This window comes from Ixodes scapularis, unplaced genomic scaffold (assembly GCF_016920785.2).
Source record: "Ixodes scapularis isolate PalLabHiFi unplaced genomic scaffold, ASM1692078v2 PGA_scaffold0__279_contigs__length_252992795, whole genome shotgun sequence".
In the NCBI taxonomy this organism is placed as follows: Eukaryota; Metazoa; Arthropoda; class Arachnida; order Ixodida; family Ixodidae; genus Ixodes; species Ixodes scapularis.
In genome coordinates this window covers 27115351-27390982 of record NW_024609835.1, presented here as the reverse complement: position 1 = coordinate 27390982, position 275632 = coordinate 27115351, and the positions used below count along the sequence as shown (strand labels likewise).

Genomic DNA, 275632 nt, shown 5'->3' with positions numbered 1-275632 from the left:
GAGTATTAAAACCCAATCAAATACACAAAAAAAACATGAACCAAAATATTGTCTGAATGCACTGGAAGACCAGCACACGCCCGACTTCCAGTACAGGCATCAAACTTCCGGTGGCTTCATTTGACCAAGCTCGGAGACAAGGACGTTATTGCTCGGAGCAGCGCTGTATTAAGGGGGGGGGGGGGGGGGGGGGGAGGGGAGGAAGAGAAGCTGGGCTCGCTTGGCTCTCGGGGCGGGCCCTCATTCGGGTAGCCCTTTCTCCCTCGTAGGGTGCAAAAGACCCCCCCCCTACCCCCCCCCCCCCCCAAAAAAAAAAAGAGGCACTTTTTTTTTTGTGTGTTTTTGCCGTGTCAAAAAAACACTTTGTTCGTAAATCACTTTGGCCTGAGACAGCTGCCTCCCGTCGCCAGCGCGTCCGAAGCACTAGTGGCATCAATTCCCGTCGGCTTCTTCAAAGGCTTTTTCTTCTATACTCTGTTTCACCTTATAATGTACCGCAAGAAAGGCTACAAGCGCGAGCTCCTTGCTCAGGGCACATCTCGGCGGCACAAGCTCTCGTGCGTTAAGAGTAGCTCCAAACGCTATGAGGTCGCGCTTCTAGCCTTGTCTGCGGTACAACATAAGGTGAAACGGAGTATAGAGGGTCATTTTACTTTTTCCAGCACCGACCATAGTTCGTTTCATCTCGTGTTAAACCATAACGAAAGGCTAGGAGCCTCCACAGCCAATCACTCGCCAGTCCAGAGGTGTCGTCACGCACTAATACACGCCCGAAGAGTCAGGCGACGTCACTTCTGAACCTGCGCTTGATTGGCTGTGGAGGCACCCGGTCTTCCGCTGTATTTCGACGCAAGATAGAACAAAGTAGGCAACGTTACTGAAACACTCAGTTGGGAAACTGCCATAAAGACTTCTCTGAAAAAAGTGTCCCCGATCTGTCCTCGAGCACCGAGCTAATGGCGAACACAACGCCGCCACTTCACCCGCAGCGGCCACTCGAGGAGCTGCACGTGACGTTTATTTTGGCTTCAATCGGCCATTTTGGCGCCGAAACAGATGCAGCGGAAGAGGTTACAGGGGTGCCGACCCCGTCTCCCCAGCGGACGCGCCGCGTCTTACTACTGAAGTTAAAATGCCCCTAGGTCGGGACAACTACCTGAAAGCACCGCTGAGGCATGGGTGTATAGAAACAATATTAATTGTGCCGCAAAACCTTGCAAACTAAAGATTTTAAAAACATCACGCGCCCTTCATTATGTACTAAACTCCAATAAATTTCATACAAAAAGAGTCTTTTCCGTCTGTTTTTACGCAAAAACATGTTTTCTAAAAGCTCAAGGTGACCACAGTACAGACAAATGATGAAGAGTGGCGCTGTTGTCGTATTTAGCTCGGTCTCGGTGGACGCCAGCGGCCCAGGTTTCGACGGCGAGTTTCCCAACTGAGTGTTTTAGTAACGTCGGAAGTAGGCAACAACACCTTTCTTTCTTTTTTGCGGGTCGTTAGAAACCGATATTTCGAGGGGGGGGGGGGGGGGGGGGGGGCGGGGGCGGGGAATCAGGGGATCATACATTCATACTGAACGTCTGTACTTTCTGGGTGGCATTGGGGTGTTTTGAAGCCTCAATCTTTGGCTTAACAACAGAAAACGCCTTACGGTGGCCGGTCCCTAAATGGGCCCTGCAATGATATCTACTTTTTTGTGACTTCCACACCTCTTGGAGTTCGGGCAAGCCAGCGGGCTCGGAGATCTACGAAAACGATATACGGAAACTTCCTAATAGGGAGCTTTCGTAGATCGTTTTCGCCGTCCCGCAACGCCCTCCACAACCCGCTACGATACCTGGAACTCTACAGACAAGGCTATCGGCGCGCAGGCGCAGTAGCAACTTCTTCGTTGCGGAGGAAGAAACTCGGTTTACGAAAACTCTCTAAAGGCCCGTTCACACTCTTGCGACCGACTTCGACCGAGAGAGACCAGACAGGTTTTTAAGCCTTTTACGACTTCTTAAAATCGGATCCGCTGCAGCGGAGCTGGTCCTAAGAAGTCGCAAGAGGCTTAAAAACCGGTCTGGTCTCTCTCGGTCTTACTCGGTCGCAAGAGTGTGAACGGGCCTTAAGTAGAAAGTTTTAGTAGACCGTGTTTCCCTCTCCGATATCCCTCCGCTACGAAGAAACCGCCACTGCGCCTGCGTGCCGATGGCCTTGGCTGTAGAGTTCCGGGTAGCGGGGGAAACCCGGTCTACCAAAAACTCACCCCGCGCACTTCGCTTCACGGAGCCACCCCGAGATGGCGCCGTAAGTTTCAGGTCATCCGGCAGCGCACCGGACGGCCTGTGCAAGCTGCCTGCTCGGCGTGCCGCTTGCTTTCCGGTGCCTATAGACGATTGCAAGCTGGGCGACTGGCCGCCGCCATGTCTCTGCTCGAGCAGGCACGCCCGTGGGATTACGAGCTTGCCAAAGCTACGTTCACCCGCGCGTTGCACGCGCTTGCACGCATGGGGCACCACTTGTGGCGCCATGCTTGCAATTGTCTATACGTTTCGCGCACGATGTGGTAGTATGTAGGTGGGACCATTCAACTATCATCTCGCTCACCAAACAGTTTTCATAAACCGAAGAACGCGGCGGTCTTCGAGTGAAAAAAAAAAAAAAAATATTCCGCTCCGGTAGATAATTTCTAGCCACTCGTGCCCACGCGTGCCCACTCGCAGCGTAAAGCGGGTTCATTTCGGCCGGCACTCCACGAGTGGTTGCACTCCGCGAATTCCTCTCAGCGCCGACATTCCACGCATGCATGCACACCTTTGATGCACACGCTGCTCCGAGAAAATCGAGCGTGCGCCGAAGTGCAATCCCGTCATGCCTCGCTCCGGCGAGGAACGAGAGCAGACGACGAGGGTTCGTCTACTCCGATCTTTGGCTACGATGTGTCGTTCGTACAGCGGAACTGAAAGGGAAAAAAATGAAAGCCGTTTACGACTCCCTGTAACGCCGGATTAGAGCGCAGCTCTTGGGAAGGAGGATGGAAGCGTACTGAGGGATAGGTGACTCTTTGAGATCACGTGACTCAGGGGGTCGCGTGACCTCAGGGGGTCACGTGACTTCAGGGGAGTCACGTGACCTGGGAGTTACGGGACCTTTCACGTGACCTCGGAGGGGGGGGGGGGTGGTCACGTGACCTCGCGGTCACGCCGACGGCGACGCCGACGCCGCTCAAGCCGGAAACGGGCCCTTAAGAGCTGCGCTCTAAAAGTAGATTTTCTGGTAGAAATCGCGTTTCGCGGGCTATGGAATCAAACGCGACTTTGAATTGTGAGTGTCTGCTATTTCATGAAGGAAGCAATTGACAACCCGTGCTTTATTTGCAAGTTTTTAGTCGCTCCGTTGCCGTACAGACGCTAAAATATACCAGTGTCATGGACGATGCCAGTGTGTAAAGAAATGCTCAAAACTAACGCATCAGCGGCCCCCGAGATCATTATCACTATCCGTGTGCGGGTGAAAATTCGAACATTTGTCGACAAGGCTCCCCCAGTAGAAAGCTAAATATTGTGACTTTACCCAAGGCTTGGGCAACATCATCATGAGAAAGCTTCCTCGTTCTCGACGCCCTCACCAAGGCTAAAATCGGATCCACCTGTGACGACGATCGAAATCGAAATTCCCACGAAACGTTTTGCTGGATGTTCACCAGGCTAGTTTTAAAAGGGCACTGACACATCGAAATAATTTTTTTTTATGATACGAAACGATTGAAAACGATGCCGGGACATTACCCTCAAAATTTAAAACTTGGGAATTCAGTATTTACGAAGTAAAAAAACAATTTCCAACTAAGAATTCGAAGTTCCCGCGCGCTCCGTGCCAGGGCAGTGAAGTCAAATTTTGCGGTCTCCTGCGAGTCGACTTTCTTTCGCACCTCCGCTTCAAACCACCGTGACCCCAAGCGAGGAGGTGAGGAGCGGGAGAGAAGGGCGCCGGCGGACCGGGAAAAACCGGTTTCTTCGTCCGGTTCCCCGAGTCCCGATCATCCTCTGCTCGAGCGCCGCCAAGTTTTCCGAGGGAGGATACAAATCCAGGAGGCGACATCACACCGGACTCTGATTTTTGGTATTTCATAAAGAAGGGCCGTAGCGCGTTCGCAATTGCGTTAAAAAACGTTTTACGATTGCCGTTATTAAATGTTATAGAAATGTCGCCTACAAAGCTTCTAAATTTCATGATTTTTGACGTCACTAATCAATAGAAGCGAGGAGGTGAGGAGCGGGAGAGAAAAATGCCGAAAATAAAAACCGCGCACGCGCGTATAGATTTTTTTTTTTTTTTGCGTGTCTATGACTACAACTTCCATCGTTTCAGACAATAAAAAAATACGACCTTTGGGAAGTTAGTGCCCCTTACCCTTTTAGTGGTTCACGCATAATGTCATGCTCAAACGGATCAAGCTTTTTCTGCGCGGACAGCATCATCAGTTTTCACTAGTGTAAAGGTTATAAAAATTGAAAGATCGCAACTGCAGCTACTTTGTAGTCAGCTGGTTGCGGAAATTTACGCCGTCTGTAAATATTTCTACGACAGCCGAGTTGCTTGAACTCACCGCAAATAAAAGCTTGAAGTTGCAGCGACCAATGTTTATAGATAAGCATTGGTAGCGACTACACTCTCGCATTCCCATCCATCACTGTCGAGGAGAAAGGCGCTTATACTGTAGCGCTAGTTTCGGTTTAATGTCGGTACTCGTTCTACAACATAGATGTCGACAGCATCGCCCTGCACTTGGTGCATTTCGTATGTTCGTTTGAGGCCAGTTCTCCGTGCAACACTCCGCGAGTGCGATGCATTCTGGGAGAGAACTCGAACGGTGGCAGTCCGTGTGAAACAAACTCGCTATTACATTCCGTCGTTTCAGTTCCTTGAGTAGCGCAATACTAACGTCGGTAAGTGTTTGTAAAATCAATTAACTCTGATTGCACCGCAGGTAAACGCGAAAGAAAAAATGAAAGCCGTTTGCAACTCTCTGTAACGCCGAATAGACTTCTTCCAAAGCCGACGCGCCCCATCACGGCGAAATACCATGCAGCAATACCAGCACTAGGAACTAGTTGGCCACTCAGTTTCGGTTTGGAGTGAGCAGATTCATCTCATGCTGTCACGCCGCGACCGAACGCGCTGATTGCGTTTTTGATTATCTGATTTTTTACGAATGTACAATACACTCATTCTCGGGCGATACAAAACGAAGACCGGGGCACTTTCCTTGGTTCCCGAAACATTGTGCGTGCGTATGCAAACGTTGTAAGACGTGGCTTAGTCACCTCACCGCACGAGTGCATCTTTGGGGTTATTGTCAGTAATTCTGTCTAGTGTAGTGAACTACACCTGAAATTTTGTCACTTGAGCCCTACACGTATTTTGTTCGCCAAACGTCCGCTTCTTGTTTTCATTGGGCGATAAGCAAGCCGCATCTTCACAGGATTATCAAAGTTGAGCCCAGCGTTTGCGCATGAGCTTTTAAGGAAACGCAATATATTCGACCTCACTACTGCACATAAGTTACTATGATGTCTTCCTCGGGTCATCACATATCTCACACTCAAGTTTTATGCTGATAGAAGATTAAGTTTTCGCAAACACTGAGATCGGCTTGCTACGACCGAGGCCCTAACAAGCGTCCCCTACTCCTCAGTAAGCCTTTTTGGACGAGCTTTTCCTGACGCCCAAGGTCTGTGCCTGAACGGTGTGTCTGAAATTATCTCGGCATACTCAGTCAGGAAGAGAGCAAACACATAACAAATATTATAGCCATTGGCAAACGTCAAATGCGCTTTGCATAATTTCGTTCGTTCATGCCCGTCCGGCGCACTTCCGGCGAACGGTGCGACATTCTTCCCACAAGTGCTCGACTTTTGCTTTCTTAAAACGGTTTGTATGTGCGAATTGTGCCTATATGATTGCAGGATAACTTTATGCGCATACGCGATGTTGATATTAGTGGTATGCAAGCGGGTGGAAACTTCCCTTCGTGCAGTGCTGCGGGGCAGTACAAATAAGAGATGAGAAGTGTGTTAAAATGGAGCTTTTCAATGGCGCCTCCGAGTTTTACCTCGCGTATTCAGTCGTATTAAGAAAAACAGTAATCGCAAAAAGTTATATTTCGCCTGTGGATGCACGAAACAAACTTCCTGATCAACAGTACTAATGTAAAGGCTCGAGCTCGATGTACGTACCTATTGGTTGCTGCAGCTTGTTGATTCGTACACATGCAAGCAAGATCCCCGAGCTTCGCAGCGTCGAAATTCCCAGCACTGGCTCGTCCAAATACCTCGAAACGCTAACAGAAAGGCTCAAGTACAAAAATACAAGCATGCATGCGTTAAGACAAGCTATACGTCTCGGGCTTGTGCTAAAGCTTCGAGGTCTGGCCATTTAGGTTAGTTTAGAGACCACAAATGACGCCCTCGGGACCAGAAAGCATGAGATAACGGCCGTTCATAGTCCACGCTCTGTGTATGACCTCTTGTCGACGTGTCGATCGAAACCGAAACCATGCCACTCTCCTCCCGGGTCAACTAGTTCCCAGAGTGCAAGGCGCGCCGTGTTGCATGCAGGGCTTTATGGAAGTAGTCTATTAGAGCGCAGCTCTTGAGGAGGAGGATGGAAGGGTATACCCCTCCTCCCTCCTCTTCACCTCGTCATCCTGCCTGCCACTCCCCCTCCGCTCCTCCTCCTCCTTCTCCACCTCCTCCTTCACCCCCCCCCCCCCCCGGTGGCTCCTTTGAGGTCACGTGACCCCCATGAGGTCACGTGACCCCCGTTACGCCGACGGCGACGCCGCTGAAGCCGGAAACAAGCGCCTCAGAGCTGCGCTCTAAAAAAAAATTGCGCAAAAATAAACTGATTAACACAAACCTTGTTAACGGGTGATACGGAACTGAAATGTTTTCACCGTGCACATGATTTTTCTCAGAAAATATCTTAAGTTCGCAAACTCCCGTCGATTCGGCTCGACTATTTTTTTTTTTTCAACATGTGGGGCAGCTTATGTGATTATACTTTTACATTTTAAGGCATCCTTTGAGTCGTGCTAAATTGAACTGCTGACCGAATTAAACGCAGTTAAAAATTTTGCATGCAGAGGTTAATGAAATCAGTATTCTTTGAAAGGTTCACTTTATTAGGACACTTACATTTGCATGGAGCAGATTGCAGCAAGTGTTTATAGTAACCACACTCGTCAAGAAAAGCAAACTGGTTTTATTAATGGCACTTCTGATATAGGTAATAACGATACCATCACAAACTGTCTTTAAAAAAAGCTTTAAAAACGCTGTAAGATGACACACTCTATAGCTTTTTTTGGAGTTCTTTTCAACAATACGAGGCGCACAGTTGAGGCTCGTTCTTCTTTTCTCGAGACTGCTTCTTTGCATCTCGGTTGTTTTCCCTTGCAGTATACGGTCGCATTCTCATGAGCACGTAGTACCTGGCCATGGCGTCAGTCTTCTGCTCGTCGCTGGGAAATGACACCTCGCCACTTTCTATGACGTGGTCGATCGTCTTCCAAAAGACATCATGCTCATCACAGTGCTCCGAGAGGTACCGCTCAGCCACCCTCAATATCTTGAAAAGCTTAGAGTTCGGGTGGATGAGGCCACCTTGTGTCTTTGAGTTGGTCAAAGCCGCCTCAGGTGCCCGATTTCCTCTGACAGATAGGGAGTCCCTGCAGGGTACAGCATGTGGCACAGAACTGGTCGTTTTGGAACGTCAAGCAAGACTTCACCTCCGAGTTCGGCATAGTACTTTGTCCTCAACACCATATCCTCTGGGAAGTGCTTGGCGCACACAGTGTCTTTCAAGTTTCGACATTAGCCGCCGATCCTTGCGAGGAATCGCTCGTACCCATTGTGCCAAACACTCAGGGTCGGAAGGAGCGCTGAACAATGTCACCTTTTCTTTGCAACTCTTGCAACCGGAATTACAATTTTGGAGTAAAGCACTTGCGTCCCATGCTCGCCAATGTCAGTTTATGCCGGTGCTTCAGGTTGCGATGCACAAAAATGCAGTCCAAGCAAAAGAACGGAACTGAAAAAAAAAGAAAAAGAAACTGAGCATAGTTGTAAACCCGAGACTGAAGATACGGACAAGGCACTGTAACCTTTATTTCACAGGACAAACATATAAGTCACTCGCCACCCGTGGTCCCCCTCTTTTTCTCTTTTTTTTCCCAAAACCCCTACCCCCTTCCCTCTTCCGTTCCCCAGGCCCCGGTACATTCCAGTCAACGATAAGCTCAGACGGCGCCAACACAAAGCTGCCGACAGATCCCCTGTCAACACATATACACCGCGACATCCTGTGGTCATCCCGGTTCTCCCAAACCAGTCGACCGCAAAAACTTTTCGGCCTCCGGACGTGTCAGATGTCTTTATCCTGATATCTTTATCCTCATCATCGACCCGGCGAACACTGCGGTGAAGCTCAAGCTCCACTGGGTACCGTACGACGTTCCCGACGGCCAGGTGAAGAAGGAGTTGGAGCGCTACGGCAAGGTGTCTGAGATCACCAGGGACTTCTTCTTGGAGAAGGGGTTTGAGGCTGTTGAGTCTAACACCCGGAGTGTACGCATGACCCTCAAGGAAGGCTACACCGTGGACAGCCTCCCCCACGAGATGCGCCTGAAAGGGTGTAAGGTCCTTGTCGTGGTGCCCGGATGCGCTCCGCTCTGCCTTCGCTGTCGTCGTACGGGCCACATTCGCCGGGACTGCCGCGTCCCCTGCTGCTCCGACTGCCACCGCTACGGTCACGAGGCAGAAGAATGCGTCAAAACGTACGCCTCGATGGCCCGAGACCGTAGGTTGGAGGACAACTCCGACTATTTGATGGGTGGTATCGAGGCGGAAGAAGCCGTAGGAGGGTCGCCTCCTACCGACGTGCTGCCGATGGAGCAGAGTGGGGCACCCACACCCAAGGACGACGGCAACCAGGACGCAATGTCAAAAGCGCGCGACTCTGAAGGAACGGCATGAGGTCAAGACGCGCCTCACGACAGAGCCAAGGAGCGCTTGGCCGAGGAGCAAACGCTGTCCGCAGGCGGACAACCTGCAACGGTGAACAGCCATCCCGGTGGTAAGAGCGGCGACGCAGGAGCGGCAGACGAACAAGGCTCCAAAATGGACGCCAGACAAACGGTAAAGCGACCGAGGGAGCCAGCGTCAACACCTTACGGCACTTGGCAGAAGGTCAACCAAGCGTGGCTCACGCTCGAATCGCAAGGACCCAAGAAAGGTCGGGTCGCGGTGAAGCCGCGTATCCCGCCGGATGATCGCCGGAGGAAAGACTCTCTGCGAGTGGTCTCGGTCCCCACGGCATTGCGAATGTACGGCTCCTTTTTGCTTGCGTTCGCTTTCAAGTGCGCGTACGGTCCAAGCTATTTTTTTTCTGCTAGCCTACCTTTTTTTATTTTTTATTTTTTTTTTTGTCTAGCCTCCTACCTAATCGTTAATGAACCTGGAACGATCACTACGTGTGGGCACGTTAAACGTGAAAAGACGGTGAGAGTGCAGGCGAGCTGGTGGTAGCTAATCATGTCGTATTACACGTGAGACTGCGGTGGAAGAAATCGGAAGAACTTTCAGTAGAAGGAACAGACACAGAGAACGTCTCAACAGAGACGTTCTCTGTGTCTGTTCCTTCTACTGAAAGTTCTTCCGATTTCTTCCACCGCAGTCTCGGGTGTAATACGACACGTTAAACGTGCGAGGCTTATGTGCCAAACGTCGTCAATACCAGGTAATTCGCTTATTTATGGAGAAAGGCCTGGACGTGGTCGCGGTTCAAGAAACAAAAATGGAGAGCGAGGCCCAGACAGAGATGATGGTGCGACTTTTTGAAGCAAGGTACGACGTGTGCGTCAGCCACGCTAGGGGGACGTCGGGAGGTTGTCTTTTATTTCTAAAAAAAAGTGTAGTGGGCCGTTGAACAAGTGATTAGCTGCGATGCGGGCCTACTTGTGTTGTGTGATTTTGTTATCTCTGATTTCAAGTTTCGTGTTGTGTGCATATATGGGCCATATATGCACAAAACACGAAACTTGAAATTAGAGATAACAAAATCACACAACACAAGTAGGCCCGCCCGCACAAAAGGTGGAGAACCGTATAGTTTTTTTTTTCGTTTTTTTTTTCGAGCATATTGAAAGGTATGTTAACACAGATCGACTGGTGACAGATCGAACAGCGCGCGGTATAGAGATGAAAGTTCAGTTATGCCAAACGATATGCTGGATCGATATGAATTAGCGGACGTAGCTCACTGCGCGTCAATAGGCAGGCATATACAGTACACGCATTTCCAGGGCACGAGTCACGCGCGACTGGACCGGGCGTACGTTTCCCTCAAACTTATTGGCGCCAGTAAACAATATTCAGCCGACCCCGTGTCATTCAGTGATCATTCCCTCGTCTCCCTTTTAATTTGTTCTTCTAAAGAAGCGCCTAAGAGATTCGTTTGGGATTTACGGAAATTTAATACGAAGCTCAAGAATTCGTAAACGCTCAAGAAGAAGGGTTGATGTTAAATGGGAACTGTTTAAACAGGAAATTAAAATGATAGCCATAGAACGATCATGTTTATTGTAGCATGAGAAAAAAAAAGGAATTAAAAGACCTGCTGCAGACAGTGCCGCTCGCCCGGCTTTCTTCGCGGACGAGATTATCAGTATAAAAAAGCGCTTAGAAATTCTGGACACCGAACAATATTAGGGGGGCTATGGTGCGAGCGAGATGGAAGCGGTTGTCGCTCGGGGAGATACCCACAAAAAGGGCTATCGGGGAGGAACGAAGATACGCGAGTAAAAATGAGATAAGCGAGATTACGTATCGAGGGGTTCTGTCCGGTGATTTCATCGAACGCGCGTTTGTGGAATACTATAAAGAGCTTTTTAGTTACCGCGCCCCCCCAAAAAAAGGATTTCGAGGCGTTTATTTGCCGTTTATGCCCAGACTGGCAGACGACATAAAAGAAAAGCTGGAACTACCCATATCGTTGGCAGAAGTAGAACGAGCCATCGACCATTTAAAACCCGGAAAGTCACCCGGTCCTGATGGTCTGGGCGCTGAATTTTATGAAGCGTTCAAGGACAAGCTTGCCCGCTTTTTGCATCATGTGTTTTCCGAAGCGTATCGTGTAAAAATTTTGCCTCCTTCTTTTTTGTGCACTTATACGATTTTTATACCAAAAAGTGATGATCCAGTGAAACTCCGCAGTGTAGGAGCGTATCGCCCAATTACTTTGACGAAAGTGGATTATAAAATTTTGATAAAAATATTAGGAGAGTGGATGCAAAGTGCGATAAGCGTTTTGTCGGCCCGCACCAGACTTGTGGTATCAAAGGACGAAGTATCGTTACCATCGTTCATGTGGCGACGAGCATTCTGGTCGCCATGGTACAGGTCGACTTGGAAAAGGCCTTCGACCGTGTGTCACATGATATTCTTTTTTTTTCTATTTAGATCACGTCAATGTTGGTTCAGTTTTGTGTGAGGGAATACGTATGGCACAGCAAAATTGCGCCAGCCGTTTTGTCGTGAACAAACGTGTGAGTGAGCGTGTTTGTCTTTTTTCTTCTGTAAGACAAGGATGTCCACTTTCGCCTCTGCTTTTTTGTATTTTTCTTGAACCTTTTTGTTTAAGCATTCTTCGTAGTAGTTTCGTTAGAGGTTTTAATTTACAATCTACTGAAGTGCGGATTTTTGTCATATGCGGATGATGTGGTGATTTTTTGTGTCGACCAAGAAAGTGTGAAGAAAGCAGAGTTGACGGAATTGTTTTGCGAACTGTGTAGCGCCGTTAACTTTGAAAAATGCTTGGGCATTTGGCACGGCACTTGGCCTTCCAAGCCGAATGTGTTTGAGCGCGTTGTATGGTCCGACCTGCCATCTCGCTATCTTGGTGTACCTTTAGATCACTATCGCGACACTGATGAGTACTGGCGCAATGAAACTGAGGCTTTGCGCGCTAAGGCGAACAAGTGGGGAGGCAATGGGTTATCAATTTTTGCTTGTGCATCTGTATGTAACATGTTTCTTGCAGCAAAAGTTTGGTACGTGTTACAGGTGTTACATTGCTCACGTATCAACATTCATCGTGTGTTAGCGGTTTTTATTTAGAGCTCAGAATGGGAGAAGACGAGCCGAACCAGTCTTTTTCGACGAGTCAGCGTTGGTGGTCTAGTCCTTTCGGATCTGTTCGTCAGACAGCTGGTCAGCAGATTTATTTTTCTTCGGGACCAGAAGGACCCATTTTTACGCACGGTCATTGAAACAAGGCTACACAGTATTCTTCCTGAGTTTATTGTTTCGTCCAACGTAACTGGGAGTGGTTGCGTACGCGGGTATCCAAAAGAAGTGATTGGCGCTTATCAATTTTAGAGCGCAGCTCTTAGGGGCCCGTTTCCGGCTTGAGCGGCGTCGGCGTCGCCGTCGCCGTCGGCGTCGCCGTCGGCGTAACCGCGCGGTGCATCATGGGAAATGTCCCATAATGCACGGCGCGAGCCCCACACCGCGGTCACGTGACTTCGTGGGGGGCACGTGACCCCCCCGAGGTCACGTGACTCCCCTGAGGTCACGTGACCCCCTCCTCGAGGTCACGTGACCCCCCGAGGTCACGTGACCCCCGACGATGTCGCGTGACCCCCCGATGACGTCAGCGACACTGATGACGTCACCGGCATCCACATCGTCATCGTCATCATCACTGATGACGTCATCATCAGTGATGATGGCGATGACGATGCGGATGCCGGTGACGTCATCAGTGATGATGACGATGACGATGTGGATGCCGGTGACGTCATCAGTGATGATGACGATGACGATGTGGATGCCGGTGACGTCATCAGTGATGATGACGTCATCAGTGACGATGACGATGTGGATGCCGGTGACGTCATCAGTGATGATGATGATGACGATGTGGATGCCGGTGACGTCATCAGTGATGATGACGTCATCAGTGATGATGACGATGACGATGCGGATGCCTGTGACGTCATCAGTGATGATGACGATGACGATGTGGATGCCGGTGACGTCATCAGTGATGATGACGATGACGATGTGGATGCCGGTGACATCATCAGTGATGATGACGATGACGATGTGGATGCCGGTGACGTTACCGACATCCGCATCGTCATCATCACTGATGACGTCATCAGTGACGTCACTGATGTCGTCACCGGCATCCGCATCGTCATCGTCATCATCACTGATGACGTCGTCAGCGACGTCACTGATGACGTCACCGACATTCGCATCGTCATCGTCATCATCACTGGTGAAGTCATCAGTGACGTCACTAATGACGTCATCGGTACCCGCATCGTCATCGTCACTGATGACATCGTCAGTGACGTCAGTGATGACATCATCGGCATTGGGGTCACGTGACCCCCAAGGTCACGTGACCCTCCAAGGTCACGTGACCCCCCCCCGGTTAGTCTAACCCCCCCCCCCCAGCGTCCTTCCCTCCTCCTCCTCAAGAGCTGCGCTCTAATTCGGCGTTACAGGGAGTTGTAAGCGGCTTTCACTTTTTTTAACTACGCGTTTTTTTATTTTTTTTTACTATTTGTGTGCCGTTATGCGTAAATGGCTGACGAAAGATGTGATAGATATACTTTTTCCCACACCATTATACCGTACACTGTACAGTGAAGGCCGGGGGCAAGGCGTATTGAAACGAGTTAAGAAAATGGCTATCCCAGCACATACTAAAACCTTCTTTTTCAAGTTGCATAGCCAAACCTTACCCGTCAAAGCTTGGCTAGCTGAGAAGGGAGTACCCATCGCTTGGACCGACAACTGCATACTATGTATAAAACGGGAAACTATCGAATAAGTTTTTTTTATACTGCTGGGATGCAGTATTGTTTTGGGACGTTTTGCAAAGGACTCCCAAAAAAGTACCTCCCACTTACGCCCCTAGGAATTCGGTTTTTACCAGTAGAAGTGGACGAAGATGTGCCCTTGGACACGATCATGCTGTTGGCCCTTAGTAAAACATATAAAATAGCGCAAAAAAGACACGGACAAGAAGTATACAGGACAGGCGCTAACTTTCAACTAGTTTTGTTCAGGAAAAGTAAACATTCCTGATGAGAAGGCAAAAGCACCATGTGATAAGAAACACGTCACTATAGCCGTCCGGCCCGCCCGCTTTATACTGCCTATACAGCACATGCTTTAGTGGCGCCCTCTCGAGCCGTCGACACGTTGTGCTGCAGCCGTGAGCGCTAGCTGAGCTCACTACACCTCCTTTAGATCACGACCACTCAAGCGACCATGAACGTCATGAAGGAGGTTTTTCTTTTTTCTTTTTCATGTTTTTTGTAATTTTAATGTGCCTATAACTTTTAAAAATAAAGCGAAATTCGAGAAAAGAAAAGTTTTATTAAGTTACTACGTTCATTACGCTCAGGTTCGGTGCAAATTAAAAACCACTAAAAAAGTCCTTGCAGGGCCCCTTTCCTTTTAGTTCGCGTGCCTGTAAGCACTCTATATTTTCTTTTTGCTTGCCACTTCGCTTTTCGCGTAGCGGCACATTGACAATCGCCTATTCCACGTTTATTTTTTTTTCTTTCAAATTTCAATTAGACACGGACCTTACAACCGCTAAATTTACAACTGCCAAAATGTGTGCCCCACTTGGTGCACATGCCTGCATCATTTGTTTCACTTAAAAGCGTCTGTTTCGAGGAAGCATTGTACGCAGCCTACCCCAGACCACGGCTCTGCCTAGAGAAAGCACATATGACAATCATTCTCAAGAGCCACTTGCTGCGTGGAACGTCTATGGTGGGAGGAGCCACAAACATTGGGCACTGCCTCTTGATCGGCTCTGCTGGGTTGAAGGTGTGCACATACGCGCGGATAACGCAGTGACGTAGCGTGTTTTTTTATATTTGATCCGACTAGCTGATTTTCGTCCTTAGTGTCATTTACGTGCAAAGGGGAATACATAAGATTTTATTCTGCATGATATAATTGTATATATTGTATAGTCCGAAATTTCGTTGTAAATATTGTTAAAAGATATTGCGCTAACTTAGTACATTTTTAGGCATTCGAAGCGGGGACGTTTTCATGAAGTAGTTTTTTTTTTTCTTTACCCGGAACTTTTCGTGTTTGACCAACATTGTCATCACGTACCGTCATTGTCATCGTCATCATTATCATCATCATCGTCGTCGTCATCATTATCATTATCATAATCATCATCTCAAATTTCGGGACCCTGGCCAGTATTAGCCCAGAGCCCCGAAATCTCTTAATCCGGCCCTGGCTCGGAGAGCAGTCATGCACCATCCAGCCTCCTATAGACCATTTCTGCAAGTGCGCCGCCATCTTGAATTGACGTCACTTCCAGTATGGGCGAAAACATTGTTTTGCCTTTGCTACGCCAAGAGAAGGGATTTAGGATGTAAGCGTAACCGTCACACTTTCTCGTTTTGCCTCCTCTTTATTTTTTTACTATTTGCAAGTTGAAACGTTGGATTATTTTTTCGTCGCCCATACCGGATACGCCTATTAGGTGGCTGTGGAGGAGAGTACACAGAAAAGGTCTATAGTGGAGATCAGTGGTTGCGGACGATATGGGAAAGCCCGGGCGAGCGCGTGGCTCCGAAGACCTCCAGTGCCATCTAACGGAAGAAAGCCGTGTTACCATCGAGGCTATTGGGTGAACGAGCGGCATGTCAGCGGCTGCTCGATTTTTGTCTTTAATCCCACTTAATCGGCAAATCACTGAGTCAACACCGTTAGTTGCAACACTCGTTGAAATAAAATGAAAACCGCTTATCGTCATTGATCCCGCGAACTTATTATCAAACACCCCAACACTGATCGCTGAACCTGCCGAACCGGTGGATTCAACAGCGCTTGATTTCGCGTCTTGTCGCGGAACGCCTCTAAATAAGGATTTCATCTTCGATAGGAACTTTTCCAGAATCCAGATGGTACTGGAAAGGAAGACTTTCCACCCATCTGCTTACGCGATATAGTGCTACTTCCAAATAGAAATAAAGAAAAGCACGTCTTTTTGTTTCGGTTATCAGCGGACGGCTTGACCTTAAAAACTTAACTACAGCCCGTGGCTCTAATTCAGTTTGAAAGTTTAAAACCGAGAAGAAAGCGCGAACGAAGTTCGGGCACCGCATACACCCAATACCGACGAAGCCCTCCATCCGCGACTTTCACTGCTTCTAACGACCCAGCGAGGGAGAAAGCTCTGGTAGCCCTTTCCCCTTTTCTCTCTCGCTCTCAAAATGGCGTTACCCACGATAAAACAATCTATACCCCTGAGTCTTGTTACACAGGGGAGGAAGTGGCCGAGTGGGCTAACGCGTCTCAGCTCGGAGCGTGGAGCGAAAGCTTGCGCTGGGAACCTCCTGGGTTCGATCCCCGCCGCCCCCGCCCGTCTCGATCTGGATGAGTTTCGTACCGGCACGCGTTCGTGTGATCACTACTGCGTGATGCACGTTAAAAACCCCAGGTTAGCGGTTGTACCGCACTGGCCAAATTTCTCATCTACAGCTAAGAGACCGATTACCCGTTGAGGCGCATCTCCATCAAGGCTGTATAAACATAAAGAGCAAGCCAATTATTTTAGTCTTGTTACACAAGCGCTCTCAACATTTAACCAACATCGCCAGTTGACTCAATCCCGATCGATCGGAGTACGTGGCCGTGCACTGTCATGGAGCCGCTAATAGTTGAATTCAGCTGATCTTACTAAAGCAAAAAATTATAATGAAAATTTAAGTATGTTATTATCGTTCTTATTAGTATTATTACAATTACTACTACTGCTACTTCTTACTACTACTACTAGCACTATTCCTTATTACTGCTACTACTACTGCCTTTCCCTATTGAATCTGCGTGACACGCAGAATCAACGGGGATCGGTTGACGCCAAAGCAGAGGGAACGCTCCGTGGCATTCTTTCATGTGCTGCTGCAGCGAAAAGCACTCCTCTGACGTCCTCTGACGTCCTCTGTACACGCCGTAGACCAGCCGGTTCCTGTAGAACGGGAAAATGTTGCTTCGCCAGAGGACGATTTGCCGATCAACGAGCTGACGTCAACACGCCCGAAAGGTCGGACCACTGCGCGGAACGGAGCGTCCGAAACCTGCGAACTGAGCGTTGCCCCTCCGTCAAGGCGCCGAACTCCGTTGTTTGTGACCCAGCTGGCCCCAGACACCACCTGTGGAGACGTGATCTGTCATCTGTCTTCAGTCGGTCTCCAGAAACTGGCGTGCCGGAGACTGAAGACCCCCTTTGACACTAATTCTTCATTCTACGTGTCTGTGGCGGCCGAGGACTCGGGCAAACTCTCAGACCCTGCGCTGTGACCCAAATATCGTCATCTTCATGCATTTTAGGGGCACTCTCCGAGAAGATTTCTACGAATCCAGAGAAGCCTCCACACCCACAGTAAAGTATACCGATGGGTAACGTTGAATTGTTCTATCAAGTCGCGGGCTTAAGCTGAGCTAGTTCGGTCATTCTTACAGCGATATGAATGGTGGTTTTCTTTTTTTGGCGGGCTATCTTGGTTAAGCTGGCCCATCGTAAGATTAATTGTTCTATTAACCCGTCCGCGGTCTACGAAAGAAAACATAATGCTTTTTTATGTTGTTTTTCTAACATTACTTTATCCAATTACTCTATTGTTTGTTTCAAGAAAACTTAGTTATGTTGCCGCATTAGTTCTTCGGATTATATTCCTCCTCATACTGAAGTGCATCGCGCCGCTGCGATTTGACTGCAAGGAGTAGGGCTAGAGGCGATGTGCTGGTCACAGTTGGCTAGCGTTACAGATCTCGTGAGGACTTAGAAAGCTTCTCTGAGAGTGTATGGTTCGAGGCCGAGTGTGCAATGAAGGCGCGTTGTAATCGATTTGTTTTATTTCCCTCCTCGAATGACACCAGATGATTTTCACAGGTGTCTTGTTAGCTTTGAGTCATCTATAGGGAGTATTGACTGGACGCCATATTTGTGGGTGCTGTTTAGAGCGCATGCTCAGAACGAGCTCACATCAATAGGATACTAAGACCGGCACTCTTGCTGGTGCGGAATGCACGTTGCAAAAGAACCGTGGAAGCTCGCCATCAGCACGCGCTCAGCAGTCGCGCACACAGCTATGGCCACCAGTGAATACTTCCTATACACTCGATGAGTTAGGCGTGTGCAAGCTCTTGCTAATGGGCATTTTAATGCTCCAGGCATCAACTGGACCCACTTGAATATAATATTGATAACTTTTATGGTAAGCAAAAAAGCAACCCTATAAACTCTGCCACAAGCGCTTTTTAAGACGAAATGCGTTGCATCAATTCCACCTTTCTTGAAAAGGCGTGTAATGATTTTTAACGCAAAGAGGCGGCTCACACTCGGCGTCAACTATTTTGTGCAACATTTCAAGACAGCTTCCACAGTGCTGCTGCCCCGCCCTGCCGCGAGAGCACGAGGGACTTCGTCATACGGAGCCACTAAATAGGCGCTTAGAGTATCGGCACCTCACTCCCCGACTCTCCCCTAGCGCTGCCATCTTGGTGCTTAGTGCAGGGCGGGCGCAACTGGCGATCGTTACGTTTCGAAAATGCGACTTCCCGAGCTCGGTGTTTTGCTCTGTCGCGGACTGCTTTTACCTTTCCATAGAAAGGAAACCTATTATCCTCGATTCCCGATAAAGCTCTAGATAACTAGCAACAAAAATTTTAAGCACCAAGATGGCTCAGTTGTCGTTACTCTGAAGCGTAGCTTATTTAGTGGTACTATTGCGTCCCATTCACGTGAGCTCGCACAACTGATTTTGGCAGAGTTCTGCAGTTTAAGCATAGGCACGAGCGCGTAGCTTTGGAAAGTACCTCCTATGCAGGAGCTCTCGTAAAAACAAGAGTATTCTGCTGAGCTATACGCTGACCCGCTTTTGCCTTTGTCTTTACTGCAGACATTTATGAGACGAAGATAAGTTCACATTAACTTGTTTCTTGCTTTCTTTCGCCTTCTGTTTTGCTTTGTTTTATCGTGCGGTACGAAGAACTTGGCAAAGAGCGAAAGCTACGGCACCTTTCCTGCCAATCAGAGAGACAGAGTAGAACACCTGACAGCTCTTCGGAGGAGAGGGCACTCCGACAATACGATGTGACATGTCTCGCTTCAACGTGCTGATTGGCTCACTGGATTTGTAGCCTTTGCCGCTCACCAAGACTGTTCGGTGAGCAGTCCCGCACATATAGTTTCGGGTTGCACACATTCTCGTGTTTGAGCCTCCAGCAGGAAGCGTATGTGCGGGGATGTTCATTTTAGACTCGCTTCCAGGAGGGTGCTCTCCAGCAGAAGAAGCGGAGGGCTACACACAAATCTTCATTGGCGAGAAGTAACCATTAGGAACCCATATTTTCGCTTTGTTAATCTGCCACTCCAGGACAGCCGAGGAACTGCAGTGCAGTCCCAACGGCAACCAGGCCACCGAAAGCGCGTCTCTAAAATTGTCCGACATCGTCCTGGAGCACCGGCGAGACACAGGTATGAAATACCATAGTGAAAGAGCTTACCTCTTCATTTTCTTGAAAGTGACTTGCCAACAACGTTGTCCAACACGCACCCGTCTATAGTATATGGCTTGCACTGCCGTCGCCACCTCAGCGGTCATCGTGAATGATTTTGCTGCGCGCGAACCTTCTGCAGTGTAGGCCAAATCAACTCACTGACGTCAGGCCACTGCGGTGGCGCTGCAGTCGGTACTGCGTATGCGCAGGCGCTCCACACCTCCCGAATTCGGTTTCTGCGCACTCGCAGTGCCCACACCTGGTGAGGGCAAAGCGGGCTTGTTTGGAAACACTGCGTTGGTGTATACATCGTCGCACCACCGAATTTTTTTCTAGGCAAGATCAAGTAAATGACCATCGGTACAGTGCGATGACGTCACATGCAAGTCATGTATAGACCACATAAAAATTTTGCATTCTTTTCGTTACCATGTTTCTTCACTTGGCTGTCGAACGCACTCTGAGCATGCGCAGTAGTTCTCTTCTGCGGAGTATCAGAGAATGCAAATGCGTGCATAGTCATAAGCGCTAAGAAGATGTATGCGGAGGCCGTATACGTCTTTCTAGCGTATACATGGGTTGCACTGACGTCACATCGTATACTTTTGACCACCATGTAAGAGGAGGAGAGGGAAGCTGCTTTTGTAAGAATTTTGAGTGACAGGTTAATCTTCTATAATCTTCAGGGAGGAGAATATCGGCGCCTGTTCAAATCCGGGAGGCACAAAAGAGGGTCTTGATAAGAGTGGAGCTCCTTCCTGCCCTCTTCTCTGGTGGTCATCGCAGCGCTCTTTGAATGACGTCACGTGCAACCCATGTTATACATGGGTTGCACGCAGAAGCGACAGCACAGCTGGGGCACTAATCTACACGGCGGGACGAAAGGACATGGGACATCGCCGCTTTCTACGATTAGGGAGCTCCAAGCCGCTGATTGATCACAGTAGGTGGCCTGCTTTGTCCCGCCGTGTAGATTAGGGCCCCAGCTCTCGCGATTCTGGTGGTGGGTGCCATGATGCCCTGACTGAGCCCAAAGACGTGTCCGTAGAAGCGCCTGAAGGGCGATGCACGCAGCAACTGCAACGGCTTGCGACGTGCGGGTTGCTATGGGAACCGCTGCGTCGGCTCCAACAAAACCGGTTTTCACCCGTTTTTTTTTCTTTGAGCCGATGCAGCTGTTGCCATAGCAACCCTCGCATTCCGTCGGATTAAACGAAAGTGTGTGAATCGCCTTTTAGGGTAGTGTCCGGAGGCTTCACCGTGCGTTGAGCTGAACCCCTGAGGCCCTGAAGGTCCCACCTTAGTCCGCCCCAAGTCCCACTCCGTGACGGGCGTCCCGCGTCCCGTACCTATCTGGTGGCCTGGTTACCACTGCAGAATGCAGCCTAACGCTCCCGTTTCACGGACAATTTAGGAAGCACAGGACACTGAGGAGCCGATGGAACAGGATGACCGGCCTATAGCGTCTACAGTGTATTTGCACGCGTTCTTGTCTGTGACTGTAATTCCTAATCGGTGCATGACGCGCCGCACATGGAGAGATTAGAATCCATAGCCATGGTAGCTGCAAGTCTGAGTCTCCAGTCAGGCACCATCGCCTTCTTATGCTTTTATAATCGTCATTGTTTGAAAGCTTCTCCACATCTCTTTCACCCTCGCAGAGTAGCCGATCGGGACAATGCCCCAGGTCAGACTAGCCGTCCTCCTGTGCTGTGCTTCATCCCTTCCTTCATTAGGTTCTCCGGGAGCCACTCTAATTTTTACCCCCTCCCCATCTTTTGTTCAGGGACAATGAAAGTCGTGGAAGACCCAAGTAAGCTGGAGGATATTTCATCGAGGTACTCGCACATCTTCCGAAGGAAGACCTCCTGGGAGCTAGTCCTCCTTAGTGGTGCCGTGTGCGGGATCGAGTTCTGTTACGCTGCCGAAACCGCATTCATCGGCCCGATCCTCCTGGAGCTCGGCCTGCCCATCTCCGCTTTCGCCCTGACCATGTGCCTGAGTCCCTTACTGGGGTTCTTTGTCACTCCGCTCCTGGGCTCTCTCAGCGACACCTGCAAATGGCGCATCGGGCGCCGACGTCCTTTCATCATCCTGCTCTCCGTCGGAATGTTCGCCGGACTGCTGCTCGTTCCGAACGGGAAGAAATTCGGCATCGCCCTCGGCGACTCGTACATACCCCGCAACTTGAGCCTGACCGACGAAGGAGGTAGTGTCCAGCCGGCAAACTGGGGCATCGCCTTTACCGTTGTCGGGTTCGTGCTTCTGGACATGTGCTGTGACGCCTGCCAGTCTCCGTCCAGGAGCTACGTCCTCGACGTCACCATTGCGACAGATCACGCGAGGGCCCTGACCACGTTCACGGTGCTTTCCGGTCTTGGCGGCTGCATGGGCTACGTCTTGGGTGGTATCAACTGGGAACAAACCGCTTTGGGAGCGAGCATGGGAGGTCATGTCAGAACCGTGTTCGCCATTGTCGCTGTGATGTTCATTATCTGCGTCCTTGGCACCTTGACCAGTTTCAGGGAGATGCCGTTGCACATTGCGAAGCAAGCGGAAGCTGCGGGCTTTTTCGAGGGTCAAGGCGGCCACTATAAAGGATTCAAGGACGATGATTTTGATGGTGAGAGTGTTGAGCTGACGAAGTTGAGGCCGAGTGCCAAGCTCGAACAGTCGGAAGTCTCAGGCCCGACACTAAAAAGCTACCTCAGGTCTATCGTTTTTATGCCCAAATCGTTGCGGATCTTGTGCATAACCAACCTTTTTTCTTGGATGTCGCTCGTGAGCTTCTCTTTGTTCCTCACCGAGTTTGTCGGTGCCGTCGTGTACGAGGGTGACCCCGTGGCACCCAAAGAGTCAGCGGCTTTCAAACTGTACCAGGAAGGCGTGCGGCTCGGATGCTTCGGCCTCGCCATGTACTCCGTGTCCTGCGCCTCCTACTCACTCTTCATCGAGCGACTTGTGCGCCGGTTCGGTGAGTGTCTATCACCCTTTTCTGTTTTGAAGGTAACGAATTAGCACTGTCATGAATAATTTTTCTTTAGCTCTGTGGAAATAGCTGGCAGTGTGTAACGAGCCTTTATCGCGGAAGTTACTAAAGAGAGTACAGTATTTTTCGGACCACAATCACGTTAAGAAATCTAAGGCGCTTTATTTCCCGCAAATCGCTTAAAAACGTAAATCACCGCTGTATATAGACCGACACGCTGTTTACAAACAAGCCCGCCTTTGCCCACACAAGGTGTGGGCACTGCGCGTGCGCAGAAACCAAATTCGCGTGAAGTGAAGCGTCTGCCCATGCGCAGTGCCGTCGACAGCGCCACCGCAGCTGCGTGACGTCAGGGCCGCGTGTTTGTCTATATACGGAGGGAACTCTGCAAATGAAAAGACTAAGCGTAACACTTAAAAAGACAGCCTGTGGGCAATGTGCATGCCACTTCAACATGCTACATGCCAACACGGAAGACTAGGGAGTTTTAGAATAACGTACGCAATTTTAGCGCACGCTAGCGCTAAATTTAGCGCTTGTATTAGTGCACGCGACGCAGAAGAGTTTTAGAATAGCGTTTCTCCGCCGCGACGCAAAAGCCCAAGCATCTCGTGCTTGCGACGCCACCCAGATACAGTAAAAACTTTTATTTCACACACGAAATGATGTAACTTTAGAAAAAAACGAGTTTTTTGGTCCAGAGTAGCATTTTAATTTGTTTAAACATAAGAACGCGACGCGAGCGGTTGACCGGTCGTGTCCGCTTGCGTCGCCTCGGCAAGAGAGGTCTCGTGTACTGACCTTCGCCGTGAAACGTTCGCGCGTCGCAAGCATCAAGTTGCCGGTGATCGCTGCCAAACCGAGTACAATTTCGTCCCGTATTGAAAATTGCAGTCGCGAGGATGCCGCCGACGTCGCACTCACGACGCCGCCAAAGCAGCCGCCGACATAATCCTGGAAGCCGCCATTTGTTTTAACTGTGCTCATCTTGGCTTTAGCCAAACTTCTCATCACGAATCCTTCTTGGAGAAGCGCAAAGACCATGGCAAAGACTCTTTGCGTACGCATGCTATTTCCGAGAAATAGCGCGTGCTAAAATTGCGCACGCAAAGCGCAAAACCTGGTTTGCGTTCGGAGCATGCGCAGTGGCGACGACGCTATTCTTTGCGTACGCAAAGCTTTAGCGTGCGCTATTCTAAAACTCCCTACTGTCTTTAGAGCGCAGCTTTTAGGCGCCCGTTTCCGGGTTCAGCAGTGTCGGTGTCGGCGTTGGCGTCAACGTAAACGCGCGCGTTTCGTTGGGGAGTTTTCGTAAACCGCGATTCCACCCCCGCTAAGCCCTCAGTTTTGGAAAAGCCGCTACTGCGCCTGCGCGCCGATGGCCTTCAGTGTAGAGTTCCGAGTATCGTAGCGGGTTGCGGAGAACGTTGCGGGATGGCGAAAACCATCTACGAAAACACCCTATTATAATTATAATGCAATTAAATGCCAAGGGGCAAGTGAGCTGGACAAGAATGATGAAAATAATCCCTGGAGAAGGGAAACAAGAGGGACAAAGGACAAACACAAATCTCCAAACACAGCTAGGTGACTGGTGAGCGACACCAGTCACCTAGCTGTGTTTGGAGATTTGTGTTTGTCCTTTGTCTTTCTTGTTCCCCTTCTCCAGGGATTATTTTCATCACCCTATTATGGGACGTCTCCCAGCTAAAGTTAGCGGGAAAATTTTTCCGCTAATTTTAACGGGAAATTTTTCTGCTAAACTTAGCGGGGAAAATTTTCCGCTAAACTTACCCGCTAACCTTAACGGGAAAATTTCGCGCTAACTTCAGCGGGGTAAATTTTTACGCTAAACTTAGCGCGAAATTTTCCCGTTAAGGTTCGCGAGTAAACTGCTCCCTCTAAGTTTAGTGGGTAAATTTTCCGTTAAATTTAATGAAAAATTTTCCCGCTCAGTTTAGCGGGGATTTGACGTCCCGTGACCTCAACACCAATTCAGTTTCCCCGCTAAATTTAGCGGGGAAAATGACGTCAGGACTTCGTGTCACGTTACCCACGAACAAAGTCAGTGGCAGGAGGAGAGGAGGAGGAAAGAGGAGGAGGGGAAGATACGGAGGAAATCGAAGGAACAGGAAAGGACAGGATGACGTCTCAGTTGAGACGTCGTCCTGTCTTTTTCTGTTCCTTCGACTTACATATTCGTTTCTGCCCCTCTCAGGTTTATTCAACATAATTAAGGATGATTCACATGGGCATTGGCTTATAATGAGGAGCAGTCCCTTTCAGGGAACTCACGACTTACCATTTTTAAGAAGAATAAGATATGGACGATGTACACACCTAGTGCGGGTTCTGCACCAGGTGCGAATTACGAGAAAAAGCTTTTTGTTTCCTCAAAATTTGCTTCTGCGGACTATACAGCATTGGTGTGGGCGAAGGAAAATACGGTTGACGTATTTTCGATAGAAAATATTACGCATTTTCAGCGAAAATACGGTTTACGTACTAGGTGACCCAGTGGGCTAGCGCACACTGAAGTCACTGGATTAGCGCACACCAGCTCGGGGCACGTGGAGCGAAAGCTCGCGCTGCAGAATCCAGAAATGGTAAGTACAGTACCCTAACCCCCCCGGCCCGTTTCGATCTGGATGAGCCTCGTATCGGCGTGCGGTCGTGTATAACTACAGCGTGGTGCACGTTAAAGACGCCCGGCTAGCGGTCGGTCTGCACGAGCTAAATTTCTCATTTACAGCTGAGACACCACATGCTCAAGCTGTCTAGCTTCGAGATGTGTGAACATAAACACAACATGAAGATGATTATGACGATTATTATTATTATTTGTTGTTCCTTGTGTATTAGGGCTTCCATACGAAATTATTTTTATATAGTAGAGTATAAGGTGTCCACGATTGGTCCTACGCTCTTTTAAAACTATCTGGAAAAATCTACGCTTGTATATAGAAAGCTCAAACTTTCACGGAATGGGCCTATAGGTGTTGTATTTAACCTGGTGAAATTTCAAGGCGTGACTTCCTTCTTGTGAAAACTGAGACCAACAAACTTGCCAAAGTCAACGGCGGACGTGTTCTACGAGAGCCGTGCAGACGACAGAGTACGTCGTATTGCCGCGCCTATCGGAAGATGGCGCCGCAAGTTCCAACCATCGATAACTTGGTCGTCTGCGAACACGTCCGCCGTAAACTTTGCTAAGTTTGTTGGTCTTATTTTTCAGAGGACGAAAGCTACGTCTTGAAATTTCACCAGGTAAAATGCACCACCTAAATGTACATTCGGTTAAAGTTCGAGCTTTGTACGTGCAGACGCCGATTTTTTTTCGGAAAATTTCAAAGCGATAGCATCCATTATAATTGTGGACACCCTATATCAGGGGTGGCCAGAACCCGGCCTAAGAGCCGCAAACAAAACCATTAATCTTCCAAGAGCCGCCTGGAAGAGAAAAGGCAGCAAGGAGGGGGGGGGGGGGGGGGAGGAGGGGGGAAACTTTTGTCCAGAGCAGTAAATGAAACTTGAAGTACTTTAGATCTATCCGAGTCAAAAGCAGTCTAACTGTGCGTAAGGTAGCAGTAGTCCAAGATGGACTACCAAACCGCAACCTGTCTTTCAATATTAAACGCGTTCCATTTTTCTTTTTGGCGAAGTGCTCATGGTACCGGGAGGGAAGGGCGGTGGTGGAGGTATATTTATCTGGGAGCCACGAGCCGCCCGTTAGCACGCATGAGAGCCGCATGCGGCCACCCCTACCCTATGTATTTGTGGTTTTCTTTTCCCCAGTTTTGAGGAACGTAAACAAAAGTCGTTGGTGCGCTTCTCCCTCGCGGTCAACAATGTCATTGCTGCAGGCGCCAAGCGGGTGTACGTGTGTGGCCAGCTGGCGTACACCGTCGGGGTGGCGCTCATGGCCCTGAGTCGCACCAGGGCTGCCGTGCTGCTGCTGTCGCCCACCGCGGGCCTCATGTACGCCACCCAGTTCACCATGCCCTTCATCCTGGTGGCGCACTACCATTGCTCGCACATGGTAAGTGCATAACTTTGCACGAAATCCACCCGAATCGTATGTCCCTTTATGTGCGTCTATCGGGCCGCGATGACTTTCTGTCACGCGACGCTTCTTTCTCATATCCGCCCTCGAGAATGCGTAAAAGAACGCCGGCCGGCTCGAGCCCTTGCCGTTCGTGAGGAATTCTTCGCCATCTTGAATCGTGAGATATCTCGGATTTCGCCCTCTGATGGCGTGCTGTCTGTATCGGGCGCTACAAAGAGTTACACTATTGGGCGAATGTCGAGTTCACTTGCATGGCGGCGCTAAGTATGGCTTGCACTCTCTTTGCCTTTACATTTGGGTCGAGCCGGATCCGATGAAGCCAGTCAACAGCAGCAAAAGTGCATCGTCACGGCGCTCGTTGTCGCAGCAAAAAATAGAAAAAGCAAAAGAGAAAGCCGAAAAAAAAAAAGTGAAGGGGTCAGTGTAAGCGTTTCCCAGAGGGGGACGTGCGTGGCGTTTCCCAAGGGTCATGCTAAGGTATTCTCTAAAGATCCACCAGGGATGGGCAAAATACATGCAAATATGTATCGAAATACAGATACAAAATATTTCGTCAAAAATGTATTTAATTACGAATCTAATTACATTTCCAAAAAAGCATTTAAGTACAAGATACAAAAACAACCAAATGTATTTGGTCTCCTCCAAATATTTTTCCAAATACATTCCTCAAAATTTGCGTCAGCGACTTCAGGTCACATGCCGCGGGTTTCTGAGTACCTCATTTTAATTTTGCATCCCACACTCGGGAGTTAGTGTGTGATAGTAATGTAATATAAATATAATCACACAAAAAAAATGTAATCAGCTTGGACGTAGTAGGTAAAAAATTACAGAGCTTCAAGCAGCTTTTTTTTTGTCGATTACATTTTGGTATAGACCAAGAAAAAACCGAGACGACCAAGATGCGCACCACTAGCGAGATAATTTTTTATTGTTGCAACTCGCACCAGTTACGAAAATCTGGATGACCCGCGCTTTTAGAATGTTTCAGGCAAAAATGTAGGTGGAAATCAGGCTGGAAAGCATCACAAGTTGTCACAGGCACTTATTTAGCCAGTCTGCCCGTGAATGCCGATTTCGTCACTATTTTTGCCCTGGACTAGCCCCGTAATCACGAAGTCACTAAACGCTTGTGCTTGATTGAGAGACACTGCACTCGGTGCAGAACGTAGTTTTCTTTCTACTCTGGACAGTGACAATAAATTTGAGGAATGTATTTTCGCCCACAAAATTGTATTTAATTACAATTGTATTTGAAATATCCACATTTTAGTATTTAAATACACACGTCAAATACATTACCCAATTTGTAATTAAATACAAATGCAAAATACACAAAGTATTTGAAATACGTATTTCAAGTACTTGTATTTGAAATACTGCCCATCCGTGAGGTCCACCAATGTATCTTCCTTTTGTTTTTACAGTGTCAACTATAAAAAAAAAACGGTTTTACAGTGGCCACTGTTGTCGGCGCATGTGCAGGCGCTTCTCTTCACGCGAGTGTGGTTTTGCGCATGCGCAGTGCCCACATCAAACGCAAACTTGTTTGTAAACAACGTGTCGGTCTATAGCCGCTTGCTGTATCATTTGCAAACAGTACGCGTTCCAGTACTACTACACCAGAGGCATATTGTCACGGATACAACGAAAGCGCCGACGGGTGACTGAAATATATTTTTATGAAAGCGAACTTGTGCCTAAAAGTTAAAGCAGTAAGACCGTACATCCTGTGTCGGTGAAAGAAGGGCGACTGCCTTGAAGCAGCGCATTAAAGCTGCTTTTCTTACACGCGGCGCGTTCAGGAACCTACTGAACCAGAACACGCGATTGAGCAGAGAATAGGCTGGAACTTCCCAGAAAGCGGATTGATAAAAAGAAGTACCGGGCCAAGTCAACATCATCTAGAAAAGGAAGATCCATTTGTGTATCCTTAGGAAATCCGTTGGCATGTCCCTTGGGAAACTCCACACAGGTCCCTCTTTCGGAAACGCTAACGCTGACCCCTTCACTTTTCTGTTCTGACTCTCTCTTTTGCTTCCTCAATTTTTTGCTGCCTCTTTTTTGACCTAGTTACGGAATCAACCCACAAAGCCGGAAAACAAATTAAAGGAAGATCCATTGGTGGGTCATCAATGGATCTTTCTTTAATTTGTTTTTTTCCGGCTTTGTGGGTTTCTTTTTTAGATCTCTTTTGGAAGGATGTTCCGCGACGGAAGCAGCGCCAAGCCGAGCTAGGTGCTACTTCCGCTCCTCTGTTTTAATCGCCCGCCTTGCACGCTTAGCAACGAAATCCGCTACCTGACGCCGCTTTCGATGTTCACCGGTTTCGGCAACCCGTCTCTTTCGTTCACGATCCGTCTTCTTTTGCCGCCTATTTGGACCAGTGCCAGTACTCGGTTCACTCTCCGTTTTGTAGCACCAGACTTGCGCCTATCTCAAGTACTCTATTCAGGACGAATACTTTTTGAAGTATCTTGGTATCTTGCAAATACTTTTAATCGAGAGTATTTTATACTCGATTTTAATTACATTTCTCGGTATTTTGTACGCATTATCTCAAATATATTTTTGACATTTCGCCTTTTTCCGAGTTTTTCGGTATGAAGTGGCGTGGGCGTGAACCAGCAAACGTGAACATTGTCTCGAGCAACCGAGTCCTGTTGCTAGATCCGATGAGCTACAGTGACTTAGATCGAGCTCGTGAAAAGATCGCTTTTGTGCCGAGTGTGACTCATATTTCACCCCCAAGTTCGTAGAATGAAGGTTTTCCCCTCGGTATTCACAAAGGCGCCTTTTGTTTCCCAGGGTTTGTCCCAAAAAAAAAATCATCAAACAAAAGGGGTGGTTTCACCGAGGCAAGGGTTGCCAAACTGAGGCGCAACACAGAAAGGGAAGCAACCAACAACAGAAATGCAGACTCCAGTATCAAGAAATAGAAGAAAATAAGACGTAAACACAAAAAGAATAAACTTTTTTTTTTGCTTGTATATTTCACCCCCCTACGACAAAACGTCGAGGTCTTTTTTTTTTTTTTTTTTGTCAGTCCGGCATTTATTGTTCTCGCGAACACTCTGTAAGCGAACATTGCTAAGCGGAGAACAGGACTGGAAACGAACTATAAGCAGGATGACCTCTCAAAATGCCAACAAAGTGTCTCCCATCTTTGAGGGCCTTTCTGAACGCAACCTACTTGAAGAAGGCGCGACAAGCTGTTACCCATTCACTGATTTCTGTATCCCAAGTTGGTTTATAGCCAACTCTCCATGTATAGAATATGGATTGTAGTTAAACGATGCGTCTAAGGTGCGCCGCAGCGCGTGATATTCAACAATGTCATTATAACTGAAATTACCTTTTTCTTTTGTCCCAGAAATGTTTTGTAATATGTATCAGTAATATCCTGCTTCTTTTAGTTGAACTGCATAAAATAACCCTACGATGTCTTTCTTTAAGTTTTTTTTAGCAGTTTTTTGCTGTTGCGTGCTAGTAAACCACTCTGGTAAACCAGATATGCGCAACTGCATAATTGTGTTTCTCACTGACGTCGATACAAATTACGCGATGCGGAAGTATCTTCAAAAGCAATTGAATTACTTATCTAAGTATTTGTACTCTACTCAAGATACTTTATAGTGAAAGTAACTTGAGTAGTATCTTAAATACTTTACGAAGCAGGTATTTAGTAACTTACATACCGAGTATTTTGTCCAACACTGTGTAACACAAACCAAGTCATACGCGCTTATTCCCCGTCGCAGCTGGAACAGTCGGCGGACTGGTCTCATCGTGGCCTTGGCACGGACGTGGCCATCGTGAGCAGCATGATGTTCCCGGCACAGCTGCTCCTCTCCCTGTGCGCGGGGCCACTGGTGGGCCTGGCAGGAGGCTCGGCCACGGCCATCATGTGCGGTGCGGCCGTGCTTAGCGCCTGCGGGGCTCTTTCGGCCACCTGGGTCACCTACCATAACCTCTGATTGAACTGACTCCGTCCGTGGTGCGACCATTGCGCCGGGCTTCACCAGTGACAGGGACGCTGACCCGCTTCAAAATGCTTTTGAACCCTTCACTACTCGTGGTTGTGAACTGCTATTAGTACCACGTAAATGATCGCCGAATTCAACAACTTCGCTGGCACCAGAAACCTGATCCAAGCGTGAGGCTACGGCCCCCGAGGGTATTTCGTGAATTCCTAGCTGCAGACTTACGATAACTGCGGTATAGGGTAGAGTGCCTCTACATTGTTTGTTGTCTTACAGCTCAGGATTATGCTTGCTGAGTCATCTGCCAAGGCGGCCACCATATTGGCTCTAAACTTTTGTCCAACTCTTCGTCTCTGTGGTGACGTTATGAAAGGCTACGAATATGGCGATGTGGGTATCTTGTCATTTTCTCAAGTAGCGCTGCGTCCGCAGTTGCCTTTGATGCTCACAAATCGTAGTAAATAATAATGCAGTTGCTCGTGGCTTTACTGCAAACGAAAGTCGAGCACGTATTTCAAGCTGTACTCTCTCTGCACCAGCTGTAGGTGTCCTTTGGCTTTGGCGTGCGTTCACCGACTCTTGGTCTGGTTAGGTAGGGTGACCAGACGTCCCGTTTTGGCTGGGACAGTCCCATGTTTGAGGTCCGCTTCTGCCGTCCCGTCTTTTGGTACCAATAAAGAATCGCGTCCCGTTTTCGCAGGAGTGCATAGTTTCGAGATTGGCACCAAGCGAGTCGAAGCAAACCGAAACTACGCCTCCTCGTTACAAGTATATTTTACAAAAAATAACCAAAGGTACTTTAATATATGAGTTAAGCTATACGCACGAGCACGCGCACGTGCACCTCGACCGGAAATGGATAAACGCACGACGCGAAACTTGGTTGGTCTCGTATAAAACGAATGGTTTCAAAAAACTACAGTTTGCAATAAAAAAAAAATTAAAAAAGGTATCGTAGCCTAGTGGAAAGGTGCCTGCTTCACACGCACCGGACCCAGGTTCAATCCACAGAGTGTGCTTACTTTTTATTTTTTTCGCGAACATTTTGGCAACATTGTTGTTGACGAAATTTCGCTGAACTATAGTATGGGACTCCCTTTCAGTATGATAACGCTCCATAGCGATATTGGCAAAGCTGATTCAGAATGACTTTTTCGAGGCTTTGAATATTTGGAAGGACCGAAATGGCGATTGCCATGGCAACGAATACCGATCATCCCATAGCCATGCGAAGTTTTGGTAGTCTGTATGATAGCATCTGGTTGTGTCCTGCTAACAAGCACGGAAGGAAGGAAAGTGATGTTTTGGCAATTTCAATTAGAAAATGTGGCAGTCCCATTTTCTGGGTAACTAGCGCCTTTCAGCACCATGTGTTCGAGGGCTCCGATGGCCGCCACTGATAAATGAAAATTTCTGAAAATCGCTTATAACATTTTAATAAGATAGCGATTAATTATCTCTGAAATTTCGGCATCTTGTTTGGACCGTTAGCACTGTATTTGGGTGGAGAACGAGCGTTCAGCGATGCGTCGTTTATTTTTGCGCTAAAAAACAAACAAACAAAACAACCTTGTAATTTTTTCCTTCTGTGTGTGTGTGGGGGGGGGGGGGGGGGCGCATTGTCCACTTTTGACGTGTTTGTACGGCAATATTTTGCGAAGATCATAATGTACCGATGGTTTTGACTAGCATATAAATACTCTATGAACGTCGAGAAAGTAAATAAAGTGCAAAACATTGGCGAAAAAAAAAAAGACAAAAAACCAACACCATGCTTGTAAGTTCATTAATTACTCAGATAATAATCTGCGAAATTAGTATTTTAAGCTTCGCGTCCACAAAGACAGTGATTCTCATGTCGTGAGTGTTTCGTGGTGTCTTTAATTGTTGTTAGTGCACGCAGTGGGTGTCACATGTAAATTCTTGTGGGCGCATAAAAGGGCAGTCGGAGTTCAGACGTCTCACTGCGGAAAAATAAAACGACATGAAGTGACATTTATACTTTTCTGAGACGCTGACAGCCGACGCTGCGTGAAGCGTTAGGTGGAACAAAACTATCGTTTCTTTTCCACCACAGAGGCTAGTGTCATGAAGGTTCTGACAACAGCGCCCCCTCAGCGGCATGACGTCAGAGATTTTTTTTTTCCCTGCCTTTACCGCATGTGCTGCTGCTCCAAGTTACGGTAAAACGAGTTGCAGCCGTCCCTTGCCGCTTGAAGGGCGGCGGTCTACTGATTGTGGCCATTCTTGTCCATTTCCAGGCGCCGTAAGTAACAGCTGAAGCGGCCTAGCGTACCGCGTGGGAGCGCCTGTCGGGTAGGCTGCGCATTAGCCGCCGCTCATCCCCAGGACCGCGAAATTCGTACGGACCGATCCAAGGAGCCCGGACACCCGACACTCGCTGGTCGCCTCTTGTTTCTCGCGCCGTCGGTGCCTGGGAGCCCTCGTGGGACGACGTCTCCACGAATGCATTTGCGCTGACGGCTTTTGCCGTGCAGTGAAGTCATTGCATTGACGGTCGGGTCTATAAACTCCCTAACTGGGTAGCGATTCAATTACAGTAAATGGACTACGGTAATTTAATTCTTGTTTTGAATATAAATTACTCTTTCTCCATGTATAAATAAAAAAATAGATTTTTTTTAGAGAGGGGGGGGGGGGGGGGGGCACAGGGTGCGCCTAAATCTAAAACATCTACTTTTTTTTCGGCACTTATTGTTACTTTATTTTAGTTAAGAATTGTTTTAGTGGGAGTGTTCTTAGCGGCCGCCTAAAATGATTGCCTCCTGTACAATAAGGATGGGAACGGCAAGGCGTCTTTTTGGATAACCTCCCCAGCACACGCTCGTTGCTTTTCGCCGCGCTACGCTGCGTCTGCACGCTGAAGAGATGCCGAAGCCTTGCCCGCCTCCAGCACGTGCTGGAGCCGCAACACGAGTGACATAGCGAGAGAAGACGCTTGTAATGCGTAGTTGTAATGCTCAGTGAAATGAAATGAAAACCGCTTATCGCCATTGATTCCGCGAACTTATTATCAAACACCTTAACACTGATCGCTGAACCTGCCGACCCGGTGGATTCAGCCGCGCTTGGTTTTGCGTCTTGTCCCGGAACGCCTCTAATTCAACGAGACGAGCATTAACTCAGCATGTCAAGTGGGGAGTGGCGACAAAAATTTAACAGCCGCTGAAGCCTCGATAAAGGTTGAGCTTCTTCTGATAGACAGCGCAGCAGGCTTTCTTGTTAAGCCACGCGCTCGGCTGGGCTTTTCCGTGTCGTCGGCGACGATACCACACAAAATACCGAGCATGCGCACATGGTACAATAGGCGCTCGCCAGCTATTTGTGAGGCGTTTGAAAAACAAGCAGAGGACACGTACCAAGCACCCGTCCCTGCCTTGCGATGGACTGCAGAGGACGTTACGATCCGTTTCAGCCTATCCAGCGCTGTGAACGTAACACGTGACTATTCCCACCGCGCGTCGTTGCGCCAGTTGCGAGGCTCCAAAAGGTCAGGTGACGGTGTGACACGGCGTTGGATCGACTCCGACGTGTTACTTCAGCCGCTTCTCCGAGCACGTATACCTACAGGGCGGTGAAGCCCACCTTAAGATATGCTTCCTGCCTTTTTGTTTTCGGGCCGAACGAGCGCCCACCAATTTTGCAAAGCATTTAAGTGATAGTTTGTTTTCTGCAATGAACGAAACTGGCATTTAAAAACAAAACATAACGACTTCAGAAAGAAAAAAAACAAAAAAACGAAGTGTTACGCAACAGAGTACATCAAAAACTTTTTCCCCCGCAATTTAGGCCGTTGTTTTACGAACTGTTGACTTCAATCAGGCTGTTAATATCTTTTTTTCACGTAGCAGTAACTGCTAAAAACCCTTAAACGACGAAGTTTTTAAAGTTTTTCATGTTTTTTTGTTTTTTTTTTTTTGAAAATGGCAAGTTAGTTATTTAGAGCAATATTGCTTCGCATTCCTTTTGCTGTAGAGAATGAACCGTTCAAACCTTTGGCATGAAACAACTACTAGCGCATAGCTATGACAATAAGCTGTCTGACCATATATTGTTGTGTAGGTAACACTTTAGAAAATAATTATATCTTAAACTTGTTGAGACCCTATGGTTACCATAACCATAAGGTCTCAACATTCTCAAATACACCTTGATTTTTTCTTCGAACTTTTTACATTGATTGTCCAAAATGTTGGGAATCACGGAATAACAATAGTGTTTGTCCTTTCCTGTGTATTTTCACAACACCCAGATAAATAAGGCGCTTTTTGGCTTGACTGTCAATCCTCAGCTGTGTTGTTGCACTGCAACATTTGGTGGGCTCAAGGTCAACCAGAAAATGTCTAATAAAGTTTATGCGGAACTGGTGAGGTCAAAATTAGAATATGTCGCAAAAAATACCTTTGCACAATTGAATGAGTAACTCCAAAACCTCATTGAGGTCTAAATTGAAGCACTTCGGTTCACTTAGATCGCCTAGCTCTAATCACAATCCGTCGCGAGCCAGACGGACTTCATACTCCTAACTTTAGCGAGAGAGTATTATCTTTATCGTAATAATAGCTGAAGTATCACGTAACAATTAAAAAAAACATAAAAAGGAAAACACTAAGGAATCACCCATGCGGCAGTTTAGCGCGTGTCGTTGTCATCCGGGATTTGAGCTCAACGGATTGAGCGTCAAAAAGCGGTTGTTCGAATAACTTATTCGAACAACCGCTTTTCGACGCTCAATCCGTTGATGTGACATCTGAATTAAATATTAAATTAACTGTTAGAAAAAAAAAACAAGAAAAAAAACACGTTTCGCTTGGTTGCATATATGTAGGACCTGCGTGCATCCTTGAGCAATTTCGCCTTAAATTTGAATGGCGTGAAAAAACTTCCGGATAAGCCCTATGCCACGACTCCATTAAAATTACTCTAAGGTCTCGCTTTTCCTAAACACTTCGCACTCGGTTATTTTTACAAATATTAGAAGTGTATCCAAAGGAAATGAACTGCATTAATTGAATGAATCGACAGATGCTGACATTGTGTTTCTAACTAAGACTTGGTTACGCCCAGAAATAAAGTTCGAGAAGTGTTCCCAAAAACATGAATTTCGTATCGTTTAGATCTGATAGAGACGAAAAAAGGGGTGGTGGTGTTCTTATCGCCGCCAAAAACACAGTATCTTGTAATCGGGTAGCAGTGCCGTCATCGTTGGAAAAAAATGGTTTGGCTGATTGCATCATCACGACTGCATCATGCCTTACTGGGAAATTAGTCGCATGATTTTGTTGCAGAAGTTTATGACGCACTTTTTTTTCCTTTCCAAATTGTTTCCGAGAGCTAATCTTCCACTTGGTGATTTCAATTATTTATATATTGGCTTTCTTTGTTGTCACGATGTGCTACGTCACGTGCGTTCATTGACACATATGTTTAACGTTCAAACTAGTTCAAATGACAAATCAACCAACCCGGGATTCTAGGTTCTTCTTGCAACACTCTTGATCTATGCTTATTGGTTCATCCCAGCAACATCAACATCTCTTACCTTGCGAGGCTGAGTGATCAATTAGTAATACATATTTCGCTGGAAATTCCTACAACCCGAAACTCTGCATACAATACACACCTCATGGATTATGACAAAGCAAACTATCAGGCAATAAACGAGGGCTTAGAATCGTTTCACTGTTCGGTTATGTCCACTTTAGACCAGCATTCAATTAATGAAAACTGGGGCCCTTTACATTACAATTCTTACGTACGACAAGTAAGGATTCAGTCTGTTTCGTCATGCATATTTTCTCTTGGCACCCAACCCATTGTAGACGTCCCATCATACAAGTACCTTGGCGTGCTCCTTACCTCCGATTTATCCTGGGCCGCTCACATCGAATCCATTTCACTCGCCGCATCAAAAACTTTGGGATACATCCGACGCTGCCTACACTCTGCTCCACCAAATCTTCGTCTTTTAACCTACCAGACATTCGTGCGACGAAAACTTGAGTACGCCGCCGCCATCTGAAGCCCTCACCAAATCTACCTTACCACCCCACTTGAAGCCATCCAAAATCGTGCCGCTCGCTACATACTCTCTGTATACGATCATACTGCTAACGTTACGGCTCTAAAGTCTCAATTAAACCAAACTTCATTAGCTACCCGCCGCAAATTCTCGCGTCTCTGCCTATTTCACAAAATTCTCACCATCATCCGGACATTCATCTGGAACAACGAAAATTCTCCTCCCGTGTCTGTGAATTCTAGAGTTCCTCAAGGGTCGGTTTTAGGCCCACTACTATTTTTAATCTATATTAACGATCTTCCCATTAATGTGTCTTCATCCGTTTGTCTCTTTGCCGATGACTGTGTTATTTACCGTGAAATCTGTCACGATTCTGACCTGTCTACACTTCAGTCTGATATTAACTCTGTCTCTCGTTGGTGTGAATTATGGCTAATGAAACTAAACACTAGTAAATGTAAACAAATGAGAGTGTCCCGCAAGCCTAACAACAGTCCCTGTTACCACCTAGATGGCAACCTTTTGGAGCAAGTGGCAACGTACAAGTACCTTGGTGTCCACTTAACAAATAACCTTTCATGGAAACCCCACATTCAATATGTTACTACCCGTGCTAACTGCATGTTGGGCTACTTAAAACGCAACTTTTCATTGGCACCTATTTCACTAAAATTGATCCTCTACAAAACATTAATCAGGCCTAAATTAGAATATGCAGCCTCCATCTGGGATCCCGGTCACGATACTCTAATCACTGCATTGGAATCCATTCAGAATAGGTCAGCCCGTTTCATTCTTTCCAACTATTATCGTACTGCTAGTGTCACATCAATGAAAAATAGTTTATGTTTTTTCCACTTCTCTCCTTGCGACGTAAAATTTCACGCCTATGTCTATTTCATAAAATGTATTTTCATAACCCTCTCCTACGCAATCGGATGATTACTCCCCCCTTTTATATTTCATCCCGTCTTGACCATCAGCATAAAGTTGGAGTTCCAAGTTCGTTTACCACAACATTTCAATCTTCTTTTTTACCCCGCACAGCCGAGGAATGGAACCACCTCCCCGGTTTGATTGCTACTATAACTGATACTAACTTGTTTAGAAATTCCATCACTAGCTATTTTAGCAGTGACCCATGACCTATTATTATTATTATTCTTTGTTTGTTGTATATTTAATATTGTTGACTTGTTACTATATTACTATCTTTGTTTCATGTATGTGCTCTCCCCCTCTGTAATGTCTTCGGGCCCTGAGGGTACTTTCAATAAATAAATAAATAAATTAGATCGATGCTTTTACAAGCTCCTCCCCGATCCTCTCGTAGATTAACGAACTCTAACTATGTGCAGCGCATCTCTGGATTCACTAACGCATTTATTAACTCATTATTTCCACTAGCGATTTCAGAATGGAATGTACTACCTGAGTGCATTGCCTCAATAATACGCCCGGACGCTTTTCGTTCCTCCTTGGTTTTGCATTTTCAAGGGGAATAATGACTGCCTGTCTGCTTTCTATTTTTGGTTCCCTGGTGGATTATTATTGAGTGCGTGTTTGCTGATGAAATGGTTGTTGTTGCTTCATTGTTTCTTGTTGTTTCATTGTTTCTTTCGTTGACTGATATGTGATTGATCCCCCCTCCCCCCCCCCCCCCCCCCTTTATGTAATGTCCCCGAAAGAGGACCTTTAAGGGTAAATAAATGAAATGAAATGAGATAACATGAATCCATGGTTCACGAAAGCAATTAGTCGTGTGAAGAACAAGAACAAAAAAAAAATACTTGTTTAAGAAAGCAAATCTATCGGCATCCTTAGGGATAAATATTAAAGTATGCAAAGGTATCTAAAAATGTAAACGCACAAGCAAAATGAAAGTTTTTTTTTTTTTTTTTTTTTAACATGACTAAAAATATTTTTACAAGCAACCAAAAAAAGGTTTGGAAGATTATAGTCCCTACATGGTGGCGATCGCTTTGACGTTCGTTGATTACGATGGTGTGAAATTTGAAGAAGGAAGCGCGCAAAAGGCTTAACACAATTTTTTTTTAATTCAGTATTTACACAAGAATAGCTTGATACCATCCCTAACCTGAACACGTTGGACCATGTGTCAATGATCACGATCCATGTTTCATATCCTGGCATTGTGAAAGCAATCGACCATTTGCTATATTACCCAAGCATCAAGGAGAATGCAGGGATTGGTGTTCCACGCGTCGCACGCGCGCGCCTTTTCCGTATAAAACATTCGAAGTAAATAACCAAAATAAAGCGTTGACGAACGCGCGTGCAAGATACAGTTTGTTTTAGGTTTTTGCTTTTGAAAATTTACTACTGCTGAGGTCAGCACGTGCGGCGGGTGGAACACCAATCCCTGCATTCTTTTTGATGCTTGAGCTCTAGTGACATTTTTAAAGTTCCTTTTAGCGCTGGTGAGGATTTGATAAACTCAAATATTTTGAAAAATACAAAGCAAATTGTAGCACATTACTTGTACAAAATGTTTAAACAATCAACTGGAAAGTAGGAAAAATACTGCCCATTCACAAGACTGGGGACCGGAACCTAATGACAAATTGTCGCCCTATATCAATCACCAGTGTTCCTTGCAAGCTTCTCGAGTACATCACATATTGAAACGTAATGAACTCCTTGGAATCAAATAACTTGCTATGTTCGAACGAGTATGGGTTCCGCAAAACGTTTACCTGTGAAGCCCAGCTGTTACACTTTACACGACCTTTTTTCTAGCCTAGATAACAAACTCCAAACTAACGCCATATGAAAAATAAACTCGAAATAAGAACGGTTCCTCAATTTTACGTTAAAACAAATTGCTAAGCCCAAAGAGGGAATTCCTTTAACCCATCTTAACGTCACTTTGTGGTCACAATTGAACTTGCGATTTACCCAAATACTAATAAATTGAGAAAAAAATAAATTGGCAATTCCAACAGCTGGAATGTCTTCACTATGCTGGGTTTTCGACCGGGGGATCAAAACGACACCTCATAGCTGGACCGGTTAGAGTAACTGTACAATTACTCTGGGGCCAGTAGATTCAATAGCACAGAAAGTGGCCAAAACGGACCATCTTATGGCGGCGTTCAGTTCGGGGAACACATACTTCTCTACGGTGTATGCGAGCCAGTGGCGCACCGACGAGGGGGGAGGGGGCGAGGTTAACCCCCCCCAAAGAACGCTTTTTTTTTCCTTTCTTTTTAAATTTGAAAAAACCATTCTGCCCGACTGGTTGGAACCTTTCCGAAATTCAATCTGCTTACTTCACTCGCTATCATCGTCGGAGTGTTGGTACCTTCGTAGTACTTTGTTCTGTAGCCCCATGTAGCACTGAAAGCGGGAGTAGAAAAAAAGGGTCCCGGAACAACTAATCCCAAATGCAAGGTAGAAAAAAAAAAAAAGATCACACGATTGCAGTGAAAGAAAGTACAGAAGTGTGAATTCATTGAATGAAAATATGAGCTCCCTTAAGTAAGAACAAAGCAAAATAACTCAAGATTATTTTTTGTTTATGAACGAATCCACGCTGAGCCTTTTTGTGCGAAGTTAGGCGAGGCGACGAGATTAGAGTTCCTGTATGTAGTAGGGAGCCTATACAGGAACTCTAGACGAGATGTTTTGCTGGCGCCACCTCGCGGGCGCCCTCCTGTGACGCAGCTGGTAGGATGCGAGCAGACGACGCGCTAAGTCAAAGCACGGAGTGGCTATGTTAGTTCGCATCTATTCTGGTTAAAAACGGTTTATTTAATAAAGAAATACGTATAACGTTTTTGTAAGTGATCTCTGTAATGAATAACAGCACCTCGAAGTTGTTTTCTATATTAGAAAAACTTTAACATGTTCAACAACAAGACTGGAACTTCACATTACAGCGTGCGCGGGGTGCGTCAGGGCTATTCACAGCCTTTCTGTTTTTTTTTTTTCTTTTCTTTTTTGGATTTATGGAGGCTGCTGTAGAAAACGATTTTGCATTCACCAGAGTTAATGATGAGCTTTCTTAGCTGCGCACGCGCGCACAAATGTGCGGCAAGGCGCCGTATACTTGTTTTAGCTACACTGCTTGCCAATACCGACGCTTCTATCCAAGCGTGACTCAACAGTTGCTGCCGAGCAAGTACTCGCCAGCAAATGACGTTTTGCTCCTCCCGTGTCGAATACGTGGCAAAGAAGTTTCCCAGATTACGACTTCTGCTCGAAAGAAAAGCAGAAATTTGTATAAATTCTTAAATTGTCGGCACTGACACGGCAAATTGAGGGAGTTATTATTTTTGTTATATCCTATTTTTTTTTTCTAATAATTGTTTACAAATTTAAAATCGCTAGCTGAGAAGCGCATCACGCATTACTAATCATTTGGATCCGCAAAAATTAGACGTACAAACGATAATAATTCATAGCAGGCGAATTCCTCATTTTTTAAGACGCTGAGGTGTCACCGACTAGCTAGACTTGGGACTTTGATCGCGAGGGGTCTCGAACTTTTCACGTCGACCGGGTGAATAAGCGGGAATTTAATTGAAACGACTCCGGAAGCCAGCACTTCTTCCTGCCATTTATTTTGACGAAATGTTTGTTTACTGGTTTAGTAAATTCAAAAAAGCAATCAACTGGGAACTAATAAAAGGCTACCACTCATAGAGCACATTGGAACCAACAGGATACACGAACTCGCTTTCTCTGAAGTGTTTACTACACACGCGAGAGATTCTCGAATTTCGCTTTCTTATTTTCAATATAATGATACATTCCTTTCTTATTTTTATTTTGTCCGAATCATAATTAAAAAAAAATACACCCTATTCGCGTGCTATATGTTGTAGTGGGATAAAGCTCTGGATATTCTATTGTCATTATGTCCAGCTTTTTGTACTGGGGTAGGGAACAGCACACCATCATCCGAGCGCTTCGACCCCTCTGCTCCAAAAGTGTTTGTTAATACGACAATGCGTGCCACGTGCGGTTTCGAACTTTGGTAAAATGTCCTACTACAGATATCGCTTGACCAAATAAACACCTTGCACAACGCGCAAAGCAGGCTTTGCCGCGCGTTACCCAAACAGCGCGCATGAAGCGAGCGGACGAGCCGAGGGATCCAAGATTTGCGTGGCCTGTCCCAGTCTTTCCTACCCGTGACGTCACAAACGATGATGATGATAGCTAGATAAGCGCCCCCTGTAGTTCGCACACACCGCCAAACGCAAAAAAAGGTGTAATAGAAAGTAAGCAAAATTGACTTAGATATCCTCTTCAGTTTGTCAAAAGAAACACGGCAGTGACCCAAAAATCATGTTGTTTACACGCTATCGAAGTATAGAAAATGTAATTTTTGTTTCTATGCTTCTTTTTCAAAGTGAACCAATCATTCCATACTTTTACTAAACAAATGCACCACCTTATTATGCCTGTATTCCCATTTACATCGATATTTGTTTAGAAAGTCAATTTGGCGCTCAATTAAGAGTCTGGCCGCCTTCAGATTCTCTCTGTATATTTCATTTGCTTCATTTTTATCCCAAATGTTTATCTAATGCGGTGGTTCTCAACCATTGATGTTCTCAACCACCAAAAATCGGTGGCAATATTCCTTCAGGAGAGGCTAAATCTGCTAAAGATTGACGATCCCTACCTGGTTCGAAGCTCCTACGAGGTCTTCAGCTTTCTAGAAGAACATCGTCAGGAAGAGCTGAAGATATTTTCCATCAATATCAAGGACCTATATTATTCCTTACCCCAAGAACGTCTCCTAAAATGTGTGGAAGAAAGTATTGACGCCTTTGGCGTCATACCCTTTATGAACGCGGCGGGTCTGTCCCAAAGTCAGTTTCTGGACTTACTGAAGATCTATTTGAAGTCCACCTTCGCGGCTTGGGATGGAAATGCCTACCTACAAAAGACGGTAGTATGCATAGGATCCATCATTGCTCCAGTCCTTAGTGACATCTTCCTTGCACATCAAGACAGGAGTCTACAACAAATATTGGATACATCAAAAGCAGTGAAAGTATGTAGATATGTAGATGATTTTTTTATCTTCCTTGCTACAGATGATACAAACTTCACAGCCATGGTGGAAGAGGTCCTCTACAATTTCAAGAACTGTATGAATCCTCTGGAGCTCACCTACGAACTGCCGGTCGAAAGATAATTACGATTCCTGGATCTTCGACTGTATGTGCTACCATATCACATCTGTTGGTCCTATGAGCCCAGGGGAAAGAAACCTCTTCTACCATTCAACTTTGCACATTCCAAGCTTGTAAAAAGAGGTATAGTGAGGTCATGCCTTAAGAACTCTATTAGCAAGTCATGCTTACATTCAATGCAGGCAAGCTTCGACGCTCAAGTATCAAGGCTAAGGTCCGCTGGATATCCTCTACAAGTATTGACGTCGGTAACCGAGGTTCTCCTCAGAGAAATCAAGCTCGGTAGCGCCGCAAAAATACCCAGAGACAGGACAACCAGACCGGTAGTCGTGCCATATATGCATAATCTATCGCATGGTCTAAAGAAAATAGCGAGCAGAGTAAATGTGAATGTAGTGTTTTCAGCACCACACAAACTTCACAGCCTCTGCAAAAAAGTAAACACCTATTCAATCAGCACCGTCAGCTGCGCAAAGAAACACAGATCCAACTTTGTCCCATGTGTTGAAGGGGTAGTCTATTCGTTTCCCCTTTCCTGTGGAAAAGAGTACATTGGACAGACGGGGCGGTGTTTAAACGACCGCCTGCGAGAGCACGACAACAACATTGCCAATGCCAACTCCGGTCACCTAGGTATTCACTGTAGGGATTGTGGCTGTTTTGAGCGACTGGACAACTGTGCTGTGTTAGGCAGGAGTAAAAACCAGCTCACCCGAGAAATTATAGAAGCGGAGAACATTGCAAGACGAGAAGCTCAGTGCGTTAGCACTCCGTCCTTAGCTTTATCGGAGAAAGAACTACATTATTTAGACAGAAGGTGTTTAAGACAATAAGCCAGTATAACCACTGATTTTTGTTTACATCTTATATTATTTAACAACTAATTTCTGTAACTCTTGGACATTTTGCATCACTCAAACTATTTACGCCGAGAGTGTAGTCGACAGTAGGCCAGCATATCACCTGGTTTATACCTGTGCGTGATTAATTTTGTAATTATTTTTGTAATTTTTGTAACTCTTGGACTCTGGTGCATTAGTATTATTCTCATTTATTTTCCTTTTCTTTGTCTTCTATTCATCTGTTTTCCTTTTCTTTTTCTTTTGCCTTCCCCCATTTGCCTTGTCTTTCCCCTTTTCTTCCTTGGCAACCTATTCCTTGGGGTCGAAGAGGAGGAAGTTTGAAATACAATTCAGTTGATAGTTCAGCGCTGTGTGAGTGTATTTTTTGTGTGTATGGATTTTGAATAACTGTCTACTTGCGCTGGTTCGTGATGACATTGATGTTTCCCGGACCCTTTGTGGATCGGCGGAGATGGAGGACCGCGTTCGAGGTGAGGGGTAGGGAAAGGTATAGGTTAATTATGATGATGATTTAATGAGCGGATATAACTATGGACTGGTGTGAAGTATACTTCTTTCATTGACATACACACGAGAAAACTCACCCGACAATTGGAACGTTTCTTCTCAATCGGATAAAAGACAACTTTCATTGCCGGGCTTGACTGACGAGGCAGGGCTTCGCGGAACCCTAGATTGCCTTCTTGGACCCAAAAAGGTCTGCGGACCCCCATTTGAGAACCACTAATCTAATGAATAAACATTTGAGACCTGCTAGTCCGGAATGAAGTGAGTGAGGTTTTTCAAATGTTATTTTAATAAGTGTTGCGGGGACAAATAAGCGGGTGTAGTGAAAGTGCTAAGTATTTTTTCTTTTATTTAATAATAAAAAAAATGTTTAGTTAGAAGCCCTTACTCAATAAGAATTATCTTAAAGTTCTAGTTTTCGAATATCTTCAGATGAAAGTCACCTCTCATCTCCGTTATTTTTCGTTGGGCGTCATCTACAGCTTGCATGTCTTCCTTCTCCACTTTCCCCTCCTTAAACATGACAGGCAATAACAAAAGAAAAGAAAAACAATTATAGAGCCCTTCTATTTCACGTGAAGATGAAGGACCAACAAAGCGGTTACTTTTACGTCTAGGACGACCTCTCGGACGACTTCTAGGACGACCTCGAGGACAATGCCTAGAGATGATAACAAGGGATCAGAACCTCACTACCTAATAATGCCAAGGAAAACTGAGTCACGCTGGTTGCTTCCTCTTTTTATTTTTATTTCTTCATACTTGCCACAACCAATGGGGAGCTTTCTGCCAACACCCGCGGACGCATTTTTCCCCAAATCCTAGCGCATAACAGCTTCGCTGTAAAAAAACACTTTACAAAACAGGCAAGCAGAAATGCTGAGTTCGACAGCAACAGCCAAATAGAACTTATGAGGATTTAGTCGTTGAAATCCATAAAAGGAAAGCGAGAACTGCCACCAGGTGCGGGGATCGCCAAAGCAATTTGGTGGTCCGCTATGACGCTAGCTGTTTCGAAAAAACCATCAAGTATTTTTTTTTTATATAACAATCATTGCAGTAGGCATTACAATCATTGCAGTCGGCGTCGTTATAACCGCTCGTTGCATGATGGGACGTTTCCCCTAATGACGTCACGAGGGTCATTCGTGACGTAACCGCGCGTTGCATTATGGGTAAATTTCCCCACTAGATTTGACGGAAAAATTACCCGCTAGATTTAGCGGGGAAATTTCCCCGCTAAATTTAGAGGAAAAATTCCCCGCTAAATTTAGCAAGAAAAGTTCTTCGCCAAATTTAGCGGAAAAAATTCCCCGCAAAAGTTAGCAGAAAAAATTCCAAGCTAAGTTTAGCGGGGAATTTTTTCCGCTAGATTTAGCGGGAAATTTAGCGAACATTTCCTGCTAAATGGGAGGAGAGAAGGAGGAGGGGCATAATATCCTTTCCGTACCTTCCCTCCTCCTCCACAAGAGCTGCGCTCTGATTTGGCGTTACAGGGGATTGTAAACGTCTTTCTATTTTTGCTGCCATTGTTAGACAAATCTGCGGGTCTATAGTCGGTGATAGAATAAGAGTGAAATGGAGGCCTCCCACCTCTCACCCCATTGGTACAGAATGTTGGAGAGGAGGCGACCTCCCCTCCAGCGTTCGCTCTGCTGAAGTGGAAAGAGCTGGGAGGAACTTCCACTTCACTTTTAACCTATCACCGACTGTAAGCAGCTCGGTAAAGAAACATAACAAAAAGACACCGCATTGTCTTTTTCTTGCGACGAAACCCGTGTATTGAAAAGGAGGTAAAAATGAAAATAGCCAAGCAACGGTGAACAAATCATGTGCAAAGTTGAAAAGAAAGAGAAACGTCGCGAAGGGTTCAAATTTCTACCAAAAGACAGACCGGCAAGGTTCTAAATTGTCCACATCCGCTGTGTACAACCGAAAAAATATGTAAAAGAATACCACCTGTTTTTGCAGTGGTCTGCAAGAAATTGTTTAGGGAAAGTACCCCTACGGGAACCTCGCCACCCATATTATGGATACACCCACTCGTTCATAAAGATGGCGTACTCCTTCGACGGTGCGCATTGCGCAGGCACGTGCGTGGGGGCGTGTTGATGAAGAGAAGCGACAATACGCCGTCCGGTTGCCAGCGACAAAAATAAATTAAAAAGGGGGAAAAAAAGGAAGACGAAAGCAAGATCTGTTTTTCTCTCTCTTGGAATTATGAATGCTGCACCGATGGCACTGCTCTGGAAGAGCATTCGGTTCATACATTCCAAACCGTTCAGACGCACATACAAGACAGGCACATGCTTTCAGTATTTGGGTCTCCCCCACTGTGGTCCCTTCCCAGACTCCCATACGAACTTCTAAAAAACATTGCTCTGCTCTGCTAAAAAAAAAAATATATATATATATATATATATATATATATATATATATATATATATATATATATATATATATAAACGGTTGGCTTGGGCCGCCTTGCAGACTCCCTCAACTGAAAAAAATGGTGTCACTGTGAAATATGTGGACATTGCATGTTTGCATTGAGAACCAGCATGCACTTTAGAAGTCGTGAAATGCGGGGATTTTTAGGAAGCGTGTGGGTATAATTAGGGATCCAGCTCCATGCAGTCGGGCTGTCCCGTGACAAAGATGTCGCCTGTTAGTCCGACGTCGTTCTGAAAGCAAAAGACCACCCGGTTAACACGGTAGCAGCTCTTCCTTTGCGAAACGCAAGTTCGTAGACTGGCTCGCAGAAATATCTGGAGTGTCGCTTGCCTCAAACTTTGTCAATAAAATATGATCTGTTTAGGAAAGGCTGTGCTCAAGAAGGCAGGGCGAGGGAAAAAAGCTTGAGGAGGAGAAAGCTGACGGTATGCTGGAGAGAAAAGGGGGAAACCTCCTCCTCTTTCCAGTGTTTTGTCTGCTTCCTCCTCCCTGGCCTTCCTCTCCCTCGCCTATACTTTCTTGAGTTGCAACAGACTACAGGAAGGGGGAGTAACCCACTGAAGTTGCACAAAGTAAGTAGAACAAAAAGGGGGTCTTCTTGGTGCAACAAGCATAGCAGCCTTTAGGTTCGCTGAGATTTTGACGGACCCCTTTCAACAAGCCCAGATTTACTGCATGTAGATATCGTTGATTATCTTCTCTCCGTCTTTGTCTTTTTTCTTGCACTATCTTGTTACCTTCCTCTCCGTATCTCTCTCTCTCTCTCTTCCTTTATTTTCGCATATTCTCCCAATCGTTCTTTCAGGCCCATTGAAGCACTAAAACTTGTTGTGCACCAATGTCACTCACTTGCTGCACCTTTTATTCCGAGTGTGATAGCTGCTGCGTAAATCCGAGAGTCCAGGATGAGTTACACCACCCAAAGCTACCTGAAGCGACAGTCAAGTATGCTGCTCACCTGCTTCTCAAGCAAGGGTTGACATTTGGATTCAACGGACTTCACATCAACACCGGAATGTGCAGCTCAAAGTATTCGTGAACCAGTGCTTCAGCAGACGCTATCTTCTTCAGCAGAATCATCTGATCAACTGGCCAGTCCCGAACCTTTTTCAATCCCTCAAGCCACGCATCCGAATGACCGCGAGATCTACGCCAGCAAGCCGGTATGTGGGATTGTTGCCCTTCCGTTGCTTAAAGATGTGTGCTGAATACATCAGATTAGATTACAATTTTTAATTATTTAAGAGTAATGTTTTAAATGCTTGCTCCTCCTTCCCTCTGGGTATTTAGGTCAATGATTTTATTAATTTGTAAGTAATTACATTATTGGAAGTTTTTCTTTTTTATTTCTCAAGACTACCTAAATTATTTTTGCCTCCAGATAGCTCAGTTTTCTTCTCATACATGACGGCCACGGGAGGCGCGGCCACGCAGCAATACAGCGCCGGGAGGACACGTGGTTACATGGAACGGAGTATACGGTAAACAACTTGGTTTCCATAAAGACCTACATTTCGCCAATTTCACAATTTGAAAATAATAACGAAAAATTTGTCCTGCGAATATTTCACCCCATGGTAACGACTACACCATGGATCATAAAAAATTGTGCCGGCGAAATAATTCAGAAACTGGTCGATTTGCGAGTTGCATGTGCAGCACGGCCCTCTCAATGGAACACGTCGATTCTTTTCTTTTAAAAGAACGAAGATAGGAAACGTTAAAAGGGTCCCACTTATTATACTTAGCCTGCATAGACAGGTTAAGAAGGTAGCGGCAAATGCCCCTCAAAGAGAAATCATATATCCCTCTGCCACCTCCGCATCCAATAGCGTCTCATTGTTTCCGTGACGACACGGCCAACGCGCGAGGAGGGTCTTGCCTAGGGAGCCTTCATGTGCGCTTTGCTAGGGTGATGCCACCCTTTGTAATACCACTCGCCGACAAACCAGCAGCCATTTTGTTCCTCGGCGATAATCCGTGGGGCTTATAGCCCTCCCGGAAACAAGCACCTTATCTCAAAAGTTCGGAGCAGCGTTGTGGAACCCACGGGGGGAGGATTGGCATCTTCCCCCTCGGATGGGATTACCGATGGACACAAAGGCCACTTTCCGGCGCACGGGGAAACAATGAGAGAAACAAAATGGCGGTGGAAGAGGGTGTGGGAAAGGGAAACAGGCAGTTGGCATCACTCTATGCGAAGCGCACATGAAGGCACTCTAGTCTTGCCTTCCTGTACCCTATTTGCTTTATCTTTCAATTTTGACTTTACATTATGGAAGCCACGAGAAGGAGATTAGAGTTTTCCCCCTCCGATGGAAACAAATACGACTTTCGGGGATTAGCTTCCCTCTCCGATGGATACAAAGGCTGCTTTCAGGGGGTCGGTTCCCCCTCCAATGAATACAAAGGTTCTTAAAAAGTGGGGGTCGAAGACAAGTTGGCACCCCTCTGAGTCCATTATCTATCCATTGAAGCGGAACAGGGAGCGTTTCCAGTGAACTCTTCTTTCGACTGCGGAGGGATTTGAAACGGGCGTATCACGCTTGTGGGAGGAGCTTCTCCTACCTTAAAGGGGCCCTGCAATCATATTTAAGCGTCTACCTTTTTTACGGTTTCCACGTCTCTTGAAGTCCGGGCAAGCCAGCGGGCACGGAGAGAGTAACTAAATATCAGTGCGTCATATTTTAACCGGACGACGCAGAAACCTCCTCCACCGACGAGGGCGACCCGCGGTACCGAAAGCGCGCAAAATGTGACGTCTTTGGTCCTGGGCTTACTACTGGTCAGAGCCACTAAAAGCTTCTTTTTAGTCGAAATACAAAATATAAGTGTCGCGAACCCTTTGAATTACTTATGAAAGTAGTTTTTGTTCACTATTTTAGATGAGAAAAAAAACAAATGCAGTTTATAAAGTACGGAAACAAGAAATTACCCGTCGACATACCCGCCACCAAGCGGTGGAAAAGGCGGCGCATACTAGAAAGAAGTAGTGGGATCAGGCACCGACACGGAAAGGTCCCAGATGTACGCGGCAGCGCTGTGGTCGTATGGGCAGGAGGATCCGACCGGCTCCGAGCCTTCCGAGGGCCGTCGGCGAGATGCAATTTGTCTTGCGGTTTGGCCGTTTCGTGGTATGGCAGCACGAAGTGGCTCCCACTCTGAACTGATCTTTACCCCGTGTTTGCTGTCGTTTGTGGCCAATGAAGTGCCATGCCGAATTGGTGTTTAATCACGCAGCAAAGGCAGTGAGAGCCGCCCTGGCTGCCCGCTGCATACAGCCTGTCCAGAACATGCTTTAGTGGCGCCCTCTCGCGCCGTCGACACGGAATGCGGCAGCTGTGAGCGCTCGCGATGAGCTCACTACCCCTCCTCTAGTTCACGGCCGCTCAAGCAACCAAGGACGTCATGAGGGAGGTTATTTTTTGCTTGTTTTTGTAATTTTAATTTGCCTATAACTTTTAAAATAAAGCGAATTTCAAGAAAATAAAAGTTACACTAGGTTACTACGTTCAGTGCGCTCAGGTTTGGTGCAAATTAAAAATTAGTAAAAAAGTGCTTGCAGGGCCCCTTTAACGCAATTTCAGGGTGTCGAACCGGAACCGAACCGAAAGCCGGAACCGAACCGGTATTTTTTCCGGAACTGAACCCGAACCGTTATATTGTTATCGCGATGAACCCGAACCGGAACTGAACCGGAAAAAAATAACGGTTACCGGCTCATGTCAAAACGGTTCGGCCACGCGCTGTTAACAATGAATGTGCTATCAATGCCATTTTTTTTAAGTGCCGTCAACTGACACACACCTCGCTTACATATTTTAGAGCGCAGCTCTTAGGGGCCCGTTTCCGGCTTGAGCGGCGTCGGCGTAACCGCGCGGTGCATCATGGGAAATGTCCCATAATGCACCGCGCGAGCCCCCCACCGGGGTCACGTGACTTCGTGGGGGGCACGTGACCCCCGATGACGTCATCGACACTGATGACGTCACCGGCATCCACATCGTCATCATCACTGATGACGTCATCATCAGTGATGATGACGATGCGGATGCCGGTGACGTCATCAGTGATGATGACGATGTGGATGCCGGTGACGTCATCAGTGATGATGACGATGGCGATGTGGATGCCGGTGACGTCATCAGTGATGATGACGATGACGATGCCGGTGACGTCATCAGTGATGATGACGATGTGGATGCCGGTGACGTCATCAGTGATGATGACGATGTGGATGCCGGTGACGTTACCGACATCCGCATCATTATCGTCATCATCACTGATGACGTCATGTGACGTCACTGATGTCGTCACCGGCATCCGCATCGTCATCACTGATGACGTCGTCAGCGACGTCACTGATGACGTCACCGACATTCGCATCGTCATCACTGGTGAAGTCATCAGTGACGTCACTAATGACGTCATCGGTACCCGCATCGTCATTGTCACTGATGACATCATCGGCATTGGGGGTCACGTGACCCCCCTGGTCACGTGACCCCCCCCTGGTTAGTCTAACCCCCCCCCCAGCACCCTTCCCTCCTCCTCCTCAAGAGCTGCGCTCTAATTCGGCGTTACAGGGAGTTGTAAGCGGCTTTCACTTTTTTCTTCTCCACTTAGTCTTAGGAATATAAACGCTGCATCCATGAATCTTAACAAACGCTGCATCCATGAATCTTGGCAAAGGAACCAGTATTGCGTTGGTCGCGGCTTGCACAAAAAAAAATAAAAATAGAAAGCTGTGCAAAAAAAAAAAAAAAATCGCGTCACGGGATTTCATTTTTCTACAATCTCGTAAATCCTAAATGCTGCTGTGTGCTCATTTCATAACACGTTTTTAGAACGCGCGTGTTCTTGAAGCTTGCTTCCATCGGAATGAGAAAAGAAAAGGCTGTGGAGTTTGATAATAATGCATCCGGTTTCGTATAGGCACTTAGAAGCTAACATATTTGTGCGACAGCGAACTCTTCTATTTTAATATTTATCCTATTACGTCCTTCTGGCGTTGCGTTCGGTGAAGTGTTTTTCATATTCCGTATCTTGTTTAATGAAAACTTCTTTAAAGGAGCTGTGCAACAATTTCAGGGCTTTGCTTAAATAATTGTGGAAGTTGATGCCTGACACTTCTGCAGTGAACTACAGAAAACAGATTTTGCCTGGATACCCTAGTTTTTACTTAAAAAAATGAAAAAGATCCAGGTTTTCGCCGCCTCTCAACTCGTGCATCGTCTTCCGGGTCACGTGCACAGTGACGTCACTAGAGTAGGCGCGGAGTTCCGGAAAAGTTCTCTCTTTAGAGCCATCAGCGAGCAGCGAGAACTCATCCGCTGCCGACCGCGTGACCACCCGTCCTTGCCCGTCCGGCGCTGTCCCCCTCCCCCTCCGGCTTCTGGCGGCTGTTCGCGGTTTTGTGGACCTAGGATAGATGGCGCCACTAAAACTTCGTATAATAAAAGTTTTGTCGATGATACCAGGGTGTTGACGCATTTATATATATGTTGGAACGACAAGATTTGTAAAAAGAGTTACTTTTTATCGAGCAGGTATTCGCACAACTTGCTATCTTTCTTACAACGACCCAAGTGACGTCACGCCGCTTGTTTCTCATGGCCGCCGCTCGTGGCTGCAGGTCGGGAAATATTCCAAGTTTTGCCTCGCTATTACGCGGCGGAATCGCAACATTGCGATGAAAGGAGGTGTGTTTTCTGCCATTTGTGACACAGTGAACAATATCAAAAGCAGAAAATGCCAATTCTTTCAACGTTAAAATCGTTGCACAGCTCCTTTAAGGGTCTAATTTGAGTTACCGAAGGCTAGTTCAAATAAAGAAAGCTGTATTTTCTCCCCACTGTTCCTTCAATTGCTTACACGCCGAGGTGGCGGGATAGTTAGCGAGTTCTACTTGTAAGTGGGTTTGTAAGGAGGTCGCGGATTTTACAGCTACTGCGTCGGACCCAATTAGATGAAGTCCGAATGCGTAAACGTCGGTGAGGTAACCTTTGAGTGCACATAAAGAAACCATCCCTGGTAGAAATCCCTGAGCCTTACACTACGATGTATCCCGTTTCGTATGTGCTGATTTCAGATGTTTTATTTGTAATTTATTTTGATGTTGCAATTTGTCATTTATAATTTCCGAACCGGTTTGCGAACCGGTTCAGCGGCCCGAACCGGCTTGCGGATTGAATTAATCGAACCAGAACTGAACCGGAACAAAATAAATTTACCTGAACCTGAACCGTAACCGAACCCGTATTTTTTTCGGTTCGACACACTGCACAATTTCACGCTAGGCCTTTTGGAGCATCAGTAACATGTTTTTGTATTTTGGAAATATTTATACACTGTTGATGTTCCTTTTTAATCTTTTTAAATGCAATATCTTTTATATTTAAGTAAACAGCAGGGCGTGTGTGAAAGCTTTCATATACTATACATAAAAATGCTCAATTATTAATTAAATTGAAACCAACCAACATTATAATTGCCAAAAAATAATTGCCGTGGCAGAAAAAAAAATGCTACGACCTAGTCCGCATCTTAAAATAGAACTTCAAATAGTCTCTTAATGCATGGATTTATATGTCCAAATCATGTATCACAACGATGTATTATATGCTTCTAACCATTCTAAAAATATGTCATTCAAAAATTAAGAAAGGCTTGTTTGAGAAAATTAATTTTCAAATTTGTACTTGTAGAGTTTCCTCTCGAAATCAAGGCGTTTTTTGCTAAGATAAATTTGACTATAGCGATACTGTACTTGTTAAATATGTAGTTTCAGCTTTCATTTGATATATAATTTATGTATTATAACTGAATATAACAAAAGCTATGATAATCCAAAGAAGGTAAATTATAGTCACAGAGGCCAGGTTCAGAATCTTTTACAAAAATAAATAAAATACAAAAAAACATATTTTTGAAAGTTTGGTGCTCGTACAGTAGTCTCAAAAACCACGTAAAAAGTGTCTTTGTTATGTGGACGGTATCTCAGCCTCGTGCAGCTCCTAAATGCGAGAGCTGTGACAGTATCCCAAATCTAAAAATCCATCTTTGGTAAATTAGAATTAAGAAACTCGAGAACTGAAAATATCACAAAAAACGGTTTTCGATTTCATCCTAATGAAGAATTTGCCCACAATTTTTCTGCTAAATTTAGTGGAAAAAATTTCCCGCAAAAAGTTCCCGACTAAATTTAGCAGAACATGTAGTGGGAAAATTTTTCCCACTAAGTTTAGCAGAAAAAATTTCACGCCAAATTTAGCGGAAAAATTTCACCGCTAAAATTAGCAGAAAAAAATTCCCCGTTAAGATTAGTGAAAAAAACTCAAAGCTAAAATTAACGGGAAAAGTTCTCCGCAAATTTTGTCGGAAAAATTCCCCCTAAATTTAACGGAGAAATTTCTCCGCTAAATTTAGAAGAAAAAGTTTCCCCGCTATCTTTAGCCAAAAAAACTCCCCGCTAAATTTATCGAAAAAAATCCCCTCCTAAATCTTTGGTCCATTAGAAGAAACTCAAGAACTAAGAATATGACGCAAAAGCAGTTTTCGATTTCAACCTAGTAAAGAATTTGCACACTATTTTTTCCGCTAAATTTAGCAAAACAATTTCCCCGCTAAATTCAGCGGAAAAAATTCCCCACTACATTTAGCAGAAAATGTAGTGGAAAAAATTCTCCACGAAATTTAGCAAAAAAAAATGTCCCCGCTAAAATTAGGGGAAGAAATTTCACGCTAAATTTAGCAGAAAAAAATTTCCTCCTAAATCTTTGGTCCATTAGAAGAAACTCAAGAACTAAGAATATGACGCAAAAGCAGTTTTCGATTTCAACCTAGTAAAGAATTTGCACACTATTTTTTCCGCTAAATTTAGCAGAAAAATTTCCCCGCTAAATTCAGCGGAAAAAATTCCCCACTACATTTAGCAGAAAATGTAGTGGAAAAAATTCTCCACGAAATTTAGCAAAAAAAAAATGTCCCCGCTAAAATTAGGGGAAGAAATTTCACGCTAAATTTATCGAAAAAAATCCCCTCCTAAATCTTTGGTCCATTAGAAGAAACTCAAGAACTAAGAATATGACGCAAAAGCAGTTTTCGATTTCAACCTAGTAAAGAATTTGCACACTATTTTTTCCGCTAAATTTAGCAGAAAAATTTCCCTGCTAAATTCAGCGGAAAAAATTCCCCACTACATTTAGCAGAAAATGTAGTGGAAAAAATTCTCCACGAAATTTAGCAAAAAAAAAATGTCCCCGCTAAAATTAGGGGAAGAAATTTCACGCTAAATTTAGCAGAAAAAAACTCCACGCCAAATTTAGCGGGAAAAATTCCCCGCTAAAATTAGCGGAAGAATTTCCCCCAAAAATTTAGCGGAAAAAATTCCCCGCTAACTTTAGAGGAACATTTCTTGCTAAATTTAGCGGTAAAAATGGTCCCACTAAATATAGTGGGAAAAATTCCCCCCTAAATTTAGCTGAGAATTTTCCCGGCTAAATTTAGTGGAAAAATTTCCGGCTAAGTTTAGCCCAAAAATTTCCCTGCTAAATTTAGCAGAAAAAATTCCTTGATAAATTTAGCAAACTTTCCCCACCAAATTTAGCAAAAAATATTCCCCTAAACATTTACCAGAAGTGCCCTTTAGTTAAAAAAAAAATTCCTTGCTAAATTTAGCATTAAAAAAATTCCCTGCTATATTTAGCAGAAAAAAATTTCCTGCTATACTTAGAGGAAATAATTCCCCGAAAAATTGAGTGCAAAAAGTTCCCCACTAAATTTAGCAAAAAAAAAAAAAAAATTCCTTGCTAAATTTAGCATACGAAATTCCCCGCTAAATTTAGCAGAAAAAAAAATTCCCCCTAAATTTAGTGGGAAAAGTTCCCTGCTAAATTTATAGGAAATTTGCCTGATAAATTTAGTGGAAAAAGTTTCCCGCTAAATCTAGCCGAAAGTTTCCCGCTAAATCTAGCCGAAAGTTTCCCGCTAAATTTAGTGGGAAATTTTTTACGCTAAATTTAACAAAAAATTTAGCCAAAACTTCCCGCTAATAGGGAGGGGAGCAGGAGAGGAGGGTAAGAACGAGGAGCAGGGGCATACCCTCCTCTCTGTACCTTCCCCTCCTCCTCAAGAGCTGCGCTCTAATTCGGCAATACAGGGAATTGTGAATGTCTTTAAATTTTTCATCTTTTTTACTTTTTATGTCGATTGCCCATTCAGTTTCTAAAGGGCTATAACAGTTTGACATTTTGTTGTAATATTACTTGTTACAGATAGCTACATAGGGCTCTTATAGCTCCATCTGTGAATCGTATGCTCTGGTACGCTTACTTTTCTGCAGCCTTGAAAAATCTAAGGAAAAAAAAATCGACAAAGGCATGGCATAAAGCTGCTAATAGTAAATCATGTTCAAATTAGAAGTCCTATTCGTGACATCATGATCACAGAATGTACGAGGCCTTTGAAATTATCTAGATCTGCTCGTAGCTAGAATGAAGGACTGTGTCATTATTGATAAACTTAACTAGAACCCAGGACTACAAAGCATAAATCGCCACAGGGCAATGATGTCATGCCGCTGAGAGGGCGCTGCTGCCAGCGCATGCACTTCCCCTCAAGCGAATCTGGTGCACCTGGTGAGGGCAAACAAAGGCTTGTTCGTAAACGGTGCAGACTTATAAGGACACACACACACCATCTCTAAGACAATGTGCGTGTATCCTTTTTGTGCCTTTTCTTTCTTTTCTCGTTACGATTATGTTGTGTTTAAGATTTACCAGCTCGCCTATTACTTTCAGGCCTTTAATATAAGAGAAACTAATCAAAATCCAAGTGGTCAAGTTTAGTCCGTAAATAACTTATAAAGAACGTCTTTATTTTGAAGATCCAATTTTCTTATAAGGATGTCTTTACCATTGTCTCAAGTAGGCTGCTTATAGCAACTGCACAATATTTTTAGGACTGCAAGTTGACTTTACACATCATGTCTTAGGAACAGGGTAAAAAATTGTGTTGCTTGTATGTTTAGACAGCCATGAAGTTGATATGCCTCAACGAGTGACCTGTCTCTCAGTTCTAGATAAGAAATTTAGCCAGTGCAGTACGACCGCTAACCTGAGGTGTTTAACGTGCACCACACAGTAGTGATTACACAAACACGTGCCTGTACAAAGCACATCCAGATCATAACAGGCAGGGGGTGGGGTAAGAACCCAGGAAGTCCCGCAGCGCAAGCTTTCGCTCCACGTTCTGAGCTGAGACAGGTCGGCCTTTAGAAATGGGGGATCGGTGTACATACCGATAAACCCCAGCCGAAAAATAACGCTCGAGCCGGTTGTTTCAGTATCAAAAAAAAAAACTGAAAAAACCTCAAACTGCAGCAGCCCTTGAATAGGAAAACTCAAAGTTTCACGGGAGGAGGTATTTATCTGCAACTTTATCGCGTGCTGATGAGGAACACAACCGCCACTGAACTACCCACAAGGCCAATTCTTCCTTTGGGAATCACGCCCTTTATCTTGTTTCCCTCTCTCATCGGTATTGGGACGTTCCGCAAATATTCGGGCCATGTGCATGTTCCCTAGAGGTGGGAGGATCCCATGCCTGTGTGCTGTCCTCTTTTTTTCAACTCCCCGTTTTGCTTGTCCAACACTTAATAATGATATAGAAAAGCACAAAAAAATCTGTGAGAAAAAATAAACCCCTGAAATAAAAAAATAAAAATAAACCCAGAAAGCACGAAAACCTAGTTATAAATAGCCTTGCACATCACGAATGGTGCTGAAGGGAACAATACCTGGCTGCCAGAGTTATTTGCGTTAGAAGAGAGCCCAAGTTCAAAGGTCAAAGTTTTCTTCGTAAATTCTGAGAACGATGCTTTCAAACTACGCAAACTTGCACTCCGTTAAAAAAATGCCTAGGCTCTGGTCAAACTCCCATGAACGAAAAATCCGCGCCCTTCGAGTTTGGAGATTAAAAAAGGCTCTAACGGAAACATTGTCTGCTATATTTAGTGGAGAAACTTGTCCGTTAAATTTAGCAGAAAAAGGATGCAGGTTTCGTCCGTGACGCTGCATCTCTTTTCAGAATCGTCCCGAGCCAAAAAAAAACAGATTCTTCGGTGAAACGGTTATTTTTTCTCTTTTTCTGACGAGGGCAAAGAGATAGCCTGCATGATTTTACAAAAACATAAATTTCTTCCCTCCCATCCCCCCAAAACTTTATTCCCCCTGCTTCTATGCAGGCAATAATAGCCTGAAAACTTGGCACAAAAATATGCGAGTTGGTCTGCACTCGGCATATAGATGGCCTACGTCCAGGCAAAACTATTAAAATTCATCGAACACGGGGTGACACCCGTCCCAACCACAGGAAAAGTGAAAGGCACAGTACTAAAGCATTGTTTGTATTTCTTGTTCATACACTCATATATATTTTGCAGAACATACATACAGGTGACCAAATGCCTCCGATCTGAATCACAGTCATCGTGAAAGAAAAGCTGCCGAAGCAGACCACACAGCCAGAAGTAGTATCTCGCATCCGAACCCAATTTCTGGATTGATGAAGTCTGTACTAATTTCCAGATACCGAAAAGAATAAACTGCCGACACACCACCCACACCAACACTCCGAGAGGCCAATCGAGGCAACATTCTAGAGGATCGTATCCCCTAAAGAAAGCCACTTTTAATTCCACCGACCAGTTACAAAACCAGCCGAGATAGCCGTAGTAATGCCACCGAACATGCAAAGCGATATTCTGCCAAGCAAGCATGCCGGGCGTCTGGTCTCGAGGACATTGCGTCGTCGCGTCAGAATTGTCGGCGACTCTCGGCACGCTCCATGGCCTGGGCACTTTTAGTGGAAGCTTCGAAGGATGCTACAAGAACATTTCGTTCGCTTTTCACAGCACAGCATCCCGGATAGAGTGTCTAGCTGGATCCATACTTCCTATACACTTCCCGAGTCAAGAAACGAAAACTACGCAATTCTTTTTTTTCTCCAGAGAGTTCCAGAAACGGTGTAGTGCCGCTCAGTGACTAGCGGGACGTGCGTGCGGCACCGTTCCGGTCTGTGGGGGTCGGGGGCGGCATTCCGACGGCTTTTTGGCGGGCGCACGGGCAAGTTTGTCGTCGAGAGAAGCGGGGGGACGCTTCGAGAGCCGGAGGGGTGACGCCCCGCGTCCGAGACACGACACCCGTTTCAACGGGAGGCCAGCCCGACCACCACGCATACACCCCCGCGCGTCGAGGCCGGGGACGGCGGGGCGAGGGACGGCCCCAGGGGCCTCCGCAACGACGGGTGTGACCCGCTCACAGGTGGTCTTGCAGGAAGCTGAGTAGCGTGGTCTCGTAGTGCTCGCTCGTGTCCAGGTGGCGCAGGCTGTGTCGCTCGGCGGGGTACACCTGCGCCCATCGCCGGATCGGTCAGGGTGGCCCCGACAGTTTCCATCCGGTCGGGCCTAATCGCGATTAGTGGCCCGTAAAGGTCTGTTTGCGCGCTCGCGTTTGCTTATGACCGAGTTCCTGTGATCTCTTACGACGAGAGAACGCACCGACATGCTGGCGCCATCTGTGAGGCAACCCTAGAATTGCATCTTGTTAGAGCGAAGGTTTTGCGGTATTTATGAGATCGAATGTATGTACTATTTATGAGAAATCGTAATTTATAATATTGTCAAAAGATTTTCGGGCTAAAAAGAGAAAGAATAATGTGCAAAAAAAAGAGAGAAACATACGGAAATGCCAAGGGTTCCACAGCTACCCAATAGGTGAAAGCATTGCGCCATTTCGTCTTAAGAGATTCTAGTTGAGGCACTCGGTCATGAGTGTGCAAACCAGTCTCCACTACCATCCAACTAAGAGATATTGCATTTACTCAAATATTTTCGTGCAGGCTCGTTTATTTCCTCGTGATGGCTTTATATCTTAGGGATTTAGGCTACGGAAATTGTATGGAGCACGACGCAGTAAGCACAATTGAGCCATTGTTGGACACCTTCTGGATTCCTTTCGTGACTGAAAAGCTGCTTTTCTGGGTACCAAGATACTGGGATATGGCAGTGCGAAGCACAAACTAAGATGGTAAAATTTTGTGTTTATTGCTAGCCTGACGCACAATGTGAAAAAGCATCCATGTCACGTTTGCACTAGCTGGCATAATCACCTGAGCCATGTTTGCAAAGTGTCCCAAACCATGTTTTGCAACCATGTATACAAAGCCATGTTTACAAAGTTGTGTTTACGAGCCATGTTAACAAAGTCATGTTACAAAAGCCATAAGGCCACTTTTAACCATCCCGTTCCACTACAACCACCCCTGGACCTCACCTTGACTTCTGTAAAAACAAATCATGCCCCAGAAACAAGGTAGACATGAGCTCACCTGCAGCTGGTATGGCTTGCCTGCCTTCACCAGAGCACTGACTAGCTGGCTTGTGTGGGTGAAGTGCACATTCTCATCCATCAGGCCGTGGACTATGAGCAACCTGTTCTGCCTGCAAATGGAACATCGGTAAATCCCAGTCACCTGCAAGACACTACAGCAGCAGTTTATACAAAAAAAAAAAAGTACACTGCTTTCAGAGTTCCTCACACAAAAAAAATGATTCCTTTCCCCAAATACTGCGACAGAGGCAGTGGTAACACAAAATACGATGCTGCGTAAGACTACTTGTGATCAAGGAGCCGCAGTTTTTGCTGCAGCAGTGACTCCGAAAACGAGCCTTCATAGTATTGTAGTCTGCTTTGATGCTGCCAAGGGCACAGCAAGAGAAGTCCCCATTTCAAGAGCATTGCTGATTGCATGCTCTATTGAGGCAACATCTCAAACTCGGACACGGAAGCGCTCAGAGCTAGAACGCCGGCACTCACTCGGTGGGGAACTGGTTGACGTAGGAGAGCACGGATCCCCTGATGTACCCCGCGGCATTGTGGGCGGGGGTGTCCATGTAGCGTTCCGTGTAGCCCGTGTCGTAAAGGCTCCACGATGTGACAGGGGCCCCAGCCACAGCCACCCGGAAGATGTCTGGCCTTTGAGCCAGCCCCATTAGGGACAGGTAGCCTCCTGCGGGGAACCCGGCCGTCGGTTCGGCGGCCGCACGGAGGAGCAGTTGCAGCATGCCACACCCTGTTGCGCTAGTGAACGAGGTGCTAGGCGGCTAGGTTTTAAGCATGGTCCACACTAGAGTCACTGTATGGGTTCCCACAGTAACGCATTCCTTTTATTTTTGCGTTTCGCCGACAACATACTCACTCTAGCCGATCATGTTTTGGCTTGGTGAACATCATTGGACGATAGCGATCACGTGACACAAGCACTGCTAGACTCACCTCCATCAGTGCTTTAAGCGGCTCTAATCGCCACCATCTTGGGTCCAGCAAACAGCTGCACACATGCAAGCCTGTTGCTCATTGAATGTGCGTTTACGCACAGTCTTTTTTACGCGGTTACTGACGTCAAAAGCAAGGAGGTTGTGTACTTAGTGGCGCAACGCCTGCTCGTTGCACTTTAGGGTGCAGCAGCAGGTCGGAGGATGGAAAGAGACTCTTGCGGATCCCGTTTGGAAAGAACGCAACTGCAAGACAGAGGAAGAAGGCTTGGCTGGCAATAATAAAATGGAAAGATTTCGAGCCCACCACAAAAAGCAAACTTTGTGAGGCGAGAGCCGATTACAGCAGGTTCATTCCGTGTATCGCTCGTTGCCTCACAGTCGAACAAGCGTCAACTGTGTTTGGGTTCGCACGAGCGACGCTCTTGCGATTTCGTCAGCGACGAGCTAAGCTTAAGCCGGTGTTGGGTGAGATCTCTCGCTGTCGCATATCGCGTCGCTCAATTTTAGATGTGTAGCAAATTTTGCTAATCCATCGAAGGTCGCGTGCATGCGGTTGCGTCTTGGAGTGACGTACCGAGCGAAAGCGGGTCCTTGTGGCTCTGGGAAAATTTGCTTTCATGCAGTTTATATTCTCGCTACTTTCGTAGTTTCGTGAAATGGTTCTGAATAGCATTTAGATTGCAGTGTTTTCCGTTCAGATTGCCTCAACATGCTGCATCTTTTTATTACAATGACTTCTAGGATCACTTTGAAGAGTCTCAATTCGAAACGCACAGAGCCGATGGCAGAAAGCTCCTCAAACAGAGCGCAGTCCCTACGACTCTTGGCGCTGGACTTGTCATCGCAACCAAGCAAAAAAGGGTGAGAGAGCAAATTATGTAATGTAATGTTAATTATCTACGGAAGCTACTCACAGCACTTCAGAAGCTTTCGTGTAGCCCATCGACCAGTTTAAATAAACGTTTTTCAACACGCTCCAATGCATGTCACTTTGCCTTCATACCCCCGTCGACGCGTAGACCCAGGATGGTGGCGCCATGGTTTCAATTTCAGCGCCGCGCCACGGTTCGAAAAGGAACCTTCGGAGTTTTGTTATTCTGGGAACCCATACAGTGACTCTAGTCCACACACTACCGACTGCTTACAACCGTGGATCTTGAAACCTCTTAAGCTCTGTTACGACGAGAGAACAAACTTAAACCATCCATCGGGTAACCGTAAAACACTTGCAGTTTCCGTATATCAACGTGAAAGGTCCTTTGGCTAGGTGTTTGGCATTTTGTGAAGCCCAAAAGTTAAGCCTGGATAAAAGCGTGGCCGAAAGGCTCGACACTGATTGGCTGACGAGTGGGAGAGGAGGAGTGCAGTGCTCGATGCTGATTGTGACCAGGCCTGGAGTAAGGAGGAGAGGCAGGATAGGAGGCGAGGTGGGAATGGGAGAGTGGGTTAGAAGGTTCTGGGAGATCACCAGGTTTTACATTTCAAGTGTACACATGTCACGCATTGAATTATCTGATCAAGAGCACTGTGAATGTAGGCATCTGGCTGAAGACGCTAGTCGTGTGCTAAACGATGATATAAACGTTTGTGGTGCTTCACGTACGCAACACAATTGCTTCACGTAAGCAACACAATTGCCCAGCAATTTGCCATATATTTTTTCTTTTCTTTTTTTTTTCATATAATTTTTTTTTTTTTGCTTAAAAGTTGTTTGACAATATTATATAATGCCATTTTTTATATATACTATGTACATTTGATCTCGCAAATATCAAAAAACCATTGCTCTAGTGAAATGCAGCTCCAGGGTCACCTCATAGCTGGTGCCAGTGCATTCTCTCGTCGTAAGGGATTACAAGAAATACTCTGACCTTATCAGATGAATGTACGTGAATGGGCGTTTAGACTGAATAGATCCTTTTCAAAAGTTAGTCTGTCCACTCCGCCCAGACCCCAACCCGAAGCTCCAACGCTGGCATTAGAGAATCTAGGCAGCTTTATACGCACAATCTCCACACCAGAAAAAGCGAACTCCAGTATGCCATTGTTAGGCAGACGGTGCCTGCGGGTCGTGTCATGTGTTACCGCTAATAGATGGTGCCACTCAACCACAGGCGTCATCAGCCATGCATCAAGTCTCAAATCTCTGTACCGCTTTGTCACGTTTCACGACCAGCGAGATAACGCTGGCCTTGCTCCAACCTCCGATCTGTGCGCACGTCTCTTGCTCTGCTCCGTGGACCCGCCTGGTCCCGGGCTGGAGGCATTCCTGTCTCATGCGTGGCACCATGTATGCCCTTTCACTCCCATGGCCTTCATACACTCTGCCCTTCATAGCCTTTGAGGTTTTTAGAGCGCAGCTCTTAGGCGCCCGTTCCCGGCTTGAGCGGCGTCGCAGTCGCCGTCGGAGTAACCGCGCGGTGCATTATGGGTAAATTTCCCCGCTAAATCTAGCGGAAAAATTTCCCCGCTAAATCTAGCGGAAAAACTTCCCCGCTAGATCTAGCGGAAAATTTTCTCCGCTAAATCTAGCGGAAAAAATTTCCCCGCTAGATCTAGCGGAAAAATTTCCCCGCTAAATCTAGCGGAAAAACTTCCCCGCTAGATCTAGCGGAAAATTTTCCCCGCTAAATCTAGCGGAAAAAATTTCCCCGCTAGATCTAGCGGAAAAATTTCCCCCGCTAAATTTAGCGGAAAAAATTTCCCCGCTAAATCTAGCGGAAAAAATTTCACCGCTAAATTTAGCGGAAAAACTTCCCCGCTAGATCTAGCGGAAAATTTTCCCCGCTAAATCTAGCGGAAAAACTTCCCCGCTAAATCTAGCGGAAAAAATTCCCCGCTATATCTGGCGGAAAAATTTCCGAGCGCTAAATCTAGCGGAAAAACTTCCCCGCTAGATCTAGCGGAAAATTTTCCCCGCTAAATCTAGCGGAAAAAATTTCTCCGCTAAATCTAGCGGAAAAATTTCCCCGCTAAATCTAGCGGAAAATTTTCCCCGCTAAATCTAGCGGAAAAATTTCCCCGCTAAATTTAGCGGAAAAAATTTCGCTAAATTTAGCGGAAAAACTTCCCCGCTAAATCTGGCGGAAAAAATTCCCCGCTAGATCTGGCGGAAAAATTTCCCCGCCAAATCTAGCTAAAAACTTCCCCGCTAGATCTATCGGAAAAATTTCCCGCTAAATCTAGCGGAAAAAATTTCCCCGCTAAATTTAGCGGAAAAACTTCCCCGCTAAATCTGGCGGAAAAAATTCCCCGCTAAATCTGTCGGAAAAATTTCCCCGCCAAATCTAGCTAAAAACTTCCCCGCTAGATCTAGCGGAAAAATTTCCCGCTAAATCTAGCGGAAAAATTTCCCCGCTAAATCTAGCGGAAAAACTTCCTCGCTAAATCTAGCGGAAAAAATTTCCCCACTAAACCTAGTGGAAAAATTTCCCCGCTAAATCTAGCGGGGAAATATTGGTCACGTGACCCCTCCCCGAGGTCACGTGACCCCCTTTTGAGGTCACGTGACCCCTTTTTGAGGTCACGTGACTCCCCCTCCGCGTGGACCCCCTCCCCTGAGGTCACGTGACCCCAACAAGGTCACGTGCCCTCGGGGGGGGGGGGGGGGGGGTCATGTGTGACCCTTTCCCCTATGTCACGTGACCCCCGAGAAACCGTGGCCCTCAGTACCCTTCCCTCCTCCTCCTCAAGAGCTGCGCTCCAATTCGGCGTTACAGGGAGTGGTAAACGGCTTTAACTTTTTTCTTTCAGTGATTATACTTATCACTGCACAAACTTCTTCCAAAAATGTAGAGCAGAAAGCAGGGAACTGACTCTAACAAGTTGGTCCATATATGTCGCCTTCGATTTTTGAATTCGAGGTAACTTGACTTAGGCCATCATGTTTTCCTATCCACCTCTGTCGATGCGGAAATATATTGAATTTATTGAGAGTGTCGTAGAATGTTCCGACTTCTGATAAGGTCTACTGAAGTGTCAAGTGTCAAAATAAAAATGTCTCTCAAGAAGTACGCAAAATTAGATATAGATATAGAGGTGCAGCTCCGCCAACGACATTGGGCGTGACTGAGAAAGCAGAGGTCAAATTTCCAAACAATCGTTTCAAATGGATGTAAAAGTGCTGGAACCTCGATATTGTTTTCGTAAAGGTATACCTGACTTGACCCCCAACTTGACTCCCAACCGGAGAGGCGAGGAGCCGGAGGAAAGGGTGCCCTTCACTCACCGTACGACCAGCCATGGATGCCAATCCGTTCCAGGTCGATGTATCCCGTCGACTCGGCCAACCACTGGAGCACCTCCACCTGGTCGGCAATCTCCACGGTGCCCTGAAAGCATGGTGTGAGAATATAGGTGCGAACACACAGCACGGAAAATGCTGCGACGCGATCGAGCAGATAAAGTACCATTAGCACGCACTCCATTTCTCTGTTTCGACAGCATCTCTGCCGGTCAGAAAGCGCAACCGGGGAAAAGAGAAACAACAAAGAAAGACAAAAGTTATCTCGTTGCCATGGCACCTCTGCCCATGCACTTTCCGCTTGGCACACTTGCTCTGACCTCGACAGACGCCAGCTTAAAAAAAAGCACCAGATATCTCTCCGCTTCAATGCGTACCTAAAACTGTTCTTGCCGCCGTTGAGGCATAAAACCAGAATCAATGACAAAGCTCTGTCTAAGCTCGGTGCGTAGCACAGTGCCAAGTTCTACATGACGTGGCACATTCAGAAAAGGTCTTTAAAAACAAATCCCATAGAGAAGCACAGAAAACCTGACAGGCTACCACTAGTCGCTAATCAGAGAGTAATCTGGTGGTGCCGCTCGCAACCTAAACAAGTAAGAGGGCTTTATCTGGCAGCTGTGACGTACGCAGTGTCCACACCTATATAGGTACATTCCGTGCCTGAAAGGCAGGCCCAGGGACTCTATCACAAGCGAGGCCACACAACGGGTTGGCGGATGTCTGCACAAGTAGGATTTGGTATTATACTACTCAGCGTCACTAATTGCGTGCAGTGCAGGTGAAGGCAACGCCAGGCAAGGGGAGTTAGGGCAAGCACTAGCTCCTCCTCTCCTCTCAAACTTTCCTAATGCTTCCCCTTTCTGTCTGCACCCTCCATTGCCCTCCTCTCCCGTCCCGCCTTTCCTGTGCTCACATTTTCTCTCTTTGCTTTGCGCTGCCTTCGCCTGCATTGCACACAACTAGTGACACAAAGTATAGTTGCAAATGTTTTACTTTATGTTCTCATTTTTGCTTAAATTGCAAGTTCAACAATTAAATCTGAAAATATTTTTTCATGCGTATTGTAACCTTTCTCCTCTGAAGAGCAGCTTATTGGCAACATTTTGATGTATCATGATGAGACATATGCTGATTAGTTCTTACAATGTTTTGTCCATCCCTCAAAACATCACTTTTTCCCATGGAGCAAAAAAGAGTTACCAAGATTTAATTCCAAATGCAAAATGTGCACAGGGTGGGAGGGTTTCTAAAAGATAACACTCGCATAATAAAATGTGTGTATATATATATACAGTATAGACCACTTACAACGTAACCGCTTATGGTGCAGGACCGGGTATGATGCGGCTTTTTTAAACCACCGGTTCGCCTCCCATAGAACTCTATGTAATTACATACCACTTAAAATGCAGGCGCTCGAAGGGAAATACCGGTTATAGTGCGGTTTCTGGAACAGTTCGCCGACCGCGCCGACCGACCGGCGCAGCGAGCACGCTTCTTTGTGCGACACTAGATAACGGCGCTAGCCGCAAGCGGCATTCGCAGGGCAAGGTGGGTGGCTCGAAGCACGGCTCGAAGAAGCGGGGAGAAGCGAAGAGAGAGGCTTCAGTTGCCATAGCAACGGAGGGACACGCACACTTGTCGTTCACGTGTGTGCGTCTCTCCGCTGCGTTGGAAACAACCGCAACAATAGACCAATCGCAGGTCGAGGAGAAGTGTTCGCGCGTGTTGCATGCCGGTCGCGGGCCGGCTTCTTCCATCCGCAAACATGGCGTCGGTTGTGATCGTCGGCGTCACTGATCTCAATGACAATTGTTTGATCGCACTTCCCCGCTTCGAGTTCACTGTTCGATTCAGGCGACCGGTCGGCCATCTTACGAGTTCCGCTGAAGCGTTGTCAAGGCGGCGGTCACGTGACCTTTGCCTCTGTTTTCACGTGACCTACACATGGTAATCATGGTAACTGTCTAGGCTTGACAGTGCTAGAGCATATCTCGTAAGGTGGCCGACGGTGGCCTCATTTTCGGTGTGGGGAAGCGCGATCCAGCAATTGTCATAGAGATCAGTGGTCGGCGTGGACGGCGTGGTGGAAGCTCGTCGTTGCGCGTAAAAGCGCTATCCTTGACTGTGAATTTTCGTTGTGTGTCGCTATGATAACCCGGCATGTACTAGAAGGGAAGATCCACCTACTCGTGCGGCGATGTCGTGGCGGCACTCTCAAGACGGCAGAAACGCCCGTGTCGTCGTGTTTGTTTACTTCGACTACAGTGGTGATTTCTAAGCATTTGTGTTTTTGAACATCGCCCGGATTTCTTATTTGGAGCATTTCATGCCTGTGCTCAAGTTGAAGGTATTACTGGCACGTACCATATAAAGGATGCGAATTTTCATGCGTTTTCATCACCGGAGAAAAGTGATTAGGGTTAGCAATCCTGATTGCTTGCAACGTCAGTCCGCAACCCGCGACGCCGTTAAAAGGCTGCGCTAGGCAAAAGTCGCTCATTTCTTTCAAAATGTGTGACACACTTGAGAGAGAAGTGTACTAGTCTGGTGAAATAAAGGCTTTCCTCAAACTAAGCTTTATTTTTCAGCTAACATAAAATAAATTCTTTTACAAAGGTAAGTTGTCTCATGGCATGTATTTTGGCCTGAAAAATTGATGTTTTGATTATAGCGCGGTACCGCTTATAGTGCGGATTTTCGCGACTCCCGCGACATACGTTATATGCGGTCTACACTGTATATATATATATATACTGTAAACAACTTATTTTTCACGGGTTCAATATTTCACGATTTAGGTCAAAGCTGAAGTTTTGGGAATAATTTGTGAATTCTAATTTTTGCGATGCGGTGGGATCTCAATATAAATTCCGATGTGTTTACATTTTACCGGAATTGTTCGCGGGACCTATTTTTCGCGAATTGTAGCCGATTCATGAAGTTCGTGAAAACTAGGTCCTCACAAAAATTAGGTTGTTTACGGTATATATAGGGTAATTTATTAAGTAGAAAAGTCAGTTCATTTCAAACACTTTCCAGCTGAACCTTACACAGCCTGCAAAGTCCGACTCGGTCAGTTTCATGCGAAATAGTAGTCCTGAATGGCAACCTTTTTAAACTACCAAAGACATTATGCTATGCCCAAACCTCGCAAACCACATGTCAAACACCGCCTCCATAGCTTTTCTCTGCTGCCACGAGTCAGAGAAAAGCTATGGAATGACATATACTAGCCATTTCCTAGACAACTAGGTTGTATTGAAGGAATATCGAACCCCAAATATATTCCTTTTACGTGCCTCGGCAGAACATCTACCGTCACCATATTAGGGTTGCCTCCCAAGAAGATAATATTTTAATGCAATATTCACATCGCGAAACAGATTTTGAGTTAGAAGCGATTGTGCAACCAATTTTGATTTCGGCTTTTTTAGGTATATTTTCTTACATTTAAATACGCATTCAAATGTGCAGAAAAAAAAAAAAAAATTGTAAAAGGCTTTTGTGTTTCTTTAAGACCTTCGGAGCATGTGCTGTCACAGAACAGATTTAACGTAGCACCACAGCTTCAGTCACCAGAGTGGGTAACACAGGGTGGCCCCTGCTCACTCACCATCCTCCCTTTGATGTAGCTCTCAAACTCCACCCCACGATGCCTGGATCCTCTGCAGTCCACCACCACCACCACATAGTTTTCGGACGCTAGGAGGTGCTGTCGTAAATGCCTGTCCACGAGAACAAGACGTTTTTACATCCTGCCACGGAGGAAATACTACCACATTGGTGCAATCAATGCTCAGTCTTGCCCTCCCAGTATGAGCAGTAGTCTAAAAACAGGAGCTTCACACACACGTTCTATGCATCCCAAAATAAATTAGGCATGTGTGAATAGGGGATTTTCAGTTCGAAGCGAATGGAGGTTTTGGCCGAATGTTTTCAAATTGAATAGTTTCTCCAAGCCCTTCATTGCTGCCCCATGCTTCATTAAGCGAAAACCTAGCTGAACTCGTGAAGGTCGTTCCTGAGCTTCCAATTGTCCACTTATCAGCTCAGTTAATTTTAATATAACTATATAAACTGTCACATGTAACCGACAAATTTGTCGCAGCCATCCTAATCGAGGGGATTTCTAAATCTGCTTGCTATATGTCAGGAGAGCTCTTACTGGGACAAAGTTATACTACCGTAATATCCCGAGTCATCGCCCACCCCCCTACCGCCTGAAATCCATTAAAAAAGTGGGGTGGGCCATGTCTCGGTGGGTGAGCACAAACACTTGAAAAAAAGCGGAAAAAACCGCCTATTTTTCTCTGCGTATCTACCGTATTTATTCGAATATAGGTCGACCTTTTTTTTTTCGGAAATGTTGTCAAAAATTAAGGGTCGACCTATAATCGTGACCAAAAAATTTCGACCTAATTCGCGACCAAAATTTGAAACCCTACAGAGGATATGGAGCTATCAATCACCTAGCCGGCGTGGCGGTAGAGCCGCGCGGCTTCTTGTTTCAAAAAGCTTTTGATGCACAAAAACAACCGAACAGCAGCAGCCGACAGCCCGTGTCCGCTACGGCTCTCGCGCACATACCCTCGGCGTCGGGTTTCGCCATCATGCCTGTAGCGTTCCCCTCGCTGGGCAAGGGGGAAGGGGAGAGAGAGGAACGCGATGCGCCATGCACTTTGCCCTCCTATGCGCTCCATTCCTCTCCGTCGCAAACGCGCACGAAAAAAAAAAAAAAAAAGAAAGAAAAATTTGGAGGTACTTTAGTTTGTTTTTTTTTGGCGGGTAGCGTGTTGCTCACGGGGCTCGCAGCGTTGCTCATGTCTTTGTATTTGGTCTTTCGTTGCTCGCCCGTCTCCACCTTCTTTCGTTTCTTCTTGTCGTCATTTTACAACGGTGTCAGTGAGGTATTGTCAGTATTGTTGCCAATTTGTGAGGATATGTCTACCAAGCTGACGAAGCTTCGGACGATGATATGTCCGGAAGTTCTGACGATGAATAAGTTTTTGACATCGCCCTGTGATTTAGCTGAGAGTGCTGTAAATAAAGGTTTGTTTCTTTTGCCCTAACTTTCCCCTGTTCCTTAAAAAAAAAAAAGAAAAGAAAGGTCGACCTATATTTGAATTATTTTTTTTTATTCTCGGTGGGCTCAATAAATAGGGGTCGACCTATTCTCGTGGTCGACCTATTTTCGGGTAAATACGGTAGCGATGATGCAGAAGAGATACATCAAACTCAAAACTCGATTTAGTTTCATTGTTTTATAGAAAAAAATGCTCACGAAAGAATATTTTACTATAGCGAAGTCCGGTGCTTGCATACGCGCTAGAAACACCGCCGATCTGCATATAGGGGGAACGTTTGTTCCGTGAAAGATTGTCACCACTATGTTCTCCTAGTTAGTAAAAAAAAGAGAAAGAAAAGTCTACAAGAAAATAGAAAAATCGACCAGGCGCAACGAGCGAGCGAGCGAGCGGACCAAAGAAGCGACCAAGAGCAATGCTGGGAAAGCGGGAAAGCCGGCGGTCGCGTTGGCAAATACTTTGGCGTCGGGCCAAGTCGGGCGCCTTGTCAATTGCAAGCTCTTGCGCAACTTTCTTGTTTGGTGTCTGTGTACGTCTGTGTAGGGCGTTCCAGCAAAGCTTTATTTACGCGTTAGAATTGCCTAAAATATTGCACAACCGCGGTCGCGACGGGCGGGAAGAAGGAGCGGGTTCGCGGTGACCTTACTTCGGCGGAGACAGACTTTGACCTAACACTCCGCGGTTACATTAACAAACTCTTATTTTGTTATCTCCGTCGTTTTTCTTTTTGCACGGATACACGACCACTTTGGGGTCACTCACGGAGGAAATTCGTAAACAAAAAGAAGTGTCTTTCCCTCCTTCGTTTTACTTTGTCACGGACGTCCTTCAACTGTAAGGTCCGCGGCCGCGTCATTCGGGTAGGATGAGTGTTCGCGGATCGCCGACTCCGCGCTGGGGTATTTGAAGGGGTGGGCGATGACTCGGTGTTTTTTCGGAAATCGATATTGGCCCAAAAAATGGGGTGGGCGATGGCTCGGGGATGGGCGATGACTCGGGATATTACGGTAGTTCAATATCAAGCAATACCCTCTCCTCAGTATTTTAACAGACCTGCCATGAGAGTCATTAGAACAAGACATGCTCCCACCTCTATACAGCGAGCAATTGGTGGCATAGATTGCCCAGAACAGTTTTTTTTTTTCTCTTCTTTTAAACAATGTAAGTTTATTTCTTGATTTTTTCACAGTAGACTTGCACCACCTGCTTGCACCTCTGAAGTAAATTGCAGTGCAATATGTTGAGAAACCAATCTTTAGTTTACATGTTGTGCACGAAAAACCTGGGGCGCCCACACAACGAAGCAAGAACGGAACTTCCGCGGACTCTGGAAAAAACGTCCGCTCGAGACGGGAGCTCACCGCATGCCCTTGAACGAGTTGGTGACCAGCTGGACCTCAGGCCCGCCATAGATGGTCAGCACGGTGGGGTACTTGCGGCCGGCTTCCAGCTGAGGCGGCTTGAACAGCATGCCGTACACGGTGTGGCCAGACGACAGGACGTGGCTGAACAGCTCGGGCTCCTGCTGACCGGGCTCCACCCCTGGTCCGAGGAAGAGAGGTGGTTCTAGGGCCGCTGTCGACGTCTAACATTCTAAAATGACCAAAGCCTTCGGTGAAAGGGTATCTGCGTAGGTAACGGTAATTCCATCGCAGTTTCAAACTTCCCCTAATTATTGCAGGTGACAGTCCGAACGGATTCCACAAACAAAGAGGTCCAAAACCACGAATGACAGCAACTATAGTCTATGTTTAGAAGGTGAGCACATCGGTGGAGTGAATGCAATCTCGAAATACAGTCATTCTCTTTTTTTAAGGGTGAACATTGGTCTTGAAGCTTTCTTCCTTATATTTTTTGTCAAGCCGAATGAAACAGCACAGGCTTGTTCAGGCTTTTGTGCTGATTTCAAATAACTGTAATTTTTTGTAATTAGTTGATTAGTTCTCAGGTTAATTATAATTAAACAGACATTGCTTCCAGAAACAATAGTGAAAAGCTATTCCTCTAAAAAAATGCTTTAACATATCGTCACATACCAAAAAGTATGAAGAATGCAATGCTGGAAGCCATTTTTAGATTGAACCATTATTTGTGACTTTACAACACATTGAAATTCAGTGCTCAATGCATGGCTACCAAGCAGTAAAACAGTAGTTCAGTTAAAATTTTTCCTACACGGTATACTAAGAAATGTGCTTCCGACGTTGCATGCTTTGCATATTTAGCTACATGTTGCTAAAAAAGTTTTATTTCTCTCTGCCCTAGATGCTGAGATCTCCCCCTGAAAATTCGCAAGAAGTCCAATATTTGCGTTATTAGAAAGTGTTGTTTTAGCATCAGCTTCAGTGGAATTTTTGGCCCACACAGATATTATAATGTGATTTTAAGGCTCAAATATTCTTCTTCAAAACAAGAAACTTGGCAGATCAAAAGAAAAATAGCTGTAATGTCAAAATCACCATTTTCTAAAACACAACTTTTTTTTGTTTTTTTGGCTTCAAAGACCCATGTCTACCCTTAAAGGGCCCCTAAAAAGAAAAAAGAAAATAAGTTTTTTTAAACAATCTAATAGGGACACGCATGTCCAAAAAAAATTTTACGGGAAAAAAAAATTTAGGGCAATATTGACGACGAGAGATTTATTTTTGAATTTCTGCGGGGCGAAGTTTATGACGTCACGGGTCATTCTAGAATGACCATCTCAATCGTGAATGCGAAGCCGGTCCTCCACGTGTCCGAAATGCAGAGAGAAAACAAGTGGAAAGGAGGTGACTGCCGACCAAATGGCGTCTTGTGCCGTCAATATTGCTCTAAAAAATTGTTTTATGCGTACAATTAATTTTTTGACACGTGTTTTAACAAGACTGTTAAAAAAAACATTTTCTTTTTCTTTTCAGGGTTTTTTAAGGGGGGAAGAGGAACGGCGAGATGAATTACTCAACCATCTTGATCATCCCACTTGGCTTTGGACAAGTTGGCAACTCAACCAGCCTGTTTGTGTGTGGAAATAGACGTGGGAAAATATCAGTGTGCCTCTTGTGCTTGGTGTTTATCGCAAATAGAGCATCTTACAACAAGCAGAGTCGATGCTGCTTTCTCAACACCCCGCATAGCCCTGAACCACAACACCGAAGGGATGATCGCACTGGACGTAAGCTGGTCTCGACTGAAACAAAGTCCATTCTGACAAGCTTTTGCGAGAGAGAGCTCAGAGTTGAAAGGGACAATGAAGACAATTTTCTTTGATTTTTTTAAATGGTGTTTTTATGCTTCTTGGGAACATAGCATGTTGCCCAAATTTTTTTAGACATTTGTGAAGCGTATTTCTGTGCCTACGAAAGAAGCAAAGCAACTGGAACTGAACAATCTCCATTCTTGTTTCTGGTCCTCCGAAAACGGAGGTGACGTGTGGAGTGACGTCAAGTGTGAATAGTCGGTGTCGGTAGTATTTAGGAGATCGAGACTCTGGTTACCGCGGTGGGTTATAGCAGCGCGGTGGCGCGGTCGTTTCGTCGAATCTGTCAACATGGACGGCAGTGCCGCTCTCGCGAGCGAGTTCGAGCTTCCGTTCAGTGACCCAACACAAACGGAACGGGAGTATGTGTGCGGCGGCCTCCGCCATCACCCGAGGGAGACCGCCCAGCCGGTAATGAGCGGCCCGCATGCCGAAGTGCCATAGTTGCTCGTTGGCCGTTTCGCGTCCAGCGTGGCAAAGAAAAAAACAATTACGGTATGCTGCTTTATTTACGGTTTAGTAATCATTTCCGGTTTGATTTATACTTTTCATGGTTATTCAAGCGGAAATTAGAACAGTATTTTTAAAAATTGCGAACCAAAACGTGACTGAGGGCACATCTCTCGTTTCGACCAATCGCTGACGCGTCTCTTGTGATGTTGCGCTTCTTGGCACCGCATCGGTTAAGTGAGCTCCGCTTCTCCTGGCTTCTCCCGCAGCTCTCGGGGCGTCGCCCCAGTCAATCCCGGAATGATTATTACCGCGACTGTATAATTGATTTGTGCGGCACACAAGCGCCGGTTTCGGCTGAAATTTGGGCAACGTGGCCTGAGACGTACCTGGAACCCAGTTGAGTCGCCAAAAAGATGTCCGAAATTGCATTCATTGTCCCTTTAAGCAAGAATATATGTTTTCGAGTATCACTGCAACGATCCATGTCCCACCTTGCACAAAGAAGAAAGCAGTCTAAATCGAAGTGCGTCATAGGTTTAAGGAAACAAACTGACGACAAGATCATGAAGAAAGTGTTACCACAGAATTCTTGAAACAATGGCCAAGCGCGACACTATCACTCCGACTTCTAAAAGTCGACAATCAACCGATGCCACCTCATGCACACAAGAGGGGAGTAGATGCACTCTAGAAAACTGTTTTCCTGCCAAGTCTGATTGCATTGGCAAAAGCTGCAGCAGCAATATTTAACTGGTGCAACTTTCCCACTACCGATGTAGCAGTATGTTAAAGTATAAAAAAAAGAAACAGCCATTTGAACAAGTATAGAAGAAAGAGAGCGGGGGCGTAGCGTATTCTACCGAATTTCCTGGAGCCTACCGTAAAATTTTGAGATGCCCCACCCCTGAAAGATAGCCCACCCCTATTTTTGGCATGATTTGCCTTTTTGTTTTAAACACCGAAAGGTACCCGACTCCTAGTAATAGTAGTATTGGGGTCGATGATGACCTCGGCGTAAATGCGGCTAGTTAGCTATGGCGGAATATAAGCGAACGTTGCTAGCTGGGAAGTACAGACATCTTTTCTCCGTTGCCCCTCGCCACCATAACAAGCTTGAAAGGAACATGACCTAAAAATAGTAATGTTTTAAAATTTTCTTCATTGTACACCGAAAGTTAGGCCGCTCCATATTTTCACCTGATTTGCTCTTGACGTTAGGTGGGTTATCTCTCGGGATTTTACGGTAGTTTTTTGCGTCGGATACATAGTAATCTGGGAACAATGGCAGGGTGTCACTCACGCGGGGGTTCCAGAAGCACAGCCACCAGGTGCGGGGAAGGTGCAAGACCAGCCTCTTCGGAGTACCTGAGCTCGTAGAGTCCGCTTGAAGGTGGCTGGCTCAGGCTACTCTGCACTGTCACAAACATGGACAGGTCCTGGGGAAGAAACACGAGCCTGGCTGCTCAAAACCCCTCACGTCCCGGTAGCCAACGGCAACGCAGACACGGCGTCCAGAACGCCGCACGCCGAAGGGACTGGCATGCCCGTAAGGGAAAGAGGCAACGATGCAAAAGCGGCGGAGCAAAGTCTCTAGCCGACAGCTTCCGTGAGACATTAGAATGGAAGAAACGTGACTTCTGGAACATGGAGGGCCAGTCGTCATTTTGCAGACACCTATAGTCACCGACGCAGTGAGAACAGCAGGTCGCATCTTTCGAACACCAAGCCTCCAGAGCGAGCTTCATGCCTTCCGCCTTGCTTTGACTTCGTGTAGAAGGTAGCAAGCTCGTGCTGGGGGCAGGACAACTAAAGCACTTCCCTTCTGTTCCTACATTTTCAGTGATCATAGCTTCTTCAGCTAAGGCCTGGAGCCCTAAAGCAGCTAAATCTGTCAGCGAGACATCAGCTGCCACTCTTGTGCTTCCGGATGGTTTCTTCTCAAATTCTTCCCGCAACCTATGACCACCTCCGCATGTTTTGGAATGAGAAACAAAGGAAGACAAGGTACGTCTGACGGAGGGATAAGAGAGAAAGAACGAGCGAAGTACACATTTCATTCTCCCTCGTCTTTTTTGCGCAATTTCCCGACTGCTACACAATGTTTGGAACGGCATGCACCCAAAATGTTGCTTCGTTGGTTTTGTTTTGTCCCTATAACGCACGCACCTTCTCCACTGCCAGTATCTCTCCATCATCAGCAGCACGAAGAGTAGACAGAACCTATATCCCAAATAGCCACCTTTGCATGGAAATGCTGTGCAGCCAACTTTCTGGGTCGGCTGAACCCCCTTGATTCTCAAACTTCCAAGTGGAGAGTGAACCGCCATATGAACGCTCTTGGCCGCTTGTCGGTGAAATACCATATTTACTCAATTAATACCTACACACACTGTTCGTGAACAAAGTCTGTGCATCCACTTTCTCGCGGTGCACACGGATAGAAAATTATTGCCCAGCGACTTACAGGATAACATACTCATGCGAAAATGCAATTTGCACAGATCGCTATTTCACTGAGAACTATTTTCTAACTCTCGCTATTTGTCACATTTCTCACGCAGAGAGTGACGATTGGCTGTATGTGTGCTTAGCAAAACAGTAGTCACACTTCCATTATTTATGAATAGTGCATCTCTTATCAAGTAAATACAGTATCAGCTTTGATTCATTGATGCACCAGTTGCATAGCAGTTTGGAACTTGCCATATGAAGTATGGTACATATAGTAGCATGACTGTTTCATCATTTAGCTTCGAGGTTAACTACTTCTGCATGAATAATTTTTTCTAGAAAGTGATGCCTTTCTACCGCAGAAAAGAAAAACCTTTTGAAAAATGGTTAATTACTTTAATGTTGTGCGAATATTCAAATAGTAGTTTCGAATAATACGCCATTTCGAAATTCGCTTCGAGGTGAACTGCAACAATGATACTTTTCAAAGTGTTCATCACTTTCCAAGTGAACACACTGACATTGTTTAGGGTTAGCCTTGTTGAGGGCCCTTCTCAGCGAGCACTGTGGGGAAGCAATACAGGAGGACCTCGCGAGCTCCGTGGGTATTGCTTCCCCGCAGTGCACAGGTGCTCAATGAGAAGTGCACTCAACAGGGCTAACTCGCCTGGCCGCCGCCATGTCTCTGCTTGTGCAGACAAGCCCGCACAATTTCAGGCTTGCCAAAGCTATGTTCATGCGCAAGCTGCACATGCTTGCACAGATGGGGCACCAGTTAAGGTGCCAATTGTCTATATGTTAAGGGAGTACACTACCCAAAAAGGTCAACTTCTGAACCTTTGCTTAATATGAATGAAATATACAGTATATACTGGCAGTTGTGAGGCAAAATGCAGTGCAAAGTTTTATCTGTGTACATAAATTGTAAAAGAAATTATAGTAGTTTTTATCAGGAACAGACTGACATTGTTTAAAAAAACTATTGTTAAAAAATTAATCCAATACCCAACATTTTTCTTCACTAGATATGCAGCAAAATGCCTAAAAAGTGCAACAGTAAAAAGAAAAAATGCCAAAAAGTTTTTTTTTTATGCTAACATTGCGCTAAAAAATCTAATAACTTTTTTTGCCTTTAATGTTGGTGACAAAATCTTATCTTTTATAAAATACATCCCCAAAGTAGAAAACAATGACAGAGCCTTTCCTTTTGTCCCGTTACCAAATGCATACATGTTCAGAGTGCTCGAACCTGTGCCTTTTGTTTAGCATCGGCAGACCGAAAATAATTTATAAAAAAATAACCTAAGAGTGTAAACAAATGAAACTTTCTAGGAATACTCTCTAGCTGCTGGTGGATGTAAATATGGCATTTTTCAAAATCAACTGTTTTTGCAGAAATTTATTTTTCCTGGGTAGTGTCGCAGCAATGTCTTGATAGCCCACATTCATTACTAGTGCTTGTGTTTTTGTTGTCAAATTTGAGATAGAAGGAAGAGTATTTGCATACAGTAAGCATATTTATAAACCTCCTTGATTAGGATAGCTGCGACAAATCTCTTGTTTACATGCCAGTGGTAATATAGTTACTCTAAACGACTTATTTTTCGCGGGCTCAATATTTTGTGTTTTGGTCAAAGGTGAAGAAGTATTTAAATATTTCGCGGGTTCTAATTTTCGCGACGTGGTGAGATCTCCACATAGATTCCAATGTGTTTACATTTTACCGTAATTGCTCGCGGGACCTATCTTTTGCGAATTGTAGGCGATTCGTGAAATTTGCGAAAATTAGATCCTTGCGAAAATTAAGTAGTTTACATTATATTAAAATTGACTGAGCTTAAAAGTGGACAAGTGGAAGGTTGGTGACAACCTTCACGAGTTCAGATGAATTTTCGTTTAAGCATGCTGCACGGTAGTGAGAGACTGAGAAACTACTCGAAAATATTAAGCCAGAACCACTATTCACTTCGAATTCGCTCCAAACTCAAAATCCACTAGTATTTGCACATGACTAGTTACTTTAACATAATTCCTTCCTTTCTTAAAACTCAAAATCTTCTGCAAATGCCTGTTTAGATCAGCATGCAATATTTATAAATTGTAAGTCACTCGGCACGAAATTAGCTGTAGCAGTAGTATTCGGTTTTGAAAATAGTAGCAATAGCAAGTCGCTTGAGACCAGGCACTACCAAAGGTACTAAAACTTTAAAATAGCAATAGCCATGTATAAGGCTCAAATGTTATTTCTAAAATAGCATCGTGGCAGGTCAGCTTGCAACTACTGTACCTCGTTAAATCCAAGAAGTCTGTGGCCTCACATTTACTCATATGCCATTGCGACAAGCTGTCCAATTATACAAAAAGCAATTGCTACATCACATGCCTGTTGTTTAATGGAAACCATTAACGGATGCTAAGCCCCGCACAGAATTGTATGGAGTTGACAACAGTGCTGGTCAGAGGTCACATGAACGCTCCAGCACAAACACTGCAAAAACCGAGAAGCGGTGCTGAGCATCACTGAATGCCCCTGACCTTGTTCATGTAGATTGTGTGCGAATAACCAGTCGTTGTTAGTCGTGTGACTTGCAGTGGACGATCCATGCTGACAACATACCTGGAAAAACAAAAGGTACGATGTGAAACCACTGGTCCTAACAACCTCAAAAATCAATTAAAAATATGAAAACACAAAGAGCCGAACGGCGACTATGCTTTGTCTCGTAGATTTTTGAGCTTTTCATTCTAAGGAAACCCCTACTTCTCTCGACTGACCCTTCCAGGTCTTGAAATTGACACAATTAAGCGGCGCGGACGCCTACTGGCCCTTTAAACAATAACTCGGATACTGAGGAGTGATTGGCTCATAGTTATATACATCAGTGGGTGGCTCAGATCTTCTAAAATAGTGCTTGAAGAGGAAAAACACTCTGTGTAGGGGAGGAGACGGCCGAGGGAAGTTCGGAGAAAACCTGAGAGTACTCAGGGGAAACCAGTTTGGAGAATCCATACTCCGTGCTTATGCAGCAACATCAATTCCTTCAAATAGACATAACAGAATTACACTGAATGTTGGTCCAAAATGATCCCACAAATAACACCGCAATAAGGTTGGGGCCGTCATGCTCAAAACAAATGCATTGTCATTCTCTCATTGGCCAAGCTTCCATTAATTGGAACTCTCTGTAATTTCCAATGACCCTGAGGGTTACACTAAATGACTTTTGTAAAAAGCTTTATATTTGTGAGTTCAATATTTCTTGGATGCCTCATCATCTAAGTACTTCGTTAATCAAAACCGCAGCGCCTGCAAATGTGGCAGTCGAGCTCGTCTCAATAAATAACGTTTTGCATTACATTTCGTTTTGTTGCAAAGAAACTTTGTGGATTTTTTATTTTTTTTATTTTAGACATTCAGCTAGTCACATCTCAAAATAATTTAAAATATAGAGTAAATTAAAAATGTTGGCCGGCCAGCCCCTGCCTCAGATCACTCTGTAATATACACATGGAAGCAGGACACGAAGACAAATAACTCTTACATACAGTTTAGAACATCACTGTAATACAGACTGACAGAAAATATATAAATACATATTAAAGGAGCACTGACACTCCCATAAAAAGCCCAGTGTATTACGAGTTTGTTACAGCCCAAACATCAATCACTCGTGCAAGAGATCCACTGAAAACGATTTGCGGAGCATGAAATTCTCTGTTAAAAGTGAAAGCGGGAAAGAAAGTTGCTCACAGGTGGCGTTCGAGCGGTGTGTCTTTGAGCCCGATAAAGTAGACCAGGCGCCTCACTTCGTCGACCCAAACCTGGTGAATGAAAATGGGACTCCGTCAGACAAGTGGCGGGAAGATGAGGCTGCTCGTGTGGACACTCACATCTTTTTCAGAGACCTCCCAGTCGCCGCCTGTGAGCTGGACTTTCGAAATCACTCGGTCGGACCCTGGAACACGGGACGACGCATGTGACAATGCCTCACGGCTGTTTCCTCCTTAAGGCAACACAATCTTCAACGGGCCTGAAAATCTTCCCCTCCCTGCTTAGCATTTGGCAAAGGGAGACAAAAAGAGCACTTCTGATTTTGAGCCCAGAGTTCAATAAACACAAATATCACGTTCGAAGGAACTCAATGCAAATTCTTTGGGGTCGGCTTGCTGACCATGGCTGTCAGGAGAGAGGATGAGTCCTGCTTTCCCCCCTTTTCATTTGCGGATCATACTTTTCCAGCTTGCAGCGCCTCCGGCCAAACATCTGTGTCGCTGATTGCAAAAGCAGACGCGGGCCTCTTCTGTTGAGCCGTCATTCTACCCTTATCCTATCTCGAGTCACTAAAAAAGAAAAAAAAAGAAAAAGAAATTTGAAAAGCTTACATTCCAAAGAGAAATAAATAAAAATTCAGCCGCGACACTTAAGATTATGTGAGGAAATGCGAAAGCATTAGAGTCCCTTTGGTGAAATGTTCTCGATTGATGTTTCCGACATGCATTACAGTTTTTTCTACTGGTTCGGTGTGTGTGTTTGCGTATACGTTGGCCACAGACTGGAAACATTCGGACCATTTTGCTGCAGAACAATGAATTTTATTTCAAGCTATGCGATTATCTAAGATTCAGAAAACTCCAGAAAACAAAGCGCCAGAAATAGAAAGTGGTGGTTTTGCCGTACATTCACAGAATGTCCCACAATCTCAAAAAGATAGCCGGGCGTTTCGGCGTTCCCGTAGTGTTTACAGCACCGTCGAAGTTATCCAGATTATGTCCAAGGGTGAATAACAAGTCACGCAAGGTGGAAGCATGCACAAAAAAGCATGCCAACAAATATGTAAATTCAGTTGACAGTAGCGCGTTTAGTCTATTCCTTCTGTTGTCCTTGTTTTCTGGCGCTTTCCGAATCTAAGATGTACCAACTTGCCCAACTCCAGATTCTTCTGCGATTATCTATGTCTAATGGTAGGTCTGTCATCATTATGTCATCTTCTGTTGCGACAATGTCTTCGTCATCAGGTATGTATGTCTGGCGTGTAATCTTCGCGTCGTAATGGTTGCGGTGGTGTCGGCGGTGGTAGGGATGGGGTCGATCGAGAGGGCCATTGCCTCGTGGTCGGTGATGTATGTTGAGAAGTATTTCAACTCTTTCACAATATTTTTGTTGTGGCCACACCTTTGGTCAGCCAGATGGCTGCGACGTGCCGCGAGAAATGACGCATGCACTAGGCACATTTTTTAGTCAGCCAGGACAGTAGAGCACTCATTAAGTTGAGGAAGCGTGCTTGTCTCGCACCCCGGAGGCACGGGTTCAATTAACACCTGGATCGAAATGTACCAAGTTTTAATTTCCAAACCATCAATTACTTTGTTTACTGGAACAACCCTGAAAATTTGACGTCAATCCGAGCATTTTTGGTGTATTTTTACTCCTTGCACCGTTGGCCACTTTTGGTACCATCGCTCAATCATGCCGCCGCCGCCGCCGGATTTTCGCGTAATGGGACCATATAATGCTTTCGCATTAAAAGTGCATCTGGCATGCTAGAGCGAAGGACCAAAGATTAATTTTGTCCGCCCAAGGACCTTCCAAAGTGCAATCGTAACCTTAGCCTACGGCGCTTTCACCGCAGTAACGGCTCTTTTATACTCAGACGTTGAGCGTAGAAAACACTGCATAGCGCAGTGCATACGGATACTGATTGGTTGCATATATCGAGTCCCCTTTCGTCGGCCAATGAAATGTGCGTGTTTTGCGCTATGCTGCATTCGACGTTGGAGTATAACAGAGCCTCAAGTCCCCAACACAAATTGGGGGCACCTGAACTGGGATTTAAACTCGTGGTCGCAGAGTCACCGGAGAAGAGCTCACTCGACTCGCCCCGAAGGTGCAGGCAGAGCAGGTACAGGTGGCGGAAGCCGGACTCCTCGCTTGCCCAGAGCAGGCGGACCGTCTGGGGCTGCTCGCTCCTCAAGAAGTGCAGCACATCGTGTACCTGGGTGCGAACGAGGGCTCCCGTTTCAACGCCCTGCCTCCGACACGCGCCCGCTCAAGCCGCAGTCACACCGCTAATGCGTAACATGAAAAACAGTGAGCAGACACTGTCCGAGGCGCATTTCATCCTCAAAAAGATGGTCCTGTCACACCGGTCGTGAAAAATCCGTCTGCAGACGGGTTCGAAGCATGCAGATAATTCTGCCATCATGTGTGCAGCAAACACCGTGTTTTTTGTAGGATGCGTAAGCAGTGTGACTCCGGCTTTAGGGTGGATACGTGTCTGACACCACCCAAAAGAGGCTTTCCACGGAAAAAAAGGTTCCCACGCTCCCCAAAAATAAACTCCGAAGACCGTCGAATCCTATGAAGACGTGAAGAATGTTAAGAAAAGCAGAGCTGCCGACAGGGTTCAGCTGGAAATGCAGTCGGCTCGGCTGTGGCCATACGACTGTCCCGGCGTTACGACGACTTAAACAATGTAGTCGGGGCACGCTTAATAACAATGCCGGGTCTTTCGAGCGTCTTGTGTCGACGGGAGTGAAACCAATGCGCACCTTTTTGTTCGCGTGACTGGGGTATTAAGTTAGCTCGATGAGCGGTTCTCCTGCTCGGGGGGCACGGCAGAACTGCTCGCTATCGTGCTTCGCCAACAGTCATTTCTGAATGCAAATAACTCTTCACTGTCCCAACGTAGTGCTGCAGCTGGTACGGGATTGTACCTTACTTGAGAGTTTCAATATTGCGCATAAGAGCAAATGTGAACACTGCGTTTGTGTGCTCCCCATTGCGAATGCACGCCGTAGCCATGTGCCAATCCAAGACCGCAATTTTGAGCTCCGTGCACGCGCAGTGTGGAACATGCAGCGCCAACGCAAACACACAGTGCTCGCATTCGCTCGTATTCACAATACTAAAACTCACGACTGTTTCACCGGTTTCCCGACGCCAACGAAACGTGCTGCAGTAAGCAAATGTGCAAGCTGGTTGGCATTCCTTCGAACTGGAGAGGCTGAGATTGGCAAAACGATGGTGCGTAAGAATGAAAGAAAATAAATGTTCTGGAAAGTTAAAAAAAAAAAAAAAAAAAACAGAATCCCCCCCTTTTTTTTGTTGTATTTGGGGCATTTGGTTTGGAAGGGTTGGCGCAGCTAATTTGAAAGTTTTGCTGATGTTCAGAAGTAACGACTTTGATAGCACCGTATGCTTTACCAACAATTAATGTAAATATACATAGATTTCTCAGACTAGCTAGAATGTTTTCATCGATTTTAGACTATTTTTATTTTATACATTGTTAATTCAAAATTTTGCAATTGGCACCAGTGTTAATAGTTTGCTAACTTTGAATTGCCATAGTTGTTTGTGTGTTTAAAATTAGATCATAAGCAACAAATTATATTAGAGCTTAAAAACTATGTATCTTAATTGTATTATAATTAATAGAAATTGCGGTAATCTACTATACTCCGTTTAACGTTAACTTGGCGAGCTGTGGAGGCTAAAGGCACGTGATAACACTCCATGGTCGAAGCCACGGGGGCCTCATTACCGCCACAGCACAACGCCGTCTGCGACAAAAAGTAGTTCTAGGCTTCTCTTTCTTTTAACAGCAGTTGAACTCGCGCAATTTCATCTCTATCGACAAGATATGAAAAATAAGGAATGAATAATCACAAATTTACGAATTTTAATTATACTTAAACCAAAAAGAGTGATGCCACATCTGTATCTGCCCCCGATTTTTTTCTCTCCTTGTAGCACCGTGGCCATTGGCAATCGCAGCCATGTAATCAGCCATTTCCACTCAAAACACCGTACTGTGTCCTGGCATTAGCAGCCGTCACAGATTCGCGGCTAAATTGAGCGTATGGTTGTCTCATGAACTGTTCTCAAAGAGCTCGCTATTCTAGTGGACAGAAATGTTGCAAAGGTGGAGGTTCATCCGAAGTTGGTTGGTTTCGCAGCAGACGACCCTTGGCCGGCAGACGAAAGCCGGTTTTTCTGGGCCTTGCATTTGGTGCATAGACACACACGCCCCGCGAAGTAGCGTCACGGGCCTCGATCTGACGCTCTTATTGGGTCGCAGTGGATGTAGCCTCCACAGTTCGCCTAATTATCGTGAAACATAAAATAGGCCCCCAATAAATGCCACAATCTTAAAAATATACCATTTAGCTATAAAAGCCTTTACAGGAAAGACTCATTTTGTTTTATTTTCAGCATATGAAAAACTGACATTGTTATCTAGAGAGACATAAACACTGGATGCAATACAAAGGCCTATGTGTCATGCATTGCCTTGAAAACACACACATTTCTGCTGTCTCACTCGAATTACGTTTTTGATTGTTTTTTCCTTCGTAGTAGGAACAGCTTTCCTTAATTTATATATTTTGTGAACATATTCTAAACTCATCGCCCGTGGCATTATTTTGTAAAATTTAAATTTACTCTGTTATTCTTGTGCTGGGAAAAATGCTAAAGCTAGTAGTAATCACCTAAATGCCAAAAAACCCATTGAAGGGCCTGCAGGTCATTATTTCACATGACAACCAGCTGAGTGAGAAAAAGCAGAAAAAACACACATATAAGAGCAGATTTTTTGAACAAATACAATATACTGTGTTATCTCTGAATTGCATGAAAGACCCCGTCTTTAGAGGGACACCAAACTCTCCAAAATATTTTTAAGTGCCTGGATTGGACACGTACGTCACAAATTAAAGTTTCCGTGAACAATTTCTTTAGCTCAAGAATTACACTGCGAGACACATCTTGAGTTAGGAGAGAAATCAAAGTGAGCACCTATATCCGGAAATTTATCCAAAATAGAAGATACTAGTTTCAATTTCATGCCTGAATTTGAAACGTGCTTCCTGGCATAAATATTACGCTAAACACAGGTTTTGTTTTCAAGATAAAGAAGTGACCTGCGCTGGTAACACCCCGGTTTCCTTGTATAAGCGGGAATAATTTGTGTCGCTCAGTGAAGTCGGCACACTAGACAAGCTCAGCAACTGGCATACCAGCATGCACCTCCAACCCTGATTATAACTGCCATTTTGAAAAACGAGTGGCGCCACCTATAGACAGTTGGAGTTGCAAATAGATCAACCCTATATCCGTCTCACTAAAACCGTGCAGTCCAGCCAAAGCTACAGAGGGAGAGAGTGCATGCCAATCTGTTCACGAGGACAAGAGGAGGGAAAGGAGCAATGGGAGAGGAGGTATTCCCCCGTTCCTCCTCTCTCTCCTCTTGAACTGGTCGGGATACACTCTCTCCACTGTTGCTTTGGCCGTACTGCACAGTTTTAGAGAGACAAAGTTTAATATAAAACAAAAATATAAACAAAAAAGTTAGATATTTTAACGAACATGAAAGTTCTTTACTACTGCCAAAGCCCTTATGAAATAAATCGCTGCCCGTCTCATTTACAGGCCCGCAAAAGTGTTGTCGGTTGCTATGTGCATCCAAAAAACTTATCAACGAGGCTCCGCTGTACACAAATAGGTTCTATTGTAGATGATTCCCCTTTTCCCATTGTTCAAGGATGAGGAAAGAAGAGAGTGCAACTAACGTTAATCCAGACGTGCGAGGTCTCCTCCCAGAGGACTTGCGGGCCGATGTCCGCAGAGCCGGGGTTCTCTCCCTCGGGCTGGAAGCAGCCCACGGGAAGCAGCAGGAGCTGCAGGTGCTGCTGGCGGCGGTCCAGCATTTGTGCCCAGCCACTGCGTCGGGAAGGCAGAAGGGACACACACTTCTCAGGCGCTCCACAGTGCGTGTCGGAACAAGGGACGGGCGGTCAGAGGAGGACAAAAACTTTCTCGCACAGAATATTAACGTATTGCTAGAGCTTTCAATTTAACCCTTCGACGAAGTACCATTACCGTACGCACAAGGCGGCGATTACGTGTTTGAAAGTTCTCGCCAAACGCAATAATGCGCGCATACCCTGGAAGGTGTTGCCATCTGTTACGTTTTTAAAGAACCACAAATGTTGTGTTCCCATTGCGTTTCGCCCTGCTGGGGCTATTTATAGTAAAAAAATCATACTCTGTGCATCTGACACGCTTGAGATGATCGCTTCGCTCGTCGGCTGCTTTGGCGGTAGTGGCGAGCCCCGAGCACGTCGCCATTGTTCCGCAGCCAAATAGGTTGCAACACCGGTCGATAGGAACGTCGAAGGACAAATTGCGAAATGAGAAGCGCAAACGTAATAAGCCACACCCTGCGTTTAAACCGCCGGTGAGCACAGTGCAACGGGCAGCAGACCCCTTCAAGCGGTCTGTCCGCAGTCGCCCCACATCCCTCACCAAGAGCCGTCGGGAGTCCATCCGGCCCGCAGCAGGTACTCGGAAGCGGTGCACGCCGAAGACAGGGGCTCCACCAGTGAAAGCAGCTGGATGCCCCCAATCTGGGCAAAGGAGCATGCCACACGTTAGGGAGGGGGTTCTCAAACTGGGTTCCGCGAGCTGGTCTCATGAGTTCAGCGAGCAACCAAATTGCAGTGCCCCCCCCCCCCCCCCCCTTTCCCCTAGTTTAACTATTTACGGCCTGAGCCATTAATTGAGTTATGTTGCGGACAAAGCAACCTCACCCTTCGCACTAATATGTATATATATATTTTACACTGTGCCCCAGGTTAACCCCCCTGCCTTTTTATTCTGTCTGTAGTACTCCTTTTGGTCTTATTCTGTCAGTGCAATAAACTCTTGTTCATTACCTGAACGCTTTTATTGCCCAGTATGATCAGTTGGCAACAAGGGGGGGGGGGGGGGGGGTTCCTTGGGACTTTTTAAGGTTTGCTGCGGTTCCCTGGGACGAAAAAGTTTGGGAACCCCTGCATTAGGGCATTGGTCCAATCATGCGCCACAGAAGCTTACGGGCCCTCGAAACGATAATGCCAATATCAGGGAGTGGTTGGTTCATAGTTACGCATTGGTACACCGTTGAGATCTACTAAAGTAGTGCTTAAACAGAAAGAAAACCACTTCACAGAGGGGCAGAAATTGTCGGGGAAATTTAGGAACTCGGGGAACCTCCGAGGGTATTTGGGAAAACCCCTGGGTTTCTAGGAATCTAGTTTGAGAACTTGTGCATCGGGGAACTATAAACGAGAAACCATTTGGAGGATTTGAGAATGTCAGGTTAGGAGAGAAGCCTCCAGGGCAATCTCAGGGGCCCCTCAAATACCTAAAGTCTTTTAATAATCTCTAACCCTAGGTGAAGTGGTTACACAGTATTGAAAGGGACACAGACAAAACATTTGCGCATCCCTAGATTTTTTAAAGGAAAACTCGAAAGTTGAGCTGGAAACATGCTGTGCAGCTCACTTAAAGGTGGCTCCATTAGGAATAAACTATAATCTAATGTATACAGGAGAATCTCCTTGTTGAAAAGCCAGTTCGGTAAAAATCGGAATTCTGGATGCCGCAGACTTTTCTAGTGGTATGACATACTTCAAAATACCGAACAAAGTTAGGCAAACTTTGAGCTGCCTTTCAGCAATGCTAGATTAGAAACAAAACCCGTCAAACTTAGGTAAACTTAACTTTTTTCATAAAAAAAATTTCACTTTCGAACTGTTCTAGAGTGAGACAAAGTAAGGAAAAAAACAAATCTGAATGGCATACCTTATTTATTGCATGTTAAGGTATCTACAATCGTATGTCCCACCCGTCTCACTATGTATGGATCAAACAAGCGCAGTCGCGCGTCTCTAGCTTTATACAGTATAGACCACTTACAACGTAACCGCTTATAGTGCAGGACCGGGTTTATTTCGACCTTAGTTTATTTGATTCTTTGTTTATTTCGGTCGTTTTCACAGGTTCTGGCAGGCGCCGATACATTTCTATGGAGGAAGAAATTACATAATTTGGATGCGTGAGGACTTCTCACCGTTCAATCCGACCCACGCGGAAATGCACACACACACGCTGCAAAGCCACATCATGACACCACCGCGAGACAGGAGATTTGTTTTTTTACTTTTGTTAGGAGCTGGTAGCGCCGCTCTTCCTTTTTTTCCCCTTTTAAAAGACTTCCTCTTTTCCTTGTCTCTCCTCTTTTCATTTTTTCTTTTCCTCTGAGAGCTTTTGGGAGGCGGTAGACCAATGACAATGTATGTAACGGTGCTTTTTCTCTAAACTTGGGGTGCGATTTCTTGGGGTCGTTACGCAAAGGAGCGTTTTTGCTTCGTTTGTGCAGTTGCGCAACCACGACAAAGCCAACTCACGCCGTCCAACGTCGGCGGTGAGGAGTGTGTAGCTCGGCTGTGCAGCATTCTGCATGGAAGCGCCGAAAGCCTTTGCAAGCTCATTTGTGGAAATTGTACAGGAAGTGCAAAGGCCGCACTAGAGAGTGTCAGAGCAATCTGTGCGTTTTTGACTGAACCAGCCACGGGATGCAGCTTTGCCATATGCTCAAGCTAAAGTGTATTGCGGCATCGATTGCGTACGGTATCGCACGAGAAGTACACCTCGCTGTCCATCGGTACGAACTTGGCCATTCTTTGGGTTGTTGTCAAGAGAGATCTATTAAAAAAGGAGATCGCCGAAAACAGTGACGCCGACATGAAGCTGTCTTCTACCAAAGGCTGGTTTGCTCCTTGCCTTGGGTGGTGTCTTGGATCGAGACTTTGTAAACGTGGACAACGGCGTACAAGTCTGCGGACAGCTTACGGACGATGACATTGTAGTCAATGTGACCGGCCTTAGGATGGGCGCAAAAGATGGAAGCAAGAAGAGGACGGTGTCGAAAGCACCCCAACCGAACGGCCGAGTGCGGTTGAAAGTGCGCTCAAAAATGTCGGTGCCCTTTGGAGCATGCCGTTCAATGAATGTTTCAGGCGTAAACGGCGAAAAAGGCATCACTAACTGCTTCCAATTAAAGTGACTCCGGCTTGGGCAGTTTTTCCACTGTCTCTTTTAATCCGATCTTTGGATAATTTGAACCGATTTTGCATGCCCCGTCGGGGTCGAATTAACGAGAGCCGACTGCAGCACGAAGACTCGTGGCGATTTTGCCACCCACCTGTCCGGTGCCATCCAGGGAGAACTGCGCCAGCCGCAGGGTTGACCGAGCATTGAGCGTTCCGGCCCGGGGAAAACGGTACTCCTCCATGCTGCCGTCGTCCCCGAAGGAAGGCAGGTGCACCACTTCCACCTCGCTCTCATCCACTTGCTCGTAAAGTATCTGGTAGGTGCTGCCCCCTGGGAACAACAAACTGGTCAGTAGTCGCAATGTGTGTAGAAAGGCACAAAAAAACACGGAACGTTGCGCACGCTGTGGCAATCATTTTGTGCCGAGAAAAGTGCTTCAAGAGGTCGGTCAAAATGCGCCAACAAGCGAGCATCACACTGAGGCACCACAGTACGGGGTTCACGGGCTACGCAACTTACAAGATTAATTCCCGACAGTTGCCAGTTTCAATGCATGCGGGTCAAAGTCGCTCGAGAGCTACATTTAAAACATGTTGCGCACTCTCCACGAAGTGTATCGGCAACAACTGGAAAACCTTTCCTCGCAGCAACGTGGCCTCAGTGAAATATTTCTATTCGGCACAGTTTACTTCACGGTTCTGGGACAAGCAGCACGCAGACACGCTTTAACAAGATCAGGACATAGTGATACACATCTAAGGTTTCCGGTTAGCAGTGGCACAGCAGTGGCCATATTGCAAAGCTCTGCAGTATTGAAATAGGACCCAGGGTGACCAGACCATTTTTCCAAGTGCAACTATTTGCAAATGTGCATAAGCACCCTTGCAGAGATGCTTTGCGATGGCACTCATTCTGACAGGCCCCCTTTCAGAACCCATACTCGCCACCCTGCCTACAGTCAAACCTCAGCGTTGCACCAACAGACAATGAATAATGAAGTTGATGAAGAGGCAGACATACGCCGCCCAAGGTTTTCACTGATTCTGGCAATGTAGTTCAGAATGCTCCGGTTGAAGCCTGCTTGGCTGCCGCCAGATGGCAGGGTGCCTGTTGGAAAGGCTATTCACCACATTCGGTGGGAGTGGATACCACGAGGGCGCCACAGTACATATTTGGTGCCCCAGTAGACTTCCGGTAGTGTATTTATTTATTCTTCAGCTACGCACAGCGGTCGGATAAGAAGAGTATCCTTCGGAGAAGTTTGTGTAGTATGTTTGTAAGAACATTAGTGCATTGTACAAAGTAGTGCAAATAACAAAAGGAGTAGAGACAATTGGAAAAGAAGAGGAAAACCGGAAGCGCGCAGGGGTACACCGATAGGGGGTGGTAGTGAGCTTGTTTGCAAACAAACATCGGTGAATATTCCTCACGGAAGGTGGCTCAGCTTTGCACACCAGTCGCTGTCACAGGTTCAGGGGCACCGAGCACGAAGATGAGGATAGGGCACTCACCTCTGTTGCTCACAGGGCACCACCAGAAGCCCATGTAGCGATTGAACTCCTCCTGAGTGACGTAGGAAGGAATGCCCACGCTCACTGGACTCTCCGACACGCTCGCCCCATCTGCAGCCAAGGAAGCACTTGCACAGTCAGCCCAGAGGGAGCTCGGTTTGCTTAGGGCAGCCCTTAGTCAGAACACTGGCACACTAACTAACCGGTGGGCAATCTTTTGAGAAGATGTCGACCCTGCCTTAGTTTGGAAGGTCATTCTTCACCCTAACATTGAAGCCAGAGAATTCCCACACCGCTCGAAGCTTGGGTTCGAAAGGGTTTGGAAACATTAAACTCTTTGTATAGGTATTTAAAATCAACTGGCTGTACCATTATAAGCTCTTCAGGCATTTCTGAGTCCGAGACCTTCAAAAGTTGCAAAAGTTTTAGTACCTTTTGTTGTTAGCCCTCCTCAAATTGGGTAGTAAAAGGGCTTTTACCCGGATGTGTCACTCTCATAGCTGCTCCGCATCATTTAGTGGAAACCGTGCAAGCCAGATCGACTAAACCCATTTGAAGTAAATCGCACAAGACAGAAAGACCCAGTTACAAGAGTGCATTAGCTTTCTGCAAACATGGAATGGAAAAGCCGTCGTATCCATGCATGTAAGTTGAGCCTCTGCACGCCCCATTTTTGCTGTTTCTGCACGCACTGTCTGGTCTGGAAGACCTACAAGGCCTGCCCAAGGTTCCAGACTAGTCTTCGAAATGAGATAACTTGCAAACCTGTTCAGGAGCTGTTAACTGGGAGTTCCCGTTAACTGCTAGAACTAGAGCCACCGAATGTTCTCAGAATGCCAGAGCTCCCATGCTTTGCTTCAGAACCACATTGTGGTACTGCAGTCAACAGCTTTAAAATGGTGGCCCAGTGTAATAGAGACAAGGTGGCCAAAGCTACCAGAGCCTCTTTGCCGACGGGCAAACGAGCCATCGCCATCCTCTCGCTGACTAAATTAGGGACTATTTCATGTAAAGAGCCTTCCCGAAAACCAACCAGCCTATTACCTTTTGACCAGCTGTAGTTCACCATCTGGTCAGACTGCCCGTGCCAAACGTATACATCCTCTCTACTCTCGGCATCAAGATGACCCCCATCAGCCAACCAGAAAGCCTAACTGGCTCGATTCTCCACTCTGCATCTGCTTCCTCGAAGAACGTGCCGGCCAACCGGTATGCTTACACTGTGCCAGCTACCTCTCCAACATACACTACCTGTGGGACTGTCCCAATGCTCACACACCCCACAACCTCCTCCCTTCCTTCCTACTTCCCCACCAACAACCTCAAAGCTGGACAAAAAGGCCAACCCTCCCAGGAAGCTTGAGACCACGCAGTGGCCCCTCCTTGTTCGATAAATTAACCCTTCGAGTGCCGGGTTTGTTTTCCCCCATGCTGAACGCGAATTTTGGTCTCAGTAACGCTGTAGTACGCTCCGTGAAGAATGTTTATTTATAAAAGACACACTCTTTTATAAGCAAAAAGTTAACTGATGTTTGCATGCCTCTTAACTACGATATAGTTCTTCTATTATACTGTTTGAGAGATGCTGCAGTCAAACCCATTTATAACGAACTCCGTCGGACATACATTCTTAGTTCGATATATACCGTAATTCGCTATATCAAAACAGGGCCTACCACAAATTTTGAGGCCAGGGCTTCATACTGAAAAAATCATTTTCTTGACAGCACGGTAAGCAAACGTTAGTGCATTCTTCGGTGGACCGCAAAAGGAGACTGCTCCCAACAACGTGCCCTGCTCGTTTTTTTTTAAAGGGTTGAGAGCTTGTTTGGAGAAGGGTGGTAGACCATTACAACCGAGCTACGAACACGGGGGTTGCAAATAAAGGTTTCCAGCTCAAAGAGACATTACAAAACACTCGGTGGCTCGAGCTGGGACCTGCAAGCTAGGCGCCTCAGCCAGGGGCGTCCAACCCACCTTTGCGGCAGTAGGTGAGCCTGGCCTCGCAGCCCGAGGCAATGTGGTGCACCCAGAGGTCGCCACTGGCCACGAAGGCCACCAGGTCCCGGTTGCAGGGACACAGCTGCGAGTTGAGCCGGGCACACGACAGGCCCGAGCCGAGCTCTACCGGGAAGTAGGGCGGGGGCTGCACGCATGGAAAGAGAGAGGGGTTGTAGCCAGGCACCTCGGGACGCCACCGGAATCGCCCGGTGTCCGCAGTGCTTGATCACTTAAGCCTGTCCGAATCTCGGCCCAACGAGAGACCATTAGTACGTAGGGTGCTTGGCTGTATCGAGATTCCCCACTTTATTTATTTGCAGGAAAAGTATTGGCACGTCTGTGGCAGGTACTCTCTGATGTGGGGTAGAAAAAGGAGGAACGGAAATTGACTGAACTGGCTGGTTAACAGAACTTTGCTCGTTGTGCCTACACTCTAGCATGAAAAGGCCATTTCCAAAACGTGAAGTGTGCCCTATAGGTGTCATGATGCACAACAGGAAGGGGCTTTATAGCAAGGGTCCCACAACACGCAGCGGGAGTGAGATTGACCTTGATCCTCTTCCTGTCTTTTGTATGAGAGGATATGAAGATCCCAAAAGGCCCATTTCGTACGGCATCTGCATGGCCCTTTGAGGAATTTTGCAAATAGCCCAGAGTCTCTACTGCTTCTTTCCCAGGCTCATATTGCCACGTGCATGGCGAAGTTGGCAACTTTGATCAGAACTGTTTCTCGCTACCACCGGTAGGGGATTCTTTTTGGCTTCTGGTTGGTCAAGACAGCATGCCAAGCCCTCTTTCCGAGTCTGCCGCACGCCCTGGCTCTGCCCGTGCCTCCCATTGACCAAACTCTCTGTATACACAGCTCTGCCATTAGCCGCACATCGAGGAGCCATCTGTAGCAACTAAGGCGAGGAGAGGACTTTATCTGGCAGCTGCGACACACGCGGTGTTTACACCCACATACATCTTAGACCTTGGCCGCCCCTCACCTTGTCGGGTGCGTCGTCGCAGTAGAAGAGGGACCCGCCGGCGGGGAAGACGAAACGCCCGTCCTGCTGGTCGAAGGCAGTGATGCCCCAGACCATGAGGCGGCGCCGCTCCCACTGCAGCTGCTCCTCCCGTGACAGCCGGCCCGGCGGATGCACCACGTGGAATTTGGGCTCCAGCAGGGGCTTCCAGGCGAGCAGCGGGGCTTCCTCCGCTCCCGCAGTCGGGGAGGGCAGGTCAACGTAGTGCAGACTGCTCTCGCGTCCTCCGGCTAGCGGACTGAGGAAGTAGAGGCGCCCCCGGCCGAAAGAAAGGCTTGTGGGAAGGCGGGGTGCCAGGCCGTACAGGCGGCAGCGTGCCTGGCGCACCGCCTGACGCAGCTGGACCCAGCTGCGGCGGCCGCCCGCCTCCTCCATCCCCTGGTGGAGGGGAGAGCAGAGACGCCCATCAGGATCTCCGTTGCAGCCAAAACTGCACATGATGCGCTCTCTGCACATTACTGTGCCCTCTCTCCAAGGTCACGTAATAGTCCCATAGCCTCAAATTGGCTCCGATGGCTTGTAGCATCCGCCGTGGTCAGTCGTAAGGTGAAACGGGGTATAGTTGTGAACAAAAACTAGTGCAACCCGATGGCACGAAAAGGAATCACTACCCGTTTGAGGAGCCGTTCAGTAACTCAATGCTCACAGAGGTATATGTTTTACACACCAATCAGTTGTACTAAAGTGAGCAGCAAAGTGCAGTCATATGTTTTAGTTTGTTTTGAAGTTGACTATCAAATAGAGAAATATCTGAATGTAACATACTGCATCAACTAGGATGCTGTCTCAAGATAAAAGGGTAAAAAAATATTGAGGAGGGGGTTTACGTATCAAGCCGTCTAAGAGCATCTGGCATGCCCCAGCAACTAACCGGATTACCCGAGGATCTATTGATGTGTGCCCCCAAAACCTCAGTTACACAAACTCTCCGCAATAAGTCGCCGTCATATTATATTATCAATTGGTACAGATGTAACCCCAAAACTAGAAAGAAGTTTTCTGAATTTTTTAAATTACATTTTCTAGAAGCTACAAGGATCCATTGCCAAAATTTGTTTAACATGCTGTTGGCTTACTGCCTTGTTGGCATACTCCCGTTTTGCCTCGCTCATATTTGAGCGCATTTCACTTCTCCCGCTCGAGCCCTGTGGAATCATCTAGATCAGCAGCCCTAATACATAAATTGTAATGGACATTGCTGATAATATCAGGAATTTCGTTACAATAACATCTTTCCTATCGTAGCTGTGTCTTGGAAGTCATGGCCAACATCACGTCTCAGCTTTGATTCGCTTTTGCGGCATTGCCTGTAACATCTGCCGGTTGTCCGTAAAAGTTGTATTTGTGGATATATAGTTTCAACTAAACATTAGCTGACCACACCACAATATCAGAATCTCCCGTATCAATGCAGACATTTCTGCCAAAGAATGAAGACAAAAAATTACCCGAAAAAGGGACGATTCCCCACAGGGAGCATCAGTGATCGCCATTCGTGCCCAAAATGAATTGGGCAATCCACTTGGCTTAGTACACCGCTTTAGATCCGGTAGTGCCGGGATCGAGACGTCAGCCTGACAGATGTAACTGCACCGCTCGGTCTTTTACAGGGCGCGAAATGGAACGGCGTGCGGACGGAGAGTCAACATTCCTACCGAGAATTGCGAGGAAAAAACGAGAACCAAGGACAGGATGCCGACACGAAAAAGAACAGTGCTGCTTGCCTCGTACATTCGGACGTTTTCAGGCGCACTAAAACAAACGCAGCCGATCGGAGTAGCTCAGGGGTCCGCAGATCGGCCCTGTACGACTGTTGTTGCCCTGGCGCCGACAAGATCGAGTGCAGTTGCGGGACTAGAAGATACCGTCGCTATCGTGGTGCACGACAGAGCCCAAAAGCAATCTCCGAAGGCAGGCTGCCTGCGTACCTTGATCGAGAGCCCCCGGAACCGACGTCAATCGAGGGACACATGCAAAAGCCCCGGGATGATCGCCGATTTGAGACGGGGACGGCACGAGAGGAACGTGAGAACGAGTCCGACAAACACAACGTACCGTCTTTTGTGGGGCCGCCAAGTTATTAACTAGCTGTCCGCAGCAGAGCGCCGGGCATACTCCTAACTCCGGGATCACCTACAAAGGAGACAGCCCGCGTGAAAGGACAGAAGATGGCAAGCTTGGAGCGGTGCATGGGCGCTAGACTGGGGAAGGCGGTCGTCTGAAATCCAGCAACGCGAATCGGTCGGCGTTGGACGCGACGCGAGATCGTACGGTCGACCGTCTGTTGCAACAAGTTAAAGAATGTGGGCGTATAAAGCGAGCACAAGGACTACACCGGAGGTTTTTCGGAACACAACACAACAAACATTCACGAAGCCGCCATCTTGCTATTTTTTTTTTTTTAATTTTTTTAATTCGTCTGTGAAAGCTCTTGACGTATGTCTTGAAGCTTGTGCCTTGTCCTTTGATGCCACTATGTATGATGCCATGAGTGGTACTGCGACACCCAGGACGGCCAGCGATTAACTTCAATTAGATGAAAAAGAATGGTTTTATTTTTGCATGCTAAATTAATTTGGAAGCAAAAGCGGGGTACTTTAATCCGTAGAGCTACCCTTCCGAGGGGAACGTTGGGAGTGAAGCAATTCCGGTGATCTGGACTTCCGGTACTTGGGTGCCGCCACCACAGTCAGGGTTGCCACTGGTGGCTACTTTTCGCCAAATTGGCTACTTTTGGGGGCGCATGGCTACCGAAAATTACGCATGGCGATTTGGCGAATTTTTGGCTACTTTCTGCGGCCCGTTGCGGCTCTCAGGAGTATCGCGCAGACATGTTTCCGGGCCAAAGCGTGCCCGTTCTGCAAGCTGTGTTCATGTATCTTTAAAAGCTGGAAACGAGCATGCTGACTGAAAAAAAAATAAAGAAACACTGAGAGCATTTACCTGGACCCTGCACAAGCGGACCTTGTGCAGGGACCAACTTTACATTCGAGTACGATGCTTTCGTTTTTGTAGAAAATGGCCAGTCAACTGCAAACGCGCATTCCTAACGCAGCTTCTGCACTCCGCAGGCTTCAAGCAATCAGCCTGGAGGTTGTAATGGGTCCCAATGCTTGCCGGGAAATTTTTAGTTTGTCTTCTCACCTTTTCAGCATGTCTAGGAATGAGCTGGAAACGGAGATCCGACTACTGTGGCCTGTTTTTCCCACAAACGCGACGCACTGCGTTAAGCTTTTGGTACTGGTTTTCAGGGATGCTGCCGCTATATGCCCTTTCCCAAAGTAATCGCGGGCCGCCGTCAAGATTCTGACGCTTCCAGTCTCAAATGTCCCCCACGTCGCTGACCAAAACGGAACTTCGCAATAAGATGAAGCTTGACCTTCAGGAGTCCACCCCAAGAATAAAGTTTGGCCTCCGACTGCAGCAGAAAACATCATCTCGATGCGTGGTCCCAGATGAAGTGCTCCAGAAAATGACTGCAAACTCTTCTGGGGCCAGCACCATCTACTAGAACAGGGGTGGCCAGGCTGACCCGGCCTAAGAGCCGCAAACAAACCCACGAAACTTCCAAGAGACACGGGGGGGGGGGGGGGGGGCAAACTTTTGTTTAGAGCAATAAACGAAACTTGAACTACTTTAAATCTATCCAAGTCAAAAGCAGTCCAACTGTACGTAAGGTAGCAGTAGCACAAGACTATCAAACCGCAACCTGTCTTTCCATTTAAAACGCGTTCCATTTCTCTTTTTTTTTTGGGGGGGGGGGGGGGGGGGGGGAGGGGGGGAGGTTGGGTGGGGAGGGAACCGCGAGCCGCACTTTTGCACGCAAAGAGCCGCATGCGGCTCGCGAGTCGCAGCTTAGCCACCCCTGTACTAGAACTTCGCCTCAGTGTTTGATATTAAATTGAAGCGTTTGAAGCGCTTCACCCTCACCCTTGTGAACTTCTGAACATTTACGCAATTTACGTCCGAGTACGGCTGGCACGTGTGTGCAGTAAACTCAAGACTGCTAGTATAGTGTTGACTATTTTTTTCTTGTTTTTAATACCTTTATCACCTTTATATTGTACATATTTGGCGTGGCGACTTCTTGGCGAAATTTCGAATAGAATGGCTACTTTTGGCTACTTTCTGCACGTGATTTGGCTACATTGACTCCAAACCCAGTGGCAACCCTGACCACAGTGAATGTCTGGGCGTCTGGGCTGTGTTGGCGTGTCGCCAGGTTCGTTCTGTTTTGGTCAGTTTTGATAACGACCGGCAAACTTTCTCACCTTCGATCCAAAGACCTTGCTGGCGGTTAGTATGTTTTTTCGATGCCCTTTTTTTTTTTGTTTACAGCGTCTAATGGGCTCATGTCTCAGCTTGTCAATGTGATATGGACCCGCTTGTCACTTCTGTGTTGCTGCTCTCGCTACCGTCAATCGTGCTTTGTTGTCCGGTGACGATTTCGCCCTCGTGTCCACGTGCTTTCACATAGCAATGAAGCACTTAGGCCCGCCGACTTAATCAACTTAATGTTTGTGCCAATGCACAAGAAGAGCATAGAACATTCGTACTTCGCTTTGCTTTCTGTTTTCATAATTTTTTTTTAGTCCCGTTTTTTTCACGCGTTCAGGCACTTATCTCAGGACCAAGCTTGTTTTGAGGCTTGTCATTTTTAGTTGTGTTTCCGTCCTTGTCTTTTTTCCCCCCGTCTCGGGTTCATCAAAACAGCCGTCCTATTCAACTTTCTTTTTCTGCTGCTTGGAAGTTAGTCGCCCGTTTATTAGCGAGGGTGGCTTTCTTTTGGACACGTGACCGTGCGAATGCCGCGAAAGACGAAATGGAGGAATGGGAATTCGTGAAAAGCTCTAATAATGATAATGATAATATTTATTTGCACTCAGAAAGAGATGCCGGTGAGAGCAGAAAGACCGAGGGTTCATGCCAGTGGCCTGCAGCACCAAAAGGAAAAAAAAAAATATAAAGGAAAAGGAGGACTGGGAAATCCCTATAGTAAGTCGTGGCCGACACCGCGGAGGCCCCAAAACCAGCCAGCGGCGCAGGCGCCCCACTGCACCCTACAGTCAGTGGTCACGTAGGGCGCTCTGCAACACCAACCTGCTCGATGGTCCACAGCCTTTGCCACAACCCACCCCAGGGCAAACCGGGATGCTACATTACACTTTCGGTTCATTCAGCACGCAGGTGTCTGGCGATGGCACTGCAGAACGTCCTACATTCATCCTTATTTGTGGGGAGATTGTCCGTCAGTTCACAGGGCAGTGAGCGCCATAGGTCTACTGACCGCACCAGGAAAGAGCCTCTATGACGCTCTGTGCGAGATAGAAGGGGCTGTAGGGTCCCTGTACGGGTTTTCCGCACTTGCAAAAGAGGCAGCCAGCGATTTTTCGTCAAATTGGAGAACAGAGCCAGGAGTCGCATCGAGTAGACTTTGCGACGAGTGGACAATGGGGTCCAGTGAACCGCGCGCAGCAGTTGGGCTGTTCCGATATCCCGATAAGGGGGGTACCAGCGGGGACTGCTGGCGAAGGCTGGCGTATGCTGCTCGTCGCTGAACACTCTCCAGAGCAGCTACTAAGTGTACTTGCGCAGGATCCCAAATAGAACTGCAATACTCTAGGTGGGGGAGCACCAGTGCAGTGAAGAGGTGTTTCAGAGTTTGTGGGCCCATTCCCCTGGATACCCGCAAAGCAAAGCCGAGCATCCTTCGGGCTTTGGATAGAACACTGCTGATATGGTTAGTGTCGGATACCCGCAAAGCAAAGCCGATCCTTCGGGCTTTGGATAGAACACTGCTGATATGGTTAGTGAAGCGCAACTTGCTGTCAAGGGTTACACCAAGCAGCCTTATGGCAGCAACCCGACGCTAGGGGGTCCCGGGAAGGTTGGGAGCTTGGTGGGAAGGCTGCTGCTGATGGTGGTGAACAAGCATTGAGGTACACTTTGCCTCGTTCAGAGGCAAGCGGTTCATGCGAGACCACCGGACGACAGCGTTGAGGTCTTCTTGCAGGCGTGGGTAGTCAACGCTGGGACGAGCTACCGGCATAATCAGGGTCAAGTCGTCGGCGTAGAGCAGGGGTTTGGAGACCAGGTTGACGGTGATGTCATTTATACAGATGTTGAAAAAGGTTTGTCCCAAAACACTGCCCTGTGGTATGCCCGAGAGTACATCAGACCAGGTGGAGGAAGCTCTGTGATAGACAACCCGTTGGCGACGACCACTCAGAAAGTTTGACATCCAGTCAAAACAGCTTCCTTTAAATCCTAGGCGTCGGATTTTCTGAAGGAGTAGGCTATAGTCTACCTTGTCGAAAGCCTGTTTGAAATCTATCTGGACAACTTCGCAGGGGATTCTGCCATCCAAGCTATTGCTGAGTGTGTTGACAGCGGTGGCGAGAGCGAGTTCAGAACTGCGGTTCTTACGAAAGCCGAATTGGTGTGGTGATAGTAGTGCTTCGGACTCCAGATAGTCAAGGATTTTGGCATTGAGAATACGCTTCATTGTGCGGCAGATTATGGATGTGGAAGATATTGGTCGATAAGAGGACACAGTAGAGAGTGGTACACCGCTGCCCTTGTGAATTGGAGTGACGTGTGCCGTCTTCCATTGTCGTGGGACGGAGCTGCTAGAAAGAAGGCTTCCGAACATTCTAGTAAGGACAGGACAAATCGAGGTGGAGCAGGCACTAAGGAGCGCCGGGTGAAGTCCATCAGGCCCAGCGCACTGTGTGGGCTTGATCCGAAGTAATTCCCTCATGGTGTCGTCTTCCCTGATGGTAGGTGTGGTAAAGGAAGGAGATCCAGGAACTGTGTTGAACGTTGCATACTTTAAGCAGTCCTGTGGCAGTGTCCACGCAGAGGAAAAATGATCGTTGAAAAGCTCAGCAATGTCATATGGGCTTTGTAAAATGTTGCCGTCACAAGTGAATTCGGGCATGGCGGACGATTTTCTTTGGCTGTTAATGTAGGCCCAGAACAGTTTGGGGGGAGCGGGCAGCCTTTTCGGCAATTCTCTGCACATACTGTCGGTGTGAGAGGTGGACGAGTTTTTTCAATTCTTTTTGAGCTTGTCTATAGTCGGTTGCAAGCTAAGAAAAAATCGGAAATGCCTCTCAGAGGAAAATGTAATCCTACGCCGAGAAACGCCAGCCAATCGTTTTAATGACGTCACGATTCCGTGGACCAATCGCAATCCTTTTGAAAAAAAAAAAAAAAAAAGCTCAACATGGCTGCTGGCCTTAGCAACGCGACGCTAGTTTCTCGTGACAATTATTCTGCTTTTTTGCACCGTGTTTTACGTGCCCGAGGTTACGCCACGAAATCTTAACGGTTTGCGTTTGCAGCAGTTTTTGTGCGACAACGTGAGAATCCAGCGACGATATCGCCAACGAAAATTTCGAAGCGGGCGCAAGGCTTAGCACTGCTGAGAGCTGGAAGACGGTATGTTAGACAGTATCTTGGACAGAAAATGAATTGGGAAGACGGTGCATTGTACATGACTTTCTTTCTTTACTAAACAGCTATTTCGTTGACAAAAACGTATTCTAACTTATTTAAATGTCCTCAATGAATTAAATAAATATTGTAGTAGTTTAAGACACGTTTCCTGGAGGAAGGAAAAGCAACGTTGCTAGCGAACTACTTTCTCGACGGTGGAGGCACTTCAGATGGGCGCAATGCGCTTGTGGGTGGAGCTAAAAGATTGTTCTTAGCTTGCAACCGACTATAGCGAGGGCAAGGATCTCAGGGCGGCGCTGCACCTTGGCCTTCCGAAACAGTCGCTTCTTGCGATGGGAGAATCTGATAATTTCCTTAGTGATCCAGGGAGACCTACTGCAGCCAGAGACAGATCTCACAGGAACACAGTCACGCTGAATGGCGTCCATAAAGTCCAACCAAGTTTCATACCCAATGTCTCGCGAGGGCTCGTCAGGGACCATGGACCAGGGGTCAAGGTGACCAAGTCTGTTCAGATGTGTCGTGTCAGTCGCAGAGAAATTTTGGACTTCCCTGGCATAACGACCGAACTTAGGCACAGAGAACACAGTCTTGAGGAGAATGGCACTATGGTCTGAACCAGCAAGGCTGGGCTCCAAACAACATTCTGAAGTGAGTGCCATGTTGCTGACAAAAGCCAAGTCGAGGAAGGACTCCTTTGCCGCAGAGGTATATGAAGGCTCACTGCACACCTGGGTATACCCAGAAGTCTCCATGATTTCAAGCAGGAGGTCATTGGTTTGGTTCGAGGGGATGGGGGAGGTGAGGTCGGAGCATACATGGGTAAATTACTCTCAAAATGTAATTTAATTACAATTACAATTACTTAGCTCCAAAAATAGTTTAACTACAATTACAATTACTACTACGCAAAAGTAGTTCATTGCAATTACAAATTACTTTTTGAAAGTAATGCAATTACTTTACAATTACTTATTTCTGAGAGTTACCCCCCACATTGGGCCATATAACTGTAAACGAGTTATATGGCCGCTGTATAAATGTCACGCATTGTACTTTCCTTTCATGAAATTTGTTAAATGGATTATAGAACTTAATAGTTTGGAGTAAGGAACTCCTGCGTTCATATATTCTCAAAACATAAAAAATGGCGACAAAATTCACAGGTGCGAGGTTAATCTCCTTAGAACTTATGCAAATGGTATCCAAGTCAAACCAAGAAAAAATAAACTTAAAAATAATATAAGGAAACAAATATGCGACAGTACTGGTATCATAAAACCCACGTAAAAATGACTAATAAGAGAAACTTGTAAACGATGTCAAACATTTAAAGGATACGACAACTTACGAAAACTTTTCAGCCACGATGATTCGCTGCCTATCCCTGTCTGTGGACTTGCAACATGCCGGATGTGGGTAACCGTAGCACACGAACTGTGGTCGCTTCCACAAAACTAGTGTCACAATAGCAGCAACTCCATTGCCAGGGATTCTGGGTTAATTCAGTGCACGGTAACACCCAAAAAGCTCCTGAGATAAATAATAAATTTAGGATTGTCATGTAGCTAATCATTAGGATAGCAATGATTGTATCGATGTTATGCGTCTCATAAAGAAGACCGATTTGAATTTAGCATGGCAAGAACAACCTCCAAAAATTCATGATACACTGCAAACGACTTTATTTTCGCGAATTTCGCGAATCTCCTATAATTCGCGAAAAAAAAAATGTAAACACATTGGAATCTATATCGCGACCGCACCGCGTCGCGAAAATTAGAATCCGCGAATTATTCCAAAACTGCGGCCTCTTGGACGCCTCGATTTCACGATTTACTTGAGCGCGTTTCAGCTGGAAGATATAGACGAGCCATTATTATTATTTTTTTTATAACTGTAAGTATTATTCAAAGTAACAAGAAAGTTGCCTACCTGCAAGTGTTTCCGCAAATTGGAGGTCGCCTTTCGGTTTATTGAATTTGTTTTCAGAAACGGTCCGGAGAGTTTGCTCCTCACGATTATAGTTTTTTACATTGGTGCTAATCTGTTTAGAGAATTTTTTGCAACAAGGCCCCGGCAGCCTTTCCTTTTCCATTGTAGATAAGACTGTTGCAGCTTCTCAATGCAATGCAGCACTGCGCGCCTCGGGACGGTTCCACAGGCCAAGACGAGAGGACAACGCGTGGAGGGTCACGATAGAGGTGTAAAAACAATGTGCAAGCCAAGCCCTCTATAAAAAAAGAAGCCTTCAACGAACAACAAATGCAAAAACAAGCTCCCTACAGCTAAAGCCGCGGTTTGTAAGTTTTGGAATCTCGTCCAATCAGGCTAACAAACGGTTGAAAGGGTTAGGTAGAGCGAACACTAAATAATGAAGATTTATACAAAAAGGTAGACGAGGATTGGGAGAAGGAAGAGCAGTGTAGCAACAACAGTTGGAAGTAAGGCAGGGTGAGTCGTGTTAATGAGACCTGCTGCTTCTTTGCTTCTTCGCCTCGATGTTAGAGTAGCACGACTTACTGTTAGTGGTATCAACATACGAGATAGAGGAGAAGGACGTGAAAAGCTCATAAAGAAAAGAGAATAATTTCATGAACAAAAAAGTTCCAAACTTGACTGAAATATGTAAGCGAATATGCTAGCGGCGAAGACGCGTAAGGAGAACCTCGAATTTCCCCGCCTCGACCGGATGATGTGATCGGAGCCAACCAGCTCGACTTCGACCTCCGATGCCCCCTGTGGGAATGAGAAATAAGAAAGACCCCTAGAAGCGGGAGCAATAGGAAGCAAACGAGACGAAGAGTCAGATTCAACTACGACAGGAACGAAAACGGACGCGAATGTAGCCCTCATTTATCAAATTATCTTTCAAATTTTTCATTAAATCGTTTTACAGTCTACAAAATCCTTCATTCCGTTCTATCCCAGCCTTTTTTTCCCATCCCTCTTTTCCATTTTTTTTAGCAGGTTGGGAGACTCTCTGTCCCCTGTCGCTTTGGCTGTGCTGTCGTCTCCGTGGCCAGGGGGGAAAAGCGCCGCCGCCACAAAATCTTCCAAAAGTAATTGTAATTGTGCCTGAAATTTAGCAATTACTGACGTTAGAAAGTAATTAAATTACAATTACAATTTCTTTAGGCTAAAAGTAATTATTACAATTACAAATTACCAGGAAGAGTAATTAAATTACAGTAATTTAATTACTGTAATTGAATTACTACCCAAGTATGGGTCGGAGTAGTCAATGTGAGCATTGAAGTCACCAGAAATGCAAATGTTCGAGTACGCCTTGGGGTCGAGAGACTGAAGAGACTGATTAAGTAGCCCATAGCTTTCTGCTTGCTTGCTAGGTGGGCAATACACAGAGCCTGGCAGCATTTTTCCCTGCTTGTGTACAATCTCTACAAACACAGCCTCCAGGTCAGGGCGTTCCAGGTCGGTGTGTCTGCGGCTCACAAGTTGGCGTGGCACTACGATCATCACGCCTCCACCACGATGTGAGCGATCTTTCCGGTAGACGGCGAAGCGGTTGGGGTCGGCAAGTTGACTGTCGTAGATGGAGTCATCCAGCCACGTTTCACATAGTGCCACAACGGTGGCTGGCGAAGTTGCCAGGAGTGTATGTAGGTCTCGCAGCTTGTTCTTCACAGAGCGAACATTTGAGAACCATACCGCGAGAGGTGCTGACACGGCCGGCTTGCGAAGTGAGCACTTGGTCGAAGGCAGTAGGGATGTCACGGGAGGTGGTCGACGATGCCTCGAAGAGGCTGGCAAATGAAGGCAGCTGGCACATGCCGCAGTACCAGGGCTCAACACAGTTTGACAAGCGCCGATACGTGGACAATGCGAGGCGTTCGCACTTCCTATGCAGCCAAGCGTCACATCGGTCGCATTGTAATGCGGCCGCATTGTCGTAAACAGGCTTACAGCATCGGGGGCAGATGGGGCGTGGTCCAGGGTTCCGCGGTCCAGGGTTGAGCGAGACGTCTCCGGCAATGAGTAGCAGCCAGGCGACTTGCGGGCGGGCGGACGGCAGTGGCAGGCTTTTAGGCCTAATGGCAACCGAGCAGTGCACTAGGTTGGCGGCGGTACTGGTGGAGATCCCCCCGCTGGGGAGTCGACGGTCCAGATCCCACGGGTGCCCGGAACATTTATCCAGCGGAGCTTCAGCGATAAACAGGGCTCGCAGGCATAAAAATAGCAAAAAGGCAACAACAAAGCGGAGCCGTGCGGGAGCAGCCATGTTTTGTTTTAGGTAAACAGTTTTGCTCGCGCCTTTGAAAAGACGCTCTAAGCCAATGCAGGTTTCACCTGCGTGTGTTGCGCACCGTGACTGTGCTCTGTGCTCAGCCGCTTGCTTTGATACAACGTAGTGTCTGGAGTACCGTCTGACGGCACTTATGCAGAGCGTTCAAGTGCCGTCCGAAAGTCTCAAAACGAGTTTTTTTGAAGCGGAGTGCAGCATTGTGGCAAGATGTCTCTCATAAGCAAGTGATCCTAGGTTCGATTCCCGGCGCAGGCTTACTTTTTTGTTTTTGTTTTCTCAAACATTTTATTTTGCCGACGCATTTGGTGATATTTACATTAATTTTTTTACGATTAACACAGGAAAACAATGAATGGTGTCGCCGAAATATATCTGAACGAAATGGTATGGGACTTCGTTTCCGGAGGTGCATGTGGTATAGCGCGGCTTGGTTTGCCGGCTGGCAAACCAACCCATTAGGCCCCGTCGTACACGCCGCTTTGCGGCGTGTACGGTGGGGCCTAATGGGTCAATAGTTTTGTAATTAGCAGCTGCATACTGTCGCTGCGAAGCGGCGTGACCGCAGGCGGGGGGGGGGTGTATGTATGTTAACGAGCTCCCCAGTGCAACGCCCAGTGATACACGCGCCATCCGACTGGACGGCACTTATAGGCGCAATTGGAGTGCCGTCGGATGGCACCGTAGACACAGCCTTGATAAAAAATGACCGCATCTCCACGTGGTGTATGATGTTGATTGGGGCGAAGCTCTGGTGGTGCTTGTCGCTGAACCGCAGCATGCCGAGTCTTTCGTTTGTTTTCATCCATGTCTGAAAGAAAATGTGTGGTATAGAGCGTGGTTATATACGCATTTGAGCATTTGACCGCAGCGCCCTCTCGTCTATAAATGTTGAGCCAATGCATGCAAAGTTTACCGCGATTATATATGCACTTGATTGCAGTGCCCTCTCCTGTGTAGACGTTGAGCGGCTACATGCAACGTTTCATCCATGACATCCCCAGCTCTTGAGTTACTACGACATCTCAGAGCCCCCTACTCGTCCCGCAGTCGTGGCTGGGTGGTTAAGGCAATGGACTAGAAATCCATTGGGGTCTCCCCGCACAGGTTCAAATCCTGTCGACTGCGCAAACATTTTTTTTTTTTTCATCATTTTTTTTTTTTTGTTTTACACGAGCACGTGAACTCACGAGCACGAGCAAGATCGATGTGAGCACGGACGCCAAACGGACAAGGCTAGACCCTCGGGACCTTCACCCCTGAAACACTCCTCTGGTTCCTAGCAGAGCGGGCACTGGAATCCAGCGGCTACGTACAGATAGCAACCGATTGGCCCGTCACCTTTGTGAAGTTTGATTGTTTGTATTTTTGTGAGTATCTGTTTGGCTAGCAGGCAGGGAGGGCAAGGACGCTACTCTCCCCAGGATCCAGCGACTTTAGTCCTGTCATTTCAAGACAGGAAAGGCAAGGAAGAAAATCCAGTAATGAGGCAACGTTTTGAAAAAATCGTGGTGTCCTGTGCCAGAAAGAAGGATATTAAACTCGATCGTTGCTGCGTTTTTTTTTTGTCAAATTCTGCGTACAACATTTGATAGATATGAAAAAAAAAGTGAACACAAATATTTTACGGTCTGTCCTCATTTAGATGGCATCGACACTCATTTCACACCTCTCGAGTAAGAGCTGGCTGCCCCCCCCCTCGCAAGTACCCTCGTGTACCTTCGGAAATGTTTTTGATGTGATCGCAAACTGGTAAAGCTGCAGTATGCACCTGTTTGTCACGACAGCCTTCTAGTGCTTATTTAGTAGACATTTATTAGGTAATGCATGCGTAAGCTGATGAAGGGCTTCGGTGCAAAATCGAGGCAGTTTTGCACGATGCTGCCCTCGTGTGTGGGTTGATTTTATTTTATGTAGCTTGAATTAGTTGTTATTAAGATTGCAAATATAATAGCATAATGATAATAATACTTTATTTGCATAATGGCCCAGAACAACCAGTAGGTCCTTGTGCGGCGGTGGCACACAACAGGTCATAGGCAAATAGAAATCTGGCTTTCACCCATTCGCTTATTATGAACTCACTTCATTTTTTTTTTAACTGCTGCTGCGAAAGCACGTGGCTTCGTCTTGCGTCTCATTTGCTCATGCTTTTATACAAAGGAAGTGCCAAACGAAGCCGTCACTCGCACGCGAAGCTTTGACCGCTTCGGAGCACTGCGGAATCTACGTTAGCCTCAACGGTGTATTGCAATACAAAAGGACGCCAAGGTGGATGGTGTTTATTCTTCTTTTTCCAGTTAGGTGATGGTCATTTCATCTGTCGGTGCTCTCGACGATGAAACGAGTGACCTTTTTGCACGTGGCCTTTCAGCCCGGTGGCTTCCGTAAGATGTCGCACCGACCCGACCCGGCTGGATGCACGGAGGCGGGCGAAGGTGGGCCGGCAACCTGCACCCGTGGAAGCAAGGCCAGGACCTACCGGCTGGGCAGCAAGCCGTCCGCAGTCGCACCCGAGTAAGTCAGTTCGTGGCTGCCACGGTTTATGTAGTCTCGTCGACTACAAAGCAAACTGCGGTAGAACACGTCTGCATTCATACCCCTCTCCACTGCCGCGATGCTGCCAAGGTCGTGGCACTCCGCAGTTTTTCCGCCTGGTGGGACGATCTCGCCAGGCAGAAACCAAGGGGGCGGAATAAAGACGTGTCAAACGCACCGGTCGGAGATGCTTTCCGGACATTGCAGCCGTAACGTCTGAATTCTGAGCTACGGACAGTTGTTTGCTTGCGAAGTATGTCTGCTGATGAGATCTTCAAGTAAACACCTCTGTGAACTCAAAACAGCCTGCACTCATAAAAATTGACAAGCTCAATGAGCCAAGCTCGTTCAGTATTCCGCAGACGCCGGCATCCATGTTTGTTAATGTCTCAAACCAAAGCGGGAGAAGCAATGTTGAAAACAAGAATGACTCTTATCTTAAATAGTTGCTTCTGAAACAAAACAAAAAAAAGATTGATCAAAATACTATTATGACACAGAGATACAAATTTACTACCAACCTTTTACATGTCAATCATCTTTCCAGCCACTGAGAGATGTAAGCACCTTGTAATCACAAGGCAGGGCTTACCAAGCTCTTAAAAATCAAAAGTGCAAACACCAAGGAAAAGAACAGGGGACAGGACAGAGTGCTTACATGAACTGAGTGTTTAATGGGATACTGAACCAAAGAATTTAGTGTCCATAATAAGTGGCGCACATTCTTTCCACGAGCCCGCAGCCGCCGGTGTGCGTGAGCACACATAACGAAAATGACGTCAAAGGCCTTCATTCGCGCTTCAGAGGGCAGTAAAATGCATGGGCTTCGGGCCAAAGGAGAATGAAGACAGGCTTTTCATCTCTACAAGTGAAAGCTACATGCTTGTTAGACCAATTAATCGCTTACCTTTAGTGCCAGACACCACTGTGTAGATAAAAAAACTTGTCTTTATTCTCCTTTGGCCCGAAGCCCATACATTTCACTGTCCTCTTAACCGGGAATGGAGGTCTTTGACGTCATTTTTGTTGCGTGTGCTCGCGCACTCCGGCGGCTGCTGGCTCGTGGAAAGAATGTGCGCCACTTATTATGGACACTAAATTCCTTGGTTCAGTATCCCTTTAAAGGGTAACTTCAAAGAAAAAAGTGTTTTTTTAAACAGCCTTATTGGGACAAGCATGTCACAAAACAAATGTTCCGCAAAACTTTTTTTTTAGCAATGTTTACGTTACAGGACGTAATTTAGTCAGAGCCAAAACCTCTCCACATTTGAAACTCCCGCTCTTTCGACCCACACGGAGAAGTACGCCCCGCCCTTCACTCTTGGGTTGACTTGGCTGCAGAGTTGAACGACGCAGCGTCTTGACTTCCGGTAAGATCTGGCAACAACGCACGTTAAACATGGCGCCGGTATTGTTTTGGTTTGACAGGAGTCGAGAAGCTCTGCGGTTTGCGAGCACATGTAGCGAAGACGTGACTGGAGAAGTGCCCCTGTGATGTTCCTGGAAGACTGAAAGTATCATTCGTAATTATTGTGTGTGCTTTGAAAGCGAAGGGAGTCACAGGGTCCACCAGTGCGCAACCACAAGCCAACGTTCACGACAGCGCTGCGTTGACTTCGGCGGTCTTGTTCTGTTTGGTGCAACACGGCAATCAGACAAAGAACTGAAACGTTCATGGTGTGTGTGGTGCGGTGCTTGGAAGTAGACACCCACACTAACATGGAGCTCAAATTGATTGTCGTGTGGTTGAGGTTCAATGGGTTCAGTCCAGTCGTCGTCAGCTGATTCAGTCAAGCTTGTCTGGCAGGACGCAGCGAGTGTTTTTAAAAGTAAATCTTCCTTCATTCCGTCTCAAAATGTGGAAGATTCCCCGACGCATACCATGAGTAAAAAGCTGCGGGCGTTTTCAACAAAATTACGTCGTTTTAATTGAACAATGGACTCTGAATTGTTGTCCTAGATCTGCCGTTTTTATGCTTTGTGTTGTTGGACTACGTTCGCACAATGACGCACACCGCTCGAGTAGATGATTTGGTCCTGCAAACGACCGGTTATACTGAATTTCAGGGAAACATAAGTCACCACCGATATTTCCTAGGAATCTCGTGCGAGTTTGTTGCGCTCATCATGCGGTATGAATAAATTTGGGCAAGATTTCCTACCTGCCCACAGATGCATGAACTGAGACCATTTTTTACGTAGTGAACATAGTGCTTTTTTTTTTATTTTGGGAAGAGGCGTTGGTGCATTTATTGCGTTACAATCACTTGAGAGTTCAGAAATTGGGGAAGGCGAGCAAGCTTTCTCAACTTTGTCTCTTTGCTCTCTGGCTCGGCCCCTAGTTTCAAGTTGCAGTTTTAGTAGGCATGCCTACTAGCAGGTACAAACTCCTCTAAAGCAGGTAAAAGACTGGGAAGTCGGGACGGTGCGAACTCCTTGTTTCGCACTTTTCGCAAGGCGACTGGGGAAGTGCTTTTGCAAGGTATGCGGAATATGCAACAGATTTTGTTATGCCCGTTGTTTGCGTCTCCAGCAAAACGAATAAGATAATCTACAAAGCCGCAATCACCAGCCTAGATTTACGGTAACAGTGCACATTAGTTTAAACAACTTTATGTAAGATGGTTCGGAAGCCGAGAAAAAAAGTCTGTCGGCTAACAGCAGAATTCGGACGTCCGAAGGCTTCTGCGGACAGCTGTTGCGTAATAACCTGGCTGTGCCAGGTTTTTTTACGTAACAGCTGTGTCTCAATTGCGGACCTTCGGTGCACCTGGTGTGAATCTCGAAGGCTTCCAAAGTGAAATGACGAGAACATACCTGGACACGTTTGTCGCTACGCGAACGCCTGATTGCCTCCAGCCAAATAGCATTCCTTTCGAGGCGACATGGCTGCTGGAAAGCTCGCTCTCGCGATCACTCATCTGCAGCAGTTCACAGAGCAACGGCGCCGCTTTACAGGAGCTGACATTTTCAAAAAAATAAACATTTGCACGCGCAAGCAAATAAAAAGAAAAGCACGCTAAGAAAGCAAGGAGGAAAGCGAAAGTAACAAACCGTGCTATGAAAGCCAAAACCCCGCGTCGCTTCCTATCACTAACACCTGCGACAGCTGCTAAGCACACACTATTTCACTTCAGGAAGTCTCACTCAAGCACCTGGGTCAACACGAAACACTGATAACTTCGGCGAAACGACTAGTCGAGGTAGGCGAGACAGGCGGGAGCAGAGATTTCGGTGGCCATGAAGGAATGGCGAAGCTTTTGTTTGTTATGCTATGAATCCAAACGGAAGTGCCCTTCTTGTAAATCTTTTGTAAACAATAATAACTCATCACATGGGTTATTCTTTCGACGTAAAAATATGCCGCTCAACAGGAAATTACAACATATAAGAAAGGTTTAACAACCAAGATCTAAGCTATCAGTCAAACTCTTGGCCAATGAGAAGTATAGCAGCCAATGGTTGCTAAACGTCATGGAACACCAGCTTTGTGGCGCGCGATTTAAAACGGAAAAAATAGCCGCAAACTAAAATCAGTCTTGCACAATAAATATAGTAAAAAAAATGTTTTCCGTGGAAATTTTTTTTTTTTGACATGCTCGTCCAAATTAGGCTGTTTAAAAAAAAAATCTTTTTTCTTTGCAGTTACCCTTCAATGCATACCTTGAGGAAGACATAAAAGAAAAAAAAAACGCCATGTGAAGGTGGAAAGAGGAGAAAAATTAATGTAATAGATTATAGATGCATTAAAAAATTCAAATCAAATGTGACTTCACCTCTTTACACTAGCCAAAAAAATGAGCTCAATCAAAAAAAAATCTCACTCTTTCTTTTTTTTGCTAGTGTGAAGGGGTGAAGACACATTAAATTTTAATTTCTTTAATGCATCTATAATCTGTAACATTAATCTTCCTCCTCTTTCTATCTTCACATGCCTAATTCTTCTTTTATGTCTTTCTCGGGGAACGCATTAAACACTCAGTTGGAGTAAGTGCTCTGTCCTGTCCCCCTCTTCTTTTTCTTGGTGTCTGCGCTTTTGATTTTTAACAGTGTATAGCCAACTAGCCCAACAGTTAATTTTGACTTATCGAGCTGCGACCTCAACATCCTGCACCTAGATTATGTTTAGCGGCATAAATATTGCTAACGAAAAATTACATGCACTTCTTTCACGGCACACAAAATTAAAAGTCTCTACCTACTTTAATTATTACTGTTTTTAAACGTGCAAACGACCAGCCGGCCATAGCGCGCGACACCGAGTTTTGCCTTCCAAGTCGGCAATGATTTTTCGTGGGAAATTAAAAAAAAAAAAATACATGTTCTTGGAAAACAATTATTTTCCCGTTATAGTGTGTCTTTCAGATGCGCCGCGGTACTGGGAGTGCCACGTTCGCTTTGACCCGGTCGTTGCACCATGTCTCTTCCCTCGCTGCGCAGTGCGGGGGTGGTGCTGGTGGAGAACTACTCGTGGAGGCAGACGCGCAGGGGCAACCCGCTCCTGGTCGTGAGAGAGCGTGACTCCCAGGCGAGGGAGTACTCCTTCAGCGGCAGCTACACGCGTCCCAATGCGTCCGTGATCAAGTACTACGTGTGCTTGGCCTGCCGTAAAAAAAAGGAGAAGCGACACCTGCGCAGCACGGAGCTGCCCAGGATGAAGGTGCTCGGCAGCGGGGAGGTGTACGACATGCGCAATGCACTGCATCTCTGCAAGCCCCTGACCTCATCGCAGGTGAGGGGGAGTCTGCGCATTATTGACTCAGACATTCATGCTTTTCATTAAAGTAGTGGTCCCTTTGGTCTCAGCACAAAAAACTATAGTCTTTTTTTGTCGGACCAGCACAGCACATTGCGCGCTCCTTAAATAAAGTCGGAAATGCAAGTTTTTAAAATGTTGTGTAAGGCTTCCGACGCTCACCATTTCAATGCAATTTAGACAGAATAATTTGGCAGTCACTTTTCAGCATTTCTAGGTGAACACCGAGAAAACTGAGTCATACTTGTATGGTATTTGCACTGCAGTAAGCCTTGTCAAGTTGTAGGCATCTTTGCCAGTGTGCTTTGCATATCGCTAGACGTGGAGACGTGAATTTAGGTAAAGGGATGCCGAACTCTGTTGTTTTCCTAGGTGACTGGAAAGCACTATGAAAGGGACCAGCGTCTGTCGCTGCTCAACTGCTCTGCCCTGTGTCCCAAGGAAGTGTATGAGGTGGTCCAGAACAACTTCAAGAAGGAGCTCAGCTTGTGTCCGGTTGAGGAGAGGGAAGACATTCAGAGGCGGCTGCCGTCGTACAAGTGAGTTCCGAGCTGCGGGTCGGTTCCGTAAAAAGCCTGTTTCGGGGTTTTGCTCGGAAATGGAAGTAAAACTTTTGTTGCGGTCCTGTCTGTCTGCTTTTAGGAGCGTCAAGGCACTCTACTACCGCAAGATCCGTCCCGGAGGCGTCCGAGGCCTGCGATTCTCTGCGGCAATGCAATCCGAGCAAGGTGAGGGAGATTCACTTCTGCAACGCTTCGGCAGCTTCCTGAACACAAGCGCATCCACGAAAACAGTTTGAGGGACTTCTTGGCGCATGCTAGGACTACCTTGTGAGTCACTCAAGAAGTTTGAGACCAGGTGTGACGGTGCATCTACCTTCCATTCCATTTGGTGCATGCTGCTGAGTGACGAATGTGCAGTGAGCCTTCTTCCGAAACGGTTGGGATTGAGGTACATCGGTGGTCAGCGAAGCTAATTACGTGATAATTTTACTGTGTCCGCTTCGAATTGGAGGTGACATGGAAGGTTCTGTGAGCAAAATATGACCGACTAGGTTTGCCAATAGGCTTAAATTTGTTCATAGTAAAGACGTATATGGTCATGATATGAATATATCGAAGCAAAGTTGGAAGTAAAATTGTAGCATTCATACTTGCATCTAAGGTACCGGTAGTCTGCAGATATTGACGTAGTGAAGATTGTTTCTCGAAAAACTGGTTTCAGGCAGTTCTACTCTGGTGAGCCGAAACCTTATTGAAGCCCTCAAAGAGCCAGAACAATAATGAAAACTTGGTTTTTATATTTATTCTGTAGGAGCAACAGCGATGAAGAAGCAGACTGACTGGCACATACAGATCAACCATTAGTCACATGACAGGCATGACACGAGACGCTGAATCGAACAATTGTAAACATTAAACTGTGATTGAAGTGCTGCATCATTTGTGTCAAAATGCATCATGAATTATAGTCTGCTACATCTTATGCCAAAACGCCATCTTTGCTAAGAATTATGCCACACCTGTGCCGAGATAGGCTTAAACAGATAACAATATAAAAATTGTATTATTAGGTGACATTAATATTTAGAGAAGTAGGAGGAAAGGAGTATGGTGCAATATGCATTTCACAGCATCTCTAGTCACCGTATAGTTTGTTTCACGTTGGGTGAGAGCACGGTCGAAGGCTCGGACACTACAACCATGAACACACAAAACAAAAGTACAACAAGACGTTCACTGCACTTGATTGGTTAGGCCAGTGAACGAGTATGTACAGGAATATGATGAATTACATGATGTCGCGCTTTGGCGCTGTTTGTTTGATCTCATTGGCTCGTAGCGTTGGCTGTGCTTTCACTTAAAGGGGCCCTGCAATGACTTTTTTACTAATTTTTAATTTGCACTGAGCCTGAGCGCACTGAACGTAGTAGCTTAGTGAAACTTTTCTTTTCTTGAAATTGCCTTTATTTTAAAAGTTATAGGCAAACTAAAATTACAAAAACAAGCAAAAAACAACCTTCCTCATGACGTCCTTGTTTGCTTGAGAGTGGCCGTGAACTAGAGGAGAAGTAGTGAGCTCATTGAGCTCTCACGGTTGCCGCACTCCGAGTCGACAGCGCGAGAGGGCGCCATTGAAGCGTGTTCTGGATAGGCTGTATGCAGCGGGCAGCCAGAGCGGCTCTCATTGCATTTGCTGCGCGATTAAATACTAATTCGGCATGACACTTCATTGGCCACAAACGACAGCAAACACGGGGTAAAGATCAGTTCAGAACGGGAGCCACTTCGCGCTGCCATACTGCCAAAAGGCTAAATCGCCAGCCAAGCCCGTGCCGAGAGCCTTGGGAACGCTCGGAACCGGTCGGATCCTCAAGCCGGTATATGACTGCAGCGCCGCCGCGTACATCCGGGACCTTTCCGTGTCGGCGCCTGATCCCACTATTCCTTTCTAGTATGCGCCGCTTTTTCCACCGCTTGGTGGCGGGTATATCGGTGGGTCATTTCTTGTTTCCGTACTTTCTAAACTGCGTTCGTTTCTTTTTTGATCTAAAATACTGAACAAAAACTACTTTTATACATAATTGAAACGGTTCGCTTTACTTATATTTTGTATTTCGACTAAAAAGAAGCTTTGAGCGGCTCTGACCAGTAGTAAGCCCAGGACCAAAGACGTCACATTTTGCGCGCTTTCAGTACCACGGGTCGCCCTCGTCGGTGGAGGAGGTTTCCGCGTCGTACGGTTAAAATATGACGCACTGATAATTAGTTACTCTTTCCGTGCCTTCTGGCTGTCCCGAACCCCAAGAGACGTGGAAACCGCAAAAAAGGTGGACGCTTAAATATCATTGCAGGGCCCCTTTAAGAAGAAATAGAGAGATTGCTCGTCAACCGTGCTGGCCAGTTGATCGCCAACATCGTCTAAAATTCCAGGCAATGTCGGGAGCTTAAAGTCATGAAAAAGCATTGCAAAAAATTTATACAAGGTTGATCATGCTGACAAAGACTGGTTAGCAAAGAATATGTGATAGGCCTTCCAGGGAAGAAGAGAAGGGTGTCTGAACAATGTACTGAAGGTTCATTTCCATTTCTGATTTGCGCCGTGAGAGGGCGCTAATGTCTGAAATATAAACTCTACTTTTCGACCTAAACACCCAAAACATTGGCATGTTTTGGGTGTTTTAGTTAACACCAATCTGGTCCCGAAACGTCTGAATTCTGGTTATTAAATTTAGATTTAGAGTTCTTAATTGCAAACTAGGTGTTTTACTGTTCTTAGAAATTATGTTTCAGCCTACTATTACTTCTCAAACATTCAGAAAACAAAACATTCAGAAAACAAAATTGAGGGAAACCCAGACCAGTCTGTTCTTGGCCAGTTGTATCCTTGCTGAAAGAAAAATATCAAACCTTCCTTGAGTTGCTTAGCTCTTGCAGGTCATGTCCCAGTCAAATCGAGGCATGCGTAAATGCCTTGTGAGCAGTGTTAAAGGGGCACTAAAGTGCGTTTTGAGATCCTCTTTTTATGGTCATGACTCAAATCTACAAGCTCTAAGCACCCTAAGAAACCCGAAATTACATTCATGCATGGCCGATTCGCTGCATATTAAAAAAGTGATAGAAAGTCCTGACACTTACCGATGGAGCAGAATGACAGATGGTGCTACCTGAACTTGCTTAATATGGTCGAACGACGGACGGCGCTTGTCAGCCGCTCTCGAGTGATGGGTGTGGAAGAGCGGGACCGGTTGGCCGCTCGTCTACGCAGGAACACATCACTCGCGAGTGGCTGACAAGCGCCATTCGTCATTCTACCATATTTAGCAAGGTTTGGTAGCATTATCTGTCGTTGAGCGCCAACGGTAGCTGTGGGGACTTCTATCACATTTTTAATGTGCAAATTGGCAAATCGAATGTAATTTCTTTTTTTTTTTTTTTTTTGAGGTGCTTAGTGCTCGTAGATGGAGTTATGGCCACAAAACAAAAATCCCAAAACACACTTTAGTGCCCTTTTAAGTGTTGTTGATCTCGTACAGAGCGTGTAGTCCTCTGTTCATCATTTCAACGAGCGACAAATGCAAACTCTCCCCCAGCTTCCGCGGAGATGGAACCAAGCACGGCCAGTTCTCTGGCTGCTGAGAGCATTCTGCAGGCAGCCGTGCCAAGCGTGCCTCTCAGCTCGCCTTCCTCCGAGGAAGGCCTGCAAGCCACTTCGTGCGCTGCAAAACCGGCCATGGAGGAGGAGGAAGGCCTACAAGGCACTTCGTGTGCTGCGAAATCGGCCATGGAGGAGGAGGAAGGCCTGCAGGCCACTTTGTGTGTTGCGAAACCGGCTGTGAAGGAGGAATGCCTGGAGGCCACTTCGTGCGTCGAGCAGGCAGTTGAAGAAGCTGTGGACACTCCTCAAGCGTCTGCCACCAGTGGCAAAACAGGGGGGAAACCAAAGTCTATCCTGTAAGTAGGCTTTTACCTGCTTAAGTTCCATAGCTCTAAGGGTGTGTGATGGGTGGAACCCAGTCTGCCTAGATTGTAGAGAGTTTCTAACTGTTTGATCAAGGTCACTAGTCTAGGCCATGTTAGCAATACGAGCTGAGAATGTGATGAAAGCATTGATCGCCTGCAAGCATCTCTGCCTCTCCACCCTCTTTCCTCCTCGCATTGCCCTGCGACAATGCAACAGATGCACACTTGCAACCAATTTGTGCAGTAGGCATTTGCCATTAAACTGCAAATGCTCTTCATCATTTCGGTTTCTCCCTTTTTTCAATCTAGGCTCTCTAGTGGAAACCCTCCGTAGACAGGGTGTGCGCAGGTTTTCGCAGCAGGGGCAAAAAAAAGACCTCCATCATTTTGGAACAATGACAGCTAAAGCGCCTTAGGAAAATGTCCTGGCTTCATGCCCTAAGGGCGATGACTGTTCTGTAGAAACATCTTCTTGACTATGAAGAACATGCAATAAAAGTATAAAGCTAGCTGGTCCTTGTGGAAACACTCTTTGCCACTCGCAAGTTTTTTGACCCGTAAAATAGCCTGCGATATCATTCTGAACTTGATTTGTCAATTGGCCTTTCTCACTTGAGGTGGTTCTCTTCCCCCATCAAAGAAGTGGAGGGGGAGAGGAGTAGATGTTGTTGGTTGTGTACTTCGCATAACATGAAGCTCATCATTGCAGCTCACTTCTCTCCCAGCAAGCCTGAGAGCAGCCTTCGTGCCTCCTGATACGCGTGTATCCCATCCTTCATCAGTACCTCTCGCATACTCAAATTGCTAGGCCTTCGATACAACGCGAGTACAGTCGAGCCCGGTTATATCACACCTGGGTATTTCGAATTATTGTTTATATCGAACAGTCCAAACATCCCCTTTCACATGTAGTAGCATAGGAGCGTTGTTTTTCTGTATTGAACTCCCATGGCGGGGACACTCGATATGGTGAATTAAGTACGGCCCCACTGCCGCCCGTGGCTTCTCCCGCGGTCGGACTGCGCCGGTGGCAAGCACACAGCTCGCATTGCGGGGCGGGGCTGGAAGACTGCTAAGCCAGCATACCACACAAAAATACCCAGCAAAAAACAAATGTAAAAAAACAAATGTAAAAAAAAAAAAAAAAAAAAAAGTGGAGGATGGCCAAAGCAAGGGGAAGGGCACACGCGCGTAGGAGGGAAGGGGTTGCCCGCTGTTGGAACTGCAGCGTGCGCTCTTTCCCCCAACACCGCTGTCGCTGCGCGACTCCTTGGCCCCAAATGAAATAAGCACCCAAACAATAAAAAAAAAGTCTTCAACAGGTAGAGTGTGTCGACAAGAACAGTTTGAGCTATCGCACTTTGAACACCTTATCTTTGTTTTCCTTTTTCTTTCGCTGTTCTTGCTTTGCCCGTTTTTTCTTTTTTTGCCTTTCTTTTTTTGCTGCCTGAATTTAGTGGGTGTATTTTTTGTTGCTTGCTTAACTTTATTTTGTGGATCGAGAGTTTTTTTTTTATGCGGCTCGCTGTTTCCATTTTTTAATTTTTTAACTTATTTTAGTGTTTTGTTGCCGGCACTATGTGGAGGTCGTGGCCAAGCGTAAACGATTGCACACACCGTCGCATAAATGCGGTGGTGTTTGTGATCTTCACCAATTAAGCTCAACTGTATTAAGCAGCTTTTAGAGGCCCTATTTGGTAAGGTAAGGTAAGGCCTTCGGTATTAGCAGAGGCGCTGCGCAGAAATTTAAACTGGAGCTTAAATTAACATATTTTTGTATATCAAATTATTGATATATCGAACTATTTTACGATCCCCTTTGAATTTGATATATCCGGGTTCGACTGTATTTTCATATCGGTTAAAACTCTCCTCACTCCAAAAAAGGTCAACGACTCGTCCCCGCTACAGGCTTGCTCGAGAAAACATGCCACAGAGTTGGCTGTGTCAACAACACTGCATGTAGTCAATTCCTCATATCCCTAATTTAGGATGATTTTATGTGCAAACTCGTAATTTTAACATCGTAAATGACATTTCTTCTGTCAATTACGCGACAAGTTGTTTCGTTATTGCCGTAGCGTTGGTCACACCATATCCTTGGCCGCCGACGCACCACTTGAATCCATTCTGACCCTGCGATTTCCACCGTGCAGTGGGGTTCCGGTGCGGCGGTTCTTCTGGAAGCACACCCAGAACGGGAATCCCCTGCTGGTGGTGAAGGAAGGCGGGGCGTCTGCGAGGGAATACACCTTCAGCTCCAGGTACGGCCGGCCGGGGCTGCCCCCGGTGAGGTACTACGTCTGCCTGGGCTGCCGGAGGGAGAGGGAGGGCAAGGCCCTGCCCGGGAGGTCCCTACCCCGGATCAAGGTGCTGGAGGACGGCCGGGTGTTCGACATGGTGACTGCCCCGCACCTCTGCTCTCCCCTCACCATGGCACAGGTGAGGGCTCGCTTTATGCGGGGCTCACCTTGGCACCTCGCTCGATGAGGGGGCATCGGGGGTGGGTTAAAGACGGGAGCAGAGCATGGCAAATCTTGAGCTCCTCATCGGCGATCCTTAAAGAAAGAATGAGAAAGAGACAAAATTCCGAGAAACAAAGCAGGTTGTACGTTAGGCATGTTCGTTTTGCTGCTGCGAGCAGAAGTGGTTTGAGTGCTTGTCAACTTTGTTTTTATACAATATGCGATGCAGTGTTTTTCTGTGTGGTAAAGTAGAAAATAACTAGGCAGAGGTCTTACAGGTGATGCCTTCCTGCTTCTTTGTGTATATCAAGGCGTTGCCAGCGATATGGGCCTATCTGGACCATCCACTGGGAGCTCCGACGTCCGCGTCTATGCCCCGCCTTTCCAAAGTGGCCGAAATGCATGGGACTTTTAACTGCAGATTATTATATTCACTCTGGCGGTTGCGGTGCCTGAAAAGTGTCTGAGTGGTGCACTAACGGCATCCTAAAAGGCGGTCTCTCGATTTCTGCCTGACGTTGTCGTAAAGGTGTCACGTTGTTGCCGAACGCGATCCTGGTGGCGTCGCACTGGCGGTGGTGGATGTGGCAGATGCTCTTTCTGGTGCAGGCCTCTCTCCAGCTTTACGGTTTACTGAAGCTTCTGCAGCCAGGAGGTTGGATGCTGTGATGACGACAACACTCGCAGCCTCTCGTTTTTTAATGCGATACCCCCCCCCCCCCCTTCCCAGATTTTTTGGACTTTCTGGCCTCCTAATGTGCATAAGGTATGTGAGGTAGACCATTCCAGCTCACATTCTCACACTTCTTCACATTCGCACCCTCTTCTTAGGACCAGACAACCTTGACGTCGTCCTTGAGGTCGTCCTAGAGGTTGCCCTCTAGGATGTTGTCCTAGAGGTCATTCTTAAGGTCGCCCTAGAGGTCGTTTCAGACATCCTTGTGATCGCTTTGGAGAGGTTGTCCTAGACGAATGCTATCGCAATTCATAGACAGTCAACAATAATAATTTCTGCAGCCATATTCTTTCTAGAACTTTGTTTAACTGTTAGAATAGGGACATTCGACAGTATGACACTCCGGCTTTTGTGAAATTATTTGTTGCCACTTTGGGGCCACTTTTGATGCATAGGCAAAATATGGTGCTAAACACACTATTTAGAGAAGCATTCGAGGCACCGTACTGGAGGCACCCCATTCTTTTGATTGCGGTGTACACGGTACCCAATGTCGACAACAAATAATTCTAGGGAGAATAAAAAAAAAAAAAAAAAAGACACCAGAAAAGAAAATGCTGCTGGTGCACGTTCTATGCCGAGAGCTCGGACCTCGGCAGAGGATTAAAAAGCAATTTTTGACTGAAATTAAGTTTTTTTTTTCTCTCTCTTTCACTCTTTCTCTTTCTTTTAATTTTTTTTTTTCTTAAAGGCGGGCACTCAAAATTTTCTTCAGCGTGGCAGAAGATTCCCCCTCTTTTCTTTTTTTCCTCCTCCCCCTTCCTCCTCCATTTTCCTCTTCGCTTTTTACGGCCTTCTCGCACGAGTGCTAATGGGCTTACCGGCCCCCCGACAAAATCTCTGTCACCCTTCAAGGTTCTCTGCTTCGAACCCAAACATCGGGGATTAGTTCGGCAGGCTCGATATGAGCTCGGAAGGGTTCGGGCTAACTCGCTTTTCTCCTTTTTTTTTTTTTTTTTTTACTTCTTTTTGCAGCTTTAAAACATGCTCAGACACTTCCGCATGCAGCCACATACGCTAGAATACCGCATATTTATCTCGAGTGAACGGAACATGAACATCACAGCAGAAGGAAAAAAAAAGGTGGGTATTTTTATACCCAGAGAGCTGAAAATTGGTCGTTCTAACAACGGCACGCTGAAGAGTGATTGTATTAGTATTTTGTGTGTTTTTTTTTTGTTCAAAATAATAATCGCGAGTAAATAAATACAAGTCAAAAATATTGCAGTAAGAGGGCGAAGCATGTAAAATTAGTTGCATTTTGACAATATATAGTCATCTATCCAAATGAAAACAGTCTGACCATTCTTGGCGCATATATAGGTTCGTACTACAGGTGTTTTCTAGAGTGACGGCCGCCTCGTTGAAGCAAATAAGAAGAGTAAAAAACAAACTTCCATAAAAAGTGAAACGGTTTATGATATATTTCATGTATCTTCAGATTTTGAAAAAAAAATTCTTCGTGGCCAAGCGTGCATTTAGTTTCTGTCAACAAATGCAACTGAAAAGTCGACAGCAGACAAATACCTGGCGTATCAGCAAAGAGAGTGGGAAACACGGAGAATGAACCGCAAAATCACAATTTTCTTCGCGTAAAATAGTGCAACTAGCAATAGTAGCATATTATGCCATTTATTAAAAGATAGCAGGTATAACGAAGTTTTCATTCTGTTCTGTTCCCATTCGTTCGCAGATTGGGAAATGGAATGCCCAGATAGCCTCTGCAGCCCTTGCATAATTGTTCGGGGCTCTGTCAGGGTGGGCAAAGGCCAGCGACCATCTCCAAAAAACTCAGGAGTTCGTAAGGTGTACTACCGCAAGTTTTGGGGCTGCTTGGCTAATTTAGGCGCTTGGCGTTGCCCGGCCTACTTAGAAAAGAAGCTAAACAGCGGCCAGCTGAACGTCATCACCAAACGGGAAATCATGCCGAAATGTGTCCTTGAACATGTGCGAGATCTGTACCTGAACCCAGCCGGGATTCGCCACAATTGCTAATAAATCTATGAAACAAACTATAAAAAGAGGGAGGCTTAAACAATTTAGCAATTTTTGAATATATACATGCGGGCTAACTGCCCACAAGTACAGAAAGAAAGAAATGCAGTAGAAAGGAGAGCTGTATTGTGTTCTTTATGTCCCAACTTGTCTTTCGCGCCAATTAAAATAAAATCTGCAATATCTGTAGATTATGCCTGGTTATGTTGACTTTAAAAGAAAAGTAATCAAGCAAGTTCGGCATCGTGCCATAATTTGTGCAAATACAATTTTAGGTGGAATTCAACGTCAAAACAGTACTTCCGCGGGAAATTATGAATCCGTCGTTCCTCGTCTTTCAGAAGCTGTCAACCACCGATCTCGGCTAGAGGACTTTTGGGTCTACGAAAAGTCACGCTCAGTAGAACATTCGCCTTTTCCATCAAAAATACTGGAAATTATTTATTTTTCAAACAGGTCGGGTGGTGATGCGTGTTTGAGTGTAGGACCGTTGACTGGGCACTCGTTTGCGCCAAGAGTGCAGTGCTGCCTTTCATGCTGCCTGCGACGAGTGTTGAATCTTGAATATGGTACAAATAAAATCAAATAACACTCTTAGAATTATTTTAAACTTTCACTCTATTCAGGCATTTAGTTTTGATCGTACCTTTTATTCATTGTCGTCTTCGATGAGGGGACAACTTGCCGAGGAGGCCGCGCTGTCCGCGGACGCGGCTTGACAGATAAGGTCGCGAATGCTTTTCACGAATCTTTAAAGACCAAGCATAAAAATGAAAGACGTTTACAAATCTCTGTAACGAGAAATTAGAGCGCAGCCACTTTACACCAATGAAACCAACTTTATGTTGTTAGCAAACATCTTGCGAGAGTTGCAGTATTTTTAATTATGCCTAAAAAATTAAATGTATAGGACTAATTACCCAACTTTTTAAATGTGTTATGAATCGAAATGTCAATTGGAAAGTTGTAGAGCTCCTTGAGAAACACCCGAATTAGCTGTTTGCAACGTGATACGGCACGAGTGGCTTTCTTCTGACCAGTAATAAAGCTTCTAAAACATGACAAAATACCCAGTGATAAAGCGCCCGCCCCATCGTAAACTCAATTTGGAATGTCAAGGGATTTCTTTTTATAGGCGAAAAAAAAAAGCATGGCAAAACACGTGCCCTACGCTTTATTTATATCAGAAAATGACTGCGCTCTGTTTTATATACAACTTTTTTTGTTGTTTCTTTTTTCACCTACTAGATATTAGGGGGAAAAAACGTGAAAATTAACGCAATTGCGCTTTGTGGATGTGAGCTATACGGCCAGGCAAGGATTAGGTTTAAGAAAGAACGCAACTAAAAATTTACTGATTGCCTAAAATTCGATAATTAACCTTTTAATTAGGAAAGAAAACGGCATAGTGTATTTAGAAAGTTGTTGGCCATAATCGAAAGCCACTATACCAACGCGCGTACACTAATATACGGTGTCCTGATAAGGCGTCCTCCTCAAATGGGCGCGAAAATATAGTTCTGATTTGATGTCACCATCTCCGCCTGGCAGAGCTCAACGCCATGAAGCCAAAGGGATAATCATGCGCCATGCTGTGACAACGCCACTGTAGAAGGGGCGAGGAGCGCGGCGGCCGAAAAGATTGCGGTAACACGATTCGCGTCCAAATTTGTTTTTTTAGGACGCCGTGAACTACTTCACGTGCGTTACATCTCTCTAAAAATGAATGATTGGGTATTTTTGATGGCTACAGACAGACTTGTACCGTACGCATTACAAGTAATCAAATTATTTGTAATTGATTACTTTTTGGAGTAATTTTGTAATCAGTTGATTACTTTTATTAGGCAGTAATCACAAGAGTAATCTGATTACTTTTTGAAGTAATTAAATTACTTGTAACCGTTACAATTTGTCCACGGTACCCCCCCCCCCCCCCCCCCCCCCGGGCCCGGGCACACGCCTTTTTTTTTATGAAATGAAAAAAATAAAATTTGCTTTTTTTTTTTTCGAACGGAAAAAAAGAAAGATTTTTTCGGAGCTGTAGGAAACGAGGTCAATCTCTTTCTATGTACAGTTTCTGTGGAATGTCCGTTTTTTTTTTTGTTTTTTTTTTTCGAGCTGGGACGAGGAGTGGGAAGCCGCAGGGAAGCTACAATGCGTGGCAAAGGCCATTCAGGGCGAAGTTTGAGGAAGCAGATTGTAGCTTTGTGAGTCCTTCGTTCAAACTAGACCCCTTACGTAAACACACACACAAATAAAAAAAATTAAAAAAAAAATCCTGCTTAGGGTACCTACTCGCATCCTGTAGGAGAACCAGAACCGAAGAATGCCTAAAGCGGATGCAAAATATAACAAAGGCAGTTGAAATATTTCCCCATTTTCCCTACGTGGTCTTTGTGACAAGCAATGTTTCGAGTTGAGAAGTGGTCGGGGCGATCTCTTCCGCTAATGGATACTACACGTAATCCGTTTTTAATCCTTGAGCTGCTGCTCTTTTGTATAACATGCGAGCTCATCCACATGTGAATAATAAAATGAGCGACGCAAACTTTGAGCGACAACCTTGAACCCCCTCCGCTCCCCCCCCCCCCCCCCCACACACACACACACACACGCACGCACTGGCGAACGGCCAAATCATTAAACGTCTTCAAACGAATTCTATGCTTGTGTCCGCATTGTGAAGGTGCAACGACCACGAAGAGGGAGTCAGTTTTTCTTCAATACTTGTGCAAATGTGAAATATAGGTTGGAAGTAGTTCATTGTTATGAGCGCTAAAGATGTGTCTTCACACAATAAAGTAATCGGAAAAGTAACAATTACTTCTTTGAGTAATGTCCAATTACTTTTGCCGTCGAGTAATCAAGTAATCTAATCGAATACTTTTTAGCCAAGAGTAATAGTAATTGTAATCGATTACTTTTTTTTAGTAACGTGTACAAGACTGGCTACAGATAAGGCACAAACTGCAATTGCGTAACTTTGACATTTTTTTTAGAAAAATGTCTAGTTGTTAAAAAAATCACCCTCTATAAACACGATTGTAAGGCAGGTTTTTACAGCCGGCGACATCATTACGGCACGGAAGGAGACGTTGACCACGGATTATCCACAGCCACTGTTCTTTTCGTACGAGAATGAGCAAACATTTGATACCAAATAAAATAGATTTAGCATTGACCAAATTCGCCGTGTTTACTTGATTCAAATCGATTTTTGATTTGATTACACTTATTTTGTACCCGCCACACGTCTACTTTATTCCCTATTGAGTTACAAGTGATAACTTACATTGTTTTTCGTCGTGTAAGGTTATTAACAATTTATTATTAACAAATTATTAACGATCGGAGCTATACAATTACCCGAGGCGCACTTGAAGATATTCAAAATTGTTCTGAGTACACAAACAATTAACTTCTCAAGCTTCTTGCTGTTCGGGGTCTTTCCTACACGCAGTACCAATAATAAAGCCAAAACCTTATAGAGGAGACCATCTCTGTCGACTCAACGCGCAAACACGATGTCAAGCGTGTAGTGCGTACGTTGGAAAAGAGATACCGGCGAGCGAACGATAGCGTCGAATGTCCAGGCATCAAAATCTCCGTGCACCAAAATATCCGCGCAACGAAAAGTCCCACACCGAAAAGTCTTTGCAGCAAAAAGTCCGTACACTGAAATGTCTGTGCACCAAAACGTCCGCACCGAAATTCTCTACAGCAAAATGCTCTACACCGAAAAGTGCTAGATCCACCACGGATGGAATCTTCCGTCATCCCTGAGATACCGAAAAACGCCGCTCGTACTTCTCGTTGTCGCCATGAATTCGCCTAAACAACGAAAGATGCCAAACTATATATTTATATTAAAATTCATACTTCAATGACTACTTCTTTGAACAGAAGAAGTTATTTGTGCTCTCACAACAGCGAGAATCGTCCTCCAAGCCAATGCTGAAAAAAGTCAATCCAACTGGTTGGGAAGAGCAAGTGCCAAGCTCGCTCAAAGGTCAGAACAGCTCCTCGGTTGGTTCAGCTCCTTGTCGCAGGTGTGCCGGCTGGCTTCTGGATAATCTTTTCAAATCCTTCAAGCTTTCATTTTCCCCACCCCAAACTTGCCCCAAAAAAAATCAGGCAGTCGGCAAAAAAAAACGAAAACAAAAAAATCAAAAATGGCGAGGAGGAAACGAGAGGCGATTTCCTCCTTTCCCAGTGGCGAGAAGGAAAGTGAGGGTCAAGTTCCTTCTCTCTGCTTGCGGGCCGGCCTTTAAGGTGGGAGGCATTGTTTTATCCGCTTCTAGGGAAAGAAAAGCAGAACGACACAAAATGATTGGATGTCACCACCCTGATGCAGACGCATGCAAATCGCCATGTAGCTGAGATTACAGTTGTATGTCGATACCCACGGGGGTGTCAATTAACACTCCGCTGTCCGCTGGTGCATGCCAGGTGCTCTTCGTTAGTTTGAAATGGAAGTCCCCCAATTTACTTTATATAGAAAAAACATTAATGTGCTGGAAGCTGGGAGCAAGTTCTTTCAGTCGTCTCTACCTGAAGTAAACTGTTTTCTCGGTTAACGCGATATTTCAGCATGGCTGAGGCATGCACCAATGCACATCAACGAGCCCCCCCCCCCCCCCCCCCCCCCCAAAAAAAAAAAAAAATAACCGCATCTCCACGTGGTGAATGATGTTGATTGGGGCGATGCTCTGGTGGTGCTGATGACCTTCGTTTTCATCCATGTAAGAAAGAATGTGGTATGGAATGTGGGTATATATGCGTTTGAGAATTTGACCGGAGTGCCCTCTCGCCTATAAACGTTGAGCCAATGCATGCCAAGTTTAACGCGATTATATACGCATTTGACCGCAGCGCTCTCTCCTGTATAGACGTCGAGCGGCTACATGCAACATTTCATCCATGACATCCCCAGCTCTTGAGTTACTACCACATCTCAGAGCCCCCCTACTCGTCCCACAGTCATGGCCGAGTGGTTAAGGCGATGCACTAGAAATTCATTGGGGTCTCCCCACACAGATTCGAATCCTGTCAACTGCACAAACATTTTTTTGTCATAATTTTTTAAAAAATTTTTGTTTTACAGGAGCACGTGAGCTCACGAGTGCGAGCACCAGTAAGATCAATGTGAGCACAGACGCCGGACGGACAAGATAAGACCCTAAGGAGTTTCGCCCCTAATAGAGACCTCAGTGTTCTGACACTGTTCCGCCTTTTTAGAGTGAGCCATCTTGTGCAGAGACTAACCCTTTCTCGTTTTGCTTGAAAGTAGCTGAAAATTGCCTGCTGAAAAGATGTTTCTCATAGTTACAGGTTACCGGAAATTCCACCTGAGGTACCCGAAAAAGAAACATACTGTCGCCGACCAATTTTTCGGACGCCGATATTTCGGACACATTTGTTTATTCGTACGGTTTTACCGAACCGTCATTCACCCCATGGAGTTTATTAATGTTTTTACCGAACCGTCATTCACCCCATAGAGTTAATGTATAACATTGGCTGTATTTTTGGACGCCATAGAGCTTATTGCTCGATATTTCGGACATAATTAGCGTGATTTCCTTAGTTTACAGCCACAAAACAGCCGCCGTGAGTTTAGTCGCCGCAATTTGGGTTTTGATTTTGTCCTGTAGCCTCGATACCATGTCCTGCACAATAAACAAGCTGGGTTGAGGCTGTAGTCAGGTTTTCCGGTTCTGTTATAGCCAACACGGCCGCCGTCTGCCCACTCTTATGGTTCTTCCAGTTGTTCTCGTGGTGCACGTTTTTCAGGTGCAACAGCGAAAAGAGCGGCTGTCTGCCGTTCTTGTGGTCTCTGAGCGCAAGGGTTTTTTGCCGATAGACTTAGTATTCAAGTGAGCTTGGTGGACTAAACCTTGTCTCCCAGTCGGTTGGCAACTGTTCACTGCGTGACACAGTTAAGACAAACATGACATGGATGCTTTTTCATGCTTTATGAGACAAGAATATTGAAGAGCACGGAATTTCACCCCTTAGCCTGGAGCCCGAAATAAGCCCTCTTCGTCACTAATAGATTTGATGAGAGCAATTCAATTCTAAATAAAAAAAAAAAAAAAAAAAAAGCGATTGCTTGTTTGAATTTGCAGTGTTGTGCTTTGTATGTAAGTTTCTACCTTAGTTGGGTGGCTCTGCAGAAATAATTGTGGGAGGACCTTTGCTTTTCCGCTGCGTCCAGGTCGCCGGCAAGCATTTCGAGAGGGACCACCGGCTCTCACTTCCGAACTGCAGTGCCCGGCGAGCAAAGGATGCGTACGAAGCAATGAGGGCAAACCTCTCGGAGCAGCTGAGCAAGCACCCCGAAGAGGAGAGGCAGGACATTGAGCGGTTCCTGCCATCCTTCAAGTGAGTCGGATGCTGTTACGAATCTTCGCAATTGGCTGTCATACTCTGTCCCACCCTACGACAGACCACAGCCAGAGCTACGGGCCGCCGCATCAAATTGCAAGTTGGGTCCAAACCGTGTGGTTCGTCGCTCCGACGGGCATGTCTGTGCGCTGCTCTGAGGTGAATGTTGGAGCAGTATGCCGCATAATCCCTGACTGGCCCGTGATTAAAGGGGGCGGCCCCTGGTTTTGGCCGTGGTCCACGGTGTGGTGACATTAAGTTTAGCACGGTGTGCCTCTATAGTCGGTGATATATTGAAAACACACTCGTTGCATTTTGCCGGGGGCAGATGTCGTAGAGGTGAGTAAGATTTTTTTATTTTTTTTTATTTTGGTTTTGGCTTTGTCAGAGGCAGGAAAGCTTGCGCTGGATGCTGAGCATCTACTGCAGTGATGTGATTGCTGCGCCAACTGCGCCAAACTGCGCCAAGGGGCTAACCCTGCTACATCCTGCTACATTTTGCCAAAATATGGGTAATCTGCGCCAGGCCTGCACCAGAGGACCAATTTCGGTCGTCTGTCAAAACTGAAACTAAAATGAGAACCGCAATTGAGCGTGTGTGAGCTAGGTGACGCAAGCGGCCGCCCGACACAAAGTACACTCCATCAATCGTCCATCCGGACCCCCCCTCCCCTCCCTTGCATGGTTTTTCCCACCGTCTCGCGTTTCGCGCCCTCCTCGTCTCGGCCAAGCCGTATATGTGGTCTCCGTAATCTCGTCTTGCGTCTTTTTTAAAAGTTTTCAATGATAGATGCGGGCGTCTGCGGACGCTCGGACGCTAATGTGCCGGGTAGCAGCCATTTCGTCATGCTGTGAAACAAAACCATGTTTTTGCGCGGCGAGAGTTACTTTTTGAGCTGAAACACTCACGCGACCACAATCACCTTGGGGTCGCGCGACGTCGGGTGTTACCGTCCCCACGTCGCTGCAGGTACGGCGCTTTCTAAACTTGTTCATCGACATTCCTGTCCTTGTTTAAACCATACTCTACTACAAAAATCCCTCTTTAACTCAAAGACTGCTGTGTTGAAGTATTGATTACCTGGGTTTCTCACGGTAGGTTTTCTTTCGAGAGGGACCCCAGCATGTGAAAAATTTGCTGCAAAAGAAAGTTGGTGAAGAGAAGTGAGCTAATGCAAAGAAGGCAATGTCTGCACGCTGAACCCGCACATCGCGCTTGTTTGTCTCGATTTAAGTCGTTGCACGAAGCGCTCCAAGAAATGTTTGACCATGGCTTGCGATGTCATGCATCAATGCGCTCAGGTGTTTTGTTTAGCTTCTGCCTTGCCTGCCAGCCTGGCAAGCTCGCGCTGCTGGACTGTTTTTTTTTTTGTTTTTTTTTGTCGTATGCTGGAGAGTTACATTTTGCATACTATCTGGGGAACTATTTGGCGGCGGAGTGGAGTGGCATTGTTTCGATTGAAGAGCCGTTGTCTCCGCTCGCACGACGAAGCACCTGCCACTGCAAGCCTGCTGAAGTTGCCCTCACGTGCATGTGAGCATGACTGCACGACAGAGGCACCAGCCGGGACGCTTGCAATTCATTGTTTTACGTTTGCTTACTTTTGACGGGAATCTAACACGTCGGGAACCAGTAAAACAATGGCAAGCGTTATTTTCGGAGTTGCTCGGCAACGCCTACAGCACTGTAGGCTTGTGGGATGTCTCGGCATTAAAAACACAAACAGCGAGTTCTGTCACAACACAGCACAAAGTGCCCTTCGTTTGTTTAGCACTTAAAACAATTACAGTGTAGGCCGCATATAACGTATGTCGCGGGAGTCGCGAAAATCCGCACTATAAGCGGTACCGCGTTATAACCAAAACATCAATTTTTCAGGCCAAAATACATGCCATGAGACAACTTACCTTTGTAAAAGAATTTATTTTATGTTAGGTGAAAAATAAGGCTTAGTTTGAGGAAAGTCTTTATTTCACCAGACTAGTACAGTTCCGTCTCAAGTGTGTCACATATTTTGAAAAAAATGAGCGGCTTTTGCCTGGCGCAGCCTTTTAACGGCGTTGCGGGTTGCGAACGGACGTTGCGAGCGTTCAGGATTGCTAACCCTAATCACTTTTCTCCGGAGATGAAAACGTGTGAAAATTTGCATCCTTCATACGGTACGCGCCAGTAATACCTTGAACTTGAGCACATGCATGAAATGTGCCAAATAAGAAATCCGGGCGATGTTTGAGGACACAAATGCTTAGAAATCACCACTGTAGTCAAAGTAAACAAATACGACGACAGGGGCGTTTCTGCCGTCTTGGGAGCGCCGCCACGACATTGCCGCACTAGTAGGTGGATTTTCCCTTCTAGTACGTGCTGGGTTATCATAGCGACACACTACGAAAATTCACAGTCAAGCATAGCGCTTTTACGCGAAACGATGAGATGAACGCCGTCTACGAGGACGATCACAACCGACGCCATGTTTGCGGATAGAAGCAGCTGGCCCGTGACCGGTATGCAACGCGCGCGAACACTTGTCCTCGACCTGCGATTGGTTCGTCGTTGTGGTTGTCTGTTTCCAACGCAGCGGACGGACGCACGCACGTGAACGACACGTGCGTGCGTCCCTCCGTCGCTATGGCAACTGAAGCCTCTCTCTTCGCTTCTCCCCGCTTTTTCGAGCAACCTCCTTGCCCCGCAAGTGCCGCTTGCGGCTCGCGCCGTCAGCGCCGTTATCTAGAGTCTAGGGTTGTGCGAATATTCGAAATTTCGAATAGTAGTTCCGAATAATACACTATTCGATATTCGCTTCGAGAAGAACTGCACTATTCGCGTTTTTCGAAGTGTTAATTGCGGCGGGTTAGCCCCGTTGAGTGCGCTTCTCACCAAGCACCGGTGCGCTGCGGAGAAGCAATACCCGCGAAAGCGAGCTCCGCGGGTGTTGCTTCTCCGCAGCGCACCGGCGCTTGGTAAGAAGCGCACTCAATGGGGTAACCCGCCGCGACAAACACTGGAAAAAGTATGTAAAGCATACATTCAAAGCGGGATGGTGCACCTGTGCCGACTGTATTTGAAAATAAATGAAAAGTTTGTGAATGTGTGTATCTACATTGTGGTAAAACTTTCAAAATTAAACTGTTATGCAAGAGTATAACACCCAGACCTTCTGAGGTCAGAGTTGATATAGATAGATTAAACTTAGTCTATAAATAAACAGGTGGAACAACCTTCACAAGTTCTGCTGGGTTTTTGTTTAAGTATTTTGCAATGGTAGAGAAAGGCGTGAAAAAACTATTCGATATTCGAATCGAAAATATTCGGGCAAAACCACTATTCGCTTCGTATTCGCTTCGAACTCAAAATCCACTATTCGCACAAGACTACTAGAGTCGCACAGGGAAGCGTGCTCGCTGCTCGGGTCGTCGGCGCGGTCGGCGGGCTGTGCCAGAAACCGCACTATAACCGGTATTTCCTTTCGCACGCCGGCATTCTAAGCGGTATGTAATTACATGGAGTTCTATGGGAGGCGAACCGATGGTTTAAAAAAACCGCATTATACCCGGTCCTGCACTATAAGTGGTTACGTTGTAAGTGGTCTATACTGTATTTTTATTCTAAGATTGCCTGCTCCAAAAGCCACTTTTGCTTCTTCAAAACACTGTTCTGGCTGCTCAAAAAGCCACTTTTGTTGCCCCAAAACACTGTTTTGGCTGCGCCAGAAGGTGCTTTAAAATGACTTAGGCCAATCTTATCACTGATCAACTGTCGAGGCCGGTTATAATGAAATCAACAGGAATCGGTAATCACTTTGCTATATCCGCTATTTTGTTATAACAAAATAGCGGATATAGCAAAGTGATTACCAACTTCGGTTATAACGAAGTGCAAAAGGAAACGGGGAAATCGTGATCGCTTCGTTGTTGCCGCTATTTCGTTATAACCGACTTCATTATAACCGGTCTCAACACTACTAAATTCTTAACCTGTCACTGACTATAGGACCTGCTACGTGCAAGTCTTCCTACGGGGGCATTTAATAGGGCGTTTTGGTGCAATTGTGACTGCTGGACGCTTGCGATTTTAGCGTCGGCACCTTCTCACTGCTGTTTTTCCCTCTCTGGCCGCCAGAAGCGTGAGCTCGATGTACTACCGCAAGATGCGCCAGTCCGGCAAGCGGTGGGTGCCGTACGGAGAGCTACAGCCGCTTGCGCCACGCGCTGGATTGGAGCCGGCTACGGACACTCCCGGGGAGGCACCGGTCGTGTCAACGACGGATGTGCCATGTGAGGGGCCAGTGGCACTGTTTCAATGTTGTCAACATTAAGACCATTGTTATACTGTAGAGCAGGGGTCTCAAACTCACTTGAGTGTGAGGTCCAGATAGCCCACACCCCGAAGAGTCAAGGGCCAACGTAAGGTGGAAGGGAGGGGGGAAGTGGAGGAGGGGGGGGGGGGGGGGGGGGGAAATTAAAAGATTTTATAAAGAGGGAACCTCGTTTTCTTTGCTTTTTGTAGACTCGCAGTTTTGCCAATGACGTCTCTAACTTTGATTTGTTTATAGGACTAGTTTGGGCCCTTACCTGATGTGATAACGAAAGCTGGAATGGTGCCGCCCCTCCAACGAGCTGGCATTTTTAATAGAACAAGAGAGCAATCAATCACACTGTCATTCCCGTTGCACAATTCCCTCAGAAAGTAATGTCTAGAAAAAAAAATGTTCTTCATATGCCAATTTTTTTTTTGTGATGAATTTGATAGCAGCAATTGGCCTGATGTTTTCTGAAGGCGAGAATAGTAGAAGGATTGCCGTATATATGATTACCATCGCAAAAAGCTGGAAAGCAAAAATAGGCCGGACACAAGGCAAATGAGAACTGTAAGAGCAAAGCTATGTTCCGAGCGGAAATGAATCGACGACATGAGAAGATTATGGCGAGCGTCATTTGTAGCTCTCGAGACATGGGAATGGGGGCTCGGAGCCGGTTGCCTGCGGTCCGCTTCCCAGCAAGTGGCGGGCCGCATGCAGCCTTTGGGTTGCGTGTTTGAGACCCCTGCTGTTGAGCTTCATTGAAATGCATTCGGTTGATACGTTTTCTGGCTCTTACATTCACAAATGCAAATCTGATTGAATGCCTGTGGCAGTTGTTCTCAAAAGGGAGTCTATGGACCCTTTGGGGTCTTGAAGTCCTTGGGATCCCGGAAGCTCCCAACCGTCAATCAGGCCGAGCAATAAAACTTCTCTTTATATTAGTGCCGACTATCCCGCAAATCTAAAAAGAGCAGACCATATGCACCGAGTGAGCTGGGTTGATTACTCCTCATTTCAGAGCTTCAAAGGTGACTTTTTTGCATGCATTTTGTTTTCTTAGTTTATCCCTTTGTCATTGTAATCGTCCTTAGTGGTTGCCTTATTTTACATGCAGTCATCAGTGACATGTTCAACACGGATTGTCCCGAACCGAACGCTTTCAAGGACCTTGTCCTTGGCGCTGCCTATTCTTTGGCTCCCAAGTGTGTGCTGGAAGTTGCGGAGCAAGACCTCCAGTGTGGACCGGACAAGCTGGACGTCAGCATCAGCAATCCTTCGACTTCCGAGTCCACGTCACAAGATCCTCCCCAACGTGGATCAGACGAGCTCGAAGTTAGCAGCGAACTGGTGCAAGCTGCAGTGCAGGATTCTCTCCATTGCAAATCGGGCAAAAATCCTTCGACTTCCGAGTCCACGTCACAAGATCCTCCCCGACGTGGATCAGACGAGCTTGAAGTTAGCAGCCAACTGGTGCAAGCTGCAGTGCAGGATTCTCTCCATTGCGAATCGGACAAATCAGACCCCAGCAGTGCCTATCCTTTGGCTCCCACGTGCGTGTGGAAAGTTGAAGCGCAGGATCCTTTCCAGTACGGATTGCGGGAGGGTGCCACAGACGACGCAGAGCTCGTTGCAGATGACTCCTCGGAAGTCGACGCGAGTCGAGAAGCTCCAGCCGCTAGCCACTGTGACTTGCAGGAAAAGCAGAAGCCCCCCAAGTAAGCATCACGGACTGTGTAACATTCTGGCATTGGTTCATTGCCATGTGCCGTTGTGTTGTTTCAACCGAGAATAGAGCGTGCATTTGGGTTTGTGTGCCCGAGATTGAGAGAGAATTTCTCTAATTGAAAAATGGTACACATCGCGACACTGTTAGCGCGAACACGACATCGGCGCATTTTCGCATTTTACTTCTAAATAGTAATAGTGAGCATGAAATTTTATCGCTTACATTATAGAACTAAATGAGCTCTTTCCGTAGCAATAATAACTTGGATGACATCCCTTGGTTTCAAATAGAAAAACTGGGAAAACCGGCGATCGCTTGTCCGCGCTAACAGTGTCGCGCTCTGTACGATCATTGTTTTGTTGAAAGGCGATACAGCATTTTAAAATGACAGGTTGTGGAGCAGAAGGCATTTCATCCATGTTGGCACAATGTCAGCTTGGGGCTTGTCCAGTTTCCCATAGTTTCTATGTCGCACAGCATCCAAGGTCCATAACAAATAACTTGAGTGTCTGTCCTTTGGAAAAAAAAAAGCTGAGACTGGGACAAATAAAAAAATGGTGTTTTATTTGTCCCAGTTTTAGGTTTTCTTTCAATGATGTTTCCTGACCTCCATACTTTCCCTCCTCGAATGTCTGCTTCAGTTGTTCCGTGCCCGCATTCTGTCATTCCCATTGTTTATTGGAGTTTTTGTTTGTTAAACTGAAAAGCGCTCAGTGCAGTGCAATCCACTTCTAACGATAATGAAAAAACCCGAAAGTTCAATTGTTATAACTGATTATCATCTAGACCAGAAACTGAGTGTTTCTAGTCTTGAAACTCTAGGAACTGATCTTTATGAACAGTACATTGTTATATCGGGTATCGTTGAAGCTGATTGCAATGCACAACCATGCAGTACAATATTTTCTCAAGGCATAGCTGCATTGTATATGAATAAGACCTGTTTATCTACTGCCCTGCAGAGTTCACATGGAGCCAATCATTGTATTTGAGGATGTTGCCTCTTCACGAAAACACATAAACCGTCATGCTCAGTGTGAAGTGCAGATAGCATTTATGCACGGGAACGTCATTTCTGTTCTCTGATTCATTCCACTCCTGTTGATTGCAATATCTGGCTATCCGTATCCTCCGCAGAAAAGTGAATTTGTTGGCTTGGTTCATAAACAACGCGACTAATACTAGCGTTTATGTACTATTGCAAACCATACTTTATTCACCCCTGTGCTAACTGTGCAGTGGGAGTTGTGCGCACGCTAAACCAACTAGTTGCCCACCTTTCATCACCTTGTGGTGCTCTCTGCGTGTTGGTTTGGGCGGGAGCATGATCACGTGGTAGATGGGTGCACAACTGGTCCAGCAAGCTCGTAGCTTCCACCTTCAGGCCCGTTCACACACTTGCATTTGTTTAGGACCGAAGTCTTGTGACTTTTTATGAGAAAACATGCTGGCACCATCTTTGAGGTGACCTTGGAACTGCATTTTTCTAGAGCAAAGGTTTTTGTGGTATTTGAGAGGTAAAATGTATGTACTAGAGGAAACGTTTATTTAGGACACTGTCAAAAGTTTTTCGAGGCAAGAAGAAATGGATACGCAAACAAAAGGGGAAACATGCGGAAACTTATAGTGTTCCACGGCTACCCAATAGATGGCGCCAGTGTGATTCCTCGTCGTAAGGGATTTTAAGAGTCTTTAAGGCAGTCAGTCTTAGTCAGTCGCAGGTGCGTGAACGAGTTTTTACTGTCAGTAGAGGGTTGAACAGAGTGTAGTGTTGGATTAGCCCCCCCCTAAGCTCCTGTTCGTCGTTGTTCCCGTTGCAGTGGTGTGTCGGTGCGCGAGTTCTTCTGGAAGCAGACGCTCCGAGGGAACCCCTTGCTTATGGTGAAGGGGGAAGACAGCACGGTGCGAGAGTACATCTTCAATTCCAAGTACGGCAGGCCCGGAGCCCCCATGGTGAAGTACTACGTCTGCCTGGGATGCCGGAAGGAGAGGGAGGCAAAGGCACTTCCCGGTGGGCCCCTCGCCAGGATGAAGGTGCTGGAAGACGGGAGGGTCTTCGATATGAGCAACACCCCACACTTCTGCACTCCCCTCTCCATGGCTCAGGTGAGGAACTTGTCGGTCAAAGTGGCGATGCAGGCGAGTTTGTTCTTACAAATTGATGATGCTGTGTGCAATAAACAAGGGCAGAGATAATTAGTAGACAAGACGAGGGAGGAGCCAATAAGACTGCCAGAGAACTTTTGGAAGCATACGAGATAAGATAAAAGGCGGAGGTTAAATATACGAACCAGTCTCCGGTTTATTTATGCAAAAAAAAAAAAAAAAAGGAGTTTGCCTCTGAGCACGTGTTGACGCGATTGTTGTGTGGTTGGTTTCTTTGTTGGACATAGTTTCAATAAATGGTTAATTGAAATTCAGAGTTTGTCTTGTTTGCTGCCTATCCCCATCCTTGTATATTGTGCACTGTATCACCAATTTGTAACTAGACAATGTCATAGGTGTAAACGAGTGAATTAAAAGTGACTGAGTTGCCATAATTACAAATTGAACACTTACAGATACTTGCCAAGTTTCACAGAAATTTCTTGAACTGTAACTCTTTGACGTGCGTGTGTGCACGCACCGCCTGCACTACGTCGTTTTCTCTGGGATGACCGAGTGCGAGTGTGAATTGCGGGAGGTGGAACAGAAATCAACGTCTCCTCCTTCTTTAATGAAGCAAAGAACGGCGAGAGCAGAGCAAGTAAAACATGATGCTACGTGACAGTTACGTGCAGTGCGGGCTGGAAATATAAATGCGGTCATTACCGATATTTTTCTGACTGTTTTGGATAACATATGAGTGGGGCAGTCTATTACAACCACGACATGCGCCAACACTTTGGAATGCGACACATCTTGAGCGAATATCGAGTTAAATATTGCTATTTGAATATTTGTAAAACACTGACATTTTGAATTTGTTTCGTGCAAATGCAAGAAAGTTCTGGCACACTTGTTTAATGGGTGCACCACTGCTCTTTGCCTCAAGTATGTAGACAAATTGCAAGGAATTATGACTTTTTTTGAAGTCCCTGACTATGTGGTGCTCTTCTTCGTTTACTCAGGTTGCCGGGAAGCACTTTGAGAGGGACCATCGACTGTCTCTGCCAAACAGCAGAGCTCGACGAGCGAAGGACGCCTATGAGGAGATGAGGGTGAAGCTCGCAGACTTTTTAAATGAGCACCCTGCGGAGGAAAGGGAGGACATAGAGCGGTCTCTGCCTTCCTTCAAGTGAGTCAGCTCCATTTGATTGTGCGCACGCTAAAGCCCGCACTAGCCATTGGCTTTTTTGTTTATCCTGCAAGAGTTTTAAGCCCTCTTTGTATGGCTTCCTGCAATGCGGTTGAGAAGTAGGGCCCTTTCCTGTTGCATTTGAGCGTGGTTGAGGGGAAGAGCCAAAAAACGAGAAAAGCTCTCGAGATCTGCAACTGAAATTCCTCACTGCAGTCAAATCTTGATGTAACATATTTCGCGAGACTACCATAATTGTTAGTTATTCTGAACTATCGCTCTAGCGTAAAGCCCATTGTCACTGTAACAAATAAATTGGATGAAAGAAATAACCTGCTCCTGCAATGAGATGCCACTTGGTCAATTCCGATCAAAAAGCACTACGCACGATGAAGCACCGCACATTTGTTAGATAAAATCTGTAATTTATTTTTCTGGTAGGTGCAGCACAAACGCTGTAGAAGAGGTGATTCCATGTCGTCCATGTTCTTGTGAAGCGTGTTACCGATAGCACTTGCAACATGGGGGTGGAGATGGATTCTTTTTGTCGATCTGCAAGTGCTGCCTCTGCGCCTTCGTTGTTCTGGGTGTCCTCACGACTGCAGTCGTTTTATTCATGGAAGTTGTTTAGAAGGCTGTCGGTCATCTGCTCTTGCGACGTCCAGGCTGCATTGTCACGTTGCACGTAATCCTTAAGGGGGAACACTGGTCTTGGAGCTTTTTTTCTTATTTTATGACCAAGCCCAATGAAACTGCATAAGCTTGGTCTGCTTTTTGTGCTGATTTCATATATCTGGTTATTTTCTCTGTCAGTAGAATTGTGCTCAAGATAATTAAAACTTGCCTGCCTTTGTTGGAGGAACGATAGCGAAAAAACTGCTCAACAAAATGTCCCTTTTAACACATGGCCAGGTACTACAAAGCATAGAGAATACAATGTTGGGAACACTTTTAAGATAAACCCATTATTAGTCATTTTATTACACATTGAAGTTTAGTGCTCAATGCATGGCTAACAAGTAATAAAACAAAAAATCAAATTGAAAATTTTCTAGACTTGCGTTAAAAAATGTGCTCTCAACATTGTATGCTTCACACATTTAGCAATACATTTCAGGAAAGGTTATATATCTGTCTGCCCTAGATGCTGAGATATCCCTCCTGCAAATTTTCTACATGTCCACAAGCTGTGTTTTGTGAAAACAATGTTTTAGAGTCAGCTTTAATGCACGTTCAGCCCGCATAGACATAAATTGATTAATAGCTCAAATATTCGTCCACAAAATTAGGAGCCTGGTAGATTTAGGAGAACAACAGCCATCGCCTTTTTAAAAAGAATGCAGTTATAGGAAGTTTTTGGCTCCAAAAAACCATGTCCCCCCTTAAACTCCACCGAGGGGTCCACGGCAAGTTTCTCAATATTTTTGCTCCACAGTTTGCTTGCATTGCTTTCGTCAGGGTACTCGCCACCTTCTGGTTGAACTGGCATTTTCAGAAGCCCCGTTTTCAGAAAGGGAACTCGTTGCGAGCAAATCAAACAAAAGCTCGTGGCACCAGGAAGTTGGCGAGAAGCCTCATTCGACAATGTACCGTAATGAGTATGACATGATAACTAGGACTAGCGGTTAGTGCACATTTCCTACTGGCCAATGTTTGCTGATGGTGATGGCTGTCAGTCTTGGGGCCGCATAGTTGCAGAAGCCGCCAAGTAGCAGGAGCACACAGAACCTTTCATTTATTCGTTACGAAATAAATTTTAAATATTGAGGTGTTTACTACTTACAAGAGCGATCAAATCAAGTACATTGTTCCAAAATGCCCGGTGTTTTCAAATTCATGCTACTAAAACATTTTTACGTAGAAACCATAAAAAAATTGGAAGGGTATTTGGGAAATTTTTGTGAACCTGAAAAATTGTTTAGTCTGACATTTGCAATAACGAGATTTGAGTGTGGTTTGCACCGATCGCAGTCTGCTACACAGTGGCGTACTTCAGACGCGGCCGCGTTGCGTAGCAAAGTGGAACTAGCACGTTGTAGCCACCTATAGTCCTTGACCGGTTAAGAGTTCAGGGGAAACTCCTCCCACCTTTTTCCACTTTAGCGGATTGGTTGCAGGAGAGGAGGAGGGTTGCCTCCTCTTCAGTGTCTGGTCTGTTACAGTGGAAAGAGGGGGGAGGAGTTTTTCCCGAACTCTGAACCGGTCATCGACTGGTGTGAGATGCCAAAAGTAGTTGGGGATTGATCAATTGCTCGACTGTTGTAACTTGAACTTCGATGTGTCTTCCTCCTTACAGGAGCGTGAAGTCGATGTACTACCGCAGGATGCGCGAGTCCGGTAGACGGTGGGCACCATATTCCGAGCCGACAAAACAGGTGTCTGGTGCCGAAACAGAGCCTGCCTCGGAAGAATCTTGCAGGGAGACATCGGACTTTTCGACAACATGCAAACCTCGTAAGTTAAATAGGGCTCCCAACTTTACCGCGAAATACCGCGGAAGCGCCCACTTGGTTCAAGCGCCCACTATTAACATTTCCCAACCCTGGGAATTCTGCAAATTATACATTAAACGCCCGATTTGGTGGGACAAGCCCATGTTTAGGTTAACCCAGTTTTCAGTGGAAGTGGGGTGGGAGCTTCTCCGGTATTTTACGTAAGACTGTTCTTCTGGATCCCAAATTTCATCCACAATTTTTGTCTGTGTTAAGGTGATGCCCAGTACCTCACCAGTGGAAAAGCTTTTGAGCAACTAGGGACGGCTCTGAGAAAGGGTGGTTCTGATGTGGAGAAATCGGCAAAGGACTTCTAATTTGCTCTGTAACTTGCAACGAGTTCACAAATAATTAAATGCAATAACGTTTGTGATGTGATAGATTTAGAAACATTTGCCATGCATGACCAGTGGTTATAAGCAAGCCATAGACTTTTCAGCAATCATTTAAAAGGAAAATTGCAAATTTTTTTTCGGTGTTTACTTATTTTTTTCAGAAATGGGTTTATTTTGACGATTTGTTTTGTATTGTCGTTCGGGGATACGCAGTGCAAAAAAAACTAGCGAAGAGTTAAGAGCTCGAATTTAGTTTACAAATTGTGTAAGCCTTTATAACTTCATGCTTATTGTAATGCGACAGTAGTTGCAAACCACACACAACGAGTTCGAACATGCACCATGGTCGGAGTAGTTTTTCACATAATCATCTGGAGCTTTTCATTTTCTTTTTTTCCGCTACCTTCTCTATGTGATGACGCAAATGAAATTGTTCTCGAGCGAAATGTTTGTTTCACGGGGAAGGCAAGGTGCTTTTGCTTCTTGCAAGATTTAACCGATAACGACCGCCAGTGCATACCGTATTTATTCGAATATAAGGTGGTCACGATTATGAGGCAAGGGGGCAGTTGAAGGACCCAAGAAAAAGAAAAAAAATCGTCATATTGCTATACTGAGCTTCGAATATAAGGCGGGGTATGACTTTGAGACTACGGATTTTGGAAAAAAACCTCGCCTTATATTCGAATAAATACGGTAGTTGGTCCTCTTTACGAGCGAACGTTTCTAGAAATCGGTGTGTCTTGGTCTTGAAGGTCAACCTACAATATCATTTGCCGTGGGGTAGAAAAATCCTCCTTGCCACCCTTCCCGATTCCTCCTCCCCCACTGGCATCTTGGCTGCGGGTGAACTCCTGTCGCTGCATCTTGGGGCTGGATAAGCCGGAATCTTATCCCAGCTTACCCAGCTTAAAGATGCAGGAACAGAAGGTATCCCCCCTCCCCCCTGCCGCCAAGATATCACTGGGAGTGAGGGAAATGGGAAGGGTGGCGAGAAAAATTTTCCTACCTTGCTGAAAAACATTTTGTAGGTCGGGCTTTAACCGATTTTGTATTTTTTGTACCGACTGATGTTTATCGCTGCTTTTCAGTTAAAATTGGAGAATCTACAGCCTAGTTAGAAGTAATAACAATCACTCACCAGCACAGTTAGGAGATAGTTTCATCTTGTTTCTGAGCACTCTGTTTTAGCAATTGCTGCCATTTTAGCGAAGACAAATTCTCTTTCCTATTTTGTGCAGTCCGCTTTGGTGTCGTCTTAGCAGCAGCAAGGTGTACCACCATACCGTGAAGGCTCTTGCTTGCTTGCTTTATGTACCCCCAAAGCGGTGCGGGAGCGAAAACAGCGGCGGAGCGGGGTTAAGGGAGACAGTCGAGGGGTGTGGCTGCAAAATGAGAGTACTAGGCCGTGAGAGCAGGCGTTCTAAACTTTCTGCATTTGGAGCATCTTTGGAAAATGGCAAGGGACACAGCTCATTTTATTTTTCCTGATGAGTGTTCCGTCTGTTGTTACAGTGCCTGGATCGCACCTCCAGTGATGTGATTGCTGCGCCAATCGCGCCAAACTGCGCCAAGGGGCTAACCCTGCTACATCCTGCTACATTTTGCCAAAGTATGGGTAATCTGCGCCAAGCCTGCGCCAAAAGACCAATTTTGGTCGTCTTTCAAAAGCGAAACTGAACTGAGTACCGTAACTGCACAACAGAGGCTGCACGACAGAGGCACAAGCCGGGACGCTTGTAACCCATTTTTTTTTAACGTTTGCTTACTTTTGACGAAAATCTGGTACGTCGGGAACCAGTAAAACGGTGGCAAGCGGTTTTTCGGAATTGCTCGGCAACGCCCACAGCACTGTTCACTTGTGGGACGTCTCAATGTCTCTTTGGAGACATTGGAAGTGGGAATTCAGTACTAGCCAAAGGCAAAGCGAGGCTTGCAGCAGCCTTGTAGAAAGTTTCGAAAAGCAAAAAGAAAAGCACCCGCTAGTCTTAATGCAACTTTGTCTTGTGTACATTTTCGCATTGCACTGCAGTAGTTGCGTGTTTCCTCAGTCGGAGACAGCTTCCATTTACTATATTATATAAGTGCGGTAGTCAACCTAATGCTGTGATATTTACTAATAAGCTGGTCATTTTCAAATAAATTTTAATATGTGCAGTTTGGTTCTTATTTATCTATAACGGTACATATATATATATCTATAACTTAACTGAAGCATTGCAAAATGTGTCATGTCATTGGCATTTCAGTTACATGTTGAAGGACTCCCAGCACTTAAAGCGAATACCTTTATTTTTCTAAGAATATCTGCTCCAAAAGCCACTTTTGCTGCTCCGACACACTGTTTTGACTGCTTCAAAAGCAACTTTTGCTGCTCCAAAACACTGTTTTGCCTGCTCCAAAAGCCACTTTTGCTGCTCCAAAACACCGTTTTGGCTGATCCAAAAGGTGCTCCAAATTGACTTGGACAAATCACATCACTGCACCTCCGACCAGTGTGTTTACGCGTCCCACAATGTGGACCCTCGATTTCTGCCCAATGACGACGTAGAGGTTTCACATTGTCGCCTGACGCGATCCTGGCGGCGTCGCAGTGGCGGCGACGAATGCGGCAGACGCCTGCTCAATTGCGAGTCGGGAGTCCAGGAGTCGGGACTCCGCGACACTCGCATTCGCTCGTACGTGTTGACGACACTTCTAGCACCAACTGCCAGGATTGCGACGTCCGACGACACGACACACCGGCTTCCGCGACATCATTTGCCGGTACTTCGGGATTGCTTTCGGCGCGTGGGCAGCTTGGGAGGGCAAATGAATTAGTCAAAGACATGCCCCAGGCACCGTACTGCGTTCACGGCACAGGTGCAATGACTAGACTAAAGCTTTGCGTTCGGATTAGGAGTTTCACAGTAGACACTGCGCCGTGCAGGCGCCGAGCGAGCCGCGATCGGGGAAAGGCATGGAGTGGGCACGCCCGATGGACAGGATCCAAGCGGCGCCTACCCTTTGTCGCCTGCGCCTACCCTTCGTCGCGACGACCTGACGTCTGTCGTGGAAGACGCAGCCGAGTGGGAGCCGAGGCGGGAGGAGGGCACGGCCGATCCCGGTGACGGAGAGGAGCGGCAGCAGAAGCCCCCCAAGTAAGCGTGCTGGGAACCGGGTTTTCGTACGGCGAGGGCCGTTGGGGGAACCTCCCTGGGGAATTGCGTGGCTGTCTTTCGCGAAACCTCCCGCGACGTCGTCGATTGCGCGATTGCTCTCGGGTGCACCCGCCGCCGCTGCCGAATTTAATTTAAGGTGAAAATTTCCGTTGTCTAGCCGGATTCGAATCGGCGACCTATAAATGACACCCATCGTTTCGTCTACGTTTTACCGCCCTACCGGCCGAGCTATCGACGGAACAAATTTCGGCGAAGTAGGAGCAGCATACATTCTATTTCTTTCTACCTTCCGTAATGCTAACACGTCTCAAGAGCCTCGAGCATGTGCGTCTGGCCAGAGCGCGGCGAAAGGCAACAAGTGCGTGCCGGAGGCTGGGCGTTTGAAAGGGATGTCTTGCTGTTTTTGCCTTGACAGTGACCGTGGGAGGCGTTGGCCGCGGTCGACACCTCGTCGTGCCGACGCACGCGCACGGCCATACGGGCGAAAGAACGTGCGTGCTGTATGGCTAGACCTCAGAAAGTTGGTGGCGATTCCGAATTATGCAACTTTCTGTTCAGTTGCGGCATGTCGAGGGCGCTCATCATAAAAGGAGCCGGCAGAGACGATTGGGAGTTACTTCGTAACTCCCAATTGTCTGTGGAGGCTTCCTTCATAGAGAGGGTTGACCCATTATGCACCAACTTAACTCCTTGACGTCGCACTGCTGCCATGGCACTGCCGTCGGTACTGCGCATGCGCAAATGCTTCCTCTCACTCAATCTGGTTTGGGCAAACATGGGATAGTTTGTAAACAGCATGATAGTGTATACAGTCTAAGCTTGTTATAACGCACCTTGATTTTGACCAAGATTTTGGTCTGTTGTAAAAGGAGTATGTTGTATGCAGATATGAAGTTGAGCCAATGGTATGTGGAGGAAAATCAATTGAGCTTCACAAATCGGTATGTTATATCCAAATGTCTGTAGTAATGAGCTTAGACTGTACTACATTTTCAATTCTCACTCCAAGCATCCAAGACTTTCTCGAGACTACGAGGTTCTAGAGTTTCCGGGGCCCAGGATCTTGAGCGTCTGCCGGCTAGAACAAAGCACCATCTCTCTACGCAGCGGCGTGCCGGTTTGGGACTTCTCCTGGCGGCAGACACTGCGAGGCAACCCCCTGCTGGTGGTGAAGGGGGAGAACGGCTTGGCAAGGGAATTCTGCTTCAGTTCCAAGTACGGCAGGCCTGAAGCCCCCCCGGTGAAGTACTATGTGTGCCGGGGGTGCCGGAAGGAGAGGGAGACGAACGCACTGCCGAGCGTGGCCCTGCCTAGAATGAAGGTGCTGGGAGACGGGAAGGTGTTCGACATGAGGAACGCCCCGCACCTCTGTTCTCCTCTCACCATGGCCCAGGTGAGGAACTGTCAATGTCATAGATGTAAAAGAGTAAATTAAGAAGTTTTTATGAGTTGCCCCTGCTCAAATTGATTAACTAGATACCGTATTTGCACAAATATAAGGAGAGTATTTTTTTTTTTTTTTTTTCAGAATTACGTGCTTTAAAACATGCCTTGCGTTATATTAGGAATCGAGTTTAGCCACAAGGCGCTCGAGTCTGGAGAAAGTCATCCCTCCGGCTCAATGCATGAGATCGGGCAGGGAAAGAAGATGGGGTGTGGGAGGGAACTTATTATCCATTGGGCCACGTGAAGGGGGGAATGGAAAACATAAAGCATTTTTATCGCTTCTCTTTTTGTACACCGCACGTCAGAAAGCATGCCGCAGAAATGCAGCACGCCATGCAGGAATGAGGCAACTGGCCAATTCAAGCCAAGTCAAGCCAGGCCAAGTCAACACAAGCCAAGCCGAGATTATCGACCTCATGCAACACGAGGCGTTCGTTTATGCGGAGGGACCAGAACAAGAATGAGAGTGATCGTGTATCGGGTCCGGCTAGCAGTCTTTTTTCTGCCTGCTCATTTTTTAGTTTCTGTTCCATAGTGGCCTGGTGTTTGAGTGTTGGTGCTTCTGCTTTGTGCCTCGCTTTGCTTGTGGGCTTCCAAGGAGCTCACACCAAAGAAAAAGGAACTGCCAGAGCCGAGGAAAAAGGAACTACAGTCGTTGACTGATTTTTCAGACTTGGAGGGGACTCCGAAATTGTCCATTAACATAAACTGAATCATCAGTTTATGTTTTGACTGCACTCATCCTCACTGCTCAGGTCCTTCCGTTTACAATCGACTTGGGCGACTACGCAGAAGGAACAGGGCACCGCTTGTCTGGGACCTTTTTTTCTTAAGAAGGGACATAAACCTAAATTTTAAATTTTTTTTAAAAAAATTTATTTTTTAATTTTGAGGTTTTCAGTTTTAGAAACTAATTATACACCCTTACACCAAATTTGATAACCATACGCCAAATAGTTACGTTGATATAAAATGTTTTCAACACATTGTGAGGCAGTAACAAAGTAAAGGAGTTCAATGTTTGAATGCATTTTTCTCAGTTCCACTTTTTGCTGCAAATTTCGTACGAAGGAATCTTTTGTTCGAAGGTAAAAGTATTCTGATACCACAATCAAGATGTTTCTGAACTGAAATTTTCTGGGGAATCGGGCTATCTACTTTATTTTGTTTTAAGTTGAAGTCCTCAGTGATAAAAAACTAAGTTTTCAGAAATTGACATAGGACAGATATGCATCTTATAGTTTGAGGTAAAAACTCTTCCTGAAATATTTACATTTAAGTTGTTAAAACTAGATAGCCCGAGGTCCCATATCCCCCACTTTATATTTAAGCAGTCAGAATAATGCTTAATACCTTCATTTGCATATCATAGATTTCTTAATGAAGAGTGACACATCATCTTATGCAGGTATGTAAATTTGTCCTAGAGAGCTGAAAGTTTGCACAGTACACCTACATCTGAAGCTAAATCTCCCCAGCAAATTTCATTCCGATCACTTGAGTAGTCCAAAAGTTTGACCTCTAGCCAGTGTCCCCCCTTAAGCGTGAGCTCCTCGGCAGCCCACAAGCAAAGCAAGGCAGGAAGCAGCACAAACACCAGACCGCTCTGGAGCAGAAACTAAAAAATGCAAGCAAAAAAGCGCAGAAAAAATATACAGGGACACAGACGAAGGGAAACAGGACAAGGACAGGACAATGCACGAAGGGAAACAGGACAGGACAGGACAATGCACAGGCAGAAAAAAGACTGCTGAACTCGAAACACGATCCCACTCATTCTCGTTCTGGTCCCTCCCCATAAACACCTCGTGTTGCTTGATTGCGTAGGCATGGTTGGTGGTCTTGGCTTGGCTTGTGTTGACTTGACTTGGCTTGGCTTGGTTTGAATTGGCCAGTGCCCGCATTCCCGCACGGCGCGCTGCGTTTTTTGCTGTGTGCGCACGTTGTGCTAACACGAAAGCATGAAACACAAAAGCGATAGAAATGCTTTTTGTTTTCTATTCGCCCCTTCACGTGGCCCAATAGCTTATAAATTCTCACCCACACCCCAACTTCTTTTCCCGCCCAATCTCCGGCATTGAGCCAGAGGGATGGCTTTCTCCTTTGGCTTTCTCTAGACTGGTGCGGCTCGGGGCTGAACTCGGTTCCGAATGCGACGCAAAGTGCTTTTTTGAGCATGTGATTCCAAAAAAAAAACTTGCATTATTTTCGTGCAAATACGGTAGGCTCGAAGGTTCGAAAAACATTGCATTTTTGAACGTGCAAAGTTTGAAATTTCGAAAAGCGTCGAACTTTTTAGTTTAACAAGTTCTAAAATTCAACTTCCTTTGAATTTTTCTATGTAGAATGTACGAACCTTTCGAACCGCTTGATTCAATCATCAAAACTTTGGTTCGAAAAAAGTTTGTGGCATCCCTAGTGACTATCAAATAGCATGCTGTTTGAAAAAACTACTTCAGTATTTCCGAGCTTGTTTCGTGCACAAACATAAGAACGGTTCCAGTGCGCTTGTTTGAGGAATGAACTGGAACCATCAACAGTGCGCCATATTGTTTATGTTGTACCGTTGGGGGGGGGGGGGCACAAATGTATGGGCAAATTGCACTTGTCCTTCGGTTAATTCGATTCTAGACAGGTTCTAGGTTTTTCAAAGTTGTTTCAATCCTCATTCACATGGTGCTTCCCTTTGCTTACTCAGGTTGTCGGAAAGCACTTTGAGAGGGACCATCGACTGTCTTTGCCAAACTGCGGAGCTCGACGAGCGAGAGAGGCCTACGAGGCGATGAGGGCCAACCTCACGGACTTCCTAAACGAACACCCTGCGGAGGAAAGAGAGGACATAGAGCGGTCTCTGCCGTCCTTCGAGTGAGTCGTCTCCGTTTGATTGTGCGCACGTTAAAAGATTGGCACTTTTTGTTTTGGCTTGCTAGAGTTGCAACTTTTTTTTGGGTGGCTTCCAGCAGTGCAGTCGAGAAGTGGGGTCCTCTGCCATGATGCCTCGAGTGCAGTTACGGAGGAGCGTTTGCACTTGCGGCAAAGGAACCAAAAAAGGCTTTAATATCTACCGTAGGAATTCTTAATTAGTTTGCATCCATTCACAGCTTGCTATGCGGTTGTATTCCTCGGAGGCGGTTGTGTGTTTTAGTGAAGCAGAAAAAAGCTTGAGTTACACCTAAGCACTTCTTATGAGTTGTGAATGCAAAGCATGCAAGCCGCTCCTCCGCTTTCTTTTTCGTCTGCTTTGTACTTTTCGTCACCGGTCAGCGCGCGTGCTCTCCTGGGCATGCTGACCTTGGACGCTTCGTGTTAACGGCGCGCTGATCAACCTGCAGCGCCATGGGGTGAGCGGTCATGGAAACTGGTGAACGCAGCTGCCAATGGGAGCCCCGTCGATGCATTCCAGCCAATAAAACCGAAGGCGAAATCCATCAGCTTTACTTCGCTCCTTTGGTAGCCACCTGCACAACTCGCGCTTCTGTTCTCTAAAAAAAAAAATGGTCAGTTTTTTGGAAGGGGTTGGGCAACGGGAGGGGCAGTTTTACCAAAAAAGCCCGGAAGCATCTGTGCAACTAAGCCAAGCTTCAAAGGTTGCCTCTCACGCTTGAGTTTGCTTCTGACGGAGTTCTTGCAATCCATTACGACGAAAGAACATACTGGCATGTTGGTGCCGTCTATGAGGTGACCCTAGAACTGCATTTTAAGAGGGCAAAGGTTTTCGCAGTATTTGTTAAATTAAATGTCAAAAAAATTTTCGAGAAAAGGAAAAAAAAAAGAAAAAAGATGTGTAAAAAAAAAGGCAATATACAGAAATGCCGTGTTCCACGGCTGCCCACTAAATGGTGCTAGTGGGTTCTCTGGTCGTAAAAGAGGTTTTAAGGCACTCGGTTGTAAGCTGTCGCTAGTGTGTGAACCAGCCTTGATTGTGAGGTGCCGAAATTTATTGGGAATTGATAGAGTGCTCGACCGGCGTAACTCACACTGCGAAATGTCTTTCTTGTTACAGGAGAGTGAGGTCGATGTACCACCGCAGGATGCGTAGGACCGGCAGACGGTGGGCGCCATATTCCGAGCCGACGAAACCTGTGTCTGGCGCCGAAACGGAGCCTGCCTCACAAGAATCCAGCAGGGAGCAGTCAGACTCGTCAAGAACGTGCGAACCATGTAAGAAGCCAACTAGGGCTCTTAACATTTAGACTGTTTGAGACTGTTGTGATGAGCCGGAACTTTTTTTGGCAGTTTTAGAGGGTGACAAGGTGATGTACACTACCCCATCAGTAAGGCACTTGTGGAACAACTAGTGAAGGCTGTGAAAAGTGGTAGTTTTTGATGTGGAGGACAGATCTGCAAAAGACCTCTACAGTTAAACCTGGATGTAACTAACCTGTATACAACGAAATCCTCTATTTAATGTTGTTTCAATTCCCCGACGCGATCCTCATAGAAGCGCTTGTATTTGTGAACTTCATGTAATGAATAACGAAGCGCTCGCACTAGATAACCTTGATTTAACAAACTCGCTCCGCCGCAATCTTCATTTTTTTTTTTTACTTGGATAATTTGGATTTGTTCGATATTTCGGACCTAAAGGTGGAATCGTGACTTACCCCATAAAAATAGTGTATATTCACGGTCAATGTTTTGGACAACTTGAAGTCCGAAAGTTAGATTATTCTGACAAAATAGTTGCGAGCGATCAGCGGAAAAAACCATCGAGAAGTGGCCATTTTGAATTCTTTGTTGGATGCACATGGATTGGCTTGGTTTGGCAGCGCTACTGGCACTACTTGAGTACTGCTGAGTCCTACCGCGAGGTAACGCTATGCTAGCCCTTTTTTTTTTTTCCATTTAGCTGCACGTCATCATCATCATCTTTCTTATCATTTTGCTTTTTCCGTTTCTTCGTGTCGCCAGTCGCCATTTTGTGCTCGTGGTTTTGCGCCTCTTATCTCGTTCGCACAACGCTGGCTTGGACGTCATAGCCCCATCTGTTCTTTTGCCGCCGCGAAACCTGCCACGAAACCTGAACCACGGCACTATTACAGCTTTTTTAAGCCCACTTGGAAGTAATAAAGGCAAGTTTTTCAATCTGTTGATTTTTCCGACTGCTTTATTATTCGGATGTTTTTTCGGTCCCTGCTAAGTCTGAATAATCGGTCGGCGACTGATTATTCGGACTTAGCAGAGGGGAGGGGGGAACACGCGTCGCGGCCAGTGGCATTCATGAATTTCAAGGAATGCGCGCTTGGACAATTACGGTTTCACAATCGCAAAAGGTGGAACTACCGACCACGCTGCAACCACATGGACGCCACCATTTTGAAAGCCGGAAAAATGCGAAGAAAAAATTCAGCTCCATAACAAGACCAAGCTGGCGGCCGTCAGCCGAAAGGAACAGGAGCGTGGATTGCAGTAAGGTGGGCTTGATATTGCATTTTGACCACCATTCGGAAGCTATAGTGGCCTCGTAATTAATTGTTCTAACATTTTCTCAATGAATTAGGGGCTGACAATTGAAAGGGAGGTAGTAAGTTTTTTCACAATTCTTCGTTTTTCAAGGTTCGCGTTACTTCTTAAAACTTTGCGTGCTCAGGTGAGAAATTCACGGTGAGCTTTGTGCCATGCAGGCGTCGAGGAAGCCGTGGCTGGGGAAAGGAAGGAAGCGAGCACGACCGATGGGCCAGATCTCAGCAGCGCCTACCCTTTGTCGCCCGGTTATTGGCCACCAGCGGCGGCGCTGAACTCTCCTCAGCACGAAGCACCTGAGAAGCCTCGTGACGACTTTACATCTGCTGCGGGAGACGCTGCCGAAGCTGAGTCCAGGCAGGGGGAGGGCGTAACTGACCGCTGCGACCGAGAAGAGCAGCGACTGAAGCCCCCCAAGTGAGCACATTGGGAACTGGGTAGTTTCACTTTTCAAGGGGGGGGGGGGGGGGGTTGAGTAGATGTCCCAAATACGTCACCTGCCAGCGGCTGGCAGCCCACGCTCCGCTAAAAGACAAAAATTTTTTGCTGGTTGGAGTAATGTTTTAGTTATAAGAGCCCTCTCGACTGTCGTTGAGCCCGAATTTAGCGACCATATTTCTGATTCCCTTTGGCTTCGTCATCATTAGGATTCCGTGTTTTCGGATAAATCTGATAAACTCCGAAAAATATCCGTTGGCTAGATGTTTGACAATTCTTGTCTATCTTAATAACTCCGAATTTGAAGTTCACGCTGGCCAAATAAAAAGCCAAAAAAGACAGTATTTTACAAATAACGTTTGTCAGAGTCTGGGGCTAGTGGTCCCGAGAAAAGGCTAATTCAGATTTTTTTTTTTTAGCTTTTTATTTTAGACAATTTACTAAAAATAGGTCCCTGTTTACCTCTTCAATGTTCGTTCGTTATGATATGGGCCAATGTACTTCTGCACCACGGTCTACGACAAAAAGCCACTGTTCCGGATTCCAGTTTGGACGATATACTCTTTGTGCTTGAGAGGGAGGAGGGGTTGTGTTTGCGTAACAGTGAAAGGTGTCGACCCGTAGATATCATGAGATGGTGAGGGCAGCTGAAGGTTTTATACGTCTTGGAATTTGGTTATTTCAAAGTACCGACGTTTATTGAATACTTGTCTTCAAGATTTGTCGTGGGACAGTTAGTGCTGCCAATCGCAAGGGCGCCTATGTCAAATGCAGCTGCTGAAATATCTCTCGATGCAGGTGATTTTTCTTACGAATTTTTTATACATATTTTGTGTATGTATTTGTCTGGACATTATTTATTCTTATATAGAAAAATAAGAAAAGAGGAAAATTGCACTCTGAATTTTCAAAAATAGAAAATTGGACAAAAATAAACTCCGATAAATCCCGATCTTCCAGCGAAAAATAGACTCCAAAGAGCACCCTCCGAATTTCACACAAAGTTACTCAGCTAACACAAAATCCGAGTTATAACAGAGTTCAGTCGCTTTAATGTAGAAAGGGTCTTGCTGTGCCGATTAGGTTGTGCATCATTCTCCTATAGACCGACATGCGGAGCAGCTCTGTTTACCAACACGGCCGGAAGGCCGCGCATGCGTGGCAGCTATGTGGGCAAAAGCGCCCCGGCTCTCTGTTTTTGCCATTGTGTTGTGTGGCGTGCGCTTGTTGTTGACGTTGTAGGGACGCCTCTAGCTTCATTTGTGATTTGTATTTCCTGACAACGTATGTCGTATGCTATGCCCGACTATTTGAGCTCGCTACCCGAGCCTGAACGGCGGCGGTATCCGAACAAACTGTGCGTGGACGGCGTCAACGACGAGGATCCCTGCGCCGTAAACAAGGCCTGCTGGACTTTCGACGCGAAGTTGCTGCCACCGAAGTCGACTGTGCACGTCGTCGTTTATTTAGTTTTTTTGCCAAGCCAGTTCACGGCCGACACGGTGCAGGCGTTCAAGTCTCTCGAGGCCTACGATTAATTCGAGTCAGTTTCCGCACTGTCGGTGGGATCGAGTGTATTTATTAATTAAATAAATACACAGAGCGTCTTGAAGTCAAGGTATGATATTTTTCCTACCCTCATGATCACAAGGAATGACAAGCATTAATGCTTTGTCCATTCTGCAGTCTTGGCGGTAACAGGTTACAAGTAACAGCTTTACCAGGAACGTGCTGCTTTCTCCAGTAACGTAATAACCTACTCATTACTTTTTCGACACAGTAACGGGAAACATACTTACGTTACTATTTCAAGTAACATAGTAATGTTACTCGTTACTACTTCCTAAGTCTTAAAGAAATTATGCTTCAATATTTTCAGTGTTTTTTGGTGTTAAGCCATGTTTTTCTTTGCTTTTTTTCTCGTAAGTATTTAGGTGAAACCAAAAAAAAAAAAAAAGATACAGTGTAGACCGCATATAACGTATGTCGCGGGAGTCGCGAAAATCCGCACTATAAGCGGTACCGCGCTATAACCAAAACATAAATTTTTCAGGCCAAAATACATGCCATGAGACAACTTACCTTTGTAAAAGAATTTATTTTAGGTTAGATGAAAAAGAAAGCTTAGTTTGAGGAAAGTCTTTATTTCACCAGACTAGTACAGTTCTGTCTCAAGTGTGTCGCACATTTTCAAAGAAATGAGCGGCTTTTGCCTGGCGCAGCCTTTTATTGGCGTCGCGGGTTGCGGACGGACGTTGTGAGCGTTCAGTATTGGTAACCCTAATCACTTTTCTCCGGAGATGAAAACACGTAAAAATTTGCATCCTTCATACGGTACGCGCCAGTAATACCTTGAACTTGAGCACACGCATGAAATGCGCCAATTAGAAATTCGGGCATTGTTCGAGGACACAAATGCTTAGAAATCACCACTGTAGTCGAAGTAAACAAACACGACGACACGGGCGTTTCTGCCGTCTTGAAAGCGCCGCCACGACATCGCCGCACGAGTAGGTGGATCTTCCCTTCTAGTATGTGCTGGGTTATCATAGAGACACACAACGAAAATTCACAGTCAAGGATAGCGCTTTTACGCGGAACGACGAGGTGAACGCCGTCTACGACGACGGTCACAACAGACGCCATGTTTGCGGATAGAAGCAGCCGGCCCGCGACCGGCATGCAACGCGCGCGAACACTTCTCCCCGACCTTCCATTGGTCTGTCGTTGCGGTTTGTTTCCAACGCAGCGGAGGGACGCACGCACGTGAACGACACGTGCGTGCGTCCCTTCGTTGCTATGGCAACTGAAGCCTCTCTCTTCGCTTCTCCCCGCTCCTTCGAGCAACCTCCTTGCCCCGCGAATGCCGCTTGCGCCGTCAGCGCCGTTATCTAGTGTCGCACAGGGAAGCGTGCTCGCTGCTCCGGTCGTCGGCGCGATCGGCGGGCTGTGCCAGAAACCGCACTATAACCGGTATTTCCCTTCGCGCGCCTGCATTTTAAGCGGTATGTGATTACATGGAGTTCTATGGGAGGCGAACCGGTGGTTTAAAAAAACCGCGTTATACCCGGTCCTGCGCTATAAGCGGTTACGTTGTAAGTGGTCTATACTGTAAAGTAATTATGTTCAGTTTCCGCATGAACATAATGTCTCTTGATATATGAGCTTATGCATACCTGTACGTCAAAACCGTAAAACGTGTTAAATCATAATTTAAAAAGTAATGCAGAAGTATCAGTAACGGTAACGCATTTCTTTTATTTGGAGGTAACGTAGCTCAGTAACGCATACCTTTTATTCGCAAGTAACGAGTAACGTATTTCATTACTTTTTTTCTGTAACGCCTACAACACTGCCGTTCTGTCGCCGATCCCCTTCTGCTGGCACGGGCGTAGCGAGCCTCCGACGAGTGCTTGGCCGGTGCTTTGTGCGCAAACACCGTGGGAACCAAATCCGGGTGGTCTCGATCAGACAACCGTTTCCCTGCACATATGCAAGCCTTGGGAAGGAGATTGAAATGGAATGGAAGCCGCACTTGCCTTTAAGAAAGTGCTTGCCGCACAAACAATCGTTCGCGCGAGGCGACCATCTTTTCGATCCACAGATATTGTCTACCTTTATGCCTTTCAGAGTCTGCCGGGAACTTGTGGAAACTCACTCTGCTACTTTTCTTGTACCTTTCGGTGCAATTAATGGCAACACGGCTTTGCGGCATGCTGAAATGCTATGATGCCCATGCGAAACGTGCCCACTTTTGCCCACACCACCCAGCTCCGGCGCGATCGCAGCGCCACCGCAGCTCCGTGATGTCAAGCCCGCGTGTCGGTCTATAAGGTGCAGCCAAAGAAGGTTTTGACCAGGAAAACAAATACCATATTTATGCAAAGCTAGGTCGGCATTTTACAGCGTCAGCTGTACTGGGGTTGTTGTACTGGACGAGTGTCGTGTTTGCGAAAACAAACGGAGCATACGCATGTTTATTGCAGATGACTTTGGCACCGGGAGAGAGCAAGTACAGCAAAGATATCCTTGCCCTTTCGCTGATAATAGTCGTGGTTGAGGCGCAATTCCGCTGAGGGTCACGTGATCACCCCCTTGTCACCTGCTCTTTCTCATCTGTGATTACCCATCACCTCGGCACTCTAAGCCGTGAGAGAAAACGTCGTTGATGTGTAGGCAGCGACTGTTTTACCCTGGGTGTTAAGATTGAACACATTCGACGTCAGGATCATGCTGTGCGTGAACGTGAAACGGCACACAGAAGAGAATATTACCAAGCGAAGAATGGACACACCGGGGCAATCGACCAATTTGTGCAGCTCGTCCAGGAGAACGTGTTTGATGCTAGCTATTCTGTGTGCGATCGGTTGTGATTTACGCAAGACCTGTCGTCTTTGTTGGCGGCTTGCCATAAGGTTCTTCAGTCGTCGTATCAGGGCAGTGACCCGAGTGCCTTCAAGGTGTGAACTACGGGCCTACGGATTGTTTGTGCTTGGGCACGTATCACACACGTAGCACACACGCAGCGATTACTCTGCGACGTAAAGAATAAGTAAAAGAAGTAATGAAATGTCACATTACCTCGCGACAGAGCATCACTGAAATTTTCACTCAATTTTGATGCAGTATCATCGAAATGTCACACCAGCTGATGTTGGCCAATGGCATCGCATTGTGATATCGTCCGCGCAATTTTTTATATTAAAACGCCCACGGGAAGGCACTTTTCCCAAAGCCCACAGAAGAAAGAATAGCCACGATTTATAAAAAGAGTTCAGCGAGCAAACAGGCACCTGTTGGTAGTCATCAATAGGATTTGTGTTGGGCTTCCAGGCATTTGGATGTCTTGCACAACATTTGAGTATAGTTCGCGGTCTGGATCCAAACATCATCTCTGTCTCATCACTTGCCATACTTCTTTCATAACTTGCCATGATCTACGCAGACTCCTTTCATAAACGGGTCTACCTATTTTTGAAAATAAATCACATTCCCAATTCTCGCTCAGAAGTATCTAAGGGTTTCCAAGAGTACAAGGTTCTAGAGCCCCCTGCGACTACAGATCGTGAGTGCCCATTGACTAGAACGGAGCACCATCTCTCTACGCAGTGGCGTGCCGGTTCGGGACTTTTTCTGGAGGCAGACACTACGAGGGAACCCCCTATTGGTGGTGAAGGGGGAGGACGGCTCGGCGAGGGAATATTGCTTCAGCTCCAAGTATGGCAGGGACGGCACTCCCCTGGTGAAGTACTACGTGTGCCGGGGCTGCCGTAAGGAGATGGAGATAAACACGCTACCAAGCCAGCCCCTGCCCAGGATGAAGGTGTTGGAAGACGGAAAGGTGTTCGACATGAGGAACGCTCCACACCTCTGCTCTTCCCTCACCATGGCCCAGGTGAGGGCTGCGTTGGCACTGTGGCAATTGTGCATGCTGGTGTCTAGAATTTTCGGCTCTTCCCTTTTCTCTTTTTGGTGAGAGGTTGTTATTGTGAAGGCATTATTTGGCCTTTCCGATCAATTGTTGGTTCCCTAGGGAAGGGGGGGGGGGGTAAAAAGATTGCCCCTTTTACTGTGCTGCCGCAATAGAGACTGTGGTAACGCGGAATGCATCGCGTGTCGCTTTGCGGCGATGTTGCATGGACGAACTAGCATTTTGTGCTTTGTCAGCGCAAACGTCGTCGTGCATGGCGCCTCCGAAGAAGGAAGTTCCGTCGAAGCTAGCGCTCCAATGGAAGTAGAGCGTGCGGCTTACATCTCTTGCCCCACCCCACGTTCCACCCATTTGCGTCTCCTTATTTCTACCGAGGTACACGCTTGTTCCCTCCCTACACGCCTCCGACACCCTCCCATCATACATGCGAGCACTCTCTCAACTCCCCCTAGATGATCAAGCCACAGCACTAGATTCTCTGTGTCGCTCGCTGGAGGCCAGCACGACACTCTTCCGTTACAGCGGGTGTTGTCGAACTTTTTTATCGTGGGAAACGCTCATTTCTCTTCGCCGATAACCGAGGGACCCCTCCCGTTCTTGGCATTAGCACGATAAAGCGGCGCATAATCCTGCGGACGTTGTAAAGAACGACGCACATAGTAGGAATTGTCTAGCACATGGTTCCACTGAAATAGTGCTCGACGTGGAAGAGCACCTTGAGGCTCGTTCGCGCACTCAGGACAGCTTACAACCGCGCATCTTGCGATCACTCACGACAGGGGGAAACTCCGGCGCCATCTGTCGGGTTGGCGCGGAACGCTTGCGGTTTCCGTATTTTTTTCCTATTTCTTTCTCGTATCAATCTCGCCATCAAGCTATGAGCATGGGCTCGCCTGTCTCACGACTCGAGTGTTTGGAACTAGATGTCCTGCTGGCCGGACATGCTTAGATTCTGCTTCTCGTAAATAAATATCTTGACCGGCTGAACCAGACAAGGGATAGTACCATATTTGTGTGAATATAATGCGACCACGAATATAACCAGAAAGCGAGCTTTGATGCCGTCACGAAAAAAAAAAATATTATTACTACAGTTGAGCTTTGATTTAACAAAGTCACCGGGACCCACTAATTATTTCGTTAAGTTGGGAACTTCGTAAAGTCGAGGAAGGGAGACCTCGCGCATAAGCTGCGCGGGGAATCCCAATTTGTTCGTTAAATCAGGAAATTTGTAAAATTGGGTTTCGTTAAATCGAGGTTCAACTGTATTATAACGCGTAAAGATATCGTGCTCAGAGGCATAGCAGAAGTGAAAAGGGAATGGGAAGCAAAGAAATGGTCAATTTATGTTTTGACTGCACTCATTCTCACTGCTTAGGTCCTTCTGACTGTCGCGTTTGCAATTCACTTGGCAACTTCGCAAATATGCGGCAGCACACGGCGGCTTGTCTAAGAGTGCCTTTTTCTTAAGCGTGAGCTGGGTGGCTGGCCAAGCCCCGCAAGCAAAGCAACTCTCTGGCACAAAGCAGAATCACCAACAAAAACACCAAACCACTCTGGAGCAGAAACTAAAACATGCACAGGCAGAAAGAAGACTGCTGGACCTGATACACGATTACTCTCATTCTTGTTCTGGTCCCTATGCACAAACAAACACTTGTGTTGCACGTGTAAACACGGTGGATGGTCTTGGTTCGGCTTGTATTGACATGACTTGGCCTAGCCTGACTTCACTTGAATTGACCAGTGTATTCCCGTCTGGTGCACGGCATTTCTGTGGCATGTTTTTCGGTTTGTGTTGTGCAAACACAAAAGCGATAAATATGTTTTTTTATTAGGGGTGTGCGAATTTTGAAATTTTCGAATACGAATTGAATACGAATAAGACGAAAAACGGGCTTCGAATATCGAATAGAATATTGAATATGTGTCTAGTAATAAAAAAAATTTCAACACAAGACGTAAGAGCAGGTTTTACTGCCTTTTTAAAATAAATCGACGCAACTGCATTTTACTGGGCTAAAGATACTTCTAGTTATGCACTCATTACAAATCACTGTGTAGGAAAATTAACTGCTCAACGTGCTCAGAGAGTAAGCGCTCCCTACGCGCCATCACAACATTTCCGCCAGTAGAAAGACCTTTTCACTCAGGAAACCTGCAAAAGTTTACTAAAGTTCGAAGAAGTTTGACTTATCGACAGTTTTGCCGGGCTGCCACGCGAATATTTCGAATGTTGGGAAACAAATATTTTAGAAAGTACTTTATTTTATATTTCATCAACTGTTTACCAATGTTTACACCATATAAAAGCGAAAATATGCGTTTTTAACGCTTTCATTAGTTATTAATGTGAACCAGTGATGCCAATAAACCCAAAAAATATTGCACTTTTCCTCCGCCAGGTGGAGTCAACTTGTTTTTTTTAATTATCGCGCGTGCGCACAAAAGTCTAACTTTAGTCGAACCTGTGTCGAACATCACGTTGAAGGTTGAAAAAAGTCAAACTGGGGTCGAACTCGAACCTGGGCAAGTTCGCGACATTCCTAGTTTTGACTGCGTGGGAGTGGCAGGAGTTGTTGTCAATGGCAATTGAATGTTCTGCTCGCACCTAGCTTTTTTTTTTTTTTTACTTGTCAAACATTTTTGTTAGATAACATTCTCAAGACTTATCTTATATTTATATTTCACTCTCAAGGTTTATTTTGTTGTATCAATTTATAGAACGTGCAATTACATCACATATTTGTTATAAAAGTGCCACATAACAAAGGGCTTGGTGTAGCAGAAACCGAAACTGATCCTGTCTTGCTGCCATCGGACGTATAGAGACGGAGCAGACTGATGATGCACGCATCAGAGGCCTTTCTCAGTGGAAAAATGACCTCATGTCCACACGGGGTGAATGATGTTGATTGGGGCGAAGCTCTGGTTGTGCTGATGACACTGATTTTATTGTTCATAGGTAGTGCCGATGGTGCTAATTTTTTTTTAGAACGCAGCTCTTAGGTGCTCGTTCCCGGCTTGAGCGGCGTCACTGTCGGCGTCGCCGTCGGCGTAACCGCAAGTAACCCTCGTAACCCTCATGTGGGTTACGAGGGTGAATCTCACGAGGGTTACCCTCACGAATGTTACGAGGGTTAGTTACCCTCACGAGGGTTATGAGAGTTACCCTCACGAGGGTCACGAGAGTTGCCCTCAAAAGGGTTACTAGGGTTACCCTCACGAGGGTCACGGTGGTTACCCAGGTCACGTGACCTGGGGATAACCCCCCCCCCCCCCCCCCCCCCCCCCCGAGGTCACGTGACCCCCCCATTGACGTCACCGGCATCCTGATCGTCATCGGCATCATCACTGATGACGTCATCAGTGACGTCACTGATGACGTCACCGGCATCCGCATCGTCATTGTCATCATCACTGATGGCGTCACCGGCATCCGCACCGCATCATCATCATCATCATCACTGATGACGTCATCAGTGACATCACTGATGACGTCATTGGTATCCACATCGTGATCGTCATCAGTGACGTCACTGATGACGTCATCGTCACGTGACACCCCCCCCCGACGTCACGTTACACCCCAAAGTCACGTGACTCCTACAAGGTCACATGACCCCCCTGCCCCCCGAGATCACTTGACCCACCCCCCCAGTACCCTTCCCTCCTCAAGAGCTGCGCTCTAATTCGGCGTCACAGGGAGTTGTAAACGGCTTTTATTTTTATTGCTCATGGGTAGTGCTGAGTTTTGGGTTGCGTTTCGACTTCATTATTACTGCTTTATGGTCGGTGAAATGCAGAGCCAGTGGTTCTTCTAGCGGATCAGCTTGGATCCGCTAGAAGATGTGGGAACGCATCGCCACCGCTTAAGTCAACGGTCCATGTCAGAAAGGGAATGTGTGGTATGGAACGTGGTTATATACGCATTTGAGCATTTGACCGCAGCGCCCTCTCGTCTATAAACGTTGAGCCGATGCATGCGAAGTTTAACGCGATTATATACGCATTTGACCGCAGCGCCCTCTCCTGTATAGACATTGAGCGGCTACATGCAACGTTTCATCCATGACATCCCCAGCTCTTGAGTTACTACCGCATCTCAGAGCCCCCTATTCGTCCCGCAGTAGTGGCCGAGTGGTTAAAGAGATAAACTAGAAATCCATTGGGGTCTCCCCGCACAGGTTCGAATCCTGTCGACTGCGCAAACATTTTTTATCTTTATGTGAGCACGGACGCCAGCCGGACGGACGGACAAGGCTAGACCCTAAGGTGCTTTGCCCCTAATACAGTATAGACCACTTACAACGTAACTGCTTATAGTGCAGGACCGGGTATGACGCGGCTTTTTTAAACCACCGGTGCGCCTCCCATAGAACTTCATGTATTTATATACCGCTTAAAATGCAGGCGCGCGAAGGGGAATACCGGTTATAGTGCGGTTTCTCGAACAGCCCGCCGACCGCGCCGACACTAGATAACGGCGCTAGCCGCGAGCGGCACTCGCAAGGCAAGGAGGTTGCTCGAAAAAGCGGGAGAAGCGAAGAGGGAGGCTTCAGTTGCCATAGCGACGGAGGGACGCATGCACGTGTCGTTCACGTGCGTGCGTGCGTCCTTCCGCTGTGTTGGAAACAACCGCAACGACAAACCAATTGCAGGTCGAAAAGTGTTCGCGCGCGTTGCATGCCGGTCGCAGGCCAGCTTCTATCCGTGAACATGGCGTCGGTTGTGATCGTCGTCGGAGACGGCATGGTGGAAGTTCATCGTTCCGCGTAAAAGCGCTATCTTTGACTGTGAATTTTCGTTGTGTGTCGCTATGATAACCAAGCACATACTAGAAAGGAAGATCCACCTACTCGTGCGGCGATGTTGTGGCGGCATTCTAAAGACGGCAGAAACGCCCGTGTCGTCGTGTTTGTTTACTTCGACTACAGTGGTGCTTTCTAAACATTTGTGTTTTCGACCATCGCCCAGATTTCTTATTTGGAGCATTTCGTGCCTGTGCTCAAGTTGAAGGTATTACTGGTGCGTACCGTATAAAGGATGCGAATTTTCACGCGTCTCATCGCCGGAGAAAAGTGATTAGGGTTAGCATTCCCGAACGCTCGCGACGTCCGTCCGCAGCCCGCGACGCCGTTAAAAGGCTGCGCCAGGCAAAAGTCGCTCATTTCTTTCAGAATGTGTGACACACTTGAGAGAGAAGTGTAATAGTCTGGTGAAATAAAGACTTTCCTCAAACTAAGCTTTATTTTTCATCTAACATAGAAATAAATTCTTTTACAAAGGTAAGTTGTCTGATGGCATGTATTTTGGCCTGAAAAATTGAGGTTTTGGTTATAGCGCGGTACCGCTTATAGTGCGGATTTTTGTGACTCCCGCGGCATACGTTATATGCGGTCTACACTGTAAACATATTCATGGGGAATGCGCGGCAGGCAGGTTATTCGTTACTTGCTCGAATATTCTGCGTTGACCGAATATTCAGGAACTTCCCAATATGCAGTTTTCAAATCGAATATGTTTCAAATAAGGAAAATATTCAATTCGTATTAAAAATTTTGAATATTCGCACACGCCTACTTTTTACGTTTTTCCCTCCCACACCCCCCCTTTCTTCTCCCACCCGATCTTTTGCGTTCGGCCAGAGGGATGGCTTTCTCCCGACTTATGCACCTCGTGGCTGAACTCAATTCTGAATATAACACGAGGTGCGTTTTAAAGCACGTAATTTCGGAAAGAAACTCGTTTTATTTGTGCAAATGCGGTACATAAGTATTGCAAAACCTTGGCCCTAGTGAAATACAGCTGTGGGGCCACCTCGTAGATTGTGCCACTGCATTTTTTTCTTTTTAAGAGATAGCGAGGACTCTGTTGTGAGCCAATGCATGTGCATGAACCAGCCTTTACTCTGAGGGCGGGGACAACCTAGAAAATTGGGGGGCTCGAAGTACCCCTAGTACACTTAGGCGGACCTGCGGGTTCCTAGGAATCTGGCTTGAGAACCCACGTGTTATGGGAGCGTATCACAGGAAGTAGCTAAGAGCGAGCCGCGTTAAAAGAATGGCCTGTCACTCTCTTGCAGGTCGTGGGAAAACACCTTGAGCGGGAGCATCGACTGTTGCTCTCCAACTCTGGGGCCCGGCAGCCGAAGGAGGCGTACGAGGCCCTGAAGGCGAAGCTCGCCATGGAGATGAGCGCGCTACCCGAAGCAGAGAGGCAAGAGGTCGAGAGGTTTCTGCCTTCCTTCGAGTGAGTGGAGGGGGACGGGTCATTCGTTGATGAAGCGCGGTCTCGATGGCGCGCTTGGCAGGCGGTGCAGGCATTGTGCCTCCGATTAATGTGTTTACCGCGCCCCAAACAGTGGTCCCTCTACGTCTGCCCAATGACGTTGCAAAAGTGTCGCCGGCCGCGACCCTGGCGGTGTCGTGGCAGCGGTGGTGGATGCGGCAGGTGCCTGCTCTGTCACGTCCACCATTGCGGCTCTTTTAACGCAGAATGTGTTTTGTCGGCAATTTTCACAGTTCCGTAACATTTCGCTGTAACGAAAAACCGACACTGGAAAGTGTTACGCCCGTAGGGAACCGTATAAAAAGACTTTAGTCCCCCGAGAGGATCTGTACTCGCCGCCTGGGGGTTGTGATTGAAGTGCTTTGCCGACCAAGCTATCCGGGCCGGTGGTCGGATCGTGTAAGAGCAAAGTCTTAGAAGCATCACGGCGCACGCTTTGCGGCCTTTCCTGTTACGCGAGGCCATCATCTATTGGTGTGTGTCAGAAATGAGAGTGAACCTTTGGTAGGCGGTGTTGTTCGGACGCCCCTTTTCTTCCCCGAAAGGCCTGTTGCACATTCCGTGCTTATCAGTCTTTGCCTTTGTCATTATGATCGAGCTTGTATAATTATTTTTTTACAATTACGGTCGCCGACTAATTATTCGGACTTCGCAGGGACCGAAGAAACGTCCGAATGATAGAGCAGTCCGAAAAATCAGCAGATTGAAAAACTTGCCTTTATTACTTCCAAGTGGGCTTAAAAAAGCGGTAAATAGTGCCTTGTTTCAAGTTACGCCTCCGTTTGCGTTCGGTAACTTCCTGTTAGCTTGAGAATCACTGCCCTCTTTTCTAGCATTATGGTCGAGTACTTTCTGCGCTTCCTAACGATACATCGCGGCGGCAGAACAACAGATGGGGCCATGACGTCCAAGCCAGCTCTTCCGAACGAGATAAGAAGCGCAAATCCACGAGCGCAAAATGGCGACTGACGACGCGAAGGAACGGGAAAACAAAGCAAAATGATAATAATGATGATGATGATGACGTCCAGTTAATTGGAAAAAAGGGCTAGCATAGCGTCACCTAGCGGTAGGACTCAGGAGTACTCAAGTAGCGCTGCCAAACCAAGCCAATCCATTTGCAGCCAACATAAAATCCAAAGTGGCCGCTTCTCGATGGTGTTTTCCGCTGATCGCTTGCTACGGTTTTGTCTGAGTTATCAAACTTTCAGACTTCAAGCTGTTCGAAACATTGGTTGTGAATATGCACTATTTCTATGGCGTAAGTCACAGTTCCGCCTTTAAGTCCGAAATATCGAACAAGTCTGAATTATCGGAGTCCGAAAAAACGGTCGGCGACTGTACTGTCAAAAGTTTTTATAACGAAGTCTGCGGGACCAGCCGGTAACTTTGTTGTAGTAGTTGAGGGTGAAAAATCAATCATGCAAGACCAAATCTGCCCTATTGCATATTGACATACCTGTGCGACGTTCAAGGTGTTTTAGGAAAAAATATAGCGCCAAATATATCATGAGTGTGATGCAATTTAAAGACACCAGGCCAGCAGTTGTACCGCCAATATCGCCACTGGGAAAGTTTGTCATCTACAGACAAGACCCCAGGCGCTCCTTACTGCAGACTAATTTCCCGTCGTCCAAACTTCCACACAACAAACTTAACTTATCAAATAATGAATCGCTAAACCGTAAACATCGACCCCCGAACGTGCAACAAAGAAGAGTTCGCTAACTGCATAAGTTTGGCCTTTCCTAAAGTGGGCGGCGGCTTGCGGAAGCTACGTGTCATTCTGAGGACTTTCCGGCTGCACCGCTCTTGAAGGGCTGCTGGTGCTGTGTCGTTAAGTGCTTCAATAGTCATGTGTCGTATCTCGTGGGGCCAAAGTTTCACAGTTTTTCACCTCGCCGATGTTTTGTGGGACAGCGACAATGATGGACCCGTACCGTACGACGCGAGAAATTTGGTCTCCCGATCATGTCTGCCACTGTGTCGGCACGACTGATATATTCTACACTGCCGCTTTGCGCTCTGCGTTTGTTTTCGTACCAGTAACGCCTACATGTGTTAACGCCGATTGAACGAACTGGAATGCCATCCCACACTCGCGGGTATGCAGTACCAATTTCGTTAGAGGAATGCCTTCCGAAGACATTTCGTCCCGATCGTACGTAATGATGATATTTCCGGACCAGTATTGCACACAGTCTGTACTTCATGAAGAAAAATTCGGACGGTAAAAAAGTTACAAATATGAATCTAAAGAAAAATACAATGAAACTTAGAATTACTGGACAATTGACATTTGAGTATGGAAGTTTATGTGGTGTGCTTTCTTTTTTGATCAGCCCCGCAGGGGGCACCTGTGAAAGCAGGTGTTTGGAGAGTGGCGTCTCCACGGACCCCGAGCCATGCGGGTTCGCCTGCCCACGTCTGGCTGTGCGTGGCTTTCCCGTGTCCGGGGAAAAGGGCATCCTGGTGGTTGAGCCGAGCCCGGGGTAGGTTTGGACCCTTCGGGGCCCCCCGGGTGAGGCAATACACCACTTCGGCCCCCGCTTCCCGTAGACGGGAGTCCTGGCTTGGCCTGACCAGGATGATTCAGTCAGTCGCCACTTCTACTATCCCCTCCTTTCTTTCAGCGTTCTCTTCTCCTTCTTTTTACCCTTCTCATTTCTCTTCCTTCCTTTTCACCCACTTTGGCGGCAAGGGCTAACCTTGGGTGGCAATAGATTCTCTTGTCTTGAACCACACTTGGTTATAGCGTCTTGGTAGTACTGGCAGAGCAACATTCTCAGACAAGCTCCAACTGTTATGAGGTGCTGCCTGTCCCCATGTTGGGCTCCGTGGTGGGCGGTACGCCACGGATGCTGAATTTTATCTGCCTTCTATGGCGTCCTCTACCAAAACCTCTTCAGGACAAGCGTCCAAGCGGCCTTATCCTGAACTAACCAAAGTAAAATATGTTGAACCTGCAACTTTCACAAGATTCTTTGTTATTCATTCTGAAGATGAACAGCGCCCCGTGGGAAAAATGTCTCCTTTCATTGTGGCAAAAGTTCTTGAGAACTTGATTGGTTATGACTACAAAGCCAAGAAGATGCATTCCAGTGATCTCCTTGTCGAAGTCAACACTAAGGATCAAAGCATGGCGCTCCAGAAACTGTCCCGCATCGTGGACGTCCAAGTAACAGCTGCCCCACACCGCACACTGAATACCATTCGAGGGGTGCTCTCCGAGGGCGACCTCCTACAGTCTAGTGAAGAGTAAATTCTCGAAGGCCTCCGACCATCGGGTGTCGTTGCTGTAAAGCGGATCATTTTCAAACGGGATGGTGTGGAAACTCCAAGCGAGCATGTTATTCTCACGTTCGAAAGACACACTCTCCCAGCATTCGTGAAGGCAGGATACCTCCACTGCCATGTCCGACTGTATGTACCGAATCCGCTGCGGTGTTTTCGGTGCCAGCGGTTCGGTCATGGCGCTCGGAGCTGTCGAGGCAAGAACATCTGTGCAAAGTGTGGAAGCACTGATCACGTTGCCGACATCTGCAAGAATGAAGTGAAGTGTGCTAACTGCGATGGTGAACATCCCGCCTACGCGCGCGCATGCCCCATATGGAAACAGGAGAAAGAGATCCTTTCGTTGAGAGCCAAGGACAACCTCCCTTACCCCGAGGCCAAGAAGCGCTATGCCTTCTTGGCAAAGGGGGGCTTCGTCGAGGTGGTGCGTAGGGGGCTTTCACCACCCTCCGAGCCTCGACCCTTCCAGGTTCCCTCTGGGAACCGGGAGGCCGTCGCTCAGCCCCCACCTACCAAGAAACCAGAGGTGGCGGCGTGCCCTCCACCTCAGAGAGGTGGCACTGGTGCCCCTCCCACTCAGAGGGACAGGCTGTCAAACGACATGCCTGCCCTGAAAACTCGGTCTCCTCCTAGGAGGAAGGAGCGAGCCCCTCGCACCAAGCCTCCCGAGGAGCCGTCCACATCTAAGGAGCAGCAGGCCCTTCCTGCTGGCTCCACCGTCTCACCTGAAGAGGAGCGGATGGATGTGAGTGAGTCTCCTCCCATCCGTTTGGCTCCTCCTGATGACTCAAAACTAAAGAAGTCATCCCAGAAGAAACCGATACCACAGGTAACCCCGCCCAAGCCGCCTGAGGGCGTCTAGGCAGGAACCCCTTTTAAAGGGGCTGTGCAATGATTTCCTGACTTTGGTCAAATACTTATGAGGCTTATGAGAGTTGTTCTCAGAGACTTCTAAACTAAAGATCTGAAACTGATTTCGTTTGCGTGTCCTAGATTTTATGTAAAAAAAAGCGAAATATTGGAGTTTCTGGCACCGCTCAAACACCCTCAACTCATCCACCGGCTTCCGGGTCACGTGCTCAATGACGTAACGGGGCAGTATCGGAGTTTCCGGTTTTGCAGTTTTCCGTGGAGTGGCTCTGGTATCTAAATCTCGTATCTATGTATATCGCGAAGAACATGGCGGCCTGGCGAGATAGCCTGAGCGATGTCCAGCGCGGAATGCTCAATTTTAGTCAGTCGATGGGGCTTGTTCCCTACGCGGACACGCCGTCGAAGCGTCGGAGGGTATCCTGCAGCGAAGAGGACTCGCTTGCGCCCAGCCCTAGCCCTAGCCCGACTCCAGACCCAGATGCATGGCGGCTCACCACGACGGCATGGTAATAATCTCTCGTCTCATTTCATTCCCTCGTATCTTTTCGTGCTGCTTTTAGCTAGCCTCTGTCTCACATCCCTCGTTCAAATCACAGGTGTTCTTGTAAGCGGTGCGACGTGATGCCGACGTCAAAGGAGTGCGTCTGCTGCCGTGAATGCCCACCTGCGGTCGCGACACACCCGGAGGGCTGCATAACGGAGCACACCGACTTTGCGGCGATATGCCTGCAGCCTTGTGTGCTGCGTGTCGCGTTTTGGGCTCTTCAGGAGGAGGAACGTCACCCGGCGCCGGGAGAACAGAAGTGTGTAGTCGATTAAAATGACTTAAAGTGCTCTTGCTGATCGCCATGAGCTTCCTATGCGACGAGACCCTGCAGCGAATGGCGTTTTAGCGGACGGCCACGTTTCACCAAATGACACTCCAGCGGATAGTCAGATGCCGCGAAGGGGCGTTTTCGGGTGGGCCATATGGGTTCACATTTTTGTAATGAGCCGCCGCAGACTGTCGCCGCAAAGCGGCGTAAGCGCAGCGGGGCGGATGGGTTAACGCGCGCCCCGTTATTCGCTAAAACGTCGATTCGCTCAAATGTCGCTGTTCGCTAAAACGTCATTCGCTCATGTGATATGGACCCGTGGCCCTGTTACGCATTTACATTGTCCTACAAGAAATAATTAAATACAAGGTAGGCAGAAGATTGACACATGATGCAAGTCTTTTATTGTAAGCCTTCAAGCCTGCTACATGCACAAGCAGTATTTATTTATTTATTTACAGAAAAAACCTGCAGTGCCGAAAACTTCGGCATTATAGCAGGTACAGCCTATGGATTAATACGCTCAATAAAATAAAAACGGAACACTTGAATATACAACCTGGGCTGTCAATAAATAAAGTACATAAACATTGGACATAAACAACATTAAAAATCAAGCACTCGGCTCACGTTTTTCCCAGATGGCCACACTGAAACGCCACATCTCTGTAGTTCTGCATTCCCTTTGTTAGAATTCTGCAAACTAAATCTTTTTTATTTCCCGGACTATAGTCCGCACCCAGCGCGTAGTCTGCAGGGTATAATTTGGGGTCACAAATAAGAGCTTTTGCTTAAATAGTCCGAACTTAGTGCCAAGCCCAAACATAAAAATGATCATATGCAGCACACCTTGACATATGCCTGCTGTATTAGCTCACAAAGATGCTTGTACCTAGGGGCGTCACAAACTGGTCGAGGTTTGAGTTTGACTTTTTTTAACTTCTTGTAAAAGGTTTGACTCGTGTGCGCATGCGCGACAGGCTGGCCAGTTGGCTTCTGATTGGGTGGTGATGGCTAAGGGATGAATTAAGGGCAGCACTCATTGGTTATTTCAGTGCAAGTTATTAACTTCTTCAGTTCTCTAATTCTCTAAACCTAGACATGTTTGTATCAAGGTCTGGCCGCAAAGTTGAACTGTTTGAATCTGGTTAAAAGTTTGAAGGTTCATCGAACCCCGACCTAAAAATCCAGTTCAACAGAAGTCTGCGACACCCCTACTTGTATCATACATAGATCAACATTAATATACCCCATTATCCATAAAACATACGTCTTGTCACAGAGAACGATCTAGAAAAAACAAAACAAATCCTTGTTTAGTCCGCATCGAGTAAAATTTCAACTTTCAAGCATGTTTAGTCTGCAGACTATAGTCCGGAAAATATGGCATCTTTATTTTCTTGCATGCACCTTAAATAATCCAGTATTAGTGTCTTCAGTGTGTGACACAATTTGACTGCCACCTCTAACATTTGTATTACGGTTATGAGTTACAAACTTTTGCCTATCAATCTCCCAGGCTCCGTTTCGTTGCGTACAAGCAATTTACACGGTGGATGTGGCGACGACTGGGCCGCTACAATCGACGTGTCCTGCCAGCATGTGCCGTTGCAAGAATTCGCCAAGAATTCCCGTCTGAGACCTACACAGGATATCTGGATGCAGAATAAAACAGTTGTGGGCTCCATTTTAGCCAGCACTCTTCACAGTATCTCAAATCCTTACACAAAACTTCCGCTTCAAGCACCCAGCCGCCAAAACATTTCGGCAAATAGAAATCACTTGAATGGTAAAAAAAATTAATTTTGCACCAAAAAATGTGTTTCTGTATGTGACAAACTATCGTTATTTTCACTAATGGTGCTTGTTACGCAGAACCTTCATACTGTTTACTGTAGTGACCAATTGCCCAGTTTATCACAGAGAAGGATGATTGGATAAAAGCACAAGACATGTCATGAGAAGTGTAGTAGTAGTGTAGCTGGTGCTGCTAGAATACGCTGGCGAGCTAAAGAGATGGTGCGTTTGGCGCTCGTGAATACAGTTTGATCCTGGCGCTCAAGATGAGCGAGCAGCAACCTCAACGAGGCTCTTGTGGCCAGCACCATCGTCATATGCATTACCGGCACAAGCAGCACTGCCAGCCCTTCGTAGTCGCAATCAAAAGTGTGCGAATAAAAGTCTATTTCTTGGTGATCACCATGTGCAGGTGTGTCCCTACGCACAGCTCCCAGACCAGTAATAAACCTGTACATAGAAAAACCTAGGGTCGTGTCGACCCTGCTATAAACAGGCGACAAAGGTTTATCTCGAGTAACTGAAGAACTGCTGAAGGTGATGAATTAATCGGGCGAGACATCGCAGAGGGTAACTTCGAATGTCTTCCACTTCTTGGGACCAGGATCATTTAATCTGGGAAAAGACTGGAACCTGTACCACAGAAGGTTTCAAGCATCCCTCAACATCGCCAGACCCACAGACGATGCCATGAAAGGTATAGCAGAGCAGACTACATGCTATGATCATCATGGGTGCCAGCAGGCTGAGCACGGACTCGTGCTCGGATTGATGGCTAACGAGCGGAACTTCAAATATACACAGGTTCAAAAGTTACCTTACTGGACATTCAAACTTGGCATTGCCCTGACAAACCAGAGCTAAACTAAACTCTTTACAAACTGAAGCTCCAACAGGGAGCCAATTTAGGTAAAGGGCCAACATGAACTTCAGGTTGAATTCCAAGGTAAAGTGCAGGCTTGAGGCTATTTTCACTGACACAAGGCACATCAAGCTGGGGTGGATCTGGGCGAGAGCACTAAAGTTGGATTTCAATGATCTGTTCGTCTTGCCTGTGAGCACGAAAGAGACTAAAAATGTTGCAAGCCAAGAACACCAAACTATTCAGCAACAAGCTTGGATGGTTCATGAAGATAAAGGTTAAACTTTATTTCTAAGGAAATGACTCCGGGAAGCTGGTATACCCGTGTTCACTCTAGTCATGAACGAGAGAAGTTTATAAAACTATCGGTGATGTACTCGCGGAACGAATGACGGATGACTAGTTTGCGTTTACAAGGCTAGAGAGATAGCGAATCTGGTACGACAGCCTTGTCAGTCAGCAGCACTTGTGGCCAGAATGAAAGACTAAGCTGGAGAATTTTTTCCTCCTGTCAAGCTTGGAGCACCGCCACCAGGAAACGTAAGCGAGGCAGAAACAGGCAAATGAAACTGGCGAACAGTACTAGCACGAGAAAGTCAGCCTTGTGGGCTTTTGTTTACTACCCGAAGATCGGATCATGGATCACGTCATAACTGGAATCAATGATGAGGCTCTTGTCAGCGTCGCACACCTTCCACACCGCAGAAGTCATTGAGCCTGGAAGCCATCGAGCCTGCCCGACGGACCCAGACGGTCTACCAAAAATTTGTTCAGACTAGGCTTTCCGCTAGTACCTCCGCATGGGGGCCCCCAATGTTTACAAGACTCCTGGAGAATTCCGAGAAGAACGCAGACAGGCGTTGGGTTTCGGCTCGTCAAGGAAAGGCCCCCTTCCCTGAGAGACGACTCCGGGACGCCGTACGAAACAGACGGGCGACCGCTCTTCCTTCCGCCATAATGTAACCTTGTGTAACCTATTGTAACCCCAGTTAATAAATGTCTTGTTAATTTTAAATCAACTCCAGTCTATGCCTTAAACTTACGATCATCTGTAAATTCACGTACGCAACGAATAACCTGACAAGGTGCAGCCCACATCAACAGAGTGTATGAGTGGCCACACACCATCAACGAGCTTCAACGAAAGCGGAACGAAGGAACGATGCTGTTTGGGATCTGAAGAAAGTATGACCCGATCGGCGTGACGGTAGCGGTTTTATCAGAATAAAACATGGCGGGTTATTCCTGCGCGTGACCCCGTTGCCCACTTCTTTGTCGTCCCGTGTCCATTCTCCAACATCCTTCCACCCAACAAAATCCGACCGACTGTTTCGTCGGAATTACAAGACAGTAAAGAAGCTGAATGGGCCTTATCTTCACACCACTTCCAAGTCGGATAGTGCAGCACGAACATTCCCACCTCAACCAGGGTAGTTCTCGTCGACAATGGCCAGATCCAAAACCATTATGGGGCGACGGCCGCTCCTGAGAAGCACCAGATCTCTCACCTGGACACTGCCCAAGTCGAATGAGCGCATCGTGTGTGCAGATTGCAGCTCCAAGCAACAAATATTGAAAGAGCTCACGTTACATGTCCTTCGCCACAGGCTCCGTGTGAGCATTCACTTCTCGGGAACAGGAGTAGAACACTTTCGCCGATTCCTGGTTATCCTGGGTGGAAATTGGGGCTCAAGATCTGAGCTACCACAGCGACGCTTTTTCATTACAATATCTTGCATTTCCACCTAAGGCTGTTCAAAAAGGGCACTTAAATTGAACCCCGCTTCGCCACTCCCAAAGTCCTGGTAGCAGTAACCATTGCTCTCGCAGAACATTCGAAAGAGATGTCTAAGGTTTTCGGTAGATTTTTTTCACCCAGTAGTTCACTTGACCCTTCCACTCTCTTTCCTATGAGGCCACGAAGAACCGTCAACAATTGCATCAACATCCTCCTTGGCCTGTCAATTCGCTGAGCCATTCAATTGTTCCTTCTCTGATGCAAACTTTTTCTTCGAAGGTGAACGCATGGACCCTCCAGGTTGGTCCCGTTTTCGAAATTTCTTGCAGTCGACGGTGACAACTTTGCCCTCCTGAATCTCAGTGGAAACGTGTATAAAGTTGGCCAGTTTCGGAATCTTTCCCCGTGCTTCAACAGCACCAGTGGCAGTTGCCTCATCCCCCTCCCCATCATTGCACATGACGTTCCCATTGGGGATTCCGCTGTCCTCCTTAGAGTCACTGGCACTCAGCTCGTGCTGGCAACCAACAGGCTCCAATAGAAGCTGAGCGTCAGCTGCTTCCCTGTCGTTTTTGAAGCCAGATTTCCTGCTATTGCTGAGGCTATTGCAGGCTGTCGGGACCATACAGGGCGCCCATTCCAGGGCCTCAGTTTCGTCGGATTCCACTTCGTTGTCTTTCCAAGCTGCTTCCTCGGGCACCAGTTCACTCTTGATGCTTGACTGCTTGAGCTCTGGCACATCCTCCTCAGATACAGGTAAGGTATTCCTTTTCCGTAGCTGCTGAGAAAGCTGGTAGCTTTGATGTCGAGGCATTGCCTGCATAAAAGTTGCTTGGTGCCAGCCCACTTCTGGTGATTGTTGTACTGGACCTTGCAATGCACAACCAAATATTGTTTCTACCGCTGTCAAATCTCCGTCAAGTCGCTTGATGGACCCAATGACAGCCTTCCAGTAATTATCCTCTTCGATCAGTATGTCAATGTCTCTTGAACCCCAAGCATAAAAGATTGGCAAGTTGAGCTGAGTTGAGTTGAGTGTGAGCTGCCCTGCAAAGACTTACAGGGAAATCAGAAGAATGGCAAATGGTAAGAGCTTCCACAGCCTCAATTCGTGCCCGTCTTTGATCGTATTGGCTTTGGAGCCAGACCTCTACCTTCCGGAGTTTACTCGTATTACCAAGGGCAGTATTGCCAAAGACTGTGATGCTCAAAGCTTCTTTTCCTAGAACCTGACAAGACAGCTCGTTGACAAGCCTGGTCGTCACAAACGTCCGCTGGCTCCCTCTGTCCAGTAAGCACCGGAAAATGCGGTGCTTAGTCCCCCCTTCTGCCCAGATTGTGGCAGTTTGCAGAAGAACTGTTTCGACGCTGTTGGACACCGCACTCGTTACTGACACTTCCGAAGTGCCTCGCTGTGACGACGAATGAGAACTGTCCTTCGGGAGTTTGAGATCAGGATCGCAGAGGCAAGTCATGTGTCTCCCTTGGCAGTTGGCGCAGCGGAGAAATCTGGAGTTGCAACATTCTCTTGCCCGGTGATAACTTTTGCTGCACCTGAAACACCGGCCGTCTCTCTTCAGTATTTCTTTTTTCTCACTGATGGAATGCACATTGCAATGATCGAATGAGTGCTCACGTGCGTCGCAAAAAAAGCGTTCGGCATGTTGAGCGTCTGTCCTTGCAACTAAAGCTGCTGCCGATGGAGTGATGTATGCTTTGCGCACCTGATTTGACGAGTCCTCCTTTTGGTCCTTTGATAGATTGGCTTGATTAGGCTTTATTTCCAGGATACGTCCACGATGTCGGTGGCTCTTTACTGGCAGTAGCGGAGGACAAGGTCGTCAGGAAGTCACTTCTGCACGGCAGCACGTAGCAGTGCTTCCAGGCTGCAGACGTTTATTGTGATATCATCGTACAGCCAACTTGAGCGAGGTCTTGTTCATAAACGGCAGATCAAAACTTGATAAGCCTTTATGCTTTCTATTTCTTCAAGGTGATCAATATCAACCCCGTCTTCAATCTGACTGTCAGCTACCTTTAATGCTGCTTCTTCAGTTTGAGGATATTCCAAGTTTGTTGTGGGCTCACCCGCAGTTGCATTTGAGGAATCCAGTAAAGCTTGCAACTCATTGATGGCTCTGGTCACTGCCGACCGGATGACGGCTCGTTTCCTCCGCAGTCGGTCCATTCTCTGAAGGAGAGTGGTTATCCGTGTTTGTCAGATGGGGATCTATCACTCTTTTTGTCGGGCGTCTTCTAGGTCCCGGGTTTCGGCACCAGATATCTGGGATTTGAAGAAAGTACTATAACCCAATCGGCGTGATGGTAGCGGTTGTATCAGAATAAAACATGGCAGGTTATTCTCGCACGTGACCCGGTTGCCCACTTCTTCGTTGTCCCGTGTCCATTCTCCAACAGATGCTTTACGGTCAACAACATTTGAACGCAGGCAATGCTGATAATCTTCACGTCTTCTCCAAATGTGAGCTGGTGGAAGAACTGATGTCGTGTCATTTGCCATGCGGCGGACCGAAAAAGCAACTCATCCGCAGGCCTCTAGACAACAATGCGACTCAACGAGGAGCTGAAGGCACGGTGGAAACCCTCACGTCCATTCGCGACACTCGCAACAAACAGCAAGTTCGCAATCGAGGAACTCTCCACAGTCGACGACAAGCTCCAAGCCGATTTTGAATGCCTACAAGCTGAGATGCAACACCTCATCCAAGCTGTACCTTCGACGAAGGCATCAGACGTTCCCGATGACGCAGCAACTGCTCTCAGCAACGGCCCGACAGCACAACGCCTGGAGCCAAGCAACATCCAACCACGACCGATGCCCACGCAGAGCAACGTCATCGCTCTCCGAATTCCCCCGTGAACGTCGACTCACACGAAAATGAACGACATGAAATCACCCATCTTTCCGGGATGATTGTTGAGACGAAGGCCCAAATGTCAGAGTCCATAGCATGACAAGGGCAACCACTGTAGGTGCACTCAACGTGCGACACCTTAATGGCAATCCCCATCCTTGACGGTGCCATCGAGGAAGCAGTGTCAGAAATGACAAAAGACACTACATCCGAAGAAGCGGACTTACTACGGTGCGTTCCCACATGGCACAGCGAAGCTCGTGACAAAAGGAGAATCACTCTGACATTGCCCATACGCTGAACACTCCATCGATTTACAGGACAACATACCGGTCGCATCCCGGGCATACAGGTACTCCCCAGCGGACAGACTTTACCCGCAATCAGGTCGATGACTAATCCAGAAGGGAATCGTACAGCCAAGCGAGAGAGAGTATGCCGCACCGCCGATTGTTGTGGATCAACCACACCACCCAACAACTCCGCAAAGGATGGTTCACAACTACAGTAAACTGAATGCGAAGACTCGGAATCCGTCCTATCCCATGGAGAATGTGATCAACAATATTATGCGTGGCCAGTCGAACCACTTCAACATAATAGAAGTAAAGACGACTTTCCTCACCACATGCGTAAAATTGGACGACATCCACAAAACGGCATTCGTAACACCTGACAGCAAGTACGAGTACCTCCGAATGGCATTTGGATTTTGCAAAGCTCCACATTGATGCGGCAGACATTCGACGGATTGCCACGAACCTCCACTTGCATAGACGACGTAGGGTCAGGAGCAACGACGGTCAAAGAAGCACTAGAACTTATTGACTCAGCTGGCCCCGCCTGCAAAACGAACCATTAATCCGCTGCATTTGGTGGTTTTTTCCCGAAACGGCTGATCCTGGCGGCCACCAAGTCCTCCTTGAGTGGTCTGTCGAAGCTCTCGGTCATGCTCGATAGACGTGGTGTCTTTGCCTCGAGCTCGAACACTTCCTTGAGGGGACCGATTTCCTTGCAGACAGCCACAGCCTGAGTCACAAGCTTTGCGACATAGTCTGAAAAATAAATTTATCATTAAATATCTTTGCTCTCGGCACACTTTTAGCAACAATTTTATGATGTGCAGTTGAGTTTGATCACAAAATGTGCAGAAGTACAGGCATCTTGAGTAATCTGTGCACAGAATGTAGCCTCTTCTACCCATTTATAAGGTATGAAACAACTGTCTGTACTTGGTTTTTTACACTGATGTCTACAATGAAAAAGAAAGTTTGCAAGGCTGGCACTTGTGTCACCTCAGTTATCCATTTCCCCCTTGGCACAAGTAATTATGGCAGTGATCACATGTTAAAAAATAAACAAAAACATTGCCATTTCATACCATTTACAATTGTCGATATCGAGCAGCAGATGACATACCATCTTATCAAAGACTCATGAGGCAGATGCAGTGAAGCAGACGACTTACTATATTTCCGACTCGGGAGTTTGTGCTGCAGTGACATAACGCATGTGGACGACGCTTACCATGCACTAACTTGTCCCCATAATAAAACCTAAAACAATGAAAAAAATGAAGTAAAGGACATTGAACCGTCCTGATGGTTTGTTGTCCCGTCCCTTTTTTTCTTAATTTTGTCGTCTCTGGATTTATCCCGTATATCGTAGACCAGCTCACCTTTATATTAACTTAGTCTTTAACTGACAAAGTAAAAAGTCAAATGTCAAATTTGGGGGTTTTACGTGCCAAACCAACGACGGGCATCTGGCACGCCCCAGCAGAAGACTGAGGATTAATTTGGACCACCTGGGGATCTCTTGACGTGCATCCGAAAGCTCGGTTACACGGCGCCTCCTCTGCAATAAGCCTCCGTCAGATTGCGGGCGTTTCGGCCGGGTTTCGAACCCGCCACATGGGTCGTCTTTAACTAACCTGCCACTAACTATGGTCTTTATAGAAATCAATCTCATGATGCTGTAACACATTCCAAACCACCAGAGAGTGGGATTCTCCCAGATTACCGTGAGTGGCTTTGGTCTTTTCGGGATGGGCGGTGTGGTGCCCTTTTCTGGCTTTCGGTGACTTCACCTTGAACTGAAGTTGACCAGCTTTGGTGACGGCCTGCTCCCTGTTTGCATTTTCGTTCCAATGCAGCGTTGCGATGCGGGTCCTACACCAATAGGGAATGCAGTCAAACAAAGTGTAGAGCAGTTCCCAGAGGTGATCTGTGCTCTGAAATGCTGCTTACTGTTTATTACAGAAATTTAGTCCCCATTTCTAGGTGTTTCTAACCATTGGGGATAGCAGTCTTTTCACTTGAGCGCGTGTTGTACTGGCAGCTTTATGTAGCATTGAATGTTACGATCACTCTGCTGAGACATACCCGCAGCTGTGGTTGTCACTGAGCGGAAAGTTCAAATAACAAATCTAGCAACACACATACACCCTCACACAGTGAGATTAGTGATCCTGAGGAATTCTGAAACGTAAAAAGAGCTCAAAAAGGTTTTCATAATATTCTACCAAATAAATAACGATGAACGATTATCACTAACTACAACAGCACATCTTAAAACGGCAAGCAGTGCATGGAGTTGCATGTCATAAAACACAGCTACTGCTTTAATATTAGCGATGTGGGCAATGCATCGGGTTCCTTTCCGAAGCATTTCCTTATGTGCATACCTGGTGAGCATTCCTTTCGTAGAAAATGCAGCCGACTTGGGTGCAAAGCTGTTCAATACGCTGTGGAACGACTCCAGCCCGTACGTCTGCGTCTCTGGAGAGAGCTGGCGCAGGTCCTTGAGCAGGGATTTGCTGGCCACGACATCTGTGAACCTAGCATGTGCAGGTGAATCTAAAACAAACAAAGCATAATCAGGACTTACTGCACAAAAATTTAATTGACCAATGCTTAGTAAGTTTACACTATTGTGTTGTTTACAGTGGATAAACTACTTTGCCACTTTTTTAAAGGCTCGACCCTGTAGTTCAGTCGGTCTATTTTATTTTCTGGTTAGTTTGAAGTAGGGGCACAGTCCAGGCAACCGTATAAGCATTCGCATACATAGCATATTCCTACAAGCTGCGCGCCACGCTGAGCTCGGCCGTGCGGCTTCTTTGGAGTCTGCCTGGGTGGGCTCTGCGGCCGGGCCACTGCGCCATGGAAAGGGCTTCTCTGTGGGGTGGCGTTCCTTGGAGCTACGCCGCGTGCCAGCCAATGGGGTGGCTGCTACAGACTACAGGCTTTTCTCCACTGGACAGGGTAATTAAGGTGCCTTTTGGTGCAGCTTCAAAAGCTGATAAAGCTGGTTTGCTCCACGGGACAGCTAATGCTCTAGCATTAATACTTTCACAATTTTCAGTGTTCACTGAAGTGCCATAGTCAAGAAATTCACATCAGAAGTGACTACTCAACAGAAAAATGTGTGGTGTGATCTTTTTTCTCTATTTCGAAGAGTCTTGCCGTGTCCGTCAGATTCTAATTAGAGTCGACTGTACTGTGACAAACCTTCAGGGACATGTGAAATGTGTTCCCACCTGGCACCAGCCAATCTCCATCTGTGTCAGGGTCATGAAGGCATTGGGCGTAGATCCCGGGGTGGTCTGCGTGAATGTCGACCACGTGCCTGGTCATGCTGGTCCAGGCCCCCACAAGCAGGTCAGGGTCGCCCTGGCTAGCTACTGCACACCAATAGAGGTGGTTCACAGCCGGCTGAACCCATTCAGCAATCGAGGCACAGTCCCGACTCTTGCTGGCTGAACTGAGGCCCTTCTTGACACCTGCAGTTTGAGGAGTGTGCAAAATTAGCACTAGCCTGTTTCGTCTGCAAGAAAATATTCAAGAAAGGGAGAGAAATCATATCACTTGCAAAACGTATTCATGCGCTTTTGACCAGACCAGTCTGGTCAAAAGAATTTATATATTGTTTGGACTGTCAATACCTACTGCCCAGCACATGCCAGTACTACAGAGGAAAGCAATGGGAGTGAGTGAGAAGTACAGGAGAAAGCAATAATCTGCAAAAAGCATGGTGTCATTTCAGTTCAGATGACATATTCATTCCCAGTTTGGTCATTCAGAGGAAACATAAATTATAGTCGAGATGTCCTCGAAGAAACAAACGAGAAAAAACTGCTCTCTCCCAATTCCCAAGCCACATCTGTTTCTGTTCTTACAATGCAAAAGTTTTTAACTGCTTGCATACATAACAAATATAGGTGTCAACAAACAGTGCAGGTTGTTTTGTTTACGTAGAGGAAATGAACCGTAACAAATGCTATTTACTTTTCGAGACATGCCAGACATCAAAGTAATGGCGGACGGCTGGCTCCTTCTCCCGCATGTGCTTAGCGATGGATCGGTGTCTATCCGTTGTCAGCGACTGCACAGTCAGCTCCTTCTCCTTTGCGAAGGCCAGGCACCTGATGAGGCCTTCCTTCTCCATGAGGCCGCTGCTGCGAACCGCCTCAGACTGTAATCAGTGGAAAGTGGACCATGTTATTCCCAGAAGCTGCAGGGATTATCCTGCACATACACGCACAGTAAACTCTCACTTGAGCGAATGTTGGTTTAACAAATTTTAGAATAACGAACTTTAAAAAAATCCACGGCAGGTTTCCTGTGCATTCTATGCAAAAATGTTTCAGTTAAACGAAAAACGAATGTTGGAACAGCAAATATTTCAGATCAACGAACTTAATCGGTGAACCCAGGATTATTTTTGCAATCAGTTCAACGAAGTTTTGTGCTCTGCAGTGCCGGCGTAGACGATGCCTGCTGCCCCGCCACTATCGCCTCTGGAGCGGCTTTTGAATCCATGTATGCCGTGCCCTATGCTGTTCCATGTTCAGTTTAGTGAACTTTCAGCTAAGTGAACCATTTCCTTAGGCTCCTTGAAGTTTGCTCAAGTGAAAGTTTAGTGTACGAGTTATTCTGCAGCATTACCAGTCTGAAAGGGGCACTGACACTCCAAAGGTTGTACCTTTTTTTTATTGTCTAAAACGATAAAAATTGTAGTCGTAGACATGCAAAAAAACACTGCATTGAAAAAAAAAAATTTTTTTTTTCACGCGCGCATATTTATTTAAATTTTTTGTCGTGTTTTTCTCCCGCTCCTCACCTCCTCGCTTTTTTCGATTGGCGACATCAAAAATCATGAAATTAAGAAGCTTTGTAGGCGACATTTCTATAACATTTCATAACGCCAATCGTAAAACATGTTTTTGAACGCTGTTCTGAACGCACTACGGCCCTTCTTTTTGAAATACCAAAAATCAAAGTCTGGTGTGAAGTCGCCTCCTGGATTTTTATCCTCCCTCGAAAAACATGACGGCGCTCGACGCATGTAGCAGAGGGTGATTGGTGAGTTGGGGAATCGGACGAAGCGGTCTTTTTTATGTGCCCGAAAACCTTTCAGACTTCGGAAAGGGAATCGTCAAATAGTCAAAACAACTGGGTTTAGTGTTTCTGTATCATAGTTTCGGTTGTGACTCTGCTGGCAGCGTCTTCTGCTCGCAGCGATAGGCAGCACAGCACGCACGCAGGAAACCATTTTCTTGGTGTGCCGGCGCCCTTTTCCCCCGCCCTCATCACCTCCTAGCTTTGGGTCGCAGCAACATTCGGCGGCAACGCAACGGCGTTTCAGAGCGGAGGGGCGAAGGCAATAAAGAAATTCGACTTGCAGGACCCCTCAATAGTTGGCGACACTCCACTACCACGGATCGCGAGGAAACTTAAAATTCGGCATTTGGAAATACTTTTTTACTTCACAAATACTGAATTCCCAAGTTTCGAATTTGGAGGGTAATGTCCAGGCATCGTTTTCGATTGTTTCGGATAATAAGAAAAAATATTATTTTGACGTGTCAGTGCCCCTTTAGGCTATTTTCTTCCTGAAATAGAAGGGCTCCAGACTCCTGACACCAGACAGCAAGTTAATTTAACAGCTTAGCACCAATTGTGACCATTGCTGTACATGTTAGTAACAGAATTATTTGTTCAAAATGCATGGTTTAGCAATGAGGAGGATGAATCTGGTCCTCACCTCTCCCACCTGAACCTGCTCGAAGTGCAAGATTTTGTTGAGACCAGGTACATGCAAGGAGTACGTCAGGTACTTTGCGCAGTAACCAGGGGAGTCGCACCTCCCGTCGCCGGCAAGATCAAGGGGCTGGTCGTGGAGCTCCTCCAACAGCTTGCCCTGCTCGTCCATCCACACCTGTGGAAGACAATACTAGAATGTTTGATACTGGCCAAAGCACTGTGGTGAAACACTGCATTTAAATGTAAAAGCATGTAAGATAAAGCTCGTCAGATGGCATCATGTAATCACCTGCTCAACAGCGGGAACCAAAATGGCTCGCTGATAGTTGAAGAAGGTCTTGCTACAGATGACTTGCACATTCATCAGACGGAGCAGGCGCAGAGTGTTGGTTGGAGAGGCCCCCGTGAACAGCACAAGCGCCGAGATGAGGAGATTCCCGAGAGCCCTGCCGTTTATGGACGGCTGGCTTTCCCAGCGATGCGAATGCCCAGTCGGGCAAGAGGTGCGCACTGTCAGTAGTGTGCCAGTGGCTCTCATAGACACGCTGCAGGGGCGGTAGCATGTCTGGCACACCGCAAACAACTCTCGCAGGCAGCTGCCGAAGACGAGGAACTTCCGTTCATTGCATCCTGGCTCTCCGCAAAAGGTTCCTGCATTGCTGTAAATGTTACAAATGCATAATGTTTGACAGCCGCTTCTCTGCTCTGACTGAGCAACAAAAAACTGAGCTATATTGCCTCATTCACGCCTGAACCATCTACTGATACATTTTGAGGGACATCCTGTACAAGGCAACCCCTGTTATAACGAACTACAATAACATTTAGCGAAATGTTTGTAAAAATTTTAACTCTTACTAGAGTCTGATGGTGTCAATGTGTGCATACATTAGCATGTGACATATATGCACCATGGTAGTAATCGTTCCTACCTGTTCTTGCCCAGAAAGATCAATTTTGTGGTGTGAAACATGCACTTGAGAAGGTAAGCAACCAACTGGAAAGCCGCTACAGTAGAGGTCTGCATGGGCCAATATTTAAAAGCCTGGCCCAGCCCTTGCTCCCGGTCACTTGGGCCCGGAACCACCCGTGGCCCACTATTGATTTCCAAGTCGGCCCAGCCCGGCCCGACGCTAATTTTCATGGGCTTGCTTTGGCCCCCTCTATTTTAGCCCAGTGTGAATAGCTCACAAATTACATGGCATGGCAGCTGGCTTGACACTGCTACACATATGTTGATTACGATACCCAAAAGTCAATGCAGTAAACATATGTTTTTTGTTTTTTTTTGTTTTTTGCTGCTATCATTAGTTGGACCAATCTGCGGGCCTAGGCAGCTCGTTAGGAAAAATCACCCCAATCGTCCTTTTCTGCAACCAAACCCGAGCGGAAAGGACAGAAACAAAAAAATGACAAGCACCAGTAAACAGAACCACATGTCGAAGTTGAAAAGGAAGAGAAACGTCGCGAATGGTTTGGACGAAAGACGGACAAATTTCTAAATTGCCCACTTTCCCTGAGTACAACCGAAAAGAAAAAAAAAATGTTTCCATCTTTTGTAGTGGTTTGCAAGAAATTGTTTAGGATAAGCACCCTTCAGGGGAACCTCTTCACCCATATTGTGGATGCACACACTCATATGTACGGATGGTTTACGCCTGCAAGGGTGCATATTGTGCAGGCGAGGTGCATATGTGTGCGCGCTAATGTGAATAAGTGATCGTACGCAGCGGTGCCGCCTGTGACAAAAAGAAACGCCGTACCTCTAGTGCTTTGGAAAGGCATCCGCTGCTGCGGCTGCACACACCGAACCGTACAAAAACATGCTGAACCGAAATTTTGGGTGGAAATTCTTGGCCGCAATGGCATACATAGCATGTCCTTTTCTTCTAAATGACGTTGTTTTGAGCGAGAAGGCGTATAAAATTGAATAAACACGAAAAATACAATTTTACGCGACCCCTGGTGAGCGTCGTGGAAAGCTCGCCTCGTGACGTGCGCATTCTCATTCGCCTCAAGAGACAGACGGAGCCAAGCCAAGCCAGGCGCTAAGCCGGGTGGCGTTTGTTATTGTTAGTATGGTGCCTGGAACGCGTCTCCGACTGGTGTGTTTACCGCGGCCAAAAAAGTGGTCCCTCGATTTCCGCCTAATGACGTCATAGAAGTGTCATGTCGCCGGTCGCGACCCTGGCGGCGTTCCAACAGTTGTGGTGAATGTGGCAGACGCCTGTTCTGCTGCAGGTCGCTTTCACTGTGACAGTTCACGGAAGCTAGAGCAGCCGGAAGTTGGGACGCCTAATGCGACGCCGTGACGACAGCGACACTCACGTTCGCTCGTGCTTTTTGTCAGCATTTCTACGGCCAACCGCCAGGATCGCGACAGGCAACAGCATGACACTCGCGTCATTTGTTGCCACCTTGGGACCACTTTTGATGTATGGGCGGGATAGGGCGCTAAACACACCAGTCGAAGACGCGATCGAGGCACCATATTGTTAGTATCAGCCGCTTTGAGAACAGCCGCCGAGCGAAGAATCAAGGCCAACGAACGAGGAGAATGTGCGGAGGCACCAGGGGCGCTGGGGGCGCCAAGAATGCGCACGTCAGTTTTGTTACGCCTGCTCTCAGAAAGACTCGCTCGCTCGGCCGAGGATTCGCTCTTAATTCAAAGAAATACAATAATTCGGGCCCCATCCGTCTGATTGAATATCGTTTTTAGGTACAGTACCATCCCGTGAAGCCCGCTCGAGCAATAATTATGAGATTTCAAATATCGGTTCAGCATCCCTTTCAGCATTTGAGTCTGCCCTACTATGGTTCCTCACAACCCCCAAACTTCCAAAACACACTGCTGCTAAAAAAATGAAAAAAGTAATGGCTGGCTTGGCCCATTTCGGCCCGCCTTGTAGACTTGAATGTAAGGCCCGTACCCGGCCCGGGCCCTTCATGAAAGTAGCCAAGAAACCTGAGCCCGGCCCACAAGCTGGGCTGACCCGTACCTGTGCAGCTCTCTACCCTACAGGGGCAGCTGATTTGATGTAATGCAAGTCATATATAAGTAGAGCACACCACAATTACAAGGAGATGCTGATGCTACAAAATATAACTGAAATCAAAATAGCTACACAGCGCGACCCTGTTAGCACGAACAACGGATCGGTAGGTTTTTTTTTGTTTTTCCTCTTAGAACTGAAAAGTTGTATGTAGTCCAAACTACTAGTGCGGTAGAATTTGGGGCATAAACTTGGGACATGAAATTGGGTGCAGCCAATACAATTTTGAAGTAAAGTGAAAAGAGGTACCGATGCTGCGTTTGCATTTTTACAGTGTGGCATCGGTGTTGTGTTCACACTTACGACATGACGCAATGTGCATGTTCGCTCTAATTTAGGCCTCATCCAAGGGGAAAACCACTCTTGCTCGACAAAGCCATCTTTGCTGAATGGCTCATACAGGGGGTCGTCGTCGTCCTTCTCTTCCTCCTCCTCTTCTTCTTCGTCGTCATCCTCCTCCTCCTCGTGTGAATGACTTGGGACTGGGCTAGTGGCAGGTGCCAGGACTGTCCCTTGTGGTGGCACTTGAGGGGCAGTGGTGGTGGCCGTGGTGGTTGTGGGGAAGGAGGCAGATACAGCAGCAGTGGTGGTGGTACCGATGCTGGCAGTGGCGCTGCAACTGCCAGGTAGCTCCAAAGCTTCTGTCTGAACGTGGTGGCTAGTGACGCCTCTGGCATACGAGTTTGCCTGCGTGCCTAAAGGGAGAAGAGATGTTCACATATCCGGTTTCTCATATGCTCGGCTCAGTACAAGCTTCTGCAAAATGACATTCTGGCACGCACTACATTTTGTACATCTGATATTACAATTAACAGCAATCTAGATCTAGAAAGTAAAATACAACGAAAAAAACAAATAAGACGAAGATTAACCAGGGCTGTGAGTCTGTATCGAATGTATTTTACGATGTGACGCCGAGCACGCGAATATAGGAGGGGTCTTTTTCATCCCTACCGACTGATCTTTTTCCCAGCCTTGGATCCGTTCCCACAGAACTGTCTTTCAAAACAGCCGGGGTCGGAACCTGCGGCTTCTCTTGCGGGTCGGCCTGAACCGCTGCATCGCTTGTCGTCGGTCGGTGACGGCAATGGCAGTCGTGCTCACAAGGTGCATTCCCTTCGAAGCCCAGCTCCTCAATCGGGTCATCGTCCTGCGCAATCGGAAAAGTTTCGTAAACCTCTGCTCTAAAGGTTCCGAATGCCCATGTCTACCGTTCACTGAAATAAGAGCGCCACTTACAAGAAGTTTTCAGCGTTTTGACGTTGGGTCCTCCATTGAAGGGATGTTACGCTTCACAGTGGGGGGAAGTCGAAGGGAGGGAACTGCGTCGGACTTGAGAAGAGCTCTCTTCACAGTCTGCCCGGCATCCCGAAGGACGCTTCCTATACGCCGGTAATCGCGGTCGCCGTCGAAGTGTTCGGAGCACACGCGCACCCCTGCCTGACCGGGATCCTCTCTATCGATGCGCCGACACCACTCAGCTCCGAGACGTTCCTCACCCGGCAAACGATGGAACTGAACGTTTTTGAATTTGACCATAGCAGCGGTTAGACACTGGTTGGGACAATGCGGAACACCGCACGCGCTCGGCATCGTCGATGTGATTGAGGCAACGTGGGGACGTGGGTGCCGAAGTCGAACACGAGACACCAGAAAAAGATAGTGCGACCACGCCTGGAAGTCCACACGCGGACGGTTTTTGTGGAACCCGAGTAGATGGCGCCACTGAAACTCGAAAGACTACATTTTCTTTGATAATACTATACTTAGACGCGTTTATTTACACTGAAGCGGCAAAATTTATCAAAAGTAATCCTTATATTTCGCTCGAATTGCACAACTTAAATTTATTTTGAAATCTTTTTCACAATTTTCACTAATTCTCCGCTGACAACAGTGGGTGTCATGCTACAGCGTGCTGCCGAACGACGTCACTCGGTGGTTCCTTCAGCTGCCGCTCGTGGCTGTAGATGGGGGTAGAACAACGATTTTCGCTGTGCGATTACGCGGCGAATTCACAACATTTCGAAGGAAAGAGATGTTTTCTCTATCCTCCGGGACACGATAAACAAGGTAAAAGTTACAAGAGACAAATTCTTTCAATCTGAAAATCATTGCACCGCCCCTTTAACATATCCACCATAAATAGTTACAGTTTCATGCAATGGAACTGCCGAGGATTGCTTCACAACATTGACGATCTGCATTTTTTTCTTGATGAGCTGCGAACTCTAGCAGTCGCTCTGCAGGAGACTCATCTCAATAGCACTCATATGAACATCTTTCGTCGTCACCATGTTTTTCGAAAAGACCGTACATCATCTCATTCTTCGGGTGGAGTGGCTGTTGTGGTACGAGGCGATATTGTATGCACGGCAGTTCCTCTTCGCTCACCCCTGGAGGCTGTTGCAGTGCGTATTCTTGCAGATCGTCTCATAACTCTTGTCTCCCTTTACCTTCCACCAGATGTTCCGATTGACTTTTACGATTTGCAGGACCTGCTGAACCAGCTGCCAAGCCTTTTTTAATTTTAGGGGATTTTAATGCACACAACCCCTTATGGGGAAGTGCTCGGTTGGACAATCGTGGAAAAGTCATAGAACGTTTTTTACTTTCATCATCACTATGCCTTTTAAACAGTAAACAACCATCATTTTATAGTTCGAGTCATAACACTTTCACATGTATAGACTTGTCTATATCATCAGCTACATTATTCCCTTGTCTTTCACGGAAGGTTTTAGATAATCCTCTTGGCAGTGATCACTTTCCCATCATTTTAAAAAGTCATATTCCATTGCCCACTATTTTAAAGCGAATTCCTCGATGGAAACTTGATAAGGCTGACTGGGGACTGTTTCAACTGGAGGCCACACTTGACCCATTAATGCTTGAGAGTATGACACCAGAGGAGGCTACTTTATATGTTACCGAGCAAATCATAAATGCAGCACATCACTCTATCCCCAAGACATCCACAAACCTCCCAAAACGGTGCAAGCCGTGGTGGACCCAGGAGTGCAGCACAACTAGGCGAAACCAGAAAAAAGCATGGGACACTTTTCGAAGGTATCCAATTCCCAAAAACTTGATGGAGTTTAGAAAAAGAAAGGCGAAGGCTTGGTGGACACGAAAGCAGGCAAAACGGACATCCTGGAAGAAGTATGTCTCTTCGCTGAGCAGCGCTACCTCCGAGAAAGAGGTGTGGGACCGCTACCGTAAAATTAGGGGTGACTACCGTGGTTTCATTGTTCCTCCTCTCTTCGCCCCGTCTCCTGCATCGTTAAAGGATTAATAGGAAATGCCCTCGGCATGCACTTTCAGGGTGTGTCTTCCTCTGATAACTACAATGCTTCTTTTAAGCTGTTCAAAAGGAATGCAGAATGTCAGCGACTGAAGTTGTCAGGTACGGATTCAGAACCTTACAACAAACCTTTTACAGTTTGTGAGCTAAAACTGGCCCTTGACACCAAGAAATATCCTCACCAGGTCCCGATTCTATCTACTACGAAATGCTTCGTCGGCTCTCCTTGGAATCGTTTGGACAGTTGCTTAAATTCTTTAACCGCCTCTGGGAAGACTCCTACTTTCCCGATGCATGGAAATGTACACATGTCATACCCTTCCTGAAACCGGGAAAGGACCCTTCATGTCCATCAAGTTACCGCCCAATTGCACTCACTAGCTGCCTGGGTAAGACATATGAGAGACTCATTAACAGGCGACTTGTATATTTTCTTGAAACTAACAATATCTTGGATAAGAATCAGTGTGGTTTCCGACAGGGTCGGTCCACCTTGGATCACCTGGTACGCCTTGAAACCTTAATTAGGGAAGCATTTGTAAGCAGGCAGCACTGCGTTTCTGTATTTTTTGATTTAGAGAAAGCGTACGATACTACTTGGAGGCATGGCATTCTTCAGGATCCTCTTGCCTATTGAATACGAGGTCGCATGCTCCGTTGCATTAAAGCTTACTTAACGGGACGAACTTTTCAGGTTCGGTTAGGCACCACTCTGTCCGATATCTTCTTACAAGAAAATGGGGTCCCGCAGGGAGGTGTCCTTAGTGTCACACTGTTTGCCGTCAAGATCAATACGATTGCTAAAGTGATACCACGTTCCATTGCTTATTCGCTCTATGTCGACGACCTGCAAATCTCTTCTTCCTCTTGCAATCCTTCTAGTTGCGAGCGCCAGCTGCAGCTAGCAATAAATAAAATCAGCAAATGGGCAGATGAAAATAGATTCCGGTTTTCAGCTGAGAAAACTGTGTGCGTACCCTTCTCTCTCCGACGTGGGATATCCCTAGATCCCAGCTTAGAAATAAACCGAACTCCTATAGCCGTTAAAGCTGAACATAAGTTCTTGGGCATTATTTTCGACAAAAAGTTAAATTTTAACTCCCATTTACAGCAACTGAAACAGAAATGCTTAAAATCCCTTAACATTCTCAAAATTCTGTCTCACAAAACATGGGGTTCAGACAGAAAGGTCCTGTTACGCTTGTATAACTCTCTGGTACGATCCCGTCTCGACTACGGTGCTACAGTCTATAACTCGGCGCGACCATCCTCGCTGAAAATGCTGGACCCTGTGCACCACCTTGGCTTGCGGCTCGCCACGGGCGCCTTCCGTACGTCTCCTGTGCTTAGCTTGTATGTGGAATCTCATCAGATGTCCCTTGCCAAGCGACGGCAATATTTAGGCCTGAGTTATGCTTCCCGGATTATGTCGGACCTTGACCATCCAACCTTTACTACTTTGCAGCGATCTCGGTATACCCGCCTTTTTGAGAACAAGTCGAGGACGGTCAGACCTTTAAGTTTTCGTGTGGGAAGTGATCAGGAATCTCTTCAACTCGACCTTAATGGGATTGAACTCCTTAAGAAGCCTCTACGTATTGCACCTTGGGAGCTGCTTCCAGTTTCTTGTGACTGGACGTTTACACGGTTCAGCAAACATAGTGTTTCTCCACTTATTATTCAACAAGAATTTGTTGAGCTACAAAAGAAATACAGCAACTATGTTCACTTTTATACTGATGGATCCAAGAACTCCTTCTTTGTAGGAACTGCCGTTTACTCTAAAGAATTTACAAAGGCCCAACGACTTGAAAGCATGGCTAGTATTTTCACTGCAGAGCTCTATGGCGTATTGATGGCTATTGAATACATCATGGCAAGCAAAACTATGAAAGCTGTTCTCTTTGTGGACTCACAAAGTGTTGTTTCGGCTCTCTGCTCAATAAAAGATACCAAAAATAAGCTAGCCCAATTAGTGCGATTTAAAATCAATAGTTCCTTAGTTCGTGGCCATGATATAAAGTTTTGCTGGATCCCCAGTCATGTTGGACTTTTGGGCAATGAAAAAGCAGACCAGTTGGCTACCTCCACAAAAAATCTCACGGTGACCTCTACTGGCCTACCCTACCAAGATGTGAAGCCCCTGATTAAAAAAGCACTCCTCCGAACGTGGCAGTCTGAATGGGACCAAGAAAGTGAAAATAAGCTCCATGTGGTAAAACCAGGTTTAGGATTGTGGGAGAGTGCATCTCATGAAAATCGCTTTATCAAAGTTCTCCACTGCCGCCTTAGAATTGGACACAGTTTCTTGACACATGGGCATCTCCTTTGTGGAGGGGACACTCCAGTCTGTGAGCACTGTGGCGAATCACTAACGGTCCTTCATATTCTATGGCTTTGTTCTGGTCTTGAGCAAAACCGACGCGCTTGCTTCCCGGAATTTTTCGCATACAATATTCCTTTCCATCCTGCACTCTTAGTGGGTGAGCATCCCATCATTCCCTTTAATCGTGTCATTACATACCTAGAACAAAGTGGTTTTTTACGTCGATTTTAACTTTCATATCCCTTTTCACCTTCTACCAATAACAAAACTTTTGTTGCAGAGCTGATTTCACAGTAAGCCTTTCAAAACTATTACTCTGAGCAAGATTATTACACCTGTTTGGCGCAGTATGGCCTTCGTCGCTTTTGCGCCAGTAAACCACCAATACAACAACATCTTTTTTGATCAGCGTCCTTTTGGATGTGGAAACGCTGACACTTCGAGTCTTGTAGACAACAATTTTTATACTTGGCTTTACAGCCACCTATCGCAAAGTTGTTCGGTCTGGGAGCACCGCCAACTGGTCTCTTTCTACCCGTAAAGTGTGCAGCTCCCGCGATGAGTGGTATTATCTTGACAGCCTTTGACGCTCAAAACCGGATCCCATTTAGTTACGCCGCCCAAACTAAATTTCCACCTGGTTCCGCTGTGCCACCTCTTTTTGGTATAATAAGTGTGGGTCATGTCAAAGTACCTGTGTACCGAAAATCAGCACCTCGCACAACAGCTTACTACACAACAGCTGACTGCAAAAGCTTTTGACGACCAAACCATGTGTTCGCCGACAATTTTGTTTTCTCGGCTTTGGAACCACCTATCGTAAAGTTGTTTCAATTGTAAGTACAATTCACTAGTCCCTACCTGTAAAGCCTCCACCTCCCACGACGAGCGGTATTCTCTTGACAGCCCTTTCATGGTCAAAACAGGCTCCCATTGAGTTAGGCCGCCCAAACCGAATTTCCACCTAGTTTCCCTATGCCACCTATTTTCGGTATGATAAGTGCTGTGCCATGTTACCGTCAAGTCCAAGCACCTATCTACCCAAATCTGCACTTTGCAAAGCCCGGTTATGACACAACTTTTGGGTCCAATATTGGATATCCCGTACAGCTTTATTTCTTTATTCGTTAGAAACATAACTTTCACACTTGCTGTCTTAATGAAACTTGGCACAGTTTGTGCACAAACTTGGTGAACATCTCACTCGCCTCCAAATATCATTGTTCCAGCAGTCCTACGTTTACAGTGACGTGCGAAATAAATTTCCCACTCAGAGCAATTATGGTGGCGGCCGTCTTGCTTTTCGGAAAATTGCTCCAACTCCTTTTTTGGCCGCAGCTAGAGAAATTACCCCTAATAACGACTCAAAATTAATATGTAAGAAGTGGAGAACAGCTAAATGCCCTTCTTAGGTCTGCCCCAGCACTCGTGCAACGTCACCCTCAACGTATCGGCTCAAAAAGCAAAAAGGCTCCGCAGGCTGCCGAACGCGCCTCACTGTCGAATGCCAGCTCCTCCGCTAGCGGTGCTACGCGCGTTTTTCAAAGCGCCCCTATAGTTCCCGCACGGAGCGTATAGACGCTTAGCGGCTACATGCAACGTTTCATCCATGACATCCCCAGCCCTTGAGTTACTACCACATCTCAGAGCCCCCTACTCACCCCGCAGTCGTGGCCGAGTGGTTAAGGCGATGGACTAGAAATCCATTGGGGTCTCCCCGCAGAGGTACGGATCCTGTTGACTGCGCAAACATTTTTTTCTTTTTTTAAAAAGATGGGATGGCAATCGATGTGAGCACGGACGCCAGACAAGGCTAGACCCTAAGGAGCTTCGCCCCTAAAACAACTTTTATTGCCGGGCTTGACTGATGAAGCTGGGCTTTGCGGACCCCAAAGGGTCCGCGACTCCCCATTTGAGAATCACTGCTGTAGGACGTCATCCTCGACGTCGCCCTAGATGCCGTTCTTGACGTCGTTCTTGAGGTCGTTTGAGAGATCATCCTCGGCATCGTCCTTGACGCCGTCCTTGATGTCGTCCTAGAGGTCATCCTAGACGCCATACTATACTTCCTAAACTTTAATATGGGTAGAAATATAACTAAAACATTTCTTCTGCAGGACTATAATGCTTTCACCTTCTTTCACGTAAGCAGTCTTAGTGTCCTCCTGTAATTTTTTACATCTGTCTGGCACAAGGAGGGGGGCACATTTTTCTGCAGGCCTCTGCAGATTTCGTTTAGATTTTGGCGTTATGGCTAGAATCAAAGATCACGTTTCTCAACCACATATTATCGCTCCAAGGCAGTACGATCGAGCACTCGGTTCGAGCAAGGTTGAGAATCTTGGATCCCGATGAAGATCGACACCTCGGTTGAACAAATGCCAAGACAGCATAAAAAAGTTTGCGACTGCCCTTGAAAATGCTTTTGTTAACACATATACTCGTTCACGCGGGTCCTTCTATAAATGCGCTGACGTACGTGCAAAATAGGAAAGTGAGTGCCTCATTGCTCAAACTGCGTAAAAAAAAAAAGAACTCATCTTGCAGCCAAGTGGCACGTAGGTAGCCAATAGTTTGAGCAAAACAAAAGTAGACAAAAGTTGCACGAGCACTTGTAAACTACGGCAGAGGCGGCTCCGGATTCGTCGTGCCCCTTCCTCCGCCACCGCTCTGCACATTCTGTTGGCGTGGTCCAAATAATTTGCTAATGTGCAACCTTGTGTCTCGATGGCGCTACATGACTATGTTGCTGCCCTACAGGCTTTCTACGCAGCAACGTAGTCACTTAGCGGCATCTAGACACAATGTTGCACACTAGCAAATTATTTCAACCAACAACCTAGAATGTGCGGCCCGGTGACAGCGGGTGGGCGCGGCAGCAATGTCAACCGTCACTGCTGCCGCATTATTTCTGTTCTCTACGCGCGTCACTTAAGAGCGGTAGTTTACGATAAATCGATTACTTTTCACCTAGAAAATTCATAGTACCAATCATTGGTGCTTTTTGTCGTTGTGCAATTGCTTCGTAATACAGATATTTGTTAAGCAGGAATTCATTGCAGTAGGCAGAGAAATACATTGAATACATAGGAGATTGGCCGATACTTTATTTTAGTTGGTTGACCAAGCGTTTTCGTAGCGGAGGCATTCGCTTAAAGGCTTTTGACCGTATTACTCCACAGGGTTGATAATTGTTTATACTACATAAACCCACTAACCTACTTTCTTGTTCCAAAAAATTGTAGTAGCTTATCATTTGTTTTGTCTCACTTTTTTAGCTAAACTTTTGAGGCAATGCATTTTCATCGGCAACTGAACTTTGTCCATTAATGTGATGCCCCTCTGTGTTTACCAACATAGTAAATGTGCTAATTGCTCAAACTGGCCATACAGTAGGTAAAGTCGTCTCGTAGCATGACCCGCTGACTCTTGTCACATATTTTTTACAGCGATAACTGTTATGGGCTGTTCACACCACTGGAAGTGACGTCCGTTGTTGATGTTGTAGTTGTAGATTTTATCATTGTTGATGTTGTAGTTGGCGTAGTAGGGCGTCCGTCGTCGATGCTGCCAAATTCTTAAAAAAGATTGCCCGCTGAAGTCTCACATGGGTCTGCTGCGTGCAAAGTGGAGGTTTACCGCAGAGCTAAGCCGCAGCACTAACAAGCCCACTTTATGCATAAAGTTTTTGTAGTATCCAACGCCCACTAGACTCACTCTTTGAAAAAAAAAAATATAGCCGACAACAAATTGTTGTGGCATTGTCAATGTCAAGAGCTTCTGCCGAGAGAAGCGTGTTTACGCGCTTCCGAAAAAAAGAAAAAAAGTTTGGAACAAAATGGTTGAATGTCTCTTTTGTTCCGAATGCTTTTGTTGACGCACCCCACAGTGCGTGAACGCGATGCCGGTGCCCTACGACTTTGCCGTGGCATGTCTCAGCTATCACTGTGACAGTACTGTAAATTAACGCAGGACTGCTTTTTTTTTTTTTTTTTTACCAGGAGTGTGAAATTGCTCTACTATCGTAAGATGCACCAACGTGGCAAGCAGACAATGTCCTCGTCTGACGAAGCGCCACCGAGCGAGAGCAAGTGCATTTCCAGTGCTGCACCAACTTTGGACTTCTTTGGTTGATGAGGTAAGGGAATTTTGGCTGTGCCCTTCGTGTTTCCTCATGTAAGTCTCCTTGCTCATTTCTGCAATGTCAGCAGTCAGAACCTACACTTAGAAGCAAGTTTTCCTAGACTTTTGATACTTCGCAGAGCGGTGTATTTTATTAATTGTATGGTGACGAGATCGGTGTACCATTCGCTGCGCCAGAGTGCTTACCCGGCTGCATCCTGCTCCATCTCGACAAAATGTGACGAATTTGCACCTACGTTGTACTAATAGTAATTTCACTTTATTAATGCTGAAAGTAAAATGGCCGAAGACCCGCTAAACGGTCAGGTCGTTACGGTAGACTCGTTTGAACTTTCGGAACTTTTGGTTCCGCAGACGCAATTATAGTGCTCGATTCGATCTCTGTATGAGATACTCACCATGCTCGGAAGTCGTGCCATATTCATGTTCGTGGTCTGTTCTGATGGGTCAGGTGACTTCAGTTTGAGTGCGCCTCTCACTGCGCACTGGTGCACTGCGGCGATGCGAAGACCGTGGAGTAGTCATCGCAATTCTTTGTGTTGGGTTTCACTGCAGCGTAGTCACATACTAAGGGGAAAGTACTTCTCCAAAACGAGGCGTAGCATATGCGAGCATCGGGTATAAATTAGGGGTGTGCGAATATTCGAGATTTCAAACACAAATCAAATATTTTTACAGCGGAGCTGTTAAGGGCTAGTTTCTCTAGTATGGTGTCTGCAGGCAAACAAATGTCCACACAAAACTCCGAACAGCTACCGCCATCTATGAGCGACGGTGGCAACCAGACAACCGGCTTGCCAGTTGTCTCGTTGCCGCTGTTACTGATGGATGGCGGCAACATTTCCAGGCCTTTCCTCTCTGGTTTTCTTAAGTTTCTCTAGGCGTCGTCGTTGAAGTCGTCCTCGAGGACGACGCCTAAAGAACGACATCCTCTAGGCGTCCTCCTCAAGTTCGTCTGTGATGCCGTCCTAGATGTCGTCCTTGAGGTTGTCCTAGTAATCCTTGAGGTCATCCTCAAGGTCGTCCTAGGAGTCATCCTTGAGGTCGTTCTATACATTGCCCTCGAGGTCGTCCTAGACGTTGTCCCTGAGGTCGTCCTAGGTGTCCTCAAGGTGTCGTCCGAGAAGTTGTCCAAGAAGTTGTCCTTGCGGTCGTCCTAGACGTCCTCTAGGCATCGTCCTAGACGTAAAGATAACAGCTTTGCTGGTCCTTCATCTTCACGTTAAGTGGAAGGCCTCTACATTTTTTTTTTTATTTGATTCATGTTCGATTCAGAAATTGCACATTCGGAAACTTTCAGAATGTTCAGTTATGGCTGAATATTCGGACAATGTATGAATATTCGGGCAAATGGCAACTGATCCGCTTGCAGAACGGGCCCCTAACCTCAGAGCTTCCTTAAAAGCTGCGTTGAGTCGTAGAAAATTGCGGGTACTGTAGCCATTTTTCCTATAAACCCTCGCTGTTCACGTCATACGTAGAACTACCGTGTTTGCACAATCTAACGCGCCCCCAAATCTAACGTGCAGGCAGATTTAGCTCCCAAGTATTCGAAAAGTAAACTACGGCCGACAATCTTGCCGCGCAGGTAAAATATTTCATTTCATTCATTTCATTTCATTTATTTACACCTTAAGGGCCCGTGAAGGGCATTACATAAGGGGGGGGGGTATTCAAGTTTTATACAACAGAGAAACGCAAGTACAAGAAAAAACAGAAAAGGAAACTAAAACACACTTAACACACTCAACACACTCAGGTCTGCTCAAAGTTACACAACTCATAGCACTAGTACGACGATAAATGAAGTTTAATACACGATAGAAAATTAATCGGATCCACAATGGTGACAATGGACGATGGGAGGTTGTTCCAGTCGCTGATGGCCTGAGGGAGGAATGATCGATTGAATGCGTTTGTAGAGCCTGAAATACGCTTGATCGTACATGTGTTGTTAAGGCGTGAAGATGTTCGGTCGGGGGGTGATAGCAACTCATTTTTAAGGACTGGAATGTGGTAGTAGATTTTATGAAGAAGGCAGAGCTGAGAGACTTTCCTGCGGAGCTGCAAAGAGGACATAGTTAGTTGACTTTTCAAGGCGGAAACACTAAATGAGTGATCATAAGTAGACAGGATGAAACGAGCAGCCCTGTTTTGAACTGCTTCGAGGTTGTTAATTAGGTAAATTTGATGGGGATTCCAGATGGTAGCGGCGTATTCTAATTTAGGTCTGACGTACGTGTCGTACGCCAGTTTTCGAACCAGGGGAGGTGCGGATCGTAGGTTACGTCTTATTAGTCTATTAGTCCAAGGGTCCTTGATGAGTCAGCAGTAATGGCTTCAATGTGATTATTCCAGGAGAGGTCGGGTGTTAGTCTTACACCAAGATATTTATACTTAGAAACATTCTCAATTAAGTCGGAGTCCAGGTAGTATTGGTAGGACAGTACAGATTTTTTCCTAGTGAAGCGAATTAGTTTGCATTTAGATTTATTTAACGACATCAACCAGTCATCGCACCATTTGTTAATTTTAGATAAGTCACTTTGAAGTTGGTCGTTATCTTGCACACATGTTACTTTGTTATAGACGACGCAGTCATCTGCAAATAGACGTATTTTAGAGGAAATATTGCTAGGGAGGTCATTTATATATATTAAGAATAACAGAGGCCCTAAAACAGACCCCTGCGGAACATTAGAAGTCACGTTTGTTAGGGATGATTCTTGGTCATTAATTGATGTTAGTTGCACGCGGGACGAGAGAAAGTCACGTATCCATGAAAATGTGAGTGGGTCAATGTGTAGAGATGACAACTTAGAGAGTAGGCGTTGATGAGGGACACGGTCGAAGGCTTTTGAGAAATCAAGAAAAACGGCGTCAGTCTGAGTATGACATTCAAGGTTAGTGTGTAGGTCATTAACAAAATCACAAAGCTGAGTCTCGCAGGAAAGTCCCTTTTGAAAACCGTGCTGCTGCTTGAAGAAAAAAGAATTACTTGCTAGGTGAGACATGATATGGAAGTAAAGTATATGCTCTAGTAATTTGCAAGAGATGGAGGTTAATGATATTGGGCGATAATTAGACACAGAAGAGCGACTACCCTGCTTAAAAAGGTTGAACGCATACCTCAAGCCTACGCAAAAATAAATATTGTCGCCGTTGTCGAAGTTTGACTATGGTTCTTCGCTGTGCACAAAGGTAATCCTTGCTTTCGTCTAAAGTGTTTTAGGTGCCGCATTTCTCTCGCTTTTACGAGTGCGCGACTATCGCCTTTGGGAGGGTTGTCTTCCAAAACAACACTCGGGTTGCTGGGATTGCGAGATTGCGAGGCTGCTCGGGTTGCTGGGATTGCGAGGCTGCGCAGTGCTACTCCGCTGGTATCTTTTCCCGCCAGCGTGATGGCCTTTCGTTTAAATAAAACCTCCTTGCAGAATTTTCGTTTTGTTTTTCCATCTTAATGACAGACACGAGACCGTAGAAACGGGAGAATTCGCGTGATACTACAGTAAAACCTCGCTATAACAAAATGGGATATAACAAACTAATGGATATAACAAAGCAATCATAATTCCCCTTGATTGCTTATAGTGGGAAGAAATGGACATTGGCTATAACAAACTAATGGTTATAACGAAATAATTACGACCGCTCCTTCAACTTTGTTATAACAAGGTTTTGGTGTATTACCAAAATGGTGAAGGTAGACAAACGGTCACAGTGGCATTGGGGCTAGTCACCTGATACCGAGTATAGCGTTTTTCTCTTGATTTTCGGTTTTTAATTTCGATTGTAACGCGCATATATTTTAGGCACCGATTTCGCCGAAAAAAAGTGTGCGTCAATTGTGCAAACGGGCATCTATTAAAGGGGCCCTGCAATCATATTTAAGCGTCTACTTTTTTTGCGGTTTCCACGTCTCTTGGGGTTTGGGCAAGCCAGCGGCCACGGAGAGAGTAACTAAATATCAGTGCGTCATATTTTAACCGGACGACGCGGAAACCTCCTCCACCGACGAGGGCGACCCGCGGTACCGAAAGCACACAAAATGTGACGTCTTTGGTCCTGGGCTTGCTACAGGTCAGAGCCTCTAAAAGCTTCTTTTTAGTCGAAATACAAAATATAAGTGGCATGAACCGTTTAAATTATTTATAAAAGTAGTTTTTGTTCAGTATTTTAGATCAGAAAAAAAAAAAAAAAGAACGAATGCAATTCATAAATTACGGAAACTAGAAATGGCCCGTTGACATAGCCGCCACCAAGCGGCGGAAAAAGCGACGCATACTAGAAAGGAGTAGTGGGATCAGGCGCCGACACGGAAAGGTCCCGGATGTACGCGGCGGCGCTGCGGTCGTATGGGCTGGAGGATCCGACCGGCTTCGAGCATTCCGAAGGCCTTCAGTGGGAAGCTTTGTCTTGCGGTTTGGCCGTTTCGCAGTATGGCAGCGCAAAGTGGCTCCCATTCTGAACTGATCTTTACCCCGTGTTTGCTGTCGTTTGTGGCCAATAAAGTGTCATGCCGAATTAGTATTTAATCGCGCAGCAAATGCAATGAGAGCCTCTCTGTCTGCCCGCTGCATACAGCCTATGCAGGACATGCTGTAGTGGCGCCCTCTCGCGCTGTCGACACAGAGTGCAGCAGTCGTGAGCGCTCGATAACCTCACTACCCCTCCTCTAGTTCACGGCCACTCTCAAGCAACCAAGGACGTCACGAGGGAGGTTATTTTTTGCTTGTTTTTGCAATTTTAATTTGCCTATAACTTCTAAAATAAAGGGAATTTCGAGCAAAGAAAAGTTTCACTAAGTTACTATGTTCAGTGCACTCAGGTTCGGTTCAAATTAAAAACCAGTAAAACATTCCTTGCGGGGGGGCCCCTTATAGTCACGACGGAGGAGCAGTTTTGGTTGCATTGCGAGTCGCTTTTCTAGTGACCTTATACCGTATTTGCACGAATATAACACAAGTTTTTTTGTTTTTTTTCAAAATTACATGCTCCAAAACGCCTTTCGCGTTATGTTTGGAATCTAATTCAGCCACGAACCGCGTGAGTATGGAGAAAGCCGTCCCTCCGGCTTAATGCGGGAGATTGGGTGAAAAAAGAAGGGGGGGGGGGGGGGGATTTATTAGCTACTGGGCCACGTGAAGGGGAGAATAGAAAATATAAAAAGAATTTTTATCACTTTCGTGTTTGCACAATGCACCCCGAAAAACACGCAAAACAGTGCGCCATGCGGGAATGCGGGCACCGGCCAATTCAAGTCAAATTAGGCCAGGCCAAGACCACCCACTGTGTTTAAGGAATCAAGCAACACAGGGTGTTTGTTTATACGGAGGGACCAGAACAAGAATGAGTAATCGTGTGTCAGTCCCAGCAGTCTTTCTTCTGCCTGCGCATTTTTTAGTTTCTGCTCCAGAGTGGTCTGCTGTTTGTGTGTTGGTGCTTCTACTTTGCGCCTTGCTTTGCTTGTGGGCTGCCGTGGAGCTCACGCCGAAGAAAAAGGAACTACCAAACAAGCGACGCCGTGCTGCTGCATATCTGCGAAGTTACCAAGTGGATTGCAAGTGGAAGGAACTGAGCGGTTAGGATGAGTGCAGTCAAAGCATAAACTGATATTTCTTCAATATCCATTGCCTTTTCACTTCTGCTATGCCCTTGCTTGCGGTAAATGTATGCGGCCTTGGCTCGCGTTATTATAGTAGAATCTTTTAGGGGCGAAGCTCCTTAGGGTCTAGGCTTGTCGGTCTGGCGTCCATGCTCACATCGATCTTGCTGGTGCTCGTGCTCATGAGCTCACGTGCTCGTGTAAAACAAAAAAAAAAATTAAAAATTAAAAAAAAAAAAAAAAAAATGTTTGCGCAGTTGACAGGATTTGAACCTGTGCGGGGAGACCTCAATGGATTTCTAGTCCATCGCCTTAACCACTCGGCCACAATTGCGGGACAAGTAGGGGGTTTTGAGATGTAGTAGTAACGCAAGAGCTGGGGATGTCATGGATGAACGTTGCATATAGCTGCTCAACGTCTATACAGGAGAGGGCGCTGCGGTCAAATGCGTATATAATTGCGTTAAACTTTGCGTGCATTGGCTCAACGTTTCTAGACGAGAGATGTTCAAATGCGTATATAACCACATTCCATACCACACATTCTCTTTCTGACATGGATGAAAATGAACAAAAGGCTCGGCATGCTGTGGCTCAGTGTCTACGCAGACAAGCACCGCCAGAGCTTTGCCCCAATCAACATCATTCACCTTGTGGAGATGCGGTCAATTTTGTTTTTTTGAGCACATCAAAACGTGCCCTCGCATTATATTCGTGGTCGCGTTATTCGCGCAAATACGGTATACATAATAGACTGGAATATTCTCATGATTTTTTGTTCAAATTAGAGATTTAGCGAGGGTACTTTTGTATTCTGGGAAGATTTATGTAAACTTCTTTATGAACTTATTTTTTACGTCATCTTTCTGGTTTAGTTATTCCCTTCACATAGGTTCCATCTGTGCGATGGCATGGTGAACGGAGTAGACTAAGCTCAGCTGGATGACCCTAATGAGTTTCATTACATTACTTCTAAGGCTTATTTATCATTCGAAATAGAGATTTCTGTTATGAAATCCTACGTATAAATTGTCATTGATATAATAATCAAGTGACAAAAAGTTTGTTTTCATCTGAATTAAAAATTTCCAGTTGTATTACAACTTTTACGACTTCAATGAACCATCAGCTTGGGGTGCTCAATAATATTCTGTTTTAAAGTGATTTTCGTGGAATTTTGGTTTACCTTTGACTCTGTAGCTAAAATAACCATTCGCAGCAGTTCATACAGTCTTTTATTCAGAATATGGTTGTCGTGCATGGTACTTCTACAGCCAATAGCTAGTTCGGTGTCTGAGCAAATCAAACCTGTCATGCAATTGATGATAACACAAAGTTGCACTGAATTATGGGAAGGCAAAGTAGACAATGTCTCTTGGTGGACTGGCCAACACATTAATCTTAACATATAATATTTGCAGTAGTAAGTGTAAAAATTAAGTGTAGGTAAACTTATGCTCTAAAAGTTACATTTGCTGCTTCAAAATGACTGCAACATATTGAAGCCACGGAAAATGGGCCAGGACGTTAGTTACTTCGTTACCTGTGCATTTTTGTGGAGGAGTTTGTTATAAAGGCATCTTACTGTAACCTTAGATTGTAACAGTATTCTTTGCATGCTTTTCTGTGAAGGTTTCGTTGAGCTGCTTGGCTACTCGGTGTCTATCATCCAGAGAAACTGATGGGGTCATGAAGGCCAGCGTCTCCAGCCGTCTGCTCACCGCATGCCCAAGAGCAGCAAGACTTGGCAATGCGTCCGCCTATCCAGTGAGGGTCGCCTGGCCGCCAGATCGTCCTCATCAGGAAAGGCAGGCACAGCAAGTATGCCGACCCGTTGCAGCTGTACTGGGAGGGCAGCAGTTACCATCTTGTCATATGGAGTGAGTAAACAAACTTGTAAAGTGCCACATTTACTTGTTCACAAGAGACTCTTGGTCCTTCAGGAGTCACTTTGTTTTGATTTTCGGCTCATTCGAGATGGGGGGACAGTTCTGGCAGTTGTATGTACAGTGCTTTGGGAAGGAAACCGTTGCATATAAATTCAAGGGGTACCGTGTATTGCCGCGTATAAGACGATCCGAATATAAGTCGACTCCCCCTAATGTTAGACAACCGCCAACCGAAAAAAAGTTTTTTTTTTTAAAGATGCAAGTTATGCCACATGAATATCACATTTATTCACATAGAGGTAGGTGAGGTCTCCCTATGGGCTTGTGTCTCACTCGTCGTCGCTCGTCACAAGGACGCAGTCATTGCTGTCGCTGCCTTGTGGGTCAGCGGGGCCGTACGGGGGAAGTGGCGTTGAAATCCCGCACTTGGAGAACGCTGCACGGACCATGTCCGCAAACAGCCCATACCAGGCATCGTTCACCCACTGGGACACAGTGCTCAACGACGCAGGCTTCACACTACCTGTCGGTGTCTTTGGGTTATCCTCCTGGGCCATCCGCTCGTTGTAGAAGGCCCTGACGCGGTCCTTGAAGGGCTTATTAAGAACCACGTCAAGGGGTTGAACGATGGATGTCATCCCCCCCCGGGATGATGACCAGGTCGCATGCTTCGTTGGCTATAAATCTCCTTGACACGGTCCGTGATGTGTCCACGGAAAGAATCCAGGACGAGCATGCTCCGGGGCTTAAAGGGGGGATGGTAGGGTAAATGGGTCATCTTGGTTCCAGCTTTGTATCTCAAAACCTATTGCATATTTTCACTTGAAATTTTATGAGCTGAATAGTTATACTTCTGGGCTTAACTTCCTGTAGTTTTTTGCTGCAAAGTCTTTTCAGGGGTAGAGCGGCCGCGCCTTTTTGCGCCAGACGCATTTGTCTGCGCCATCCTGCGCCATGTTTCGGAAACTGCGCCACAGCCAATACCTCGCGCCATTATGCACCAAATCGCAAAATGTGCGCCAAAAAAATTTTATTTTGTCTTGGTTTCGGTTTCTATCGTCTCGATTGGCCCCAATAATCGCGTTTAGCTTGGTCGGAATTGCAATCTTTTTTTTTTCTTATTCTCCCTGTGCATCCCGAGTCGTAAGTGTGCGAAAAAGACTCAGGGGTCGGATTCCAAGCGCTACACCACCTGCCACTGGATTGTTATTCTTCAACCATCAGCGGTTAAGCAAGTCGGCCGAGGTGAGGTCGAGTCGTTAAGCGTCAGATTGCCTGAGGCTCTGCGGCCCGGGATCCGGATGTGAGTCAGTTGAAAACAAATGAGCAGAAGATTCTTTTCAGCACTTCATCGGTCGAAGTTGGAACCGCATTCCCACAAGATAAATCGTGATTTGATAGAACTGAAACGTGGTCCGATCCGAAACCTTGCCGGCCAGCAGCTCTCACGCGAGTGGTAGATCTGCTCGGCGTACTTCAACCTTGCTCTTGCTTATCGCTTCGAATATGATAACTCCGTTAATCATAGTCTGCTGCTTCTATTTTGAGTTGCACAATATGAAAAACTCGAAATTTGTTGCCCTGTTCCTCTGCGCAACTGCACGTCCGTTGCTTAAGCATGTCACGTGGTTCGCGCAGATAATCGCTGTCGAGCATCTGTGGGCTGTGCGATAAGCAGTGCTGGTTTCCATTTGGAGCAGCTGAAAGCCACTCAGAAAATATCAAGGCTCAGAAGGTTCCAAGTTTTCGCATCTGTTACACTGTTATGCCATCTGCCTAGGTCCCTAACCGCTCATGTTTATCTGTGCTGCTGAGCACAATTGAAATTGCTCCCGTGCTTGTCGAAGACACAAGCTGAAGTGCAATGAAAACTGATCTGAGCTGCTCCTAGCCTGCTCCAGAAGGTAGTTTTAGCTGCTCCAAAACAGCTGTTTCAGCTGCTCCCGTGGCTGCTCCCAAGTACATTTCATGAGTTCCAGCCCTGCTTTTACACTTCTAGCAATCTATTGTAAAATTTTGGACAGAGTTCTAGTTTTCAATGTACCTTTTCTCAGCAACAAAATATAGGATGCCAGATTCATTTGGCACATATATTCCATATGTCACTAGCTTTAAATCGAACCTAAGAAAGAAGAGTTTGTACATGCAGGACGCAAGAAAAAAAATATTACTCTTACCTGTCATGACCCATAAGAAGAGAACTTTTAAATTTTTATTTTTTTTCAACTTTATAATATGGAGAGTTCTAAGAGGTTTTAGGTTCGGTCTATTGGCAAGGCAGTTTACTGTAAGCTGTAAATGTTTTAGTGCAATCGGAAGAGTAGTTTCTTTGTAAAGGTACATCAAAGTTCAGAAAATGGGCAAAATGGCATTTGAAGAAAAACACAATTTTGTTTCCCCATTTATCGCGAATGTTCAAAAGGCCCCAACAGAATACATGTCTTTTCCTGCTTTCTTGGCATCCCCCAAAGCCTTTCTTCAGGTTCCTCTTCCTTCTGCGTCGTTCCTTACTTTCCGTGGAGCTGCGGAACTCTGCCTTCTCAACACGCTCCTTGTCAAGCCTGCTGAGAGCGATCTCACAAAATACACCTGGTGTGATGCCAAGTGCATTCAAAACAGCATTTCGTGCTACATTTCCATCATCATAGTGAGCCACAGCATCACACGTGGTAATCTTCACTGTGTCCGCACCAACAAATGTCGTCTTGGGGCAGCGGCACCAGATGAGCTCATTGAGTGATTCATTAGTGTTCTGGGTCCTGCCATGGAGGCACTTGCTGAGAAGGCCTGGTGAAGACAAAGCCTGAAACACTGGCTTGATTGCTTCTAAGGCAGCAGTTGGGAGGCTGTCTCTGTGTGAATATGTCTCGGGATTGCCCTCACTGAGGCTACAGTTGTACCCACACCACGATAACGGTCCATTAGGGCACAGTCCGTGGTTTGGCTTTTCGTCCGTGGATAACTTGTGAAAGTATATCGCCCACACAGCCTTTCGCATCTTTTGCAAGCTGTCAGTACAGTGTAGACCGCATATAACGTATGTCGCGGGAGTCGCGAAAATCCGCACTATAAGCGGTACCGCGCTATAACCAAAACATTATTTTTTCGGGCCAAAATACATGCCATGAGACAACTTACCTTTGTAAAAGAATTTATTTTATGTTAGATGAAAAATAAAGCTTAGTTTGAGGAAAGTCTTTATTTCACCAGACTAGTACAGTTCTGTCTCAAGTGTGTCACACATTTTAAAAGAAATTAGCGGCTTTTCCTGGCGCAGCCTTTTAACGGCGTCGCGGGTTGCGGACGGTTGTTGCGAGCGTTCAGTATTGGTAACCCTAATCACTTTTCTCCGGAGATGAAAACGCGTGAAAATTCGCATCCTTCATACGGTACGCGCCAGTAATGCCTTGAACTTGAGCACACGCATGAAATGCGCCAAATAAGAAATCCGGACAATGTTCGAGGACACAAATGCTTAGAAATCACCACTGTAGTCGAAGTAAACAAACACGACGACACGGGCGTTTCTGCCGTCTTGAGAGCGCCGCCACGACATCGCCGCATGAGTAGGTGGATCTTCCCTTCTAGTATGTGCTGGGTTATCATAGCGACACACAACGAAAATTCACAGTCAAGGATAGCGCTTTTACGCGGAATGATGAGATGAACGCCGTCTACGACGACGATCACAACCGACGCCATGTTTGCGGACAGAAGCAGCCGGTCCGCGACCGGCATGCAACGCGTGCGAGCACTTCTCGACCTGCGATTGGTCTGTCGTTGCGGTTTGTTTCCAATGCAGCGGAGGGACGCACGCACGTGAACGACACGTGCGTGCGTCCCTCCGTCGCTATGGAAACTGAAACCTCTCTCTTCGCTTCTCCCCGCTCCTTCGAGCCCAGGTTTGCCCCGCGAGTGCCGCTTGCGCCGTCAGCGCCGTTATCAAGTGTCGCACAGGGAAGCGTGCTCGCTGCTCCGGCCGTCAGCGCAATCGGCGGGCTGTGCCAGAAATCACACTATAACCGGTATTTCCCTTCGCGCGCCTGCATTTTAAGCGGTATGTAATTACATGCAGTTCTATGGGAGACGAAGTGGTGGTTTAAAAAAACCGCATTATACCCGGTCCTGCACTATAAGCGGTTACGTTGTAAGTGGTCTATACTGTATTGTCACGTATAGCCTTGCCATAGTAGAACTGTAGGGAGTCAATGTCCTTCTCTGTCAGACGACCTCTTCCAGACAATGTTAGTCCATCTGAGAGTCTCTTCCCCTTCAAGCTTGTCTTCATGTTTCCGAGTCTGGTGCCCATACGCTTTTGCACATGCCCCACACACTCGTGTTTCTCCACATCTTTGTTGTACGGCTTGGATTCCTTCACAGCGAGGAACGCCTTGCTGTCCCCGTCACCAATATACGTGGTATACATCAGGCCATGCTTTTCAATAGATCGTGCATAGATCTTGACAGCCCCTGCAGCTTCCATACCTCCGGATGATCAACTATGTGTAACCTTGCACTCTTGTTGGTTGTTATCTGTGTGCTGTTTCCGGGCACAGACATGGCAGAACTTAGTCTCCACTTCACAGTCGAGCACTTTGCCCGTGTCTGCTGATAGGAGTATGACAACACCATGCAGAGATGAATGTCCTCTCTTCACCCATGTTCCATCCACAGTGACGGCTATTTCTTGGTGTTCATCACTTCTATGCTTTTCATCCTTAATCTCTTCACAAGCCCGAGCCATGCTTTCAGAGACAACAGTTGCTGCTGCATCAAGTAGCCGTGTAGTGTAGGACGCAAATTTTGTTGGAGGTGGTGGCATGTTCAAAACTGTGCACATCACGCGGCCAGCCTGCAGTCCTTTGCCACATGTTTGCAGGGCATAAACAAACCTTTCATTGATCTCAAACATGCCTCTTTGAGATCTCTTGGACGTCTTGAACATGTTCGACTCACCACATTCAGTGCAAGAGACATTTATGGTAGATGCCAATCCACTTTTCCCATCAGCGTCTTCTAGGTGGAAATCACCTTTCTTGCATTTCTTGCATAAGGCAGACTCTTAAATGAAGTCACGAAGGATCTCAATATCAATTGATGAAATCCTAGTGTGCTAGCTTCGCCCACGTTAAAACTGTCACTTGAGTCACTTGCACCGATTTTCGAAAAGCTCGCACTACGACGTGCCGGCTCCTTACTCGTACCCTTCTTCACAAATTGGTTACCTTGGAACTTTCTCTTCCTCGTCCACTTCATAGCCATTCGTGTCATGTTGGGGCACAATAACGCAGAGAAATAACTTTGAAAATCGGCAATATGCAGGCAAAACTGTACGCACAACAAAGAAACAACAGAAAAAAAAACAAAAAAAAAGCTACGCTGCAATACGGTACAGAAGCTACTAGGCAAATTTGCAGTGACGAGTAATAAATATGCAATAGATTGAATGTATTTTATATTTCAAGTAATATTATTTATTATAATAAAAAATATGTTGTCGAAAATAAGTAAAACAACTGTCAAAAATAGGTAAAACGACATATAAACAAACAAGCGTGCCTGCCATTTTTAAATACCAGGGGGCATCGCTTTTGGCGCCATATGTAAATGGCTTGGAGCGCCCGTTCGCGCTCGCTGCTGCACGGTTTTGCTCCTCAGGCTGTGTATAAGTTTTTGGCGCTCAACTCGAGAAATTGATTTTTTTGGTCGGTTTACCCTACCAATCCCCCCTTAGGGTGGTGGTGGGGAATGAATATGAACTTTCTTATATCTAGAGATATCTGAACGAAATTTACAGGGTGTGTTTATAGCACAGACATAAGAGTAACTGCAAAGTTTCATGGAGCTGTGCATATTATTTCTCAAGTTACAAATATTTATCAAAATCGCCCATATGCATTCCTTATCCCACGCCTGGAGAATTTGAAAAAGGTAGTGGCGGCGTAAAATTTGTTATGATGACCCCTGGATAGGTTCCCGAGGGCATAAAAGAGCCCTTTTTTTTAAATTTCTTTGTTGAAAAATTTTAACGCAACTTTTAGTTTTGTGTAGTCAATGAAACCCACATTCATCAAGTTTAATTTTTTTATTATAAATTTTTAGCACAGTTTTCTAAGAAAAGGGCTCTGTCATGCCCTCACAAAGTTATTTGGGAACAGAATAAAAAAGACAGCACAAAAATCCATTCATCAGTTCCTGAGATATCGCTGGGACGAGCAGCCACAGCAGTGAAAAAATCCATTCTGAAAAAACAGCACTTGAAAGTTGCACACAGATTTTCAGCTTTAGAATGACCCTGCAGAATAGTCAGAAGTTTTTTTGCGCACTTTCTTCTTGTTCCGCCTTTCCAACTTCTCTTGATGTCATTTGCTGGCCTTGTGCAGACGTAGGGCATCTTTCTCGGCAGCTCGTTGGAGGGCTAGATGGGCCGGCTGAAGTCCCACTGCGACCGATATTTCTGCAGTTGCCTCGTAGCAGCCGGGCATTGAACCTCAACACCGCTTCATGCAGTGCAGTTTCAATAGCGATCAGCGATGCATGCTGTTCTTTAGGCATCAAAGACCACAGGGCAGAGTGGAAAGACTCAGATGGATTCTGAGTCTTTGCTCCTCAGCAGCACTGAAGCAGAGAAAACTGCGACAGGCGTTGGTAGACGGGCAGCATAGCTGCAGCAACGTAGGCTGGGAGTTTGTGCTTGTGCTGGGGCTGTGGCTCACCTTTTGCCTCGGCAACTCTATGATGGCACCACGATTGAGCTCCCTCCGGGCAGAGTTCCTGGCGAGGCTCCTGGTATGTCGACGTGACATGATGGTAGGTGGCCATAACAGCACGCTGCATCGCTGCCACGTCCTTGGAGTTGTTTCGGAGGGCCCAGCCATAGTAGTCGGTAAGCTTGTCGATGAGGGCCTTCGTCAACCTGTCCTTACCGCTCAACTGCTTGTCGCTGTTCTGGACAGGGTTGCGCAGTGCCGTTCCCATTCTCTTCTGAACATGGTTCAAACACTCTTCCTTCACGATGGGGACTAGCCCGTAGACATTCTCTTCTGTAAGGGCGGAGAAGGTCCTGCTGTCCTCGTCGGAGGCGAGTGGTGTATACCGCAGGTCGTGCTTGGAGAGAGAGCGCTTGAAGAGGGTCAGGGCCGCCTCGACCTCCATCCTCCCAGATTTGGCGTCCGTGTTTTTCTGGCAGACATGATGCATGTGCCAGCTGTCATACCCTTGATCTCCAGGCTTGGGTCCTGTTTGGCACCCAAGGCACAGGTTGGATAAAACCACGGCGTCCAAGATGAGGCCTGTGTGGTATTCTATGACTGACCCGACTTCGATGTGAGATGTGTGCCCTCTCGTGTGCCATGTGCCGTCGTACACCACGGTGATATCCTTGCAAAACCCCGGGTCCATCTTCTGACAGGCTGTCTTCACCGCGACAGCTGACTCGGCATAAAACTTTTTCATGCATAGGGCCTCTGGCTCTTTGAAAGTCTTCTTCAGGTGCTCCTGGAACGTTTTGTGGTGGAGACCTCTCTGGGAGACGTTCATAGCTGCCCAAAAGTCATTGAGAGCTGTCTGCCCCTTTCCTATCTGCTTGATCGCCATGATGGAACGGATGTTGGCTTCGAAGGCCCTCGAGCCTTGTTAGCGTGGCTAAGTCCAGGAACCTGCAAGAATGCCGCAATAGGGGCATGCGACCTCAAGTTTTGCTGCCAGTCCGAGTTTGGTGCCTTCTTGGTCTGTCAATCCAGTCCCCGAGCAATGCTTGCACACTGTGCAGCAAAGCAGGTTGCTCAAAACGTCGATCTGAACAAGGCAGAACTTCTCACCTTGGCTTGTAGCAGAGGCAGGTGGGGATTGGGCAACATGGCTTCAAACTTCCTCTGGGTTGTGTGGTCGGTTTGCCTTGCTGCATACCCGACCCGAGGAATAACACGGAGCCAACGGTTTCAACAACAAGAAACTACATTTAATTGGACATGGACAAGACGATTAACATTGCTACCGGCGCTGCCGGAGTCCAAGCAGCGACTCCCCGTGCGCCGCCTCTGATCTGCCTTATCAAGGCGGCGCATCCGATGTGCGCGTGGCTGGCGTGACGTCGCCGCCACGCGAGAAAAGTTCGGCTTGAGCCTCGCAGTCGGGCAACTTGGCTTGGGAGCCGCCAGGGTGCCCACACTTCCCCCCCCTCAAGCTTCGTCCGGCATGTCGATGACGGAGACGTTGTGGGCGTCAGGGGGTGGATGGCGCTGTTAGGCGGACTGACGTTGTAAGTCCGGCCGGCGCCTGCTGGACGAGCGCGGCGGCTGCTGACGAGCGCGGCGGCTCGGTCAGCTCCAGCTTGTCGCTTGTTCGGGATCAGGGCTCCACCAGGTGGCTGCTTTGCACGTGGTCCTTGATCCTAGCCAGCTGCTGCTCCGTCCTGTAGAGGGTGGCCGCGGTCCACGATGAGACCGGCCGCCGTGTCGTTCAGATGGCGGGTGTGGCGACGGTTTTGTCCAAGAGTCAGCTTCGTAGAAAACATAGAAGCAGACGACATGGGACTCAGTTGAGGGCTGAGCCTGACGTTATCTTCGGACCCCTTCCAGAAAGTTTGAAATAACGGATCTGAGGTGGGCACACAATCTTCTCCCCCCTCTCTTGAAAAAGGGGCAGATCCGTGGAAGTAGAAAACTACCCCCAAAATGCGAAAGAGGCCAAGGAGACAAAAAAAAAGTTCCTCTCTCTTTGGTGTCACCGACGTCGCAGGTTATACCGCCGCCTTGGTGGAGACAAGGGGGTTTCCGGAACGGGACTGCCGTCAGTGTCGTTCCGGTCCTGCGAGGAATCTTCGTCTTCTGCTTGAAAAAATCGTTTAAGGTCGGTGACATGAACAGGTCCGGTTTCCTCACTAGACTCACAGTTAACTAGTTTGTAAGTGAGTGGCGAGCACTTTTCACGCACGCGAAACGGACCTTCCCACCTGTTGGCGAGGGAGGCTGCGAAGCCTCGAGCGGCGTCACTCAGTGGGTGAGTACGCCGGAGTACAAAATCCCCCACCTCGAACTGCAAGTCACGTCGCCCCCGGTTGTACTGTTCAGCCTGCTGTACCCGGGCGACGTCGAGATTTTCTCGGGCCTCTCGAAGGTTATCGGAGAAACGTTTTTGCAGGTCCTCTGCGAACTTCACGTAGGGGCGAGGCCTTCCTCCAGACTCTGTAGAAAGGAGGCTGTTAGAAAGCGGGAATGCGAGCTCCTTGCCGAAATTTAATTGGGCAGGAGTGAGACCCGTTGACCGATTATTGGTTGTGCGGGTCGCGAATGCCAGCTCGGGCAGTTTCGCGTCCCAGTCCTTGTGGCGCTCGGTGTAGGCCACTAGCATCATCTTAAGGTTTCGATTTACCCTTTCCGTGATGTTTGCTTGCGGGTGGTACGGGAAAGTTCTTTTGTGCTTGATTCCCAGCACCGCGCATGCGTCCACAAACACCTTACTCGTGAGATAGGAGGCATTATCGCTTACAAGCTGTGCGGGAAAGCCAAACCTAGCGAATGTTTCGAGTAGACACTCCCAGATTTTTTGCGAATCTAGCTTCCGCAAAGGGAATAACTCGACCCACTTCGTGAAGTGGTCGGTTACCACGAATAAGTACTGATTACCCCGGGTACTACGTGGGAAGGGGCCCATGACGTCACAGCAACAAATCTGCCAAGGGCTGACTCGCGATTGGTTGCATGAGACCGGGGGGCTGGCCACCACGTGGTTTTGCCTTCTGGCACACCGAGCAGCTACGAGCGTATCAGAGCACATCCTGCCTCATGCCTGGCCAGGTAGCAATTTGGGATAACTTTCATAAGTCTTGCTCCCACTGCTGTGTCCTGCCAAGGCAGAGTCATGCATGTATCGGATGAAAAGCTTACGTAGCTTGCGGGGTATCACGGTCCGGAACGCCGACAGGCAAGACGTCTGGCACCGTGGTGAAGTGGGCTGCGGTGGTCGGGTTAGGGATGCAGTCCTCTCTTTTGGTAAACGGAGTCAGCTCCGGTTGTTGTCCCAGCCGGTATCCACCACCAGAAAAGTCGAGTGTCATGCTTTCGCCTGTAATGAAATCTCGGCCCAAGATCACGGGTACCACAAGTCCTGGCATATAAAGAGATCGCTGACGTCGCTTCTTTCCATTAAACCGAATCTGCAGCCTCACGGCTCCTCCAGCTGTTATCGCTGTACCAGAAGCTAGCTGCAAACGGGTTTCGCACTCCCGGAGGCTTATCTTTTTTGCTTTGCAGAGTTCGAAAACGAAATCCCCTATGAGCGAGATAGCGGCCCCAGAATCCAAAAGTGCGGCAATGGGAAAATCGAGCAGTGATATTGTCATGCGCGGTTCAATGATGTTAGGCTCGGGCTGGATTCGACATACCGATGGAATCTGTGCCGCGGCCTGACCGCTCCCAGGGACTGCACCGGCCGTCGGCGAGTGGCTGTCTGGTTTCAGCGTCGCCGGCCGTAGTAGTTTCCCTGGTTGTTTTGGTTCCGGCCCTTTGCCGCCGTCTCGTGCCACCTCTTGTTTGTAGTGTCCAGAAGCCTTGGACACTGCTTTCGGTGATGGCCGGGCTGCTCGCACTCGTAGCAGCAGTCCGACGACAGTTGCCTGCTTAGGCCACCCGCACCGAGGTGCCCGTCAGACCGCCTCCAGTGATCGGATAAGGAACCACTATGGGAGGGCCTCCACCAGGCTTGCGACTGGCTGTTGTGGGGAGGGCTTGTTCCGTTGCGGCGGGGGTCAATGCTGCTGGGCTGCGGGTTTGCGACCGCACCGTGCCAGTTTTCGCCAGCACTTGCAGGAGCAGACTGATGAAGATGGTTCGCTTGGGTGGTGATCTCCGTTGGGCCCCAGCTTGCGATAGGGCACGGCCAACGACCTCCCACCTGTCGTGGCGACCCCCGCCCGAAACCCTCACGGGCCTCGCTGTGACCTCCGGGGACCTCTCGGGGAGAGTTAGGCGAACATACGCTTATCCCGCACGGGATATCACCATGCATGCCACGCCAACTCTCCTGGTTGACGTGGTGGGGAAGGGAGGTCTCGTTCGGACAGTCCACTTGCGTGGAGGCCTCGGGGCCCCACCATGCGCATGCCGGCTCGAGCGCGTACTTGGCTGGTGGCGGCGGCACGTAGTTCCGCTCGGCATGAAGAGCTTCCTCGATGAGGCGGGCGCCCCGGGCTAGCTCTTCAAGGGTCTCAAAGGTGCGGTTGATCAGGTAGCCATGGTACCTGGGGTGACACAGTCTTCTGACCCGAGCTACTCTGTCCGATTCCGGTAACTTCGGGTCCGCCCTCTTGAAAAGCTCTTGCATGACCCGAATGTACCGGACCAGACTTTCATCCGGGCGCTGCGTCCTGCAAGCATTCCTGCAAGCACAAAAAAAGAAACGCCCCCAAAAACCCAACACAAGCGCGCAAAACGATTGCCGTGGTCACAGAAACACAGTCAGAAACACGCCAATACAACAAACGTGGACGTGACGGAAGCACGAAACAACGATAGGAAACACGGGGAATATGAAAAAGGCTTACCGAAAGAAGAAACCAAGCCCCGTGAAATTCCTGCGAGTGGGTAGCATACCACGGTTGGGCGCCATTGTGGTCGGTTTGCCTTGCTGCATACCCGACCCGAGGAATAACACGGAGCCAACGGTTTCAACAACAAGAAACTACATTTAATTGGACATGGACAAGACGATTAACATTGCTACCGGCGCTGCCGGAGTCCAAGCAGCGACTCCCCGTGCGCCGCCTCTGATCTGCCTTATCAAGGCGGCGCATCCGATGTGCGCGTGGCTGGCGTGACGTCGCCGCCACGCGAGAAAAGTTCGGCTTGAGCCTCGCAGTCGGGCAACTTGGCTTGGGAGCCGCCAGGGTGCCCACAGTTGCTGGCATAGCTCCAAGTTCGGCTTGAACGGTATCACAATGTCTAGCTTCTGCTTCGATCTCCTCACGTGTCAGGAAATGCGTCCGCAGATGGGTGCTGGAAGACGCGCTCCCATTCCGTCGGGAGACTCCTTTTTTCGTTCTCGACCTCAGATCTCTAATAGTGGGTTCTGCTTCCTGTTGTGCGATCAGAGAATCGCGATCGACACCCAGCAGTTTCTGCATTTCACCCGGCTCGGGGGTAACACAGAGGCCTTCGGAACCCTCCATGTCGAGACATTCTTGAGCCTTCCCTTCCGAGGTTTTCTCTACCGGTGTTTCTAGTTCTTTTCGCCTCTCTGGATCACCCATGACAGCCGAATGCGCAGCGTTCAAAGGCGGGGTTCTCCCGTTGGGAACATCTGCTTCATTTCTGTACTCTAGTTTTGCTGCCAAGTCTCGGGCTTTAGCCCTAGTTAAGGCTAGGTCGGTTCCCTCGCAAAACGTTTGGCCTCTCTCCCGCAGCAGCTCCTCCGACCTGTTAGAAAACAGGTACGGATACCCCAACGGGAGATTGGTCGACACGGCCGCCTCCGTCTCAAGGGTGCCGAAAGGACCCTCGCTGCGCACCCTGGCGACCGGCAGGCACACGCTATGCTCTTCGACCACCTGTTTGATTCATGCGCACTCTCCCGTGAACTTCGTAGAGTCCACGTAAGAGGGGTGAATCACATTCATAGTGGCAGCCGAATCGCAAAGCACTCTGCACTGCCTGCCGTTCACCGTTAGGTCGCGCAAATATGGCTCTATTAACCGGAGGTTCTCTTCGCCATCGTTTACGTAGGCGAAGACCACCTTGGGCTCTCTGCATCCGACCCCAACATGACCGGGCTTTTGGCAGTTATACCATGTTAGGGGCCGGCGAGCCTCAAACGACTTCTTTTTCTTGTGATCCGCCCTGCCATCAGCGCCGTTGCCGGCCTCTCCTTTCGTTCGCCCTGTTTCCTTCCGGTTTTCGCCCTCGACCTACTTTGGCCGCCTGTCTCTCGAAAATCGACCCCCTGGCCACCTCCCGTCATCTCTTTTGCCAGGCGGGAACGCTTTCTCTCTACGCGGGTGACCTTTCTCGTCTAAGGCCCGGCGAGTCGCAAACTCTTCCGCCAGCTCCGCGGCCCTCTAAACAGCCCTTGCGTCCGACTTATCCTGAACCCAAAAGCGGGTCTCCTCTGGGATGTGACGCAAAAACTGCTCTAGGCAAATGCACTCCACTACTTTATCGTGGTCCTTGTGCGCGTCTACGCCTTTGAGCCACTCCACTAGACTTGCTCTCAAATTGTAGGCAAACTCCGGGAATGACTCGTTCGGCTTCTTCTCGGCGCTACGAAAACGCTGCCGAAAGGCCTCAGCAAAAAGACTATACTTTCTAAGGAGGCTTGTTTTGACCTTTTCGTAGTCCTCCGCTTCATCTTTCGTGAGCCTAGCGACCACGTCTGCCGCCGGGCAAGGAAGAAGCGTTAAGAGGCGCTGCGGCCAGGTTTGCCTAGCGAACCCGACCTTTTCGCAAGTGCGCTCGAAGTTCACCAGGAACAAACCAATTTCCCCTTCAATTTTAAAAGGCTGCATTAAGTTCTTTGTCTTAAATGATGTGCCTTCTCCTGTGCTGGATGCCGGACTGCCTTCCCGATCACCCCTTGACTTTACTAGCTCGAGTTCAAGTCTCTTCGTCTCGAGTTCCTTCCGCCTCTCTGCACTTCAACCCAATACTCGGATAACTCGGCCTTATCTGCCCCAAAATGGAGAATCGCCTTGATAATGAGCAGCTTTCTTTTTAATCCCCTGATATCCTCACCTAACTCCTCGCAGATACGTATCAATTCTGTCTTATGGAGCAAATTAAGGTCCATAATCGTTCCAAGCACTGGCTAAATCTCAAAAATACTATGGTGACGTGCAACAAATGCTGTGTCAAAGATAGCCACAAAACACAACACCTGCTTTACACCATTTAACCCAGAAGGTAAAGCCTGGTGAGTACTCAAAGGGAAAAGCCAGACACTCACCCACAAGTGTGATCAATGGTCTGCGTGGACTCGATCCCGTCGCTGCTAACCAGTTGTTGCGTTCGGGAGGGTGAGGACCTAAGGCGCGGAACCAAGAGTCGGGCTGTGGCTCGCTGCTAGCATGGCCCCGAGGAAACAGGCCTGGAGTGGGAGTACTGAAGTAGAACTTTTATATACAGTGAATATACAAGTAGCATGGTTGACTGGTTAATCGGCAATCGGCGATTTCGGGCTCCCCAATCCCAAGTTATATAGCCCTCCGAGGGCGAGAAGGCCCTCTGAGAGAGAGGAGCCTTCCCCTGTGTTCGAGTGTTCACGAGGTGCCCGAAGTGCGGGGGTGGCTGATGCAATTTCCGGGTGTTCTTTCAACGAGGGGCAGATGATGTAATCCCTCGACGTTCTTGTTGTGCTCCGGTGGCTGATGTAAGGAGTCGGCGTTCGTGCAGAAACCCAACACCGACAGACCCACACACACAGACACGCACACGTACGCCGGTGTTTCTCCTTGCGAGGGCCCGCGATTCCAGATGGTCCCGTGGCCTCCGGAAGACATTCTTTTTGAGTTTAAAGCCCCCAGCAAAGGCCGTCACAACAGTGCGCGGAGAAATCGCGTCCCAGCTAATAGCAGTCGCGCGCTCCCCTGCACGCTCCTCAAGCACGCGCTGTGTCCAATCGCATTCTTGCGATTGCAACATGGAAGAACGGCGACCACGCCGTAACCACGCGGCCGACGCCATTTTGGGAGCTGGCAGAAAGAAGAGAAAGAATTCAAGTTCAAAACAAGACTAAGATGGAGGCCGTCGGCCAATAGACTACTTCCATAAAGCCCAACATGCAACACGGTGCACGTTGCACTCTGGGAACTAGTTGGCCAGCCAGGGAGGAGGGTGGCATGGTTTCGGTTTCGATCGACACGTCGACAAGAGATTATACAGAGCGTGGACTATTAACGGCTGTTATTTCATGTTTTCTGGTCCCGAGAGCGTCATTTGTGGTCTCTAAACTAACCTAAATGGCCACACCTCGAAGCTTTAGACAAGCCCGAGACGTATACCTTGTCTTAACTCATGCTTGTTGTATTTTTGTACTTGAGCCTTTCTGTTAGCGTTCCAATCGAGGTACGTGGACGAGCCAGTGCTGGGAGTGTCGACGCTGCGAAGCTCGGGGATCTTGCTTATGTACGAATCAACAAGCTGTAGCAACCAATAAGTATGCATACATCGAGCTCGCGCCTTTACATTAGTGTTGTTGATCAGGAAGTTCGTTTGTTTCGTGCGTCCATAGACGAAATACCCCTTTTTGCAATTACTATTTTTCTTAACACGCCTGAGTACGCAAAGTAAAACTCGGAGGCGCCATTGAAAAGCTCAATTTTAACACATTTCTTATCTCTTATCTGTACTGACCCGCAGCACTGCACGAAGTGAGGTCCCCACCTGTTTGGGCATTCCTCTAATGTTCAACATGGCATATGCGCATAAAGTTATCCTGCAATCATATAGGCACATTCGCACATACAGACTGTTTTTAGAAAGCAAAAGTCGAGCACTTGTGTGAAGAATGTCGCACCGTTCGCCGGGAGTGCGCCGGACGGGCATGAACCCCTATGCGGTGCACCAAACGAACGAAATTATTCAAAGCGCGTTTTACGGTTGCTAAAGGCCATAATATTTGTTATGTGTTTGCTTTCTTCCTGCCTGAGTATGTCGAGATCATTTCAGACACACCTTTCAGGCACAGATCTTGGGTGTCAGTAAAAGCTTGTCCAAAAAGGGTTAGCGAGGAGTAGGGGACGCTTGTTAAGGGACTCCGTCGTAGCTAGCCGATCTCAGCGTTTGCGAAAACTTAATATTCTATCAGCATAAAATTTGAGTGGGAGATATATGATGACACGAGGAAGATATCATAGTAACTTTTGTGCAGTAGTGAGGTCGAATTTATTGCGTTTCCTTAAAAGTTCATGCGTCAATGCTGGGCTCAACTTTGATACTCCTGTGAGAATGCGGCTTGCTTTTTGCCCAACGAAGTAACAAGAAGCGGAAGTTTGGCAAACAAAATAGGTGGAAGGCTCCAGATGAACAAATTTCAGTTCTAGTTCACGGGTACTAGACGGGATTATTGAAATTGAACTCAAAGATGCACTCGTGGGGTGAGGTGACTAAGCCACGTCTTGCTATGTTTGCATACGCACTCATAATATCCGGTGTTTCGGGAACCAAGAAAAATGCCCCGGCCTTCGTTTTGTATCGCTCGAGAATGAGTGTATTGAACGTTCGTGAAAAGTCAGATAATCGAAAACGCAAGCAGCGCGTTCGGTCCCGGCGTGATAGCATGAGATGAAGCTGCTCAATCGAAACTGAATCTGAGCGGCCAACTAGTTCCCAGAGTGCACTGCGTGGTATTTTGCCGCGATGGGGCGCGTCGGTTTCGGAAGAAGTCCATTGCGTCGAGAATGGAGAGTGCGCGAAGTTGGGGTTGATTTTGACGTTTGACTGTCACTTGGATGCTACCCAGGCCCCGTCAATATTTGTTTTTAAATATTTCCCCGTTGTATTTGGTCCTTATAATTACAGAGAAGGTAGTTTATGAGATATACAACCGAAAAATAAGGTTTTCTAAAAATCAACTTTTTCGCAATTTTTCGGTTTTCGAAGCCCACGTCCCCCCTTGAGAGGGCACCTGGACGCCTACACCAGACGAGCCGAAACCACTCCAAGACGGTCTCATCATTGGAATAACGTTTCTCGTTGACGCGAACGATCACCTTCGGCGGAAACTGTTCGTTTTTCGGCTTCATTTTCTGCTTAAACACCAGGTACGGGGGCAGCTTGTGGCCATCGGCCGTGCAGCACAACATCGCGGTAAAGCGATTGTGTTCGTTCCCCGTGTTTAGCAAATTCACCTGGAGACAACCCTTTTCGGCGATAGTTTTTCTGCTCGGCATGTCGAACCAAACCGGCGTCTGATCGGCGTTGCCAATCTGGCCGAGCATGAAGCTGTTCCGCGTTCGGAGGTCATCAACGTAGCAATGGAACTCCTGCAGTTTTTCCTCGTAGGTGTCCGGCAGCTTCTGGCATACAGTCGTTTGCCTTCTCAGGCTTAGCCCGTTGCGCTTCATGAAGTTTCTCACCCACTTCTTCAATATCTTCAACTCGTTGCGAGCAATGTTCAGTTCCACAGCGATTGCACGTGCCTTGCACTCAATATCTTCGTACGAAACACTGAGGCTTTTGCTTCCTTGGTCAACAACCAACTTTCGGACAGCCTCTTGGACGGCGGGATACTGTCCCTGCTTGGGCCCACGAAAGGAGCGTCGCGTACCCGCGCTGCGAAGATTAGATCGCGTTGCCGCCGCCATCTTCTAACACACTTTTCGGAGACGCCGAAGTGCCGCTCAGCTGCTACGTTGTTTTCCGCTTCGGCGGAAAACCGCCGAAGCGGAACTTCAATGTCGCGGTGAACTTTGAAAAGCGCAGGACCAAGCAGTCGCTCATTTGAATTGGACACTCTCAGGCATGCTTTCAACAGTCGTAGTGATGAGAACGAGCGCTCAGCTCCCGCCGTTGTTTCGGGCAAAATCGCTAGGATCTTGAGGAGACGATGGACGTTCTGAAATAGGGCCTCCGGACAGAGGGCGACCGCCTGTAGCGCAGATTAGGCGGGCATTGGACGCCTAAAATTTTCCTATTTTTGGCGAAGTCTCCCTCACTTTGTGAAATTTTCCTTCGAGTTGCTCACGGGTGCGATGACGGTCTGTCTTGCTTCCTGCTTTGCATGTCGAGGTCGCATCCAATGCAATTCCTTATTAGATTAATCTCTTTGTTGCACGGAACATCAGAAACTCCGAAGAGACAAACCTTCCTATTCTCATTACGCATAGGCGCATGGGTAGTCAAGTTCATTTCCACGTTCGGCGTGTGGTTTGCGTGTGGTGTGTCATGTCATTTCTCCGAATGACGGAACAACGAGTTCGGACTGATGACTTCTCATGACCCCGAGGATATGCTGCTGCTGTCTTTGGACTATGCTGCAAGATAAAGCGGCCTAGCAAAGGTAATACTTTTGTTTCCTTTGGCATGTGGTTCTGTAGCAAAAAATTAAAATAAAAAAAAAAGATTTTTCTGTTTATAGAAGGTTTATATCACTGTACCTATACTGTGTGTCCATACATTCTTCCACAATTCCTATCATGAAGCAATGAGATGTTGACACAATCTGATCCACTAGTAGTAGCTATAAGGCGGCATTGATCTGGTGTCAATGTAAAATGCACTGGAAAATCGGGCGCCTGCACGTAGAAAGCTGACATTTTCAAGAAAGCGTGGACTCATTCCTGTGAAATTTCTCTGCGCAGCTTTGTTCCTGTAGAAAGTTATAACCATGCATTCTTGAAAATTTCAAAAATGTTTACAGTGGACGCGGTCGTCCTTCGGTGTTAAACTTTCACTGGCGATGCCCTCTTTTATTTCGGCATGTTTCCTGTTTTTATGGTCGTCTTTGAAAGAAAAGGTAAAACCAGTCATGGTTTTACCTGACTAAATAAGTAATGCTCCTAGTAATGAATCATGTGCCTACTATATTGGAGCAGCTGTTACAACCCACCTATGCTGATGCAAAAGAAATGCAAGTTATGATTAACATAGCTGAGCAAACAGGTGGTTCTACCTCTTCGTGTTCCGTCTCCCAACATGTGTCAGCGACTCCAACGGGGAGGTTGATGGCATCAAGTAGAGGTGCCTGATTCCTGGAAGAAATAGCACAATGTTAGGTCATCTGGCAAATGAGAACTTCAAAGTCCCGCTGAACTTTATGCTACAGCCATCTTTACGGCAGGAGCCGTATATGGCCCTTTATTCTGAGTGGTCGGCAGAGTGTAATCATGTGACCGTCTGTCCGTAGCCTTTGACCTCCTTCCTACCTGACCCCCTCCCCCCTCACTGGCCTCTCTTATCAACTCGTCCCTGTCTCATCTCCCTTTTGTGCGTTTTTCTTCCCTTCCCCTCCTCTCTTCCTCGAATGCCTGCATGTTCGTGACTTTTGACCTTTGGTATCGACCTTGGACCTTTGGCTGTTCCTGATTGTTATCTCCCCCATTCCCCTCTACTCCTTCCTCTTTCCTCTCTCCCCTTAATCTTCTCTTCCCTCTCTCCTGCATCTCCTCTTCTTTCCCGCCTGTCTCCCCTCCATCTTACTCTTCCTTCAGAGCTTCCCCAGCCACCTCATCCTCAGTCCCCTCCTCCTTCAGTCACCCCTTCCCCCTCCTCCTTTCTCCCTTGCGTGATCGTGTGTTCATGGCCTTCGACCTTCATACTGGACCTTCTCCTCCCTCCATCCTCCTCCCCACGCTTCCTTTCCCTCTCATCTGTCCCCCTCTCCACCTTCCCTGTCTATGAGATGACGGCTACCGCTGGTCAGCTCACTTGCACTATGTTGCAATGAGCCGTCACTTTTTTCGTGTTCCGCCTTGGTACCGTATATGCATGCATTCGTACGTAGTCCATAGGCTCATATTCAATTCGAGTTATGACATGTTTCATCTGCTGCTTGCCATTATTTTGTTCAAGATGGTTCGTGTTTGAATCCCAAACACGGAAATCTTTTATGTAGAACATGCTCACTTACCATTTTGCGCGCTTTTCGAGCGGTCTGCTCAGCGGATTGTCTTTCCGCTTTTTTGAAAAGATGCTCAGAACAGCCCCTGGTTTCAGTCTTACGCTCTTCATGGGCACACTGAAGCTCTTCAGTGCCCTGGGGCTCCTTTCGTAGTCATCATCACGGAAGTGATCAGAGCACGGGCGATCATCAGGCGTCTGAACCCGCGTGGGAAACGAGGGACTTGCGAGACGGGTCCACACAGCACGGAGTTTCTCGTCGGCCGGAAACTTGCGCTTCGGCAGCTCGCAATGTGACAAGCTGTTGCCACAACCCTCTGCTGCACAATAGCACGGCATCACGGCGTTAAATCCAAAGAACCTATTCTAAAACCATACCAACGCCGGAACAGTCTTAACGATCGAGCATTGTCGTCGAAAGATTAAGAGCAAACTCGCAACTCGCAGCAACTAATACCGGCCGTGCCAGAAGCGTGCTAGCATCGTGTCGTGCAAAGAGCCGCATTAAGGACGAGCTCACTGTGGCCAACTACACTTTGGCTTTCTCCGCCAAGGCTTTGCAAATGCGTTTAGGCCTAGGCTAATTCTGCTGGCACGCCTTATTTCCGCAGAACGGCGCTGCTCCTATGCCACAGGTGATGTCACAAGAACCTTCACACCATCCACCAGATGTGAATTTGAAATTGTTTAATTAGGTTTAAAATTAGTTCTCCTGTGTTTTACAGTGCGATATTGATATTTCCGAGATGGTGCCTGTCCCTAGCCCATATTTATGCGAAGATTGGCACTAAAATTTTGTTTCTGTACCCCTTTAAAGCTTCCATGCCTCCTGTCGAACCACAAAACAGCAATGGTAGTTATCGTTTCCACAACAGTCCTGGAAGCAAACTTTGTCTTTGTTTTGCTGTTCCAGGGGTGGAACGGCTGCGCCATTTACGCCATTTTGCGCCAGACGCATGTGTCTGCACCATCCTGCGCCATGTTGTAGAAACTGCGCCACATCCAATACCTCGCGCCATTATGCGCCAAATCGCAAAACGTGCGCCAAAAAAACGTTTTATTTTGTCTTGGTTTCGGTTTTTATCGACTCGATTGTCAACAATGAGGGCGTTTAGCCTGGTCGGCCTTGCAATCCCTTGTTCTGTTTATTCCCCTTGTCTATCCCGAGTCGGAAGCGCGCGAAAAAACTCGGATTCTAAGCGCTACACCACCTGCGACTGGATTGTTACTCTTCAACCATAAGCGGTAGGGCAAGTAGGCCGAGGTGAGGTCGAGTCGTTAAGCGTCAGATTGCATGAGGCTCTGCGGCCCGGGATCCGGACGTCATCCAGTCGAAAGCAAATGAGCAAAATATTCCTTTTAGTGCTTCATTGTTAGGAGTTGGAACCGCATTGATGCAAGATAAATCGTGATTTGATAGAACTGAAACGCGGTCCGATCCGAAACCTTGCCGGTCAGCAGCTCTACTTATCTGCTCGGCGTACTTTAACCTTGCTCCTGCTTATCGCTTCAAATACGATAACTTTGTTAATCGTAGTCTGCTGATTCTGTATCGAGTTGCACAATAAGATAAACTCGAAATTTGTTGCCCTGTTCCTCCGTGCAACTGCACGTCCGTTGTTTACGCACGTCACGTGGTTCGCACATATGGTTCGCACATATAATTACTATGTCGAGCACGTGTGGGTTGTGCGATAAGCAGAGCTGGTTTGCATTTTGAGCGTCTGAAGGCCACTCACAAAATATCAAGGACGCTATCTTCAGAAACATAGAGTACTTGCTGTTTGATTCTCATTAAGGCTCACAAAGATTCAAGTTTTCGCATATATTACACTGTTATCCCCTCTACCTAGGTCCCTAACCGCTCATGTTCATCTCTGCTGCTCAGCACAATTGAAATTGCTTTCGTGCTTGTCTAAGATACAAGCTGAAGTGCAATGCAAACTGATCTGAGCTGCTACTAGCCTGCTCCAGAATGTAGTTTTAGCTGCTCCCAACCTGCTCCAAAACAGCTGTTTCAGCTGCTCCCGTGGCTGCTCCCAAGTACATTTCATGAGTTCCACCCCTGTGTTCATAGAATCTGCTGCGTTTTGAGTTTTCCCTTGTAAGCAGTGGGAAAGCAGGTTTTCTTTTGTGGGACGCCTGTATATAGGCAGCAGAGCCAGCCCCTGCACCTTTGTCAAAAGCGAAGTGTGGTCCAGTGCGGTGTCTCCCAGTGCTTTGGCCCGCCGGTGCTTGCATTACAATTCACTTCTTCGGGGCAGAACTTCTGGCTGTTAGCAGCATTTGTTGAATGCGAGTGAGAATAGGACGCTCAAATGGCACAATACATTTTCTGGACGTTGCCCCTGTTGCTGGTGATTACTATCCTGTGGTAGTTTTACAACTTCGGTTTCGGCCCGTCCTTCAACTTCTCACCGCGTGGAAGAGGTGTTTTCGGTTTACAAAGTGCAGTGCCTAGGTGCTTGGCCACGTGGTTTGTACAGTCTTCCTTCTTGATGGAGGTTTCACCATACACTTCTGTCTCGGAGACCGCACTAAAAGCTTTACTGTCCTCGTCACTTAGAAATTCGGTGAAGCGCAATGGTGTCTTCTGTGAGGAGGTCCGCATCCATATGCACACTGCTGCCTCCGTTTGCATAGCCTGAGAGGAGCATTCAGTGTTCTTCTCACAAACAGGGCCATGAAGTGCCTGCCACACTTCCTCTTCTTCGCTCCCGAGGTCTTGGTGCCGACTGCACGCAAGACAGAAGTTAGAAAGCACCTCGAAATCGAAGCACAAACCAGTGTCTACAAACGCAGCTTTGCCAACACCTTGATGACTCTTGTGGCCCCGCTTTTGCCACGTCCCTTCGAACATAACGGCAGCATCGCTGTCACCTACCATCTCTTTCTTGATAATTCTGGCTTTCTCCATGTTTTCTGCCACGGCTTTCATGGCCGCAACATGAACTTTCTTGCCGATCGCTGCAAATTTCTTACGATATAACGGCACCGGCAAGCCAAGAACGGCACAAAAACATGACAGCTGTTTGTGCCCGATGCCATTTGCGCGCGCTGCCACCACCGCCTCGATGTTCACGGCGAAGCGGTCGCGGGAGCTCCCACTATGATAGCCTCGGCTTCAGCTGGCGCCGTCCTCAAGTTCACTAGGCACAACACGGCTCGAGGTGTGCACAGCAGAAAGTACCAATGTAGGGCACTCGCTATTTGCACAATGCAACTCAAGAAACGACGAAAGGCCCTTTCGTTTATCGACCGGTTTGCGGACCGCAAGGGTACATGTGCAGCACTTTAGGCAAGCAGCACCGCTTACCAGCACTGTAAGCGCGCTGATGTCACATATCGCAGTACTTGTCGAATTCTGACCGCTTGCTGCTCTATCTTCTTTGAACAGTCCAATCTTGACCTCTTAAGCGCTGACAAAGTTCACCGCGGCATCGATTTCATCCTAGTGGCCGTCGCCCTGGTTAGGCCTAACTGGCAACGTCGGGCGACTGCTTTCCGCTGTCATTTTCCATTGAGGTTTACGACGGCGTCCTTGGTACTGGTTCTTCGTCTGAGACTTCGGAGCTCAGAAATCATTCTTTGTCACGTTGTTCATTGCAAATTCATTCAACAAAAACAAGAAGGCCACAGAGCTCGATGAAGGCAGAAGGTAAGCTTCGCCGCAGAATGCATTAGTCTCGGCCAATTGTGGCCTCGCTAGAGTACCACGTGACAAGGTCCAGTAGTAATGCTCAAAACGAGCACCAAAAACGGGGCTTTTTCATTATTTTCAGCCAAAATGTGAATCTGTGGGAGGTGCTATCTGCAAGAGAAAGGCGTACTCAATCTCCCTGACCAAACGGCGATGGTGGGCTCCGCCGCATTCTTGACAATGTGTGCGGAAAGTGACGCTTTCTCGAGTTAGTGTGGTTGAATAAAATTAACTTTTTACTAACTTGGCGTTCAAATTTTTGCATGATCTTTTGGGAAGTTGTAGCTGAATGTCTAAGGATAATTTTACAATCAAAAACTCAAAACTAAAAAAAATTGCGCGAAAAACTCTCTTTTTCGACCCGCAATCTCTCCTTAAAGCATACAGGGCACTGAAGGCTACAGGCTCGAGACCGCAGGTTTGAGACATGCTTCTGTAGAAAGAGCAACCATACTATGCATAGGGCACTGTTGTCCCCGAGTGCCAAGAGGGGGAAGTCAACAATCCTCACTTTGGCTATTACATGTGCTGCTCGTGCACTTACATTTTTATTTCACAGTCATCACCCACGTTTGGGGTTGTGATGAAAAGTGCGGCTCCCAAACTTCCCAAGCTGAAGGCGAGTAATGTATACACTTTGTATTGCCAAACTCGTGCTAATCTTGTACTACGAAGAGGCATTCCTAGCGCTCAAAAACTAACATTCCAGAGAAATGTGACAGCACACATTCAATACATTCAACTGTATTAATGGGGTCCTCGCACATCAAGGGCGTAAAGCACCAGCCACCGGCACCGCACATGGCCTGTAAGGGACTATTCACGCAGACTGCGTTTAGCCATCCCTTCATTTGGAAACAACTTTTCCGTCACTTGAGGGAACTTGCGGAACGGGTCTCGCCGGAACTTGATGGCGGCATCGCATTCCAGTGAGAAACCGGCTCGAAAATTCTTACAAATTACAGGGAAGCCATCATTTCCAAATGACGACGTGGCCTAATGCCGGCTGTGTGAATGAGGCCTAACCCTGCACCGTGTTTGAACAAAAAAAATAAATAAAAAATGTAACAATCACTTACGAAGAGGCCCGAGCAGACGCTTGTGTTGCGAACTTCTTGCCCCCGTGGATGCAGCAGTACTTGATACTCTGGTACTTCAAAGCCTCTGACATCTTGTTTGCAATCTTCCCAACTCTTTTCTTTATTGCGCGCATCTCTCCTCCATAGCTGCACAAAGTGGACCGAGCTGTAGGCTTCAATCATCTCCTCAAAATCTGAAAAACTTGCGAACCGATTACCCACAAGTGAGGTCACCCCCGTGGCAACCGGTAGTTGCCGTACAGCGCCAAGGAAGGAGCCTCGGCAAGTTGTTGTCCGATGATGGCATCATTTCCGTGAGTTTGGGATCCGTGAAAACCCACGCCGATGAGGAGTCCTCGACGAAGTCGTTGTCCAACAGCGCCGTCCTTTCTGTGCGTTTCGGATACGTAGTAACCGGCAGTGGCTTGTTAGGACGCCGATGAGCAGTCCACAATGAGGTCGTTGTTCGACGACGCTATCCTTTCCGCGGGTTATTCACAGGCATGGTCGCGTGGGGGTGACCATGTGTGAACACGGAAGCCGCAGGAGCTGTGCGGGAAATGGGAAAGAAAACTCAGAACCGAAAATGCGACGTCACAGAAACAGCCAGCGAATCGGATGACACTGCCGGCATAATTAATGGTCATGTCGAACAGCGATGTTAGCTCGACAAGGGCAAACACATTCTGCGTCACGAGGATGGCATTTGGGATCTTGCCACCGCAATCGGTCAAGTAAACATTGTTCACTCAGTTTCCATTCTTTTGAGAAGCTTTTGACGTGTGTGAGAAGGCTCGACAAGACTGAGGTCACTAGTCTAGACCACCTAGACCACTTGCAGCACACGCACATTCTTTTGGCCTCTCGCACCAGCCAACTGCCTGCTTATCGGTGGCAAAGCAAGGGAGCGTAGCTCTGTATCCTCTTTCTGTTTCCTGCATGCGGACGCCAATATGTGGTGAGAGAACGAATAAACAGCTGTCACTATAAAATAAACCCTTGCAGACAGACGTATCGCTTTTTTGCAAACAGAACTCTCAAGTAAAAAAACAATCTAAAGACGAGCATGTAAGGTAGTGCAAGTCCATTAATTTCACAGATTGTGGCAGGCAAAACATGCAAGAACGAAATCAGCACTTTGCCTGGGTATGGATCCATCAATATATATAGTACCGTATTTACTCGCACAATGAACGCACTCGCCTGATGAACGCACCCCGCAGTCGGCTCCCAAAATTTCGACTCTTTTTTTCACTCGCGTAATAAACTCACCCCCAACTCGGATGTCAAAATTTTGACCCCCTCCCCCCCACGCGCGAAATGAACGCACTTTTCTATCCTGGTGCAGCGAGGTCGCGAATCCATGGGCAGCGTGGGCGAACAAAACGCCTTGCAAAAGGCCTTTAAAAAATTCGAAAAGATGCAAGGGAAGCAAGAAAAAAGAACATGGAGAGGAGGTTTTTTGTTGCTGTTCTTTTTTCTTTTTTTGCACAGTGCAGTCTGGACTTTGGGTTCGCGCGCCGACGCGCGCAAGGAGGTAAGAAAGAGCCTGCGAAAAGCGGCAAAAAAAAAAAAAAACAAAAAAAAAACACCCACGGAACTAAGAAAAAACAAAAACAAAAAAGCTTTTTTTTTTTTTTTTTTTTTTTTTTTTGCACAGCGCAGTTTGGTTATGGGGCGCAAGGAGGTTAGAAAGAGGAGCGGAGAAGCCCTCTAAGCAAACAAAACAACCTGCGAAAAACGGCAAAAAAAAAAAATAATTTACAGAACAAAAAAAAAAAGCTTTTTTTTTTTTTTGCGTAGCGCAGTTTGGTTACGGGGGTCGTGCGTCGCACGCCGCGCGCAAGGAGATAAGAAAGATAAGCGGAGAGCCCTGGCCTAAGCAACGCCTAAGCAAACAAAACAGCTAGCAAAAGGCGGCAAAAAAAAACAAACCAAGGAATTAAAAAAAAAAAAGATTTTTTTGCACAGCTTAGTTTGGTTAAGGGGTGGGGTGCCAAGTTACTTCGATTTTTCGGTCCGTTCATTATGCGAGTAAATAAGGACGCAAAAATTTTACTTCGCGTAATGAAAATGAACGGGTGCGTTCATTACGCGAAGTAAAATTTTTACTTCGCATAACTTTGCATCGATTTTTCGAAAAAAAAAAGTGTGTTCATTCTGTGAATAAATACGGTATTTGTCCCATAAAGACCGATAAATATAATGGCATAACATGCTTGCAACAAAAACAAACAAAAATAAATGTTTTTGCATAGGAACCTGCTTCTTTACTTGGACAAATAAAAGTACCCCATTTTGGCAGTGCAGTATTTTCATTACATGAGCAAATTAGTATGCATTACAAAATTTCATGTAATCCTAATGTCATAAATTTGGCAATGCCATATTTTCACTGCATGAGCAAATAAGTGTACATAAGAAAATTTCCTGTAATCTTATGTGAAACTGCAATGCTTTTTGGGCATTTTTCTGCACATTTAACTTTCCTAAGACGAAAGAGGTTCAAATTAAATGTTAAGAAAGGATAAAGCAGCTACAGCAGTGCATACAAGAACATTACTAACCTTTCAACACACTGAGCTTTAAGGGACAGAGCGGCCTTTTCTTTTCTCGACCCAGATACTTTGAGCAGTATCGTCTTAAAAAAGCATTCATATTATATTATAATTACATGTTCGCATTTTTGGAAAACCCTCGCATTGTCCTGAAGCAATATTTAATTCATCACTTTGTAGCACCATGCAAGACAATATACAGGTCCTATATCTTTCTGCGTCAACAGAATTGATCGGCATTGACAGGTATTTAAGTGCAGTGGAAGAAAGTGTTGAAGTCAGGTATTCCATCTCTGCCCAGAGAGCCAGAACATCAAAATCTACACCTGGCTTTTCTTGTTTAGAAAGAAATCATGCTAAGTCCCTGTCACTAGATATGAGGTTTTGGGCAGACTTCAGGCACATTCAGCAGCTAGGATTAGTGAGTCTTCCCCAAGTTCAGGCACACCCCATCTCTTCTCCGAGAGACACCCAATTTGCAGAGGATTCAAGCACCTCACACTCTTGAAGGACTTCCAAGTGTCAGATTTCTCCATACATACTAACGCTTTGCTAGCCGCTTTCATTTTGTTTTCAATCTGATGGGCCTTGTCGTGTGCAATGTTTTCTTTCTTCAGCTGCTTTCAAATATTCCCAGAGTGTGAACAAAACATTGTACGCTTCATAACAGGCTACACACTGACTCTTTGGTGCTTTCAGCAGGCTTGCAACTTTTTTGCCACATATTGCAATGCATTGCATGCTGTATTAAAGGGACCATGAAACGATTCTGAAATCGAATTTCATACACCGCACGTCCTAAAAGGTGTGAAAAGAAATACAAAAATAGGGAGCCAAAAAAAATTATTTGCTATAGAACTTTTAAAAGAAAACTGGACTCTTTTGCGCCTTCTTTCCTCCGAAAGCTCTCTGCCTTTTCACTGCGATGCATCCGCGGAACCGCAGCATGTCAGCCGAATCCACGTCGTCTATTGGTTAAGAGCCTACCTCTCCAGCATTGCAATCGTAAACAATAAATAGCCGGCGAATGTTTCCTGAAAGTTTTGGTAAATAATATTGAAATCCACATTTTGTAGCATAATTAGAGATGTGACGAAAATTGCCAAATTTGATAATGCCAAGCGCCATCTGTCGTGTGGTAAACGAAGCAGGGGCGGTAGGGCCGACAGCGTTGGGTGTTGGGCTCAGTTGCTTGGCCGCGACGATCAAGGGACGTTTATTTTTCTACGTGTTCTTCTCGCGCGTCCCGACTTCAAGCAGCAAGAAAAAATGACTTGAAACAGACCACGACGAACAAGAACGCTGGATCCACAAACACCCGAGAAAAGCCAGAACGGCCACGAATTCACCGACCCGCGACCAAGCGAGCTCGGCAGATAGGCCTAGCAGGCACTCAGACTTCGGCGCAGCGTTGCTTCGACAGTACTTGGCCAAGACCGTCTGCCCACGACCGGCTGGCATGCTGAATGGAATATGCCCGCGCGACCCTTGTGGACCCTTCCCGTATTTTGATCGCTGACCTCAATTTTAGATTAAGGAGTGAGGTTAATCTCTTCCCCTTGTTTTCCGAGGCAGTGTTGACGAACACTGTCATCGAAAAGGGACTTTCGTCGATTTTTTTCTTGTTTTGTGTGATATAGAGCTCAAATAAACACCATATGGACTACCTTCGTAACATGGTATGTACACTTTGTTATTAGTATGCCATTTTTATTCTGACAGACCGCACGTCACTGTCGAGCTACAACAGTTCGTGGAAGCTAGGTGCAATGCCGGTCCAACCTTCCTTTGCCGAATGTCGCGTCAGTATCGAGTTGCAATCGTAAAACATCGGTCCCGAAGCGCTTACCAACAGCGCAAATACAGGAGTTCCATCAAACGCGCGCGTCCGCTCCGAGTGTGAACAGTTATTTACGTGGCTCTTGCTTACACTGTCGTAGTTCAAACGCATCTTTTTTAACGTTGGCTAGGTTGCGAAAAACGCCGCGGCCATTTGTCTCTATCTACGTCGCTTTGCAAACGACTGGCACGGGCCGCCTTTTACCAACAATGACAGTTGGGTTGACATCTGGAGTCTTTCGAGACTAGTCCCATACCGGCGTATGGGACTAGTCCCATGCTGTCGCTGTAGCGCAACATATCTAATTGAATCTTGCTCAGCCGCGATGTGTCCATGGCTATCGCGGCAATGAGAGGCGCCGATTCAGAAAATACATCGGTGACATCAGCGCAGTAAAACCTACCGGCACACCGCCAACTTGCCGCCGCTAACGCTCCTATTCTCGTACTGCCGAGAGAACTTCCGGTTCCGGAAACAGGGTACATCACGACCGTCAAAATTACGCCGCAGCTTGTTTTGCGGTCAGTTGTAGAGAAAGAAAAAGTCAACATTTTATTAATTTTTTGTGTAGAAGTTAATAGACCAAGACGAAAACGGATGCCTGTTCGGCAGTCTGTGAACATTGACGGATTAATGTAAAAGTTATCTGGGCAAAAGTAAAAAGGTCATTTCATGGTCCCTTTTAGCTCAGTATAGTTTCAAAAGTTCCAGAAGAGAATCGACACATGCTGTGTCTTCACACTTTTCATGGACTTGCCTTAGCAAAGAAGGATAGTGCTCAAAATAAGCGGAATGCTGCTTAACAGCTTCAATCCACGAATTCCACCTACTTTTGACTGGTGCTGGACGTATTTTGGCACACTGAACCCCACACTTTTCCAGATGAGATTTGTACTCGACAGACGGAAGGCCTTCTTCATACAGGCAACAAATTTGTCCACCGAGGGAAAAGATACCTGCAATGTGCTGCCTACACGTAATGTGAACAGTGTACTCTACACGTAATGTGAACAGCACACTCGCAGAGTGGCTTTACGCACGCACTCCTTAAGGGGGGACGTGGGTCCTAAAAATGCAAAAAATCACGAAAAAGTTCATTTTTCAAAAATCCTCTACTTGAGTGCCTTACATATCCAAGCACCCCTCCAAAATATGATAGCGTAATTCAAACTATAAAAAAAATGATTATTGTGTCGCACGGAACGCGCCCAAAATCTTGCGAAAGAGAAAACGGACGTCAAAACGCGCGCCCTCCGCCGGTGCGCGCCCATTCGCGGCCTTTTTGGTCTCATTTGAAAGCTTGCTTCTTTGTCTACATTTTTGGCCCCATTAAAAATATTTTGGCCCCATTAAAAGAAACCGAGCTACCGACTGGCTAAGAAGCACGGGCCGCAGCGAGCGCTGTCGCTTCTGGCCGCAGCGCATGCCTCCTCTCCTGAAATATGTCATTCTCCTCTCCCTCCTCTCCTTCCTTGCGCCGCAGAAGGAGTCGGGAGCAGCCGATATCGTTGTTTGTCGTCTGCAAGTGGTTGCGTTTTGGCTTCAAGCATGTTATTTTACGGCGTTTGCCTGCTTTGTTTAGCTCGACGTCTTTAGGAGTCATCGGTAGTGATCGCGATGCCTAGCGTGAAGCTTTCAATGCAGCGTGCGTACGGCAAGCGGAAGCGTCGGGCGTAAAACAAGAGGACTTTGCTCGCATCGCCAGCCGCGTTGCTTGCGGCGGACATGCGGCAAGTTCAGCTGCCAGCAGCTGCTTCGTCTTCCGAAGTGCCCGCCCCTGATGTGAGCAACGAAGAAGACGACGGCTTCGGCCCCGGTGCGTCGCGACTCGACGCGCATTTCTACACGGCAAGCGAAACTGCTCAACGTACGGCGCGGGCTGACGAGATGAAGCAGGATTTGGCCGCGAAGTCTCTCGCACAACGGAAGTTTGACCTCCTCAATGTCACTGTCGAGGATAAAGAGACAGATTTCGGCACAAAGTTCGTGATCGTGGATTTGAACATGTTGAATATGTTCTTCGCGACCACCAGATGTGAGCAGTGTGGAATGGCCTTGCCCATTTACAAGCTGGTGCTGTGAAAACATCCCCACGTCCCCTAGAAAAGCCCTTTTGAGGGCTAACCAATTGTTGCATATGGGGCTGCTTCCCCTTCCCGTGTCTCACCCTTAGTATGAAATTCAAACCAAAGGCATTCTACCCTTCTAGAGCTTCAATGCTGTTATTTATGCATACCCAAGTTTGAAAGTCGATTTTCTCAGCTTTGGTTTTTTCAGCCTCCTCTCCGGCCAGGAGGGCCGGAGAAGATCGGTTGAGCGCAAGATTCACTTGCGCTCAACCGATTTTTATAACCTTGGTACTATTTTCTTTGGAATGAACTAGACTGCAAGCTAAAGCTATTTTTATTATTATATTTTGTGGTATATAAAACTGGCATTTCATTTTTAGACATTGTTATAGCCGCTATTGCACGTCTTCTATTCACTTTAATTTATTTACATGATTATATGATGCTAAAGAAATAAAAATAGCTTTAGCTTGTATGGCATTTCTTTAGGAAGCAATTGTTACCTTTTTTTCATTAAAATTTTAATAAAAAGGTTTTTTAAATCCCTTCCTGAAATTAGCTAATTAATATTTTATTTTGTTCATAACTTTTGCCAAAGAAGAGATATCTGAAATCTGATTGCATTTATGAAATCAGTACAATAAACTGCATGCCTGTGTGTAAAATCATTAAGATAGACCAATAAACAAAAATATTTTTTGAGTACCCACTTCCTCCCTTAAAGTGGCCCTGCAATCATATTTAAGTGTCTACCTTTTTTGCAGTTTCCACGTCTCTTGAAGTTCGGGCAAGCCAGCGGGCACAGATAGAGTAACTAAATATCAGTGCGTCATATTTTAACCGGATGACGCAGAAACCTCCTCTACCGACGAGGGCGACCCGCGCTACCGAAATCACGCAAAATGTGACGTCTTTGGTCCTAGGCTTACTACTGGTCAGAGCCGCTAAAAGCTTCTTTTTAGTCGAAATACAAAATATTAGTGGCGCGAACCGTTTCAATTATTTATAAAAGTAGTTTTTGTTCACTATTTTAGATGAGAAAAGAAACAAATACAGTTTCTAAAGTACGGAAACAAGAATGACCCGTCGACATACCCGCCACCAAGCGGTGGAAAAGGCGGCGCATACTAGAAAGAAGTAGTGGGATCAGGCGCCGACACGGAAAAATCCCGGATGTATGCGGCAGCGCTGCGGTCGTATAGGCAGGAGGATTCGACCGGCTCCAAGCCTTCCGAAGGCCTTCGGCAAGATGCTTGTCTTGCGGTTTGGCCGTTTCGCGGTATGGCAGCGCGAAGTGGCTCCCACTCTGAACTGATCTTTACCCCGTGTTTGCTGTCGTTTGTGTTCAATGAAGTGTCATGCCAAATTAGTGTTTAATCATGTAGCAAATGCAATGAGAGCCGCTCTGGCTGCCCGCTGCATACAGCCTGTCCAGAACATGCTTTAGTGGCGCCCTCTCGCGCCGTCAACATGGAGTGTGGTAGCCGTGAGCGCTCGCGATGAGCTCACTACCCCTCCTCTAGTTCACGGCCGCTCAAGCAACCAAGGACGTCATGAGGGAGGTTATTTTTTGCTTGTTTTTGTAATTTTGATTTGCCTACAACTTTTAAAATAAAGCAAATTTCAAGAAAATGAAAGTTACACTAGGTTACTACGTTCAGTGCGCTCAGGTTTGGTGCAAATTAAAAATGAGTAAAAACGTGCTTGCAGGGTCCCTTTAAGGGGAGACCTGGGGCTTGAGCAAAAGTTGCTCAAGCGTTCTGGGTATAAAAAAATAACTTTCAGGCTACATGTAACTTGGTGGACTGACTTCGTATAAGCAATTATTTTTCTTCTAGACGAAGTAGGTCATGTTTTAGAGCCTTTCTCCAGTTGTGCAATTGTGAGAAGGCTAGGAAAGTACATGTAGCAGGGAAATGTCTGAAACATATATGTGTATGTTCCTGAATGTTTAAGGAGTGCAACAAGGGAGGTTTTACATTTTTATCTTTATCCTATCCAAAGTTATGGAAGTTCGAAGCCATGACTCAATAAGTGCTCATTCTTCATATTTTTATTTTCTCAAATTTACAATATATATTGGTACATAGTCACAATGTTATACCCTTATTGCACTCCTTGCACAGCCAGCTCCCTGTCAAAACAAAAATGATGAGAATCTAGTGAGTAGGAGAGTAGTTACGGCTTGCACAAAACTTGCATCTAACAAAAACCTTTATCTGAGAAAAACACAAAAAACAAACGACCATAGACACATCAATGAATATAACGAAAAACACGCCCAGGAAACATGCAGGCAGCTCAGAATGCTCCCAGGGAGTAATCTCCGTGAGGCTTGCCTCGTTGCCTTCGTTTTGCTGCCACTTGGAAAGCTGCTGAGGCTGCACGCTTCCTTGCTGCCCTCACACTGCGGTGACAGTCCTTCTCAGCTGCCCGCTGACCGCCCTTGCAGCTTTGGTCAAGTTGCAACTCTTGTAGGATGCTTGAGGTAGCTTGCTGCTTTCCGACATTGAAGCGCTTGATGGCATCCGCGACTGCCGTCTCCACAGCAAACAGTGACGCATGCTTGTGTTTCGGCGTTAGGCTCCAGATGACGGAGTGCAGTGCTTCATTAGCATTCTGAGTTTTGCCTCTTTGGCATCTCCGCAGGAGCCTTTTGTCAGCAAGACGCTGATACACTGGAAGTAGTGCGTCGCTGACGTTGTCTGGTAGCTTGTACCTGTGCTTTGGTGGGGGCCCGTCCCTTGCAGTGGTGGCATTGTGCTTGCACCATGAATCCACACCACTCGGGCACAGACTGTGGTTTTTCTTCTCGTCAGTTGAAGTGATGTGGTAGTAGGTGGCCATCACTGCTGAGTACATTCGGTCTACGTTGCCAGCATGCGACTTGAGCGCCCAGTTGTAATAGCTGGTCAACTTGCTGATAAGGTCTCCAGTGAGTCGTCCTTTGCCACTGATGCGCCCTCCGTCGTCTTGCCTGTGCTTTTGCACGAGGTTGCGGGGTACGTTTCCCATGCGCTTTATTGATCAGCAGTCCAAGTTTACGTGTCCCGGCAGACACTGCTGTCATGATGGCTTCATTGTTCTTGATGACTTCCCGAATCCGGTCTTCGGTTTCTTCCTGGGTGGTTGTCTGGGGGAGGCGATACATGTTACATATCACCTGGTTGTCCCCCTGTGCTAGGGTCTTGACAAGGGTATTTCGGGTCTTAGCTTCTCGCAAGAGCACGAGCAAATTCACAATACTCCACCCTTTTTGTCTCAAACCCTCGAGACCCCCTTTCTGGCCTTCCCAACAGACAGGATAACTTGCTTTACTGATCAAGGTGTCCCCTTGTACTTCCATTAAATCAGGTCTAGGTCCATAATAGATGAGACTGTTCTCGAAGAACTCATGCGTTCTGACGAAAAGTTCTGGCAGACCCACAAACTGACCCATCACTCGGAAGACAGGGTTGTTGGCCAAACCACGTTGATGGTTATTCCATTTCTGGTAATCAACATGGTTGGCCACACAAATGGAGGAGTAATCAGTTTGTCCTTGATGTAAAGAACTGTCGAGAAGTTTCTTTGTAACCTTTGTGAGGTCATCTGCCATCGTGAGTCCGTTGAACAGTGGCACGTACAATTCTTTTATAAGATGTTCTGTTGAGACAAAGTATTGTCTTAACTTCCAAGACATGAGGGAGAAGAATCGCCCCTCTTTCTTTACTTCTCTCTCCTTCCCTTTCAAGCCAATGATCAAGTCTTCCTTGGGGAGGCCCTTGTCATTGATCTCTTCGAGAAACTCTTTGATATTGACCTGAGGGATCTCAAGTGCTGTCCTCAACACTTTCCGGGAAGGGATCTCTCTGTTCGGATACTGTCTTACATGGTTAAGGACATCAGTCCTGCTCATGGAATGACTCTTATCACTGTAGAGAACAGAGGGATCAATGGTCTGCGGCACTGAGTAGCAAGCTGTTAGTGGAAGGAGATGCCATCGATCCCCGTACTCTTGAATTTCAAGTGGTGTAGGCCATGTCTGGTTGCGTACATGGTCTGTCATGGGGTCTTGCGGGTTCATCTTGTCTAAGTCGACGAACCATTGTCTCTGAGTGTGGAACTCTTTTTCTAATACCATAAAGGCTAGATCACTTGCCAGGGAGTTTGCATAGTCGGTATCTATCTCTTTTTCCATCTGGACTTGTGTGTGCAACTTTTGAAGGCCATCTTGGTAGTCGAGGAACGGGTGACCCCAGTGTCTAAACGAGCCGTAATAAAGCAAGACTTGGCGATGACTCTGTTCTTGTTTGATGATATCAAACAGTGGAGAAGGGTCTACATTGTACTCCTCTTGCAACTCCACCAGACTGCTTGATAAATGGTATCTGAATGAGTGATCCACTGGCAGTAGTGGTCTATGCTTGTTAGCAATTTCACTCATCTGATAGAGACAATGTGGCTCCACAAGCTTGATTAAATCAAACACGTCATTATCAAGATGTGACATTAGTGAATCACCGGCATGATAGAATTTGGTCAATTTGATTAGAGCCTCCGGGCCATCTTGCTTGTCTGCTCTGTTGACCAGACTCATCTTGGAAGCATACCTTGCTATCAAGGTGTCCTTCACCATCAAGGTCATGTCTCTGTTGAGGAGTCTGGATTGTGATTGAAGAAAAACATAGCCCGGTACTACAAAGATCGTACCCGCGGGCGTGTTGACGGACTTGGCCATGAACCCCTCCTGGGTCTCTTCAACAATCCACTTCATATCTCCCAATTCGGATCGGGTCAGGTTCGCTCTCTCTTCGGGAGTTCAACTGTTCATCATCAGGGTGATACGATGAAAGAACCAAAACCATTCTCCATCGGAAAGTAGTCTTGAAATACTGGGATGATCTACTTTGCCCTTTATCCACTCACTCTTGAGGGGATCTCTGGGTAGTAGGCCACCACTTCCGGTCAAGTGCTTCCAAAATGCTTCAAGGACCTGAATGGCGTCACCGTTCCTGTCAAGAGCACTGGCTATCCTGTCACCAAAACAGTTGGTTGACAATTCTTTCTGGAAGATTTCTGTCGCAGTCCAGCGATGAAAATTCGAGGCCGCTTCCACTCGATCCCAGTTTTGATCCAGTTGTTTGAGAACAGAGACTGCATGTTTGACTCCTGGTATCTGTGAAAGTCGATCATCAATTACTTGACCTTGTAATGACAGAAGGACAGCATCCGGTCGCTCAGACAACAGAGGTGAGTTGAGGTTGTAATCCACGTTTATAAGTGGCCCTGAGTGCTTTGCAGATATTCGACGTATGGTTTCTTGTATATCTTCTAGGTAGATGGGGTCGAAAATATCTTCTAGAAGGCCTTCTTCATCCGGTGTTGTCTCGAAGTCTTCGTCTTCCCATAAGCAGTCCATGATGGACTTCTGCGGGATGGCTGTGCCGGGTGACCGCGGCGCTAGGTTCTGGCCCTGAACATGAATACATCGGAGGCGGCAGCCGTCTACCTAGACTGGGCCACCCCTCTGGAGCCGCTGCCTTCACCGAGGCGAGCGACCGCACCGTCAGGCGCCAGGCCAGAGAGGTTCGGCAACCCTAGTGGCTTGCTGGCAAGGTCTCACATCGCTCACTTATTTAACGGGCAATTTTAGCGGATTATTCGGGGTAAACACCCCCAACTTTCGTCGAAATGTCCGAGAACATTACTGGTACCGATTCCTCCAAGGACTTGCGACCGGAAGGCGATATCTTTCGTTTTTCCGGGGGAACTCGACAACTCGTGGCTCTGCGGCCGCTGAGTCTACTTCCCACCGGAGCAGGCAACGACTGGAACCCGCTCTCCGTTCTTCCAGACAACGCAAGCGGACATCACGAAACCCCCGCACCCGAAGGCAGCGACCACGACGCCAAGAAACGGCGCACGGGCACAATGAACGCGGTCGGGGGACGCTTCGTCAATGCAGCGTCTCACGAGGCCGCCCGCCGGATGACTACGTGGGCTAACTTTGGGTCCATCGCAAACCCCGCGGACGCCGATGAGGAAGGCTGGACGCCCGTCACACAGCTCAGAAGGAAGGTACGAACCACGAACTACACCGTCATTCTACGGCCGAAACAACCGATCAGGATGGCGGCACTCTCCCCGAAGCTCTTCATAGACGCGGTCAGGAGCGAGGCGAATAAGATTCGCGTAACGACCGGTTTCAAGGTTCGCGTGCTGCACAGGTCCAACACGATCGCCATAGACACCTCCAACCCCCAGCTAAGAGACCACCTTCTCAAGTGGAATCTTTCCCATTCGGGGGCGAGACGCCAATTCTAGTGCAAACCTATGAGCCAGCTAGGCGAGAAAACGCCCGGGGCGTTATCCATGGCGTCGACGAATCGAACGCACAGACACTACAACGAATGATCACATGTCCTTCACATCGAGTTCTCTCGGCGCGACCCATGGGATCGTCTGGCTCCATTCTCATCACTTTCGACGGCCCGACTCTCCCCTCGCACGTGTTGTACGACATACTCGAGAAGAGGGTCTTCGAATACAAACCCAAAGTCGTAGTATGCTCACAGTGCCATGACATCGGCCACAAGCATGACATCTGCCCCAACCAGCACCGGCAACGATGCGAAAAGTGCGGCAGGATGAAGCACGGCGATGACGAATGCAACGGCGAAACGCCAGAATGCAGGAACTGCAAGGGATCTCACATTGCGACGGACTCATGTTGCCCGGCCGCGAGGAAGGCCACTCAGAACCTCAGATCCAAGCTCCAACCACCCGGAACACCACCCAAACACGAGCCCTCACGAAACACGCGACCCTCACGATCGAGGAGACGCAGGCGCCGCCACAAGAAATCGACCAACGCCGGCAATGGCAGCGCCAACACAGACGCACAACAGGTCGCGCCAAAAACACCGTCGCCGAACCGGACCTCAACCAGACGTTCTAAACGACCCACAGACACTAATTCCAAAGCAACCACTATCGCACCTGCACCAGCAGCAGACCCGGCATCGACCGGTATCAAAAGATCGGCAGGCGGACAGCCCGGTGAACCTCGCACATAGCAGACACCAGGCACGGAACAGATGGAGACGGACTTCCCGCCCCTGCCCATCCGCTCGGCTCCCCAGGCAGAACCCAACACCGACGTCTTAGTTGCTGCGATGCGCAAAAACATTTGGCACAACAGAAAATTACCGACAACAGAGCCTACCACGCCAGCGCACCGTGAGGTGACGAGCTCGAAAACGCCGCGCCTGGACGAGGAGACGCTCAGCGTCATACGAGAAGAGGTCAGAAGAGCGCTAGCCGAGGCTTGGCCACGCCTCGTAGAAGGCCTCCTGAACCTCATTTCGGACACGATTGCCCAGTGTCTCACACCAACCGTCGCACCAAAATAATGGAAAGTGGTCGACACGGTGCTCCTACCAATCGACGCACGGCCGCGAGCGATGCGTGGATCCTGCAATGGAACTGCCGCACGCTCGCAAACAAAAAATCCGAACTGGTCCACCGACTACAAACACAAGGCAAACCGCTCGCGATGCTGCTCCAAGAAGTTAACAGCACCGAGATCGTCATCCCAGGATACGATGCCTACTTTCAACCCACAATCACGCATCGCTCGCAAGGGCAGGAATCGGGCAGAAGAAACGCGCGGGGGCAGACGGCGATCTACATAGACAAGACCGTTCCACACATTGAGGTGATTGACCTGAGCAGATGGTGCAACGATCACCAGGAAGTAGTGGGCGTCCGCACCCGGTTCAGCAAACGCGCCCTGCTCCTTGTTTCGGTCTACGTCCGGCCAAGAAGGACGGGCAGAGCGCGCGAGAATTGGGATTGGATATACTACATTCGATCCACCTACTCCAGCGATATACTCGTTATCGCGGGAGATTTCAACGCGCGGCATCAGGCGTGGGGCTACGCCGAGAATCACTACAGGGGAGAGACCCTACGCGACGTGATGGCTGCCAACTACGTGGAGCTGCTCAACGACCCTAATATTCCGACACGTTACGGACACGGACGCCAGGGGGATACAACCCCAGACCTCACGGGGGGGTCGCGTAACGCACGGACAGATTGGGAAGTTCACATGGACGCGATGGGCAGCGACCACTTCGCCATACTTGTCACGCTTAAAAATGTAAGAGGAAAAAATAACCAGAAAATAAAAACTCAAATCACAAAGTGGGATGACTACAGAAACCTACTACAAGAATGGGAGGTCCTGGAAGGCGAAACACGGCCCTGCGACCTAGTCCAACGTCTGCGAGCAGCAAAGGCGCAAGCCACACGCACGGTAAACGTGAATCCGGACACCCCCAAACCTGACTTACACTTGCTCAATCTGTGGGATACCCGCATCGAAGCGCTCACGCGATACCGAGAGCGGGGCAAGAAACCATGGTTGCGCAGGCGCCTTGACCAGGCGACGGAAGAGGCGCGCCAACACGCCCAGAACTTGGCACAAGAACGTTGGCAGGACCTGTGCAACCAATTCAACGGACGGATGCACCTACTCCAAATATGGAACATGTTCAGGAGCTGGCAGGGCAAGTCAAAAAGACGGACGGCAGCACAGATGGTAGCTCTCCGACTCGACAAGAGTGAGGAGGAAATCGCCACGATGGCCGGAACAACGTTTTTCCCACAACCCAACGAGAAGAACGAGACTTGCTACGACCACGGAGACGAAGCGAGAACAGCAGCCCCAAACGATACGCCGTTCACTCTGGCCGAGCTACAGGCCGCGCTCGACAAGGCTAACGTTCGGAGCGCGCCCGGACCGGACTGCGTGTCCTTCGCGGAACTTCGCAATTTACCCACGGAATTTAAGTCCAAACTCCTTGAATGGATCAATGACGTGTGGGAGACGGGCTCCGTCCCGGACGATTGGAAGGAATCTCTCGTGATCCCGATACCGAAACCGGGCAAACCGCCGATTTCCATTCAAAATTTGCGACCCATTTCCCTCACGAGCAATGTCTGCAAATTGGCGGAAAGAATGGTTCTCGCAAGAATCCTCTGGCAGCTCGAAACCGAGGACCGATTCCACCATTGCCAGACAGGCTTCAGACAAGGCCTGAGCACGCAAGATAATCTGCTTATGTTATATCGCGATGTTCTGGAACGACCATCGAAATCTCAGCCTCGAACGGTCGTCGCGGTCGACATCCAAAAGGCGTTTGATTCCGTCCCGCACGCGGCGGTGATCGAGAGCGCGGGCCTAGCGGGCGTAGGCGAGCGAGCGCTCAACTTCATCCGCGGCTTTCTTCATGATAGACGGTTTAAAGTCAAGATCGGAGACAAGACAGGTCCCGAAACTACCAACCACGTCGGCGTCCCGCAGGGGGCGGTCTTGTCGCCGACTATGTTTAATATGGTCATGGCACGACTGCCTCCGCACCTGTCCAAGATCCCACAGCTTCGTTTCGCCTTATATGCGGACGACATTGCCCTCTGGTCAGTGGCCGGCTCCGTGGGGGAGCAAGAATATACGCTTCAGCGAGGACTCGACGAGGTCCAAAAATTTTTGGAGGAGGTAGGTATGACCGCCTCCCCAGAGAAAACGGAATTTGTCGTCGTTCTCTCCGGCCCGCAGCGAGAAGCTGAGAAGACCAGAAACCTCTACACTTTGAACCTGGCCGGGAAGCCCATCAAGCGCAGCTCGACGGTCCGTGTATTGGGTCTCTTTATCGACCAAGACGGCAAAGCTGGCACGTGGATGGCCCGCGTGAAAAAGGAAAGTCGGCAGATCCTGCACCTCATTCGCCGAGTGACCAGCAGAAGATGGGGAACCGGCGAGAAAGAAACTCGGCAGCTCGTCCAGTCTCTCTTCTCATCAAGAATCTTCTACGGTTACAACTACCATCACGTCACTACAAAACAACGGGAGGAGCTGGAAAAGTTAAACCGCGAAGCGATACGAATCGTAACGGGCCTTCCAAAGTACACCTGGACTGCGGACCTCTATGCCCACGGCGGGCTGAACAGGCTGGCCGACGTGGCCGAGCAACTCTTGTCTGCACAGAGAACTCGGCTACTGAGCACACGTGCTGGGCAGAGGATTCTCGCAGAGCTGGGAGACCTCCCACAACCGGCACCGCCGATCCCCCCGGTGCAAGAGCCACCATGGGAACGACAAATCAATCTCACAGACGATGCACCGCTCCCAAGTCACATGGGCCCCGATCATCCTGAGAGGAGATCCCGTTTCGCGGCAGCGCACGAGAAGCTTGTCAAAAACAGAGATGGAAAGAAACACGTCTGCATCTACACCGACGCGGCCGCAGAACAGCCGTCACCGGAAGAACCCGGAAGCCCTCTCCGAACATCAATAGCCTGGGTTGACACCACCACCCTCGAAGTGGATGCGTGTGCGCTGCCCCCGGGTGTGGGCGTGAAGGGGGCCGAACTTGAAGCCATTCTACGAGCAGCGATACACGCAAAGGAACGTCACTCCGTCGGAACAAAGGTGACTGACATCACTATCTACACGGACTCCAGGGAGGCATATTTGGAGTGCCGTAACGCAATCAAGAGTCAGAGCGAACGAGTGCGAAATATTCACGACGTCGCGAAACGCCTACTGCATGACAGGAACGTCACACTACGAGTCGACTGGGTCCCGGCACACGCGGGTATCCGGGCGAACGAATGGGCTCACAGCGAGGCACGAGCAGCACTGCGCAGATCAACCGTGTCAGACGCAACCAACAACACAAAAGAGCCCAGACACGCCCCAGCGCCGAGTGAAACTGGCCCGCCGGACGACTTACCAGACAGACTCCGCGGAATTAGCGGCAATTGCCAAGAAGGAACGTAAAGCCATCCTCCTCCGATTGAGACAAGACGCCGCCGCCGCGAACCGAGAGATACCACCGATGCCTCCAGACCTGAACCGCAGGGCACAGGTCACCATAAGGCGGATTATCACCAACACCGCCCTCACGCCGGCACTCAGGCACAAGATGTTCGGCGATGATCCCAACAAAGGCAAGTGCCGAGCCTGCGCAGTGCCGGCGACCACCTTGCACCTGGTCTGGGAGTGCCCGACCTATGGCAGAGCCCGGGAACACATTCTGTTGGAGTTACCGGCAGAACACCGACCCACCAGCTACATCGACTGGATTCTACCCCAGGACACGTCGCTCGGGACTGTTCAACTCCTGTGGAAGCACCTCTGCCTCTTCGTCCACGCAGACGGAGGGCCTGGAGCCCTGGTCTACACGGCCCGCCAAGGAAAGAAATCCCCCGTGTCTCTCCCCCGCCGCTGCTGATGCCGTAGGACAAGAGCAGCCTCGAAAAGGCCCAATAAAGATGTTTACAAACAAACAAAACCCATGCGCTTTTGCACATGGTTTGTGCAGTCCTCTTTCTCCACTTCATTATAACCATACACCTTGGCTTCCTCGATGGCGTGGTAGGATCTGCTATCTCCCCGTCGCAAAGCATTGTTGTATACCTTAGGCCGTGGAGGGAGAGCGGGCGCAAAAAAAGAATCATTGCCGCCTCCAACCTCCATCTGACCTGCCTTGCATGTCGTGTTTTTCTGGCACAAGTGCCGAGCCCTTCCATTCATCGTACTCTGGGTTCCCTGGTTGTGGCCCACACTCGCAGCCAAGACAGAAATTCGACAACACAATAGTGTCCAGAACATAGCCTGAGAACAGCTCAATCACTGTGGCCTCCCCTATGCGGGATGTGTGTCCTCTTGTTTGCCATGAGCCATCGAAAGAAATGGCAATGTTCCCCGGATTTCCAAAGTTCAGTTCTTCATACACTTCCTTCACTGCCGTTGCACACTTGGTCAGAGTCTTCTTGCAGGCCTCTTTAGCTGCTGAGTGTAGCTTTGTCTTCAGGTAGTGTTGGAAGGTCTTATTATGGAGACCTCTGTGGTTCCAGAGTTCGCTGCAACCACAGAGAAAGGGCGCAAGGAGGTGGCCGAGGTGGTGGCCCGAGGAGAAGTGATGTGGAAGGATCGGCATAGCCCTCAAGGGCGGCTTCCCACCCGGACTGAGCGACGTGGTAGAGGAGTCTGACGCGATCGAAGATGCGTAACTTGTCCCGGGCGGGAAGCCCGATGCACCAGCAGTCCCACAGCTGCACAAAGCATTCCAAGAGCTGGAGTTCTGCAATTTCGCAGCGGCCGATGTGTTGAGAGTGCCTCGACACTTGTTGCACATGAATGAAAGCCTCCGCAATGTCTCGCTTAGCAGGTGGGTCACTGACCGTGAAGACACGTTGTCGTCCTGCGACTTGGGGGTTTAACACCATATAGGCTCTGGGGTTGCAGTTCGCTTTGCCCTCGACTCGTCGCAAGCTCCATTCGGATCCAATATCGCCACAGTTGCCGCAGTGCATTTTCAGTTTCACAGCTAGCCCGAAGTCATGCGTGCCCCTTCCAATGCTCACTGATCCGCGGCACACCCGGCACGCAGTAAGTTCCAGTAAACTGTTCACTGCGTCAAGATCGACGATCGTGTATGTCAGGGGTGATGAACTTGGAGCAGCATCACACTCAGTCGCGAGCATCTTCATCTTGCGATCTGTAGCAGAAGTCTTCGAAAGTTTGGCGGTTTTTTTTTTGCTTGCCGCTGGAGAACTTTGCGATCTTTACTTGTAAGGAACGATGAGTCGATCCTCGTGCATCTGCCTCCGCTGTCCGGAACGGAGGAGACGGACGGTTCCGAAACCGCTGACGCGGCAGCCGTCTTGCTCGCCGGCTCATGTTCTGTCGTCAGCAGGCTTTCCGTCATTGCAGGGGGATCTGCGATTGTCACCGTTGATTGTGACAACCCTTCCTGCCGACGTGTCGCACATTTCTTTCGCTTTTTTCCGAACTTATGCACGGTTCGAAATTTTCGACGCAGGCTTGGTCTAAGGTTAGGCATAGCGACGATAGCGCGAAGCGATGGCTTTGACAAGACGGCGCGGCCCACTTTTGGACCGGAAGTCACCGGAAGTAGTCATGCTCCAACCGGAAGCGGCTATTTCGTCGCATGTCGGCTAAGGACCAATAGCGCAGCTTTATTCGTTTTTGCGTTTTGCTTTGTATATTTTTACTGCGCGGCGTAGGCCGCTCGTGTTTGGCGGGAAAGCAAGCCAAAGAGACGCTCTTTGAAACGAAACCAAGATGGCGGTGCTCTACCGATTGGTTTCGAAATGACGGACGGTGCAATGTCGAGGATTTTGGAGCATTTTTGGCGAGCGGGCCCCGCCTGTTCAGCTAATAAATAACCGTTTTTATATAAATGGACACATTTTTTGGACGTCAAATTTGGTCAATATATGCAAGAGGGTATAAAGAATTCATAAATAATAAAAATGAAAACCAAGACCCGTGTCCCCCCTTAAACGAGATCCTGAGAGAACCATCTCGATCGCCAACTCTGAAAACAAAGCAAAACAGAAAAATGGCACACTTTATGTTGCGTCCTGTTGCACCAACGTTGTGCTGCGCAAACGTTAGATGGATAGATGACTGCGACTACGGCTGAGCCCTTTGGTTCGGGTGGCGGTTGCGCCACCTAACCATCTTTTCTTATTGATAAAGTTAAAATATTCGAATATAAAATTGAATTTCTTCAACTGTAAGAGATAATGAGTCAATAGAAACCTTTTTGCCATTAACTAATAAGAAAATAAAACTTTTTTATCACATTTTGCCACCTTCCCCTAATCTTTAGTTTTGAAGATCTGTAGTGCCATTTTTTGGAAGAAACAGCTTTTGAAAGCAATGTCTTTTTTATGTTTTTTCGCATTTCTGTGAAAAAACGTTAATTCCGTGATTTTTCGCCGAATCGTGGAAAGCTCGGGTCTCTATAGTATACCAGAAGTAATTGAAGGTAGCAAGCCTAAACGAAAGCAGGCTGACATATTTGTCTTCAAATACGGCACATTTGTGTTTTGTATTGAACTAGTGGTGAGTCTGGGCTCATTGAAATATCTGCTGCTTTGCTGCCCTCTTGGAGTGACAGAAGCTGCAAAATGCATTTGCATTGTGTCGAGTGCAGCAATGGGTGCTCCTGAGGACGCTAGCAGCGAAGTGCGGTTGTCGTCACAAACAGCGTCCGCTGAGGACGTCCGTGGTGTTTGTGCTCAGCGCTGCGACGAGCAAGGCGCGTTTCTTCAAGTCTGTCACCTTGTTGCCTTCGAAGAATGCCTCCAGTCAGATCTGGTAGGTGGGCCATTTGTCGGCGGCTTCGTCGAACTGCGGCATACTATAATAGCTGACCATGTCTGCTGAAGCCGAGCAGTGAAAGATACTACTATCTCATCGTCCTCGCCACTGTTGTGACACTGCAGGAAACATGACGTTTATTCCTGCACAGCTTGCACTTTATATAGAAGCCAGGTGAGAGGAAGAGGAAAGGGAAAGAAAAGACAAGACAGCAAGCGCCACCGTGCTTGTGATGGCGTGGCCGATCTGCAACATTCACCAAGGGGGCCTTCAGGCTGCCTGGGTTGTCAGCAGTGCGGATGTCATTGAGCAAATGCTCGATCACTCGGCGCCGAATGTGCACTTTGAAGTTTGCGATGACATTGTGGTCCATTAGGTGCAGCTTCGTGGTCATGTTTGGGGGCAGAAACGGCACCTCGACAGCACTCAGATGAGCATTGATGTGATGAGTGCTGCAATTGTCTAATAGTAGCAGCACCTTGCATTTTGTTTTGCCCCTTCCCTTGTAAAACCTCGGAGCTGCTTGCTGAAGATATCCTGTGTTCCTAAATGCTACCGGCATGGACAGCACCTTAGCAAAGCCCTGTGGCTTCTTCACTTTGCCTATGACCAGGAGATTGCGCTTGTCCAAACCACCCATGTTTGTGCAGATGAGTACTGTAATGCAGTTCTTGCTGTTTTTGCCTCCCACACATTTGTCAGTCTTGGCCACCAGTGTCTTCACTGGCAGCACCAGAAAAACCAATTCGGTTTCATCCGCGTCGTAGATGTCCTTGTCGGCGGACGTTCCAAGGATGCGCTCCAGGTTCTTGTCCTTACACTTCTGGAATGACTGATTATCAATGGACGCTGCCTCACAGACAATGTTCTTGCTTGTGATGTCGTGCCTGTCTGAAGCGTTGCCGCCTTCCATTTCCTGGCTGGAAGTCTTCATGGCCAAGAATGAAGCCCAAACCCTGGCATTGCCTAGCATGAGCGGTCCACTCAGCTGGATGTTCTTCGTGCGGGCGTCCACGAACCTCTTGTAAAGCGTTGCAGGTGGCACCTCAGATCTTTGTGACGGTTTGAAGCTGGCCTAGTTGGTTCGTGCTTGTTAAAGTGCCAGCTGAATGTTTAAGGACACACACAGAGATGAACAAAAAAGGCAGACACACTGCTGGACTAGCAACTATTTTAATGAAATCTTCTTTCTCTTTAGTCTACAAATTGCGCTAAATGGATTCCTCCTCTTCTTCTTCAGCTGGCACTTTAACAAACACCTCAGATCCTTTTTCAATCCCCGCCGCCAACGCCGTCATCCAGAACGGCATCAAACTTGCTAGCATTCTTGATTATTGTTGACAAAGTAGACTGCGCGATATCATACTTCTGCACGATATTGGTCTTCTTGATGTTCCGGCATACTTTGTCCAAAATGGCTCGCTTCAGCTTCAGGGACAGCACCTTTCTTTTTCCCGTCGATGTCCCAGGGCTCGCGGAACCCGACATCATAGACAAATCGGTGATTTAAAAAAAGCTAGGGGCAGTTTGAGAACGTGGATAGGGGCCATAGAAAAGGAAAAGCTGACGCTGTCAGACCATGATTGCTTGTGCGGGAAGCACTTTGGGTTAAATTCACGAATACTTGTGGTCATGAGATATATTTGTGTTGTTCCAACACGAATGCGGGAAAACCACCAAGTTGTACCGACCACCTGCAGACTACGTTCAGTGCATCTTCAAGTTTAAACGACCGCCTGATCATTTGAATTGTCGTCTGTCGTTTCTGCTTGTCGTCTGCTCATTCAAACAATACCAGCCTGTCCCAGTTGAAAATACTCATTGGGTCCAATTGGATTTTCCAATTGGTACCAATTGCCGAAACCAGTTGTGTTTTGGAATGCTTAGTTGGAAGAAATGCCAATTCGTTCAATATTACCAATTGGCTTTTCCCAACTGGAACCACGAACGAGTGTGTTTTGGTATGCCCAATTCGAGAAATACAAATTGTTGTTTCTTTTCCAATTGGAACCATAATCGACTGTGTTCTGAAACGTCCATTTGGAGAAACACTGATTAATGTGGTTCTAATTGGAACCATCGTATCATTAAATAGCTAGTACTCACCTTCTTAGTGTTCATGTTTTCTTTTTCAAGTGCATCTGGCTCTTTCTCGGAGGTATCAGAAAAAATTGCCTTCTGAATGCGTAGTCTCCCAGTTTCAAGTTTGGCTTGAAGATCCTCTTCAGAAGCTAGGAATGAGAGAAGCAGAGTTGCATGTATCATACAGCCTTGGTGCAAGAAATACATGAGCTGAAAAGATTTATCACTGTCCCACTGTGTTTGAAAACCACCATGATTCTAAAGAAAACCTGGATATGCCAGAAAGAAAAGAAGAAAAAAAGCTACCAGAGCAAGGGGTCATTTTCGAAGTTAGGAAAACGCATACCCACAACACAAAACACAGGGATCTTGTCACCTCAGTGCTACAGTGTAGACCGCATATAACATATGTCGCGGGAGTCGCGAAAATCCACACTATAAGCGGTATCGCGTTATAACCAAAACGTCAATTTTTCAGGCCAAAATACATGCTATGAGACAACTTACCTTTGTAAAAGAATTTATTTTATGTTAGACGAAGAGGAGTCTTTATTTCACCAGTCTAGTACACTTCTCTTTTAAGTGTGTTAATTTTGAAAGAAATGAGCGACTTTTGCCTGGCGCAGCCTTTTAAGCGCGTCGCTGGTTGCGGACGGACGTTGCGAGCGTTCAGGATTGCTAACCCTAATCACTTTTCTCCGGTGATGAAGACGCATGAAAATTCGCATCCTTTATATGGTACGTGCCAGTAATACCTTCAACTTGAGCACAGGCGTGAAATGCTCCAAATAAGAAATCCGGGCGATGTTCGAAAACACAAATGCTTAGAAAACACCACTGTAGTCGAAGTAAACAAACACGACGACACGACAAAGAAAGAAGCACACCTTCATTTATACCACTCAGCTAAACCACAGCGCAATGCCAAAAACTTAATCATCGTCAGAACTTCTGGACATGTCATCTTCGTCGGAAGCTTCGTCAGCTTCCTAGACATCCTACCAAATTCGCAACAACTGACACTTTTGCAAAATGACGACAACAAGAAACGAAAGAAGGTGCAGAAAATTCAAGAGAACACTACCTTGTAATCTGATTAGGTGTCTCGACGACCTTTTCAGCGTAATTTTCAATCTTCGATATGTGCTGCGGCACACCGAAGAGTTCCGCAAGCTTTCCAACATAGATTTGGTCGTCTTCTGAACTGCTGCTGCCTGAACTATCGTCGCTGTTGACATTCGCTGGAAAGAGTGGCGGGCACAGTGCTGCGCGCAAGGCGAGTCGTGGACGCTTCGCCATTTTCAACGTCGTCTTCCCTGGCTCGTCGATGCGCGTCGTCAACAAAACCACGTGACATGTACCTGTGACCCTGGCTCTCGTTTGAGGACAACGCCACTCCGACGGCTCGAGGCAGAGTGGCTGGGAGCACTCTGGGAGGGAGGGAAGCCCTTGGAAAGAGCCACTCTTTTTCAACCACTCGACCTGGCGCATGCTGAAAGCACCACGCAAATTCGCCATTACACAGCTAGAAATGAATGTCCTCAGAATAATGGCTGATGTGAGTGGTGTAGAGAGAAAATTTAGGCAGTGAAGTGGGATAGCTAATTTCGGATCTTTAAGAGGCATCGCACAAATGCAAGTAAGTGCAATATCCCGCTAAATCGAAATGGGCAAGAGAGCAGATTCAGCTGATGATGTTTGTTAGATAAAAACGATCTCATGGACATTTTTACTTAGTCAGGGCTATTCTTACTGGGTAGCAGAAAGCTGGTTTGTGTTAGAATAACATGCGTGAATTACTTCAATTGAGCAACAATTTCTGAACCTCTATCTGTTGGCATTCATTTTTTATGGCTTTGTTCCATTATTTACAATGTCACTGCACTGGGAACCGCCACAACTAACTTATACCGCAATGTCATGTGGGTACACACATTTAAAACTTGGGACATAGAAACAGCCTATGCACACACCTCATCTTGTGAGACTCAATGAAAATGGTTCTTTTGAGACCTACCAAAATGTTGGGCTGGCAGGCATTTTAGCGGTGTCAAAATAAGACAGGTCGAACTGTCACATACTATTTTTTCAAGCTTTTCGTAAGTGCCACCAGCAAGTTTGATAACAGAGTTATTCATTCTTTTATTGATGCCATAAGAAGTTGTCAAAATGGACTTGTCCAGGATCATCCACTTGAACTCAACAGCTTGCGAGGAAAATTCTTTGGTGCTTTCCAGAGGACCGTGATACGTGACATATGGAATTCCCCTAGCTGCCAAAGAATCATACTCCCCCCTCAGATACCAAAATTGTCTTTTGGGTTATGTGGTTGTTAAGTGAACTGCAAAACTGCAAGACCTTTTCACTGAAAGTAGCTCGCTCAGCTGGCACACTGCAGTTTACAGAGCCATGGATCGACAGATTTGTTTAGGTATTCTATTTGCTGCCTTCACACGCTCTTTAAGGTAGCCATTTTCTGATTCAAATAGAAATGCCGAATGGGCCCATAGAGGTCCCCAGAGGCAGACATTGTTTACGAGATGACTAAGCTGATGTACATTGTACGTCACACTGTTTTTTCTGTAGAAGTGCTGAGTAGTGAGCACGAATTCCAAAACCATGAGCTTAACAGCATTGGCATCAATGATAGAAATGTCTTTCTACAGCATCACATGCAGAAACTCGACTAAATGCGCCCAGTGACAAAGCTAACAGTCTCCCAAAATGCTGTCCATGACTGGTATGCTGTAATATGATATCCAGTTTTCAAGCTCCTTTGCATTCCAAAATTTTCTGTCCTTTGAAGACCTTCGCATTCGCCTGACATCCTTTGGTAGCCTCATTCCAAGGAGTTTCTTATCTAGTTCTGTTCAACATAGTTCCGCGATTTTGTTCTCTCGTTCCTTCAAGCCAGTACTCGAGGAACTGACGTCCCATGCCCAACAGCACACAGTTCATATAGTCTGGGACAAATCCTCAGACTATATCAAGTTGATTAACGGGGATGCCGTTTTAACACCACTGACTACTGTCTTTGTCTTAAAAGTGTCATCCAAGTCTTTAACCATTTGGATCTCTGCCCTCTCTGGAGGGTCGTCCTTCAGAGCAGGGTATTTTACAGAACCCCCAAGCCACTCACCAGGGTGCAAGCACCAATTACACCCATTGTACCCATTGAATTTCATGGTGCCCTGCATATGGTCTCTAGCCACTGAATCAACAGCACAGCAAATGCAGAATGCTTTGAAAACTGTGTTGGTACCCTTATAGCACAAAATCCCTGTGAAGACAGATCATTAATCTGTTCAACACGTTCTGGAGTACAGTAGGCTCTCAGTAAACGGAACCCCAAGGGACCAAAAAAATTTGTTCCATTTAACAGGAGTTCCGTTTACTATACTTGGCGACAAGTTTTCTTGGCAATGAAGGGAATGCTAGGGGGGGCGGAGCTCCTGCACGTGTATCACTCCGCCAAGCATCCGGGCTTTCGTTACGTCAGTTTTGGTTTTGTTTTCAGTTTTGGTTTCGTTGTTGGCATTCAAGGCAAGCACTCTATACAACTTGTTAGTGTCTATGAAACCGTTTCCAGTGGACACACAAACTTCGCGACTCTCAGCACTAAGGAACAAGTATGAAAAGCATGTTATGTTTATATTTTCTTTTTAAAAATGATATTCATGTAAATCAAAGAATCACGGCAGAAGGCGGCTGAGTCAGTTACGGCACAAGCCGGACTTACTCAGCCGCCTTCTGCCGCGAATTCTCACGCCTCTACCAGCAGTGTGGTGTCCCCCTCCTACGACATCTAAATTCGGGGTCTCTGCGTCGCCTGAGGGGGTGGCGGACTCGGATTGGGTACGGGTGTTGCGTCGGCTTTCGGCTAAGACTGTGCCGTGCTGTCCCCTCCCTAGTGGCGCGGGGATTCCAGGGATTGGGCTTTGCGTCCAGGTGATGTGGTCTCCACCCTCTCGTGTCTCGATGCTAATTCGTCTTTTGTTCTTCTGTTGTTGTGTTCTATTTGAATTACCTTGCTCTGGGTGGCTGACTAGCAGCTGCTCACGCGTGTGGACCCCGCTTGTCTGCCTAGCCTTGCGAGCCACCCAGAGTACCTCAAGTTTCGCTAATTATTATTATTATTATTATAATAACACTTGGACACAAGTACCACCTCCAATAGAACCTTCTACATCGAAGGAAATTTCTCCAATCGTGAAAATTCAGCACACGAAGAAATGCCCGATGAAGCAAAACACAATTTTATTAAACTGCATCAGGCTTTATAATTTTTATGAAAGCACTCGAGGACGCCCGAAACGTAGACTGAGCAGTAAATAACAGTGCTCATAACGTTGTGCTCGTATAAAGCAACTGCCTTGCTGCGCTTATTCCATTTCCTCTATACCACTCGTGTCGCTGCTACTGCTTTTGCTGGACGAGCTTGAATCCGTGCCTAAAGGAATGATAAAGCTGTCCAGGTTCGTATCGATGGCGCCGTCACATTCCTACGCCTCTTCTTCCAGGTGCTCCACATGAGCGCAGTCCTTCGACCAGTTTTCTTGGCTTACAAGGGCGATGCCTTCGTGCAGTAGTTTTTCCACACCGGCAAGAGTGAACGCAGTGTTGTTTGCTGCAACGTATCCCTTAACCTGGCTCCATACAAGTTCGATGGGATTATAGTCGCAATGGTATGGAGGCAGGCGAACAACGTCATGGTTAGCAGCCTTAGCCAAGGCATCATTGCGGTATCCAGAAAACCTGTATTTGTGCCTCTTCACTAGATCCAGTAGCTCAGGCTTCAGCTGGTCGTGGGAAAATGGAATGTTCTTTTCGGTTAACCGTGCCTGAATATTGGCCTTTAGGCTAGAGGAAGACAGCACCCTCTCCAGCTGTACACTGTGATAGGAGGCATTGTCCATGACAAATACGCTATGTGATTCAATGTTAGCGAGAAATTGTTCCATAAACGACTTCTCAAACCGAGGGCCATCCATTTCGGCGTGATAGTCCGCAGCACCTTTTGTTGCACGGAAGACTAGACATGCTCCATCGACGAACCCCTTCTCACTTCCAGCATGGACCATGATCAAGCGACCGCCTTTGCCGCTCGTGCACGAAGGCCAGTTGTGACTCCTTTGCGAAATGCATCTTCCCGTGAAGCCACAGTTGTGTCTGTCCACACCGTATCCTTAGTGTGGCCTGCATGTACCCATGTCTCATCAAGGTAGTAGATGGTCCTGCAAAAACGACGAAAGATATTTAGAGATACAGTCGAGCCCGCTTACAACGAACCCTTCTACAACACGAAACGGGTTCGCTCAAAGAGAAGTTCGTTATAAATGGACTTACCCTTAAGGGGGGATGTGGGGATGAAAACCCAACTTTTTTATTTTCAAAGCCAAGTGAATGAAATTTTCAGGGTATGTTTATAGCATGAACAATCGAATAACAGCAACATTTCATGGTGCTGCACTTATTAGTTCTAAAGTTAGAAGAGTTTTTCCAATTTATTTTAATGCCTCCTTTGTTCCGAGCATAAAGTAATAATGAAACACAGTAACAGTGTGTAATTTGTTCTGAGGATTCCTGGATAGGTACTTAAGGGCAAGACAAGGCCCTTTTTTTAAATTTCATTTTAGGAAATATTTGCCGCAACATTGTATTTTATGTGATCAGCGGTCCTCACATTCATGCAAAATAATTGATTTGTCATAAATAGCTCGGACATTTTTTTTAGAAAAGGGGCTTGTCTTGCCCTCAGAAATTTATTCAGCATCTAGATTAAAAAAACAGCACAGAAATCCATCACACAGTTCTTAAGTTATCACCTGAACAAACACCAAGGTAAGCAAAAAATTCAATTTTGAGAAAACGGCACTTAAAGTTCCACTTCAGTTTTCAGCGTTAAAACGCCCCTGCAGAATAGTCTGAGGTGTCCTTTTGCAGTCTCTTGTTCTTCCGCTGTTCAGTCTTTGCTTGTTGCCTCTTGTTGGCCTTGCGTACCCGCATGGCGTCCTTTTCAGCCGCCCGCCGGAGAGCTAAATGAGCTGGCTTGAGCCCCAGTGCCTCAGAAATTGTCTCAGTCGCCCTGTACAGCCCGGCATTAAATCTCAGCACTGCCTCATGCAGTGCTGTTTCAACAGCAATTAGTGAAGCGTGCTGCTCCTTAGGCATCAGCGACCACAGCACCGAGTGAAAAGATTCGGACGCGTTCTGGGTCCTTGCCCCCATGCAGCGCTCAAGCAGTGATCTCTCAGAGAGGCGTTGATAGACCGGCAGCATTGCTTCAGCAACAAATGCTGGGAGGTTGTACTTGTGCTGGGGCTGAGGTTCACTCTTCGCTTCAGCAACTCTGTGCTGGCACCACGACTCGCTTCCGTCCGGGCAAAGTTCATGGTGGGGATTCTTGTCTGTTGATGTGACATGGTAGTATGTCGCCATCACTGCTCGCTGCATTTTTGTTAAGTCATTGCAGTTGTTCCTTAGGGCCCAACCATAGTAGCCTGTCAGTTTGTCGATGAGCACCTTAGTCAACTTGCCCTTTCCACCCAGAGGCTTGTCACTCTTTTGGACGATATTTCGGAGTGCGGTTCCCATCCTCTTCTGAACATGGTTCAGGCATTCCTCCTTTATGATAGGGACAATTCCGTATACATTCTCTTGCGAGAGGGCTGAGAAGGTCCTGCTGTCCCCATCCGAAACAAGCGTTGTGTAGCGCAGGTCGTGCTTCGAGATTGACCGCTTGAAAAGAATCAGAGCGGCTTCTACCTCCATCTCTCCCGATTTGGCGTCAGTGTTTTTCTGGCAAATGTGGTGTTGGTGCCAGGTGTGGTAGTTCTGGTCTCCAGGCTTGGGTCCTATCTGGCATCCAAGGCACAAGTTCGACAGAACCACAGCATCCAAGATGAGGCCAGTGTGGTACTCGATAACTGCACCAACACCAATGTGGGACGTGTAACCACGCTTGTGCCATGTCCCATCATACATTATGGTGACGTCTCTGTGGAAACCTGAATCCATCTCCTTGTAGATGGTTTTTACTGCTGAGGCCGATTCAGAATAAAATTCTTCCAAGCATTGTGCCTCTGGCTCCTTGAAAGTATTCTTGAGGTGCTCTTGGAAGGTCTTATGGTGGAGACCCCTGTGAGACACATTCATTGCCGCCCATAAATCGTTCAGAGCAGTCTGCCCCTTTCCAATTTGCTTCACTGCCATCATGGCTCGAATGTTGACCTCAAAGGCCCTGGAATCTTGCTGGCGTGGTGAACTCCATGAGTCTGCTATGATGCCGCAACGGGGACACACGACCTCCAACTTCAGTGCCAGCCCAAGCTGGGTGCCTTCTCGAATGGCCAATCCACTCTCCAAACAGTTCTTGCAAACTGTACAACACAGCAGTTCATTCAGAACATCAGTCTGGATAAGTAAAAACTTTGCACCTGTGCTTGTGGCAGACGACACCGTTCCGGGTGTGGGACCACGCTGCATGGCCTGGAGCTTCCTCTCGGTCGCCGACGTAGAAGAAAGTTCGGTTTGGACGGCATCACGACGCACAGCTGCCGCTTCGATCTCTTCTTGGGTCAAGAAATGCGTCCGCAGATGAACACGGGACGATGGTTTCTCTTTCATTGTCGCGGACGCAAAACTGGTGCTGGCGATCTCGGAAGACCCCGCGGCGCAGAGCGAGCTCGCGGGCCCTTGCGTACTCGCAGCGACAAATGCTTCCTCGGCGACGGCTGGCGCCGCGGTAAACTCGTTGTGGGACATATCAACCCGATCGTCGTCGCCGGTCGGCCGAGCTGAGTCCGACTTCGCCATGCGGACAAACTTCATAGATCGCTTCCGGCTGCCAAAGGCGTGCATAGTCTTGAATTTCATCTTCCTCCGCATCGTGCGCGATCACAAAATACGCAGGAAAGACAAATCGAAACTAGTAAAGGGGCGATAAACGATCGTAAAGGTGGCGAAAGAGCGAAGCGGAGCTGGAGAAAGCAAGCAGACCACTGAGTTAGCAGACGATGCGAACAGGCGACGCGGGAGAAACCGGTCGGTAGAACGGCGCTCCGGGAGAGGAGGAAGGCCGCGTTGGCCAATGACGACCTCGTATTCTGTTGAGCGCCCGCTTTAGCCAATCACGGCTCTCCGATCGCGAGAAGGAAAAACACCAGCGACGCGGGAACCACGAGGCTGACGCCATTTTGAAAGAAGGCAAAAGAAAGAGAAAGAAATCAGCTTCAAAACGGGACCAAGATGGCGGCCGCCAGCCGAACGAGGCGGGAGCGGCGACCGCGCAAAGTTGGGCTTGTTTGGTGTGTTTGATTGTCGATTTTGAGCTCCCGCGGCCTCGTTAGTAATTTTTTTAACACATTTCTAGCGCGAATTAGGTGCTGAAACTTACAGAGAAGATAGTTTATGGAATAAAGAACCCGAAAATGTTATTTTCCAAAAAACGCCATTTTCGCAATTTTTTGGTTTCCAAGACCCGCGTCCCCCCTTAAAATTCAAGATAAATAAGTAAGCACGGCACGGATTGGAAAGCGCAACACCTGCGATCGATGTGCATGGCGTTTATTCAAGGAAGTCCGTAATCGCTGTTTGCTTCCGCAGTGCAGATCCAATTATAGCGCTCTCCAGGTTGCTCAGCTGATCGATGTGAACATCGCTCAGTCCCCGTGCGTACACCAGCTGCTTCAACGAAGCTATGTGCCCCAAAGCCGTCGCTGTCGAAACCGGAGGTGAGGGAGCAACCCCATCGCCGACGTCGTCCTCGTCGTCCTCTTCGTCGTCGGACGCCGCGATGTCCTGCCGCACCTCCCGCACGATAGCTTCATCGGAGGCGCTCTCCGAGACGATGACATCTTCGTCGGCGTCAACGAAGTCGTCCCACGTCTGCCCTTCCTCTGTCAGACTAGCAGCAACGGCTTGGGTCCACAGGGTCGAGTCGATGCTTTGCGCATCGTCTTGGCTTGCTTCCGCAGGAGATTGCTTCGCAGGAGAAAACGAAATCCCAGCTTTTCGAAAGCAGTTCTTGATGCTGCCAGACCTGACTTCCATCCAGGAGGCTTTCAGCATTTCCACTGCGTTCATGAGAGAAATTGTCAGCTGAGGCCCTCGCGCACTTGGTCGGCCGATTGCGATGAGCAGCCTTTCGATGACGCGGCGGCGGTAGCACACTTTGAAATTTCTGATGATCCCCATGTCGAGGGGTTGGAGCTTGGCAGTGGCGTTCGGAGGGAGGAACATCAAAGTCACAGCATTCAGCTGTGGGTTCACATGATGAGCTGAGCAATTATCCAGGATCAACAGGATCTTTCGTTTTTGCTTGACCATGGCATTGTCAAGCTCCGTGAGCCATTCGGCAAAGAGTTGCCGAGTCATCCAAGCCTTGGCACTGTCTCGGTACCGTACGGGCAGGGGGTTGGTGAAACAGCGCGGTTTCTTCGCCGTTCCAATCACAAACGGCAAGCGCCTGTCGCTGCCGTCTACATTACAGCACAGGAGCACAGTTATCCGCACCTTGCTGTGCTTCCCACCGACGCATTTGTCGCCCTTTAACGCGTGCGTACGCACAGGCCTCATCTGGTAAAACAACGCAGTTTCATCCGCGTTGTAGACATCTCGCTCACTGTAGCTGTAGATCTCGTCCAGGTTGTCAGCAAGCCACTGCTCCGCTCTCTCTATGTCCACGGATGCCCCTTCCCCGACGATGGACTTGTAAACAATCCCGTGGCGCTCCTTGAAGCGATGGAGCCATCCGTTTCCAGGGCTGAACTCTGTGAAATTCAGGAGAAACGCGAAGTCCCTGGCTTTCCCAAGCAGCAGGGGTCCGCTGATGGGGACGTTCATAGTTCTTGCGTCGAGAAACCACTTGAAGAGAGCGTCTTCGACGTCTTTGTACGCGGCGTGCCGCAGCCGTTTTCGAGCACTGCAGTCACCATTCATGCTCATTGCTGCCATGATCTTCTCCTTTTCCTTGGCGATCGTCGAAATGGTGGACTTCGATAAGCCATATTTCTTGCACAGTTCGCCGTTTTTCGCCCCTGCGCTCAGCTCCTGAAGGATTGCAGATTTCGTGCCCATGTCGATCGCCTTGCGTTTCTTCGCAGTTGAAGCAATGTCCGACATAACGATCGATGACTCGGCGAGTGACCGTAGACTGAACGATTGCGCGGAGGTCGAGCCGAAATGCCGAAACCAAACGACGAGAGGCAACACGCTTCAGACGGAACGAAAGACAAAAGACCAAAAGACCGCAAAACCCCAACACTCAAAATAAAAAAAAAAAAAAAAAAGCAAAAAAAAAAGAGGGGGCTTTGCACACGGCCCCAACGCTTCGAGCAGAACGCGTGCAAAGCGTTGGGCTGGGAGGCTTGATTGTCTTGCTTTCCCCTTTCGTTCCCTCTTCCCTCCCCATCCCCCTCCCCAAGAACCCGACGCTGTCGGGGTGTTGCGCTGCCGGTGCTCCTCCGCGTTCTGCGCCTCCTCTCCCCTGCCTTATCTCCGCCGGCAGCCAAGGTCGCGGCGCCGTCAGCGCCGTTTCGTTCGTTCTATCCGAGAATTGCGCTCAGAAATGGCCGTTAAAAGTGGGCCGTTTTGTGCAGGATTCTTGCGAAATATGTTTGGGGATGAGAAATTGTTCGTATTAACCGAACGTTCGTTTTAAGTGGGGCCGTTATAAGTGGGCTCGACTGTACAGCCAACCCATACAATGTTTGCAACGCTGAGGCTTTAACAGCGCTGATGGTTATTTCGCTGTGGCTAATTTGGTCAAATCTCTATGGTCAACGAGGCTATGGACATCGAAACAAATGGCGGAACTGCACCAAAGCGGCGCCGGTTGCAGAACTGCACGTGAGGTGTGCCGAGTTACTCATTCGTCGCAAATGGTATTCTAACGACATCAAAAATCGGCAATGTTTCATCATTTAGCCAAATACCGTGGAAGCCAATACTGGCAACTCCCGCGGAAAACGGGCGAAAAGTGATTGCAACGCCCCTGGCGAGCTCGGAGTCTTCGCTAGCAGACAAATTGTCCAAAATGCATTGGTTTTGCCTATCTCCGTGCGAGGTGACCAACGAAAAAAAATTGTCACGGACATTCGCTGCTTTGTAAGTTAAAAAATGGGTGCCAGCTCATGAGTGAAGGACAAAAGGTGGTCCTTTTTCGAAACTGCAAATATTCGGGGCTGTTCATAGTATGTGAATTAAAAGCTTGTATGCTGTTGAACAGGGAAGGAAAATTAGAAACAGACATCTTTTTTCTTATAAACACTTACATTTAATGGAGAATGAACTGTGCTTGAAATTATTAATGAACAAAATTTGCAAATGAAGTACGGAGGTTCTTGCGCAATCAGTCAGTCGTCGTCATCACCGTTGCTCTCGGACCTCTGTCGCCAGTCCGTCGCAATTTCAAGCAACTTCTTTTCAATCGGGAAATCAAAGCAGCTTGAACTGCCCAACATCTGCTTCGTGTACAAAAGGCCGCTGACGGTGCTTGTTGCGAGCCAGTTTCTTTGCTTCGTTTTCATGTTGTTCGCAGCAGATAAGATCCTTTCCGCCGCCGCACTTGAATGTGGTAGGCACAGAACCGCAGGCACAAATCTTTCCAGTGAGGGAAAGGCTTGCGTGCCGTCAACTTGACTTGTTCAAAACATCTTCGTCCAAAACTCTTCAAATAACTCTTCCTGTGGCAGCTCCTCCGAGGGGGTATTTTGCAGGTGAAGCCATTCGTTGTCCAGAGACTGCGCGCCAATCTTTTGAAGGAGCCGAGGAAATGACGCTGCCAGGGGAATGATGGACGCATTCTTTCCTTCATGGACTTTCTTTGGGGTTAGGATATTCATGTGTACAAGTACAGGACTCTTGAAGGGCATCCGCTGCATGACTTGTCCCACTTCCTCAATCAGACATACGAGGCAGCGGAGCTTAAAGAAACGAACCTGCTCCTGAGACACCTTTAGACTGGGACTGGAGAGGCTCATATCCACATTCGCTCCCAGGTACATCTGTTCCAGGGGTACAAAATACATAAGGTTCCTGTACTGCATATCTTCAACTGGCGTGCTTCGGACGTACGGGCCTTAAAGGTAGCAATCCGTGATGGTGCGCATGCTTGTGGATGCAGCTTCCCGAAAAGTGTGGAGCTGCAGCTGCTCTGTCTGCATCAGTCAGTTTAAGTTAGTAAAGCTCGGGAGGATGAAATCCACAAATTCCAAGATGAGCTTGTTGACGGGGTCCACAAGTCTTTCGTGAACCGTAGCAGGCACTAGGAGTCGCTCGGTTGAAGCCGCTGCTGCGAAATATGCTGTCAACGCGTCGTACTGCTCAAGAACACGAGCGACTGCTGCGTGCACTGAGAGCCACCTTGTCTGGGTGGGGTGCAACGGTTTGTGGGGTTTGAGCTCGAGGAGGCGCTGGAACTTCTGGAAAACATCCACCCATTTGGGGCTGAAGGAGATGTAGTTATATACGTCCCTCACAATGTCTTCAATCATGCATGTAAATTTCGCGCAGGCATACGACGTGCATAGGTGGAAGGAGTGGCACACACGTGTCAGAACAAAGATGTCAGGAATCTCCTTCTTGAGGAGAGTCATGACTGAGTTGTTCTTGCTCATCATAACGCTCGCTCCGTCAGCTGCAAAGCCGAGTATGTTTTCTTTGTAGGGAATATTTGCTGCTTCGACTGCACTCACCCGAGTCCCGAAGAGCCCACTTGCAGTGCGTCAAGAGGAAGAAGCCTGAAAAGGCGTCCTGGACATCACCACCCTTGAAGAAACGGTTACTATGCACAGATGCTTGCACGCAATAACGTCGGTGGATTCATCAATGATAAGAGAAAACTTCGAGTTTTGGAGTGAACCGCAGAGTTTGAGGCGGCTGCATTCGCCGGTGACGTTTTTGATCATTCCAATCGTCTTCATTCTAGCACATGCAACCTTTTTCGCGATTTCAAAGTCTTTGCAGACTTGTTGAATGAATTTCAGCAAGTGGTCAGCGACAGCAATGGGTAGATTGTGTTCTGCAATAAAGATGGCCATCCGGACTTCACCTTCTTTCGCCGGCCTGTCTGACGGTGACTCCTGCGTTGATGTTGCCTGAAGAATCGTAGGCTGTTGTACCAACTTCTTGCAATTTGCTTTGTGTTTCACCGTGGTCATGTGGTGGTCGAGGTTTAACTTTCCTGCACTCACCGACAGGTGCATTGATGCTCACTTTGCAATAGGCAAAGGTGGGGCCCGTCTAGCTGGAAGAGAGCCATTGCCTTGTCCTTTTTTTCTTTGGTCCACTTGACGTTGTATTTTTGCTCATAACATTTCTTCTTTGGTGGCATTTTAGAGCTGCAACCCGGTTTTGTCTAATTCGGCGTTGCTACATAAAAAAGTAAGATGTAGGAATCCCAACTAGGCGAGGAACAGCTAAGCCTGCGAAGGAGCGCAGTGCACCACAAACGTGACCACAAACAAAGCGCAAAGTCGGAGAAAGAACTACGACAAACTCTGAGATTGAAAGATTGAGCGGTAGCTTGTGCAAACCTAGCGAAAATAACAAGTGGTAAGCCGACACAAAGTAAGCAGCGAATTGACGTAAACTTTTGAGGAAGAGGGTAATTATTTCTCTCTACAGAAATTTACAAAAATATCTAGGTTTTTTAACGAAAATTCTCCAGATATTTTTTTCCAGACTGGCAATGCTGGTGCGAGGTGCGCCCCGTTGCGTCCTGCCAATCTGCATGTGTCCTTTCAGCACGCTCTGCGTGCCCGGCACTCTTTCGCCATCTAACGAGAAGCAACACAAGCACAATTGTAGGCGCTTGTAGAATGTGCAGTGCCCTCTCTTGACGCCGTCGCGAAATGACGGCATGGGTAGCTGGCACAGCGCGGCCGGCAGAGCGGTTTGCAGCAGAACAGACAGAACAGAACGACTGGAGTTCGCGACAGCCACAAACTCCAGCTGTCGCGCCAAGTGTGACAGCACGGCGTCCACAGCGCCAGGCCGGTCGAGGGCAGCGTGCAGGTCAGGTCAACCACGTTGGGCACCCAGAAATGGCTCAGGTGCACCTTGCTCCAGTAGTCGTGGACCTTGTGTATATGAAGAACCCTTCAGCCCTCGCAGTACACTGCCGCGAGGTCCGGAGTCATGGAGGCGCCCCGGGCCTCTTTGATCTGCGTCCTGGAGCGTGCAGCCCCGAAAGAACAAGGACAGCTTGTCACTCGGGACCCCCGGTCTGGGCCGCCGCTGGTCCGACCGTCTTCGCCATGAGACGAAGCCTTGCTGCAGCCCGGTCCCTTGCTGCCACGTCCACGTTGTGATGTGGCGGGTCGATTTTGTGGCAAGGAACGAGGCCGTCTCAGCCCCAAGAGACGGGGCATCCAACAATGACAGTGTTGTGTATAGAGGGCGCTGAACTCATGCATTACCAATTGTATATAAGAGCATCACCATCGGCATAAAGATCAGTCAGCGTCCAGTGCCTGCCTCGTGTCAGTTCTTGTTCTGCGGCCTTCCGGCCGCGTTCGCCGGTCTACACCACATTGGCGCAGTCGACAAAAGCACAACCTCGGCAGCAGTCAAGATGACAGCCGTTCTTCGCAACTAGTACACGAGGGGCGTTGCCCATTAACGCAAGGATGAATACGTTCGGGCTGCCATCGTTAGCCCCGTTTTTAGAGGCGCCGGGAGACCCGGCAGTGCCATGGCGGCAATGGCGAGAGGACTTTGAGATCTTTCTACAGGCGACGGAAATGGACGCGAAACCGCCAGCACAACGAAAGGCGATACTTCTACAGTGTTTGGGGGTGGAAGGTCGAAGAGTGTTTCGCACGTTGGTTCCAGAGCCTGCGGCTGCACCACCGATAACTGCTGCTGCAACTGGAAGTACGCCGGAGAAGACCACATCAAAAGGGGGTGAGCCGGACGACTACACCGATGCACTTCGGTTGTTGGAACGACATTTCACGAACACTCTGAATGTGCTTGTCGAACGACGGCGATTCATGTTGCGGCGACAGCTTCAGGAAGAACCGATACGCGCGTACGTCAGTGCCCTGCGACAGCTCGCGAGTACTTGCGACTTCGGTGACTATCTTGAGGCAGCGCTGCGGGATAAAGTTGTCGACGGAGTACGGAGCGTGGAGCTAAGAAAGAAGCTGCTCATGAAAGGTTCACAGCTTACGTTGGGCCAGGCCATGGACATCCTACAGACGTTCGAGCAGGCAGCGGAAGGTGCCCGTGTCTACGAGGAGGGGCGTGACTCTGCCATGGCTCAGCAAGTCGAGAGGGCAAGAAATCGTTCAGGAACAGGAGTCAGCGGTTCTTCAACAGTTCCGGACCGCAGGTGTTACAGATGCGGTGCTTCAGGACACCTAGCCAGTGCACGGGAATGCAGAGCGCGAGATAGACAGTGTTCGAGGTGTCACAAGGTGGGACATTTTCAAGCGGTATGTAGAAGTACCGGGCAAGCGCGGGTGCAAGCGGTTCAGGACACGGACGGAAACGAAGAGTTGGGTGTCCTAACAGTCACACAGAACGAGCGAACCACTCTGACAGTCGACGTTTGCGTCGAGGGCGAAGTGATTCAGCTTGTCGTGGACACAGGCTCGTCAGTGTCTATCTTGCCAGCAAACATCTATCAAGAAAAATTTGCAAGACGGTTCGCCTTGGCTCCAGCAACGGTGACTCTGCGGGACTTTTCACAGCAAAGAATTCCAGTCTTGGGATGTTTTGTGGCTCAAGCGGCACGTGGAGGCGTGTCGTCAAACATTCGCTTCTATGTGGTGTCAAGGGGCATGGCGTTGCTGGGACTGGATGCGGTGCAACAACTACGACTGCATATCGACGGCGCATCGCTGGCGTGCCTACAGACAACGGCGGGGCCACAACCTCTGCCTCCTGAACTTAGTGAGTTTTCATTCCTCTTTGCGGGGAAACTGGGACTTGCTAAAAACGTGGTACTCGAAGTTAAACTGCGCCCCAACGTCAAACCAGTATCAGCAAAAGCTAGGCGATTACCGTTGATGTTGCGAGAACAAGTCTCTGCTGAGTTGTTAAGATTAGAGCGTGAAAGCATTATCGAACGGGTAAACGCTTCTGAGTGGGTGTCTCCAATAGTGGTGGTAAAAAATAAAAGACGGGAGCATCCGACTCTGCGTAGATTTACGGGAGCCAAACAAGGCCATTGTCGTTGACGGCTTCCCGTTGCCGCACACGGAGGAGCTTTTGCACGCTTTGAACGGAGCAGCATGGTTCTCTAAACTGGACCTGGCGTCAGCCTATCACCAGGTCGAGTTGTCAGAAGACAGCCGGGCACTGACGACGTTTGCCACACATGAGGGACTGTTTCAGTTCCGTAGAGTCTGTTTTGGCCTTGCTTCGGCGCCCGCCGCGTTTCAGCGGATGATGGAAGAAATATTGAAAGGTTGCAAGGGCGTCCTATTGTATATTGACGATATTATTGTCTTTGGCAAAAATAAGAAAGAACACAACAGTCATCTGCGCGAGGTCTTGCAACGAATAGCGGCCGCTGGCCTGCAACTGAACACGAAATGTGTCTTCGGGGTAGAGGAATTGTCGTTCTTGGGTCACCATGTGAGCGCAAGGGGTCTCGCACCCCTCAAATCAAAAGTGGACGCGATTATCAATGCACAGACGCCAACGGATTTGGTGGGGTTGCGTTCTTTTCTTGGGCTCATGGGATACTATTCTCATTTCCTCCCTCATTATTCAGAAGTGGTGGAGCCACTGCGGCGCCTTCTTCGCAAGGGCCAGGAGTTCATCTGGGACCAGAACGCTGAGGAAAGCTTCGGCAAGGCTAAGAACCTACTAGCGTCGTGCAGCGCAGTATCCATGTTTGACCGGTCCTCACCTGTACAGGTAACAACTGATGCATCGGCATATGGGCTGGGAGCGGTACTGCAACAGGTGATCGACGGTGAGATGCGCATTTGCATCAAGGACATTGACGCCACAGGAACGCAAATACTCTACGGGAGAACGAGAAGCCCTGGCATGTCTGTGGGCTTGCGAGCACTGGCATGTGTACTTCTGGGGCAGAATTTTTGTGCTGCGAACGGACCACCAGGCATTGGTAACATTGCTCTCTACTAATGGCACCGGAAGGCGACCACTTCGGATAGAGCGGTGGTGTGCAAGGCTGATGAGGTACAATTTTACTGTACAATACACGAAAGGAGAAGATAATGTAGTCGCTGACGCACTCTCCCGGTTGCCCTTGCTGTCCACAGAGTGCGACCCAGTAGAGGAGGTCATTGCTGTGGTGTCAAGCGTGGTAACAAAGAACCAATTGCAAGTGGAGACAGAGAAGGACGGCGTGTTACAAGAGGTGATGCAGTATGTCGCATCTAGGTGGCCAGAAAAGAAATGTCTGTCAGGAAAGCTACTATCATTTTGGCGGATTCAAGAAGAGTGTTGTGTATAGAGGGCGCTGAACTCATGCATTACCAATTGTATATAAGAGCATCACCATCGGCATAAAGATCAGTCAGCGTCCAGTGCCTGCCTCGTGTCAGTTCTTGTTCTGCGGCCTTCCGGCCGCGTTCGCCGGTCTACACCACATTGGCGCAGTCGACAAAAGCACAACCTCGGCAGCAGTCAAGATGACAGCCGTTCTTCGCAACTAGTACGCGAGGGGCGTTACCCATTAACGCAAAGATGAATACGCTCGGGCTGCCATCGTTAGCCCCGTTTTTGGAGGCGCCGGGAGACCCGGCAGTGCCATGGCGGCAATGGCGAGAGGACTTCGAGATCTTTCTGCAGGCGACGGAAATGGACGCGAAACCGCCAGCACAACGAAAGGCGATACTTCTACAGTGTTTGGGGGTGGAAGGTCGAAGAGTGTTTCGCACGTTGGTTCCAGAGCCTGCGGCTGCACCTGCACCACCGATAACTGCTGCTGCAACCGGAAGTGCGCCGGAGAAGACCACATCAAAAGGGGGTGAGCCGGACGACTACACCGATGCACTTCGGTTGTTGGAACGACATTTCACGAACACTCTGAATGTGCTTGTCGAACGACGGCGATTCATGTTGCGACGACAGCGTCAGGAGGAACCGATACGCGCGTACGTCAGTGCCCTGCGACAGCTCGCGAGTACTTGCGACTTCGGGGACTTTCTTGAGGCAGCGCTGCGGGATAAAGTCGTCGACGGAGTACGGAGCGTGGAGCTAAGACAGAAGCTGCTCATGAAAGGTTCACAGCTCACGTTGGGCCAGGCCATGGACATCCTACAGACGTTCGAGCAGGCAGCGGAAGGTGCCCGTGTCTACGAGGAGGGGCGTGACGCTGCCATGGTTCAGCAAGTCGAGAGGGCAAGAAATCGTTCAGGAACAGGAGTCAGCGGTTCTTCAACAGTTCCGGACCGCAGGTGTTACAGATGCGGTGCTTCAGGACACCTAGCCAGTGCACGGGAATGCAGAGCGCGAGATAAGCGGTGTTCGAGGTGTCACAAGGTGGGACATTTTCAAGCGGTATGTAGAAGTACCGGGCAAGCGCGGGTGCAAGCGGTTCAGGACACGGACGGAAACGAAGAGTTGGGTGTCCTAACAGTCACACGGAACGAGCGAACCACTCTGATAGTCGACGTTTGCGTCGAGGGCGAAGTGATTCAGCTTGTCGTGGACACAGGCTCGTCAGTGTCTATCTTGCCAGCAAACATCTATCAAGAAAAATTTGCAAGACGGTTCGCCTTGGCTCCAGCAACGGTGATTCTGCGGGACTTTTCACAGCAAAGAATTCCAGTCTTGGGATGTTTTGTGGCTCAAGCGGCACGTGGAGGCGTGTCGTCAAACATTCGCTTCTATGTGGTGTCAAGGGGCATGGCGTTGCTGGGACTGGATGCGGTGCAACAACTACGACTGCATATCGACGGCGCATCGCTGGCGTGCCTACAGACAACGGCGGGGCCACAACCTCTGCCTCCTGAACTTAGTGAGTTTTCATTCCTCTTTGCGGGGAAACTGGGACTTGCTAAAAACGTGGTACACGAAGTTAAACTGCGCCCCAACGTCAAACCAGTATCAGCAAAAGCTAGGCGATTACCGTTGATGTTGCGAGAACAAGTCTCTGCTGAGTTGTTAAGATTAGAGCGTGAAAGCATTATCGAACGGGTAAACGCTTCTGAGTGGGTGTCTCCAATAGTGGTGGTAAAAAAAAAAGACGGGAGCATCCGACTCTGCGTAGATTTACGGGAGCCAAACAAGGCCATTGTCGTTGACGGCTTCCCGTTGCCGCACACGGAGGAGCTTTTGCACGCTTTGAACGGAGCAGCATGGTTCTCTAAACTGGACCTGGCGTCAGTCTATCACCAGGTCGAGTTGTCAGAAGACAGCCGGGCACTGACGACGTTTGCCACACATGAGGGACTGTTTCAGTTCCGTAGAGTCTGTTTTGGCCTTGCTTCGGCGCCCGCCGCGTTTCAGCGGATGATGGAAGAAATATTGAAAGGTTGCAAGGGCGTCCTATTGTATATTGACGATATTATTGTCTTTGGCAAAAATAAGAAAGAACACAACAGTCATCTGCGCGAGGTCTTGCAGCGAATAGCGGCCGCTGGCCTGCAATTGAACACGAAATGTGTCTTCGGGGTAGAGGAATTGTCGTTCTTGGGTCACCATGTGAGCGCAAGGGGTCTCGCACCCCTCAAATCAAAAGTGGACGCGATTATCAATGCACAGACGCCAACGGATTTGGTGGGATTGCGTTCTTTTCTTGGGCTCATGGGATACTACTCTCATTTCCTCCCTCATTATGCAGAAGTGGTGGAGCCACTGCGGCGCTTTCTTCGCAAGGGCCAGGAGTTCATCTGGGACCAGAACGCTGAGGAAAGCTTCGGCAAGGCTAAGAACCTACTAGCGTCGTGCAGCGCAGTATCCATGTTTGACCGGTCCTTACCTGTACAGGTAACAACTGATGCATCGGCATATGGGCTGGGAGCGGTACTGCAACAGGTGATCGACGGTGAGACGCGTACGATAGCATTTGCATCAAGGACGTTGACGCCACAGGAACGCAAATACTCTACGGGAGAACGAGAAGCCCTGGCATGTCTGTGGGCTTGCGAGCACTGGCATGTGTATTTGTGGGGCAGAAATTTTGTGCTGCGAACGGACCACCAGGCATTGGTAACATTGCTCTCTACTAATGGCACCGGAAGGCGGCCACTTCGGATAGAGCGGTGGTGTGCAAGGCTGATGAGGTACAATTTTACTGTACAATACACGAAAGGAGAAGATAATGTAGTCGCTGACGCACTCTCCCGGTTGCCCTTGCTGTCCACAGAGTGCGACCCAGTAGAGGAGGTCATTGCTGTGGTGTCAAGCGTGGTAACAAAGAACCAATTGCAAGTGGAGACAGAGAAGGATGGCGTGTTACGGGAGGTGATGCAGTATGTCACATCTAGGTGGCCAGAAAAGAAATGTCTGTCAGGAAAGCTACTATCATTTTGGCGGATTCAAGAAGAGCTTTCTGTTCTGGAGGGGGTGCTGTTTCGTGCAGAGCGGGTGGTGCCTCCATCGACATTGGTGTCCAGATTCATCATGATGGCCCACGAATCGCATCCGGGCATCGTCAGGACAAAGCAGCGACTCCGGGAGCAGTATTGGTGGCCTGGGATGGACGAAGACGTGGAAAACTGCATTAGAAGCTGCGCTGTGTGCAAGGCATCAGACAAGTCTGCAAAGACCGCGGTGGCCCCTCTACAACCAGTGCAATGGCCCGAAAAGCCCTGGGAAAAGCTGGGCATGGATATTGTGGGCCCGATGGAACGAGCCCCTCCAGAGTGCAGATTTGCAGTAACTGTGATTGATTATCACAGTAAGTGGCCGGAGGTTTTTTTTGTGTCGTCGATAACTTCTCAGTCGGTGACGAAAGTGTTACTGGAGCTATTCGCGAGGGAAGGATACCCAAAGAGTGTTGTCACTGACAATGGCAGACAATTTATGTCGACACAGTTTGAAGGGTTCCTACAAGACAGAGGAATTGAACACTGTGTGGCCTCGCTGTACTACCCGCAGTGCAACGGTCAAATAGAACGATTTAACCGCGTCTTAAAAGAGTATATTCAGGTGGTGGCACTGGAGCGCAGACCACTTAAGGAGGCAATTCTGGAATACCTGAGTATTTACAGGGCAACTCCCCATGCGACCACCGGCATGTCTCCGGCGTTTTTGCTACACGGAAGGCGGCCACGAACAAGACTGGACGTCGTGGGACTACCGGAGAGAGGGTTTTTCGATGAACCGCGGCCTCACGTCGCCGAACTGCAACGCCGTGTCAAAGAGCGACAGCAGAGGACAAAGAAATACACCGATGAAAGACGGGGTGCCAGGCACTCCATCATTGAACCCGGCGACTTCGTAAAAATAAAGAGGTGGGGAGGACCAAAAGGACAGCAGAGGTTTTCTTTGCCAATAGAAGTAAAAAAACGCGTGGGAAAAAATTCCTTCCTTTTAGACAATGGGAAGAAATGGAACGCTGCCAAATTGACAGTAGTGGCCAAAGGAGGAGCACCAGGTGCCCGGAACTTGGTAGAAAAAGTTATGGAACGACGTGGAGCGGTAAGAGACCAGTTAGGCGACCTGGATTTGCCCACTGAAGAGGGGGCATCACAACTACCATCACCACGGGACGTCGCAACTGCCAGAACCCCAGAGACATTATCGCCAGGTGACGACAGCGCTACCGTCGCTACGCACGGAGCGGGAGCTGCACGGGGTGCTGAGACACTTCCAGACTCTACACTTCAGGAGACTGAAATCTTGTCGACACCAGCAGAGTCGGCGCCGGCACCAGAGCAAGTCGAAGCGCAGGACATCTCCGGCCAACAGGAGTTGTTGACCACGGCACCGTCGTACAGCAGGCCTCAGCGACAAAGAAGAATGCCCGGAAAATACAACGATTATGTTTTACACTAGAATGATCTGTTATAGTGGTTCCAGAGCTATGTGAATAACTGTAATTATTGTGTTCTAGTTACTGGGGTTTTGTTTATTTAAAGGGGGGAAATATGTTGTGTATAGAGGGCGCTGAACTCATGCATTACCAATTGTATATAAGAGCATCACCATCGGCATAAAGATCAGTCAGCGTCCAGTGCCTGCCTCGTGTCAGTTCTTGTTCTGCGGCCTTCCGGCCGCGTTCGCCGGTCTACACCACAAAGAGCTTTCTGTTCTGGAGGGGGTGCTGTTTCGTGCAGAGCGGGTGGTGCCTCCATCGACACTGGTGTCCAGATTCATCATGATGGCCCACGAATCGCATCCGGGCATCGTCAGGACAAAGCAGCGACTCCGGGAGCAGTATTGGTGGCCTGGGATGGACGAAGACGTGGAAAACTGCATTAGAAGCTGCGCTGTGTGCAAGGCATCAGACAAGTCTGCAAAGACCGCGGTGGCCCCTCTACAACCAGTGCAATGGCCCGAAAAGCCCTGGGAAAAGCTGGGCATGGATATTGTGGGCCCGATGGAACGAGCCCCTCCAGAGTGCAGATTTGCAGTAACTGTGATTGATTATCACAGTAAGTGGCCGGAGGTTTTTTTTTTGTGTCGTCGATAACTTCTCAGTCGGTGACGAAAGTGTTACTGGAGCTATTCGCGAGGGAAGGATACCCAAAGAGTGTTGTCACTGACAATGGCAGACAATTTATGTCGACACAGTTTGAAGGGTTCCTACAAGACAGAGGAATTGAACACTGTGTGGCCTCGCTGTACTACCGGCAGTGCAACGGTCAAATAGAACGATTTAACCGCATCTTAAAAGAGTATATTCAGGTGGCGGCACTGGAGCGGAGACCACTTAAGGAGGCGATTCTGGAATACCTGAGTATTTACAGGGCAACTCCCCATGCGACCACCGGCATGTCTCCGGCGTTTCTGCTACACGGAAGGCGGCCACGAACAAGACTGGACGTCGTGGGACTACCGGAGAGAGGGTTTTTCGATGAACCGCGGCCTCACGTCGCCGAACTGCAACGCCGTGTCAAAGAGCGACAGCAGAGGACAAAGAAATACACCGATGAAAGACGGGGTGCCAGGCACTCCATCATTGAACCCGGCGACTTCGTGAAAATAAAGAGGTGGGGAGGACCAAAAGGGGACAGCAGAGGTTTTCTTTGCCAATAGAAGTAAAAAAACGCGTGGGAAAAAATTCCTTCCTTTTAGACAATGGGAAGAAATGGAACGCTGCCAAATTGACAGTAGTGGCCAAAGGAGGAGCACCAGGTGCCCGGAACTTGGTAGAAAAAGTTATGGAACGACGTGGAGCGGTAAGAGACCAGTTATGCGACCTGGATTTGCCCACTGAAGAGGGGGCATCACAACTACCATCACCACGGGACGTCGCAACTGCCAGAACCCCAGAGACATTATCGCCAGGTGACGACAGCGCTACCGTCGCTACGCACGGAGCGGAAGCTGCACGGGCTGCTGAGACACTTCCAGACGCTACACTTCAGGAGACTGAAATCTTGTCGACACCAGCAGAGTCGGCGCCAGCTCCAGAGCAAGTCGAAGCGCAGGACATCTCCGGCCAACAGGAGTTGTTGACCACGGCACCGTCGTACAGCAGGCCTCAGCGACAAAGAAGAATGCCCGGAAAATACAATGATTATGTTTTACACTAGAATTATCTGTTATAGTGGTTCCAGAGCTATGTGAATAACTGTAATTATTGGTGAAAGTTGTGTTCTAGTTACTGGGGTTTTGTTTGTTTAAGGGAGGAGGTGGGGAATAAATATGAAATTTCTTATTTCTAGAGATATCTGAACGAAATTTAGCGAATGTGTTTATAGCACAGACATAAGAGTAACTGCAAAGTTTCATGGAGCTGTGCATATTATTTCTCAAGTTACAAATATTTATCAAAATCGTCCATATGCATTCCTTATCCCAGGTCTGGAGAATTTGAAAAAGGTAGTAGCGGCGTAAAATTTGTTATGATGACCCCTGGATACATTCCCCAGGGCATAACAGAGCCCTTTTTTTAAATTTCTTTGTTGAAAAATTTTAACGCAACTTTGAATTTTGTGTAGTCAATGAAACCCACATTCACCAAAGTTCATTTTTTTATTATAAATTTTTAGTACAGTTTTCTAAAAAAAGGGCTCTGTTATGCCCTCACAAAGTTATAAGAGAACAGAATAAAAAAGACAGCACAAAAATCCATTCATCAGTTCCTGAGATATCGCTGGGACGAGCAGCCACGACAGTGAAAAAATCCATTCTGAGAAAACAGCACTTGAAAGTTGCACGCAGATTTTCAGCTTTAGAATGACCCTGCAGAATAGTCAGAAGTGTTCTTGCGCACTTTCTTCTTGTTCCGCCTTTCCAAATTCTCTTGATGTCGTTTGCTGGCCTTATGCAGACGTAGGGCATCTTTCTCGACAGCTCGTTGGAGGGCCAGATGGGTCGGCTGAAGTCCCACTGCAACCGATATTTCTGCAGTTGCCTTGTAGCAGCCGGCGTTGAACCTCAACACCGCTTCATGCAGTGCAGTTTGCTGGCATAGCTCCAAGTTCGGCTTGAGCAATATCACAATGTCTAGCTTCTGCTTCAATCTCCTCACGTGTCAGGAAATGCGTCCGCAGATGGGTGCTAGAAGACGCGCTCCTACTTGTCGCGGCAGGCGGAAGACGGGCGCTGGGACCCGCGATCTCGGGAGGAACCACAACGGTCGGCATGCTCGGTACTCCAGGCGTGAGCGGAGCGATGCGTTCTTCCTCGACGACAGCCGATGGCACAGAAAATCCATCACTGGAAGTGTTGACGCGATCATCATTGACGGCACGCCGTGCAGAAACTTCCAACTTCACCATCCGCACTAACTTCATGGACCGCTTCCGCGCGCCAAACGCGTGCACCGTCTTGTACTTCGAACCCCGCATCGTGTGCGACCACGAAACAGACGGGCACGCTACACGAAACTACTCAAAGAAAGTTCGGAAAACGATCGTAAAGATGGCGAAAAACGAAGTGGAGCTGACAAAGCAAGAGCGCGTGCAAGCAGACCACTACCAAAAGCAGACGACGCAAGCGGCAACAGCAGGAGAAACGGAGGAGGAGAGCGCTCCGCGCGCGGAGAAATCGCGTCCCAGCCAATAGCAGTCGCACGCTCCTCGAGCGCGCGCTCTGTCCAATCGCGTTCTTGCGATTGCGACATGGAAGAACGGCGACCACGCCGTAACCACGCGGCCGACGCCATTTTGGGAGCTGGCAAAAAAAAGAGAAAGAATTCACATTCAAAACAAGACTAAGATGGCGGCCGTCGGCCCAACGCGTCGAAAATGGCGAGCGTGCGAAGTTGGGGTTGATTTTGACGTTTGACCGTCACTTGGATGCTATTCAGGCCTCGTAAATAATTGTTTTTAAATATTTCCCCGTTGTATTTGGTGCTGATAATTACAGAGAAGGTAGTTTATGAGATATACAACCGAAAAATAAGGTTTTCTAAAAATCGACTTTTTCGCGATTTTCCGGTTTTCAAAGCCCGCGTCCCCCCTTAAAGGGGGGAAATATGTTGTGTATAGAGGGCGCTGAACTTATGCATTACCAATTGTATATAAGAGCATCAACATCGGCATAAAGATCAGTCAGCGTCCAGTGCCTGCCTCGTGTCAGTTCTTGTTCTGCGGCCTTCCGGCCGCGTTCGCCGTTCTACACCACAGACAGTGATGGTGTCACCAAGGCGGCCCTGGAGGGAGGCGCTGACCGGGGTTGCTTCCGGATCTCGTGGCGACCGTTTGACTCTGCTCAAGCTGAAATCCGGCCTGCACACTTGTCGGGGTGGCAAGATGTCTCTCGTTCCTCCCTTGGCCTTGTTTTTCTACATGAGAGGGAAGAGGGAAAGGACCCCTTTGAGGTGGATCTTCAGAGCATCTCTTCGCATATTGCAAAGAAATTCTGCTCGGTCCCCCTTCATATGCGTGGTGGGGGATGGGGTGGAAAGCATGACTTCGAAACGGGGCTTGAGGAAAAGTCAATGGGCCAACCACTCGCCGAAAGTCGTAAAATCCCTCGGGGGCGCTCCTTCTTCAGGATCGCTTTGGCGGAAGCAGGAGAAGGGCGCCATGCAGAGCGGGAGGTTCCAGTTGGAAGGCAGACCACGCAGTGCCTTTAACAGGATATGTCACTCTGCGTACACAAACTGAACTCGGCAGCAGAGGATGCGGCAACCTGCCAAAGCAAGCGAGGGTTTCCTGGTTGCTAGGATTTTTATAGCTGTCCTTTTCTATGACTGCAACCTGCTGCCGCGAGAAACTGGTCCTCGGTCGGCTCGTCCTTCCTCATTGTGTAAGGATTGAGGTTGCGTACATGTACTGGTCCACCTACGTCCCTACATTGCAGGTCCAATAGCTTGTAGAACAAGCGGAAGCATGTCTTTTTGACTCGGTATGGGCCTGACGACTTTGGCGCCAGCGCAGCTGAGAAGGCCTTGCTTGTATCGCTAAGCATGTGCGTGCGGCTAAGCACAAGGACGCCCGCCTGATAACTGACATCTCGGTGCGTGCAGTCGTATGGGGCCTTTTGGCTAGCCTGCGCCGCTTCCAGATTTTGGCGGGCTTTGGAAAAAACGTTCGTCAACCAAA

The 275632-nt window shown here is 47.4% G+C and overlaps 8 protein-coding genes and 1 pseudogene across 9 annotated transcripts; 3 read left to right on the top strand and 6 right to left on the bottom strand.

Moving 5' to 3' along the window:
• Positions 1-21407: 21407 nt before the first annotated feature.
• On the top strand, positions 21408-32235 carry LOC8053600 (proton-associated sugar transporter A-like). The gene is made up of 3 exons (XM_029967470.4): positions 21408-22590; positions 26469-26644; positions 30436-32235. Exons 1-3 carry the CDS (start codon positions 21408-21410, stop codon positions 30649-30651), a joined length of 1575 nt encoding a protein of 524 aa, XP_029823330.2. The 3' UTR covers positions 30652-32235.
• A 25853-nt stretch (positions 32236-58088) lies between these two features.
• On the bottom strand, positions 58089-96339 carry LOC8050541 (dipeptidyl peptidase 9). 2 transcript variants are annotated; one of them, XM_029967530.3, is made up of 18 exons: positions 95376-96339; positions 93889-94305; positions 92876-93044; positions 90899-91009; positions 89539-89717; positions 86817-86917; positions 86081-86231; positions 82377-82500; positions 80399-80463; positions 80259-80329; positions 79043-79124; positions 75357-75492; positions 71730-71910; positions 68898-69009; positions 65264-65366; positions 60575-60767; positions 60087-60198; positions 58089-59107 (listed from the first exon to the last, which is right to left on the bottom strand). In XM_029967530.3, exons 1-18 carry the CDS (start codon positions 95418-95420, stop codon positions 59015-59017), a joined length of 2445 nt encoding a protein of 814 aa, XP_029823390.2. In that variant the 5' UTR covers positions 95421-96339; the 3' UTR covers positions 58089-59014. The 2 variants fall into 2 exon arrangements, with proteins under 2 accessions (XP_029823390.2, XP_029823391.2); XM_029967531.4 differs by having other exon boundaries at positions 95983-96317.
• A 1769-nt stretch (positions 96340-98108) lies between these two features.
• On the top strand, positions 98109-201964 carry LOC8051240. The gene is made up of 22 exons (XM_029967524.4): positions 98109-98149; positions 108027-108169; positions 112631-112922; positions 113319-113485; positions 113589-113674; positions 117040-117400; positions 119566-119851; positions 128826-128992; positions 133116-133270; positions 134411-135011; positions 136843-137128; positions 138133-138299; positions 140596-140753; positions 144056-144266; positions 145395-145680; positions 148432-148598; positions 149737-149894; positions 151358-151613; positions 156744-157029; positions 163151-163317; positions 194343-194479; positions 201722-201964. Exons 2-21 carry the CDS (start codon positions 108045-108047, stop codon positions 194473-194475), a joined length of 4515 nt encoding a protein of 1504 aa, XP_029823384.2. The 5' UTR covers positions 98109-98149; positions 108027-108044; the 3' UTR covers positions 194476-194479; positions 201722-201964.
• Positions 201965-206473: 4509 nt separating this feature from the next.
• LOC120846131 lies at positions 206474-209850 on the bottom strand. Its single transcript, XM_040217809.3, has 2 exons — positions 208807-209850; positions 206474-207022 (listed from the first exon to the last, which is right to left on the bottom strand). The coding sequence occupies exons 1-2, from the start codon at positions 209572-209574 to the stop codon at positions 206474-206476; spliced, it is 1317 nt and encodes a 438-aa protein (XP_040073743.3). The 5' UTR covers positions 209575-209850.
• A 40578-nt stretch (positions 209851-250428) lies between these two features.
• On the bottom strand, positions 250429-252342 carry LOC115309298 (annotated as a pseudogene).
• A 5192-nt stretch (positions 252343-257534) lies between these two features.
• LOC120846138 (tigger transposable element-derived protein 6-like) lies at positions 257535-259229 on the bottom strand. Its single transcript, XM_040217819.3, has one exon. It carries the CDS (start codon positions 259158-259160, stop codon positions 257604-257606), a length of 1557 nt encoding a protein of 518 aa, XP_040073753.1. The 5' UTR covers positions 259161-259229; the 3' UTR covers positions 257535-257603.
• Positions 259230-260392: 1163 nt separating this feature from the next.
• Positions 260393-261187, bottom strand: LOC120846130. Its single transcript, XM_042291571.1, has 2 exons — positions 260754-261187; positions 260393-260639 (listed from the first exon to the last, which is right to left on the bottom strand). Exons 1-2 carry the CDS (start codon positions 261083-261085, stop codon positions 260393-260395), a joined length of 579 nt encoding a protein of 192 aa, XP_042147505.1. The 5' UTR covers positions 261086-261187.
• Positions 261188-261205: 18 nt separating this feature from the next.
• On the bottom strand, positions 261206-262371 carry LOC121836612. Its single transcript, XM_042291567.1, has 2 exons — positions 262254-262371; positions 261206-261675 (listed from the first exon to the last, which is right to left on the bottom strand). Exons 1-2 carry the CDS (start codon positions 262369-262371, stop codon positions 261206-261208), a joined length of 588 nt encoding a protein of 195 aa, XP_042147501.1.
• A 4099-nt stretch (positions 262372-266470) lies between these two features.
• Positions 266471-272813, top strand: LOC121047910. The gene is made up of 3 exons (XM_040503624.2): positions 266471-267984; positions 268810-269116; positions 272804-272813. The coding sequence occupies exons 1-3, from the start codon at positions 266709-266711 to the stop codon at positions 272811-272813; spliced, it is 1593 nt and encodes a 530-aa protein (XP_040359558.2). The 5' UTR covers positions 266471-266708.
• Positions 272814-275632: the final 2819 nt, after the last annotated feature.

Excerpts from the sequence above, each read along its gene's own strand:
- LOC8053600 (XM_029967470.4), top strand. The coding sequence starts at position 21,408 with ATGAAAGTCGTGGAAGACCCAAGTAAGCTGGAGGATATTTCATCGAGG. Across the intron at positions 22,591-26,468 it reads GCGACTTGTGCGCCGGTTCG|GCGCCAAGCGGGTGTACGTG; the intron begins GTGAGTGTCTAT and ends TCATTGCTGCAG. Across the intron at positions 26,645-30,435 it reads ACTACCATTGCTCGCACATG|CTGGAACAGTCGGCGGACTG; the intron begins GTAAGTGCATAA and ends TCCCCGTCGCAG.
- LOC8050541 (XM_029967530.3), bottom strand. The coding sequence starts at position 95,420 with ATGGCGATCACTGATGCTCCCTGTGGGGAATCGTCCCTTTTTCGG. Across the intron at positions 79,125-80,258 it reads ACACCGCTCGAACGCCACCT|GTATGTTGTCAGCATGGATC; the intron begins GTGAGCAACTTT and ends TTGTTTTTCCAG. Across the intron at positions 60,768-65,263 it reads CATCCATGGCTGGTCGTACG|GAGGCTACCTGTCCCTAATG; the intron begins GTGAGTGAAGGG and ends GGTTCCCCGCAG.
- LOC8051240 (XM_029967524.4), top strand. The coding sequence starts at position 108,045 with ATGTCGCACCGACCCGACCCGGCTGGATGCACGGAGGCGGGCGAAGGT. Across the intron at positions 149,895-151,357 it reads GTCAAGAACGTGCGAACCAT|GCGTCGAGGAAGCCGTGGCT; the intron begins GTAAGAAGCCAA and ends TGTGCCATGCAG. Across the intron at positions 151,614-156,743 it reads CAGCGACTGAAGCCCCCCAA|TGGCGTGCCGGTTCGGGACT; the intron begins GTGAGCACATTG and ends CTCTCTACGCAG.
- LOC120846131 (XM_040217809.3), bottom strand. The coding sequence starts at position 209,574 with ATGGCGATCAAGCAGATAGGAAAGGGGCAGACAGCTCTCAATGACTTT. Across the intron at positions 207,023-208,806 it reads ACGTGGCAGCGATGCAGCGT|AAATGCAAGAAAGGTGATTT; the intron begins GCTGTTATGGCC and ends GCCTTATGCAAG.
- LOC120846138 (XM_040217819.3), bottom strand. The coding sequence starts at position 259,160 with ATGTCGGACATTGCTTCAACTGCGAAGAAACGCAAGGCGATCGACATG.
- LOC120846130 (XM_042291571.1), bottom strand. The coding sequence starts at position 261,085 with ATGCAGTACAGGAACCTTATGTATTTTGTACCCCTGGAACAGATGTAC. Across the intron at positions 260,640-260,753 it reads GACAACGAATGGCTTCACCT|ATTTGTGCCTGCGGTTCTGT; the intron begins GCAAAATACCCC and ends CTCACTGGAAAG.
- LOC121836612 (XM_042291567.1), bottom strand. The coding sequence starts at position 262,371 with ATGCCACCAAAGAAGAAATGTTATGAGCAAAAATACAACGTCAAGTGG. Across the intron at positions 261,676-262,253 it reads CCACCTTTGCCTATTGCAAA|CTGACGGAGCGAGCGTTATG; the intron begins GTGAGCATCAAT and ends TCGGCTTTGCAG.
- LOC121047910 (XM_040503624.2), top strand. The coding sequence starts at position 266,709 with ATGAATACGCTCGGGCTGCCATCGTTAGCCCCGTTTTTGGAGGCGCCG. Across the intron at positions 267,985-268,809 it reads ACCTCTGCCTCCTGAACTTA|AAGTGGTGGAGCCACTGCGG; the intron begins GTGAGTTTTCAT and ends CTCATTATGCAG.